This window comes from Haliotis cracherodii, unplaced genomic scaffold (assembly GCF_022045235.1).
Source record: "Haliotis cracherodii isolate W230 unplaced genomic scaffold, xgHalCrac1.p SCAF_13, whole genome shotgun sequence".
Classification (NCBI taxonomy): Eukaryota; Metazoa; Mollusca; class Gastropoda; order Lepetellida; family Haliotidae; genus Haliotis; species Haliotis cracherodii.
Window position 1 is genome coordinate 32912430 of NW_027266268.1, and position 227483 is coordinate 33139912.

At 41.9% G+C, this 227483-nt stretch overlaps 6 protein-coding genes and 1 long non-coding RNA gene across 10 annotated transcripts; 5 read left to right on the top strand and 2 right to left on the bottom strand.

Moving 5' to 3' along the window:
- The first annotated feature begins 6104 nt into the window (after positions 1-6104).
- Positions 6105-27167, top strand: LOC139459201 (sodium/glucose cotransporter 4-like). Its single transcript, XM_071240656.1, has 15 exons — positions 6105-6571; positions 7707-7778; positions 8451-8555; positions 9450-9509; positions 9980-10084; positions 10843-10948; positions 11593-11673; positions 14361-14569; positions 15334-15469; positions 15985-16092; positions 18943-19093; positions 19747-19915; positions 20670-20885; positions 24806-24935; positions 25478-27167. Exons 1-15 carry the CDS (start codon positions 6494-6496, stop codon positions 25684-25686), a joined length of 1935 nt encoding a protein of 644 aa, XP_071096757.1. The 5' UTR covers positions 6105-6493; the 3' UTR covers positions 25687-27167.
- Positions 27168-29898: 2731 nt separating this feature from the next.
- LOC139459202 (sodium/glucose cotransporter 4-like) lies at positions 29899-50184 on the top strand. The gene is made up of 15 exons (XM_071240657.1): positions 29899-30631; positions 31131-31202; positions 31917-32021; positions 33265-33324; positions 33811-33915; positions 34495-34600; positions 35491-35571; positions 41307-41515; positions 42126-42261; positions 42421-42528; positions 44118-44268; positions 45475-45643; positions 46836-47051; positions 48095-48224; positions 49411-50184. Exons 1-15 carry the CDS (start codon positions 30554-30556, stop codon positions 49617-49619), a joined length of 1935 nt encoding a protein of 644 aa, XP_071096758.1. The 5' UTR covers positions 29899-30553; the 3' UTR covers positions 49620-50184.
- A 5533-nt stretch (positions 50185-55717) lies between these two features.
- Positions 55718-89630, top strand: LOC139459203 (E3 ubiquitin-protein ligase LRSAM1-like). The gene is made up of 24 exons (XM_071240658.1): positions 55718-55832; positions 57927-58030; positions 58409-58462; positions 60555-60599; positions 61534-61605; positions 66223-66291; positions 68216-68300; positions 69440-69604; positions 70452-70499; positions 71326-71450; positions 72784-72813; positions 74731-74853; positions 75918-76005; positions 76576-76672; positions 77065-77135; positions 78042-78141; positions 79858-79948; positions 81291-81446; positions 83531-83626; positions 84263-84361; positions 84625-84756; positions 85444-85563; positions 86605-86748; positions 88181-89630. Exons 2-24 carry the CDS (start codon positions 57950-57952, stop codon positions 88307-88309), a joined length of 2220 nt encoding a protein of 739 aa, XP_071096759.1. The 5' UTR covers positions 55718-55832; positions 57927-57949; the 3' UTR covers positions 88310-89630.
- Positions 89631-101815: 12185 nt separating this feature from the next.
- LOC139459870 (kynurenine aminotransferase-like) lies at positions 101816-142184 on the bottom strand. 4 transcript variants are annotated; one of them, XM_071241577.1, is made up of 14 exons: positions 137844-137913; positions 129986-130106; positions 117393-117454; positions 115601-115652; positions 113313-113411; positions 112012-112161; positions 110590-110676; positions 109334-109456; positions 108359-108479; positions 106999-107165; positions 105827-106013; positions 105016-105083; positions 103986-104072; positions 101816-103252 (listed from the first exon to the last, which is right to left on the bottom strand). In XM_071241577.1, exons 2-14 carry the CDS (start codon positions 130088-130090, stop codon positions 103193-103195), a joined length of 1368 nt encoding a protein of 455 aa, XP_071097678.1. In that variant the 5' UTR covers positions 130091-130106; positions 137844-137913; the 3' UTR covers positions 101816-103192. The 4 variants fall into 4 exon arrangements, with proteins under 4 accessions (XP_071097678.1, XP_071097679.1, XP_071097680.1 ...); XM_071241578.1 differs by lacking the exons at positions 129986-130106; positions 137844-137913 and adding an exon at positions 142102-142184; XM_071241579.1 differs by lacking the exon at positions 129986-130106 and having other exon boundaries at positions 137844-137904.
- Positions 142185-165896: 23712 nt separating this feature from the next.
- Positions 165897-171269, top strand: LOC139459204 (uncharacterized). The gene is made up of 4 exons (XR_011652683.1): positions 165897-165990; positions 169039-169103; positions 170503-170541; positions 170892-171269. It is a non-coding gene; the product is annotated as an uncharacterized lncRNA (long non-coding RNA).
- Positions 171270-177331: 6062 nt separating this feature from the next.
- On the bottom strand, positions 177332-189950 carry LOC139459205 (DNA repair protein SWI5 homolog). Its single transcript, XM_071240659.1, has 5 exons — positions 189913-189950; positions 189560-189623; positions 188624-188739; positions 185083-185177; positions 177332-177622 (listed from the first exon to the last, which is right to left on the bottom strand). The coding sequence occupies exons 1-5, from the start codon at positions 189948-189950 to the stop codon at positions 177558-177560; spliced, it is 378 nt and encodes a 125-aa protein (XP_071096760.1). The 3' UTR covers positions 177332-177557.
- A 4569-nt stretch (positions 189951-194519) lies between these two features.
- Positions 194520-214780, top strand: LOC139459207 (outer dynein arm-docking complex subunit 3-like). Its single transcript, XM_071240660.1, has 13 exons — positions 194520-194607; positions 195999-196120; positions 197013-197090; positions 201925-202089; positions 202687-202791; positions 204520-204642; positions 206122-206244; positions 206898-206928; positions 207646-207758; positions 208511-208671; positions 210187-210349; positions 212909-213049; positions 214294-214780. The coding sequence occupies exons 1-13, from the start codon at positions 194520-194522 to the stop codon at positions 214507-214509; spliced, it is 1629 nt and encodes a 542-aa protein (XP_071096761.1). The 3' UTR covers positions 214510-214780.
- Positions 214781-227483: the final 12703 nt, after the last annotated feature.

The window sequence follows — 227483 nt, forward strand, 5'->3', positions numbered from 1 at the left end:
GGGCTTAGGTGTCCAAGTGTTTCAGAGCAATTCATTCTTCAGAATTGTGTCCCTTGTTTTTTGACGTGATCTGCTGATATTGGGTTTGAATCCCATTGTGATGCTTGGTTTGTCAGCACAGTACCTGTGCTTGTTGGTTCACCAAAGTGGTAAACGTCTGGGCTTTCCTTCACATTAAGCTGAGATGCCCTGACATGACTGATATACTGTTAAACCAGCTCACTCTCTCACTGCGATGAAACCTTATTGACTGGTAGTCTGGACTTGTCCTTTGGCATGATTTCCATTAGACTAAATGGCATGTATTTTACAACATAATTGTCTATGTTATATAGTCAGCATATAGAGCGCACCAAGTCCTGTTGCTTAGTCAGTGTAATAATAATATGGTCAGTTCAAATTAAGTACTTGATTTCCAGAAGCACCTGTCATTTTTTAGCCATTTTCTAAAAAAGACAAATATATTCTAAGGGGGAATAATAAAGTCTATTATAAATTTTATGTCAAAATTTATGATTCCATTGACATTTTGACAATATTTGTTCTTACTACCACTACACCTTGTACACCAAGGACTTCACCAGAAGGAAAAGTGCAGCTTTTCATTCTCTAAAACAGGTGCCTGTTATGCACAAAAAAGGGCTAAAAATATGACTATGCCCAGTCCAGTAATATATTTGTTCCTGACCTTTTTTTTCACATTTAAAAAAAAGCAATTTAGTTTGTATGGTCTAATTTAGTTGTATTATGCTAGTGATGAGTTGTGTTTGTGTCGTAATGATTAGTATGATCACTGCCAATACAAGTTGATTATCATGAATTGTTTTGCTATCTTGTTCATATAAGGGACCACTTTGTGGTATGGTTGTCATGACAACTGCTATGACACTTTTCATGCTTTTAAAGTTTACACTGAATTTGGTATGCTTATGATAATGTGTGAAATTATGTTACCCCGATCAGTTTGGTGCAACTGTTATTGAAATCACTTTCATGTAAGGTTTATGGATGTGCATTTTGGTGACACAAATGTTTGAAATACACATAATTAGTTATACTTTGTTGCTTGTTTTTTGTTTCAAAGATTCAAGTATTTGTTTCTCAGAATATCAGTTAACATATCATCCATATCATTATTAATTTGGCGGACTATCAAACCTCCCATGTTAGTTTGTTTTGATCTATGCCCAAAATTATGTCAGACCATAGGCAGATCCAGGTGTGTGTGTGTGTGTCTGTGTGTGTGTGGTCGTTCCAGGAGGTCTGGACACGCCCCTTTTGAAAACCAAATGTGGTATGTGTAGGCAGTAAAATTATCTAGAGGGGATTTTGATATTTTGGACCCCTCCCTTTTAAAAATGCTGGAACCACCATTGCAGTTCTTGTCTGAGTTATGGTCCCAAACCAGTTTCAGTCATCAAGCTGACCAACTTCTTACAACCCAACTAACTTTTTTTGGGACCAGACAAAATCATCAATATGTTTATAAAAATATGGAAACAAAAAATGGTTCCCTGCACAAGCGTTGTTTCGCAATGCTGTCTTCACACCTGCTTTAATTATGCCTTACAGATTCCTAGATATAAAACTCCATAAGCTAGCCATACTCCTAAATATGTGACATGCATAACTTGGTCCCTGAAGAGAATAGGTCTTCAGCAACCCATGGGTCAGGTGGTCAGACTCGCTGACTTGGTTGACGCATGTCATGTATCCCAATTGCCTTTATTGATGCTCATGATGTACATCACTGGATTGTGTGATCCAGACTGGATTACAGACTGCGTCATGTAGCTGGAATACTGTGAAGTGCTACGTCAATAAATAAACAAACAAGCAAACAAATCATCAGTTGTCATATAAAACGATAGTTATAGAAGCGATTACTCAGTATACAATCTGGTCCCACGACATATTCAATCAATATACTCCGTTGATACAGGAAAATATATACAACTCTAAAGAAGTTAAAATGCAACTAAAGTGAAAAAAAATGACTGAATACCAATTTTCCAAGAAACATTTAGTCAATTTCCAATAGAAAAAAATTCATGATATTCGTAGAAATTATTTAAATGTCCAAGCATAACCAAACTGTTGATGCCGGATAAATTATCACCTGTTGTGGAATGTTGGCAAACTCGGCCTGCAGTGCATGTGCAAGCTATTGGAGAATCTGTGGTTCTGTCTTGTTAAGACCGCCTCCATGGTCTTGTGGTAGAAGTCCACCCAGAGGAGAGCGGAAGGTCGGAGGTTTGATTCCTGTCCGCGTCGTCAAAAGATGGCAGTTGTTGTTACCCTGTCTGGCACTAGGCATTAAGGGGACTGGTCGGCTCGGAGTCAGTATTCATGTTAAACTGCGGAATGGTATCTCAGTGGGCTAGCACTATGAATCGGCATCTGTCTGGACTAGCACACACACACAAAAAAGGGTGGTTGGGTAGCCTAGTGGTTAAAGCGTTCGCTCGTCACGCCGAAGACCTGGGTTCGATTCCCGACATGGGTACAATGTGTGAAGCCCCTGACCGTGATATTGCTGGAATATTGCTAAAAGCGTCGTAAAACCAAACTCATTCACTCCACTCTATCTGTTTAAAATCCGGCCACGGGAGGACATTGTGGTGCAGTAGCAATGCTGCTGTTACACAGTCTAATATTGCCTTATTGAAAGACGACCCTGCCTGGCGTTTGGCATTCAGAGGATAAAACATGAACTGGTCATGAACAAGTCCGAATATTGCCTGAGTGGGCTTTCTAAGTGTGCTAGCACTACAAGCAGACGGACATACGCACGCACGCACGCACGCACGCACGCACGCACGCACACAGGTGCATGCACGTTGGTGAGAGAGGTGCATACACGTTGTATTTTATCCAACATTAGTACTCTTGTCACCGTCGAACCAGTTTGCCATTGTTGGTGAGGCCTGTAATCCGCCTGCTTGCCACCAATGACGTCGCGGAAGGATACGCTCACTTTAATTATATGTTTGGAACCAAATGCCAGATCATTAATCCTCGACATATCGTATATGTGCAAATGTCTTTCAAAATATATATATTATATATACTTCCCAAACGAAACAGCATATGTGGTTTTCAAAAGATTTGTACAAGGCTTAATAACCGATACCTGGAACATGTGTGTGTTTGTAAGATTACAAGCTGAAACAGAGTTCAACAAACGTTACCGGAGAAGTCGTTGCATGTACCAGTTACGTATCTATCTCAAGTACGGAAGTCGAAAAGTCAAGTATCGTGTGTCTATCACTGGCCAGAATGACCGCACGACACCTCTGCCGCAGAGCCAAGAAGCCTGCAGATGTCACCATGTCGAAGAGCTTGGCTAATTGCCACCGATGCTGTGGGCTGTAGGCGTTAACTGAAATGTATAACTCATCCAAAAGATCAAATCCGGCGACCTTGACGGCCATGGCAGTACGTTTATGTTCTCACCACGACAACGCGCACCTGTTGAGTTGCCCCGGGAAGGAACAAGAAGCGTCTTCGGCCACAAGAGATGGCTGTCCACATCATGACGCTTCCTCCACAGAATCAGTGGACTTCATGTATACGCTCTATACACTATAATGCTTCCTTCCAGCATGACAACTGAGTCTTGGCATGGCGATTTTCAAAATTCACGCCGTTCAACTGGGTTATTTGTGAAAACAACATGGTTCATAAACTTGCCTACGACACCCGTGACAAATCCCATGACTTGCACGGGAAAAACGCTTTTCATTTTCCCAAATAAATGTCAAAGGCTGAACACAAAGAACACGTCGACTTTATTCTCATGTAGCAGTGCCAAATGGAATGCTTCCTCTCCACCAAATTTAGTGTTGTTACCACCTCTGCGTTTCTTTTCACCTACGTTTTTTGTAGGAGCATATATGTTATTGATTCTACCTGATGTCCAACATGTCTTGTCAGTTGCTGTCAGAGAGTTCCACCTTTGGAAAATGATTGCCTAAAACGAAATATGATCTTTAAACAAATATAAATTGGCATTTTTGGCATCTCTCCTACAGTTTATTTTGAAGATTATGGAGCTCATTTATGAGATCTTTCCCTACATAATTGTAAGTGTCATCGTTTTGAAAAATGGGAAACGGTTGCTATGGCAAACATCTGAAAAACCGTATTTGGATATGTGTTCACTTCCACACGCCAGACCCCTTATATCTTTTTCTGTACAAAATAATGTTGATAACAGTTTTGGCTAATATTGAATGTCAGATTAATTACTTGTGAAGTACACCCGTGAAGTTCCGGGATAGAATAGGTCTTCACCAACCCATGCTTGTCGTAAGAGGCGACTAACGGGATCGGGTGGTCAGCCTCGCTGACTTGGTTGATGCATGTCATCGTATCCCAATTCCCTTGATCTATGCTCATAATATCAATCACCGGCTTGTCTGGTCCAGACTCGATTATTAACAAACCGCCGTCATATAGCTGAATGCGGTGTTAAACAACAAATACACAAACAAAACTTGTGAATTAGAACCTTGGGGATTCCGGGTGGCCGTATACTTATGATTGTTGTAAGAGGCTACTAAGGGTATCAGGTGCTCGCTGACTTGGTTTATTGCTAGCGATGCGGATGTCAATCACTGGATTGTCTGGTCCAGATTCGATTATTTATAGACCGCCGTCACCTTGCAGAAATGTTGCTCAGGGCGGCGTAAACAACAAACACACAATCGCGTGAAGTATGTTTAAACGCAATGATTTCTTTCATTAACTTTACAAGCATTAGCTTACCCAGCTTTACCGTCCACATGTGCATGCTGTCAGATGTTACTGGCATTATCTCTCCCAACACTGCTGATAACAACCAGTTCACAAATTGTGCCTGTTGAGAGGACGATCAAGCGTTTAGTATCAAATTGTATCTGAGTTCACCGTTAAGATACATGGACTGGGCACCGTTCCACAAAGCGATTTTAGCGCTATGATTGTCGTAAGCCAGTGTTAAAGTATGGGAGTTACGATCACCTTAGCGCTAAGATGGCTTTGTGGAACGGGGCCCTGATCACTAAGATCCACTTGTAACGTACACCCGTTAAGATTCGGGGTAGAATAGGTCTTCAACAATTCCTGCTTGCCGTAAAGGCGACTATGCTTGTCGTAAGAGGCGACTAACGGGGTCGGGTGGTCGGGCTTCTTGACCTGTTTGATGAATGTCATCGTATCCCAATTCAATGGTCGATGCTCATGATGTCAATCACTGGATTGTCCGTTCTAGCCTCGATTATTAACAGACCGCTTGAAGCTTGAATATTGCTGGGTGCGGCGTTAAACAACAAACAAACAAACATAAGAAGACGCTAGTATCACCTACATGACCTGAGAGACGGAAGCGAGTGATAATACATATATACACTCTCCTGTTTCACAGGATCCTATATACACTCTCCTGTTCTACAGGATCCATATTTCAGGAAGAAAAAGCCCCGATATTCTGTTATCCGTATTATATTATGTTCACGACATATTTAATTACTGGAGAGCTTGTTTTGTAGTTTCATCTGGGTGACCCTCCCGTCAAGGTAAGAAGTTCTCCTCGATGTAATTTATGCTGCATGTACAAACAATTAAAATCTCAACAACACTGTCTCTCGAACAGTCTCTTATAAATATTCTGGTCCCGGAAGGGGCGGTCGGGTAGCCTAGTGGTTCGATTCCCGACATGGGTACAATGTGTGAAGCCCATTTCTGGTGTCCCTCGCCGTGATATTGCTGGAATATTGCTAAAAGCGGCGTAAAACCTCACTCACTCACTCACTCTGGTCCCCTACATGAAAAATAAGACCGTGTGTGCAACTCAAGGGAGGTAACTGCTGTTGAATACTGACAACAAATTTATGCACGATTTTTAAAAATTTTTTTTGTATATATGGTTCAAGATATAGATCGGGTTATCTGCATGGTAACGTTTACCTCAAAGATGTTCACACAAGCTTGTTTGCTGTCAATATCGAGTGTACGCATTTTAGTTATCTGTGTCGTCTGCTTCGTCACTGTTAACATTAATGAAAATGTCAAGGTGACGGTGCATATATACTCTTAACAGAGGCCTTGGCTGAGTATTTCCAGTCCGCTGTTCACATACATCAGTGGTAGCGGGTCTGCGAGAGTTGCTCGTGGAAGACGTAGTGTTTGGGAATCAATTCATCTAGAAACAAGAAGATGGTCCCGTAGTTGTATTATCGCAGGAAGCCAAAGCAGACGACAAGCAGACGAGACAAGTGGATTTGTTTGTTGAAACATCCCAGCAAAACCTCCCGAGACAATTTTTTTTTATAATAACTGACACCTGTGCAAAACGTGCACAAGTTCGTGTTTAAGCCTTCGGTTTAAGCCGTTTGGTGTTCTTGCGAACAGAACTGTTCCTGCTTTGATTACATTTTGTAATCATTGAATGCTACATCACGTCATATATTTTTGGTGAAAACGTGGAAAGTGAATCTTGGAACTAGTAACGATGGCGCTTGAACTGCACATGGAGGATATAATTGTCCTCGTTGTATATTTCATACTGGTCATGGCTGTTGGATTGTGGGTAAGAATTGAACTGTGACGAATTTATATTTTCCCTGCTGGGTACATAAGTTCCCATTGATCACGCTGGGCAGTGGGGTAGCTTAGTGGTTAAAGCGTTCGCTCGTCATGCCGAAGTCCCGGGTTCTATTCCCTACATGGGTACAATGCGTGAAGCCAATTTGTGGTGTCCCCCGCTGTGATATTGCTGGAATATTGCTAAAATCGGCGTTAAACCATACTCACTCACCAATGACCATGGTGGATTTCTGTAATCTGGCGCCATCAGTTTCAAGAAAGGTATAAACTGCGTGACCTTTGAACAAATGTAGATAAAATGTGATATCATACGCATCATTCGACTAACATGGGTTGGTGGGGACCTATTCTACCCCAGATGAATTTCTCATAATTACTAGTAATTAAGCAGACATGGGTTTGTTGTGTTGTGAGATCAAGGCCACAGGAAGCGCATTGTTCCCGTACAATGCATAACATCAGATTGCTGGTGTCTTATGACTTGAAGATGTCGTAACACTTAGTTCATTTAAAAACGACTGTGTTGTACTTATGTTCAGAAAACAGGAATGCATGTGTGATAATATCCCTTTGAACTAGATTTGCATTCCAGCCTCGATTATATAGGGTATTTTATTTTGATAAATATCCTGGACCCATTCGCCACTATAGTTCGTCAAATAAACGATGCCATCACCTCCGTATGTCTTGTCAGTAACGTCGCACAGAATTTCTCTCGCTCATGAGTGCAATTTGATTGGACGAAACCTTTTATCAAAGCTTAATTTGTATCCGTCTCAAATCGAAGCTGTTGAAGTACCTGGCCCTAGGGTATGATTCATGATAGAATGGAGATATAATGACAAGGATAAAGTAGAGGATCTCTGGCGTCCATTATTCTCTATATGAATCGAGGTGTGTCATGGGTGTGTTTTTGACTTGAAATCCAGTCCTCTGCCAATGACTAGGTTAATTCTATATCTCAAACAGTACCATGAAAACAGAGCTTTGTTTTTAACAAGGGATAGAGATTTAAAATTGTTAATTTAAAAATGTAAACATTTGCGCTCGTAAATAAATATTTCACTTCTCAGTGCCAACCGAATTCTTCATATCCTACCCTATATGTCTGCTTTCAGTCATCATGCACGACCAACACCGGCAGTGTCAAAGGTTACTTCATGGCGGGAAGGGACATGATATGGATCCCCGTAAGTTTGAACGTTCCATGTATAAAAATACACAACACACACGCTTTTGTCAGTGTTGCACTGAATATGTTATTTCGGGCATCAGTTTGTTCCCTGCTGAGGACATTCTTATGTTAATAGATAGATAAGTATATCTGAGTAGCACAGTAAGCAACAGGCCCGTGGATACAGAAGCGGTTGAAGAATCTACAGCGATAAATGTCTTGGTGACATTGCATGATCTATCAACAGTGAAAGGTTACAAATTATCGTGGTGTTGGAAGTAAATTTACGTTTATTTGGATGTACTCTCGAACCCCGTTATCTCGAAGTTAGCGGGACCGTGTTGTAACTTCGAGATATCCGGACATTCGAGATAACAAGACATGAACATCCAGACAGATCAAGTTACAATCATATAGACTCATAGCAATACGATTACACACAGAAGAAATTAAGAACAACACATATATGTGGTGACAAACTGAAAACCCAAAATATTGTTTCATTCTTATTTTCTGATTTCATTATTTGCAGCAAACTAACAAAAACTGATTTTCATCTCCAACCTTGTTCAAAGAATAAATTGAGTACATCATTTTAAACCTCGAGGTATATTTTTGTCTGCCACCTTCATTAATCTATGGTGCTTCTTCCTCTTGCGCTGAAGACATTCTCCCAACTGCTATTCAGGTGGGCGCCTCGATCTACGCCACCAATTTTGGCAGCCACTTTTTTGTGGGGATGGCGGGATCGGCGGCCGCGGGGGGCATCGGAGTCACCATCTACGAGTGGCACGTAAGTACATGGACTGACATTTAAAAGCGAAACATGCATTAACCTAATTTGTTTTTGTATTGAAGTCCATCTGAGTTAAAAGATAAGTTGTTAAAAATATATGAGGTGATACGGTTTTTATAGCCTGGCATATCTAGGTTGTGGCCATGGTTATACGTGTGACGTATATATTAGTACTGACTTGGGTTTGTTGAGTCATCTTGGCGTCCAGTGATAATTGACCTTATTCCTCAGCATTGAGTGTTACTCCAATATCCATCTATCATGTCGCAATGGCTGTTGTAGGGGAATGGGGATACAAGCTTCTACCCCATCCACCAGATCTGGGCGCGAGTGACTTTAAGCCGTTTTCAAGTTTGAAAAAAACACCAAACACTAAGTTTGTTAGAGACTTAACGAGGAGCAACAATTGATGCTGCTGTGGAGGGCTGGTTGAAAGACCAAGGCTTGATATTGTACAACACAGGGATAATTGTCACGGGCCCGTTCAACAAAGCGATTTAAGCGCTAATCTGATCGTAACTCTCATACTTTATCAGACATTTACGACAGTCTTAGAGCCACGATGGCTTTGTGGAACTGGCTCATGGCAATTATCCCTGTTTTGTACAAGACCCCGGAGAAGAGATGGAACAAGTGTATTTGATCTGCACGGGGGCTGTGGTGAAATATTAGTTAATGATCACGACATTATTTCATTTCTATTAATAGTCATCTCTCAAACTCGGTATTTTGTTTCCTTGACCCAAACATATTATTGCTGTAAGATTGCCCAAAAAAGCGTCAGCCAAAATGCCAGTTTGCGAAGCTATTGCACTTCCGGTCCAAACAGGAACAAGAGAGGGGTAGCGTCCGGATTTACGAGGTGTCGCTGTATCTACTTTCTACTTCCAGGCTGTGTTTATGCTGTGTCTGCTGGGGTGGCTCTTCGTGCCGGTGTATGTCGCCTCGGGGGTAAGCGCTTACCACAAAACCTGTGTCCTCCCACATATCCACCCTAAACAGTGATGTTCAATGATGCTTTCAGAGTGTGAGTGAGTGTGGTTTTACGCCGCAGGTAACAATACTTCAGCAATATCACGGGACGGGACACCAGAAATGGGTTTCACACAATGTACCCATGTGGAGAATCGAACCCGGGTCTTCGGCGTGACGAGCAAACGTTTTAACCACGAGGCGACCCTACCGCCCCTTCTTACAGAGAACCATGAAAAACGTTTTGTTTGTTAGGAAACTTTAATGGTGAATATCGATTTGCAATCAATTAAAGGTTGAACCTTTGTCACAATATAAAAATATAATTTAATTGATATTTGGAAAGTAAAAGTCAGGACATAGGGTCGAACTTGAACAAAGTATAAGTCTATTTCCATCTGTTTATAACTTAACAGAATATTAAGGCATACGGTTATCTCCCTTTTCAGGCGTATACGATGCCGCAGTACCTGAAGAAGAGGTTCGGGGGACGGCGTCTACGTATCTACCTGTCCTGTCTCGCCATCTTCCTTCTCATCGTACAGAAAATATCAGTGAGAAACGTCGTGCTTCTCCCCAGAATGTGTTTGTTGTTTAACGCCGCACGTTTTTACCAATGAAGCTGCTGTAAAAGGAGACTATGCTTGTCGTAAGAGGCGACTAACGGGATCGGGTGGTCAGGCTCGCTGACTTGGTTGATGCATGTCATCGTAACCCTAATTGCGTGGATCGATGCTCATGCTTTCAATTACTGGATTGTCTGGTCCAGACTCGATTATTTACAAACCGCCGTCATACAGCTGGAATATTGCTGAGGGCGGCGTTAAACAACAAAAACAACCCAAACCCAAACCAATGAAGCGAATCGAACCTTGGGTCCATTCCACGAAGGTATCTTAGCGCTAAGAGACCGTAACTCTCATACTTTAACATAGACTTACGATTGTCGTAGTGCTTTATGAAACGGCGCCCTGGGTCTCGAGAAACCCCCTTCCCGTCTCCCCCCTTTGGAGTTTCCAGAAGCCCACTCATGCTTGCCGTAAGAGGTGACTTCATAATCTCAATCACCGCCGTTGGGGACCAACCATTTCAAATTGCAACTATTTAGTTTTTGTGGCAGGTATTTTTTTTCAAAGGTCTGAAGCATAATTATTTTTTATCATGATAATTTTCCGGGGAAAAGGTTTAAATAAATCGATAAAATCCTAGCCCCCTACCATCCCAAGAATATCACATGGTCGGTGGCTTATATACCTGGAATATTGCTTTATGGTGATGATACAAATTAACCAGTGCTCGTTCTCCCTGTCAGGTGGCCATGTATGCTGGGGCCGTCTTCATTCAGCAGTCCGTGGGCTGGGACATGTACTCGTCAATCATCAGCGTTACCCTCATAACCGCTGTCTATACCATCATAGGTTGGTAGAAAAGAGCACTGTGCGGTCAATGGTTGGTTGTTTTGTTGTCTTACGCCGCACTCAGCAATATTCCAGCAGTAAACTGTTTAATTTTTAATTGTCCCGTCTAATCTTGAAGAACAGTTCGTACTAGTCACATAAACCAATGCATCTATGGAGTTGGGCTGCTTTGTAGCGCCAGCGCAGCGTACCCAGGGAACCTGGCTGCTTTGAAAATTTGGTCTGAATTTGACTCCCACTGTCAGTGATTTCACTCTCAGATACTGCGCAAAGAATTTTGAATGTGTATTATATCTTACCAAAGACTTACAGTGGTCCCGTAAGTAGCCCTGCCTTTTGCGCATGTCATTTCAAGGTCAAATGTCAAAGTTACTACTTCTCAGTATATATACATGTGTGTTGTTTTTTGCCATATCTTCGCTACAGACCCTGCTGTGAAAATGACCAGTTAAGACCACCGTGTATTAATATATCGCCAATATTTCAATCACATGGCGACCAAGACACTCTTCGGATACCAAGATGTGCGAATGTAAATAATCCATGGTTGTTTCTAATGCACGTGTAAACTATACATAGAAGTTGGTATTATATGCAGCCCCAGCAGTATATTTTCTGTAGAAAATAATATATCTTCTTCTCAGGCGGTTTGTCGGCGGTGATATGGACAGACGCCTTGCAGACGGTCATCATGGTGTTTGGGTCTCTTTGGCTGCTCGTGGCAGGTACGTCGGCAGTGTACACTGACATCATTGTATTCGCGTCTTAATCATAGAGTATATGCGTTAAGGAAGTCGTAAGTCACAGAGTATGTGCGTTTATTCAGTCGTAAGTCACAGAGTATGTGCGGTAGGTCAATCGTAAGTCACAGAGTATGTGTGTAAGACAGTGGTAAGTCAAGAGTATGTGCGGTAGGTCCGTCGTAAGTCATAGAGTATGTTCGCTAAGTCAGTCGTAAGTCACAGAGTATGTGCGTTAGGTCAATCGTAAGTCACAGAGAATGTACGTTATGTTAGTTGTAAGTCAGAGTATGTGCGCTAAGTCACTCGTAAGTCAGAGAGTATGTGCGTTCGGTCAGTCGTAAGTCAGAGAGTATGTGCGTTAAGTCAGTCGTAAGTCAGAGAGTATGTGCGTTGTCAGTCGTAAGTCAGAGAGTATGTGCGTTAAGTCAGTCGTAAGTCAGAGAGTATGTGCGTTAAGTCAGTCGTATTTACTGAGAGTATATTCGTTAAGGCATTCGTAAGTCACAGAGTATGTGTGTTAATCAGTCGTAAGTCACAGAGTATGTGCGCTAAGTCACTCGTCAGGCACAGAGTAAATGTCCACGTTAGTGATAAGTCATAGAGTATACGTGCACGTCAGTCGTAAGTCACAGAGTATGTTCGTAAAGTCAGTCGTAAGTCACACAGAGTACGTGTGTAAGTGAGAAGTCAGTCACAAAGGATGTGTGTTAAGTCAGTCGTAAGTCACAGAGTATGTGCGTTAAGTCAGTCGTAAGTCAGAGAGTATGTGCGTTAAGTCAGTCGTATTTACTGAGAGTATATTCGTTAAGGCATTCGTAAGTCACAGAGTATGTGTGTTAATCAGTCGTAAGTCACAGAGTATGTGCGCTAAGTCACTCGTCAGGCACAGAGTAAATGTCCACGTTAGTGATAAGTCATAGAGGATGTGTGCACGTCAGTCGTAAGTCACAGAGTATGTTCGTAAAGTCAGTCGTAAGTCACACAGAGTACGTGTGTAAGTGAGAAGTCAGTCACAAAGGATGTGTGTTAAGTCAGTCGTAAGTCACAGAGTATATTCGTAAAGTCAGTCGTAAGTCACACAGAGTACGTGTGTAAGTGAGAAGTCAGTCACAGAGAATGTTTGTTAAGTCAGTCGTAAGTCACAGAGTATGTTCGTAAAGTCAGTCGTAAGTCACACAGAGTACGTGTGTCAGTGAGAAGTCAGTCACAGAGTATGTGCGTTAAGACAGTCGTAAGTCACAGAGTATGATCGTAAAGTCAGTCGTAAGTCACACAGAGTACGTGTGTAAGTGAGAAGTCAGTCACAAAGGATGTGTGTTAAGTCAGTCGTAAGTCACGGAGTATGTGCGTTAAGTCAGTCGTAAGTCACAGAGTATGTTCGTAAAGTCAGTCGTAAGTCACACAGAGTACGTGTGTAAGTGAGAAGTCAGTCACAGAGGATGTGTGTTAAGTCAGTCGTAAGTCACAGAGCACGGGTTACGTCAGTCATAAGGATATTATCGCGTTGTGGGGCGAGGCCCATATGACTCGAGTCGCCACACCAAACAACAATATCCTGGTCCCAAACCAATGTCCCGTGGGGGGTGGTGAGAGAGGGGTAGGGGGTGCGGACACCTTCATGGCACCAGATCGTGGAACCTGCATTGTCATCCTTTCAGTTGATATCGAGTCAAATTTCCATGAGTCACGGCTGCAAGGTGAGTGTTTAATCACAATGACAAAGCAAGTCGAGACAACCTAACACTGTGTAAACATCCCCATCATGGAGGCAATACATACTGGTTACCGTTATGCATGAAAATCCTATAGAAAATCGTGATATACGTTATCGTAATATGATCTGCCTAGGTATGTTGATGTAAGGACAGGGCCTGCTATTGAGAATCTTTTTAGGAATAATAATTCTTTAGACAGTGAATCTAGGATTTTGAACGGGGTGTTGTTAGTTGGTTGTTGTTTAACGCCGCACCTAGAAATATTCCAGCTGTATGACGGCAATCTGTGCATAATGGAGCATGGACCAAACAATCTAATGATTGACTTCATGAGCATTGATCTACGAATTGGCATACGACTGCATGCCGTAGGGCTACTAAAACTTTGTAAAACGGGACCCAGACCTTTGTTATATCAAAGACGTCAGTTAAGTAATATTGTAAAGGCCATTGGAATAAAATTTAGGCTTTTTTTCTGTTGGGGTCACGACACTTACCTAGGTGTTAGTGTTGATTATAAGACAAGTGTGGTTTCACACCTTTGGTCGGAACACTTACGATGAAGGGGAGATAATTTAAGAGGAGGTAACTATATATTCTAAGGCAATAGTTCCGTCAAAGTGTTATGTTCACTGCAATGAAATTATCACATTTCTCATCTTCAGAAAACTCAGTATTTCACACTGGAGTATATAATGACATGATATTTCACTCGATACATGGGGCGGTCGGGTAGCCTGGTGGTTAAAGCGTTCGCTCGTCACGCCGAAGACGCGGGTTCGAATCCCGACATGGGCACACTGTGTGAAGCCCATTTCTGGTGTGATATTGCTGGAATATTGATAAAACGGCGTAAAACCATACTCACTCACTCACTCGACACATGGATTACTCTCTAAAATGATGGTGCTGCAATACCTGTATGTGTTGGTGATGGTGCTACACGTGTTCCAGGCTTCCTCAACGTGGGCGGCATGGACGAGTTGTTCGAGAAGTACATGCACTCCGTCCCCAACGTCACCACATGCGGTAACACTACCAGCGGCTTCCCTCGCGCCGACTCCCTCCACATCTTCCGCGACGCCATCGACGGAGACATTCCGTGGCCCGGCGCCATCTTTGGCCTCACTTCCATGGCCATCTTGGCGTGGTGCACGGACCAGGTCAGTAACCTATCAGGTAGTGAGTGAGTAGATTGACGCCGCTTTGAACGCTATTTCAGTTATATCATGGCGTGTCAGCTTGATGCAGGATGAGAGCTACAAACTGTGTCCCATATTTACGAGCACTGACACTCTATATTAACCTATACTGAACAAAAGAGCCAGTGATCCAGAATATGTTGGAGTATCTTGTTGCAATGAAGACAGAGCGCACAAATTAATGAATTAATCCCTGAGACATTCTCCCTGTGTAAATAGGGCGACGAATTGAACCAGAAGGCAATATTTAGATTGCCAATTTGCTCGCATCTATCCCCCGTGTTATCACGATCCTCTTCCTCACCCTCAATTATCCAGTGTATTATTTTCTACTTCTAGTGTGATAAATACCCTCGACCCAGTCGCCACCAAAGCTCCGTCTATTTCACAAGGTCTGTTCCTTAATACACTGGATAATCGAGGTTGCCTCCTTCCCACCGCCGTCTATTTCCCTGGGTCTGTTCCTTAATACACTGGATATTCGAGGTTGCCTCCTTACCACCGCCGTCTATTTCACTAGGTCTGTTCCTTAATACACTTGATAATCGAGGTTGCCTCCTGGCCACCGCCGTTTATTTCACTTGATTTTCTTGACAAAACTGGATAATCGAGGTTGCCTCCTTACCACCACTGTCTATTTCCTGGGTCTGTTCCCTAATACACTGGATAATCGAGGTTGCCTCCTTACCACCACTGTCTATTTCCTGGGTCTGTTCCTGCTTCAGGTGATGGTTCAGCGAGTTCTATCCGCCAAGACCCACTCTCACGCCAAGGGCGGGGTACTTCTGGCCGGCTGGCTCAAACTCCTCAGTTTCTTCATCGTCATCTTGCCGGGAATGATGGGAAGGGTTCTGTTTCCGGGTAGGTACAATTTCAGGTTGCAGGTTTGATTACCGTCATCCATAATGACAAAAGTGTCTTTTCTTGTCTCCGATTTTAGAACATTTTTTAAACATTTTTAAGTCCAAATTCACTCAGCTACTCAAATCATCAGGTCTTACAAGCTAAAGGTAAAACCTCACACCAGGTCTTACTTGGAGAAAGTAAAGCCTCCCCTGAGGTTATCACACGAAAGAAGATATACCTACAATACAATAGAACCGTCTGGTGGTAGAGCGTCCGCCTGGAGAGCGCCATACCAAAAGACGTTAAAAGATGGTACTTGTTGTTACCCTGCCTGGCGCTCGGCATTTAGGGGCTAAAACAAGGACTGGTTGGCTCAGAGTCAATCGCTTTATAAGTGCAATAATCGTGGACGCGACGTTAAGCCCCATTTCACCTCACCTCACCTCAATACAATAGACAAAGGCGGGAGTAGGTTTATAAAATTAGTGTTCGTGTTTTTTCGTTGACGTATGTTGTGATGTCGCCTTCAGATGAAGTTGGCTGTGTGGACCCTGACATCTGCGAGAGCGTTTGTGAGAATCGCAATGGCTGCTCCAACATCGCATATGCAAAACTGGTCGTCAACATTTTGCCTATAGGTAAGAAAACAACGAGAATCAAGAAATGCAAACATTTCTTATAAAACTGTCACCCTAAATTGCATTTGGTTCCTGACAACCTCGGGTAAACCCAGTAACCAGCAGAGAAATGAAAACATTTCATAATATAAATCCATTCATCACAACGTGTTCGACATTTAACAAGGCTTTGACTACAACCACTCCCTCGTGGAATGGTAGAGAAAGACTTGGGTTTTTTTTATGTACAAGTAATGTATTAATGTTCAATATACGCATTAGGTATGTGTGTTGGTTTTGTGGCCATGTATAATCTCATTGTGGTTGAAAGAACTAGCTGGAACAAAAGAAAATGTGTCATGTCTTAAATTAGCCGAAGTCACAGTGAGAGAGGGGGTGGCTTGATAATATCTGATAGAAAGACGTGCTTTAGATGAAACATTTGATTTATCCTGAATGATATCATATTGATAGGAGAATATGAATATATACTGAACCGCAAAAGAAACGTCACCATGGATAGATATATAAGAAACCTTATTTGTCCAAACACTGTAAACATACTTTGAGACATATTAAAAAGATGAAACTTGGCAAAACTGATCAAGGTTGAAATTAAAGTGTCAACTGTTCTTAAAGTGAAACACAACGCTAGCCTCTGAGAAAATGTCATCACAAGACAGCATCTCGTGTGTCCGCCATGTGCATTGACGACTGCCGTGCAACGTCGATACGTAGAATGGATGAGGCGGTTGATGAAGGCCATAGGCACATGAGCCCACATTCTGAGGAACGCCTGACGCAGTTCAGCTGCAGTTGTCGGCCTTGGTAGAACGTCATTCAGCCGTCTTTGAATCTCGTCCCACAGGTGCTCAATGGGATTTAAATCGGGACTGAGGGCAAGCCACTGCATGGTTGTGATGCCATTCAGTCTCTTGTTGATCTCACAGTGTGGACACTGTCGTTAGCATGCTGAAACTCGTGGTTGCGGCGACGTGCCAAATGAGGTATGGCGTGTGGTCTCAAGACTTGATCAATGTACCGAGCTGCTGTGACACCATTGCCTCTCCCTGGACCGATGTTCTGGAAGACCACAGGGCCGACCCTCTGTGCAAGACCAATTCCACCCCCATCATGATGCTCGGACCACCCCACGAGTCTCTCTCAACAACACAAGCATCCGAATAACGTTCCCCACGGCATCGCCAGACTCTCTCTCTCTCTCTGCCATCTGCTGTTGAGATACAGTAACAGCTCTCGTCTGAGATGAGGACTGTGGTGCTGTGTTGCCCACTGAAGACGGTCCCGGCGATGACGTGGTGTCAGAATGGGTCCTCATTGTGGCCTTTGACAGTGGAGGTGTCTGCTCATCAATCGTCGACGCACGGTGACCGCACTAATTTGTCGCTGGTCTTGACAATTGACCCATGGTCTGTCGAGCAGTAACAAAGCGATCTTGAAGATGCTGTCGCACAATCTGACGATCCTGACGTCGGATGGCGACCCTTGGTCTTACATCACGTGGTCGGTCATCTGTAGTGTTTGTGGTCTGGCACCGTTGCTGGAGCCTGTATATGGTCTTACTTGCCGGGCGGTTTGTCCAGCTTGCATTCGTCCAAGGACTTGCTATCGCTGATTTCTTGTCAATCTTGGCATGTGGTAGTAATTCAATAACGAATGAATGTTATCCGATCTGGATTTGTATAGGGCAAGAATTGGGGGAACGCATGTGCATTTCATTTTGCACGGAACTCACGTGCATCGGGTTACCATGGCCGTTGCCGTGATGCGTTTGGGCGATCGGTTTTATTGTCATCTGCTTTGGGTTTTTTATCATCAAATTTCCTTTTTCCGGACAAGGTAATATTACATTTTAGAAACTTTGACAAAAATTACCCAGATATTTAAATGACAAATTTTCATGCAATGTTACTTGGGGTGACGTTTCTTTTGCGGTTCAGTATATACATAATAGAGGAAGAAAAACATCATTAGGATTCATCCAGTGAATTGAAAGGCTTCCATGTCAAAAGTCAAAATTGCGGTGGAAATTTTAGGAATTGATCAGTGAAATTCAGTGATGACACCAGGTGTTCGCGAAAAGGGTAATCCTGTTCAGCCCTACCGGTAGCAGCCACCACATGTGGAGGACAGTTCCAAATTTGAGGCAAATTGACCAAATTGATGTCCGATGCAAATTAATGCAATGCAATCTTTTGATAAGTAGCATCTACTCCAGTGGTTGTTCAGGTGTGTAGGGTTTTGTAGCTTCTTTATAAACTGCCAGGCAAAAGAAAGGATACGCCCATGTTTGATGGTGGCTATACAGGAAACAAACAAGAAATGGTTATTCGATGGTGATGTATTTGATACATGTCATAGTTGTGTCTTGGACCTTAAGACTGCAGTGTTTCGGCGACCGTTTACGGCCCAGTAACGTTTTGATGACGTTTGTTATTGTTTAGTCAAGTCCATTTTTCAAGTGTATATTTTCTTTTGCCGGACAGTATATTCCTCAGAATATTAAATGTTTGGCTCCCTAGTACATAAAAGGAGCAAAACCATTTCCATAATCGAAAGACATCGCTGCTAAAAGGAGAGTCCATTACGATTTCGACTATAAAGCATTTGTTTATGAATCATTATCAAAATGTGATGATACCAGGTGTTCGCTATGAGCATATCCTGCCACACCTATGGCAACCGGCATAAACACGTGCAAAGGCAAGTCAAGTGTTCCCAGCAGGTTCCTGATGTCGCCAGTCCACATGCCCAGAAGCCTTTAGCTTACTTTTGACGTGAATCAAGTTTGCTGGGAGTGTCAACTATCTCTAGCCTAGTCCCCCTTTAAGGCGACCATGTTGTTTACAGGCGTTCGTGGTCTGATGCTGGCGTGTATGCTGTCGGCGCTGATGAGCACACTGACGTCGGTCTTCAACAGCGCGAGTAGCCTCTTCACACTAGATCTGTATACAAGATGTCGACCCAAGTCATCAGAGAGGGAGCTGATGATTGTTGGGAGGTAATGCCTGTGAACGTATTGCTTTCTTCACAGCAGATCGTGTGTTCAATCGTGATGTTAGATCAAAATCATCTTACCCAGGCAAGGGAGTAAATTGACGTTAAAGTCCAGTTTCCACACTTGCCGAAGTGGATTGGAATTTCTGGGCTCGGTTGTAGCCCCACAAGTGGTTATTTCGAGTTAGGTCCCTTCTATGTCCCTCCTTTTGACCAATCAGATTCCACCTCTCATATCACTTGCATTTGCTTCAAACAAAATGGCCGCGCCCAGTCAAGACGATCTGAGCTATAATCCAGATCTTAAATGTTAGCTATGTAATTATACGTGTCTTACTTCGCATCAATTCGCATCAATTAACGCCGCTTTTAACAGTATTCCAATTATATCGCGGCGTGTCAGCTTAATGTGGGAGGAGAGCCCGAAGTGATGCAGGTCTTAGACGTTTACCACTTTGGTGAAACCCACGAGCACGGGTATGGTGCTGACAAACGGGCGAACCGGGATTCAAACCCACGTACCCAAGGCACGCATTCCTCAAATACGAACCAGTATTTCCACAGGTAATGTGCAACTGAATTGATATTGTTATCATATCAGAGACGCTGATTCAGCATTTATTTCAATGAATGACCCTTATCTCCTCTTCTTCCCAGACTGTTCATCCTGGTATTGGTAGCTGTCAGCATTGCATGGATCCCTATCCTGAACGTCGCCCAAGGGGGACAACTCTGGACATACGTGCAGGCCATGCAGTCGTATCTGTCCCCACCATGGGTCGTGGTCTTCATAATGGGAATAGCCTGGAAGAGGACTACAGAAAAGGTGACCTTCCTAGCTGACTTGACCCGTGAGCAACCCATGCTTGTCATAAGAGGCGACTATGCTTGTCACAAGAGGCGACTAAGAGGATCTGGCTCGCTGACTTGGTTGATGAATGTCATCGTATCCCAAATGCGTAGATCGATGCTCGTGATGTCAATCACTGGATTGTCTTGTCCAGACGCTAGTATTACAGACCGCCGTCATGAAGATTGAATATTGCTGTGCCCGGCGTTAAACAACAAACAAACCAAGCCAAATCATAGCTGACTTAACGAGTGGGTTTGGCTTACGATGACTTTCGCATCATTCAAGCATATAAAATGGAGTTTGATTTACCACGACTTTATCAATATTCAAGCACTACCACTGTGTCTCTTGGTGATCGGGGAAGAATAGGCCCCCAACAACATATGCCTGTAAGAGGTCACTCTATGGATCGAGTGGTCAGTCTAGTTGACTTTGTTGAATGGTTTCGGACGTTACTCATAATATCAATCACTTGTATGTATGGTTCAGGGTCGATTATTTGCAGGCCACCATTATTTAATTGGAATATTGCCGAGCCTGGCGTTAAACAACAAACAAACCCGCGATAGTCGTGGAGCTAAGACTGTTTTGTGGTTGTTTTCCGGATCGAGACGGGTCGTCATGACGTAACCAATATTTTTAACTAGGGTCTAAATACATTGTACTATCTCCAATTACTGAAAATGTGTGGGTTAAATGGTTTTTCATATAATGCTTCTGTCACAAGGCGGCTTTCTGGAGCCTGATGTTGGGACTCGCTGTCGGAATGAGTCGGTTGATCATGGATCTCGCCTACTCCAAACCTGCGTGCGGCGAGGACGAGACCAGACCGGAAGTCCTTTACAAAGTGAACTACCTGTACTTCGCAATTATCCTGACCGTCATAGTCACCGTCGTCTGCACCGTTATCAGTCTCGTGACCGAGAAGAGACCAGAAGCGAAGGTAGGCCAAGGGTAGTGCGGCCATTTTGAATTATATTAATTACATGCATCATACCGCCCGAGCCTTTGTTTTGAAGCTGGTTTGAATAACATCACGCTAAAAATAGACATCCAATCAAATTACACTGTTCTTTCACGGTTTAACCAATCAGGTGAGTGAGTGAATTGGATTGCATACCGCTTTTAGCAATATGGGCTTAGAAATGGGCTTCACACATTATACCCATGTGGGGAATTTAACACGGGACTTCGTTTTCAACGTTTGACATGTTCTTTGTGCGACTACATTTATACTCACATGACCATACAATAATTTGGCAGGAGACATGCAGCTTTTACTATTAAACAAAACAAAATATCACAAACTCTGATATGTTAATGTATTAATTTTAGAAAAGGACAATCCATCATCTTACCCGTGAAGATCCGGGGTAGAATAGGTCTTCAGTAACCCATGCTTGCCGTAAAAGGCGACTATGCTTGTCGTAAGAGGCGACTAACGGGATCGGGTGGTCAGGCTCGCTGACTTGATTGAAGCATGTCATCGATCCCAATTGCGTGGATCAATGATCATGATATCAGTTACTGGATAGTCTGGTCTAGACTCGATTATTTGCAGACCGCCCGTCATACAGCTGAAATATTGCTGAGTGCGGCGTTAAACAACAAACCAACCAAACAATCCATGATCTATATATGTTACTGCAGAGCTCCAGATAAGCTGCGTATCTGCGTGAAATACGCATCAGAAATGCAGAAATACGCAGTAAAATATAATCCAAGCGTATCAAATACGCAACGAACATTACAGATACGCTACAAAAATAAAACTTGTGCGTATCATCAAAATATTGTGAAGTAACCCTGTGTATTCAATTAGCAAATCAGCAACTTTATTTGAATTATTAACGGGCATTCCGTCAACCTTGCCAAACTCCACGATGACAGTTACATCATGATCATTTGCCATCACACTTACTTTCTTGTGGAAATATCGTGGTATTTTTGAGTCCTATAAAGCTCTCGAACCCACACGACACCAGTTTGCGGGGACTAGATGAATAGTGTTTTTAAATATTTAACTTAAATACCCACATCTGTAAAAACTAGTGGGTAACAGAAATTTGAATACGCAGATTGAATTACTGATACCCAATGATTTTAAAATGCATGGGTAAAATACCCACAACACCAAAAGCTTATCTGGAGCTCTGGTTACTGACACCTTCTTGTCCTCTTGGAGTAGCCCTTCCGACGACTGCCAATATTAACCTTCCTTTTTCTTGGCATCCACAAGCAAATGCTAATTTCATGATATAAATATTTCATACAATGAATTATTATTTTTACATGATTTCAATGTTGTCTAATACACAAAGTCAGTTGTACCTAAGATCATATATAGCGCATAATTCATATACTGAACCAAATTAAAAACTTCACAATCCGAATATTTTTACATTTTGACCAGTTATCATTGTGGGTCCTTATTGTGTATTTAAACAGTAATGGACACGTATTGTCTTCAGATAACACCCGTTTTTGTGCAGGTGAATCGATCAAAATCATGTGCACAGCACCGTACTGGCAAAAGTGTTTTTTCACGTGCAACTGGTCACGTGGCCATAATACCGCACGTGTTTTCAGCCATACTTGTTAGCAGTCATTAACAAAAAATGAAAAACACAAGAAAACAAAAGTCTTTACGGCCATTTGTCATGCCACGCCTTTCAAATGTGCAAAGTGAACGTGCCATCGGCATGTTGCAGACGGGAACGTCCGTAGCTGAAGTCGCGAGCACTCAATTACACAGACGTCAACGTCAATTGTGGGCACAGCGACACTTACGATTGACTCAGAGGAATTGGAATCAAGTCGTCTTCAGTGATGAATCCCGATTTAATCTTCGATTTGCTGATGGTAGGGCGAGGGTGTGGAGGCGCCGTCATGAACGTTACGCCCAGTGTTGTGTACTGGAAGTTGACAGATTTCGAGGCGGAATTGTCATGGTGTGGGGTGCTTTCTGTGGCAATGCACGTTCCAGGCTTCTTGTCATCCGTGGCAACCTCAACGCTGCTGCTCACCGCGACTAGGTACTGGCACCAGAACTTCAATCACGACAATGCCAGACCCCACACAGCAATTTTGACAAGGAATTTCCTTCAGAATGCGGGAGTCAACGTCATAGACTGGCCGTCAAGGTCTCCCGACCTCAATCCCATCGAACACGTCTAGGATGCTCTTGGCAGAAGTCTGCGCACTCTCCAGAACCAACCACAGAATTTGAAAGATCTTGGCACCATTTTGCAGCAACAATGGCGTCGTCTTCCCAGTCATGTGTTCACAAGCATCACAAGGTCCATGCGGAGGCGTTGTGTGGCAGTTGTCAACGCACATGCTGGCCATACACGCTACTGAACTTGTGTGCCATCAGATTCTCGTACTTGGGACTTATGATTTAAACTGTTGATGTTATTACCGAATACCGTAGGTGCTTTGAACAAATTATGGTTACCACCGTTAATTAAAATCCTTCTTTGGACATTAATGATTAAAATTACCTTCTCTGATACATTTGTCCATTGTATATCATATATGGGATTACTTTTAAAAATGTGAAGTTTTTAATTTGACTCAGTATATTTAGGAAGAGTGAGTGAGTGAGTTGGGTTTAACGCCGCTGTTAACATTATTCCAGTTATATCACGGCGTGTCAGCTTAATGTGGGAGGAAAGCCCGAAGTGATGCAGGTCTCAGACGTTTACCACTTCGGTGAAACCCATGAGCACGGGTATGGTGCTGACATATTTAGGAAGAATACTTATTGCATTACATATACGGTAGAAAACAGAAAAATAAATTAATTGTTATAATTAATAAAGAGAAAATCTGCAGAATATAAATATTATCATCGTCAAAATATGTACACTTTTCTGGAGCTGGAATATTGCTGAGTGCGGCGTTAAACAAACAAACAAACAAAAACAAAAACTTTCTAGTATGTTTCAAAAAATATATTCGGACCATAATCACAGACAAAATGCATATGATGCCGTCTCCTTAATGGTAATTTAACTATAAATATATGACGTATATATTTGGGTTTGCGCCAAAAATATTAAAAAAAAACATAAATACAGATCGTACCTAAATGATTTGGGTACCAAGACAAAGGGGAAATCTGGTGTATATAAACATATTCATTTCAGGATCGATAATAGGAATATATTCGTCTGAAAGCAGGCGGAAATTAAGTGTTGAGGTGTTGTAATTATTTCGGAAAAAAATCAGATTTAGTCGCATTTCTGGAGTCCAAATCACAAATTGCGCGATCGCCCCAGATTTGTTAAGACACTAAACTAATTTTAAACATGTGTTGTTTTTATAGACCTTAGAACCAAAGTCTTTCATTGAGAATTAGTGTCCGTTATTGAAAATCACAATCTGCACTTTTGCCGATTGTAGATGTGCGCCATTTCGCTCACTCGGACAAAGACGAAATGTGACCAGATTCAGCGAATACAATGACAACGATATGCATTAGCGCACTAATATATATCAGTTGTAATGTTGACAATGTTAAAAAATACATCAGCGTAAATATATAGTTTGAAATATATCCTTTTCATGAAAAATAAGGCGACAACAGTTACTTCAGTGAACGCGTTTCCGACAGCTTCCGGTTAGCCTGCGCAGTACAAGCCGTAGCGCTGATGGTTTCGCGCATAGGCTAGATCCCTTTATTTTATGGTCTCTGCATGAATTCACTCGTAGATTTTTATGACAGGCAAGCCAGTATTAATCGTATATTAATTGAACATTACCGTCATATTGCTCAGATTTAACGTCTTGTACCTGGTTGGCATGAAAACACTCAAGGTCATAATTTACCATCATTTAATCGTCTACGTCTTTCTGCAGCTACGGCGGGTCACGTGGAGCACTCGTTACTCCGAGCCACGAGAGGACACGGACGATGAAGAGGACTACGACAACGAAGCTGCTAGGAACGCTGACGTACACCAAGAAACGGATGAAGAAGTGGAAACAGGTATGTTTGGGGAAGGGTGAGAGAATTTGTTTTGTTTTTAATGGCGTTAAACAACAAAGAAAAAAAACAGTGGGCTAGCACCATAAAGTCGGCATTAGTCCGGACTAGTACAAGCGGACACGCACACACGTGCACGTCACTATGTAAGTGCAACAATCTTGAATCAGATGCTGATGCGACGGTAGATAAAGAGGATAAAACAAGGACGACTGGCTTTGAGTCTGCGGCATGGTACCTCAGTAAGCTACCACTATAAAACCGGCATGAGGCCGGTCTAGTACGGGTGGTCAGGCTCGCTGACTTGAATGATGCATGTTATCGATCCCAATAGCGTGTATCGATGCTCATGATATCAATCACCGGATTGTCTGGTTCAGACACGATTATTTACAGACCGTCGTCATATAGCTGGAATATTGCTGAGTGCGGCGTTAAACAACAAAGAAACAAACAACAAGCACGCACGCACTCAAGTACTCACGCACGCACTACCTATTCGTGTTCTATCCGTATTCTAATCGGGATCTTTAATTTTATTCCAGATGGAAAATTTAATTTCAAGGAGAAAGTATACAACATCCTGTGCTGCTACTCCAGCTTCAAGCCTAAACCAGTAACCAAGGCGATGGAGGAAGCGGAAGCGATGCGCTACAGAGGCCAGGACGAGGCTCCCTGGGTCAGCAAGTTCTTGGACTTGAATGCCATTATTGTGATGGGCGTAACGGTGTTTCTTCTGGGCTTGTTCGCTTAGGAATGATTTAAACACAAGTCATGCTCATGATATAGTCGGAATCGTACAATCGACTCTGCTATTAGCAGAAATTTCTTATGAATATGGAAAGGGTTTAGTCGCTTTTATTAACAAGGTCTCATTGGTTGTAGTACTTACGGGATATAGAACACTGCTTAATTTCAGAGTATTTGTAGCTTTTACCCACTAATCGCCTTTTTTAAGTGAACGCCGACGAGTGGTTACGAATGACTGACCTTTCCGTCAGTTGTATTCCTCTCTCAGATTGTGTATTAAAATCAGTATAACGGGATCGTACCGTAACAGCATTGCAACTGTCAAGTGTCCATTTCCGGTCTACGTTATCAAACGGAGATATCGCCTCTGTAGAATTAAAACAGTTATTTTACAATATATAATATAAATATTTTGCAACAAAAATAATGATGTTTTTGGATAGAATCATATTCAGATTATTGAGATAATAATATGGAATATACTTATTGCGCCAAAGAGCAGCTACAGCAGCTGCCCAATATGTAACTCTTAGGGATACGGATGGTCACGTCAAAAAGTCTGCCAATCTGCCTCGTAGGTGCGTTCCAAGTGCCCTTCTACATGTTTTAATAACCTAGATATCTTCCGTATTTACCTCCAGATATATATGTCTACTCACGAATCACGATTCAAAAGCCAAAATGAAAGCAGGTAGCAGTTTTAGGCTGGCGGCCATCTTGGTTTCTGAGAACCTGTTCTGCTTTTTTGGTGATGAAGGACTAGGGGCGATATGGTAATCGTAAGTTAGGTTCTGGTAGTGGTTGCGATACAAGGGACTCAGTACTGGTGGGTTTAATTTTGTTTTCCATAAAAAGATACATTTTGTAGACAGTTACTGGTAATGACTCAATGTCTTACATGAAATCAGATCATTGTGCACTATTCATATTGTCCTGAACTTGCTAAACGTATCTAGTACTTAGTAGATACACAGAGATTGGTTTGTTTGTTGTTTAATGTCGCATTCAGCAATATTCCGGCTATGGCACTGCAGTCTGGGTCTGTAAATAATCGAGTCTGGATAAAAAATCCAGTGATTGACATCATGAGCATCGATCCACGCAATTGGGATACGATGACATGCATCAACCATGTCAGCGAGCCTGACCACCCTATCCCGATGGTCGCCTCTACCTAACGACAAGCATGGTTGCCTTTTACGGCAAGCATGGCAAGGTACGTGGGCAGTGAGGTAGCCTGGTGGTTAAAGCGTTCGCTCATCATGCCGAATGCCCAGGTTCAATTCCCCACATGGGTAAAAAACGGGAAGCCCATTTCTGGTGTCCCCCGCCGTTCCTCGTCTCTTACGACAAGCATGGGTTGCTGAAGACATATTCTAACCCGTATCTTCACGGGAGACAAGCATGGATTGCTGAAGACCTATTCTAACCCGGATCTTCACAGGAGACAAGCATGGATTGCTGAAGATCTATTCTAACACGGATCTTCACGAGTAGTGAGTGACGCGGTTATTTTTGTTGTGTCATGTGTCTTTTTCATATGTTCGTATAATTAAAATGTATACACATACTTCCTTCTGTGATGTGTGGATTCATCCGTTTACTGCGGTATCCGGTTCAAACAACGTAAAAAGAGAGACATATGAAACAATATTGGAAAAAAACCTTGAAACAAAACAACGCCTGCCTCGAAAAGAAAACGTCATCTCAAAAATATAAGGCTATGTACATTCAAGACAATAACTGTCAAACAAAAATTGAAAAGTTCACAGATGGTGATACTACCACAGACGCTTCGCTGTAGAAATATATAGGCCTATACATGTTGTTCAAGCGCCTCCTAGAGATACGTTGGAGGTTCCACGCAACCCAGTGTTTTCCCATGGACTTCTATAGTAACGTTATAAGTTATAAAAAAAATTAAAATAACTAAAAATCCAACTGTAGTGTAAACTTATGTCGGTACCATCCCGATGATAATAGTACCAGTGGCAACAGTTGACACTATCGTGAGTCAGTTACTTTAGCAAAGGTAAGCGAAAGGCCATAAAAGACGTGTACTTACTTTGCTTGCTTTGAACTTGACTGATTCCCTCATGGGATCCCGGCTAGCTGATTGGCTGGGAGGATTTCTGGGTCCTGCAGCTTCCCTGGCACGGGCTGCGGCTCTCGGGTAGCTTCGGCTGTATTGGCGGACATGGCCGACCACCACACAACAATGAATACACGTACGTGTGTTTACAGTTCGGTCTCAGAGCAACAAAAAAAAACAAAGACTAGCTTAGCCAGCTTCTTTACCGATTACAGGAAGCTAAACACACCACCCCCTCTTCCGCACCAAATGTCACTTGCTTGAAAATATCTGTGATCACATTCAGCAAAAGACAGCACTAAATATAGAAAAACATGGGCAGTTTTAATTACTGGGTGGATGTACGTTTCAACAACATAAACATCTTACACAAAATCATCCAATCACACGCCAGATTATTCAATCTGCACTGAAGGCGAACAATCAAAACTGCTTGTTGAACAACTCATTCTGATTTGGCGTTGTAGAACCTGAAACACTGAGCCAGTAGAGGTAGAACTGGCTAAGGGAGGTAACTCTCCACAGAGAGGCAGGGCTTCTGACCACTGTGTCACCTAATTTTGAGACAACTTGATAGGTATTCAGTTTTTGTGTAACTCCTTGTAGATTCTCAAACTGCTTGTTGAACGACTGATTTTGATTTGGTGTAGTAGAACTTGTCGCAAGCGGGTGTAAAACATTTCAATAAAGTTAACTCGACATATCAGTTCACGAACTCATTGAAGTGCATGTACAATATCTTCAGCATCTTTCTGACAAGAAAGTGGCTGGAAAAGAAGTCTTACCCTCAAGTCTTATAGAAACGTTGGAATTGAAAACACATTTAAAAATTTACGTGATTTCTTTCATAAATAGACACAATTAAATAGACGCATTTACACAATCCCGTACACCAAAAGATCAAGTCAAGTTCAATACCAAGCTCGATATTCCAAATTTATCAACACCGAAGACTCGAGACAAGACTAGAGAATCACGTTGCTTCCATAACAATAAAGTGGGTGTTATTTGATGAATAGACTGTCTCGAGAGACTGGGGTACATCTATCATTAATAAATATGGCCAGGTGTCACACTTTATACGCGTGTGCGCGTGTCTTGTTTAATGCCGCATTCAGCAATATTCCAGCTCTATAGCGGCGGCTGTAATTAATCGAGTCTGGACTAGACAATGCAGTGATCGATATTATGAGCAATGATCCCCGCCGTCCGTAACGATGCAAGTCAATCAACCAGTCGCCGAGCCTGACCACCTCTCACGACCAGCATAGGTTGCGGTGGACCAATTCGAACCCGGAATGACCACGGGGGGATGTTTGTATGTAGAGGGCGGTCGGGTAGCCTAGTGGTTAAAGCGCTCGCTCGTCACGCCGAAGACCCGGTTCGATTCCCGACATGGGTACAATGTTTGAAGCCCATTTCTGGTGTCCACCGTCTTGATATTGCTGGAATATTGCTAAAAGCGGCGTAAAACCATACACTTCTTCTTCTTCTTGTATGTAGAGACGATAAACATTCCAAGTCTGTGAGTTTTGTTTGTTTGTTTCTTTTTCGTTTAATGCCGCACTCAGCAATATTACAGCTATATGACGGCGGTCTTAACGAAGCAAAAGCCCCGATATTCTGTTATCCGTACAGCTGTATTCACGCGATATACAATTACTGGCGAGACATTGTCTGTAGTTTCACCTAGGTGACCCTCCCGTCAAGGTAAGAAATTCTCCTTGGTGTAATTTATGCTGCATGTACAAACAATGACAATCCCAAGAGCCTCGACTGTCAGTCTCTCATTAATATTCTCGACACGAAAAAATATGACCTTGTGTGCAACTCAAGGGAGGTAACTGCTGTTGAATACTGACATTAACGATTATTTTTGTTTACTTTGTTTATATCGTTCACTATATATACAGTTCAAGATATAGATCGGGTTATCTGCATGGTAACGTTTACCCCAAAGATGTACAAACAAGCTTGTTTGCTATCAATATCGAGTGCACGCATTTTAGTTATCTGTGTCGTCTGCTTCGTCACTGTTAACATTAATGCAAATGTCAAGGTGACGGTGCATATATACTCTTAACAGAGGCCTTGGCTGAGTATTTCCAGTCCGCTGTTCACATACATCAGTGTTGGCGGGTCTGCGAGCGCTGCTCGTGGAAGGGGTAGTGTTTGGGAATCAATTCATCTAGAAACAAGAAGATGGCCCCGTAGTTGTATTATCGCAGGAAGCCAAAGCAGACGACAAGCAGACGACAAGCAGACGAGACAAGTGGACTTGTTTGTTGAACCTTTCCAGCAAAATCTTTTCCCGAGACATTTTTTTATAATAACGGACACCTGTGCAAAACGTTCACAAGTTCGTGTTTAAGCCTTCGGTTTAAGCTGTTTGGTGTTCTTGCGAACAGAACTGTTCCTGCTTTGATTACATTTTGTAATCATTGAATGATACATCACATAATATATTTTTGGTGAAAACGTGGAGTCAGTTCATCTAGAAACAGGAAGATATCTCCGTAGTTGTGACATCACAGGAAGCCAAAGTAGACGACAAGCAGACGAGACAAGTGGACCTGTTGTTGAACAATCCGAGAAAAAAAACAGTTTGTTATAATAACTGAGACCTGTGTTCAACATTCACAAGCTCGTGTTTAAGCTGTTTGGTGTTCTTGCGAATAGAACCATTCCTGCTTTGATTACATTTTGTAATCATTGAATGATACATCACGTAATATATTTTTAGTGAAAACGTGGAAAGTGAATCTAGGAACTAGTAGCGATGGCGCTTGAACTGCACGTGGAGGATATAACTGTCCTCGTTGTATATTTCATACTGGTCATGGCTGTTGGATTGTGGGTAAGAATTAAACTGTGATTATTGATATTTTCCCTGCTGAATACAAGAGTTCATTTCGACCACGGTCGCCATTCGTCACTGATTTCTATAATCTGGCGCCATCAGTTTCAAGAAAGGTATAAATGCGTGACCTTTGAACAAATGTAGATGAACATGTGATATCTTACGCATCATGCGACTAACATAGGTTGGGGGGGGGGGGACCTATTCTACCCCGGATGCATTTCTCATAATTACTGGTAATTAAGCAGACATGAGTCTGTTGTGTTGTGAGGTCAGGGCCACAGGAAGCGGATGGTTCCCTTACAATGCATAACATCAGATTGTTGGTTTCTTATGACCTTAAGATGTCGTAACACTTAGTTCATTAATAACGGTGTTGTGTTGTAAATATATTCAGAAAACAGGTAAAAAAAAACAGGACTGTTTTTAACAAGGGGTAGGGAAATAAAATTGTGAATATTTGCGCTCGTAAATAAATATATATGTCTACTTTCAGTCATCATGCACGACCAACACCGGCAGTGTCAAAGGTTACTTCATGGCGGGAAGGGACATGATATGGATCCCCGTAAGTTTGAATGTTCCATGTATAAAAGTACACAACACACACGCTTTTGTCAGTGTTGCACTTACAGCGGCCATAAAATTTCCAAATCCCGTGATGTGATTCGAACCACGGACCTTCTGATCAGAGGTCGGACGCCTTGCCCACATGACCAAAGAGGTCAAGCTGACAAGGTAAGGATGTCATCTGTGGGATGACTCCACGCCCTGCTACACACTGAATACTAGTATGATATTTCGGGAATCAGTTGGTGCTATGCTGAAGACATTCTTCTGTTAATAGATAGACAAGTTTAACCGAGTAGCAACAGGCCCGTGGATACAGAAGCGGTTGAAGATGTCTTAGTGACATGGCTTAATCTATAAACAGTGAAAGTTATCGTGTTGTTGGAAGTAAATTTATGTTTATTTGGATATACTATCGAACCCCGTTATCTCGAACTTAGCGGGACCTTGTTGTAACTTCGAGATATCCGGACATTCGAGATGACAAGACAAGAACATCCAGACAGATCAAGTAACAATCATATAGATACATGACAATACGATTACATACAGAAGAAATTAAAAACAACACGCATATGCAGTGACAAATTAAAACCCAAAATAGTATCGTTCCATACTTATTTTCTGTGACGGCCATCTTCATTAATCTATGGCGCTTCTTCTTCTTCTTGCGCTGAAGACATTCTCCTATGTTTGTTCAACTGCTATTCAGGTGGGCGCCTCGATCTACGCCACCAATTTTGGCAGCCACTTTTTTGTGGGGATGGCGGGATCGGCGGCCGCGGGGGGCATTGCTGTCACCATCTACGAGTGGCACGTAAGTACATGGACTGACATTTAAAAGCTAAGCATGTATTAACTACGTTCTTTTTTGTATTAAAACCCATCTGAGATTTAATATAAGTTGTTGAAATATATGAGGTGATACAGTTTTTTATAGCCTGGCATATCTAGGTTGTGGCCATGGTTATACGTGTGACGTATATATTAGTACTGACATGAGGTTGTTGAGTCATCTTTGACGTCTGGTGATAATTGACGTTCTGTGATAATTGACGTTCTGTGATAATTGACATTCAGTGATAATTGACATTCAGTGATAATTGACGTCAAGTGATAATTGACGTTGAGATAATTGACGTTCAGTGATAATTGACGTCCAGTGATAATTGACGTCCAGTGATAATTGACGTTCAGATATAATTGACGTTCAGAGATAATTGACGCTCAGTGATAATTGAGGAGGTTGAGGGTCAATCACGACAGACTATTGATGGACGTTTGCATTGTGTTTATGGGGAAGCTGCACTTTTAAGTGCTACAATTAAACGTTGCGTGAAGGAATTTCAGCGTGGGAGCGAGAATTATGTTCAATCAACCCCAGCTCCATGTGCAAAACTGTGATGCTTACCACACCCTTGTAGGCACATTACACTCCATGAGTGAGTGACTGAGTGAGCTGGGTTTAACGCCGCTTTTAACAATATTCTAGTTATATTACGGCGTGTCAGCTTAATGTGGGAGGAAAGCCCGAAGTGATGCAGGTCTCAAACGTTTACCACTTCGATGAAACCCACGTGCACAGGTATGGCGCTGACAAACCAAGAAACATAATCGGGGTGAACCTGGATTCGAACCCACAATCATACGAACGGCGTCGAATTAGACGACTGGGCCACCCGTGTCCCCCTTTTACATAGACTTACGACAGTCTTAGAGCTACGATGGCTTTGTGGAACGGGCCAATGACCATTATCCCTGCTTTGTACAAGACCACAGAGAAGAGATGGAACAAGTGTATTTGATCTGCACGGGGGCTATGGTGAAATATTAGTTAATAATCACGACATCATTTCAGTTCTATGAATAGCCATCTCTCAAACTCGGTATTTGGTTTCCTTCTACCAAACTTTTTATTGCTGTAAGATTGCCAAAACAGCGTCAGCCATAAAGCTAGTTTGCGAAGCTATTGCACTTCCGGTCCAAACAGGAAGTACATATTAAGAGAGTGGTAGCGTCCGGATTTACGAGGTGTCGCTGTATCTACTTTCTACTTCCAGGCTGTGTTTATGCTGTGTCTGCTGGGGTGGCTCTTCGTGCCGGTGTATGTCGCCTCGGGGGTAAGCGCTTACCACAGAACCTGTGTCCTCCAATATATCCACCTTAAACAGTGATGTTCAATGTTGCTTTCAGAGAGTGAGTGAGTGAGTGAGTGAGTGAGTGTGGTTTTACGCCGCTGGTAACAATACTTCAGCAATATCACGGCGTGGGACACCAGAAATGGGTTTCACACATTGTACCCATGTGGAGAATCGAACCCGGGTCTTCGGCGTGACGAGCAAACGCTTTAACCACGAGGCTACCCTACCGCCCCTCCTTTCAAAGAACCATGAAAAACGTTTTGTTTGTTAGGAAACTTTAATGGTGAATATCGATTTGCAATCAATTAAAGGTTGAACCTTTGTCACAATATAAAAATATAATTTAATTGATGTTTGGAAAGTAAAAGTCAGGACATAGGGTCGAACTTGAACAAAGTATATGTCTATTTCAATCTGTTTATAACTTAACAGAATATTAAGGCATACGGTTATCTCCCTTTTCAGGCGTACACGATGCCGCAGTACCTGAAGAAGAGGTTCGGGGGACGACGTCTACGTATCTACCTCTCCTGTCTCGCCATCTTCCTTCTCATCGTACAGAAAATATCAGTGAGAAACTTTGCTTGTTCGTTTAACGCCGCACGTTTTTACCAGTGTAGCAAATCGAACCTGGGATTCGTTCCACGAAGCGATCTTCCAATAAGGTGATCGTAACTCTCATACTTTTACATGGACTTACGACTGTCGTAGTGCTACCATCGCTTTATGGAACGACGCCTGTGGTTAGAGGATTGGGTGGCGAAACTCAGCATCGTTACCAGACGACGTGGGTCGTTGTTCATAATATCAATCACTGGTCTGTCTGGTAAATATTTTTAACTGGCTGAGAGGTTGTATCCGGATTAGATATTTGTTCACCTTCATCTGCAAAACCAGATATTTTTGAATTCACAACTACGAATCTGAATATGGTTTAAAGAAAAACACCTTGCAACAATGTAATTTATTTTCAAAAGTCTGAAGCATAATTATGTTTTTTTAAAGAATTTCCAGGGAAAATGTTGAAATAAATCGATAAAATCCCAGCCCCTTACCCCCAAAGAATATCAAATGGTGGGTGGCTTATATACCTGGAATATTGCTTTATGGTGATGATACAAATTAACCAGTGCCCGTTCTCCCTGTCAGGTGGCCATGTACGCTGGGGCTGTCTTCATTCAGCAGTCCGTGGGCTGGGACATGTACTCGTCAATCATCAGCGTTACCCTCATAACCGCTGTCTATACCATCATAGGTTGGTAGAAAAGAGCACTGTGCGGTCAATGGTTGGTTGTTTTGTTGTCTTACGCCGCACTCAGCAATATTCCAGCAGTGAACTGTTTGATTTTGCATTGTCCCGTCTAATCTTGAAGAACAGTTCGTACTAGTCACATAAACGAATGCATCTATGGAGTTGGGCTGCTTCGAAAATTTGGTCTGAATTTGACTGCCATTGTCGACCCGTGAAGATCCGGGGTAGAATAGGTCTTCAGCAACCCATGCTTGCCATAAAAGGCGACTATGCTTGTCGTAAGAGGCGACTAACGGGATCGGGTGGTCAGGTTCGCTGACATGGTTGATGCATGTCATCGTATCCCAATTGCGTGGATCGATACTCATGATGTCAATCACTGGATTGTCTGGTCCAGACTCTATTATTTACAGACCGCCGTCATATAGCCGGAATATTGCTGAGTGCGGCGTTAAACAACAACCAACCAACCAACGACTGCCACTGTCAGTAATTAACTCTCGGATACTGCGCAAAGAATGGTGAATATGCATGTACATGATAACCTACCATAGACTTACAATACTCCTTAGCAGTATTTTTTGCGCATGTCATTTCAAGGTCAAATGTCAAAGTTACTAATTCTCAGTATATAAAAATGTGTGTTGTTTTTTTCCATATCTTTGCTACAGACCCTGCTGTGAAAATGACCAGTCGAGACCACCGTATATTTATATATCGCCAATATTTCAATCACATGGCGACCAAGACACTCTAGAGATACCAAGATGTGCGAACGTAAATAATCCATGGTTGTTTCTAATGCATGTGTAAACTATATAGAAGGTGGTATTATATGCAGCCCCAGCAGTTTATGTATATTTTCTGTATAAAATAATATATCTTCTTCTCAGGCGGTTTGTCGGCGGTAATATGGACAGACGCCTTGCAGACGGTCATCATGGTGTTTGGGTCTCTTTGGCTGGTCGTGGCAGGTACGTCGGCAGTGTACACTGACATCATTGTATTCGGGTCTAAATCTCAGAGTATTTTCGTTAAGCCAGTTGTAAGGCACAGAGTACGTGTGTAAGTCAGTGGTAAGTCACAGACTATGTCCGTTAAGTCAGTCGTAAGTCACACAGAGTAAGTGTGTAAGTCAGCCGTAAGTCACAGAGTATTGTGTTAAGTCCGTAGTAAGTCACAGAGTATGCGCGTTAAGTCGGTCCTAATTCACAGAGTATGTACGCGTTATGTCAGTGGTAAGTCACAAAGTATGTGTGTAAGTCAGTCGTACGTCACAGATTATGTGTGTAAAATGTGAGTCGTAAGTCACACAGAGTACGTGTGTAAGTCAGTGGTAAGTCACAGAGTATGTTCGTTAAGTCAGTCGTAAGTCACACAGAGTACGTGTGTAAGTCAGCCGTAAGTCACAGAGTATGTGTGTTAAGTCAGTCGTAAGTCACAGAGTATGAACGTTAAGTCGGTCCTAATTCACAGAGTATGTACGCGTTATGTCAGTGGTAAGTCACAAAGTATGTGTGTAAGTCAGTCGTACGTCACAGATTATGTGCGTTGAGTCAGTCGTTAGTCATAGAGTATGCGTTACGTCAGTCGTAAGTCACAAAGTATGTGTGTAAGTCGGTCGTACGTCACAGATTACGTGTGTAAAGTGTCAGTCGTAATTCACACAGAGTATTGTGTGTACGTCAGTCGTAAGTCACAGAGTATGTTCGCTAAGTCAGTCGTAAGTCACAGAGTATGTTCGCTAAGTCAGTCGTAAGTCACAGAGTATGTGCGTTAAGTCACTCGTTAGTCATAGAGTACCGTTACGTCCGTCATAAGGATATTATCGGGTTGTGGGAAGTCGCCATACCACACAACAACATCCTCGTCCCAAACCAATGTCCTGTAGGGGTGGTGAGAGAAGGGGAGAGGGTGCGGACACCCGTGGATCCGCGCGTGGCACCAGATCGTGTAGCCTGCATTGTCATCCTTACAGTTGATACAATTTGATATCCGGTAAAATTTACATGTGTCACGGCTGCCAATGTTAAAGTAAACGTGAACTAGTGAATTTTGATCTAATATGGATTCACGCCAATGTTGGTCGAGATGGGATTTCCACGAGGTGACCATGCAGGCCCATACACTGTATATGTTAACACATATAGAACACAATATGTGCAGACACTACAATGGGTCGGGTTGTCTTTCGCGCAAGGTAAGTGCTTAACCACAATGACAAAGCAAGTCGAGACAACCTAACACTGTGTAAACATCCCCATCATGGGGGCCATACATACTGTTAATGTATGTACTAGAATATATATTTCTATCGATGGCGAGTCTGGGATTTTGAACGGGGCTGATGTTGGTTGGTTGTTTTCTTATTCCAGCTGTATGACGGCAATCTGTACATAATGGTGTCTGGACCAGACAATCCAATGATTGACATCATGAGCATTTACCTACGCAATAGGGACACGATATGAGCGAACCTTACTCGCCTCTTACGACCTAGATTGGGTTCCTGGAGACGAGGTCTAATTTCTTCAATTGGGGATGTCCAATCACAACGGGTCCAACTCCGAAAAGGGACCGTGTTAAAATAATCCGTGCAGACAATAACTGAAAGATCGCGGAATAGGGGCATTCTTTCCATTCACTCTGTCTAAAGGACGTCGAAGGATCGAGCGAAGGATATTTTTAAGATATCATATCACTGTATTGTCTGATCCAGAGGGGCGGTCGGGTAACCTAGTGGTTAAAGCGTTCTCTCGTCACGCCGAAGACCCGGGTTCGAATCCCGACATGGGTACAATGTGTGAAGCCCATTTCTGGTGTCCCCCGCCGTGATATTGCTGGAATATTGCTAAAAGCGGCGTAAAACCAAACTCACTCACTCACTCACTCACTCTGATCCAGACTCGATTATTTACAGGCCGCCATCATACAGCTGGACTATTGCTGTGTGTGGCGTTAAACAACAAACAAACAAACTTTGCTGTACCTTAGAGAACTGTGTCTCCTGTGTCCCTGGTGTTAGATTATCAGATTTACTGTTGTCGCACCAACTTATAGTTATCACCCTTCCCTTTTAAGGGCCGCCTCCGTGGTCTAGTGGTAGAGCGTCCGCCCGAGGAGCGGACGGTACTGGGTTCGATCCCCGACCGCGTCATACCAAAACACGTTACACGATGGTACTTGGTGTTACCCTGTCTGGCGCCCGGCATTAAGAGGCTAAAACAAGGACTGGTCGCCTCGGAGTCAGTATAATGTGTCTGAGTGGGATATTCATGTTCAACTGCGGCATGGTATCTCAGTGAGCTAGCACTATAAATCGGCATCAGTCCGGACTAGTACAAGCAGCCACACACACACACGTGCATGCACGTCGCTATATAAGTGCAATAATCATGGACGCGAAGTTAAACCCCATTTCACCTCACCTCACCTTTTACAAAAATACTTATTGTTAATGTACAACTTAAGTAACAGATATTATATTATATAATATTATAATACCTGGATCCCGATCAACTTTCTATCTACCTCTATAATTTATGATAGGCTTCCGACTGACGTAGCGCTACTAACGCTTTGTGAGACGCGGCCCACGCCTTTGTTATGAGTGAGTGAGTTGGGTTTAACGCCGCTTTTAACAGTATTCCAGTTATATCACGGCGTGTCAGCTTAATGTGGGAGGAAAGCCCGAAGTGGTGCAGGTCTCAGACGTTTACCACTTCGGTGAAACCCACAAGCACGGGTATGGTGCTGACAAACCTAGAAACATAATCGGGGCGAACCGGGATTCGAACCCACAATCAAAGGTTTCTGGTGTGCCAAAGGGACGCAACTCTGCACAGCGAATCGCGGCGTCTTAGACGACTGGGTCAGCTTCGGTAAGGGCCACGGTGTTTTGTGTCGGGACCAACAAGAACATGTTCGGAATTAATCATTTACCGAAATGCCTTATCAGAACGTATAGCCACTATCGCTATTTAGGAGTTCTTTATGCCAGCACGTGCTTCGTCTGTGTATCAGGAAGAAAATCGCGCAAATGGAACAATGTAAAACGAGATATTTAATGTTATTACACTTAGCTGTAAACGTGTCCTGACGTTGATAATAAGTGTGGAACATATCGAACCTGTATAATATACAGAAAACGCAGCTTTGAATGTTCATTAAAGACCCGTGAAGATCCGGGTTAGAATAGGTCTTCAGCAACCCATGCTTGCCATAAAAGGTAACTATGCTTGTCGTAAAAGGCGACTAACGGGATCGGGTGGTTAGGCTCGCTGACTTGGTTGATGCATGTCATCGATCCAAATTGCGTGGATCGAGGCTCATGATATTAATCACTGGATTGCCTGGTCCAGACTCGATTATTTACAGACCGCCGTCATACAGCTGGAATATTGCTGAGTGCGGCGTTAAGCAACAAACAAAAAAACAAACAAACAAAACTGTTCATTAAAAGACAAGCTTGAGTGGGTAACCAGTGACCATAGTTGTTAACCGGACAAATGTTAATTAAATGATTGAGTGATTATGGTTTTACGCCGCTTTTAGCAATATTCCAGCAATATCCTGGCGGGGTCACCAGAAATGGGCTTCACACATTGTAACGAACCCGGGTTTGGGGCGTGACGACCGGACGTTTTAACCACTAAGCTGCCGTCCGTTAATTAAATAAAACATTGTTCCACCATTAGGCTGTGTTCGACACTGAAACGTTCTTGATTTACACACCAAAGAAAATCCAAGATCGCAGTGAAGGTGAAACGTAACAGTTTACTATTTATTCTTCATACCATGTCCTTCTTATATTTTCGTCGTAAGCATGTATGCAGTGGTTATAATATTTGAATACTAATGCTACTGAATACCAGGCCATGACAACCTTATGATAACAGTAGGTCACTCTGACCTACCGATATTGAGCGTCATACATGTATGCCACATTTCCGTGAAGCGGGTCTGCCTGTCGAGATGGATGGGGACAGTCCTACAGCATATCGCTATGCGGGAAACGTTGACCCAGTTTCCGTGTTGTGAGATTTGCCTGTCGAAAGGGATGGGGACAAGACTATAGCATACCGCTATGCGGAAAACGTTGACCCAGTTTCCGTGTTGTGAGATTTGCCTGTCGAGAGGGTTGGGGACAAGACTAAAGCACACCGCTATGCGGGAAACGTTCGTGAAGCGAGATATTAACACTTTTGGACAGGGTGAATAATTGACGTGTCAGGCTACAGGAGTAAACATATTACCGTAAGGGAGGTAACTCTCCCCAACGATCTACTTCATTATAAAATAATATAACAACAATGTAGCTATTACTATGAAAATATTAATTATGAAAAAATATTAATAACTTTACCACTGTAGATATATCAATGTCAACAGTACCATGTATACCAGTATGACTGTGTCAGCTTCATACCCAATGTTGCTTGAAAACAATGACAAATGTTTCAGGAAGTCATTTTTGTGAAAAAATATTACTATTTATGTTTTCATAATATGTTAGTTTTCTTCTTTAAATGACATAAATGTTTAAACTGAATAATTCTCGTTCCTGACTCTGAAGGTACCACATGCAAATTACAATATTTTTTCTTTTTCTGGGTTACATGTGTGCTCTTTATGACAGGTACTTGCATCAATAGGTGGATATGCTACACAATATCTTTGCGCCGTGTTACTCCTCTGGATCAAAGCTATCTCGTAATTAGGGGCGGTCGGGTAGCCCAGTGGTTAAAGCCTTCGCTCGTCACGCCGAAGACCCGGGTTCGATTCCCGACATGGGTACAATGTGTGAAGCCCATTTCCGGTGTCCCCCGCAGTGATATTGCTGGAATATTGCTAAAAGCGGCGTAAAACCATACTCACTCACTCACTGTTACCCTAGCCTGTCTCGCAGTCCTTCAACCATATTACTTTCCCTTCTGCCCAGCCCTTACTGCAATGACATAGCCCTAAATGAAGCAAGTCTAGATTTTCCTCGGGTTCAGCATCTCCCATCTCACTGAGGCTCCTATTCAATTTAAAGGGAGTTGTTTGTTCCTATCAAAATTATATATTTTCAGAGACGAAGCGTTAGTCTAGTGTTATCCGAACTTGACAAGATGTCATTCAACCGGAAGTGCCCAGCTATCGACCCGGTATATCAAGAGACGGGGCCAGCTTAAAAAAATGGGCCTTTCTGTTTTAAGTCGCATTAACTAACCGGAAATGATGTCATTAGTCCGGAGTTGTTTTTACTATTATAAAGTACATCCTCCATTATCCAGTATTATATTATATCAATTCCCTGATGATAAATACCCTGGATCCATTCGCTACCACAGCGTTTTGAACACATTAGAAATGCACGGCGCTGAAAAACTCCCTCCAAGCAAATTACTCTTCTGTGCCAAGTTAGCAATGGGGTGATGTGGGTGGTGGCGTCACTTCCAAAACGAAGCTATTGTGACGAAAGGTTGAAAGGGGAGATAATTTGCGGTGAGGTAACTCTTGTAAGACAATAGTGAATACTGCATTGAAAATATGAAGTGTTATGTTCACTGCAATGAAAATATCACTTTTCTTAACTTCAGAAAACTCAGTCTCTCACCCTGAAGTATATCATGGCATGGTATTTCACGCGACACATAGAATACTCTCTACAGTTATGTTGCTGCAATACCTGTATGTGTTGGTGATGGTGCTACACGTATTCCAGGCTTCCTCAACGTGGGCGGCATGGACGAGTTGTTCGAGAAGTACATGCACTCCGTCCCCAACGTCACCACATGCGGTAACACTACCAGCGGCTTCCCTCGCGCCGACTCCCTCCACATCTTCCGCGACCCCATCGACGGAGACATCCCGTGGCCCGGTGCCATCTTGGGCCTCACCCCCATGGCCATCTTGGCGTGGTGCACGGACCAGGTCAGTAACCTATCAGGTAGTGAGTGAGTAGATTGACGCCGCTTTGAACGCTATTTCAATTATATCTCGGCGTGTCAGCTTGATGCGGAATGAGAGCTACAAATTGTGTGTTATGCCTATTTCCATTTTACGATTCCATTTATATAAAGTGATTGTTATTGTTCAACTAAAGCGCTTTGAGCATGCACGTAGTGTGTTAGTGTGTGTGGTGGGGACATTATTAAACCGGTCCCTCTAGATGTATTGTGTGTGACCCTAGTTCAGCATTTCCGAGCGGGGCATATATAGTTTAAACCTTATCTGTAAGCAGTACATGGGATAAAATTGCACATTCAGTAACCAATCAGAAATAAGTAGCTTCGTGCAAGGTAAGATAACAGTCAATATTCAATAACAAACAACAACAAAAAACTTTACGCAGTTTCAAATCGACAGGGCTCCCATACGTGTGTATTCCAGCAATATCACGACGGGGGACACCAGAAATGGGCTTTCAATCACTGGATTGTCTGATCAAGACTCGATTATTTTCAGACCGCCGTCATATAACTGGAATAGTGCTGAGTGCGGCGTTAAACATCATAAATAAACAAAACAAATCCTGCTCCAGGTGATGGTTCAGCGGGTTCTATCCGCCAAGACCCACTCTCACGCCAAGGGCGGGGTACTTCTGGCCGGCTGGCTCAAACTCCTCAGTTTCTTCATCGTCATCTTGCCAGGAATGATGGGAAGGGTTCTGTTTCCGGGTAGGTACAATCGGAACATACCTACCTGTCTCGACTCGCTGTGTCATATCGGGCAAAGGGATTGTAATGGACCTGGACCATCCAATTAACAAGTACTTTGTCCAATATTAATTAGTGTTCGTGTTTTGTAGTTGACCAATGTTGTGATGTCGCCTTCAGATGAAGTTGGCTGTGTTGACCCTGACATCTGCGAGAGCGTCTGTGAAAATCGCAATGGCTGCTCCAACATCGCATATGCAAAACTGGTCGTCAACATTTTGCCTATAGGTAAGAAAACAACGAGAATCAAGAAATGCAAACATTTCTTATAAACCTATCACCCCTAGGTTTTACAATTAACGTTTTATAAACTTGCCGCTTGATGTGAACACACTTCTGTTTGGTAATTAGTTGAAAGTCACAATTTTGTTTTAAATGAAAATTCCATGACGTGAATCGAACCTGTTTTGTAACCCACTGTTTTCCCACTGAGGCATTTGATGAGAAGTTGTTAAATTTATCAAGTCATGACTCCAATTGGTCCATGCTGCACCTGTTTTTTTCTCTCGCACGCTTTGAGCGAATTCCTTTTATACCGCGATACACTGTTTTCACTATAAGGTATGTCGATGTTTTCTTATTTTTTCTGGTATTTCTTGGATTTATACGGTTCTTAAGTTGAATAAAACACGCGTCCTCTGTTTTGGTTGAAAATATAAAACCTTAAGCTCATCCAAAACTGAGGAGGCGGTTTTTTTCTTATACATAATAAAAATGCATGCTACACACAAATATTCGACATAAATAAGGCTATGACTACAGCCACTGCTTCATGAAATGGTGGAGAAAGACCACGGTTTTTTTATGTACAAGTAGTTTATTAATGTCCAATATACACATTGGGTATGTGTGTTGGTTTTGTGACTATGTATAATCTCATTGTGGTAGGAAGAACAAGCTGGTTGAAAAGAAAATGTGTCTGCTTGAAAGACATGCTATAAATGAAGCATTTGATTTATCCTGAATGATAGGAGGATACGCTTATGAATATTTATCACATAATAGGAAGGTTTCTCGGCAGGATAAAGCCAACGGATAAAAAAAGATGTCCGTTGGGGTCATATGCGTGTAGAGATGCAAATATCAACGGCCAAGTAGGGACTTCTTTCAGTGTTTATAAACAAATATGTCGTCATCCTTGTCATTCGGCGATCGAGTCAGAATTAGGCCTAACCATCGGGAATATGGAGAAACTACTGGGATAATTGCTATCATAATCAAAAGAACAGTCTAATATGCTGAAAATCAGTGTCTAACTGTGCTAAAGTACCTGAGACATTTTACAAGTTGTGGCAACTTTGGAGATATAAATTGCAAAACAAGGTTACTAGCCAAGCGGGATCAGTTTCCATATCTGTGCTTGCAGACCTCTGCGGCTTGGAACCTTTTCCATAAATTAAAACTGTATAAGAATCAGGATTCAATTAGAACTATATTGGCTTCTGTCACTGTCCGACTGACACATCACTTCCCCATAATATATATTAATGCGCACTTTTCAGGAAGGATTGCAATGTTTAGGTAATGTTTGTGAGAGATGGGAAGAGATTTTAGAGCACAAGATTGGGGAATGACATTATATAATAAAGAGGTTATCGTGCCTGTGTGTTTGGAGATGGTAAATATCCTGTATTAGGAGTCAACACTATGTATTTATTCCTAATTTAGAATATATATATATATATATATATATATATATATATATATATATATATATCTATATATATATATATATATATATATTTACCATCCCCAACCACACTCGCGTCAACTCGCCCTAGCTTAGACCCTCTATAAGGCGACCATGTTGTATACAGGCGTTCGTGGTCTGATGTTGGCGTGTATGATGTCGGCGCTGATGAGCACACTGACGTCGGTCTTCAACAGCGCGAGTAGCCTCTTCACACTAGATCTGTATACAAGATGTCGGCCCAAGTCATCAGAGAGGGAGCTGATGATTGTCGGGAGGTAATGCCTGTGATCTTGTTTCGATTTCTTTACAGCAGATCGGGGGCGGTCGGGTAGCCTAGTGGTTAAAGCGTTCGCTCGTCACGCCGAAGACCCGGGTTCGATTCCCGACATGGGTACAATGTGTGAAGCCCATTTCTGATGTCCCCCGCCGTGATATTGCTGGAATATTGCTAAAAGCGGCGTAAAACCATACTCACTCACTCATTTCAGCAGATCGCGTGTTCAATCGTGATATATTTGATCAAAGTTCGATTCCCTTATGCCAAGAAGAGGCTGCTAATATTTGTAAGGAAATATCCAAAAGTGAGATTGTAAATTCTTTAGAAATATGTCAGCGTTATTTCTTAAATGAGGGTAAGACGGGCTTCCATTCGCAGTGTAGTCCAGAGACGTTCCCCAAAGTTATCTTAGCACTACACGTTTCGTGAGTCTGTGTTGTTAAAGTATTGGGGGTGAGTGAGTGAGTTGGATTTTATGACGCTTTCAGCTATATTCCAGCAATATCACGGCGGGGACAGAAATGTGCTTTACACAATACCCATATTGGAGTTAAGACAGCCGTAGGACAAAGAGTGAGTGAGTGAGTGAGTTATGTTACACAAGGGCTGAACAAATTAGTGTGGATAAACGCTTGAATTGATGCAGGTCTTAGATATTTACCACTTTGGCGAAACCCACGAGCATGAGTATGGTGCTGAAAAACCTAGAATCATATTCAGTGCGAACCTGGGATTCGAACCCACGATCATAGAATTATGTAGCGGCCAGGGGACGCAGCAAATTGAGACATGACCACCTATGCCATGTACAAAGCTAGGAAGGGTTGGCCATTGCTCCATCAAACAATCATAAACCTCAATTTCCGAGCATTACCCGGTCAGATATTCCTGGAATAGTAGTGAGTTGGGTTTAACGCCGCTTTGAACAGTATTCCAGTTATAGCACAGCGTGTCAGCTTGATGTAGGGGGAAAGCCCAAAGTGATGCAGGTATCAGACGTTTACCACTTTGGTGAAATCCAAGCCTTGGTATGATGCTGACAAACCTAGAAACATAATCAGGGCGAACCGGGATTTGAACCCACAATCACACATTTCTGGGGTGTCCAAGGGCTATGACGCTTTCCTCAAATGCCTTCAGCGATATTGTTACGCTGATTCAGCATTAATTTCAATGAATGACCCTTATCTCCTTTTCTTCCCAGACTGTTCATCCTGGTACTGGTAGCTGTCAGCATTGCATGGATCCCTATCCTGAACGCCGCCCAAGGGGGGCAACTCTGGACATACGTGCAGGCCATGCAGGCGTACCTGTCCCCGCCATGGGTCGTGGTCTTCATAATGGGAATAGTCTGGAAGAGGACTACAGAAAAGGTGACCTTCCTAGCTGACTTTACCAGTGAAGATCCGGGTTAGAATAGGTCTTCAGCAACCCATGCTTGTCATAAGAAGCGACTATGCTCGTCGTAAGAGGCGACTAACAGGATCGGGTGGTCAGGCTCGCTGGCTTGGTTGATCGTATTCCAGTTGCGTAGAGCGATGCTCGTGATGTCAATCACTGGATTGTCTGTTCCAGACTCGATTATTTACAGACCGCCGTCATACAGCTGAAATAATGCCGTGTGCGGCGTTCAACAACAAAGAACCCAAACATAGCTGACTTAACGAGTGAGTTTGGCTTACCATGACTTTGGCAGCATTCAAGCATTTTGAATCGATTTCGATTTACCACGATTTTATCAATATTCAAGCACTACCACAGTGCCTCTTGGTGTTCGGGGAAGAATAGGCCCCCAACAACATATGCCTGTAAGAGGACACTAGATTTAATGGGTTGAGTGTTAGTTGACTTTGTTTAATGGGTTGAGTGTTAGTTGACTTTGTTGATTGTTGTCGGACTCATAATATCAATCACTTGTATGTATGGTTCAGGGTCGATTATTTGCAGGCCACCATTATTTAATTAACAAACCTGCGATAGTCGTTGAGCTAAGACTGTTTTGCGGAAGGGGGCCCTGATCTGGACACGTAACGGACACATTCGTCACCACTCGCCCCTTTCCGTAACCTGCAAGAAGACTCGTTCCCCTATCGATGAATGTTATGTGCGAAAATACGACAAACCAATCAGAATGCGCGTATGATTTCAAGTTCTTCGTCAAAGAATCCCTCAGATGTAATTTTTTATTTTACATATGTCTTGCATAAAAAATATACCCAAGACACAGTTAAATGTGTTCAATCATACTGTATAACTTCGCACGTCTCGATGTGCTTTACATTGCATCTGAAATATATTAAATATATGGGGAAAGATATGTGAACCATTACGCAACGAGTTGACAATTGTTTTAGGTATGCCCGTTTGCGCTAAGACGGCACCCGGTCGCAGAAATGGCCATGAGAGGGACACGAGTCGCTATTCGGCTTGTCCCGGAATAACACGAGTTGGTCACGAATGGTAACGGACAGCCATCACGTTACGACTATTTGTAACTCGGGTCGAAATACATTGTACTATCTCCAATTATTCAGAATCTGATGGTTACAATGCTTCTGTCACAAGGGGGCGTTCTGGAGTCTGATGGCGGGTCTCGCTGTCGGACTGAGCCGGATGATCCTGGATCTTGCCTACCCCAAACCTGCGTGCGGCGAGGACGAGACCAGACCGGAAGTCCTTTACAAAGTGGACTTCCTGTACTTCGCAGTTATCCTGACCATCATAGTGTTCGTCGTCTGCATCGTTATCAGCCTCATGACCGAGAAGAGACCAGAAGCTAAGGTAGGCCAAGCAGAGCGGCCATTTTGAATTATATTAATTACATGCATTATTCCGCCGCGAGCCTTTGTTTTGAAGCTGGTTTGAATGACATCCAATGAATAGACATCCAATGTTCTTTCACGGTTTAACCAATCAGGTGGGTGAGTGAATTGGATTGTATGGCGCTTTAGCAATATTCCAGCAATATCATGGGGCTGAGCGCTAGAAATGGGCTTCACACATTGTACCCATGTGGGGAATCGAACAAGGGATTTCGGCGTCTTCAACGTTTGACAAGTTCTTTCTGCTACTGCATGAATCAGAGACCCTACAATAACTTGGCTGGAGACATGCAGCTTTTACTATTAAAACAAAACAAAATATCACAAATTCTGATATGTACATGTATACATTATAGAAAAGGACAATCCATCATCTAAATATGTTATTGAATGACACCTTCTTGTCTCTGACTCCTCTTGGAGTAACCGCAATATGTTTACCTTCTTTTTTCTTGGCATCCACAAAGCAAATGGTAATTTCGTTATATAAATATTTCATGTAATGAATTTTTATTTTTATATGATTTTACTGTTGTCGAATACACAGAGTCAGCTGTACTTTAGGTCATATAGCTCATAATTTAGATAGATTTATAGCGAATACAATGACGACGATATGCTTTAGCGCACTAATACATTCAGTTGTAGAGTTAACAATGTTTAAAATTACATGAGCGTAAATATATATTTTGAAATATATTCTTTGCATAGAAAATAAGGCGACAACAGTTACTTCAGTGAACGCGTTTCCGACAGCTTCCGGTTAGCCAGTGCAGTACAAGCCGTAGCGCTGATGGTTTCGCGCATATACTAGATCCCTTTATTTTATGGCCTCTGCATGAATTCACTCGTGGATTTTCATGATAGGCAAGCCAGTATTAATCGTATATTAATTGAACATTACAGTCATGGTGCTCAGATTTAACGTCTTGTAACTGGTTGGCATGAAAACACTCAAGGTCATAATTTACCATCATTTTAATCGTCAACGTCTTCCTGCAGCTACGGCGGGTCACGTGGAGCACTCGTTACTCCGAGCCACGAGAGGACACGGACGATGAAGAGGACTACGACAACGAAGCTGCTAGGAACGCTGACGTACACCATGAAAAGGGGGATGATGTGGAAACAGGTATGTTTGGAGAATGGTGAGAGAATTTTTTGACGGTCGTACAGCTTTATGTTGGAGTGAATTATATTTTGCAGCTCATTTGACAATTAGGCCTTATTGACCATTTATTGGGATGTCGTGCCAATACCATATCTGAGTACTAAGACAATATGCTCGTCGGCTTTTAAACTGTCTGTATGAGCACGCGGAGCATTGGGTTATAGCATATCCGATCACTCTATCTCGAAAACGAACGTAAACGCGCAGTTCCGAATGGATAACAAAGGCCGAGTTATCTATGTGTTGGATTAACAAAGGTCGGGGGTTCGCCATAGTGTACTAAAATACGTTAAAAGATGGTACTTGTTGCTACCCCGCCTGGCGCTCGGCATGAATGGGCTGAAACAAGGACTTGTCGGCACGGAGTCAGTATACTATGTGTGAGATTGGTATTGATGTTTAAACTGCGGCATGGTATCGCCTTGGGCTAGCATTATAACATTGGCATTAGTCCGGACTAGTACAAGCACGCACGCACGCACGCACGCACGCACGCACGCAAGCACGCACGCACGCACACACGCTCGCGCGCACACGTACAACAATCCTGAACGCGACGTTAAACTCCATTTTACCTCCCCTCGCCTCACCTCTCGGGAATTCTGACGTGGCCTCCCATGGAGGGTTTGTCAGATCCAAGAGATAAAACTGAAAAACTGTTCAAGGTAAGGTAGTGTTTAACTCAAATATCTCACTCTACTAATGGGCCCTACGTTTCTCTACTTGTTGAGATGGCTGTTTGTCTCAGATGTTGCCGATGCGACGGTAGATTTCATTATACACAATCCAGCAATACCACAGTGGCCTGTGAATAATCGGCCGTCTTCGTGGTTTTGTGGCTACGTGTGCCGGTCAGCGGAAGGTCGGGCCTTCTATCCCTGTCCGCGTGATACCAAATTGACGTTAAAAATGGTACTTGTAACCCTGCCTTGCGCTCACCATTGAGACGATATAACGAGGACGTTCGGCTTGGAGTCTGCGGCATTGTATCTCAGTGAGTTAGCACTGTAAAACCGGCATTAGTCCGACCAACACCCACGCACCCACGTGCACACACACACACACACACACACACACACACACACACACACACATACACACTCGTGTTCTATCCGTGTTCTTATGGGGATCTTTAATTATATTCCAGATGGAAAATTTAGTTTCAAGGAGAAAGTATACAACATCCTGTGCTGCTACTCCAGCTTCAAACCTAAACCAGTAACCAAGGCGATGGAGGAAGCGGAGGCGAGGCGCTACAGAGGCCAGGACGAGGCTCCCTGGGTCAGCAAGTTCTTGGACTTGAATGCCATTATTGTGATGGGCGTAACGGTGTTTCTTCTGGGCCTGTTCGCTTAGGAATGATTTAAACACAAGTCATGCTCATGATATAGTCGGAATCGTACAATCGACTCTGCTATAGCAGAGATTTCTTATGAATATGGAAAGGGTTTAGTCGCTTATATTAACACTGTCTCATTGGTTGTAGTACATACAGGATATAGAACACTGCTTAATTTCAGAGTATTTGTAGCTTTCAGGGTCTATTTCCGGTCTAAGTTTCGATGTTATCAAACGGAGATATCGTCTCTGAAGAATTAAAACAGTTTATTGACAATATGTAATATACACATTTGGTTAAATAAATAATGATGTTTTCAATGATAATATGCATCAGTTGGATAAAATCATATTCAGATTATTGAGATAATAATATGGAATATACTTATTGCGCCAGAGAGCAGCTACAGCAGCTGCCCAATATGTCACTCTTAGGGATACGGATGGTCACGTCAAAACGTCTGCCAATCTGCCTCGTAGGTGCGTTCTAAGTGCCCTTCTACATGTTTTAATAACCTAGATATCTTACTTACCTCCAAATGTATAGAGAATCTCACCCGAGTGTCTTTTGACATCAACTATATCATCAACATAAAAGTGGTAAAACTCCGAGAGATTTTTTTGATCATCCAATATGATTTTTAAATAGAAATACGCGAAAAGAAAAGTCAATGATATATAAAAACGATAACTACAATGATATCTCCTGTGGAACCGGTTTGGGATGATAAATATGAACACTGTCATCAATGAAATTTGAATCTCGATTCAAAAGCGAAAATAAATGCCGGTAGCAGTTTTGAGCCCGGCGGCCATCTTGGTTTCTAAAACCTGTTCTGCTTTTTTGGTGATGAAGGGCTAGGTGGGATGTGGTAATCGTAAGCTAGGTTCTGGTAGTGGTTGCGATACAAGGCACACAGTACTGTGCAGTTTTAGTTTCCATAAACAGATATTCCTTTGTAGACAGTTACTGGTAGTGACTCAATGTCTTACATGAAATCAGATCATTGTGCACTATTCATATTGTCCTGAACTTGTTATACGTATCTAGTACTTAGAAGATACACAGAGATTTGTTTGTTTGTTGTTTAATGCCTCACTCAACAATATTCCAGCTATATCACTTCACAAATAATCGAGTCTGGCCCAGACAGTCAAATGATTGATATCATGAGCATAGATCCCCGCAATTGGGATACGACATGCATTAACCAAGTCAGCGAGCCTGACCACCTGATCCCGTTAGTCGCCTCTTACAACAAGCATGGGTTGCTGAACACATATTCTAACCCGGATCTTCACGGGTAGTGACGCGGTTATTTTTGTTGTGTCATATATCCATCATATGTGCGTACAATTAAAATATATATACCTACTTCCTTCTGTGACATGTTGCTGATATTAGTATGGACGTTGAATGGATATATCCATTTACTACGTATCCGGTTCAAACAAGGTAACAAAGAGAGACATTTGAAACAATATTGGAAAAAAAACTTGAAACAAAACAACGCCTGACTCAAAATGAAAACGTCATTTCAAAAGTATAAGGCTATGTTCACTTAAAACAATCAATGTCAAACAAAAAATGAAAAGTACACAGATGATGATAATACCACACGTTTCGCTGTAGAAATATATTTATGACACCACCACTACAACAGAATGATGAGATCTGATTGGTCCACGTGATCTTGTAAAATACTGTGTAACCCGCCTTGGAGGGTAATAAATATCCAGCGGGGGAATAAATCCATTACACCCCACCAAGAGCAAGTTAAGCTGCACGTGGATTTCTGAGAGGCAGAATAAATCCCTTATACCCCGCTTCGAAAGAAAAAGCTGCACGCTTTTTCCGAGAAAATGAACGTCATGTGACATAGCACACGTTAACCTCTGTTAATCGGACAGCTGTTTTCTATCAGTTTTGAATTTGTGTAAATTCTTTTACTATGTCACATTAAAACATGTCGGTAAGATAAATTCGTTGCAGCAGGATCACTCGGGGTACATGGGGTTTTATGCGTTTGAGTCTCCGTCTACCCCATGTACCCCTCGTGATCCTGCTATTACTTACAACACATACTTGGGAGAAGCGCTGCCTATAGATACGTTGGATACGTTGGAGGAAGCTGTCGTAACTGAATTATCGTAAGTCTATGTTAAAGTATGGGAGTTATGATAACCTTAGCACTAAGATCACTTGGTGGAACAGGGCTCTGCATTCACTGAAGCGCACGTAAAATATCTTCAGCAATTTTCTGACGAAAAAATGTCTCGCTCTCAAGTCTTGAAGTGAGTGAGTGAGTATGGTTTTACGCCGCCTTTGGCAATATTCCAGCAATATCACGGCGGGGGACACCAGACAAGTCTTGTAGAAATGTTGGAATTAATAACATCGTTAACAATATACTTAATTTATTTAATAAAAAGGCTCCGTATTTACACATTTCACGTAAACCAAAAGACAAAAACACTGAACAACATGACAATGTATGTCAAGTTCGATCAACACCCAAAATATCGATAGTTCAAGCAAATCAAATGTAATAAATGAATGAATAATATTGTTTTACGTCGCTTCAGCAATTTTCCAGCTATTTGCGGCCAAATCAAAAGGAGATGTCTTCTTAACTGACACAACTGAAAAATAATTTATGCCATAAGCATTCATTTGAAAGAGGCAGATAATTCGTTATTTTCAACTTAAAATAGCAAGTGAATGTCAGCAACAATGCAGCTACACCAAGTTCTTGTAGATACTCGAGTCTGGACCAGGCAAACCAGTGAGTGTTGTTTAATGTGACAATCATCAATATTCCAGCCAAATCTTGAAATCTGGACCAATCAAACCATTGAGCAATGACCCACCTTCCGACGACAATGAGTAAGTGAGCATTGTTTTATGCCGCTTTTATCAATATTCCAGCAATATCACACCAGAAATGGGCTTCACACTTTTTTCCCATGTTGGGAATCGAACCCTGGTCTTCGGCGTGACGAGCGAACGCTTTAACCACTAGGCTACCTCGCCGCCCTAATCAGCAAACACTCTCTTTGAAGTTATGGCTCTTCCCGTTCGTACCCGGAATCGCCACAATGGAGCACCAAATAACTCGACATTTACCCTTCGTAAGATGATCCCTGGTCAGCAGATGCTTCTCAGTTTAACCCATTGTCCTTTGTGGACGAAAATGCAATGGTGGGGAACAATCATTCTGACATATTCTGACATGGAATTGCCCCAGGAGATGATGCCTGGAATTACCACTGACACAAGACCTGATTTTCCAACTGCGATGTGTTTGTTGATTTGATTATTGTTTAACGCCGCAATCAGCAATATGTGACCGCGGTCTGGACCAGACAATCTAGTAAATGACATGAACATCGATCTACGTAACTGGGATACGATGACATGCATCAACCAAGTCAGTGTGCCTGACCATCCCTTTCGGTTAGTCGCCTCTTACGACAAGCATGAACTGTTGGAGGTTAATTCTAACCCGGATCTTCACGGTGCCCAACGACGAAACCCAATTAACCCTCCCATGAAGTAATGCTAGTTACCAGATCAGTTCCAGAAAGCGATCTTAGTGCTACGCTTATCGCAAGTCTATGTTAAAGTATGGGAGTTACGATAAGATCACTGTGTTCAAATAGTGGTCAAGCAGTGATTAACAGGAAGAAGAACATTCTCGGACTTGACCAGACTAACATCTAATCTCTGAAATGAACATAGTTCATAAAATAGTTATAAAATATTATAAAAAGGAGTCCAGAGACTTTCTTCATTTTCAGATACTGCGGTAATCTAGACTTGCCAAACATTATAGACTTGCATGGGCTGTATAGGATATAATTGTTCAGGGTCTGTATGACAGACTAGGACTTGATTTTCAACTTCAGTCGCATACGCTTATCAAACGAGGCTCTCGATCATTCACCCTACATTCCCAGAGCTTCGTGTATGTACCTCTCCGTGGAAATAAAGAAGTCCCTTTTCGTCTATCTTCCCGAGGCAAGAGTCCATCCTGACTCTTTATAGTCAGTTAATTCCCTTGCCTCGGGAAGATGTTTTCGTCTTATAATATACATTGGATACAGTCAACAACCTTTGCTACTGTTTACTTTCGTCAAATTAAGTTTGCTAGGTGGAAATGAATCAGCGTCAGGGTACAGACGGTTTAGATACCCCGATGTCTATATTTGTTCAATACGTTATGAGGTTTTCCCTATTCGGCTCAAGTCTGGGACACATAAGCCATGAATGACATAAGCAAAACTTGGCGGACTCATGCCGCAGCCAGGCTGTGAAAAATGAATATATACTCACATATACTTTATTGATGGGCCACGCAGATAATAAGAGATTAAACGCCACACGTTCAACTTCCAAGAGTGCTGTTCGGTTGCATCTGAATTAACCATTATACCCACGTTGACTGTCACTCATCTTCCGAGGGAAGGAGTTAACTGACTATAACATACCAGTTTCCACGGACTTTTGCAGTCAGTTGCCTCCCTTGCCTCGGGAAGATGACTGTTACTTGTCAAACATTAGATAATTCCTTAAAGAAAATTCTGTTTGGACTATAAGATTATTTATATAAGATTAAAATGTTTTTTGTTTGCGGGGGTATAAACATAAAAACCGCTGGGTATACTGCATGAACCTGACACAGTAGTCCGTTTGTGGGCGTGGCCTAATTGTTTTCGGTCTTGTTTGGGACAAAATGATAGGTGTGTTCACATTTAATTCTACCATGACATTGAATGCTCGATTTAGCAAAAGCGTTCGGTTCCAAACTAAAATATGAGGTATCTACTCTACAACGAGACCACATCAAATTTTAAAACACAGAAGGTTAATCTCCTAAATGACCAGGGACCGTCTCAACAAGACTTGGTGCACTGCAAGATCGGGTCTAAAATCACTTTAGCATAGGTAACATGGCTCTAGTCTATATTACAATACAGTATGGTTATATCTCCTAACTGAAGAAACGTGTTTGAAAACTCAATCCTACAAATAACCTTCAAATTGTAATATCAAGGACTCGATTGTTAACAAATATAAGATTGCTACGCGATAAATCGCAAAGAACAATTAGGAACGAAGCGTGGTTTATTTCACGATAAAATATCGTTCTATCATGACGTCCTTTCTGGAGATTCGAACATGCGCTCACAACTTGACGTCGTATGTTTGACGTTACCTTTAGATGTATCAGGGCAACGCAGATAAACGCGATGGCCGAACGATCGCATCCCAAACCGGGAGAGATATGACAATCGGTATTGGGAGAAAAGATACAGGTAATCGACGTGAGGATTATGGGAATATGCGGGAAATACCCACATGTGAAGACATTCTATTGATGGAGTCGTCATTATTTAAATAGGGGTTAATATTTTTAAAGCTTGTACATTTTATCAACATCCTTAAAGAGGCTGTACATAATGTTAACAAACACCGATTCTGACGTCAGGGACAATGGATGACGTCATATCAGATTGAACAATTCACCCGCATGACGTAATATTGATTCAACTGATATTTTTTTTTTAATCTTACGGGTAATAATGAAATATATCCACTTTTTATGGATGTTCATTTCTTTATTACGAGGAACGCAACGTTTCGGAGTATTTACTTACTCCTTCATCGGCTGACTGAATGCAGAGAGTTGGTACATATTGATTAAATCAATAAGTCCCAAGCACGAGGCAGATATGTTCCCTCGTCGTGGTTCTTGGAACGTTGGAACGTTGTGTTCTTCGTGTTAAAGAAGTTGACATCCATAAATTCTCTCTCTTATGTGTATGACTTCTAAATACCGCTCGAAGACTTACGCACTTTTTGTCTATTTTTGCCACCAAAACATGCAGTGATCGCGATACTATATTTCATTTGTGAAATCTATAGATCTATATGTAATAATCTATGGAAACAACAGGAAGTGTTGGTAACAGTGACAGTTCGAAAACCCAATGTTCTCCGATCTCCAGATATCCTCAGCTGTATTTTTCTTTATTTAAAGGGTAGTTAACTCTGATTAAAGTAGTGTTCCTTTTTGGATAACCTCCCTTCGTATCTTGCTGCGATACTTCCGGTAACAATATTTGTAAATGTCGTAATCTCCGAAGTCTGTTTACAACGCATTAGGGTGTGTTTTGTGTTTTTTCTGAGTGTATTTAATAGATATTATTGTTCGTGACTTGATACATGTGAGTAAAAACATTTTGATTATGCATGGTTCCTTGTTGGGAGTTGTTTTGAATCACTAAACATGTCAGATTTATGTATTGGCTAACGGTAGGCGTCAATACATTCATTTTTTAACAGCAGACCATAACATGAGAAATGTCGCGCTCCTGTCAATGTTAATGATGTTATCGTAAGTAAATTTAGAGTAGAAAAATTATCTTCTAGATGACACTACAATAACCACAAAACCTTTCTCTGTTTACTATTAGAGTTAAACACACCCACGTGTTTGCCGTTTCAAAGTTGGAAAAAGGTGTTTGTACTGCTGCTGAGACCATGTGACATATAAACACTTGGTATTGGTCACAACCGTCATGAAACATTAGCCTACTAACAGACAATTATTTTCACAAGTTACAGTAATCATCGAAAATTGTGAGTAAAAACAGGGTTTATTACACATTTTAGAGTGGTCATTACTTTAGAACTGTTTTTCCCCCACTTCACACATTTTCCAGCGTCACCAGTTTTTGAGGCTCAAAACAATATGTTACCACATTAGTGGTGTGACGATATGGTGATACACGGCCCATAATACTCTACATCGATTTACAAACCCTGTAACATGATACATACAATACATTACATTATAAGTTATTTTGCTGTAATAACACATGAAGAATAAAAGAAACTGGTCAACAACCAGCTTACACCGATCTTCTAGTATTTCCTGGTTAGCTGTGGATAGCATAACAGCATAACATTCACAGTGCCTTCTAGACTATATGTTTACAATATGTCATCTTCCATCACATAGAAACATATGACTTATGGTTGTGATTCACCTGCAAAAAGAAAGAATACCAACTTTATACAATACAAGTACGTATTGAGATATGGATCGTATCGTAATTTGATTGATTGTTTAGGCTGAACTATAAGCCAGTGCGTTGTCATGGAGATATGTTAATCATGTGGCTGGTATGGGCATTTCAATTAGAATCATTTAGAAGTGGCAGACCAAGAAAAATTTAAACAATTATTTTATTATTATTTTTTTCATGATGATGCTGAATGGTATTTTATGATTTTTCAAGGTATCTGAACATACTATATCTATACTAAAACTATCTGTTTTGAATTAACTTTTCTGGTAAAGAGTAGAACATACTTGCAAGTCTGAATTAACATCATGCTTGTCTCCTATATATACTCACCACCAAAAGATATGCAAAGGATAGAAACATATTGAGAAGAATGTACTTTAAGAAGAGATGTTTCGAATGTGTACCAATTAATGACAATATCAGCCAAGTGTTACCACAGCATCTTTATTTTTATCACGATATGCTGCACATTATTTGACACGCTAATCCTGCACGAGACAAATGGATCTGTGACATCACATGTGATGCGTTCATGAACAGTATGGTTGTTTGTATATCGAATCAAACTAATCTCTTTTGAATATGAGTAATTCTTCATATATTAACCAACATGTATGGTATGTGCGTTTTCTTTTGGCAGCGAGTATAGTTCACCCGTTTTCCCCCATAGCTTCATTTGATGTCCAATTCGAGTGACACAAGGCTTCTAACTGCCTGAGGGGCGGTCGGGTAGCCTAGAGGTTAAAGCGTTCGCTCGTCACGCCGAAGACCCGAATTCGATTCCCGACATGGGTTCAATATGTGAAGCCCATTTCTGGTGTCCCCCGCCGTGATATTGCTGGAATATTACTAAAAGCGGCGTAAAACCATACTCACTCACTCTAACTGCCTGATAAAATTACTCTCATATATATGAGAGAATATGGGTAAGTGAGATGGGTAGAGTGACATCATCTTCCAAATGAGGGGCGGTCGGGTAGCCTAGAGGTTAAAGCGTTCGCTCGTCACGCCAAGACCCGGGTTCGATTCCCGACATGGGTACAAAGTGTGAAGCCCATTTCTGGTGTCCCCCGCCGTGATATTGCTGGAATATTGCTAAAAGCGGCGTAAGACCATACTCACTCACTCACTCTTCCAAATGAAGCAGGGATCCAGGGTATTTGTGAAAATGGAATGGCAATATTATTTATACACTGGAGAGTGAGAAATGAAGACTTGTCACTTCAGGTAGAAGATGGACTGAAGCCTCCATGTCGATTGAGGTGAAAATGCCACTCTTCAGGAAGCAAAGTGAGAAAGGGAAGAAGCGTCAGGAGAGACAGGAGTATTTGGTGAGAGGCCTACTAGTCGTAGCAAATGTACACCATTTTTGAGGGGTTATTGAAATTCAGGAGTATGTGCTAAAAACATTTTAAGCTGCTAGCCAGAACATGACCCTTTATATTTTTTCAGTAGATTTTAGTGTTATAGTATGGACTATTTTTAGCTGATCTTTCTTGACCAAACAAAATCTTATTAGCCACGGGCTTCGGACTAGTGGCTTAAGTTGCAGACTGTGTCAGCATATCCATGGCCAGTGCTGATAAGGAATCTGCCTTATAGTGACATTGTCTTTTACATGTTTAACCAACTACATCAAGTTGATATTGTTACCAATGATTCACTGTACTTGGTGTGCTGGTGTTGAGGGAAATGCTTCTGTTTTACAGGCCCAGGATAATCCAGAGCCGACTTTCGATCTGTCAGCGTGTGAGATAAGTCAGGTAAGCATCATCCTCCTTTCCACCCAATTATTATCCCCCAACACGATTGGACAGGGGGATATAGGAATGGGTGCCGTCCGTCCTTCCGCCTTCCGTCCCTCATGTTTCGTTTCTCGAGCAGAACTAAAAAAACATGAGAGATATCGCCAAATCTGTCACATTTATAGGTTTAGTGGTGAACTTGTGCCTTTTGATAGTTCGTGATTTAAAAAAAAAAATAATTCATGACTCCATGGCAACGACTTTGACTTATACTGAAAATGGCAGTAGTTCTTCTTACAGGAGCAGATCGTGAAAATTGTACTTCACCAAACTTGGCACATAGATGGATCTAGTGGTAAACTGGTGCCTTTTGATAGTTTGTGATTTAAAAAAAAATATTAATAAATTGACTGGCCAAGGAGGCCTCTACTTACAGCGTGTCATGCAATGACAAATTATCTATAGCGTGTCATGCAATGACAAATTATCTATAGCGTGTCATGCAATGACAAATTATCTATAGCGTGTCATGCCATGACAAATTAACTATGGCGTGTCATGCCATGACAAATTATCTATAGCGTGTCATGCAATGACAAATTATCTATAGCGTGTCATGCCATGACAAATTATCTATAGCGTGTCATGCAATGACAAATTACCTATAGCGTGTCATGCAATGACAAATTATCTATAGCGTGTCATGCAATGACAAATTATCTATAGCGTGTCATGCAATGACAAATTATCTATAGCGTGTCATGCAATGACAAATTATCTATAGCGTGTCATGCCATGACAAATTAACTATAGCGTGTCATGCCATGACAAATTATCTATAGCGTGTCATGCAATGACAAATTATCTATAGCGTGTCATGCAATGACAAATTATCTATAGCGTGTCATGCAATGACAAATTACCTATAGCGTGTCATGCAATGACAAATTATCTATAGCGTGTCATGCAATGACAAATTATCTATAGCGTGTCATGCCATGACAAATTATCTATAGCGTGTCATGCAATGACAAATTATCTATAGCGTGTCATGCAATGACAAATTATCTATAGCGTGTCATGCAATGACAAATTATCTATAGCGTGTCATGCAATGACAAATTATCTATAGCGTGTCATGCAATGACAAATTATCTATAGCGTGTCATGCAATGACAAATTATCTATAGCGTGTCATGCAATGACAAATTATCTATAGCGTGTCATGCCATGACAAATTAACTATAGCATTTCATGCCATGACAAATTAACTATAGCGTGTCATGCAATGACAAATTAACTATAGCGTGTCATGCCATGACAAATTAACTATAGCGTGTCATGCCATGACAAATTAACTATAGCGTATCATGCCACGACAAATGAACTATAGCGTGTCATGCCATGAAAAATAAAATATAGCATATCATGCCATGACAAATTAACTATAGCGTGTCATGTCATGACAAATAAAATATAGCATATCATGCCATGACAAATTAACTATAGCGTATCATGCCATGACAAATTAACTATAGCGTGTCATGTCATGACAAATTAACTATAGCGTATCATGCCACGACAAATGAACTATAGCGTGTCATGCCATGACAAATTAACTAGAGCATATCACACCATGACAAATTAACTACAGCATGTCATGCCATGACAAATTAACTATAGCATGTCATGCCATGACAAATTAACTATAGCATGTCATGCCATGACAAATTAACTATAGCGTATCATGCCATGACAAATTAACTATAGCGTGTCATGTCATGACAAATAAACTATAGCATGTCATGTCATGACAAATTAACTATAGCATGTCATGCCATGACAAATTAACTATAGCATGTCATGCCATGTCAGATTAACTACAGCATGTCATGTCATGACAAATTAACTATATCATGTCATGTCATGACAAATTAACTATATCATGTCATGTCATGACAAATTTACTATGGTAATATGAAAGACGCGGGTGGTCCTTAACTTTTTTTGCGTAGTATAGTATCATGTTTTTGACTGAATTATGTGTGAGCTCAGTTTTAATTGAGTTATATTTCTCGATGTAGCTTAAAATCATCTTGGTACATTGTAGATCCCTTCAGGAGTGTTTGCCAGATGCAAGATTCTGCAGAAAGAAGTAAGTCTCAGACAGTGTCAGTATACACAAGTGGTCGTAAAATGCACAAGTAAGAGCATCAGACTACACTGCTTACATCGTAATAAAGCCTAATGGTGCCACTTTGGTAGCATTAATTTATTTTTAATATAAAAATTTCTCATGATTTCAAGAAACTTAACAAATATTTGAAATAACTATAAATTTCAATTTAAAAAGATATATATGCTACCAAAGTGGCACCAGCCTGCTTTCGTAACATCACACTGGATTTAACAGTCATCCCTCGTGTACCTAATCAAACAGTATTGTTGAAAACATTCTCAATGACTTTTGAAAATTCCCAGTGTTTTGTTTCATTGATTACTTCATTATGACATAAACTTAAAATAGGCAATGAACGAGAATTTACTGTACCATGTGTACAACATCAAACATTTTAATAAACAATACCCCATCTGTCATGTCTGTGTCCGCAACAAGAATGTGTGATGTAAGGAGACATAAGTTACCTCCCTTAGCCATGTCAGGATATGCTAGTCGGGGGATAATTCCCCCTGATCATCATCTATGGTCCTTATTATCCCACCCTCGTGGATTTCACAACAGAGCTAAACATCTACATCCTCATCACTTCAAGCTTTACGCCATCATTAATCTAAGATGCTGTGATAAAACAGACATGCTGTGCAAACATCTGAGACCCACCAGGGCGGTCAGGTAGCCTAGTGGTTAAAGCGATTGCTCATCACGCCGAAGACCCGGGTTCGATTCCCAACATGGGTACAATGTGTGAAGCCCATTTCTGGTGTGCCCCACCATGATATTGCTGGAATATTGCTAAAAGCGGTGTAAAACCATACTCACTCACTCACTCACTCACTCCCTCACTCTGAGGCCCACCCCACTCTCTCACCCCGAAGTCTGTTGTTAAAAGTCTCCCTGTTCTGCCCAGGCTCTCCTGCTGCATGACAACTGGCTTGGCTCCATCTCGGGAGGAAAGTTCTCCGATCTGATCACACTCAGGGTATGTATAACATGTGACCCACCAGGGTCCACTTGCACAAAGTGATCTTAGCGCTAAGATGATCGTAACTCCCATACTTTAACATAGGCTTACGATAGTCTTAGCGCTAAGATCGCTTTGTACAAGTGGACCCAGGAGAATAGGAACCTTAGGGCTGCAAGGATACAATTGTGCTGTGACGTCAGAAAGACGTTTGACCTGAGCATACTTCAGTGAAGATCACCATGCTTGTGGACTGTGCAAAAAATATCTTATTTCTCTCTTGGTAGATCGTAATGTAATAAAAACATTATTTCAAAACCTTTCCGCATACATGTCTACTATCATGTCTACTAAAAATCTGTAATTATTACTTTAACAGTTATTAATCAGAAAATGAGTCCAAATGTTATGATGTCATGTATCTCTGTAATAAATATGAATTGAAGCTAGTGCAATGTATTTTTGTGTTCCGGAAATGATTAAAACATGATGAAAAGTCAAAATGTAATTTTTCATAATGTCCCTTATCTCAGGGTTGGGCACATATATTTTGTCTCTCAAGATTTGCCTTCCACTGTTTCACACTGTCACAGCCTTCCATTGGCTATTGAAATTTTGAGATTTGTTTTTGATCATGGTGATAAAATCCATTAAAATATGACCGCACAGTTCTTGGTTTTGTGCAGATGGCACCAATTTTTTCTTCGGACCTTTTCCCGAAGCAGTCTGCAACTTTAGCCACTAGTCCAAAGCCCAAGTCCAGTAAACCTCTGTTCTGTCTAGTGTGCTCAGCTAATAATACACCATATTGTAACAATATGATTTACTGATGATGGTGGCAAGGGCCAAGTTCCCTCTAGTGTGCTCAGCTAATAATACACCATATTGTAACAATGCGATCTACTGAAGATGGTGGCAAGAGCCAAGTTCCTGCTAGTGTGCTCTGCTAATAATACACCATATTGTAACAATGCGATCTACTGAAGATGGTGGCAAGAGCCAAGTTGGGTCTACTGTGCTCAGCTAATAATTCACCGTATTGTAACAATATGATCTACTGAAGATGGTGGCAAGAGCCAAGTTCAGTCTAGTGTGCTCAGCTAATAATACACCATATTGTAACAATGCGATCTACTGAAGATGGTGGCAAGAGCCAAGTTCAGTCTAGTGTGCTCAGCTAATAATACACCATATTGTAACAATATGATCTACTGAAGATGGTGGCAAGAGCCAAGTTCCCTCTAGTGTGCTCAGCTAATAATACACCATATTGTAACAATATGATCTACTGAAGATGGTGGCAAGAGCCAAGTTCCCTCTAGTGTGCTCAGCTAATAATTCACCATATTGTAACAATATGATCTACTGAAGATGGTGGTAAGAGCCAAGTTCAGTCTAGTGTGCTCAGCTAATAATACACCATATTGTAACAATATGATCTACTGAAGATGGTGGCAAGAGCCAAGTTCGGTCTAGTGTGCTCAGCTAATAATTCACCATATTGTAACAATATGATCTACTGAAGATGGTGGCAAGAGCCAAGTTCGGTCTAGTGTGCTCAGCTAATAATACACCATATTGTAACAATATGATCTACTGAAGATGGTGGCAAGAGCCAAGTTCAGTCTAGTGTGCTCAGCTAATAATTCACCATATTGTAACAATATGATCTACTGAAGATGGTGGCAAGAGCCAAGTTCGGTCTAGTGTGCTCAGCTAATAATACACCATATTGTAACAATATGATCTACTGAAGATGGTGGCAAGAGCCAAGTTCAGTCTAGTGTGCTCAGCTAATAATACACCATATTGTAACAATGCGATCTACTGAAGATGGTGGCAAGAGCCAAGTTCGGTCCAGTGTGCTCAGCTAATAATACACCATATTGTAACAATGCGATCTACTGAAGATGGTGGCACAGAGCCATGTTCCTGCTAGTGTGCTCAACTAATAATACACCATATTGTAACAATATGATCTACTGAAGATGGTGGCAAGAGCCAAGTTCAGTCTAGTGTGCTCAGCTAATAATACACCATATTGTAACAATATGATCTACTGAAGATGGTGGCAAGAGCCAAGTTCAGTCTAGTGTGCTCAGCTAATAATACACCATATTGTAACAATATGATCTACTGAAGATGGTGGCAAGAGCCAAGTTCCCTCTAGTGTGCTCAGCTAATAATTCACCATATTGTAACAATATGATCTACTGAAGATGGTGGCAAGAGCCAAGTTCAGTCTAGTGTGCTCAGCTAATAATACACCATATTGTAACAATATGATCTACTGAAGATGGTGGCAAGAGCCAAGTTCAGTCTAGTGTGCTCAGCTAATAATACACCATATTGTAACAATATGATCTACTGAAGATGGTGGCAAGAGCCAAGTTCCCTCTAGTGTGCTCAGCTAATAATTCACCATATTGTAACAATATGATCTACTGAAGATGGTGGCAAGAGCCAAGTTCAGTCTAGTGTGCTCAGCTAATAATACACCATATTGTAACAATATGATCTACTGAAGATGGTGGCAAGAGCCAAGTTCCCTCTAGTGTGCTCAGCTAATAATTCACCATATTGTAACAATATGATCTACTGAAGATGGTGGCAAGAGCTAAGTTCAGTCTAGTGTGCTCAGCTAATAATACACCATATTGTAACAATATGATCTACTGAAGATGGTGGCAAGAGCCAAGTTCAGTCTAGTGTGCTCAGCTAATAATACACCATATTGTAACAATGCGATCTACTGAAGATGGTGGCAAGAGCCAAGTTCAGTCTAGTGTGCTCAGCTAATAATTCACCATATTGTAACAATATGATCTACTGAAGATGGTGGCAAGAGCCAAGTTCCCTCTAGTGTGCTCAGCTAATAATTCACCATATTGTAACAATATGATCTACTGAAGATGGTGGCAAGAGCCAAGTTCCCGCTAGTGTGCTCTGCTAATAATACACCATATTGTAACAATATGATCTACTGAAGATGGTGGCAAGAGCCAAGTTCCGGCTAGTGTGCTCAGCTAATAATACACCATATTGTAACAATATGATCTACTGAAGATGGTGGCAAGAGCCAAGTTCGGTCTAGTGTGCTCAGCTAATAATACACCATATTGTAACAATATGATCTACTGAAGATGGTGGCAAGAGCCAAGTTCGGTCTAGTGTGCTCAGCTAATAATACACCATATTGCAACAATATGATCTACTGAAGATGGTGGCAAGAACCAAGTTCGGTCTAGTGTGCTCAGCTAATAATACACCATATTGTAACCATATGATCTACTGAAGATGGTGGCCAGAACCAAGTTCGGTCTAGTGTGCTCAGCTAATAATACACCATATTGTAACAATATGATCTACTGAAGATGGTGGTAAGAGCCAAGTTCCGGCTAGTGTGCTCAACTAATAATACACCATATTGTAACAATATGATCTACTGAAGATGGTGGCAAGAGCCAAGTTCCGGCTAGTGTGCTCAGCTAATAATACACCATATTGTAACAATATGATCTACTGAAGATGGTGGCAAGAGCCAAGTTCCGACTAGTGTGCTCAGCCAATAATACACCATATTGTAACAATATGATCTACTGAAGATGGTGGCAAGAGCCAAGTTCGGTCTAGTAGACTTCTAAGATTTTGGCATGGACTGCCATAGTGAGGGCAGTGAGGGAAATTATGCTTGTGAAAGACAAAAAGGGATATTTATCTCCTAGCACTGCAACTATCTCAGGAACTGATAAAATCCTATAGAAGTAAGAACACCTGATATTTTCATACGACTACAGTTAGTGTGTCATAGCGTGTGGGTATTGCAACATACAGCCTTCCAATTTTGGGTGTTCTTTAACTTGTTTTCAGATTTCAGCACATTGACAGATGCAAGTCACTTGTAGCAGCATTTTAAGCCAAAGAAATTTGTACTCATTGGTTAATAATCCCTAAGACAGACCCCAAGGCAGTGGATATTTACTGAATACCCATAATATGACCACCCAATGAGAAGGATTAATTGTGCATTTATACACCGTGGCCGAAATATTATCTGGAGCACTGCTGAAATGTTATGCCTTCTTACTATCAAACATCCTCCCATACAGGGTGTCTTTCAGCATATTGGGGCACGGGTGGCCCAGTCGTCTAAGGCGCCGCGATTCGCTGTGCAGAGTTCTGTCCCTTGGGCACGCCAGAAACCTATGATTGTGGGTTTGAATCCTGGTTCGCCCCAATTATGTTTCTAGGTTTGTCAGCACCATACCCATGCTCGTGGGTTTCACCGAAGTGGTAAACATCTGAGACCTGCATTACTTCGGGCTTTCCTCCCACATTAAGCTGACACGCCGTGATATAACTGGAATACTGTTAAAAGCGAGGTTAAACCCAACTCACTCACTCTTTCAGGATTTTGCACCCCTTTATCATGTAGTGTTTCAGTGAAAATATCAGTGCCTTCAACAATTGTAAAGTGTACAGTCTCAGTATGATGATTTGTAATCAAACTAAATGATAAGTGGGAGGATATCTGGTTTTTTTATGAGTAGTAGGGCGCCATGGATACCTCAGTCATCACAAAGGGACATAAATCTGTTTGATTTGCAATGACATTAATAGTGTACAATATTTCAGGTGTTAGACGTCCACAACAATGAGATTAAGGTTTTACCTGAAGATATAGGAACACTCGTTAACTTACAGGTAAGTCAGCTGATTACAGAATACGTGTATAGGGTACCAATATTTGTTTTATCAGTGATGCAAGGAATTTATTTTAATTAAAAGAAACAGTGACTGACACTGAGTTACCTTTTCATCATGCTGATTCCTTCTCATTAAGGGGGAGGTCGGGTAGCCTAGTGGTTAAAGCGTCCACTCGTCACGCCAAAGACCCGGGTTCGATTTCCAACGTGTACAATGTGTGAAGCCCATTTCTGGTGTCCCCCGCCGTGATATTGCTGGAATATTGCTAAAAGCGGCGTAAAACCATACTCACTCACTTCTCATTAAGGAAACACATACACAACTAGCGTTGGTCTTTGGTAGTCTTATCAACAGTGTGTTGCAAAACTTTCCAGACGCAGTTAAGGCTATTGTTAACCCTAATAAGTCATGACAAGGACTGTGTGATGTGGATCTACACTGTCGACCACTGATTCAGTTAATGACCTAATTGTTTCGTCAAGTGGCAGCCTTAGAAATTTGTGTTTTTTTAAGGACGAGTGGAAACCTTTTTTCAGTCAGAGTTTGTAACTAATCCTGATTTACTATGTTTACTATTTCTGTCAGATTTATTCAGTTCCAATTTATAGCAAAATTAAACAATTGAGAACTGAGGAAGGGAATATAGGGATGTCAACTTCTTTACTATGAGGAACACAACGTTTTAGAGTATGCCCTCACTCCTTCATCAGGTGAAGTTGACATACTTAAAATTCTCTTCCTTATGAGACCGCCTCCGTGGTCTAGTGGTAGAGCGTCCGCCCGGAGAGCGGAAGGTTCGGGGTACGATCCCCGACCGCATCACACCAAAAGACGTTAAAAGATGGTACTTGTTTTTACCCTGTCTGGCGCTCGGCATTAAGAGGCTGAAACAAGGACTGGTCGGCTTGGAGTCAGTATACTGTGTCTGAATGGGGTATTGATGTTAAACTGCGGCATGGTATCTCAGTGGGCTAGCACTATAAATCGGCCTCAGTCCGGACTAGTACAAGCAGCCACACACACACACGTGCATGCACATCGCTATATAAGTGCAATAATCTTGGACGCGACGTTAATCCCAATTTCACCTCACCTCACCTCTTCCTTATGTGTGTCAGTTTTAAATGCCTTTCAAAGAGTTAATTGAGAACTGGTTCAGATTTATAGCCCTCAAATGCTAATTGTGAACATGGTCAATTTAGTAGCCTCAGACTAACAGACTAGTAGAGTTTCAAAGGCGTGGAGCTGGAGTTGGAGTAGATTTAATGATGGACACTTCTGGACCTTCCTCCTGTTTTTTCCAATCTCATTAAAATCAGATTTTAGTTTTCGCTACCGCTAAACAAGGATCTGAGGACATCCCATTAGGGGTGAAGTCAGAATGACCATTCATACATCTCCAACACCAAGGGACCGCATAAATAGTTGGACTGGGGTTCAACACCCCTGACTTATACCCTGTGACCTAGCCATCAGACAACAGGAAGCAGACATATCCCATTGTGCATGTTGGGTGGACATCAATTATGTAATGACAATTATAAACAGAAGTACTTGTCATTTCCACACATATGGCTGTTTACACTGAAGTTTTTTTTCAGTTGTAACTTGTGCTAAGTTGTATTTTAAATAAAAATTAATTTGACTTTTCAGGGTAAGATTTAACTTAATTTAAACTCTTTGGACTTTTAACTTGATAAATTAAGTTAGAGACAGCTGAGAATTCGCCACTTCAGGGTTGAAATAGTGATAAATATAATAAGAGTTTTACTCAAACAGGGATTGGACAGATCGGAATTCAAGTCGACTGGGTTCCGTTGTAGTTTTTCATATTCCAACAACGTGAATCAGTGCTCACACCATTGATGACTGGTTCCGCCCACTTTCTCCATCAGTGACCTTTATATGATCATTTTCACAGGTGTTGAATTTGGAGGGCAACAAATTGAAGAAGATTCCAGAAACAATTGGGGACCTCCGTTCACTTCAGACTCTGAATGTTAAAAGTAAGAATATTTTCATTGAATAGAATGGTGATGTGTGGTAATTCTTATTTGTTTAAATTCTGTACATCTACTATTATTTTGGGGGGCACGGGTGACCCAGTTGTCTAAGGTGCTGCGATTCGCTGTGCAGAGTTGCTTCCCTTGGGCATGCCAGAAACCTATGATTGTGGGTTCGAAACCCGGTTCGCCTCGATTATGTTTCTAGGTTTGTCAGTACCATACCGTGCTCGTGGGTTTCACCGAAGTGGTAAACGTCTGAGACCTGCATCACTTCGGGCTTTCCTCCCCCATTAAGCTGACACGCCGTGATATAACTGGAATACTGTTAAAGGCGGCGATAAACCCAACTCACTCACTAGTATTATTTCTAGAAGGCCTAGGTTCTTTTCCAGGGTATAAAATCCCTTGTTCTAGCTCATATCACAGTTAAGTTCCTAACGACACAGTCAGTTAATATTCCTTGAGCCTGAATGTCATACTTAACACATGCTTATAATCATATATTTTTTTATATTTTTTAAAATATATCTTGTAATGAGGTGTATTATTCAAAGCCAGTGGTCAAGTTCTTTCGCCAAAATAATCTTCACAAACATGTAAGGTATACATACATAATAAACCTCGGGATTTAGGAAATGGAAAGGATGTTTTCCACCTCCAACAAAAGGATACAGGCAAACTCGTTACATGTTCTACATGACAACATATATTATCTAGCTCGTGATGAAATGATGTTTGAAGTTTGAAGATGGATCAAATGTATTCTTGTTGGAACTCTTCATTTCCCGAAGACATTTTTGTGAGTGCACTGTAGCTCACTTAAAAACAATATATTCCTATTGTCTGTTTTAGTCTATGTATGAATTAATCATAACATTTATTAGACTAGTTACTTCTGGATGTAGTTGATAATGATAAAATTCTGTCATGTATGTATCATTATATCAAGAACACAAACACTCTGAGGGAAACAAATTTCATTGCAGTTTCCCTTTATTTATTCCCAGATTTTTACCCACAGTGACATCCATAGCTCGCCATCCATAATCCATAGCTTGGGAACAAAACCTTGTATTTTCATGTGTTCCCTTATTTGTTTCCCTCAGTATATTATCACATTGTGATCATTTTTCGTGCAGAGAACAAAATCAGTCATTTGCCAGGGACTTTGTGCGAGCTTCCCTGTTTACGGCTTCTGGACATCTCGGATAATGAAGTTACCTCCCTTCCCCAGAGGCTGTGTTACATTCGTACGCTGGAAACGCTTGTACTAGATGCATCCCGCATGAAATACCCAGACAAAGGTGAGGCAGGGATAGATCATTTCAGTATTGTCAGGTTTGGGATTTGTTTGATAAAAATAATTTGTTCCAAGATAATACTGGAAAAAGTAATTTTGTCACGCAGAAGACCCGGGTTCGATTCCCGACATGGGTACAATATGTGAAGCCCATATTGGTGTCCCCCGGCGTGATATTGCTGGAATATTGCTAAAAGTGGCGTAAAACTATACTCACTCACTCACTCACTCACTCACTCACTCACTCACTCACTCACTCACTCACTTATAATATTACTGCTCAAAGCGTTGTATTAGACCTATAGCTGGTTGGACTTGACAGTTGCGTGGTGAATAAAATGTTTGAAGTGTTTGTAGCCATGGTAATATATCTAGAATTGTCATTTTCTTTGCACATCAGGGGACGGTCGGATAGCCTGGTGGTTAAAGCGTTTGCTTGTCACGCCGAAGACCAAGGTTCAATTCCCAACATGGGTACAATGTGTGGAACCCATTTCTGGTGTCCCCCGTTGTGATATTGCTGGAATATTGCTAAAAGCGGCGTAAAACCTCACTCACTCACTCACTCGCTCATTCACTCACTTTGCACATCAGTAGGCATGTTTGATCCTTGCAATCTATTTTTTTAAAGTGCTTACAAAAAACTCTCTGTCACTCAATCATGTGCCTGCTTTAGCTTTAAGTAGACTGTGGTACACTATATTCTCTGAAACTGACTATAAAGCTGAGAGACAGAGACATTTCACCTTTATTCATTGTGTGTGTGTACGTAATAATTGAAGTTTTGTACGAGCACTACGTTACATGACTTGTGTGTGCCCACCTGACGGAGATTGCTATGTTTATTGCAGAGATCTGTAAGAAGGGAACAGAGGACACCATGAAGTTTCTATGCAGTGGTATGTTGTGCTGTCCTTCATTATACACCTCACACTGGGGAATCCGGGTTAGAATTGGTCCTCAGTCACCAATGTTTGTTGCAAGCGTCGACCAAATTGTATCAGATGTCAGATGTATGTTAATTGCGTGTCATACCTCGATGACTTGGGGCATTGTTTGTGGTGGCATCGAAGATGGTGATTGCTGTGACAAGGGAAATAATCCATGTCAAACCAACTGCAGACCTCTAAAAGAGGTGGTTGCTGTGACAAGGGAAATAATCCATGTCAAACCAACTGCAGACCTCTAAAAGAGGTGGTTGCTGTGACAAGGGAAATAATCCATGTCAAACCAACTGCAGACCTCTAAAATGATTGACCTACTTTTAACCCATGAATACACAATGCCATTTAGAAAGTGGTCAAATGTAACTAATGTTATATTTGGGATAACACTTTTTTAGTAAAGTACAGATTCTACGAACCCACACCTGCCAGGGTGAGGCACCTAATCGCCAGCACACAAAGTCAGCGATCTAACCCACTCAGCCACCGAGGCTTCCACAGAATGGAAGTCCGACAACTGGTAGTCTAGATCACGTACTTTTACACTTGTCAGGGGGGTACTCAAAGTACGTGATCTAGACTACCAGTTGTCGGACTTCCATTCTGTGGAAGCCTCGGTGGCTGAGTGGGTTAGATCGCTGACTTTGTGTGCTGGCGATTAGGTGCCTCACCCTGGCAGGTGTGGGTTCGTAGAATCTGTACTTTACTAAGAAAGTGTTATCCCAAATATAACATTAGTTACTTTTAACCCCTCAAGCTCATTAGTTGATGTGACTTTCAGTGACTGGACTTGAGTACCAGCCCCCCTCCAACTTCCTGCTGAACATCCTGGAGCCCCCAAAGCCGGTGGCCTCGTCCTGGAGCAGCAACTCGCTCAAGGCCTACCAGGAGGAGGCCAAGATGATGGTACAAACTGCCAGGATTTATCTCGGGTTCCAAACTATAAGGATGCACGGGAATCACGCATGTTGAGACGCCCAACGCTAACGCCGTATTCGTGCGTGCGTGATTCTCGTGCACCCTTTCGAGTTGAGTTAATTGGTTCAACTGTGTCATATGGCCCTGTAACGCAGGGGTAGCATTATGCAGATGGCTGTTTCAATAAATGCTCGTTCCATCCGTGACAAACAGGTCTGGTTGTTGATGAAATATAGTGATAGCTAAATAGACCGATTTTTTATTCATGCACCGATCGTCTTTAAATGTAATATCCAGTTATGTATGACTGTTTAATAATCTCATACCAACTTTGACTGGAGTAGGTCAGATAGTTTTTCAGATATTGTAGTAAACGTCAGTACCTTAAATTACCTTCCAGACTATAAGTGCTGTTGGCAGGCAACTTGGGAAAAAAAAGCTATTTTTTGCAAAATTTCGAATTTTTTAAAGTCATTTTCTTAATTTTTTCATAAATTCAGAGTTATTTCAAGATTGTATCCAATACAATAATGCCTCTACCCATTTATTCGTCCTGTTATCAGTTAAATACAAGCCACCTCCAGAGACTAGGCCTAGGACGAGTCCAAACCCAGGTCTCAACTGTAGGTCTCAAGAGTTGGGTACAAAATGTCCAATTAGGAATTGTTGGCAAAAAATATTTCGACATACGTATAAACATTGAAGATGACTGAAAATTATCTTTATTCAAACATATAAACCTATGAAGATCCAGGTTAAAATAGGTCTTCTGCAACCTATGCTTGCCGTAAAAGGTGACTATGCTTGTCGTTAAGAGGCGACTAAGAGGCGGGTGGTCAGGCTCGCTGACTTGGTTGATGCATGTCATCATATCTCAATGGATTGATGCTCATGATGTCATTCACCGGATTGTCTTGTCCAGACTCGAATATTTACAGACTGCCAATAATAGCTGGAATATAATTTTTGGCATTAAAACTTGATATCACGTGACTAACAACGGATCCACCCGACCCGAATACCCGAGTTACCCAAGTTACCTGTCCCCGCCCTACTAGAGACCCCTGATATTAGTAATAACTGTATTAGCAGATAATGTGAATAGGGAAAATCTTAATTCCAAGTTAGGAATTTTTACTGTTTGCGGCAGGCTTGGGTCCGACCAACGTGGACTGGGTGGATTGAAGCGTTTACTGTCAGTCACTGGATGTTTGCTCACCACTGTCAGAGAGCTGGAATATTGCTGACTGTTGTGTGAAGAAATTTTTACTTGCCAAGCTCATTTAGTCATGTTTTCTTACCGGTACCCATTATTTTTCAGAAATCGCTTGAACAGTACCAAGATGTAATGGTAAGTATATTGCCTGCTGTCAACGCACACATCTCTTAACCATAGCATTGCTTCAGTCAAAACTAGAAAGAAAAGCATGATGAGTTGAATGGAATGTGATTCAGAAAATATACATTATATATTTTGCATATTTGTGGGTTTTGTTGAGGAAATTTCATTTGAAATTTTGAGCTTTAGAATTCCTTCTCAAGAAAAGTATTTATATGCAGTGAATAGTTGAAACCCATTGAACAACGTTTTTCAACCAATCAGATTACTGCATTCACCCATTTGTTTTACAATACCAAAGACAGGTAGTAAGTAAATGTTTTATCGTTATTATTATCTATTATATGTTGTGTATACATGTATTATCTATTAGAATATGTTTTTATTCCTTGGACACAGCTTTCTTCCAGAAGTGGCATCACATGCTCTATCTTATCTTATTACTAATAGAATAGGTCTTCAGCAACCCGTGCTTGCTGTAAAAGGCGACTATGCTTGTCGTAAGAGGCGACTTACGGGATCGGGTGGTCAGGCTTGCTGATTTGGATGATGCATGTCATCATATCCCTATTGCGTGGATCAATGCTCATGATGTCAATCACTGGATTGTCTGGTCCAGACTTGATTATTTACAGACCGCCGTCATATAGCAGGAATATTGCTGAGTGCGATGTTAAACAACAAACAAACTAACTTAGCACAGAATTTGTCTCACTACATTCAAGGTAGTGGACTTGTCTGAGTCAGCCCTCAAATTTGTTAATTACAAAACTGTTATTATGAAATGTAGCAGGATCTCAAGGAGTACCTGAGGATTTATGCGTCCCACGTTAGGTTTTAAACTACGAGCCAGCTAATCAGGGACGCATAAATCTCCATGTACCCAGTGTGATTCTGCTACAACAAATTTATCTTACCGACATGTTTTAATATGACATTGTAAAAGAATTAAAACAAATTCAAAATTGATAGAAAACAGCTGTTCGTTAGAGCTGAGGTTAACCTGATGTTCATTAAGCATGCAGCTTTTTGTTTCGAAGCGGGGTATAAGGGATTTATTCTGCCTCTCAGAAATCCATGTGCATCCTGACTTGCTCGTGGTGGGGTATAAGGGATTTATTCTGCCTCTCAGAAATCCATGTGCAGCCTGACTTGCTCGTGCTGAGGTATAAGAGATTTATTCTGCCTCTCAGAAGTCATTGTGCAGCCTGACTTGCTCGTGGTAGGGTATAAGAGATTTATTCTGCCCCTCAGAAGTCAATGTGCAGCCTGACTTGCTCGTGGTGGGGTATAAGGGATTTATTCTGCCTCTCAGAAATCCATGTGCAGCCTGACTTGCTCGTGGTGGGGTATAAGAGATTTATTCTGCCTCTCAGAAGTCAATGTGCAGCCTGACTTGCTCGTGGTGGGGTATAAGGGATTTATTCTGCCTCTCAGAAATCCATGTGCAGCCTGACTTGCTCGTGGCGGGATATAAGAGAATTGTTCTGCCTCTCAGAAATCCATGTTCAGCCTGTCTTGCTCGTGGTGGGGTATAAGGGATTTATTCTCCTGCTGAGAAATTTATTTCCCTCCAAGGCAGGATACACCGTATTTTTTCTAGATCACGTGGACTAATCAGATCTCATCATTCTGACATGGAGTGGGCATAATAGCTGTTAGCATGTTTTGGTGGAAATATGTTTTTCTGAGTAATAGGGTAGGAAAGTCATTATTCTAAAAGTTATATTGAAGATAGCACGCAAAAGTTAACTTTCTTTCAATCATGAAATTTGATTGGACTGTTATTTTTAACCTAGTGACAATTGGACCAGACTGAACAGGAAGCAATATTTGCAAGTGGGTTTGAGGTATATATCCTAATGTAATGGAGATATGATACACTTGATGGTTAAAGCGGAGATAAGGCAGACCTGTGACTTTGTGCAGGACAAGAAGCGCGAGGACAGGACAGCCCTGGAGAAGATGATGCGCGAAGAGCAGGAGGTACAGGCCATCATGGCCGCCAAGGTCATGTCTCAGAAACAGAACCTCGTAGACGCCATTGCCAAGGTCAGTATGCTGTAAATACTTGCCTTTCGGCGTATGTCAAAGTCTTGTAACATTATGGGAGTGAGTGAGTGAGTGAGTTGTTTTTTATGTTGCTATGAACAGTCTTTCAGTTATGTCATGGTTTGACGTGACAGGGAAGTCTAAAGTGCATGAGTTTAGTGCTGACAGACCTAGAAACATAAATGGAATCATAGGTTTCTGACACAACAAAGGGATGCAACTCTGCACAGCAAATGGTGGCACCTAGGACAACTGTCCCAGAAGCCCATTGATAATGATGATCAGTATCAGTGTTTGTAATCTTAAACGTGGTTGAGTACTACTTTCCTTTGGGGGGCTTCGTGGCAGGACAGGCCTCTTGTAACCATGGTAACTCATGACAAAGATATGGATTATAAAGATTGGAAGTATTTACATGGGTCAAATGTCAGGAAAAGCTGCTTTCGTCTGTGAAGCCTATAATATTGCCTGGTCCATAAGGGTCAATGGCATAAAAGTGCACGGTATTACTGGTATGCCAAGATAGGAAATAATGATTAATATGTATCAGCATGACCTCAATACATGTGGAAAATACTGGTATATACATTTTTCAAAATCATGCAAATTTTCATCTTGTTTGGAAAGTTGTCGTAAGTGACAAGTCGGATTAAAATTATGAAATTTTCAAGTGATTCCTGTGATCGAAATAGCAACAACAGCTTCCTGTACATTATGTGTGTATTACACAAGCATTGTTACCATGGCAACCTCCAACAAAATGGTGGATGACTACGAAGTTGTCAAAAATCGTCTGATAGGATTATGTACAGTGTGTTGTGGTACATTATTGCAATAAATAGTCATCACAAAGCTGGAATATTGTTGACTGCGGTGTTATATGTCCTTCACTCACTCGCTCACTCACTCAGGTCAGTGTTGAGGTGACTGATATTTTGTGATTGTACACTGATGTGATCAGATGCCACTCATGGCTGTATGTGACCCTGAATTGTTAGTAATGCTGATGGCACAGCCCTCCTGTTGTCACTCATGTCAGTTTGATGCCTTGTTGTGTGCGACAGGACCAAGAGCGGATCTTAGACGGCCTGAATCAACTCAGTGAGAAGAAGGGTGTGGAGAGAGAGAAGATGTTTGGGGCGCTCAAAGAAGGTAACTTACTCTGTATTTAGTCATTCTACCAATTGTCCCGTGTCCCAAACTGTGGTGTCCCATCTGCCTGACAGTTTTCCCCTTGGGGTTCCAGGTCAGTATGGGTCCAAAGCAATCTGTGATTGTCAGCTGTAACTAAAGTAACAAAATTGATCAGCTGTTCAGACATGGTGCCTTGGTTGATACATGTCATCCTACCCTCACAGTGTTGGACATTGCTCATGATGTCAATCACTGGTTTGTCTGATCCTGATTCAATAGACTGCCTCCATGGTCTAGTGGTAAAGCTTCTGCCCAGAGAGCCGAAGGTCCAGGGTTCTATCCCCGGCAGTGTCATACCAGAAGATATTAAAAGATTATATTTGATGTTACCCTGTCTGGCGCCTGGCATTAAGGGGCTAAAACAAGGACTGGTTGGCTCAGAGTCAGTACAAGGCTATATAAGTGCAATAATCTTGAAGGCGATGTTGAACCCCATTTCACCTCACCTCACCCTATTCAATTATTTACAGGACAACGTGATATCACTGGAAGCAGTAAATCAAACAATAGTGTTGCCTCGTGTTGTAGTGGAGAAGAGTGCGGACGAGCTGCTGGTCCACCTACTGGATATGACGGAGAAGGCCAAGAAGACGGAGGAGCTCCTGGACGAGCTGGAGCAGGAGAGGTACGCCAGATGTTTCTCCACACCTCTTAGTATAGAATAGCCATTCAGGACAATTCAGTCTTACACCTTTCACGAACGTCCGTACAGTCCGATGACTAGCAGTGATGTGTTTATGCGTGACATCACCATTGTGGGAGGAAGTAAGCCACACAACTGGTTGGCACAACAGTTTCCGTAGACAGGACCTCTCACAGCTCCGTCTTCTAGCTCTAGTCAAAGAAAAACAGTAGAAGCTTTGAGGTAGAAATGCAGGATAAGTATCCAAATGTAAACAATATTTCGATTTTACTAAATTTAAGGCTGAAGAGTTGAGGCTGGCAAGAATTGTGTTAGAAGTGTGAAGTGAAGGACTGTTTGTTTAGTTAATAGCGCCTTTGTTACCATGGTTACAGGAGTGTGAAGGACGGTCTGTTTGAAGTGAGGTGGGAGGAGTTCCAGACGCTACGGAAACAGGAAGTCCTCCGTGAGTACACACAGTTTGTTGACCACCTCCTGTACAGTCACCATGGGTCACCAACAGGGTCAGAATATGTCCCCCGCAAGCCCCTGCTGGCTGTGAGAGAGGACTAACTGGTTGGGTGGCAGACTCAGTGTATTGGTTGATTGCTCATAATATCAACCACAAGGTTGTCTGAGTGAGTGAGTATGGTTTTACGCCGCTTGTAGCATTATTCCAGCAATAACACGGCGGGGGACACCAGAAATGGGCTTCACACATTGTATCCATGTCGGGAAACAAACCTGGTCTTCGGCATGACGAGCAAACGTTTCAACCCGACCGCCACGAGATTGTCTGATTCACACTTGATTATTGACAGGCAGCCATGACATAGCTATGGTTGAGTGTGGTGTTTTACAGCAAACAAAGCTTACAGTCTGTTTCTTCAGGAGACCGCCTCCGTGGTCTAGTGGTAGAGCGTCCGCCGGGAGAGCAGAAGGTCCACGTTCGATCCCCGGCACTGTCATACCAAAAGACGTTAAAAGATGGTACTTGTTGTTACCCTGTCTGGCACTTAGCATTAAGGGGCTAAAACAAGGACTGGTCGACTCAGCGTCAGTATACTGAGTCTGAGTGGGGTATTCATGTTAAACTGTGGCATGGTATCTCAGTGAGTTAGCACTATAAATCGGCATCAATCCGGACTAGTACAAGCAGCCACACCCACACATATGCATGCATGTCGCAATATTAGTGCAATAATCTTGGACGCGACCATTTCACCTAACCTGTTTCTTTAAGCCATTAGAGTTATTATGATTATTATTTTCCCCCCGCACTATTTGCAATACAACTTTTTGGCCAATGTGCAGCCCTAGCCTGGACCCCCTTAAATGCTAACACTGGCATGTCTTGTTGTGGATGTTGCAGGAGCGATGAAGTGGAGCCTGCAGGATGACGAGGGGATGGAGAGACTGAGGCAGGAGTACACCATTGACAAGGACAACCAAAACAAGAGGAACCTCGAACAGTCAGTTAACGAACAGCATAGATTCAGTGATTTGGTGATAATTGTTTGACAAGATGTTTTGCTATTTGGGATTTGGGACATGTTTAAAGTACAGAAATCACTTGGTTTGGTTTAACTGTATAAAATGAATTAATCAATCAATTAATCTTTTAACTTGAGCTGCAAGGAGATGTAGATTATCTCCCTTGAGTGACGTCTTTAGATCCAAAGCCTTGATGAGAGACATGACACATTATCTCAGTTCCTGCCACAGAGGAGAGATAAACTGTAGTTTGGAGTGGTTTGTCTCACATCCAGGAGACATTTACCGTATTCGACGTAATAAGCGCCCAGGGCACTCTCAAAATTAGAAATAGGGGGCTCTTATTGGAATATTATTTTGGTGAAAAAAACAGAGTTGAAAGTTCGTAAATTTGGTGGTTTATGCTGACAACCTGAAATGTTTATATACGACATATATATATTTTCCAGGATTTAATTGCTCATAATTTAGGGTGCATATAACACACGAGTGCGTATTATACACGAATAAATAAGTCTTGTGTACATTGATCGGAAGGGGTGCTGATTGAGATTGTTCACTAGCCAATATATTAGCAAATATCGCTGTAGGCGTTTATTAGAGTGGGGCGCTTATTACGTTGAATACGGTAATCCACATTTGGAGCAGTTTGACATCTGATTTCTGATGTCTAAAAGTCAGAATCCATGAAATATAGGACCTCCTCCGTGGTCTAGTGGATAGAGCGTCTGCCCGGAGAGCAGAAGGTTAGGGGTTCAATCCCTAGCAATATTGTACCTAAAGATGTTAAATCAGAATTAAGGGGAGAAAGCAAGGACCGGCTGGCATGGAGCCAGTATAATGTGTCTGAGAGGGTATCCATGTTAAACTATGGTATCTCTATGGCTAGCACTATCAAACCAGCATTAGTCCGGACTAGTACAGGCACCCCATCCTCTTGCTTTACCATGATATGTGACCCATGAAGATCCCGGGGTAGAATAGGTCTTCAGCAACCCATACTTGCCGTAAAAGGCGACTATGCTTGTCGTAAAAGGCGACTAACGGGATCGGGTGGTCAGGCTCGCTGACTTGGTTGATACATGTCATTGGGTGGACCGATGCTCATGATATTATTCACTGGATTATCTGGTCCAGACTCGATTATTTACAGACCGCCGTCATATAGCTGGAATATTGCTGAGTGCGGCATTAAACAACAAACAAACCAAAACCAAACCAAACCATGATATGTGACGTTACAAAAGCTAAGAAGAAAGTTAAAAAACATACAAGTATTCACTGTCAGATACAATTACTCCACAGCAGCCTACCAAATGCAAGACAAAGTGATATCTACTGAGTATTAGTCATGTTAAGTTGTACAGTGTATGTGGTGCTTTATTCCTGACTGGGGGCACGGGTGGCCCAGTCGTCTAAGGCGCCGCGATTCGCTGTGCAGAGTTGCGTCCCTTGGGCACACCGGAAACCTATGATTGTGGGTTCGAATCCCGGTTCGCCCCAATTGTTTCTAGGTTTGTCAGCACCATACCCATGCTCGTGGGTTTCACTGAAGTGGTAAGCGTCTGAGACCTGCATCACTTCGGGCTTTCCTCCCACATTAAGCTGACACGCCATGATATAACTGGAATAATGTTAAAAGCAACGTTATACCCAACTCACTCACTCACTTATTCCCGACTGTTTGTTCCCAGGGAGACTCTGATAGCAGGCGATCAGGTGGAGAGTTGTCTCTACCACCGGGAGGTCCATCAGAAGGTTGTCATGGAAACACTAGCCGAGCAGGTGAGTATCTCACGTTGTTCCTGCAAATAAATCAATCAGGTTACGCCTTTTGCCGTTCAATATTTCTGAATTTCTGTTCATAACCTGGCATCAGTCGATCTCTATATAAACAAGTTATTTCCAGAGAATGGATTTGAATGTTTCAAAACATTTGCAGCCTGCAAAGTAGACACTTTCTATACAAGGAACCGAGAAAAGCATGCATGCTGAGGCTTGTGATTGGTCGGTTCCTAGAGTACTGACTTTACATCTGGAACATAGCTGAGTTTCTATAATTGTTCTCAAGAGGACACATGGTTTAGACCCCAACACTCTGTTGCTTGTTGTAAGAGGCTAGCAAGCTGGATTGAGTGGTCAGGCACGAAGACTTACCGTATTCGACGTAATAAGCGCCCACGGTGACATTTGCTGATATATTGCCTGGTGAACAATCCCAATTAGCACCCCTTCCAATTGATCAATGTACACAGAGACTAATTTAATCGCGTATAATACGCACTCGTGTGTAATATGCACCCTTAATAATGGGCAATTAAATTCTGGAAAAATATATCTGTCGTACATAAACATTTCAGGCTGTCAGCATAACCATGAAATTTATCTTTCAACTAATATTCTTATAAGAGCCCCCTATTTCTAATTTTGAGAGCGCCCTGGGCGCTTATTACGTCGAATACGGAAGTTGGTTCTGTCTCATCGTACACCGATGTCATGGGATGTAGCTCATAATATCAGCCTCTGGTTCGTCTGGCCCAGGCTGTGGTCATACGACCCGTGAAAATCCTGGGAAGAATAGGTCTTCAGCAACCTATACTTGCCGTAACTGGTGACTATGATTGTCGTAAGAGGCAACTAACGGGATCGGGTGGCCAGGCTTGCTGGCTTGGTTGATGCATGTCATCGTATCCCAATTGTGTAGAACGATGCTGATGATATCAATCACTGGATTGTCAGGTCTAGACTCGATTATTTACAGACCGCTGTCATATAGCTGGAATATTGCTGAGTGCGGCGTTAAACAACAAACAAACATACTGTGGTCATACAGTAGATATGGGTAAGCCTTTCAATAACATCATTGTCATATTGTTTGATAGGCATTACTTAGAAGTTGACGGAAGACAAGATAGACACAATTTTTATGGATAACAACTTCTTTAATACTGTGAAAAGCGACGTTTCGGTATAGATCCTTATACCTTATACCGAAACGCGCTTTTCACAGTATTAAAGCAGTTGTTATCCATAAAAATTGTGTCTATCTTATCATTGGCATAGAAAAGAAAAACAGCATCAGAACTAAAACGTACCATTAAATCACAAATACATGTTCCCCCCACAGGAGCAACTACAGAAGCAAGCGTTTGAAGTGCTGCTGGTGGCCAAGGATGCCAAGAGTAACCGGATCAACAGCCAGATCCGGCTGATTGAAGAACAGCTGATGCAGCTCACTCTGGTGGAGCAGGAGCGGAAGGATGCTCGAGCTGAGATGGAGCTGGTACGTAGCCTTGTGTCAATATTGACCAATACTCCACTGTTAGAGCTGGTACGTAGCCTTGTGTCAATATTGACCAATACTCCACTGTTAGAGCTGGTACGTAGCCTTGTGTCAATATTGACCAATACTCCACTGTTAGAGCTGGTACGTAGCCTTGTGTCAATATTGACCAATACTCTACTGTTAGAGCTGGTACGTAGACTTGTGTCAATATTGGCCAATACTCCACTGTTGGAGCTGGTACGTAGCCTTGTGTCAATATTGACCAATACTCCACTGTTAGAGCTGGTACGTAGCCTTGTGTCAATATTGGACAATACTCCACTGTTGGAGCTGGTACATAGCCTTGTGTCAATATTGGACAATACTCCACTGTTAGAGCTGGTACGTAGCCTTGTGTCAATATTGGACAATACTCCACTGTTAGAGCTGGTACGTAGCCTTGTGTCAATATTGACCAATACTCCACTGTTAGAGCTGGTACGTATCCTTGTGTCAATATTGACCAATACTCCACTGTTAGAGCTGGTACATAGCCTTGTGTCAATATTGACTAATACTCCACTGTTAGAGCTGGTTTGTAGCCTTGTGTCAATATTGACCAATACTCCACTGTTAGAGCTGGTTTGTAGCCTTGTGTCAGTATTGGACAATACTCCACTGTTAGGGCTGGTACGTAGCCTTGTGTCAATATTGACCAATACTCCACTGTTAGAGCTGGTATGTGTCCTTGTGTCAATATTGACCAATACTCCACTGTTGGAGCTGGTATGTAGCCTTGTGTCAGTATTGGACAATACTCCACTGTTAGGGCTGGTACGTAGCCTTGTGTCAATATTGACCAATACTCCACTGTTAGAGCTGGTATGTGTCCTTGTGTCAATATTGACCAATACTCCACTGTTGGAGCTGGTATGTAGCCTTGTGTCAGTATTGGACAATACTCCACTGTTAGAGCTGGTAGGTATCCTTGTGTCAGTATTGGACAATACTCCACTGTTAGGGCTGGTACGTAGCCTTGTGTCAATATTGGACAATACCCCACTGTTAGAGCTGGTACGTAGCCTTGTGTCAATATTGGACAATACCCCACTGTTAGAGCTGGTACGTAGCCTTGTGTCAATATTGGACAATACTCCACTGTTAGGGCTGGTACGTAGCTTTGTGTCAGTATTGGACAATACTCCACTGTTAGGGCTGGTACGTAGCCTTGTGTCAATATTGGACAATACCCCACTGTTAGAGCTGGTACGTAGCCTTGTGTCAGTATTGGACAATACTCTACTGTTAGGGCTGGTACGTAGCCTTGTGTCAATATTGGCCAATACTCCACTGTTAGAGCTGGTATGTAGCCTTGTGTCAATATTGGACAATACTCTACTGTTAGGGCTGGTACGTAGCCTTGTGTCAATATTGGACAATACTCCACTGTTAGGGCTGGTACGTAGCCTTGTTCAATATTGGCCAATACTCCACTGTTAGAGCTGGTATGTAGCCTTGTGTCAATATTGGACAATACTCTACTGTTAGGGCTGGTACGTAGCCTTGTGTCAATATTGGACAATACCCCACTGTTAGGGCTGGTACGTAGCCTTGTGTCAATATTGGACAATACCCCACTGTTAGGGCTGGTACGTAGCTTTGTGTCAGTATTGGACAATACGCCGCTGTTGGAGCTGGTACGTAGCCTTGTGTCAATAATGGATGATATTCGACTGTGAGCTGGCTAGTGACCTTGTGTCAATATTGGACGATATTCCACTGTGAGCTGGTACGTGACCTTGTGTCAATATTGGACGATATTCAACTGTGAGCTGGTACGTGACCTTGTGTCAATATTGGACGATATTCGACTTTGAGCTGGGTGTAATTGTAAAGAAGATTGATGCTTGTCAACAAATGATACACCTTAACATCTTTCCAACTAATGATCTTTCGGTTTAAGCTGTTTGTGTAAAGAAAACATCATCGATATTTACAGCCTGCTATACTCCAGGATTTCTCCCTTCTCTCCGTATCTGTACCTTGATGCCAGATCTTACCTTGTTGTGGTTTGTATTAGATGTGATGATGTTTGATTGTAGAACCTGATAGCTGAAAAGAGGATTGCGTTGTCGGCGATGTTGTCGCAGCTGTTGGAGGAGCGGGACATGAGGCAGGTGGAAATCAGGAAGAGACTGGTATGTCATCCATTGTACAAGGGTCTAGATGGAGGGTGTGTGTCACAAGTCGCTAATCAGTAACATTGGGGGACTTTAGACAGTAGACATTATGTCTTCGTCATAGTGTTTGTTGGTGTTGTATTCTACCATAACATCGAAGAATGTTTGATTCTCATTGGTTAAAAAGAGCTTTCCTTTTTGCTATAGAAACCCCTTTTAAATATATTAAGTCTTTTCACGCAAAAAAACGTGCGCATGGATACATCGATACTCTACATATCGATTCATATTAAATGGCTGCCGATTGATCACCCATATGAACTGTAAAACGTATCAATATTTCTTCTATTACACGCTGGGTCTCTAATACATGCGGGGTCAATGGCTCTTGCGAAATTCATAAATGGCCTCGTGTCTAATAGAGGAAATACGGTAGTTTGATATTGGATGTTTTTGGCGACGATATGATCTTCTAGTCCGTAACCCTGACTGCTTCGATGTTGAGATTACAAGACTTTACAAAGGCATATCTTCACTCTATTTATATATTTGAAACCTTGCGCTAAAGTGCTCAGTTCCAAATTAAAATAAGGGGAAACTACTCTACAGTGAGACTACGTCATAACACGGTAGGCGTGTGTGTTTGTGTTTCAGAGTGAGATGGAAGAGTGTCGGGAGATGGGACAGACAGACTACTGGCTGGTGCAGTACCAGCGCCTCATGGACAAGAAACCACAGAGACTCATCGACAGCGTTAGTACTGCAGATACACTCTCTTACAATGCTTTACTTCTTCAATCCTGTAGATCCATTTATAGCTTTCTCTGCGTGAAGAAATTAATAAAATAAATTAATCATCTATCAGATGCCGAACTGCATCAGACCGGGGGATATGTCATCTCCTGATGACTCTTGTCTATAAATGTTTTAATGGTTTAAAAAATGAAGCAGGCCAACTAGTAACTGTAACCGTTGTAATTGGGTTATGTGTGTAACCATGGTAACTGTGGGTACAGGAGAATGCGCTGGAGGTGGAGGTGGTGAAAATTCTGCGGAAGTCGGGAGCAGACGACTACCTGCCTGTGTTCGCACGTCACAAGATCACCATAGAAACCATTATACAGCTCACAGAGGATGATCTCAAACAGGTGAGAGGCAGCATGTTGTGTGGTTAATTCCATGGCTGATCAGTACATCAGGGATTCTTTGATTGTATTATGCAAAATATATATATATATATATAAAGAGAGAGGGGGAAGGAGGGAAGGGCATATAGAGAGAGCGGAGAGAGAGACAGAGGTTAAAGAATGGAGAGAATCCTTTGGTTAGTCATCAGTCATAAGGGATGTTTGATGTGGAAACGCACACAGTGTCATTATTCAAAGAATCATGTGACTTATAAGTTGTAGCAGGATCACGAGGGGTACATGGGGTTTTATTACCTCCGGCTCGTGGAATAAAACCTAACAGGGGACGAATAAAACCCCATGTACCCCTCGTGATCCCTCTACAACAAATTTATCTTACCGACATGTTTAAATGTGACATTGTAAAAGAACTAACACAAATTCAAAAATGATAGAAAACAGCTGTTCAATTGAGCTGAGGTTAACTTATGCTGTGTCACGTGACTTCCATTGACTCAGAAAAAATGTGTGGCTTTTTACTTTGAAGTACTTTGAAGTGGCGGGGTATAAGAGATTTATTCCCCCACTGAGAAATTTATAACCTGCCAATGCGGATTACATAGTATTTTATCAAGATCATGTGGACCAATCAGATCTCATCATTCTGACATGGAGGTATGATAAAGTAATTTATCCATCTCTTCCCAGATCGGTGTTCATGAAGTTGGCCTGCGTAAGTCTATCTTGCTCTATACAGAGGAGATGAGAGTGGAGAACAAACTAGGGGGGATAACTCCGACCGTGGAGACTCCAGCCAAGGAGGTTGTGGTAAGTCCTCAATAACTCGATACAACACTGAATTGGTTCTTTTCAAGTAGCCTGATTTCTTGTGAAATATTAACTCCTAGTAATTAATGGTGGACTTGTGACAGTATCAGGTAGTAAGCTGACACACTGCTGCTGAAACAAGGTGAGACTTACACCCTATGGTATATTCAAAAAAGAGGAGTGAGTGAGTCAGTTGGGTTTAACACCGCTTTTAACAGTATTGCAGTTATATCGCCGCGTGTCAGCTTCATGTGGGAGGAAAGCCCGAAGTGATGCAGGTCTCAGACGTTTACCATTTCGGTGAAACCCACGAGCACAGGTATGGTGCTGACATCTGCATCAAGATATGAGGTGACCTTTGACCACCATATCTAAATGAAGGATCGTGGGTTCTGGGGCCAATCAGATGTCATCTTTCTTAAACAACTTGTATAAACAAACCCCCACGCAGGACACAAATCTGCATCAATGGTACGCCCTGGCTGTATGTGTCATGGAGCCCGGAAATGACAGGGTATAAAATATCCACAATTTTATAATGGCGTGGACATAATCATCTATAATCATCTTTCTTTCTTCTTAAGATACATAAATTAGATATACTGGTCTGAATGCTTTTCTCACTCGTATTGAGAACACAAAAGCCTTGTTGCTGATTGGTTGTTTAGAAAGGTCACCTGACGCAGACTCCTATAGGGATGGCCTCTTGGCACAGAGGAGTATCGTATACGAGTACAAGATCTGATTTGGGGGGAATGTTGAAGTCCTGATGGTAGAATTCAGAAATGGTCCCTAGAATAAACGCTGACCACAATGAGGATTGGTTTGTGACAAGATGAGACGTGGTTGATGATCATGCTGTCACCATTAGTATGGCTTGCACAGGCTGCTGCAAATAGCGGGAATAGTGTGGATTTGGCACGCAACATTTCCTCAACATATGTCAGAATGTGATTAGAAGCATTAAGAGAGTCCTGTAAATCAGAAATAGAATCAGTCAACATGATGTTATAAACATGACATCTGTCATCCTACTTGCAGACGTCCGCAGAAGAGCCGTCAACCTCCACACAAGCTGAGCCCTCCGCACCCGATAACCCTGCAGCAGGGGCCATGTTTCAGAGACAGAGGTCAATCATCGCCCGGGGGATGAACTCCGAGTGCTCCATCTGTCTGGAAAGAGAGGTAATTAGTCCAGACCCCCCCAATTTGAAAACCAAATGCAGTTTGAAGACAAATGTAGACAAACCCCCCCAACTGAGAGAGGATTCTGTTATTGGACCACTCCATAGATCCACCCTTGTGAGACATAAAATAATATTTGTTCTTGTATCCTGCTTCAATATGATACTGTAAAACGTGAAATTAATGCGAGCGTGAATTAAATGCAAAAAATGCAAGTGGTCTTTCCATTATTAAACATCGCATTTCTATCAACAATCAGACATTTTGGATAGCAGATATACCAACTTAGACATACGCTGAAAACAAAGAACTATGTATTCCACATCACTGTTGATTGAGCAGCACTTGTAACAAGTATATAAACAATGTCATTCAAACACTAATTTACATCCTGTGAATTGTCACTGCTGGGGTCAAGACAAGCGTTCTACTCACTTATGTCGTCACTTATCACACCTGCAAGTCCAGACAGACGCCACCCAACACGGTGTCTTTGCTCTTTGCGACTACATCAAAGGCCGACACGAGCCAGCGCGCACATATAGTTTTAGCTGAAGTACTCTACTCACCGCTAATAAGCGGTGCTACTTGGTGTGTGATTGGATTAATGTAAGGTTGGATTCAGGTGAGGATTTTCCTGTAAACCTGACAGAGGACAATTTGTTTAGATATAAATCCACTGATGCTTCAGAGGAGGGGGGTGTCGCATTCATATTGTAGTCGCATTTTTTTGGAGACACTTTAATTTCACGTTTTACAGTATATGACATTTGTTATGCCTGACTGTATTTGAAACTGGAACCAGTTTAACATTTAGATTAAAGTTATCTAATGGCAATGAGTGAATGTGTGGAATTTATTAAAATGTGAAAAGTTTTTGTATGTGGATCATCAGTAATGATTAGGACGAGTGATTGTCTATTATCAGACGAGACAGCCCGGAGAGACACGACCAGCATTAGTCAGACACACAGACAAATGCATACTGGCTTACGTCTGGACTAGTACAAGCAGACACAAACACAGAGAGACTGACACAGACATGCACGTACACAGACATGCACACACACGGACGCAAGCACACACACGCACGCAAGCATACATGCACACACAACACATGCACGTCTCTATGTAAGTGAAATACTCTATATGCTTAACACCATTTTGCTTTACCTATTTACAGCCGATAACATTGCTGACACATTGACAGTGACATAATTCAGCAGTCATCCTCTAACCCACTGGGTTTAACTTAACTAGGTTGTAAGAGGCGACTGTGGATCGGGTGGTCAGACTCGTACCCTGACCGGTTGTTGCTCATAACGTCAGTCATTGGTTTATGTCGTCTAGGAATGTTCACCGACCACAGTCATATAGCTGGATTATTGCTCAGTGCAGAGTTAAACAACAAACAAACACCTTGTTCTTGCAGTCCCAAGTGATCTTCCTCAACTGCGGACATATCTGCAGCTGTGTCATGTGTTGCGGACCACTGACGCTGTGTCCGCTGTGTCGAGCTCCGATCGTACAGAAGATCAAGCTCTCACAGCCGACGACGTGAATGACCTTCACCCCAGCAGATCAACAAAACCTGTTTCTCTTCCATGTAGATGAACTTGTGGAGACGTGGAACTCTATAATTTTATATTTCAGGTTTTGATATTTTCCAATTGTAATCGAAATGTGATGAACTGTAGCTTGTGGCCTTTCTGATTGTTGACTAGTATTTTGTGGTGAGTTTAGGAACCTAGGAGCTAGGTAATAGCAGAAAGACGAAACGTCTCTGTCACTGGTGTACTGGTGTGAGGATATGGAACATTTGCCCATTCCAGATTTAAAGAGTGGATCTATTAGAAAGACATTATTGATTTGTTTTTGTTTGCACCCTGATGGATTGTTGTAGATCCTCATTTATTTTCATGTCTGAAAATGATCTGAGAAATTGTTTGACACTGATAAAATCCGGAAAATGTTGAAACCAGCTAATAGCCTTGTTTTGGGGACTATTTTATTGTGTATGAATACGCTATTATAATGAAAAGGATGAAAGATGAGATGGAAGTGTCACTTTCTGTTTTTTCCAACATTATTTGTTCCGCGATGAGTCTCGGCTTAATGCGTATTACCAGTCCTAAGGTCAAGGTCAGCTGAAGGTTGCCAAGTAATTTCAATGGCAGAAAGATAATTTTTGTACTGATGTTGCAATAAGACGCATTTAATAATAGTTATTCATTTTGATATGACAAATTATTAGAGATTTGTCTTTTTATACCTGCATGAAATTATCCATATACTTGATGTACAAATTTACCGATTTTGAATGTAAATAATATTTGATTATATGTCCATGCTGTGTAGTTTTCTGCGTAGACGTGTAGTAGGTTCTACCTAGAAGAAGGACCAAACAGTGAAAAGTTACTAGAGTGTCTGTGATACTGAATGTCAGCAAAATTAATAACATATTTGTCAGAACCCTTGGTTCCATTAAAAAGGTAAATCCAGTCTCATGCATGCTAATCTTGGTAAGATAAGTGGCAAAGAAAACTTTGAAACTCCCCTGTTCACGTAAGCATAAGCTGTAACTCCCCCGTGCACGTTAACATAAGCTGTAACTCCCCTGTGCATGTTAAAATAAGCTGAAACTCCCCTGTGCACGTTAAAATAAGCTGAAACTCCCCTGTGCACCTTAACATAAGCTGTAACTCCCCTGTGCACGTTAGCATAAGCTGTAACTCCCCTGTGCACGTTAACATAAGCTGAAACTCCCCTGTGCACCTTAACATAAGCTGTAACTCCCCTGTGCAAGTAAACATAAGCTGTAACTCCCCTGTGCCTGTTAGCATAAGCTGAAACTCCCCTGTGCACGTTAACATAAGCAGAAACGTCCCTGTGCAAGTAAACATAAGCTGTAACTCCCCTGTGCAAGTAAACATAAGCTGTAACTCCCCTGTGCAAGTTAACATAAGCTGAAACTCCCCTGTGCACCTTAACATAAGCTGTAACTCCCCTGTGCACGTTAGCATAAGCTGTAACTCCCCTGTGCACGTTAACATAAGCTGAAACTCCCCTGTGCACCTTAACATAAGCTGTAACTCCCCTGTGCAAGTAAACATAAGCTGTAACTCCCCTGTGCAAGTAAACATAAGCTGTAACTCCCCTGTGCACGTTAACATAAGCAGAAACGTCCCTGTGCAAGTAAACATAAGCTGTAACTCCCCTGTGCAAGTAAACATAAGCTGTAACTCCCCTGTGCAAGTTAACTTAAGCTGAAACTCCCCTGTGCAAGTTAACATAAGCTGTAACTCCCCTGTGCAAGTTAACATAAGCTGAAACTCCCCTGTGCAAGTTAACATAAGCTGTAACTCCCCTGTGCAAGTTAACATAAGCTGAAACTCCCCTGTGCAAGTTAACATAAGCTGTAACTCCCCTGTGCAAGTTAACATAAGCTGAAACTCCCCTGTGCAAGTAAACATAAGCTGTAACTCCCCTGTGCAAGTTAACATAAGCTGAAACTCCCCTGTGCAAGTTAACATAAGCTGTAACTCCCCTGTGCAAGTTAACATAAGCTGAAACTCCCCTGTGCAAGTTAACATAAGCTGTAACTCCCCTGTGCAAGTTAACATAAGCTGTAACTCCCCTGTGCAAGTTAACATAAGCTGAAACTCCCCTGTGCAAGTTAACATAAGCGAGGTGATAAGTGAGTAATCAACGCCAGTATGTATATTATTAGACTTACGATTGCTGTAGTGCTACATCATGTAGTTTAATGGCCCTGGGGTGGGGTGCATGGGTGCGGGGATCGGCTGTGATGCGCGGCGGGGTGGGTTGGGGATCAGGCTTGGGTTGGTGTGGGGCGTTGGTCTGGGTGCAAGTTTGGACCTAGCTTTCAGGGTTGGTCCAGTGGTCTACAGGAATTCTGTTACTCCCACCAACTACTTTGTGCTTTTAATGTTTTTTATAGTTATGAAGTGGAACTTCAGGGTAGAATTGGGCTCAGATACCGAGGAGATATACATACACCTGCTCAGAGGCTGATACTCAGCCCACGTCTGCATTAATGTCCATAAGAATTTCAAATTTCCCACTTCATATTCTTATGGTTATAACTATTTAAGTGTTTTGGCTTTTGTATTTGTTTCACTGACCATGTGACAACAGGAGCAATAAGAATGAGAAGAAGCTTTATAACTTTTTATCTTAGTCTTTTTATCTTGTCCTGCATTGCTACCTTAATGCTTCCACTGCTGTTCTTTGATTCGGAGCTCTGGGCTGTGAGATGTCCTGGCCACAGAAATTGTTATGCCAATCAGCAGTAGAATACTTAAGGTAGTAATGCAGGATGAGTATCCAAACTTAAAAAATATTTAGATTTTACTAATTGTACAATGTCAAAGTATTCCTAAGCCAGACAATTATTATCGTAGGTTCAAATCCTGGTCCGCCCTGATGTTTCTAAGTTTGTAAGCACCATACCAAAGTGGTAAATATTTGAGACCTGCATCACTTCAGGCTTTCTCCACACAGTAGGCTGACATGCCTTGATTTTACTGTAATATAAAAGTGGCATTAAACACAACTGATTTATTCACTCACAACCAAGAGTACCCCCCCACCCCTCACCCCACCCCCACCCCAAAATGGTTATAATGAACCAGTCTTGGCTTGTTCAAAGAAAACAACACTTTATTTATCAAAAATGTTTGCTGACGCCTGTATACTCTCAGAAACCAAAAAAAACAGACAGAATTACTACCTCACATAATGCACTTCAGAAAGCTTTATATGCTCAACAGAACCGATAACATTGGAATAAAGGGATCTGATAAATAGTTTTACTGACACAACTAGCTCTACTTAGAGATCGACATTGTTCATGTACAAGTACTGTACAACCTGATGTAGAGTAATTACTTGGAGATATATGTGAGATATATAAGATATCCTGTAGACTTGATGTCCGTCATGTCATAATATTGTATATGTTCATATATATATATATATATATAGGTATATCATAGGATAGATTGTAGAATTGTAGATGCATAGATGAAATGCATGTTTGACCCAGTGTTCTTAGTCTCGGCGTTTCTACAGTTGAACACTGATAGGTGTTACCATGAGGGCTCTGTAGGCTGGAGAAACATAGACTCGGGTAGCTGTGTATCAAAACCGACCAACACTCAAGAACCAATATAAATGGTAATATGCCCTGCGGTCGGCATTTAACCATTTTTACTGATTTAATTGTATCCAGACTCTCTACCCTTTCTCCTCTATGTCCTCAACAAGTGTTAGATAAGTAACATGAGTTATGTCCCCTGGGCAGGTACTCTAATCCTTGCCACAGGACTGGAATCCATCTGACACAACCTGTCCTCCGATACTCCTCAGAGCCCTCGTGAACATGGATGCATTATGCTCAGCTTTGTTGTTGCATTATGGGTAAGACTGCCACAAGTTTCTAAGACGTCATCTTCCCTAGGCGAGGGCGTTAACTGACTATCAAATTCTAGTTTCCACTCTTGCCGGACTAGGCTGAAATTCCGGAGTTACATTTTGGCTGGATTAACGAGTCTGTGCATAGACCAATCAACAATCAAAATCCTGTAATGAACTAAATATCCGGTTTGGAAACAACATGGATTTCAACCTGCAGATTTCGGTCAACTGTAGGATTTACAAAGCATGTGTACCGCCAACTGGGCGTTGACAGATATTTTGAAAATCTTTTCATGTTTATTATCAAGGTGCTCACTATTATCAGATGCACTATGTGAGGTAAGGCCTGTTTTATGACAATATGGATCTTGATTATCAATCCGATCGTCCTGACTGGGTGCTGCCATTTTGTTTGAAGCATTGCAAGTGATATGAGAGGTGGAATCTGATTGGTCAATAGGAGGGGCATAGAAGGGACATAACTCTTAATAGTGCACTGGTGGCGCTATGATCAAGCCTGTAAAATCCAGTCCTGTTCGGCAAGGGTGTAAACTGGGCTTTTATAGTCAGTTAACTCCCTTGCCTGGAAAGATGCCAAGAAGTAGAAAAAATAGACGAAATACGTGATTCTGTGTTTGATTGAGTAGATTTTAAATCACTGTCACTGTTTGATGTTTATGTTTAAAAGGACAATAAAATAGCTTGCCTCAAAAGCAAAAGGAATTTTCAAAACAGAGATTGTTGGCAGAGAAAATTCTTAAAACGAGCAATGAGCACTGATATCCATGTATTAAGCATGCTTATTGTCTGGAACATTCATACCAATATTATATTTAGTACATTGTTGGTCACAATCAACTAGATAAATAACCCCAGCTAGATAACCCCATCTAGATTATCCCAGCGAAATAACTCCAGCCAGATTACCCATACATAACCCCCGCATATATAACCCTAGCTAGATAACCCCATCTAGATTATCTCCGCTAAATAACCCCAGCCAGATTACCCATACATAACCAACCCCAGCTAGATAACCCCAGCCACATGACCCCAGCCAGATTACCCATACATAACCCCAGCCACATAACCCCAGCTAGATTATCCCAGCTAAATAACCCCAGCCAGATTACCCATACATAACCCGAGCTAGATAACCCCAGCCACATAACCCCAACCAGATTACCCAAGCCAAATAACCCCAGCCAGATTACCCATACATAACCCCAGCCACATAACCCAAGCTAGATTATCCCAGATAAATAACCCCAGCCAAATAACCCCAGCCACATAACCCCAGCCACATAACCTCTGCCAAATAACCCCAGCCACATAACCTCTGCCAATTATTCTTGTCACTTTTTGTCAGTTTTGCAACTCCCCAAGTAGGTGTTCCCAAGATTGAAGACCCAGGTGATACAGGAGAGTTACCTCCCTTAGCCAGTTCAGGATCTGCTGGCCTGGTATCTCACTCCACCCCATTTACAATCCTTGACCTGTTACATCAGTGGTACCACAAAATGTTATATTGCCACTGTGTCATTTTTTATAATCTTCAAACATTGAGCTGACATGCCATAATTTAGCTGAAACTATATGGCTTAAATCCAACGCACACTAAATCTATTCAGACTGTTGACAAGATGCATTTAAAATGTAATCATTTTAAATAAATGTAGATGCATGTTGTATTTTTGGGGGAACCCGCTGTTATATAACCAGCTTCTTATGCCTTGTGTAGAATATTTTCTGAAAGTTATTTTTCAAAATAATTCACCTTGCCCAGCATTACCTAGTTCTGAATTGATGCTCATTATATTCTGATGTCAATGTTAAATACACAGTTGTGTGCTGGTACAGTTTCATGTACTGGTTGTACATACCTCAAAGCCTGCTTCGTCCTCTGTTTAGGATACACACTTTTAATACCGTGTTTCCTCATGATGGGCTGAAAATGAAGAAATATGTGTTTCAGACAAACAAGGCCTCACCAGTGTACATACATATTTAACTGAATTTTATCCTAAAAATGCAGGAGGGAAAAAACAATAGCCATTTTTTTATAAAAATATCAAAATACTAAATATATTACTGCATTGGTTCTAAGTCATAGTTGTGTATAACACACACAGAAAATCTCTTTTCAAAAATGCTATGTTCTTGCCTCAGTGGAAGACTTTGTTGGTCCGAAAGGAAAGGACATATTTAGTGAAAATGTCAACATCACTTTAAATGTTTTAGATGTTTTAGGTTTGTTTTTTAAATGCCTGAAAAGTGACGGGATATCTAAAAACAAGTAACTAGATTATATTTTCATCAAGTTGGATATGTTAGAATATATACTTCCTTCATTGGAGATAATCAGATTAGAACAATAATTGTTTGAAACATTTTTAAATGTACCCTAAGGGGCACTGCAGGGACATTGCTTCTCTATGACCCTGAGGTCAAATTATTAATGTACATTTTTTATATGTTCCTTAACTTTGTTTTTTATCATTATTATCTTAATACCATTGTAATGCTCCTTAATTGTATATAATCGTAATAATACCATTATTTATAGTACTCATGACTTACAGTCCTGGACTCCGTTCCATGAAGCAATCTTAGCGCTAAGAACATAGGGCCCTGGGCCATAAAGACATCTTAACGTTATGACTATCGTAAGCCTATGTTATAGTATGGGAGTAACGATCATCTTAGCGCCAAGATCTCTTTGTTGAATGGGCCCTGGAACCTGTTCCACAAAGCTATCTTAGTGCTAAGTTGGTCGTAGCTCCCATGTATTATCATAGGCTTACGATCAACGTAGCACTAAGATCGCTTTGTGGAACAGGACCCAGGTCTTAGTGACCCTGTAAATTGGTTGTGCATGTACTTAGTAATATTTATTTGTAATGATTTTTACTATTTTGTGATTTATTCGATGAATCAGTGTCAAAATTTGTTTTGTTTCGACACATTATTTTCATGTCGACACCAGTGAATATAGTTTCCTGGTGTTACGTTTTATGAATAATCAAACTGATTTGACTGATGTTTTATGTAGCCTAGCCATGAGGGGTCCTTGTGGTCAAGTAGTGCCTCTCTTAGCTGTATTTGTTCTTTGGTCGTGGTTTGAATCTCTGATTAGCCCTAATTACAATCTTCGGTTTGTCTGCACCACGGCCTAGGATTTCCTGACTAGGGCTGTCCGCATTCCTCATCCCTTGAACTGTGATGATGTGATGGCACTGAAACGTGTTCACACCTATTTCAAAATTGAAATCAAACTCACTCACTCACACACTTACTCACTCACCCACAGACCCACCCACTCACTAACTCAATCTCTCACTCATCACTCACACACTCAGGTCTTCAGGAACCCATGCTTGCCGTAACAGGCGACAATACTTGCTGTAAGAGGCGACTAAGGGGATCAGGTGGTCAGGTTTGCTGACTTAGTTGATGCATGCAATCGTATCCTAATTGTGTACATCAATGTTCATGATGTCAATCACTGGATTGTCTGGTCCAGACTCGATTATTTACAGACCGCCGTCATATAGCTGGAATATAGCTGAGTTTGGCGTTAAACAACGTACAAACAAACATGACCAAGTGATCGTCTGCAGGTACTGGGGTCATATTGATGTGAGGTGGCTGTTTGGAAGTGAGGTCGACAGGGAGGAAATATGATAATTTATTTTTGCCTAGTGATGCTGTGTCCCATGTTACGGTCTCAGTACCTGTTTTCAGGAATGTCAATCACAGGTTCGTGTGGCCCAGAGTTGATTATTTACAAGACACAGTCACAGCTAGAATATTGCTGAGTGGGTGTAGACATCAAACAAACAATATACATTACATCATATAAATTCAGATATGTATTAAATCTAGTCCTTGATAGTCATTTAGAAGTTGAAAAAACATGAATACATGACACTTTTTTATGGATAAAAACATCTTTTATTGTTTGTTATGACATTTCAGGGCTACTTTTTTGCCCTTCATGAGAATTCACCTATTGAAGGAGCAAGAAACGTTGTTACAAACAATAAGAGAAGTTGTTATGCATAAAACGTGTCATGTATTCATGGATAAAATCATTGATACAACTTCGTATGGAGTCTTATTGGCTCATATTGTGATCAGAGCAGGAAGTGTGATATGCTTGAAATTAATACATGTGTGCTTAATATACTGACACACTATGAAAATGCATAGTGGAATTTGAGAAATAATTTTCAGCATTCTGACAAAAAACAAAGAAAATGGTATGTGGTGAGGCTGTAGTGAGTGAGTATTGTTTTACGCCGCTTTTAGCAATATTCCAGCAATATCACGGCGGGGGACACCAGAAATGGGCTTCACACATTGTACCCATGTCGGGGATCGAACCCGGGTCTTCGGCGTGACGAGCGAACGCTTTAACCACCAGGCTACCCGACCGCCTCGGTACGGCCGGAAGGCATGCAACATCGCAATAAAGTTGTCCGAGCTTGAATCCTCATTCATGTTGTCATATTTGGACATACTCTTCCAGTCGATTGCTCCTTATCAAGAGTGGACATCCACTCTGTGTTTTCATGTGTTTCTGTAGGCCTAGTTTCATTTATCCAGAGCTATACAGTACTAATTGTATGGATAATCAGCGTGACTAACCTGGTAGTGTTGAAGTTCATCATCTATCTACTTCAAGTTTCTGTCCAGAACATTTTTTATCTGCACAGTATGTTCATAATTTACATTCTGCTCAAGTTGAAGAAGTATTCAATCACTGTTCTTGTACAGTCGTAGGTTCATGTTGTAACTGTAAATATGTTGTTTTTCCGTCATATGCTCATTAGTGGAACGTAGTTCTGATATTCAGTAATGTGTCCAAATGAGGATACTGTATTCGACGTAATAAACGCCCAGCTCTAATATGCACCCACGGCGATATTTGCTAATATATTGGCTAGTGAACAATCCCAATTAGCACCCCTTCCGATTAATCAATGTACACAAGTCTTATAATACGCACTCGCGTGTTATATGTACCCTTAATTATGGGCAATTAAATTCAGGAAAAATATATATGTCGTCTATAAACATTTCAGGCTGTCAGCATAAACCACGAAATTTATCTTTCAACTCTGTTTTTTTCACCAAAATAATATTCTTATAAGAGCCCCCTATTTCTAATTTTGAGAGAGCCCTGGGCGCTTATTACGTCAAATATGGTCACTGTGATTAAGATTGTATTCAGGAGTTTTTATTCAATGGTTTAGTAATGAGACCAGATCAAGTGTTCTCTTCTGGGTGTATGTTGTTTTTTAATGTACCAAGATGTAAAGACAACATACAGAGTTCTTTGTGGTACATCTTTCAAAAGATGAATTGAACGTAAATGAAAATACCAGTAGACACACATGATGTAATAAGTTGATACCAACTATATAATGGGTTCCGGTGCAATGGCTTAGAATGTTGACATTTGGTATTTGTTACATTAAATCAAACTTGTTGATACGTGTCTGTTTCAGCCGGAGGGCCAGTAGACCAAGTGTCGATAGTTGGAAGGAAATGTGAATTTCCAATACTGTGTTATGCGACATTACTGTATAAATACTATATTAAAGCAATTATTACTGTAAGTACTGTGGACACTTAGAAAATTTACAAAGGGGGCTCTTACTAAAACCATACTTTATTGATGCATGCCATCGTATCCCAAATGCGTAGATCGATGCTTAAGATGTCCAATCACTGGATTGTCTGGTCCAGAGTCGATTATTTACAGACCGCCATCATATAGCTGGAATATTGCTGAGTGCGGTGATAAACATCAAACAAACGAAACTATTACAAGTGTCCCTGTTTGTGCACTGTTTTCCTCTGAAAAGGCTAGTAGAAACAACAGGTTACGTTGTTTGATAAACGCAGCACTTCACTCCCCCACAACCAACACTAACAGCCACTGGTATTGGATCTCTCTGTACCAGAAACCTATGAGCATGGGTTCGCATCCCGTTTCACTCCCATCATGTTTCTAGGTTGGCTCATGGGTTTCACCGAAGTGGTGAAAGTCTACAACCTGCATCACTTCGGGCTTTCCTTCCACACCAAGCTGACACGCCGCAATATAACTGAAATACTGTTCAAAGCGGCTTCAAGCAACATCTCACTTATTCTGAAGGAACTTGTACTGAACAATGATTCTAGTGTAATACAATGCACTCAACAGAAGAAATAGTGTTGGGAAACAATAGTATCAATAATATGTAGAACATGCATATTCATATTTAGGCAGTTTTTTTTTACATTTTGATGTTTTGCCTTCCTGGCGAAGTCCTGACTCAGTGATGTCAGACAGTCCGTGTGTACATTCAGATCTCGTGCCAATATTGTTTTTGTTTTTTCATCTCATCTGTATTGACGACAAGTTTTTTCTTAATAAAACTGTTCTATCTCCTATTCAGTTTGTCATTATCTCGGAATATCGATCCTTGAAGACCAGGGCTAGAAGGTCTTCAACAAACCATGCTTGACGACTATGCTTGTCGTAAGAGGCAATTAACAGGATCGGGTGGACAGGCTCGCTGACTTGGATGATACATGTCATCGTATCCGAATTGCATGGTTCGATGCTCATGATGTCAATCACAAGATTGTCTGGTTCAGACTCGATTATTTACAGACTGCCTTCATTTAGCTGGAATATTGCTTTTTGTGCAGCGTTAAACTACAAACAAACAAAACAGTATTTTATGTCCAGTCTGTTACGATATATATATCCTGGACCAATTTGACACAATATTGAATGTTGAGTCCTGGTTGAATTATATGATGCTATTTATAGCTGCCCAAACAAGTCGACCCAATGAGCGAGGGAAATTCTGTTACGATTTTCCTTTAATTCTTTATTCAGTACTATACAGGCCACAAGCCCTTTGTACAAAATGTATGACATATTTATGGCACAGTCACAATTATAAAATAAGTGTTCTTTCTTCTTGGCTGTTATACAGACATTTATCAATCCTAGTAATGAGCTTTGTATTAGATAGAATAATATATAAAAAACATTAAACTTACGGACATTTGGGTGTAAATAATAATTTGAAGGAATAGAGAGATAGGTAAGTATATGTGTAGGTAAGTATATGCAGTGCAGTTAATGAACTGCACAGCCTTGGGACTGTTTCTGCCTTTTGTTGGTTTGTTTGTTTGTTTAAAGTAATTTGAGATATTATCCACAAAGGTAATATGAACTTTCAACCATGGAATACTAGCCAGTGGTTGAATGCAGTAAAACGCTGCAGTCAGTAATATTCCAGCTACCGTAATTGACATAATAAGCGCCCACGGCGATAGTTGCTAATATATTGTCTAGTGAACAATCCCAATTAGCACCCCTTTCGATTGATCAATGTACACTTATTTTTTCGTGTATAATACGCACTCGTCTGTTATATGCACCCTTAATTATGGGCTATTCACTAGAAAATATATCTGGAAATATAACTTTTCTTTTGTATCATTTCAGGCTGTCAGCATAAAACACAAAATTTACGATCTTTCAACTGTTTTTTTTTCTCCAAAATTATATTCTAATAAGAGACCCCTATTTCTAATTTTGGGAGTGCCCTGGCCGCTTATTACGTTGAATACGGTATATGTACTGATGGATTGAATAACGGAACGCTAATGGCTTGCAGACGCACATTTTCGGACAGGCGTGGCATTTCGTAATGTTGCAAAAAATGTTGTAATGTCATAAAAAATATGTAGTCATAAAATTTAGGTCTCAGTAGGGGTGCTTATAAAGAATACTAACAGATTGGTCTAGGGGTGCTTATTGGAGCAGGGTGCTTAATAAAGAGACTACGGTATTCTGACCAGAAAGTAGCATACATACACAATCATACCTTCCCCACAAACCTCCATATAACACTACCAGATCGCAGACAGCTAAATAAATGTGTGGTGCAGATGAGTGAGTATAGTTTTACGCCTTTTCGTGATATTCCCGCAACATCACAGCTGAGACACCAGAAATGGTTTCACACAATGTTTTGTTTGTTTTGTTTGTTTGTTGCTTAACGCCGCACTCGGCAATATTCCAGCTATTTGATGGCAGTCTGTAAATAATGGAGTCTGGATCATGAGCATAGATCTATGCAATTCGGATACGATGACATGCATCAAACATGTCAGCAAGCCAGACCAACCAATCCTGTTAGTGGCCTGCCACAGCCAGCATGGGTTGCTGATGACCTATTCTAACACGGATCTTCACGGGTCTCGCACATCATACCCATGTGGGGAACCCAAATCTGCCCTCAGCAGAATGAGCAAACACTTTAACCGCTAGGCTACCCCACCGCCCCTTGTAGGGAAAATAGTAAGTGGTAGGTCAGTCGTACAGTGTGGACATTAAACACAGGGGAAAACACCTCGGACAAGGCTTTGTGTTTTGAGTTTTATCAAGGTCATCTGAAACAACACTGTTTTATCACATACAGTTTCTTTAGAACAAATATGAGGTGAAATGGGGTGTAATGTCGCGTCCAAGATTATTGCACTTATATAGCGACGTGCATGCACGTCTGTGTGTTTGTGTGGCTGCTTGTACTAGTCCAGACTGATACCGATTTATTGTGCTAGCTCACTGAGATACCACGCCGCAGTTTAACATGAATACCCCACTCAGACACACTATACTGACTCCAAGCTGACCAGTCCTTGTTTTAGCCCCTTAATGCCGAGTGCCAGACAGGGTAACAACAAGTACCATCTTTTAACGTCTTTTGGTATGACGAGGTCAGGGATCGAACCCCGAACCTTCCGCACTCCGGGCGGACGCTCTACCACTAGACCACAGAGGCGGTCTAGAACAAATGTACTCAAATAATATCCTTATTTGATGAGAAAGGTCTGTTAAGAACTACCACAGTAAGTCTGTCACAATGACATCAAGTGCAAGACGTCGTGACGGGAGAGATTTTGGAAGTTGTTGATGAATCTGTGGCTGTTACATGTGTTAGTCATCATTGATGAACTGGCCGATCATTGAAAGCTGATTAAAGATGTGTCAAATAGGCACTAAGGTAAATTCATAGATTGCTGTAGACTATCACTGTCAGCCTGGACACGGATCAAGTCGATACTTTGATAGTTTGGATGTGCATTTTTTCGTTTGTTCATTTGTGAACAATCATGCAGTCAAACTCTCTGTCGTTTCTCAATGTATACTGAAACGCTGAGTTCAAGATTAAAGGGTCTAAATGATCTGTATGTTTTCGTGCTAGGAAATTCCCAGGGGTTTCCTCAGAAATGTGGAAGTAGTCCGTTGGTGTTTACGTCATTTCAAGAACATGGTCTCGTGAAAAACGTAGGAACGTCAAATTGTGTCATTCATACACTTATGAACGTCAATTTCGCAGTCATGTGACTGACCTCTAGTCCAATGGAAAAGCAGTATATCGTGTAAATTTTAAATTTAAAAAATCAGACAGAAATGTCCATGATAAAGAAATTATTTATTCTTTTGTAGTATATATCATATACATATAATTATAAACAACATGGCATTCTGATTTACAGTTACTTTCAAAAAGTCTTTAGAAAAACAAAACAAAACAAAACAAAACCGCAGTTGCCAATTAAAATCTTTACTCATCAAACAAAATATCTCAGTAACAACTAAAATTTAAAGAATTTTATTTTGTAGAAAATAAAAATACCAAAACTACAGAAGTAAACTTAGGTTAAAAAAGAATTAAGAAGATACAGTTCAAAATGCATGATAATATTTCTCCATATGGTATAACAAACCATATCACATATCACATATGGAGAACACTCCTTGTGTTTCTATGGTGATGGGGAGATCGCATGGTTACCATGGAGACAGTTACTCCCCCTAATATATCTTCACAGAGTCAGTATCAGTCACATCTAGCTGTAGACTTGTTACAGATCTCAGACAGGGGTTACACTGTAGCTGCAGACTTGTTACAGATCTCAGACAGGGGTTACACTGTAGCTGCAGACTTGTTACAGATCTCAGACAGGGGTTACTCTGTAGCTGTAGACTTGTTACAGATCTCAGACAGGGGTTACTATGTAGCTGTAGACGTGTTACAGATCTCAGACAGGGGTTATTCTTACAGTCCAACTGTTCCCGATTTGCCCCTAGCATTGTCCTACTGTTCCCGATTTGCCCCTAGCATTGTCCTACTGTTCCTGATTTGCCCCTAGCATTGTCCTACTGTTCCCGATTTGCCCCTAGCATTGTCCAACTGTTCCCGATTTGCCCCTAGCATTGTCCTACTGTTCCCGATTTGCCCCTAGCATTGTCCTACTGTTCCCGATTTGCCCCTAGCATTGTCCTTCTGTTCCCGATTTGCCCCTAGCATTGTCCTACTGTTCCCGATTTGCCCCTAGCATTGTCCTACTGTTCCCGATTTGCCCCTAGCATTGTCCTACTGTTCCTACACACCCAAATACCTGAGAAGGAGATACATTTCCCTGAAGAAGATGACAGAAAAAGGTGAGACACTCCTACCCTGTTGTCAGGAGAAGGGTCACCACTCTCCCAAGGTGCTCTGAAGTATTGAAGTATTGAGTATTATCGAAGTATACATCAGTACTGAAGTATGGAGTGGAATTGAAAACAAAAACATAACACATGGCAACTGTCTGGCTGATGTGGTATATACAGGTCCCTGTTCAACAAAGCGATCTTAGCGCTAAGATGATCGTAACTCCCATACTTTACCATACACTTACAGCAGTTGTAGTGCTAGGATCACTTTGCGGAACGGGCCTCTGGACCCACTTGCACAAAGTGATCTTAGAGCTACGACTATCATACGCCTATGTTAAACTATGGTAGTTACGATCATCTTAGCGCTAAGACCGCTTTGTGCAAGTGGGCCAAGGTCTGCTGTTAAGGGGAGTGAGGTCGTGGGACGAGCAGGTCTGAGGTATGACGCAGGGTGGAAGGGGGAGGATGTAGGCAGAGATGACGTTACAGTGATGCCTTCCACTCCTGGAGGATCTTGGCTGCCTTCTTGAGTGTGCTGTCCTCCTGGAACACAGGGACATACACAGTAAGTCCATCGTTAAAACGTTAAAACATGAATACAGAACAGTGTAACAGTTGTATGAGTGACAGTCATTCACAACGCCGCTCTTAGCAATATTCCAGCAATAACGCAGCAGAGAACTACAGAAATAGGCTTCACACATTCTGCCCTGGGGGGGAATTGAACCCGGGTCTTGAGTGTGACGAGTGAACGCTTTAACCACAAGGCTAGCCCACCGTCCCAGTCAGTCAAAGTTCCTCACACACGTTGAGCCACTGTCTAAATCAATCATTGTTCTTGCTCAACATATGAATCTATTCTAAAACTATTTTACATTCTACATTTTGGCAAAGAAAAACATATCAAGCAAGACTAATAATTGTGATATATTTCTGTTTAATTTTTCTTATATTCAAAGTTAGAATTTCCTCTGACATCACATTGTAAAAGCCAAACAAATGAGCTCTATATAAACCTATGTATGTGTTAATGTTGTACAAGGGGGCACGGGTGGCCAAGTCGTCTAAGGTGCTGCGATTCACTGTGCAGAGCTGCGTCCCTTAGGTACTCCAGAAACCTATGATTGTGGGTTCAAATCCCGGTTCACCCCGATTATGCTTATAGGTTTGTCAGCACCATACCCGTGCTCGTGGGTTTCACCGCTGACTAGCCGCAATATAATTGTAATACTGTTAAAAGCGGCATTAAACCCAACTCACTCACTCAGTCACATACCTTAATGAAGCAGAACCGAATATATTTCTCCGCCATGAATTTGTGCTCCTTGCTATAGAAGGCTGAGGGTGGAATGGCTGCCAATTTCTGCAAATAAATCATACCATTTCAAAATGCTTTTTTTAAGAATAAACATTAGTTCAAACATTACCAACTGCATTTGACACGTAAATTAATGCTGGTGCACTTGTCTATAGACACATTTGTGTCTGTGGTCGCTATATGGCTGAAATAATGCCGATACAACGTTAAATTTAAACTCACTAATGTCATCTGACAAATAGTATTTACCTTACAACTGGCCTTAGTCAAACAAACACAAATAGGACAAATACAGATGAGGTTTAAGCAACATTGATGTATAAGTAATACAAAAAAGAAAAGATCCTTGTTTTATTTCATTATTTGGTTCATGGATCTGTTAAATAATAAGAAAAACTATTCTAGCCCCTGTCTATGCGCAATTTCTAAACTTGAAACAAAATTGTCTGTCTCATCATTTAAAGAAAATTCAAATTTCACCATACAGAAATTTCTTAAAATGTTTTTTAATCTTAATTTTTTTTATACTTGAATACTGGGGACCTATTCTGGAGGTTTAAAAAAAATACAGAGAATTTTTAGAAAGTGTCGTTTGATATCAAATATATACACTTGTCAATAAATAATTTATCCCCTTGGCAAGCCTCAAAGCTTTTAAACTTTGATTGACTTGTGCTGATAAATTTGATATCAAAAGACAGAAGGGTGAGACTCTATTTATCAAACTGTTTCAGTTTGTAAACAGTAACAACCAGTGTCATGAGTGTGAAATGTTCTGCTAACCAGCTTCAGGAGCTGAGAGATTAGTGATGTCATTTGATTGTGATGTCATGGTAACTGATTATGATGCATTATGATGCAATTTAATTGTGGTATTATCTTGTGGAATCCAGTTTTGGATGATAAATTGTTCTCTTCACACAGTTTGATGCCAAAGTGTGTCAGTGCAGTACTTCAACAGACTGTCACAGGAATAAGACTCAGTCACCTTCTCCCTCGTCATCCAGCGCACAAACTGGAAATCTTTAGGGTCACCACTTCCATCATCCGGAGCAGCTGTAACAGAGTGAGTGAGTGAGTGAGTGAGTGAGTGAGTGAGTGAGTGAGTGTGTGTGTGTGTGTGAGTGAGTGAGTGAGTGAGTGAGTGAGTGAGTGAGAGTGATGGGGTGAGTGATGGGGTGAGCAAGTGAGTGATGGGGTGAGCAAGTGAGTAATGTGATGGGGTGAGTGAGTGAGTGAGTGAGAGAGAGCATGAGTGGGAGGGGTAAGTGAGAGAGAGACAGAGTGAGTGAGTGAGTGAGTTAGACAGAATGAGTTGGGTAAGTGTGAGAAGGAGACAGGGTAAGAGTGAGTGAGTGAGTATGTTTTTACGCCGCTTTTAGAAATATTCCAGCAATATCATGGCGGGGAACACCAGAAACGGACTTCACACATTGTACCCATTTCGGGAATTGAAGGCTTTAACCACTAGGCTACCCGACCGCCCCGACAGGGTAAGAGAGAGAGAGACAGAGTGGGAGGAGTGAGAGTGAGTGAGTGAGTAAGTGAGACAGCATGAGTGAGAGTGGGTAAGTGTGTGTGTGAGAGAGAGAGAGAGAGAGAGAGAGAGAGAGAGAGTGAGTGAGTGAGACAGCATGAGTGGGAGTGGGTTAGTGAGAGAGAGAGAGACAGGGTAAGAGAGAGAGAGAGAGAGAGAGAGAGAGCATGAGTGGGAGTGGGTAAGTGTGTGAGAGAGAATAATAACACAGCATCATATTTAGTGGATGTATCTACATCTAACTGACACGGTCACAACTCACAGAACTTGGAGACATCCGTCATGATGAAGTACCCCCCTTCTGGGATGATGGGTGTCATGCCCAGCTCCTTCAACGTCTTCGCCAACATGTCCCGCTTCGGCAGCAACTCCGCCGGCAAGGCCCGGAAGTAACAGTCAGGGGAGTCCAGCCGAGACAACTCCTTCTCAAAGCCAATCGCTACCGCTTCCTGGGGGGGGGAGGCATACCATCACAGAGAGTGAGTGAGGAAGTTGGGTTTAACGCCGCTTTAAATAACATATCTGTTATACCACGTGTCAACTTGATGTAGGAGAAAGCATGAAGTGATGCAGGTCTTAGAAGTTTACCACCTTGGTGAAACCCACAAGCAATGGTATGGTGCTGACAAACCTAGAAACAAAATCAGGGCGTTTCCGATACGATCATGGGTTCCTTGAACACCTAAGGGCTACAACTCTGTAAGGCCTGTGTATACTGAGCAGGGAGAGTCACGTCTACACTCACCTGCAGTATAGTGGGGCAGGTCTACACACCCGCAGTATAATGGGGCAGTGTATACGGAGCAAGGAGAGTCATGTCTAAACTCACCTGCAGTATAGTGGGGCATTGTATACGGAGCAAGTAGAGTCACGTCGACACTCACCAGCTGTATAGTGGGGCATGTATACGGAGCAAGGAGAGTCGCGTCTACACTCACAGCTGTATAGTGGGGCATTGTATACGTAGTAAGGAGAGTCACCTTTACACTCACCAGCGGTAAAGTGGGTCAGTGTATACGGAGCACGGAGTGTCACGTCTACACTCACCTGCAGTATAGTGGGGCAGTGTATACAGAGCAAGAAGAGTCACGTCTACACTCACCGGCAGTATAGTGGGGCAGGTGCATACTGAGCAAGGAGAGTCACGTCTACACCCACCTGCAGTATAGTGAGGCAGTGTTAACTGAGCAAGGAGAGTCACGTCTACACTGACCTGCAGTATAGTGAGGCAGTGTTAACTGAGCAAGGAGAGTCCCGTCTACACTGACCTGCAGTATAGTGGGGCAGGTGTATACTGAGCAAGGAGAGTCACGTCACACACACCTGCAGTATAGTGGGGCCGGTGTATACTGAGGATGGAGAGTCCCGTCTACACTCACCTGCAGTATAGTGGGGCAGTGTTAACTGAGCAAGGAGAGTCCCGTCTACACTGACCTGCAGTATAGTGGGGCAGGTGTAGTTACAGTTGACGTGCATCGTCATGACAGTGGACATGAGATGTTCAGGTCCGACTGTCCACCCCAGCTTCCAACCTGTGGCGCTGAATGTCTTCCCCGCGCTGCCGATTGTCAGCGTACGCTCCCACATGCCTGGGAGGGAGGCTGCAAACAGGGGAGATAATCAGTGAGTTAACTATGCTGAACAACCTGTGTGAAAATATCGAAATATCACGAATATTCTAGAAAATATATTCTGGCAGGGTTGGTAAATCTTGTAACAGCAAAATGATTCCTGACACATCGTAAGACAATCGGAGAAAAAATTGGGAAGGAACACAAATACAATACTTTCGTGTTCTTCTGCAAAACAGTTGACAGCTAATACAAATGCAGTTCCTACGATAATGACTGTGTAAGAATGTGCTTGAGGAAAACTTGGTTAAGACAACAGGCACAGTTCAAAAGGCAGCATGGACGCTGACACCTGAGTGAGTGAGTGAGTGAGTGAGTGAGTGAGTGAGTGAGTGAGTGGGTGAATGTGTGCGTGAGTGAGTGAATGTGTGAGTGAGTGAGTGAATGTGTGAGTGAGTGAGTGAGTGAGTGAGTGGGTGAGTGGGCGAGTTAGTGAGCAAGCGAGTTTCACAGCAACGACCACCAAGAAACGTTCTCATGTAGGGAATCAAACCATGTATTAGTCAAGTCAAGCAAACACTGTAACTACTGCCCCACCACCATAATCTGAATAACAACAGGGGGCAGGTAAAAGGCACTACCACTGACCACACAAGTCGGCTAGCCGGTCTGTATGTATGGACATAATGTGATTAGTGAGTGAGTGAGTGAGTGAGTTGGGTTCCAGTATTCCAGTTATATCGCGGCGTGTCAGCTTAGTGTGGGAGGAAAGCACAAAGTGATGCAGGTCTCAGACGTTTACCACTTCGGTGAAACCCATGAGCACAGGTATGATGCTGACAAACCTAGAAACATAATCGGGGTGAACCCGGATTCGAAGTTTCTGGCGTGGACAAGGGATGCAACTCTGCACAGCGAATCGGGCCTTAGATGACTTGGGCCACCCGCATGCCCTAGTGTTTGACGAGGATTGTTTGACACATCCCAATTTCCACTGTGATGAAACTCTTCAGCAGTTCAGGGGCTAGGTTGGGCATGTCTTTGATATGTGTCAAACTGACCTATTTTGATAAGTGTGTGAGACTGACCTATTTTGATATGTGTGTGAGACTGACCTATTTTGAAATGTGTGTAAAACTGACCTATTTTGATAAGTGTGTGAGACTGACCTATTTTGATATGTGCGTGAGACTGACCGATTTTGAAATGTGTGTCAGACTGACCTATTTTGATGTGCTTGTGTCCTGGGTAGGTCATCCACTCGTAGACCTCGTCCGCCACACAGACCACATCATACTTCTTACACAAGGCTGCCACCATCTCCAGCTCTTCCCGTAGAAACACCTGTACATTGAACAATGGTCACATCGATCCGATTATATAAGATAGCTATGCATTAAATCACAAAGAACAATGAAGAACAAAGCATGGTTTATTTCATGATAGAACATTGTTCGATCACGACATCATTTCTGTAGAGACGAACATGCACTTGCAACTTGATGACATCATATATTGGACGACAAAAATTTTCCATCTTCCCAAGGTACTGACAGCGTTAATTTTGATATGGAAGTGTCAAGTAAGTTGTTCCCACATTTTGTCGGGGGTATAATAAATACTTTGATGTCACAACACATCATGAATACAATATTCGTGTAAGAATCCTTACCATCATGTTTTCCAAATTTTGGCCTGAGATATAGAATATATACACATTTCCATCTTCCCAAGGTGAGGGAACTGACAACAAAGTCCAGTTTCCACACTTGATTAACAAGGCTGGAATTTTGGAGTTATATTTTGGCTGGACCAACAGGTTTATGCATAGTCCAATCAAAATCGCGGAACAAAATTGAAAATTTTCATGTTATTAATCAAGGCGCTCAAGTAATTTGATGCACGTTGTGAGGTAAGACACATAAAACATGTTTAATTAAAATATAGATCTTGATTATCTGCCATTTTGTTTGAAGCAAATGCAATTGATATGAGAGGTGGAATCTGATTGGTCAGTAGGAGGGACATAGAAGGGACATAACTCATAATAGCCACTGGTGGTGCTGCGATTGAGCCATGATATTCCAGTCTTGTTCGGCATGGATGGAAACTGGACTTTAATAGTCAGTTAACTCCATTGCCTCGGGAAGATGACACACTCATGAAAGTGAAAATCTGTTGTCATGGCAACACCTCACCTTCCCCAGCGGGTTGTTTGGTGTGTTGAGGATGATGAGTTTCGTCTTCTCGTTGAACTGACTCTCCAGCTCCTTGGGGTCTAGAGTGAAGTCCCCACTCGACGACGACTCCCCGGAACTCTTCTGTAATCACAGACATTCATCCATCAATACTGCTTTTCTCGGGTCCATAAAAACAAGCATGAAATACTCTTTTCCCCCACCAATATGACATGGTTGTGTGCAAGGCAAGAAATGTTGTACGTTTTTCAAGATCTGCTCCAGAAACGAGCATTACCACCATTTTTAGTCTAAGTCAAAGTCGTTGCACTGGAAACTCGCAAACTATCAAAAAGCACCAGTTTACCACTAGACCTATCTATGTGTCAAGTTTAGTTAAGATATCTCTCATGGTTTTTGAGTTCTGCTCCAGAAACGAAACGTGACAGACGGAAGGAAGGGAGGTCTGATTGACAGAAGGACAGACAGACAGCACACATTCCTATATCCCCCTTCTACTTCATGGCAGGGAACAATAATCTGTTTCATTACAGTAACCTGTGAACCATGAAACGTTACTACCAGACGCCATCTTGTTTTCTAGCAGATGAGAGTCAATACTGATCACATGACAAGTCAATATTTGAGGTGAGTGTCAGTCACATGATCTGGGGGTCTACATTGAAATGCATTGTTTCGTTGTCACGACTAACCAATGAAATTGCAAGATTCATAATAGAGGCAGCGTTTGAAAAGAAAAAAATGCCAGGCTGCCATCAGGACCCACAGATTTATTGTGACAAACAAACCGACACGTAAAAGTGCAGGCCACAAGGTACCATATAAATTTGAAACAACGGGCCCAACTTATTTCAAACACTGGATAAAAGTATAACAAAAATAGGTACTGACCTTGTATAAAGTCCATAATTGTTTTATGATACAATAAAGAGACAACAGATGATTCAACATATCAAATAATCTTAGGAGGTTCCAACAAACAGAGACATCTCATTGGCTCAGGTTTGGGGAATACCACATCTGGGTAATTCCCATTCTATTTTTAGTAATGCAGGTCAATACTGTAAATTATCAGAACAAACTTGGGAGTCAGTATGCGTTTGTGAAATTGACATGTGACCGCTTCTCAGCCAATGAATATGGCGGAAATCTTTGCATCATAAAACAAATCTTTGCATTATAAAACAAAGCATTTCATCAACATGGTTTGGGGGACAGGCAATCTTATGAAAATCCAATAACTCTCCTAAACTCACCGGTCTTAGGGCGACAAATCTTGGAGTTCCTCCAGCCACCCTCACCATTGGCTCATAGCAGTCGAAGAACGGTTCAATGATGATCACCTGTGTTGTACAAACATCCAATATTACACAAATAACTTCAACCCTTCCTTCCTTTCTTAAAGAATATTCACAAAAATATAACAGGGAAATATTGACCATCTAGAACCATCATTTCACCAATTTACAATATTCTATCTACAGCTAATAAATCTATTATCAAGGATATCTCCAGATATATTGAACAAAAAAAGCTAGGGATCATGAATATGTTTACGGATATTAATTATGAAAGTGTGTTCAGTCTTCAAAATACACAAATATCCCCAAACATATTCATGATCTTTAACTCTATGTTCAGAATAAACAGAAATTTACCCATGAACTCAAAAGTTTTACAGCAAATCTTTAATTCATGTGCACACACTGTGTAAGAAGAATGTCAACATGTTCTGTGTCATGCGGTGACCTTTATTCAAGACGAAACTACTTGTTGTTCCAGATGAGATGCAAACCTTGCTGACCAATCTGGCAATCATGGCTTGCCTGGAGAGGCTATTCCATCAGTGAATCAAGTTAATACTGACCACTACTTGTGAATCAGTATTCTAATTTTGTTATAAGCAGATTTAACTGCCTCCAGATCATTGAGTGTATTGCTGTCCGTGAGGATCAATACCCAGGAGCCTGTGTCAAAGTTTCGTCTTTCACTCCAGTTTAACGACCTTACGCCACACCATGGTGGCAAAACATGGACTGGAAGCTATGTGCAAAACTGAATATCAGACTTAACCTCTAATACAAATTCAAATGTCATCATTAATGGGAACAAGTATGTGAACTTTTATTGGTCCAGTGGTTCCTGAGGAATACGACATAAGATCACTTGACTTTAAGCCAGATGATCAGAAAAGAGGGGATTCTCCGCCCCTGCAACCCTTTAAATGACTGCAGTCAGCAATATTCCAGCTACATCAAGCCAACTTGTAAAAAAATCAAGTCTGATCTAGGTCAACCAGAGGTCATTGCTTGATCGACATTGAAATCCCCCAATCCTCAATTTAGTCAGTTCTTACGACAAGCATGGTACTAAGACCTATTCCACCTTGTGAATAAGTCAAATACTTCCATGCTGACGGCCCATGAAGATCTGGGGTAGAATAGGTCTTCAACAACACGACTATGCTTGTTGTAAGAGGCGACTAATGGGATTGGGTGGTCAGGCTCCCTCACTCGGTCGATGTTTGTCATCGTATCCCAATTGGATAGATCGATGCTCATGTCAATTACTGGATTGTCTGGTCCGTATTCAAATAGTTTCAGACCGCTGTCATATAGCTGGAATATTGCTGAGTGCGGCGTTAAACAATAAACAATGAATCCAAGCTGCCCACACACCTCATCCCCAGGGTTGAGCAGCCCCTGTATTGTACAGAACAGAGCTCCGTACGCTCCCACCGACACCAGCACCTGGGTCATAGGGTCAATCTCTCGTCCAATCAGCGGTGAGTTGACTTTAGCCAAGGCATTTACAAGTCGAGGGTGACCCTGGAAGAAGAGACAACAACATGAAATACCAGCTCTGTGATGTACAAGTCAGATCATCATCAGATCCTTACATGACGACACAAAACATAGTCAAGTCTTTGAAAGGTATTTAGAAGTGACACACATAAGGAAGAGAATCTATGGATGTTAACTTCTTGTCATGAGGAACACAACGTTTTGGAGTATATGCTTACTCCTTCATTAGGTGAAGAACTGAAGAACTTACTCCTTTATCATTCATTATTCACCTGATGAAGAAGTAAGTGAGCGAGTTGGGTTTAACGCTGCTTTTATCATTATTCCAGTTATATCACAGCGTGTCAGCTTAATGTGGGAGGAAAGCCCGAAGTGATGCAGGTCTCAGACGTTTACCACTTCGGTGAAACCGAAGAGCACGGGTATGGTGCTGACAAACCTAGAAACATAATCGGGGCAAACCGGGATTCGAACCCACAATCATAGGTTTCTGGCGTGCCCAAGGGACGCAACCCTGCACAGCGAATCGCGGCCATATCCCCGATGAAGAGGTAAGCATATACCCCGAAACATTGTGTTCCTCATAACAAAGTAGTTAATGCCCATAAATTCTCTTCCTCAAAACATAGTCACCAGCAAAAAACAATTCAGGCTGCAGTACTTCGGTCCATGGGAACATACAGTACCTCTGCTACCTACACGATCCCCCAGCGGCAATTAGACCAACACTTTCATTGCTGGAGATTGTAAATATGTATTTTGTTTGTTTGTTGTTTAACGCCGCACTCAGCAATATTCCAGCTATATGACGGTGGGCTGTAAATAATCGAGTCTGGACCAGACAATCCAGTGATTGATATCATGAGCATCGATCCACGCAATTGGGATACGATGACATGTATCAACCAAGTCAGACCACCCGATCCCATTAGTCACCTGTTACGACAAGCATAGTCGCTTTTTACAGCAAGCATGGGTTGCTGAAGACCTTTTGTAACCCGGATTTTCACGGGTGTTGTGAACAAGTAAGCCATCAAATACAAGATACTGCAGTTAAGACAGTTCTGCTCCAGGAACCCCACTGGGACACCACGTTTACACTAACAACCAACAAGTCTATGTGATGCATCAAGAGAGAGAACAAAGGGAAGGATGATGTGGTTGATGATTCTCACGTAGCTGCGGGTGTACTGGCTGAGGGAGAAGTTGCCGCTCCTGGCGCAGGTTTCCAGTGCCTCCAGGACATGTTCGGGAGGCTTGAAATCCGGGAATCCCTGCCAAAATCAGACAAAGCATATGCAAGTCAACACAGAAATAACAAGTGCAAAAGTGAGCGTGGCTCACTAATACCCCCGACCCACCTAGTGTGTCAGTAGTTACAAAATAAATACCTAGGATAGGGTTAGGCAGGGTTCCCCCTAGACTCCAATATCTGAGAGTCACCTTGACTCAGCCAATGAATTTTTGGGAGTCAAAAATATTTTTTTTTAGAGTCAAATGTTTTATTGTATGATTAATACAATACGTCGGACGGACGTTAGGGTTTGAAAAATTCATAAAAAAATGGAAAATTAATAAAAACAATTTTCTTCTTTTGACTGCACCCCTTCATATGACACAGATTATACTTACTAAGTTTGAGATGAATCGACTGAATAGTTTAAGAGAAATCGCGCGGACAAAGTTTTCAGATGGACGTTAGGGTTTGAAAAATTCATAAAAAAATGGAAAATAAATAAAAACAATATTTTTCTTTTGACTGCACCCCTCCATATTACACAGATTATACTTACTAAGTTTGATATGAATCCACTGAATAGTTTAAGAGAAATCGCGTGGACAAAGTTTTTAGACGGACGTTAGGGTTTAAAAAATTCATTAAAAAATGGAAAATTAATAAAAACAATTTTCTTCTTTTGGCTGCACCCCTCCATATTACACAAATTATACTTACTAAGTTTGATATGAATCCACTGAATAGTTTAAGAGAAATCGCGCGGACAAAGTTTTCAGATGGATGTTAGGGTTTGAAAAATTCATAAAAAAATGGAAAATAAATAAAAACAATATTTTTCTTTTGACTGCACCCCTCCATATTACACAGATTATACTTACTAAGTTTGATATGAATCCACTGAATAGTTTAAGAGAAATCGCGTGGACAAAGTTTTTAGACGGACGTTAGGGTTTAAAAAATTCATTAAAAAATGGAAAATTAATAAAAACAATTTTCTTCTTTTGGCTGCACCCCTCCATATTACACAAATTATACTTACTAAGTTTGATATGAATCCACTGAATAGTTTAAGAGAAATCGCGTGGACAAAGTTTTCAGATGGATGTTAGGGTTTGAAAAATTCATAAAAAAATGGAAAATAAATAAAAACAATATTTTTCTTTTGACTGCACCCCTCCATATTACACAGATTATACTTACTAAGTTTGATATGAATCCACTGAATAGTTTAAGAGAAATCGCGTTTTTAGACGGACGTTAGGGTTTAAAAATTTCATTAAAAAATGGAAAATTAATAAAAACAATTTTCTTCTTTTGGCTGCACCCCTTCATATGACACAGATTATATGTACTGAGTTCGAGAATAGTTTAAGAGAAATCGCGCGGACAAAGTTTTAGGACGGACGGACGGAATCTTGGTATAACAATATACCCCCGACATTTTGTCAGGGGTATAATAACACAAACAACTACTGGCCCAACAATTACTGATGTGAAGAAGGATTCCTGACTGTGAATAAGTGACATCGTGACGTGTCAGCTTCATGTGGCAGACCTGGAGCAAGGCCTGCACATCGGCCTGTAAACCTAGAGCTCAAATAGATCAAATGCATAAATACCCATCCATCAGCTCAAATAGATAAAATGGGTAAAATACCCCCTTAATCATCTCAAATGGATCAACTGGATAAAATACCCAACCATCAGCTCACATGGATAAAATACCCAACCATCAGCTCACATGGATAAAATACCCCACCATCAGCTCACATGGATAAAATACCCAACCATCAGCTCACATGGATAAAATACCCATCCATTAGCTCAAATGGATCAACTGGATAAAATACCCAACCATCAGCTCACATGGATAAAATACCCATCCATTAGCTCAAATGGATCAACTGGATAAAATAACCATCCATCAGCTCACATGGATAAAATAGCCCATCTATCAGCTCAAATGGATCAAATGGATAAAATACCAAATCCATCATCTCACATTTAATTGATAAAATGGATAAAATACCCTGTCCATCAGCTTAAATAGATAAAATACCCCATCTATCACCTCAATAGATAAAATGGATGAAATACCCATCAATCAGCTCACATGGATAAAATACCAATCCATCAGCCATGTGGAGTCTGTATTCAGTCAGGTGAAGGACATGTATATTAACAGAGAAACATGTTGGAATGAAGGTACATTGTAGCTGAACTTACCTGACCCAGGTTGAGAGCTTTACATTCTGTAGCTAGCTTGCCGAACTCCACCCTAGAAGAGACAGAACACACTGAGAGGGTAGGTGAGTTGACGCGTGTGTGTGAGTAGGTGCGTGTGTGAGCTGATGCATGTGTGCATGTGCGCGTGTGTGTGCATGCACGCGCATAGGTGAGTGAGTGAAACATCATCGATTGGATGAAACGCACATAATCATGCCACTGGCAGTAAACTCCACATGCATCGTCATCTCGTCTTACTATTACAATACTTTTATTATATAAAAATTGATTTCCAAGAATTAATTACATAGATAATTAACATTTGTAATATTAAAGCGTGTGGGTGCATGTGTGTGTGTGCTTGCGTGAAACGTCATCGATTGGATGAAATGCACACACCATGGCAAAGGCGGTAGATAATAAAGTATTGTAAAATTAATCTCATACCTATTGAATTTTTAAAAGATTTGAATTAAATTATTTAGATTTACCAATACGCTTGTTTGCTGATGAAATATGTGAATGAAAACTAAGTGTAATACATAAATGTTAAAAGAAAATCTTCTGACTCCTGAAAAACTCATTCTTTATTAATCATTCAGTGTTTACGTAGTCCAGCCCAAATGTAACTCCATAATACCAGCCTAGTTCGGCAAGGGTGGAAACTGGACTTTTAAAGTCAGTTAACTCCCTTGCCTCAGGAAGATGGGGGACAGCAGCTGACTGGCCCATTAACTTAGCTGTTATAGACTCCAGTGATTTTGGTATGTTCTTTGAAGTTATTTTGGGAGAATACCTATGGATGCTATTCTGATTGTCTTAATGATTATTTGTTTGTTGTTTAATGCCGAACTCAGCAATATTCCAGCAATATGACAGCTGTCTGTAAATAATCAAGTCTGGCCTCTTGAAAAAGGCATAGCCACCTCTTATGACAAGCATGGGTTGCTGAAAATCTATTCTAACCCGGGTCTCGTAATGATTACATAGCCTTTGAACATACATCTAGTTGACAATAAACCATCTTCTAAATCAACTGTGTCCATGTGACATTTTGAGCTTAACAAAGCGAGGTGAAACGAAACTTAAAAGGTCAAGGCAACTCTGATCACTTGCTCATGCAAAATCACCACTCAAAAAAATCAAATAACAAAAAAGAATATGAGATTATGAAAACAAGCAATATCTTCCCTTGTTATGTCTGCTAAACATGCTAAAGTAGGGGCGGAGGGGTAGCCTAATGGATAAAGTGTTTGCTCGTCACGCCAAAGGCCCAGGTTCGATTCCCTTCAATGTGTGAAGCCCATTTCTGGTGTCCCATGCCGCGATATTGCTGGAATACTGCTAAAAGCAGTGTAAAAACATACTCACTCACTCTCCTAAAGTAACGCTTACAATCAGTTTATCATGTTTATCAGATCGTAAGGTCATGTGACCCAATCCTTGCCAATACTAGATTGTCCTTCCTTCCTTCCTTCCTTCCTACAGGGAGCATATCAAACACTGTACCAACTAGATACTACACCCTTAACAGCTAGCTAAAACAACAGCCGTGTTGAATCTCAAGCTTATGATACAGAGTGAGTGAGTGAGTTGTCTCTTCTTTCGTAATTCAACACGAGGACCTAACTAAAAAAGCATTTCAGATTTGGATACGGTCCCCATCCTACGTTATCTCCGATGACAACTGTGAAACATGCCTGACCTGTAACCCGGCCTCCACCTTCGATCAAAACTGCAAATATTCACACATATTCAACAAAAGGTCACAATGTATATCGAAACTACTTACCATATATTCTTTTCTGTTCCAATGAGTTTTTTTGAGAGCCCAAACTTTGCGGATGACATGTTCTGTGGAGAAAGAGGGGAGAGTGAAAGGTATGATATAGTGTGTAGTCAGTGTGTGACTGGTCGACACAAGTAGCTATGCCAGTATATAACCCTGCCACTACCGTGTATGCCTGTATAAACACCCATCTGTTACAACACTAAAAAGCTGTATTTGCATTCACATTCTACAGTCATTTGATAACAGAGCTGATGAACTAATAATGATATCTAGATATATAAATATATATGCACATATTTATAAAAACAATTTCAATTTTTTTTTTATCTATTTAAATTTGTTAAAGGACTGCTCCAATGATTACAAAACAATGTCCTGAAGTAGAAAGGTGTCCATATGCACAAAACAATCTACTGATGTCTATTAAAGGAATGTGCACAAAACAGTCTACTGATGACTATCGAAGGCACAAAACAATCTACTGATGTCTATTAAAGGAATGTGCGCAAAACAGTCTACTGATGTCTATCAAAGGAATGTGCACAAAACAGTCTACTGATGTCTATCAAAGAATGTGCGCAAAACAGTCTACTGATGTCTATCAAAGTAATGTGCGCAAAACAGTCTACTGATGTCTATTAAAGGAATGTGCACAAAACAGTCTACTGATGTCTATCAAAGAATGTGCACAATAAAGTCTACTGATGTCTATCAAAGAATTTGTGCAAAACAGTCTACTGATTTCTATTAAAGGAATGTGCACAAAACAGTCTACTGATGTCTATCAAAGGAATGTGCGCAAAACAGTCTACTGATGTCTATTAAAGGAATGTGCACAAAACAGTCTGCTGATGTCTATCGAAGGCACAAAACAGTCTACTGATGTCTATCAAAGAATGTGCACAAAACAGTCTACTGATGTCTATCAAAGAATGTGCGCAAAACAGTCTACTGATGTCTATCAAAGGAATGTGCACAAAACAGTCTACTGATGTCTATCAAAGGAATGTGCGCAAAACAATCTGCTGATGTCTATCAAAGGAATGTGCCCATGTGCACAAAACAATCTACTGATGTCTATCAAAGAATGTGCGCAAAACAGTCTACTGATGTCTATCAAAGGAATGTGCACAAAACAGTCTACTGATGTCTATCAAAGGAATGTGCACAAAACAGTCTACTGATGTCTATTAAAGGAATGTGCACAAAACAGTCTACTGATGTCTATCAAAGGAATGTGCACAAAATAATCTGCTGATGTCTATCAAAGGAATGTGCGCAAAACAGTCTACTGATGTCTATCAAAGGAATGTGCAAAAAACAGTCTACTGATGTCTTTTAAAGGAATGTGCACAATAAAGTCTACTGATGTCTATCAAAGGAATGTGCGTAAAACAATCTGCTGATGTCTATCAAAGGAATGTGCCCATGTGTGCAAAACAGTCTACTGATGTCTATCAAAGAATGTGCGCAAAACAGTCTACTGATGTCTATCAAAGGAATGTGCACAAAACAATCTGCTGATGTCTATCAAAGGAATGTGCCCATGTGCACAAAACAATCTACTGATGTCTATCAAAGAATGTGCACAATAAAGTCTACTGATGTCTATCAAAGGAATGTGCACAAAACAGTCTACTGATGTCTATCAAAGGAATGTGCACAAAACAATCTGCTGATGTCTATCAAAGGAATGTGCGCAAAACAGTCTACTGATGTCTATTAAAGGAATGTGCACAAAACAATCTACTGATGTCTATCAAAGGAATGTGCGCAAAACAGTCTACTGATGTCTATTAAAGGAATGTGCACAAAACAGTCTACTGATGTCTATCAAAGGAATGTGCACAAAACAATCTGCTGATGTCTATCAAAGGAATGTGCGCAAAACAGTCTACTGATGTCTATCAAAGGAATGTGCAAAAAACAGTCTACTGATGTCTATCAAAGAATGTGCACAATAAAGTCTACTGATGTCTATCAAAGGAATGTGCACAAAACAGTCTACTGATGTCTATCAAAGAATGTGCACAAAACAGTCTACTGATTTCTATTAAAGGAATGTGCACAATAAAGTCTACTGATGTCTATCAAAGAATTTGTGCAAAACAGTCTACTGATTTCTATTAAAGGAATGTGCACAAAACAGTCTACTGATGTCTATCAAAGGAATGTGCACAAAACAGTCTACTGATGTCTATCAAAGAATGTGCACAATAAAGTCTACTGATGTCTATCAAAGGAATGTGCACAAAACAGTCTACTGATGTCTATCAAAGAATGTGCACAATAAAGTCTACTGATGTCTATCAAAGAATTTGTGCAAAACAGTCTACTGATGTCTATTAAAGGAATGTGCACAAAACAGTCTACTGATGTCTATCAAAGGAATGTGCACAAAACAGTCTACTGATGTCTATCAAAGAATGTGCACAATAAAGTCTACTGATGTCTATCAAAGAATTTGTGCAAAACAGTCTACTGATTTCTATTAAAGGAATGTGCACAAAACAGTCTACTGATGTCTATCAAAGGAATGTGCACAAAACAGTCTACTGATGTCTATCGAAGGCACAAAACAATCTACTGATGTCTATTAAAGGAATGTGCGCAAAACAGTCTACTGATGTCTATCAAAGAATGTGCGCAAAACAGTCTACTGATGTCTATCAAAGGAATGTGCACAAAACAGTCTACTGATGTCTATCAAAGGAATGTGCGCAAAACAGTCTACTGATGTCTATCAAAGGAATGTGCGCAAAACAGTCTACTGATGTCTATCAAAGAATGTGCACAATAAAGTCTACTGATGTCTATCAAAGAATTTGTGCAAAATAGTCTACTGATTTCCATTAAAGGAATGTGCACAAAACAGTCTACTGATGTCTATCAAAGGAATGTGCACAGAACCGTCTACTGATGTCTATCAAAGAAATGTGCGCAAAACAGTCTACTGATATCTATCAAAGAAATGTGCCCATGTGCACAAAACAATCTACTGATAGCTGTTATAGGAATGTGCACAAAACAATCTACTGATGTCTGTTATAGGAATGTGCACAAAACAATCTACTGATAGCTGTTATAGGAATGTGCACAAAACAATCTAATTAGGGCACTTGCACCAGGTGCACGAACTATTCCAAATATATCTAATCTCACATCTCTGATGATTTTTAATACAGTTAGTTTTTGTTTGTTGTTTAACACTGCACAATTTTCCAGTCATTCATATCACAGTGGTCTGACAATTGAGTCTGGACCAGGCAATCCAGCAATTGATATTATTGCCATATAACAGTTACATCACAGCCAAGTCAACAATATTACAGTTACATCACAGCCAAGTCAGCAATATAACAGTTACATCACACCCATGTCAGCAATATTACAGTTACATCACACCCATGTCCGCCATATAACAGTTACATCACACCCATGTCAGCAATATTACAGTTACATCACACCCATGTCAGCCATATAATAGTTACATCACACCCATGTCAGCAATATAACAGTTACATCACACCCATGTCAGCCATATAACAGTTACATCACAGCCAAGTCAGCAATATTAGAGTTACATCACACCCATGTCAGCAATATAACAGTTACATCACACCCATGTCAGCAATATTACAGTTACATCACACCCATGTCCGCCATATAACAGTTACATCACACCCATGTCAGCAATATTACAGTTACATCACACCCATGTCAGCAATATAACAGTTACATCACAGCCATATCGGCAATATTACAGTTACATCACACCCATTTCAGCCATATAACAGTTACATCACAGCCAAGCAGGGGTCCGGAAACCGTCATATGCGCCGGACATGTCCGATTGGGAATCTCAAATGTCCGGTTTAAAATATTGCTTACCGGACATTTAAATTTTTCTGTCCAGACATTTTAAAAAGTATTGTCCAGACATTCTTAAATTTTGACCGGACATGATCAACAGTTAGAACTGAGCAATTTCTGTCTGCAGTTGTAACACAATGAAGATTATCTACACTGACAAGCTTTGTTTGTTTTGATTGCTGTAAATACATCGTACCAAGAATGATAGTCCAATCGGTCAATCACTGTAATAGGCAATAAACTGAGTTGACACTGATTAATCGAGGATTTATTACTGAGAACATCTTGTTAATTTGAGTAAAATGTGTTTACAACTGTACATAAATACCTTGCATCATCGATGTGCGACATACGCTTGTAGTCGGAAAGCGCACGTTAAATCTCCAATATAAGTAAGTAAGATGTACCTCATTATCCTCGCAATGCTACGATACGTAACCTCAGACAAGAAGCGAAAGTGTGACGACAGCCAGTCGACCGATGCAGATCAGTCGAGCGGATCTGCCAAACCCTCAAAGTCTGAATGATCATTTTGTAAGTCGTGGCTAACGACTTTCACTTGGTTGACATACAACGAGGATTTGCAAATTTTATTGTTTTCAGTAGCTAGTCGTATATTGAATCTTGATTGACCGCCATTTTGCTTTCTGTGACGATCGATATCAAATTTTTTATGGTCAATAATTAAGTACAGATGAAAAAGTATTCAAATAACTATTGCTATCAACGATAGTTTAGGATTTATGATTATATTATCTGTCTTGTTTTTAAATAATCTTTAGTTTAAAAAAAACCCCTTTTCCCGTGAGGTCACGTGATAACCAAATATGGGATAATAGTCTTGATCCAAATGTTACAATGCGTACACTTGAGCAGACTCATGAATATTAATTAGACCGTTCACAACGTTGACAGATCATTATTATAACAGAAACAAACGTATGTTTTCCATATATATCTAAAATGATATTATTTGTTATTAATTGTCCGGTGAATGAAACAATTTAAATTGAAACAATTCATAATTCATCATATTATGAATACGTAACAACTTGTAATTTGTGTGTAAAAAGTCGTACTAAAACACGCTGTTTGAAGGGGGCGTGGCATAAATGTAAATGTCCGATTGGGATTTTAAATTTTCCGGACCCCTGCAGCCAAGTCAGCAATATTACAGTTACATCACACCCATGTCAGCAATATTACAGTTACATCACACCCATGTCTGCAATATAACAGTTACATCACAGCCAAGTCAGCAATATAACAGTTACATCACACCCATGTCAGCAATATAACAGTTACATCACATCCAAGTCAGCAATATTACAGTTACATCACACCCATGTCAGCAATATTACAGTTACATCACACCCATGTCAGCAATATAACAGTTACATCACAGCCAAGTCAGCAATATAACAGTTACATCACAGCCATGTCAGCAATATAACAGTTACATCACACCCATGTCTGCAATACAACAGTTACATCACAGCCAAGTCAGCAGTATAACAGTTACATCACAGCTGAGCGGGCAGATTACAGCAGAATATATGACCATAACCTGGACCAATTGTCTCTGTGACTGGGCGTTTATTGCAGTATATATAACCCACATGCCAAGTGTGATCATGACTGGACACTTTTGGCTGGTAATTATACAAACACACACCTCCCAGGATCACCTGTATTCAGCATGTGGTCACAGCTATCAGCTGACCAGGTGATGGAAGGAACCATTATGTGAATGTCTGAGCTGGGGCGAAATTAGTGAAATCAGCGAAATAAAATAATGGCTATTGTCAGGACTGCTTGTCTAATTCATGCAGGATTTAACCACCATTCCATTGTCACTACATCCTAAGTAGACACAATGTATGGACAACAAGTTGTTATCCATAAATTGTGTCTACTTTGTCATCCGTCAACTTCTAAGGAATGCCTATCAAACAACGGACACTACCTCTTTCAACCAGCTTCATACTTCCTGATGTTGGCCATACAATCTACCACTATGCAATAAAACTTGCACAATATTCCGATATTACATCTGTGAACTAAAGTATGTAGGACAAACTTAGACCTGGTATCAGGTATCGTGATCTCCTACCAGCTTGTGACTTAAACAGAAACGACCTGTTAGGTTGACTTCGGGTGATCCATGAATTAATGCATGATTCAACAGCTAAGTAGCTAGTGATTTAATTGCATTTGATTGGCTAACCAAGCACACCCAAAATAAATTCGGCCACGCTTGCTTACGGACTGCGGTTTCCTTTTTGGCTGATGATAGAATAGGTACAGCTTGTGTTGCATTATTCTGCAGAATGAGTGAGTGAGTGAGTTAATATTTAACGTCACATCAGCAATATTTCAGCCAGATCATGATGATTCCGCGGAATGATGTCACTGGTTTCATTGTCGTCAGTTTTTTTTGTGTTCATCATCATAAAAGCAGCCTGTGAAGATATTATTGTTGATGTATCTATTGATACAAATTGACTTGCATTTATGGAGTTATAAACATAAAAACCAGAGTGCACACGTTGTGTAAATCTGCTATGAGTATGAACACAGTTTGAACACCAATCTTTTACTCTTACACATATTTACACACTGTGCAGTTTTTTACACAACATGTATTTACACAGAATGCACACATGTTTTTACACTATATCTATTAACACAGAATGCACACTGGTTTTTCACTTATTTACATAGAATGCACACCGGTTTTTACGCTATATGTATTTATACAGAATGCACACCGCTTTTTACACTACATGTATTTACACAGAATTCACACTGGTTTTTACTCTATACATATTTACACAGAATGCACACCGGTTTTTACACTACATGTATTTAAACAGAATGCACACCGGTTTTTACTGTATACATATTTACACAGAATGCACACCGCCTTTTTACACTACATGTATTTACACAGAATGCACACCGGTTTTGACTCTATACATATTTACACAGAATGCACACTGGTTTTTCACTTATTTACATAGAATGCACACTGGTTTTTATGCTATATGTATTTACACAAAATGCACACCGCTTTTCACACTGCATGTATTTACACAGAATGCACACCGGTTTTTACTCTATACATATTTACATAAAATGCACATCGCTTTTTACACCACATGTATTTACACAGAATGCACACCGCTTTTTACACTACATGTATTTACACAAAGCAAGTTCCCACACCTATAAAAAGACAAGCATGAAATACTCACATCCCCCGCCAATATGACATGTCGGGTGTGTGCAATGCATTAGCTCCTGAGAACTATGTTCACTGGGCCTTTTTGTAAAGAAATATACTACGATTTTCAAGATCTGCTCTGGAAACGAGGACTACCTCCATTTTCAGTCTAAATCAAAGTCGTTGCCATGGAAACTCGAAAAATAACTTTTAAAAAAAATCCAAAACTATCCAAAGGCACCAGTTCACCACTAGACCTATCTATGTGCCAATTATGAAGAAGAAATATGGTAGGGTTTTCAAGATCTGCTCCGGAAACGAGGACTACTGCCATTTTCAGTCTAAATCAAAGTCGTTGCCATGGAAACTCGAAAAATAAATTTTTTTTAAATCACAAACTATCAAAAGGCACCAATTCACCATTAGGTCTATCTATGTGCCAAGTTTGGTGAAGAAATATGGTACGGTTTTCAAGATCTGCTCAGGAAACGAAATGTGACGGACAGACGGCTGGAAGGACGGAAGGACGGCACCCATTCCTATATCCCCCTTCCACTTCGTGGCGGGGGATAATAATACCAGATGTCTGGCCCTTTAATATGAAATGTAAATTAGGTGAGGTGAGGTGAATTTGGGTTTAACGTCGTGTCCAAGATTATTGCACTTATATAGCGACGTGCATGCACGTGAGTGTCTGTGGCTGCTTGTACTAGTCCGGACTGATGCCGATTTATAGTGCTAGCTCACTGAGATACCATGCCGCAGTTTAACATGATTACCCCACTCAGACACAGTATACTGACTCCGAGCTGACCAGTCTTTAGCCCCTTAATGCCGAGTGCCAGACAGGGTAACAACAAGTACTATCTTTTAACGTCTTTTGGTATGACGCGACCGGGGATCGAACCCCAGACCTTCCGCTCTCCGGGCGGACGCTCTACCACTAGCCCACGGAGGCGGCAAAATGTCATTTAAATAACATACTACTCAAAAGAAGTTAAAGAACAGACTTCTTTCATGACTAACTATGACAATAGTTAATCTATCATAAAGAACACCCATTTTTTTCATGTGGCTACAGTTAATCTGGCATGGTCAGGACAGATTAACTATCATCACATGGAAAAATTGGGGTTTTTAATGGCAGTTTAGAAGATGTAGTATCTGTTGCACAGTGGAACTAAATATTTTAGAGCTGGTTTAACTAAAATGAAAACTAAACTAAATTTGAATGACTTACCTGTTAAATGACCAAAGAACAAAATGTGACAACCTATTAATAAACTATGGAGGATCTAAAGGGAACTAAACATGATTCTCTTAATTATGTGAAGAAAAGATGAATAAACTTCTACGAAATAAACTTAATATCTAATGCTAATCCTAAGAGTATGGGTACGTAGGTGACCCCTACGGTATTCTAACGCTAACTAACTGATTGATGCCTTCTACTGTCTTATATCTGTACAAAACCCTCACATTTCATGTGCATTCACAGCCAAATGTTGGTGTGTTCATGCGATGCGATCTTTATGCATTGGGTGCGTTTTGAAGAATAATTCAATGATTAAAACCGACATGTCTTCAGAACAGTATCAATGAAGACAGAGCATATCTCATTTTCCCCGAGACAATGGAGTTAACGGACTTTAAAAGTCCAGTTTCCACCCTTGCCGAACAAGGCTGGAATTCCCGGGCTTGATTGCAGCGCCACCAGTGACCATTATGAGTTATGTCCCTTCTATGCTTCTCCTATGGACCAATCAGATTCCACCTATCGTATCACTTGCATTTGTTTCAAACAAAATGGCGGCGTCCAGTCAAGACAATCTAATCAAGCTCTATATTGTGATAAAACGGGTCTTACATCCAAAAGTGTATCAAATCACGTGAACACCTTTACCAAAAACATGAAAAGACATGAAAAATATCTGTTGACGACGAGTTGGCGGTGCACATGCTTTGCAAATCATGCAATCGACCGAAATCTGCATGACAGTTTACTAACCAGATTTCGATTGGATTTGATTGGACTATGCATTGACTCGTTAGTCAAGCCGAAATGTAACTTAATTTCAGACTAAAGTGAATAAAACTGAATACAACTGACTAAACTATATGTAAAATACAAGCACTTATTGCCATGACCTATTTTGAAATTCTCAGTCATGTAAACGAAAGATTCATACAAGCATATCAGATTTTTGTATCTCAAAAACAAATATAATCAAGTAGTTCAGACTGCAAAAAATGAAAAGCTGTACTATTATATTGTGGACATTTTAACCATCCTGCTGTTTCTGAGCGCCATAGCATCTACACCCAAACAGGTGCACTATCAAGGGTGTATTGGTGTTCTGTGGGGATTTTCTTTTGCAAGGATCAAAATTTCCAAAGCAAGGTGGTAAAGAAATGTAGCAGAATTGTTTTAGAAAGCTGACATCTTCTTGGCTCAAGAACCCACACAATCATTTATTTCGATAGGGTGGTCCAAGGGTTTTAAATGACGTGACCTGCTACTGTGGTGTCATCAGATCTTGACCCCAATAAGTATCGTATCAGAATAGGAGGTCATATTTCAGTGAGAAAGCAGCTGAGTGAGTGAGTGAGTGAGTGAGTGAGTGAGTGAGTGAGTGAGTGAGTGAGTGAGTGAGTGGCTCTTCAAGATCCTAGTTATATCACGGCATGTCAGCTTAATGTGGGAGGAAAGCCCTAAGTGATGCAGGTCACAGACGTTTACCACTTCGGTGAAACCCACAAGCACGGGTGCTGAGAAACCTAGAAACATAATCGGGGCGAACCAGGATTCAAACCTGCGATCATAGGCTTCTGGTGTGCACAAAAGAAGCCACTCTGCGTTGTCAACTCACAAAAAATCAAATTTATCTACCAACATTATAAAACTCAAATCTGTAAAAGTCTAGGTAGAGTGGAATCTGTGTGAACCAGACTCTGTCCAAAAATACAGGAACATATGTAGGTGTTGATTTTACTGCGCTAATTGATCACCAAGTAATATCTGTCAAATCATATATTTCAGCATATTTAGATTCCAGAGGGAAACTGTGAGACAAAGGACAATTTATTATGTAATGTTTGCCCTCTAATTCAGCTAACTTTTCAAATATCTCCATCGCATGTCCAAGGTGAGGTGAGGTGAGGTGAGGTGAGGTGAGGTGAGGTGAGGTGAGGTGAGGTGAGGTGTTGTCCAATGCCGCACTCAGCAATATTCCAGCTATATGACGGCAGTCTGTAAATAATTGAGTCTGGACCAGACAATCCATTTATTGATGCATCAACCAAGTCAGCGAGACTGACCACCCGATCCCGTCAGTTGCCTCTTACGAAAAGTGTAGTCATGTGTGAACATTGGGGATTAGCAGGATTAGCAAACTGGTGTCCACTGTTGTTGTTCTAAGCAAACACTGATCAGGTGTCAAGTGATCAATGTTGATTGCTTCGCTCACTTACTGTCATCAAAATGAATGAGCACTTTCAAACTTGAACTCTTTTAACCACATGTATAAAACAAGAAATCTATGAATAAGAAATAGAAAAAATAAACTAGAAAACTTCAAGGCCTTAGGCGTATTCTTAATCCAAACGGAACTAATAAAATGCATCTAAAAACACTATAATCTACCAAATCAAAATCAGATAAACAAACAAACATCCACCATACCCAGCTCCCTTAGTTCTCCTCCCCAACCCCATCGGCATCTATTCCAAATCTCAAAATTCCCAAATTCTATATAAGCAGCCGCTAAAGCCCCCTCTTGGGTTGCACACACCACTTTCGCCCCTTTCGGAAACACATTAAATGGCCTGGCCAGGCCCGTTAAATCTCCAAAGTAAGTAAGTAAGTAAGAAAGATGTAGATCACTCATTTTCGCGATGGCAAATGTGCAGATTGAAACACGCTTTATCACCAACCGTGTGTGAGGCCAGAACCTTGTCTTTAGAGGACAGAAGTTCAGAGTAAAAACTAGAGGAAAAAATGAAACAGTTCACTGGAGATAATCAACTAAGTTTTGTTCTGCAACTGTCAACACCAAGGACAATACTGTCACATCCTTCAGAGCCAACCACACGCACCTCCCAGATGCAACACAACTGGAGGTCGATACGCTTTTGACAAATCTGAGGACCATGGTCACCGAGAGCTCGAGAATGCTCAAAGTGACATATTACAAAATGAAATTACTTAATTTGCAACGGGGGCACGGGTGGCCCAGTCATCTAAGGCGCCGCGATTCGCTGTGCAGAGTTGCGTCCCTTGGGCACGCCAGAAACCTATGATTGTGGGTTCGAATCCCGGTTCGCCCCAATTATGTTTCTAGGTTTGTCAGCACCATACCCGTGCTGGTGGGTTTCACCGAAGTGGTAAATGTCTGAGACCTGCATCACCTCAGGCTTTCCTCCCACATTAAGCTGACACGCCGCGATATAACTGGAATACTGTTAAAAGCGGCGTTAAACCCAACTCACTCACTCACTTAATTTGCAACACATACATTATTTACAACATCTGTACATTAGATAGGAGATTATAACATAGATTGATGATGATGAATGTATGCTCAAAGTGACACATTACGGGATGCAAATTACATAATTTAGAATATATACATAATTTACACCTGTACAAGAGATAGGAGATTAACTTATTAATAGATTGTGAACAACCTTCCAGATGCTTTGATGACAGAATATACATATGCGAATGTATCACCCACTACCTGGGCCCCGTTCCGCAAAGCGATCTGAGCGCTTAGATGATAGTAGAAAGTGAGTGAGTGAGTTGGCTTTTACGCCGCTTTTAACAGTATTACAGTTATATCACAGAGTGTCAGCTTAATGTGGGAGAAAAGCCATAAGCACATGATAAGTGATACAGGTCACAGATGTTTACCACTTCGGTGAAACCTACGAGCACAGGTATGGTGCTGACAAACCTAGAAACAATCAGGGCGAACCGGGAATCATACCTGCGATCGAAGGTTTCTGGTAATCCCAAGGGAAGCAACCCTGCGCCTATAAGATGATCGTAACTCCCATTCTTTAACAAAGGCTTATGACAGTTGTAGCGCTATGATCGGTTTGTGGAACGGGGCCCAGGTGTATAATCATTGATGTAAACAAATAGTCCCGCGCTCTGACGTGCCACTGCGGTCCCGGTTTCCACAGTCTCACGTCATATCAACGTGATGCTTAAACTAACAGTGACTAATAAGAAGTTGACTCTACGCTGTGTGAGATACCAAGAGATGAAACTCTTTGACAGAAATCAAATGTCTTTCTGATACCGATGGCTAGACTCCACTGAACACACACAGCACAACACTATCTACAAATGATATCAAAAAGCACCTAAATAGACAATTCCAACACCCACCAACTGTGTTATGAAGAAGCCAGACCAAAGGTGGTTAAACAGAAAACAAATGTGAATGCGAAAAGGTAACACAACGATACTATCCTCCACACAACTTACTTTGCAGATTACAACACTTGTAACTGGTGCATGTTTTATTAGCCTGACCTCTGCCAGACCTGACCGGACCACTCGTCCGACAACCTGTGTCAGGCTTCTTAACATCTCACCTCACAGGATGCTGCAGCAGAAACATTTAAGCAGATGACATTAGAGCAGATGACATTAACGAAGGGACACTTAACGTATTCGACGTAATTAGCGCCCCGATCTAATCAGCGCCCACGCCCATATTTGCTAATATATTGGCTAGTGAACAATCCTATAATTAGCACCCCTTCCGATTGATCAATGTACACAAGACTTACTTATTATAATGCGCACTCATGTGGTATATGCATCCCTAATTATGGGCATTTGAATTCTGGAAAAATATATCTGTTGGAATAAAACATTTCAGGCTGTCAGCATAAACCACAAAATTTACAATCTTTCAACAGTTTTTTTTCACCAGAATAATATTCCAATAAGAGCCTGCTATTTCTAGCGAGGCTTATTAAGTCGAATACGGTATCTGTTTTGGGTGACTGGATTCAACAGACAGACAGACAGACAGACAGACATGTTTATTCAGTTTTTCGGCCTTGTGGCCTGGAGTACATTTGAATAAACGAAAAAAAGTTGGTAGTCACATAACTGACAGGACATTTGCTAAATTAACAAATCTTAGAAATCTTTGATAAAGATGGTTACTGACATAATAGTATGTGCGTCTTTGCGTTGAGTAAATTGTACATTACTTGGAGATTTACGGATGTATTTTCAAAATATGGCAAATATGTTTCTTTGGGAAGTAAAGGCATCGCAGATAAACAGAACATGGAACCTCACCTTCAATGGACCCAGATTTACAATATGTACAAATAATAGTTGAATAGTCTATATCTTTGTTCTTCCTAATATCTTGTATTTTTAAACAATGAAAAGAGATTCTAAACTTACATATCACTCGTAGAGTAGAATTATCTTTTAAGTTAAATATTTCTCAGGTTCAAACACAGATTAATGGAAGCATAATGTGAAAGAAAGTGAGAGGATCTAATACTTTCCGACCAGTCTTGAATGAAAATATCATCGAGCCTTTCTTTAAAGGTAGAAAAAAATGAAAACTTATCCCCAATATCTTTGGCAATCCAAACAGGAAAGACCACAAGAAAATAATGAATGTTCTGACAAAAGATGCCTATGTGTGTTTCCCATTATTATCTAAACATCCTAGCAACCAGTAAATCTCGTAAGGGTAACAATAGAGTGACATACGTAAACGTTTAATCCAATATTTAATTACTTTCATCTGGGTTTGGATAAATACAGTAGAGCACCCAATCTCCCCTCAAAAGGCTTTATTTGAAGCAAACTTTCAAACAGCAGGAAATCTTTTAAAACATGACACATGAACCTTTTCAATTCTTCAAAATACCTGGTGCGTCAAATCTCTGCACCAAATACAAGAACTGGTGACATCTTTTTATCAAAAAGGATACCGGCTGTTGAAAATGTAATGTGCTCGTTTTCTATAAATTGTTTATAGATTGGGAGCCTTCTTGGCTTGACCAGCAAGTGTTTTGCAGACCACTGACCAATTTAAATGCAGGGAAAACATTAAACCTAAATATTTCTAAGAGGAAACAACTCTCATATTTACATTACGAAACGACCACTTTTCCTATTGCACAACTATACTACCATTTCTAAATACATCTATATTTGACTTGTCTAGGTTTAGCTGAAGCCCCCAAGTGTCTCAAAACTGCTCTAGAGCAATTAGTTGCGCTTGTAGACCATTCACTGTATAAGAAAACATAACTATATCATCAGTAAATTGAAGTAAAAGTACATCCTTAATTTCTGGAGTTACAAAGGGGGCACGGGTGGCGCAGTCGTCTAAGGCGCCGCGATTCGCTGTGCAGAGTTGCGTCCCCTGGACACGCCAGAAACCTATGATTGTGGGTTCGAATCCCGGTTCACCCCGATTATGTTTCTAGGTTTGTCAGCACCATACCCGTGCTCGTGGGTTTCACCGAAGTGGTAAACGTCTGAGACCTGCATCACTTTGGGCTTTCCTCCCACATTAAGCTGACACGCCGTGATATAACTGGAATAATGTTAAAAGCGGCGTTAAACCCAACTCACTCACTCACTCTGGAGTTACAAATATCCCATTTCTCATAAATAGCATCAACAAGTTGATTTATAAAGAAGATGCAGTAGTGGACTCAGGACGCAGCCCTGTCGCACACCCGATATGGTATTAAACATCTCTGTCTTACTAGAGTTAGTTTTCATACATGCAGCCACTGACTCAAACATGCTCCTTAGAATTAAACACATTTTTCCATGACGTCCTTTTGTCTGCTTTTTCCTACCTACAAGATTAAATGCCCGCAAAAGTACATCACGTGAAGCTGCCATCTGGTGCCCCTTGCTGTATAACCTACTAGTACACGTTTGTCTCATGATGTTATCTGTTCTGTTTACTGCCATACATCAGCTGTAAATCATGAGTGAATGAGTTGGGTTTAAAGCCACTTTTAACAGTATTCCAGTCATATCGCGGCGTGTCACGTTAATGTGGGGGGAAAGCCCGAAGTGATGCAGGTCTCACACGTTTACCACTTCGGTGAAACCCACCGGTATGGTGCTGACAAACTTAGAAACATAATTGGGGCTAACCGGGATTCGAACCCACAATCATAGGTTTCTGGCGTGCCTAAGGGACACATCTCTGCACAGCGAATCGTGGCGCCTTAGAAAATAATATGAGTGCCAACTCCTAGCCTAAAATATGTCATGAAATGTCTGTCTGACTGTCTGTCTGTGGGGAATCAAACCTGAGCATTTGGAAAAATTGGCCAACAGCTTATCCATAAGGCTTCTGACCTTTCCTCAGTGATAACACATTCAATCCATGTGCACATATAATAAATACAAAAGTATACCATCATGACCTTCATACATATCCAAGGTCACTGTATAATCAAAGTATCTCCTACTGAATAACAATCATTATTCAAGGGAAAAAGTCACTGAGACAGTCATGACCAATCTCAGTAAAATCAGATCTTGGTGCTCGCTAACAAGACATTCAGAACAAGCCTGCCCAAATATTGATAAAATGTCCCAAAATGGAATAATAAAAATTTGCTAATTCATGTTATTTATAATTTATAACTCATGTTATGGCTCTGTAGAGGTGACTGATAAGCTGACAGCGGAGAGCTTTAATGTGTTATTACACATTGTTGCATAAAATGCAATATCAAAATACATCCAAATTCAAGAAAGTAGAACCTTAAAAAATCTCAATTTGGAACTACATGTATTAACTATTTTCACAAATTTGCCTGCCTAGCAGCGGTAGAAACTGGAAATAGTCCTGTAGTCCTTGCTCAACTGCCCAGTAGTCAAGGTATCATAAGGACTGGTAGAAATTTGCCATATTTTGGGGTTTTGCTGTATGTTATCATTATAAGGACTAGTGGACTAAAAATGTTATTTTCTACCGCTGCCTAGTGCACCTAGTTTGGGATTCTAGATAAATCCTGGTCCTGGCAAAATATAAATGACAATAAAATGTCACTAAACATTTCAAACCTGAGTGGGATATAAATCTGACTCGTACTTGCGTAGATCAGCAGTCAGTAGACACCTTGACTGGCACGGTAGGTTTCAGGTCTACACCCTACACTGCATCCTGCCATGCTTGCATTAACATATCTCATTATATTTATATTTATTTATTATTATATTTACGCCAACCGGAGACCATGCATTTTTGCAAGTAAATCTAGCCTGGATTTAATTATGATATGATATGAAGAAAATCTGGAGATATATTTACAAGTGTCTTCCTTGCATCTGGATGAGTTATATTCACACTTCCTGAGTTCCTGTGCAATTTACCGGATCATAGTTTCCTGTGGCATTTGTAGTAGATTTGGTATGTTTGTTTATTTATAACAGTTCTATAATTGTAGCATAAAATGAGATATATCAACTGATTTTTAAAACAAAATACTTTTGATATCGGATCAGCTTTTTCTTCACACGCCCTCAAAAACCTACACTCTTAGACAGCCATCATATTTTCATTTCCTATCTTTTTCTTTGAGTGAAACTTTTTGGGAGGTATTACCATGATTACCGACGGCTTGGTAGCGGTAACATCCCTGTCATTCTATTCAGACCAAGAGTCATCCCAAACCAACCCCTGGTCATTGAGTGGTAATTCTGCTTCTATTATATGGTCTCTGATCCTAGTGATTCAAATTAGCAGGTACTAGGGTGTTTTATGTCTTCTGCTACGGTATTTGACCCCCGAAGTATTAAACTCTGAACATTAGGGTGACGACAAAGACTTGTTGACTTTCATTCTTGATGCCACACACTGATAAATCATGAAACAAGTACCTACATACTCAGTGCCTAAAGAATATGACAATAAATCTTGAAGAGCAGATAATATGCACTACTCCACTTTTTTATAGGCGTATATTTTATCTTTCCATGACACATAAAACTGAATCTCAGAAATTGTCAAGTGTTTAATTAATAGTTGGTTGGTTGGTTTGTTGTTTAACGCCGCACTCAGCAATATGCCAGTTATATGATGGCGGTCTGTAATTAATCGAGTCTGGACCAGACAATCCAGTGATTGATATCATGAGCATCGATCCACGCAATTGGGATCGATAGCATGCATCAACCAAGTGAGCGAGCCTGACCATCCGATCCCATTAGTCGCCTTTTACGACAAGCGTAGTCACCTTTTACGGCAAGCATGGGTTGCTGAAGACCTATTCTACCCCAGAATCTTCACGGGTCATATAATTAATAGAATGTCATATATATCCCTATGAAACGTTGAGTAGCATATAACACCAGTTTGACCAGTCCGTAATTAAGAAAAAATATATATCGCACCTACTTCCCACTTGGCCAGAGCCTCACTGGTCTCTGAGACAAGTTGTACACTTCTCAATGCAGGATATTTCATTGCTTACAGAACCGTGACACAACACAATCTTTCAAAACTGTGCAAGCAGTAAGGCCAAATTTACTACCTGGGTATCCGACCCCAGTTTACTCAACCCTAACTGGGTCTCAACAGTTGGGAACAAAATGTCTGATTGGGAATTGTTTAACTGCAGAGCTGGCAAAAACTATTTAGACAATATGACAATATAGTGTTGGCATTGTGAGCAACAATCCCTGCCATTAGGGTACGATGACACGAAATCAACAAAGTCACCGAGCCTGAGCACCCGATCCATTTAGTCACCTCTTATCAGCAGCACTGGTTGCTGGAGACAAAGTCTCGCCAGGAATCCCCAGGGAGTAATTCAACAATTGAAGATGGTTGGTTGGTTTGTTGTTTAACGCCGCACTCAGCAATAGTACAGCTATATGGCGGCAGTCTGTAAATAAGCGAGTCTGGACCAGACAATCCAGTGATTGACATCATGAGCATCTATCCACACAATTGGGATCGATGACATGCATCAACCAAGTCAGCGAGCCTGACCACCTGATCCCATTAGTCGCCTTTTGCGACAAGCATAGTTGCCTTTTTCGACAAGCATGGGTTGCTGAAGACCTATTCTAACCCTTATCTTCATGGATGATGGATTCCTAACAAGAGAGTTAAACTGTGATAGACTGGTCCCTGGCTGTCTTTGTGTTGCATCATATTGATGATGTGAAACTATGAATTCTACCATCACTTTGTATTGAGAAGTATGAGGTTGTGGAGGTATTTTTCTGTTTGTTTAGCTGAGATTTATCCCATATGGGTAAACAGCGGTATGGTGCATCTACTACCCTGCCTCCTGCCAAGATATCAGGTGTTACAAGTCAGACACACGTGATGACCCGGGTCAGAATATGAACCTAAGAATATCTTCAGCAACCCATGAGAGTCAAGTAATAAGATCAGGTGGTCAGGCTCGTTGATCATGCTGATTTGGTTGATGCTTGTCATGATATCCCAAATGTAAGATCAAGGCACATGTCAATCGCTGGATTATCTGGTCCACACTCAATTAGTTACACATTTATTTTAGCTGGATTATTGCTGAGTGCGGCCATAAACAACAAACAAAGGTATTTGGAAACTCCCAACAAGCCTGACGAGCGAGGAGATTAATGTGCATTAAACAACGAACAAATATGAAAAACCTGGTATGGCACAAGACAGAGCCATCAGGACAGATCGTGAAGAGGATGGGAGATAAACAGACTCTGCTCTGTTCCCTGTACACAAACACAGATGAGGATGCATTAGTTGACAACCTGGTGTATAATCTGTGAACTACATCTCATGGTCTCACTAATCCCTTCAGTGACCTGGTGCCAGGGTCCGTGTGGTCTAACCTATTTAGACCATGACCAATAATCTAAGAACTCTAACATCTAAAATATTTCAACAACATTGTTCTGAGAATCATATTCAACAAGCATGAAATACTCATATCCCGAACAAATATGACTGGTCTGGTTGTGTACAAGGCATTAGGGCTCTGGGACAAGCAATACCACCATTTTCAGTCTAAGTCAAATCATTGCCATGGAAACTCGAAACATATTTTTTTCACAACTAGGCCTATCTATGTGCCAAGTTTGAGTTCTCAAGTTTTTTTACTTCTGCTCTGGAAAAAAATGTGATGGACGGACGGAACGATGGACGGACAGCACCCATTCCTATATCCCCCTTCCACTTCACGAACTCTATGTTAACTGTGAGAACAATTTGAGTCACGTTGGCTTGACACATGTAAAATAGGTTCCCTGAGCCTCTTGCACGATCTTTGTTTGTTTGTTTGTTTGTTGTTTAACACCGCACTCAGCAATATTCCAGTGGTCTGTAAATAATCTAGTCTGCACCAGACAATCCAGAGATTGACATCATGATCATCGATCCACGCAATTCGGATACGATGTCCGCATGGCAGGAGACTATGTTTGTAGCCTTTAGTGTTGACCTTAAGGCTTCATATCATGTTGGCTACTCACATATTTTTGTCAAACTGTTGTGTCATCGAGGTAATGAAATGGTAAAAATAAGTTCCATCATTGCTAAGTGGTGTACATATGTGAATATGTACAAAATAAAAGACAGGCCTTAAAGGGAGCCCCATGCTTAAATGCACTGCAGCTCTGAACTCAAACGAATTAAAACAGGACAAGGTGGTGATTCATAGCTGTTACAGAAGTAAATCCAATTTATGCGTACTCCCTCTTATACATACTCCTTGATTTTTGTGTAAATATACAGGATTATTATACATGAAGGAAACAGTATGACAAGAGCCCTTTTTGACCACGAGATAAATTTAAGAAATGATGAATATATCTATAAATCAGTATGAAAGTTATCAAATGATTTTGTATGAATATGATTTTATTATATTTTAAAAATTATGTGTTATTTTAAGTTAAAACCACATAATGCACTAAGTGCAAATAAATGGATCCCTTCGTGAGTATACTTTGATAAATTCGTTTTACTTTTTACAAAATGGTGCCAAGGTTATTTAGTTTTCTCCTTTTGTCATAGAGGATCAGTGAAAAAAACAGGCAATACTGTTTGGGCCTACGCTATGGGAACTAACCCACGGTCTCTCAATATAGCCATTATGCCAAACAAACTGAATACAGAACGAAATGTAGCCGCCCAAAACGGTTGGGTGTGTTGTGATCGAAAACTGGACAGAATTGGGTTACTGAGACAACATATTACGATTGCTAGATTACTGGTGTATTCTATATGAAATACGCTTTAGAACGATGCCTAACACAACGGTATTTATAATGCATGTGTTGTCACAAAGAAATGTTTGGCTATGGAGACAATACCTACTTGCAAGTTAACGCTATGCAGAACATCCGACAGAACAGCAACTCACTAAACTAGTTTTAGTGGAAGTCTGCGAATCGACTATTCTCATTACTAGACAGGAAACTATTTGTAATCTCCTCGCACCTCAGGCCTCGTTGGGAGTTTCCAAATACGTTCATCGCCGTAGGTTTCAAAAATTGACATCACGAGCATCGATCTACGCATTTGGGATACGATGACATACATCAAACAAAGTCAGCGACCCTGACCACCCGATCCCGTTAGTCGACAAGCATATGATTGCTCAGAGGTTATATACCGGTATATGGTCTCGGGGTTGATGAAAACCGATACGACAAACGTGTGTTTTTTCGGATCGTCTTCCGTCACCAGGAGGGATGTTGCCGCCTTAATGTAATAGTTCCTAGGGGCGCGAATAGGCTAATTTTAAGTGTAAAAAACAACAACATTTTATGAGGGCGTGAACTGACCGAGCCAGCTAGGAGGGGTTTGGGGGGGGGGGGGGGGGGGGGGGTGGGGGTGTTGATGTTGTTATTGTATTAGAAGTTTCGTGCCCTTAACGTCATTTCCTGCATTTTAAACAAATATTGGTAATTTATTTTATAGCTTTTTGGATACTGTGCGAACAAAATGCTGCCTATTATCTGAACGTCAAAAATATATATCAAATAGATTTGTATCCAATACTATCCATAAATATAACGTTAGATCTACACATACGTTAGGAAAAATAACTTGCCATAAATGAAGAAAATCGATTTTCCTCTATGACGCCAGCGTTCGTTTTCAAACCAGATTTATTTCCCTCGTTTACAACCAGACCATTTATATTTATGACAAAGACAAGTTGTAAGTTGATGCCGCAATGTGTGCGTAATTCAGGGATGTATGTGTCGCAGCTGTGTGTGAAATATATGTGATGTTACAGGCGTCTCATAACCGGCATACGTGAAACGTGACTTTGTAAAGACTCTCCAATATGGCGGAAAGTTCGCTTCGGCGTTCGTGTTTGCTTATTTTCTAAACCATTTTACACGATTCTAGGATAATTAAAAACTGGCATATATATATATGTCATCGTATGTCATGCATGTCATCGTATCCAATTGCGTGGACATATATATATATATATGTGTGTGTGTGTGTGTGACGTCAGACGGTGAGTGCACGAGGAATGGCGTTAATAATTGTGCACCTCGGCACGCATGCAGTTGTAGCAGGACGTGGGGTCATCCTGTGGGATGCACCTGAGCAACAATCCACGCAATTGGATACGATGACATGCATTAACCATGTCAGCAAGCCTGAGCCCGATCCGGTTAGTCGCCTCTTACGACAAGCATAGTCGCCTTTTACGGCAAGCGTGGGTTCCTGAAGACCTTTTCACTACCCCGATCTTCACGGGTCGCAGGACCAGGAGAAACGATCCGCGGCATCGGGATACGTTGTCACGCCATCAACGACGTCCCGAGTGTGATCATCTGCACCTTATTTGTCTGCTCTTACGACCAGGATGGAGTACTGGACACATGGGGTACTGGACACATGGGGTACTGGGGACACATGGGGTACTGGGGACACATGGGGTACTGGACACATGGGGTACTGGGGACACATGGGGTACTGGGGACACATGGGATACTGGACACATGGGGTACTGGGAACACATGGGGTACTGGACACATGAGGTACTGGACACATGGGGTACTGGGGACATATGGGGGTACTGGGGACACATGGGGTACTGGGGACACATGGGGTACTGGGGACACATGGGGTACTGGGGACACACGGGGTACTGGGGGTACAGGGGACATATGGGGTACTGGGGACACATGGGGTACAGGGGATACTGGGGGTACAGGGGACATATGGGGGTACTGGACACATGAGGTACTGGACACATGGGGTTATTGGGGACATAGGGTACTGGACACATGGGGTACTTGGCACATGGGGTACTTGGCACATGGGGTACTGGACACAGGGGGTATTTGGCATATGGGGTACGGGACACAGGGGGTACTGGACATATGGGGTACTGAGCACATTTCATGGGGTTGCTGGGCAAATAGGGTACTGGACGCATGGGGTACTTGGCATATGGGGTACTGGGGACACATTGCATGAGGTCGTAATTATAATAGACGCCGGATGAAAATCTCTAAACACAGCTGCTTTAGGTACCCACTAAAGTGATATTGAAACGACACCCGTTATCATTACCAAACCACACACGTGTTTTTCAAATTATACGCCCCATCTTCATGCAAATTAAAAGTTTGACTGTGATTAAAAATTATAGCTAAAACGAATAGAATTATCATTAAACCGCCCGCATGTTATCAGAAATGAGCGGGCCATTGTAACTTGATAATGCCCTCATATATTACTTGACGACGGGTCATTATCATGCACATTCGTGTTGTTTGCAGTAAATGTTTCAAAACCGATATTGTTGTTTCTTTTTATTTGATAAAAAATTCCATTCATTTTAGCTATAATAACGGTAACGCTATTTTTCAGGGCATTATCATTTGCAGAAGCCCTCGGTCTTTTCAACTGCCCTCCTTCGTCGGGCAGTTAATGGAAGACCTCGGGCTTCTGCAAATGATAATGCCCTGAAAAATAGCGTTACCCTTATAATATACGCTTGTCTTGAATAGGCGCCGGGCATAAGACGTCTCTGATATACTTAGACAGCGGGCGTCTATTCAAGGATTTACGGTGTTCCCCGAAACCACCAACATGAATTTATAAACAAGAAATCTTGTATATGCTTTGTTTTCGGTGCTTGTAGTCTTGTTGTTTAACGCCGCTATCAGCAGTATACCAGCTGTATGACGACGGCCAAATAACCGAGTCTGGACCAGTGATTGATATTGTGAGCAACGGGGAACGTGGATACGCCATCAAGCAAGTCACCGAGCACGGCCACCCGATCCATTTAGTCGCCTTGTATGGATAACGTAGGCTGCTAGGAAACAATTATAGTCTCCACGAGTTCCCAATTTAGACACATCGTATTCTACCCCGGGTCCCAACAGGAGTTTTGTTTTCAATGTGGCTGACGAAGAAGTTGAAATAGCCCAGCAGCTGACGCAAAGGATATATGCAAATATATTACAGGCGCTTCAATCAGTTTACAACGGAGAATGAACCAATACATTTAATATCTGATCTTATTTGGGCCACGGAATATTAATTATCTCGCTTTTGTGAGGGAGTTAAAATGTATTTAATACAGTAACTATGTGGCTGGGAAATTAGCATATTTGTTGAAACATAACGCCGTCGTTGTATATATGCTGTATTATCACGACGTTGTACATACATACCCGACCGCGTCATTCCAAACGACGATAAAAGATGGTACTTGTTACCCTGTCTGGCGCTCGGCATTAAGGGGCTAAAACAAGGACTTGTCGGCTCGGAGCCAGAATTCTGTGTCTGAGTGGGGTATTCATGTAAACTGCGGCATGGTATAAAATCGTCATTAGTCCCGACTAGTACAAGCAGCCACACACACACACACACATGCACGTCGCTATATAAGTGCAACAATCTTGGACGCGACGTTAAACCCCATTTCACCTCACCTTACCTCGTTGTATATATGCTGTAACATCACGCCGTTGTATATATGCTGTAACATCACGTCTTTGTATATATACTGTAACATCACGTCGTTGTATATATGCTGTAACATCACGTCGTTGTATATATGCTGTAACATCACGTCGTTGTATATATGCTGTAACACAACGCCGTCGTTGTATATATGCTGTAACATCATGCCGTTGTATATATACTGTAACATCACGTCGTTGTATATATGCTGTAACATCACGCCGTTGTATATATGCTGTAACATCACGCCGTTGTTCGGAAAGAAGAAATGCCATCGATACATCACGCAGCTGTAGTATATACACATGCTTGCGACACCAACACACCGACAGAGCACCAGACCAGGAAACTACGCGATATGAATCGCCATTACCCAAATAATTCAGGTTGTTTGCTTACGAAATAGGGCAGTGTAACAACACTGTGTAAAATTAATTACCTAGACTAACATCTAGTCTCTGAAATGAACATATTTTGCAGAAAAAAACAGTTGTTATACAAAAGGGGCCCAGAGACGTGGTTCATTGTCAGATTTTCTGATACTGCAGTAATCTAGACTTGCCAAATATTATAGAACTGCATGGGCATATTGGATATAGTAGTTTCAGGGTCTGTATGGCAGACTTACCATCACCAAATGTAGCTATTTCAGCTTGGGTTCCTGCATTTTTAATTACATATCTTTACAAATCATTCTGATCAATGCAGGCGTCAAATGTATATGGCCCCAGCTGCATTGGATAGTGCACACCCCCACCTGAAACACATTAGAAAAAGAAATATTAAAAAAAACAGGTTGTTAAGGTTTTACAATACTCAAGGTTGGACCCTAGGTACTGTCATACAGACCCTGAAACAAATATATCCAACAAAGCCAATGCAAGTCTAGATTACATACAGCGTGTCTGAGCAGTTCCTAGAGGAGAAAGTCTGTCATACAGACCCTGAAACAAATATATGCAAAAGAGCCTTTGCTAGTGGGCAAGTCTAGATTACTGCAATATCTGAAAATGAAGAGTCTCTGGGCTCCTTTTTTATCATATCTTTTTAAAGATAATTTAAGAACCTTTTTTTCAGACTTGATGTTAGTCTTGACCCAAGGGAGCACAATATATTGAATGCCCAAAGAAAACTATCTTTACCCAATGGAAATGGTAAGATGTGAGGAAATACGCGATGGCTCAAAACATTATCCGGGTTCCTGTCACCAGTGACGTGTATATATTCTGTAACACACGCCGGTATTGTACAGAAATGAAACAGAGTGTATGAGTGAGTGAGTGAGTGAGTTGGGTTTAACGCCGCGTTTAACAGTATTCCAGTTATATCACGGCGTGTCAGCTTAATGTGGGAGGAAAGCCCGAAGTGATGCAGGTCTCAGACGTTTACCACTTCGGTGAAACCCACGAGCACGGGTATGGTGCTGACAAACCTAGAAACATAATCGGGGCGAACCGGGATTCGAACCAACAATCATAGGTTTCTGGCGTGCCCAAGGGACGCAACTCTGCACAGCGAATCGCGGCGCCTTTGCCGACTGGGCCACCCGTGCCCCCCAGAGTGTATGAAGAGCTGAACGTGGATGCCTCTGAGTAGACTTGCACAAGTCTATGAGACAATAATACTTAGCTTAAATCATACTTCCTAGATAACAGACTGGAGTCCTTAGACTCTGCATTTCACAAGGCTGTACTGTCCACAGATCTAGACTTGCGTATTCGGAGGATATTACTACTCATCCATCAGCTTGGTCCCCTGGGTATGAGGTTGTGCGCCAGCGCAGCATACCCAGAGAACCAGGCTTCACACCCATGGACTTATCTTTCAGTAGTGCCTTGTAGCAAGGCTATCGTCTGCGGAACGTTCTGTCAGCCGCCTTGCATGCCACTCTCTACAGCTAGGACAATATACGGCGGTGGCGCCAGGCCGTCATGTCGGTGTCGCCCTTGTCGTTGCGAACGGGTCTGCTTCGTACGACCCAGGGTCACCTTCTACCACATTATTGAGGGTAGTTATGGAATCAGTAAGAAACAATAACCTCAGTTGCATTAATTCTCCATCTGTACATCCATTGTATCAGCCTAGTGGTCTAAGCCAAAGTGTAAAGCGCGATTGTGTTTTGATGCGTCTCTGCCATCACCATTTTAGAATGAACAGTGTATATGATGTAGCCTTGCTCCAAGGCTGTACAGAAGAAAAGTCCATGGACGTGTAGAAATTCTATCCTCCTAATAGGCAAGTCTAGATATGTAGACAATAAGGACCCAAGTGTCTTTTAGGGACAAACTGTTCTTATTATTTGCATAATTTAGAAATCATGATTTAAACTAATAAGTATTGCCTTAGAGACTTGTGCAAGTCTATATACAATGTCTTGGCGTGAGAGAGCGTGCGTGCGTGTGAGTACGTGGATTGCACGTGGCCTACATGCATAATCTTGCACGATCGTGCTTTGTTGGGTCTAGATTTATGATCTAAAAACATACCTTGAAAAGTAGTACATGCATGGGATATATATACGGAAGGGGAATTTCCCCAATAACCTAAAAGAAGTTTAAAATGACCTGTCTTAGTACGAAGGTTTAGATCGCAAGCATTTATTTTGTTTTTGTTTGTTTTTATCCCAAGTACGTGCAAACCTATCTCGGATGCCATACAGTGCTAATCAATGTATACAGCACGGTTCAATCAGTACGTGTCGCATACAAAATAGGTCAACTATTCTGCTGAAACACTCACATGACGTGGAATGACCCAGTTAATGCATGGCCAAGCGCAGCCGTTGAAACGGTTCTGTTTTGGTACCCGCGTTGCCATGGCAACAAACGAGTTCGCGTGCGTTCAATACAAGGGAATTCACAAGTCTGTGTTTATAATGGATAATGGTCGCGGCTCCGAGCTCTGATAGAACCATGGTTCGGGAGTTAGGAAGCCATCATTATGCTCATTAAAATAACAATAATAGTGCCTTAAATTATTCGTGTACACTGCTGATTAGCGAAATGTTCCACACTGACGTCCTAGAAATAATGTCATTTTTCTGCATCGCATGAAAAGAAGATCCGATATTCTATCAAGCTATGTATGAATGGGACTTTATTAGTTAAATCATAGTGTAGGATCTATACAAAGACAATTTTAATAGAACTCTTTGAATGCATGGCTTCTTTGATGACTAATCATAATGTACAGACCAGATGACGCTGAATCATAAATATTTATCTATAATTATATGTTTTCTCATATGACGTGTGTATACTTCCAAAACGGTGATCCGTCTCGAAATTCAGATTTCCAGCTGCCATCGAAACAACACAGTAACAAGACGGGTGTGAAAGGATTTAGCCATGGCACATTGTGATACACGCAAAGGATATTCCACGCCAGAACGTGCCTGACACTCTTTATAGGCTGGCTTAGACTTTATTTAGTCTCAGAAATATTCTTTAGAAATATATATGTACAAAATAGAAAAATAAAATCCAAATGGAGCCCAATACTTAATTTCCTAGATCTGAGACAATCTAGACTTGCCAAATCATTCTAGACTTGAGTTGGACTCCTTTTTTAATGTATTCTCTAATCTCTAGGGTCTGGAAGACAGACTAAGTCTGGCTTAAACAAACAAGTCCTTCACATGTACAGTTGCGATGGAAACAAGTAATGCATACACGGGGATTTAGAATTATTAATGTCACATTGTCATACAGGGCTGTCTTGAGGTTAGTGTGGGGGACACGGGTGACCCAGTCGTCTAAGGCTGTGCAGAGTTGCGTCACTTTGGCACGCCAGAAACCTATGATTGTGGGTTCGAATCCCGGTTCGACCCGATTATGCTTCTTGGTTTGTCAGCACCATACCCGTGCGCGTGGGTTTCACCTAAGTGGTAAACGTCTGAGACCTGCATCACTTCGGACCTTCCTCCCACATTAAGCTGACACGCCGCGATATAACTGGAATACTGTTAACAGCGGCGTTAAACCCAACTCACTGTGGTTACTGTGTTTGGAGACTCTGGTTCGATTCTCGTCAGTGTTGGGGCGGTCGGGTAGCCTAGTGGTTAAAGCGTTCGCTCGTCACGCCGAAGACCCGGGTTCGAATCCCGACGAGGGTACAATGTGTGAAGCCCATTTCTGGTGTTCCCCGCCGTGATATTGCTGGAATATTGCTAAAAGCGGCGTAAAACTCACTCACTCACTCACTCGTCATGGTCAGGTTGTGTCTTCACTCGCTGTGATCAATTTCTGGAACAGATTCCTGCATCGCATGAAACAGACTGAAGCTGGTTCATGTGGGTACAGAAAACAACCACAACAGAGTTATTCCAAGAGCCGATACAACTTTATGGTAGGGGTGGGTGGTGTCCTTGAAGTAATACTATGTTTGTACATAATTCGGGAAACAATTTGCGCTTGTTAGCCAAAAAATAGTCAGTTTAATTGTTGTTGGTTTTTTGTTGTTGTTGAAAATAGATGACCAAATGATTAATGGTCTTTTATAGATCATCATGATTCGTATACATCATCGTCACGATACGGCTGAAGTATTGCCGATGGGACGTAAGGCATAAACTCACTTACTCAATATGCATCATGGCGGCGGGGTAGCCCAATGATAAAAGCGTTGGCTCGTTACACCGAAGACCCGGTTTCGATTCCACACATGGTACTATGTGTGAAGTCCATTTTCCGGTGTCCCCCGCTGCGATATTTATGGAATTTCGCTACAAGCGGCGTAAAACCATTCTCACTGACTCACTAGTATGCATCAAAAGTGGGCGTGCTGGTGTGTGCGTGTGTGTTGTGTATTTAATGTGTGTTTGTGGTGTGTGCGCGTGCTCTGTTGTGTGTGTGTGAGAGAGCTGTGTGTTTGTGCAGTGTTTTGTGTGCGTGCTGTATGTGTTAGTGCCTGTTGTGTTTGTGCTGTGTGTGTGCGAGCGCTATGTGTTCTGTGTGTGCACGTACGCTGTTTGCGTGCGTGTGCACTATATGTGTGTGAGCGTTCTATGTGTGTGCGTGCTGTAGCTGTGCGCGTGCTGTATGTGAGTGTGTGCTGAGTGTGCGCGTGCATTGTGTGTGTGCGCGCACGTGCTGTATGTGGGTGGGTGCTGTGTGTGCGTTTGCCTGTTGTGTGTGTGCGTGCGTGCAGTGTTCGGGCGCTGTGTGAAGTGTGTGCGTGTGTCTGCTGTGTTGTGTTTGTGATGTGTGCGTCGTGTGTGTGCGCGTACGCTGTGCATGATTTCTTTGTGCGTTTGTGCGTGCGTTCTGTGTGTGTATGCCGAAAGTGTGTACGTGCTGTGAATGCGCTTATTTCTGAATTGATGCGTGACACGAAAATAAACAGACTTCGAGAAGTAAGGTTACCATTATATACGATACATTTACTAGCGTCTGACTGTGGAGTGTCATACGTCCGGGGACGCAAAATTTCAGAAATTTTGAAACAGGTTCTTTTTAAGTTCTTCCCGCGGAGATAAATATAAAAATTGCATTTGGAACGTTAACTCTGTAACTGTATGTAAAAGAACTGTTTTTTTGCATTATACTAATAAGAAATCCATTTAAGTATATTTTTTAGGTTATTACATTTTCTATTTTATCACCGATCATCGACTGAGATACATTATCGTAAACCAAGTAATGCAAAAAGTTATTAAGTGAAACTGACGCACGTTGCAATGCTTTACGTTGGGGGTGGAACCTGGGCCATTTTATGGCGCTTCATTTACTGAAGTCACGTCAAGTACTTGCAGAGGTTGTTGTAGGATCCCAGTCCCGGTAAACATTCACCGTTATCCCGCTCACAGCTAATCCTAGGTTCGAACCCCAGATTCTTCATTAAATCTCTGGTTTGTCAGCACCATGTGACCTTGTTTCAGCAATGTGACAAACTGACATACAGTAACACAATTCAAAGCGTCGTTAAAATAACTCACTCACTCCCCAGAACACACTGCAATGGAACAAGGTTTCCTATATGTATGCTGGGGCGTTTTTTTCGAACTGGCCACCATTGAAGCCATATTGAAACCTACGTTTTGAAGATAATGACGTTGTATTTGGTATTTGGGTAATGTGGGCCTCGCATACATATGGAGCTTTCGTTGCACGTTGGTGTGTTTTGTTTTGTTTTTTGTTTAACGCCGCACTCAGCAATATTCCACCTATATGACGGCGATCTGTAGATAATCGAGTCTGGACCAGGCAATCTAGTAATTGACATCATGAGCATCGATCCACGCAATTGGGATACGATGACATGCATCAACCAAGTCAGGAGCCTGACCACCCGATCCCGTTAGTCGCCTTTAGAGTACACTCTACACACTCTCAGGAGACCTGACCAAGATCCAAGTTGACATTTTCACTTCAATATCAATTTTATCAGGTGATTGCATAAAACAGTATTTGACAAAAATAATTCAGATATGTCATCTGTATATTAAGAAAAGAGCATGAAATATAGTCTTGGCCTCAAGTTGTGTCCCTGGATTATTGGCCCAGATGCATATAACAGGGGATTAAAATTCACCGTACCTTCCAAAGTAGGAAATGATTGGCGGTTGCCTCACACCGGTTGGATCAGCCTCGAGTTAACAAATCGTCAAAAGCCCAGCGTGTTGTTCCGAGCTGTTGTCAAGTGGCCACAGCTTGGGTAGGTGTAGGTGGCGACGGCGGGAATCAATAACACTATGATACTGTGAGGGTGAAAGCTTAACACTGAATTGCAGCTTAATGGAGCAGTATATGTATGTGTGTATTTATACATATATAGTGACGGTGTAATGTCACTGTAACACTGACATAACAAGTACGCCATTGCCATCTTGTTTTCCACGGTAGTCATTTACACTAGAGTTTGTACACGGACATTTGGTTTTTATATTACGTTACAAAATGTTTTGTTGAATGCATTTTGAATTTGGAAGTTTTCAGTTTTTAGAAATGGTTTAATAAAAGTTGTTGCCTTATATTTTAACGACCCGTGAAGATCCGGGCTAGAGCCCATGCTTGCCGTAAAAAGCGACTATGCTTGTTGTAAGAGGCAACTAACGGGATCGGGTGGTCAGGCTCGCTGACTTGGTTGATGCATGCCATCGTATCCTAACTGCGTGGATCGATGCTCATGATGTCAATCACTGGACTGTCTGGTCCAGACTCAATTATTTACAGACCACCGTCATATAGCTGGAATATATCTGAGTGCGGCGTTAAACAACAACAAAAATAACGTGTTTACCTAAGCAGGAACACTAGTGATGGAAAGCATGAGCAACGACTTGTACGGTGAGGTGAGGTGAGGTGAGGTGAGGCGAAATGGGGTTTAACGTCGCGTTCAAGATTATTTCACTTATATAGCGACGTGCGTGTTCGTCTCCTTGTACTATCCCGGACTAACGCCGGTTTTGATGTGCTGCCAACTGCCGCAGTTTAACACGGATACAACTCACAGTATACTGACTCCGATCTGACCAATCCTGGTTTTATTCACTTCTGGACGAGCGCAATCTTTTAACGTCTTTTGGTATGACGCGACCGGGGATCGAACCACCAACCTTCGATCTTATTTGCAGATGCTCTATCCACTAGACCACGAAGGTGGTCCCAGTATAACGACATATTACCAGCCAAGTAATATTGCCCCATCTTTACGTCCTTTTAGTCGACTTTTATGCTTCGGTGAACTTGAAACTTGTTTTGACCAGGAAACCAAACAAGGAACAACCCACCCCTCTTTGTTTTGTAATGCCTTGAGAAATGAAGACAAACTATTCCTTTGACTTTAAAATAGGACATGTTTTTCGTTCCTGTACTGCTCTACCGTGCTCCAATACCCAATTTAACAGATCATTTTTTTTATCGTTCTATGGTCGGGCACGGGTGGGGCACGGGTGTCCCATTCGTCCAAGGCTCCGCAATTCGCTGTTCAGGGATGTGTTGTCCCTTAGGCGTCCCAGACACTTATGATCGTGGGTTCGAATCCCAGATTCTCTCTGATTATGTTTCTAGGTTTGTCAGCACCAGACCCATGCTCGTGGGTTTCACCAAAGTGGTAAACGTCAGAGGCCTGCATCACTTCGGGCTTTCCTCCCACATTAAGCTGGCACGCTGTGATGTTACCTGAAATACTGTTCAAAACGGCATTAAACCCAAGTCACTCACCCTCATGCGGGATTTGTAGTGAGACGGAGGTCCAGAAAACCAAGTATGCCACAGAGATAGTCTTGACCCTTTGTTCAACTGCATTCCACTACAGAGAAGCAGTCCCATCAACACCGTAACAGAACATATGCACCACACCTCTGACTTACTCAGGTTAGATGCACTTCCGGTTTGGTGATGTCACTTCCGGTTTCTGAATAATGATAAGGCTGGCATGACAACTGTATCACCAATCGATATTAATAAAATATATCAAAAGTATATAACCAAGAACATAACGATTTTTTTATGATTCCTACATAGAAGGTGACCCAATTTCATCAGAATAATGTCTTTTACCCCGATACAGTGTCTCTGCGTCAAGACGACACCACCATAGAAGATTGCGTAGGTGAACCCTATTATATCTTGAATGAGAGACGTATGGTGTGAAAGTTAAGGGTCTGATTTTAATGAGACTTGTAGAAACCTGCAGTGTAGTAGAACTACAGTAAAATACGTTTATAAAGAACACGCTTATAACGAACTGACTGATATTACGAACTTACTTTTTGATCCTTGTCATTTGCTGTATAGATGTTGTATATATGCTTATAACGAACTACGGTTATAACGAACTAAATTTAGTGGTCCATTTGAGTTCGTTATAACCATAGTTTACTGTAATAGGATAGTACCAGTACAATCTGTCAGTGAATGATGCCACTCTTCACAACACATTTAGGGGGCACGGGTGGTCCAGTCGTCTAGGGCGCCGCGATTCGTTGTGCAGAGTTGCGTCCCTTGGACACACCAGAAACCTATGATTGTGGGTTCGAATCCCGGTTCGCCCGGATTATGTGTCTAGGTTAGACCTGCATCACTTCGGGCTTTCCTCCCACATTAAGCTGACACGCCGTAATATAACTGGAATACTGTGCGGCGTTAAACCCAACTCACTCACTCACAACACATTTAGGACGACCTTGGCCTTTGTGAGACATTTGATGTGGTAGCAGACTCGATACATGTTTCTTTGTTTGTCGTTTAACGCCGCACTAAGCATTATTCAAGATATGTGACGGCGGGGTGTAAATACCAGGACCAGCAATCCAGATGAGATACGATGACATGTATCAGCCAAGTCAGATAGCCTGACCACCCGATGCTGTTAGTTGCTTCCTACGACAAGAATGGGTTGCTGAAGACCAATGCGATGCATGTAGAGGTATCACAGCTTTTGAAATTGACAAAGATATAGTCATTAAAATAGAGTCACAAGGCCTTTTTGTCCTACCTTACTTAAGAAGCAATAACTTACCTTAACCTTATTTTAGTAAAAATACCCGTGAAGATCCGGGGTAGAATAGATCTTCAGCAACACATGCTTGCCGTAAAGGCGACTATGCTTGTCGTAAGACTAACGGGATCGGGTGGTTAGGTTCGCTGACTTGGCTGATGCATGTCATCGTATCCCAATTGCGTGGATCGATGCTCATGATGTCAGTCAATGGATTGTCTGGTCCAGACTCGATTATTTACAAATCGCCTTCATATAGCTGGAATATTGCTGAGTGCAACGTTAAACAACAAACAAACAAACTATAGTGAGTTAAAAAATAGTTGGTGCATGAGATTCCGAGAATAAGAAAAACAATACATTTTGCAACATCTTTCAAGACACTGGTTTCGGGAGCAACTGATAATGCCTGGACAAACGTGTATCTTCTTGTGGTCATTACATTCACAAAACGTTTAAGTCCTGTGGTTCTTAAGAACACGATAATGAAACTGTTCGTAATATTTCTCTTTATAAATATACAACAAAATAAATTACAAGAAAAACGGCGATCACGGCCCTTGGTTTCATTTGGACCAGTAATACTACATTAATATCCTGGCAGTATGAAGTCAACCCACATACTAACAAGAAGTCAACCCACGCTGTGGGATTAGGATCAGTCAGGTGTCCTTGGATTCTGCTGGTATGTCAAATGTTCGTGGCTTTTACCGTTAGAATTGAGGGGAGCTCGCCATGCCTTTGACAACCAGGCGTGATCTTGTTAGTATGACAACCAATTCCCGGTATCCTTAGTTACTGAGAAGCTTCAATTTAAGACAAACAAGATTTGAAAGTGCTTTCCGAGCAACTTTGAAAAAAATGACTTTCTACTATTGGATCACATGGACAAAGCTATGCCAAGACCTGGATGTGGAAAAAAACACATAAATGACCTTCGCAAAGTTGTCACCTTGAAAATAAAAAAATATCCTAATAAAGACAAAATAAACATGTTTATGGTTCATTCAAATGCACTGCAAATATCAATGCATTCCCATGTATATTTACATAATCGTGGTCCATATCCAAACGAAAACGTATATATGCAGTGCATACAAACATGCCTTGTATAAACCCCTTTGGACGGGAAGCCATTCACACGTGTGTACACATACTTAGCGTAAATGTGCATACGTCAGCATATTTTGCCGGTTTCACCAAAAATACTCTTAGTTGGGGATGTCATCGTATACCGCGAGATCGATGTTACGGTGAATGTATTTATTTATTTTTTTAATTGTCCATGCTAATCGATACAAAATTATGAATATCGATACTAATTTAATAATTCACTGAGTAAGTACGGCTACTATTACTCCGATGTGGGACGTGGCATTCGAGAAACCTGTTTGTGTGAAGGGATAATGTTTACACATTCCTAACCTTTCCAAATCGTCCCGAGGTGAGTTTATTTTTAACAGTGACATTTCCTAGTCGTTATTCAGTGGTAGAGATTCAGAAACTTGTCCATGCAATTGTGCGAAGTGATACCTTGGGAAGAGTGAGTGAGTAAGTGAGGTTTTACGCCGCCTTTAACAATATTCCTGCAAATTCACGGCGGGGGTACACCAGAAATGGGCTCCACACATTGTACCCACGTCGGGATTCGAACCCGGGTCTTCGGCGGGACGAGCGAACGCTATAACCACTAGGCTACCCGACCGCCCCGACACTGACGAGAATCGAGCCAGAGTCGCCAAACACAGTAACCACAGTGAGTTGGGTTTAACGCCGCTGTTAACAGTATTCCAATTATATCACGGCGTGTCAGCTTATGTGGGAGGAAAGCCCGAAGTGATGCAGGTCTCAGACGTTTACCACTTAAGTGAAACCCACGCGCACGGGTATGGTGCTGACAAACCTAGAAGCACAATCGGGGAATGGAACTCGGGTCTTCGGCGTGACGAGTTAACGCTATAACCAACGCCCCAATTTGGAAGGACAAAGGTCTAAAGACATGGTTAATGGTTGTTGTTCACCAAAACATCCATGTGTCCACTGTTGCTGGTCACTTGCTGAAAAGACCCGTGAAGATCCGGGGTAGAAAAGGTCTTCAGCAACCCACGCTTGCCGTAAAAGACGACTATGCTTGTCGTAAGAGGCGACTAACGGGATCGGGTGGTCAGGCTCGCTGATTTGGTTGATGCAGGTCATCGTATCCCAATTGCGTGGATCGATGCTCATGACATCAATCACTGGATTGTTTGGTCCAGACTCGATTATTTACCGCCGTCATATAGCTGGAATATTGCTGAGTGCGGCGTTAAACAACAAACAAACAAACTTGCTGAAAGGTAACCATCGACGCTGCTTAAGTACTGAAATGTGTGCAGAGTTGCGTCCCTTGGGCACGCCAGAACCCTATGTTTGTGGGTTCGAATCCCGGTTCACCCTGATAATGTTTCTAGGTTTGTCAGCACCATACCCGTGCTGGTGGGTTTCACCGAAGTGGTAAACGTCTGAGACCTGCATCACTTCGGGCTTTCCTCCCACATTAAGCTGAAACGCCGTGATATAACTGCAATATTGTCTAACACTGTTTCCATTTTGATTCATGTATAGGTTACATGTTATTGTAGGTCTTCTAGCCTTTAGGTGTCCTTGATCCTTTAAAGAATAAAACAAGCCGAAATCAATAAGTGAAACATGTCTCCATTAAATAGATAATCACACGGTAATAACTGTATTTTCCTAAGTACGTTCCTGACCCGTGGTCGCAGCCAGGTGTTGGAGTCTCCACCACCGCTCCCTACACACACACCGCACACCCTACAGGAAATGACCAGTCCCTTGTGAGAAATATACGTACATATTTAGATGCAAGTGAATAGGTTTAAAATACGTCAATATCTTTCATAAATAGTTTAACGTTTGGAGCTCAGTGGTGAGGTATAGCTCCCACAGACAGACCCAGTACAGAAAGAGAACAGCTGACGTGAGAGATCAGCGGAGGAGACGAAACCTGGAGCTGTGTCAGCTGTGCGTGCGCAACAAGCTGCTCGCCGCGATATCGTAAAGACATGTTTCATTATCAGTATGCGCAACGATCTGTATAAGTAGACAGGTGCTCAGTTTAGTAGAATCTATCACACTGGAGTTAGGGTTTGTAGGTCTTTCGTATTTACGTAGCAATATTCCAGCAATATCACGGCGGGGGACACCAGAAATGGGCTTCAAACATTGTACACATGTGGGAATCGAACCCGGGTCTTCGAACGCTCTAACCACAAGGCTGATTAAGATGATTACAATATATGTATATGCGATTCTAATATAAGTGTTTATAAGAAGTAACGCGACGGCGATGTCCACTACACATTGAAATACATCAAATAAATTACGACGACAATTTACCTCATCAATATCCATTGGTTTTAAAACACCATTTTTACACTGTACAGTCACGTCTTATTTCTGATTAATACAAGGTGGCTGTTTTCAAATGATCAACTTTTTTCACCAGCTGGTGAGGTGAGGTGAAATTTGGTTGAACGTCGCGTCCAAGATTATTGCACTTATATAGCGACGTGTATGCACGTGTATGTGTGTGTGTGTCTGCTTGTACTAGTCCGGACTGATGCCGAATTATAGTGCTTGCTCACTGAGATACCATGCCGCGGTTTAAAATGAATACCCCCACTCAGACACAGTATACTGACTCCGAGCCGACCACTCCTTGTTTTAGCCCCTTAATGCCGAGCGTCAGACAGGGTAACAACAAGTACCATCGTTTAACGTCTTTTGGTATGACGCGGCCGGGGATCGAACCCCGGACCTATCGCTCTCCGGGGGGACGCTCTACCACTAGACCACGGGGGCGGTCTTTTCACCAGCTGACTGCATTTTGCAGAAAAGTATTCAAATTCTCAAATATGAAAAACGTTTGCTTGCCAATGGTTAACATTCGTGATCCACCTTAGTTTACACACAATAATTGTCTTGGCACTCGGGAAGTAACACTACGGTTATTCTTGGCATTCTAGTTGGTGACTTGATGCTTTAATCAATGGCGTCTTGTTTTATTAAGTGCCAGAAATCGCGTAGCATTTACACGCTAACCGGTTTTACAGCTAGTGCGCGTATCAAGATATGCGCTTTAACCAATCAACGCTGTCAATGTCGAAGCGGGCCTGGCCCCTGCGCTCATCAGGGTGGATTGTACACCCGGATTGTGTGGGTGAATACCAACAGTATTGACCCTGCCGTGTCTGCTCTTTGCTGCTCATCGTCGTAACATAACGAAAGGCAGCCATTGCTCAATAACTATTCACAGACCAAATTGTTGGTTTTCCATGCAAGATTATGTAACGTCGCTGTATAACGACCAGCGTGCGGAATAATCGCCCGCCCGGTAGCCCGTGGCTCCTTTGGTTTCTTTGTGGTGAGTGAGATTAAAATCGTGTTATCCCGACTGGGTAGCTTCATTTTCAATCTAGTGAGGCGAAGTGAAATGGAGTTTAACGTCGCGTTCAAGATTATTGCACTTAAATAGCGACATGCATGCATGTGTGTGTGTTTGTGTGGCTGCTTGTACTAGTCCGGACTGATGCTGATTTATAGTGCTAGCCCAATGAGATACCATGCTGCAGTTTAACATGAATACCCCACTCAGACACAGAATACTGACTCCGAGTCGACCAGTCCTTGTTTAAGACCCTTAATGCCGAGCACTAGGCAGGGTAATAACAAGTACAATCTTTTAACGTATTTTTGTATGACGTGGCCGGTGATCTAGACTAACATCTAGTCTCTGAAATGAACATATCGTACAGAAAAAAACAGTTGTTCAGTTATCTTAATAAAAAAATATAATAAAAAGGGAGCCCAGTGATTCTCTTCATTAGACTTGCATGGGCTGTAGTTGATATATTTGTATTAGGGTCTGTAAGACAGACTACCGGGAATCGATCCCGCGACTTTCCGCTCTCCGGGCGGACGCTCTACCACTAGACCACAAGGGCGGTCTTCTATCTAGTGAGCTGCAATATATAAACATTCCTCCCATCTCAAACAGAAAATGTATACACATTTCTAAAAACGCTACTATCGTTTGTTATTCAGTTGTCACGACCAGGGAGTCTGCTCCTTTGTATTGTCTACCTGACATAACTTACAGGAGTGAGTGAGTGAGTTGTGTTTAACGCCGCTTTTAACAGTTTTCCAGTTATATCACGGCGTGTCAGCTTAATGTGGGAGGAAATCCCGAAGTGATGCAGGTCTCAGACGTTTACCACTTCGGTGAAACCCACGAGCACGGGTATGGTGCTGACAAACCTAGAAACATAATCGGGGCGAACCGGCATTCGAACCCACAATCATAGGTTTCTGGCGTGGCCAAGGGACGCAACTCTGCACAGCGAATCGCGGCGCCTTAGACGACTGGGCCTGACGTGCCCCCAACTTACAGGAAAAGGACGACCCGTCTTCAGCGTATCCGAATGCATCGTATTTTCACAAATGACTCCACTGGCTGCCACTCTGCCTAAATCATTTATCTCAACTCAGACTGAAGTTCTAACCTGGTGGTAACTGAAAATGGCTGTAAAAGAATACGTAACCCAATTGCCTGGCAACCACAGGATCGAACCACCGACCACCCTCTGTCCCGACAGACTCTCTCTCCACTACACAGCGGAGACGGTCCTTCTCCCGAGAGCTGAGAATGCAATTTGAAGCGATCAACTGACTGGGTCAATACGGTTCTAGGAGTAGGTGTGGGGTTTTGCGTTTTATGAGTCTCTTCGTATATTGAAAAATATTTCCTACATTGACAGGCAGTATGTAAATAAATGCATAATCGTATTTGACGTAATGTGTTGACTGTTCCTCGCTGAACTCGCTCACAGCCCCCGGGCATAGAATCTTCTCAACCGCCCAGATACTCGCCATGGGGATTCCGGGTTAGAATAGTCCCTAGCAACCTATGCTGGGCGTAAGTAGCGACTAAATGGACCGGGTGTCGGGGACTTGGTTGATTGCGTTTTATCGTACACCGCCGGCGTTGTTGCTCTTTATGTGAGTAGCTTGATTGTCTGATGTTGATGAAGACTAGCATTTAGTCCCAGAAGTTATCTTGTTTAAAAACATATATCCACAAAATGTTAAACAAAATCCAAATGAAGCCCAGAACAATGCTTTATATCAGGCTGGGGTAATTTAGACTTACCAAGTCATTCTAGACTTGAGTTGGATTTCTTTCTTAATTTATTCTCTGTGAGAAAGACTCGTCCTGAAGCACCGAGATACCATGCCGCAGTTAAAAATGTATATTCCACTCAGACACAGTATACTGACTCCGAACCGACCAGTCCTTGTTTTAGCCCCTTAATGCCGAGCGCCAGACAGGGTAACAACAAGTACTATCTTTTAAAGTTCTTTTTGTATGACGCAACCAGAGGATCGAACCACCGACTATCCGCTCTCCGGGCAGACGCTCTACCCACTAGACAGCAGAGACGGTCCTTCTTCCGAGAATGCAAATTGAAGTGAGTGACTATGGTTTCACGCCGCTTTTAGCAATATTCCAGCAATATCACGGCGGGGGACACCGGAAATGGGCTTCACACATTGTACCCATGTCGGGAATCGAACCCGGGTCTTCGGCGTGACGAGCGAACGCTTTAACCTCTAGGCTACCCGACCGCCCTAAATTTGAAGTGATCAGCTAACTGGGTCAATACGGCTCTCGGGGTAGATGGTATGAGTCTCTTCGTATTATGAATATCAAACACACCACCACCAAGCATCTATTTGTCGTAATATACCAGGAACAATATTTAAGGGAACCTCAAAATATATTCATTAATGATATGAAAAGAAATGGCTTTGTGGAAATCAGTCTTCGTAGTAATCAATATCTGGTCCATGCCCCATGAGTACCGATACAGGCACGACATCTCCTTGGCATAGTTGATATCAAACGCTGGATTGTCTCCTGTGTATCCTTCGCCATTCTTCTTGTAAGGTCTGCCCTAGCTGTTGCATATTCTGGGAACGCTAAGGTCGGTTGCGAACCCTTCGGCCCTTAGTTTTCAATCAGTGACAATCTGGAGATCTGGCTGGCCAGGGCTATGTGGTGACACATTACTGCCTGACAGTCGACTGCAACACAAGATTGTCATCCTGGAAACTCAGTTCTGACCTTCTGACCTTCACGCTGGGAAAATGGTTGGTTGGTTGGTTTGTTATTTAACGCCGGACTCAGCAATATTCCAGCTGTATGACGGTGGTCTGTAAATAATTGAGTCTGGACCAGACAATCCAGTTGTTAATATCATGAGCACCGATGCCCACTGGACGTTAATATTTGGCCCACATGACGTTGAACGGTAATATTCCCTTGCAGGTCCGTCCTGTTGTCGTATGTGGTGCCAGCCTAGACCATGATGCTGCCACCACCTTACATATCGTGCTCTTGAACAGCTACCGGACAGGCCTTCTCTCCAACGCGTTCTCTATATTGTGTAAAGCGTAAACCGAACCTCGATTCATCAGAAAACATGGTGCATCTCTGATGCCGCTGTTGACAACCTCCATGCTACAGTATGCCACAGTCAGCTGCATTCCTCTGGAAGGACGTCTTGATTACAGACACGCAGTTTTTAGTGAGTAAGTGAGTGAGTGAGTATGGTTTAACGCTTTTAGCAATATTCAAGCAATATCACGGCGGGGGACACCTGAAATGGGCTTTACACACTGTGCCCATGTGGGGAATCGAACTCGGGTTTTAGGCGTGACGAGCGAACGCTTTAACAACGTACACTAGGCTACACCACCGCCGCACTCAGCAACATTCCAGCTATATGACGGCGGTCTGTAAATAATCGAGTCTAGACCAGACAATCCAGTGATTGACATCATGAGCATCGATCCACGCAATTGGGATACGATGACATACATCAATCACGTCAGCGCGCCTGACCACCCGATCCCGTTAGTCGCCTTTTACGCACTGTCGCATATTACGGCAAGCATGGGTTGCTGAAGACCTATTCTAACCCGGATCTTCACTAGTTTAAAGCGACATCATGTTGTTAGGCCAGACGTGCGGCGATGAAGACAGCCGTGTGAATGGATGTACTTGCATCACTCGACAAGTTCCCGCCCCGACATAGATCTAGTAGGTCAACTTCCGGTCCCGCCACAGACGGTATGCAGTAGCCGGAAGCAGGACACGGGCATGATACGGGCTCGTGGCTGATGTAGGGCGATAGAATATACAGAGGATCTACCTACCCCATCCTGTCTCAGTGGACGGCAGAGGATGCTGGGAGGGTGGGGTGGAGCCAGAGGCGGATATGCAGGTATGACGGCGTGAACGCCGGGAGGGTGGGCTGAGGAGGGGGTGGAACTTGAGAATCTGCAGGTATGACACGTCACGCCGAAGGCTCCGGGTTCGATTCCCCAGATGAGTACAACATGTGAAGCCCTTTTCTCAATATTGTTAAAAGCGGCGTAAAACCATACTCACTCACTCTCTTTTAAAGTTAGCGCACAGGAACCTGTTAAGATACTCACAGTCGATAACTAAATCTATGAAATTCGTATTTCGTTCGTAGGGCTATGGTTATTGGTCATTATAAAACATAATTATATTAAAATATATTCAAACGTTTCAGCAGTGTCCTATTACAATTTCATATTGCTAAGAAAACATGCTGGCAACACCTCGATTATGAAATCCACTAAAAAAATTGAGAAGAGCCGAAAAACAAATCCCAGTGGTAACCAAACAGTGATAACGAGATCTTTGCGCGACTATCGAAACACATACATCGCCTTCAGGCTAAGATCGCTTTGTGGAACTTGACCCAAACCGGTTGAGGTCAATGTCTGAGCGATAGTTTCCGGCGTCGTATCAAATCTCCGAACCAGCATAAAAAGTTGGATCGGGTGCAACTCAGGTACATATAGGTAACAATCCTCATTCATATGCGAGGTGAAACCGATTCAACTTGTCTCAGCACGCATCCCCGGCTGTGCAGGGCTCCTAAAATAATCGTAGCCATTGTAGTGTAGCGGCTAAAATTATGAAAGCTGACCGGAGGGCACTGAAAGGCTTGTGGGTGTTATCTTAGTGGTCACTGTACCGCTGTAACGTGTTATTGTGTCGTACAAACAAGAAAGCCCTGCGAGGCTGGCTATTGTCGTTACTGAGCGTGCACACAGCGGGGAGGTCTGTGGTATTCTCGCACCTGTTGCAACATGTATTGTAACAAACAAAATAAGTGTGAGTGTTTGTTTGTTGTTTTACTCCGCACTCAGGATATTCCAGCTATATGAAGGCGGTCTGTATATAATTGAGTCCGGACCAGACAATCCAGTGATTGACATCATGAGCGTCGATCCACGCAATTGGGATACGATGACATGCATCAACCAAGTCTGCGAGTAAGCGTGTCTGACCACCCGATCCCGTTAGTCGCATCTTACCACAAGTACAGTCGCCTTTCATGACAAGCATGGGTTGCTGAAGACCTATTCTCTACCCAGATCTTTCCAAGTTAAAAAAGAAGTAAAAATTGTCGTATCAATTTTCATTTTATTTGTCGAACACTTGATTAGAATGGCAAATAATTCAAAGCCGGAGTTGAGCTATCAATCAATTTTCTGTTTTCTCTTTTGATGTCCACATGTCATAGTAAAGATGACGATGAACCCGTGTAGATAGGGGTTAGAATATGTCTTCAGCAACCCATGCTTGTCGTAAAAGGCGACTAACGGGATCGGATTGTCAGACTCGCTTACACGGTTGATGCATGTCATTGTATCCTAATTGCGTAGATCGATGCTCATAATGTCATTTACTGCATTGTCTGGCCCAGACTCGATTATTTACAGACCGCCGTCACACAGCTGGAATATTGCTGAGTGTAACGTTAAACAACAAACAAACAAGGATGGCCAGGAGTGGTGGGTATAGCCGTGAGGTTGAAGCGTTCGCGCAACACTTCCTAATATTGGGTTCGAATCCCCACATGTACAATGTGTGAAGTCCGCCGCTTCACAAGTGGGTGTCCTGACAATAACAGATGATCCGGAACAAGTCTCTATGTTGTCAGAAACAAAATCTGAATAGCTTCTCGGGAGTTCAAGATTATATTACAGCGCTGTGTGTAGCTCGTCCTCTGGTGCGCATGGAGAGAGATATTGGAGCTCTCGCGTGATCCACAGGCCGAACGCTCCGCAATTCGCTTGGCAGAGTTGCGCCCCTTTGTCAATCTTACGGTTACACACAACCAAATGTTTTCTCGTTGGCTTCTGTAGTAAGGTTATATTTATTTTTTAAATAACTAAGCATAATATTTGCAATTTGTGTACACGTGTGCACAGTCAGTCCTTAAAGCAGCAATAAAAACAAAGTTGACAAGCTCCCTTTCCGTGTAGGCCAACAGGCAGCTGAACACACCACCCCCCAGTTCCGCACTCCCAGTTGGTCATATTCCACATGTCATCATTTTAAAAAAGACACCACTAAATACAGAAAAACATGATCAGTTTTATTTACTGGATGGATGTACATTTAATAAACATAAAAATCTTACACAAAATCATCCAAGCTGCCAGATGATTCAATCTGCACTGAGTGAGTATGGTTTTACGCCGCTTTTAGCCACATTCCAGCAATATCACGGCGGGGGACACCAGAAATGGGCTTCACACATTGTACCCATGTCGGGAATCGAACCCGGGTCTTCGGTGTGACGAGCGAACGCTTTAACCACTAGGCTACCCGACCGCCCTAAATCTGCACCGAAGGCGACGACTGATTCTGATTTGATGTACGAGAACCTTAAGGTCGCCCCCATCAAAAGACTAACATATTGTCACTGAAATAAAGTTATATAAAGGGTTAGATAAAGAGTAAACGTCTAGGATCTGCATCACGTTGAGGTTTTTTTCCCACAGTGAGGTTGTACCCAGACGTTTAACTGTAACACTGTTCAAAGGGTCGTCAAACACATCTCATTCATCCTTAAATAGGGGCGGTTGGGTAGCCTGGTGGTTAAAGTGTTTGCTCGTCACGCCGAAGACCCGGGTTCGATTCCCGACATGGGTACAATGTGTGAAGCCCATTTCTGGTGTCCCCCGCCGTGATATTGCTGGAGTATTGCTAAAAGCGGCGTAAAACTATACTCACACCTCATCCTTAAATACGTGAGTGAGGTTTAACGCCGCTTATGCCAGTTATATCACGGTGTGTCCGTTTGAGGTGGGTTAATGTGTGTGAAGTGGGGTGTAAAGACGCGTTTTTTGCACTTATATAGCGACGTGCATGCACGTGTGTGTGTGTGTGTGTGTGTGTGTGTGTGTGTGTGTGTGTGTGTGTGCAGTTCACAGCTAGTTCAGCACCAATCTATATAAAAAAAAATCAAATTTTAGTGCTCGCTACTACCACATACATCTGAGATCATCACATTGCAAAGCTAGACCCTTGAAGATCCGGAGTAGAATAGGTCTTCAGCAACCCATGCTTGTCCTATGAGTGGCGACTATGCTTGTCCTTAGAGGCGACTAACGGGATTGGATGGTCAGGCTCGGTGACTTGGTTGATGCATGTCATCATATCCCATTTGCGAGGATCGATGTTCATGACGTCAATCATTGGATTGTCTGGCCCAGACTCGATTATTTACAGACTGCCGTCATATAGCTGGAATATTGCGTGAAACAAACATACTACAAATTACGTCAGAACTACCTTTCATCCGACCAATCAGAACGTCCGAATGTGTTTTCTAATCATGATTCCTCAAAAAGGTTAACTAGGATCATTCCGAACGACATTTAAGGGCTTTACGACTGATTCCGATTGTTAGATATGGACATGACATTCTAGCCATTTGATTTGTTTGTTTGTTTGTTGTTTAACGCCGCACTCAACAATATCCCAGCTATATGACGGCGGTCTGTAAATAATCGAGTCTGGACCAGACAATCCAGTGATTGATATCATGAGCATCGATCCACGTTGTTGGGATATGATGACATGCATCAACCAAGTCAGTGAGCTTGACCACCCATTAGTCGCCTCTTTCGACAAACACAGTCGCCTGTTGCGACAAGCATGGGTTGCTGAAGACCTATTCCACCCCGGATCTTTACGGGTCTAGCCATTTGTAAAGGAAGAGGCCTTACATAGCCCGTTCCAAGTACCGCCATACAACCTCGGCCTTCTGTTAGACATTCCAAAATATTCTTTTGAAACAGAACTTTGTCAAAATAATTTCAAAAGTGAAGGCTTTGGATGGAAGTCGAAATTTTGAACTTAGTGCCGTAAAATTTGAGATAGGTGCTTTCTGATTGGCTAATGTCGACTTCGTGTAAGTCATTTCATTAGTCGGTCAAAGTTCGCGAAAGTTCGCTCTGCAGTGACCTGTGAGGTAATGTCCTCAGATCTTTGGTGAGTAGCAATGAGCACTAAGGTCTGATTTTAATACAATTAGTTCAGCATTTGCCTGACGTGTTTACAAACTTTCACACACAAATGATAAACAGTTAATGAGTGACAGGAAAACGGATTGGATTGGATTAACCAGACATCCCCAAGCCTCGTTTGACCCGAAGTCCCACTTGTTGTCTCGGAGACGCAAAACACATATTTAAAAAAATTCTTGATGATCAAACAGTACCTGTTCAATGCATTCATGTTATGGATGCAAAGTTTCAAAAAGACTAATTGAACGGCCCAAGAGTTATACACCGGAAACAAACCCTACCCTCATTTGAAGTCCAACTTGTTGCCATGGAAACGCAAAAAACATAAATTTCTATAATTCCTGAATAGCAAAGTACACCAATTCAGTAAACGCCTGTAAACAAAGTTTTTTAAAGAAATAGTGAACGGTTTATGAGTTATGTTCCGACAACAAAACGTGAAGAGAGTCCGTTTCTATATCCCCCCGCAAAACGTTTCTATATGCCCCAACAAAACGATTGTATATCCCCCCGTAAAACGTTTCTATATGCCCCAACAAAACGATTGTATATCCCCCCGTAAAACGTTTCTGTATCCCTCCGCAAAACGTTTCTATATCCCCCGCAAAACGTTTCTATATCCCCAAGCAAAACGTTTCTATATCCCTCAGCAGCAAAACATTTCTATATCCCTCCGCAAAACGTTTCTATATCCCCCAGCAAAACGTTTCTATATCCCCAAGCAAAACGTTTCTATATCCCCCAGCAAAACGTTTCTATATCCCCTGCAAAACGTTTCTATATCCCCCAGCAAAACATTTCTATATCCCCCGCAAAACCCGGTTAGGTCGAGGAATAATAAAGGCAGAGCAGAACTTAACATTTTGCCCGGTGTATATTTTCTGTAATTATTTGTTGTTCGTTTGTTAATCAAATGATGACGAAAAGACATAACAGTGACTCTCGTGTTCTTCAAACACCTTCAAGGTTGATAATATGAGATCTCGGCAACACATGAGACTTATACATGTCCACAAACCACATGTCCAAATTCCGATAGTCACTTTCCAAATCCCATAATGCGCTTGAACACAACACAGGTAGAAGCGTAAATCACCTTGAAAAAACACTGAAGGTAACCCTTGATGAAGTCAATATTTTGCACTGTACGAGATTCAAACGAGCTAATGGCGGGAGGTGCGCGACTGCGTGGTCTTTGTGTGCGGGTATATTTGTTATGTTGGGCCATGGATACAGTTTGGTGGGTGTGGCGTTTATGCCCGCCAGGTAATAAAGGTGATCTGGGCCTTCCCACAGTTGATCACAGGTAATATTCATAATACGCCGCGAGGCTTTGTGCGGCTATTCAAATAACATGCATGTTCAATACATGCTAACCTATGCATACTAGATATTTCAAAACGGAAATCAATACGCAATATTTTACGTAAAGATTTGAAAAGCGTGTTAACATTTCTATGCTTATGCATAAATATCCTAATGTTACAAATACAAGTTTGTTCATCTAACATATTCACATTTCCATAGCATAGTTCCATAGTTATTTAAGAGAAGACTCGCTTATGCGCGTGTTCAAAGGAGCGTTCGCGCGGCCAACGCTTCAATTCAATCAGATATCCCTTTGTTTCCTTGTAGAAAACGGCTGTATTATATTTTCAAAAGCAAAGTATCAATTCAATAAAACGCAGAGTAAATAATTATTATATATGCGTCAAATTCGTGGGCATCTATATTTTATCATCGCTATAGAAGTCTGTCAAACCGGGCTTTCGTTTGTGCTGCGCGGTGACGCATACTCAATGGAGAGGACTCAGACGCGTAGTTGTTGTGTGCAAATGTCGATCTATTGTTAACCACACTCATTATCCAACTGAGTTATACCTTACAATCAACAGTAGCATTTAGCGCAGTAGTTTTATGCAGTATACAACCGCGTCAACCTATTCTCGAGTTCGATCGATGTTTCTGGTAAGCCTGGAATCGATGCAAACTATCGAAAGGGGTTTTCCTAGTATTGTGTGTTCTTGACTAGTGGAAAGATATCGCGATATAAATGCAACATTTGTCCTACAATGGCAGATATTAAAACTATAAAGTCTGCTGCAATACAAAGATCGGAGCCGAAATTGTATAAACGATCGTTTTCAAACAAGCGCGTCTCTCCAGCGTTTCGCGTGCAATGATCGATACGCCTCGCGCTTCAATGAAACAATCGTCCTCCTGTTTGTTTGAGTCATTGCTTATCGATCAAGTTACTTGCGCCATGAATAGGGTCACCCCCTAACGCGTGGGAGAGGACGATCCATCGTCGACGTTACTTGTAGTACGATGACCTGCATTCCACTATTTTCGGATACAAACACAAATCCACCAATCAGAATGGAGTAACGGTTAAGGTATTTCCCTGGGATATAACGAAAACCTGGATTCGGATTGGCTGGAATATTTAAGTAAGTCCTAAGCTTGATTTTGATTGGTTTATCCAATCTGAGAGCTGTTTACCGCTCTCTGAGCGAAAGCGTCGGTTGTGCGCTCGGTACTAGCTCAGGGAAGTCTTGGCAAGTGATCAGCGACACAAAGAGTGGGTGAATATACAGTAAGAAAATATCTATATTAGACTTATATTTTATTTAATTTGCATGTGCAGGTATTTGCATAAGTTGTTTCTGAATAGGTTTTGATTGTTTCATTTATGTTTTTGCTGTCAGATTTTGTAGAAAAATAGTTGTTACTGCAGCGTTCTTCCTGTTATGCCGCCATTTTTACTTTGCGCGTCCATTGAATCAACACGAACGAAACGATTGGTAAGAGATAGTTCAGTTGTGTGTGTTTGTTTTTCTGAGCGTTTGTTTACAATTTTACGCAAACTCTTCCTCTACGATAAGAGCGTGGTTTAAGTGTCTTTTTCAATGGATTTACGCAGATCAACAAGTAATATGCACCAAATAATCACCTGTAGGAAATGTTTGTGTGCGAGAGAAAAGACTGTTGAAATGAGGGGATGTGTTGATTTGTCAATCCTCAAGAGCACTAATGCAGGTGGCAGATCGGCCAAAGGGGATTACTGGTTATCTTGTCAACGCTAGTTGTATTTTGGATCTACAACACATACGTTTACGCTTGGAGCTGTGACATCTGTCATCGCTCTAGACAAACAAACAAATCAATACAATGGTATATCGGCTTGGCGTAGTTAGCGTGTAGTGTTCACTTCGGTTGCAACTTCCATTACATATTACGTGTGGAAGTTGTATGATACTATCATTGTTTACTTCAAATAGTCTATAGTTTTCTTTGTTGTTTATGAAGTGTTTCTTTGTTTTATCGATCTGTGATTGTGATAATTCGGAAACATCTTTGAAAAAAAATACTTTAATTTTAGCGGGATCAAATTTTGAAATCAAGATATGGCGCTTTGAAAATAGCGGTCGTGATTCAACCCTCCTCCCCGCTATTATGGTATGAGCTTGACGCGGGAACATGTACATGACTAACAGTCATATTCAAAATCGGCTCGGATTTCAAACACTTGGCTATCACGTAATACGGCCGTATTCGAGTGGGTCGCGGAAGTGAAACCTCCGATTCAAACGCTTGAATTGATATTACAGATACAGTACGCTCTCCGATTTGATAGGCTCCGTGTATCCACACGTTAGCTAGCATCGGGCTTTGGGACGTTGTTGCGTTAATGTCAAGGGCACAATACGTACTGAATGAAAGGTGGGCGTGTCTTAAAGTACGATAGATGCAAGTCAAGCGTGTTTGCGATCACCTGTTTTCCCAGTTATCCAGTCAGTCGATAGATGAATTGGGTGTTAATTCAATGAACGCGCACAGTGTCCATTAGGGAGGGATGGTTTGTTCAGAGTTGGAGCAGGGGTATTTCAAAATCAATGCAGTGTTTTCCTCCTTTCTGGTGTCTGGTGTTATCTTTACTCAGCATATTCCAGATGGCATTCTTGTAAGAGTGAGTGAGTTAACTTTCAAAGGTGAGGTGAAATGGGGTTTAACGTTGCATCCACATTGCTCTTAGCAACGTACATTTACGTGTGTGTTTGTGTGGCTGCTTGGACTGAGATACCATGCCACAGTTTAACATGAATACCCCACTCCGACACAGTATACTGACTCCAAGCCAACCAGTCCTTGTTTTAGCCCCTCAGTGCCAAGCGTCAGACAGGGTAGCACTTTCAAAAGTTTTCCAGTATCAGCTGGTATCATGAATAGTCGGAAGGTTGTATAACACTCATATCAGCTGGTATCATGGATAGTCGGATGGTTGTATAACACTCATATCAGCTGGTATCATGGGCATGAGAAAGAAACTTTCACTAAGAATGAATACTTCTTTGGTACAAGTGACTATCGTAGGACACATACAGGGTAAGAAATATTGTGGTGTGACACATTAACCCAAACAGCTGATGCCTTCCTGGAGAAAATCTAACAAAATCTCCCTTCACAGGCATTGTAACAGTCAATAGTTGCAAAATCAATTTTTTTTAGCTTTTGTAAACATTGTAATTACTGCTAAAATTTCCATGCTTTCAGTCCTGACCTGTCATTTGAATATCTGTGGTTGCCATGGTGAATGTCAGCATGAATACAGCAGTTATTATGGTTATTCTACTTAGGATATGCATTCCAATCTCAGGACATACCTTGGTGTTTCTACTTCCTTATGTTTCATATGTGACTTAAACACACGTCATGTAAGTAGGGGAAATTATAACAGTTACAACATAAACCCCCAAAATGAGGTGTACATATGGTACTAGTTGACCTGAAGTTCAATAACCCCTCCAAAATGAGGTGTTCATTTGCTACCAGTTAATCTGAATTTCCATAACCCCTCCAAAATGAAGTGTTCATTTGCAAGTAGGTTAATCTGAATTTCCATAACCCCTCCAAAATGAGGTGTTCATTTGCTACAACAAGTAGGCATCTTGTCAAATACTTCTGTCACTCCAGATGCTTATTAACTTCCCAGTGTGCTTCATGAGGAAAGGCATAGACACCCTATCGATATGGATCCTTCAGTCTATTGTCTACTATTTCAAACTCATGAAGAAACGCAAGCAAAACTGTTGTAAGTTGCTGGCTAGAGACATGATGAGTGGTCCAGGGTATTTATCATAGTAAGATGGAGATATGATACATTGTATAATTGAGGAAGACATACATGTTCTTAAATTGATCAAGCATGTATAGCAACAGGTTGCATGGCTTCTATGTGTCACATATGGCTCTGCAAGTTTTCAATGTGTTATTTGACTCCTGACAAAGGGAGGTAGCTTGGAGGTGATTGTATTGCCTTGCTAGTACATGCTTCGGGTGACATAGGTAATAATAGTGTAGACATTGAGCATTCTTCCCCTGTGTTGTAATATGGCGCAATGTAAAAGGCCCATTATTTTTATTATTATTATTGTCATTATTTACAGATTGGCTTTGAGTATTCTTCCCCTGTTGTCATATTGCGCAATGTAAAAGGCCCATTATTATTATTATTATTGTTGTTATTATTATTATTTACAGATTGAAATAAAAAATGCAGCAAAGGGTTTGGGTGATCCTGGCGCTGTCAGGCTGGCTGTTATTATTTTCCTATTGTTCTAATGATGATGTGTTTGTGTTTCAGCTAAACAGTAATGGCAGCTACAAAGCCTAAGAAGGCAGGGGCAGAGGCAGCACCTAAGAAACCTGGTTAGTACAGTGAGCCAGTTGGGGAGTTTCATGCTGGTTTGAACTATACTTATGTTTCATTGTTTCAACACCTGTGTCAATGGGTGGAAACCCCAAAGAAACGTGTTGTTATGGTGACCGCTTCAGTGACAACATCTGCAGGTATGGGAGTGACTATGCCAGCATCACTGGATTCGATACCACTGTGTGTGTGTGTGTGTGTGTGTGTGTGCCAACAGATTGAGCATCATTATCTGGGGTTCACTAACAGCTGATCCTGGCATGGCTAAGGGAGGCAACTTTGCACATGAGATCACTAGGTCATCCATGCTCTAATCAGAACAGTGGGCTACCACTATTAATAATTCATTCTATTTCTCCATTTGAATGGTACAAATTAATCGACCAATGGGCATGGTGCTTCAATATGTTCCTCCCAATTCTGAAATGACTCCTTCATTGAACAGTCAGTATGCAGACAGTCGAGTAGCCTAGTGGTTAAAGCTTTCGCCCGTCACGCCGAAGACCAGGGAAGCCCATTTCTGGTGTCCCCCACCGTGATATTGCTGGAATATTGCTAAAAGCGGCGTAAAACCATACTCATTCACTCACTCTGAGTGACTTTGGTTTTACACAGCAACATTCCAGCAACATACTGGCAGGGGACACCAGACATAGGCTTCACACATTGTGTCCATTTGCAAAATAAATACCAGGCAAACGCTTTGATCACTAGGTTATCATGCCGCCTCTTAACTCTTGTACAAATATGCAGTGTAATAACAGGGATAAGTTCAGTAACCACTGATGATGAAGATAAGCTGACAATGGGCCACATTCTAATAGTGAGTGAGTATGGTTTTACGCCGCTTTTAGCAATATTCCAGCAATATCATGGCGGTGGACACCAGAAATGGTCTTCACAAATTGTACCCATGTCGGGAATCGAACCCGGGTCTTCGGCGTGACGAGCAAACGCTTTAACCACTAGGCTACCCAGCCGCCCCTACTACATTCTAATAATTCTGCAAAGTACACATACAGCCCAAACTTGTTAAATGTTGTTTTGCACTTCGAAGAGCATTTATTGAACATCAGTCAGCTGACTGGGCAGCAGCTGTAGCCTTGTGGTTAAAGCTTTGCTCATCAAGCCAAAGATCTGGCGTTCATTGCCCACATGGGTACAATATGTAAAGCCTATTTCTGGGGTTCCTGCCATCATATTGCAGGAATATTGCACGCACTCAAACTGAAAGTAAGACTCTGTGTTGTGTACCAGATTCTTATGACTGCTCAGAATTGTGAATTTTGTATGGGTAATAAATGTATCCTTTTAAGGACTAACTCGCAAGTCTTCTCCATGTTTCAAACTGCTGTGGGCAAATTACGTACATCAAAATTTTCTGTTTTCCTTCCACAGCAAAGAAGCCAACGAAGAAGAAGCCCGCAAAGAAGGCCGGTAAGACTTGTCTCCCCTTTCCAATTTTGAGAATTCTGATTTGAAACTGTGAGGATTGATTTCTGTTTTTATGCTGAGAGTTTTGACTTAATTCATAAATATATCATGTAATTCTCAAGTATAATTGCCAAAGCAAAAAAACAACAGAATAGTGAAATAGAATGCAATGTCAAAAAAAACCAATTCTCTTTTTTTTTAAGCCTAACAGAACGCAAAGAACAGGCAGCTGATTGTGTTATAAGGTTTAGAAAAAAGAAAGGTGATGACACTTGCTAAACGTTATGGTAGTTAATGGTTCATCATATTGAAATGGAGATATAGGACAATGTACATTGTTTTTTATTTTTCAGGTGGCAAGAAAAAGACCAAGAGGGCAGGAGCTAAGAAGGCCAAGAAGTAACTTATTCCACTGCAAGCAATAATCATCTTCATGATTTGGTGGGCTACATGGACATTTCCTCCACGGGGGAGTTGTCTCCCCTAAAGGGGGCGTGGCCCACTGGCACCTCTCCACAGTTTATTAGCCTAGATGACATTAGACTTTTATTGTTACAGCTGAGTGGTTTTAAAGGATGTTCAACATCACTTGTTTCATTGTCTTTGGTCTCGACTCATGTCGTCATCTATTCTACCAGTTCCGAGATTTTACAGACTGTAGCATATTTATAATTCTACATCTCATAGACTCACTCTCATGTGTACAATAAACATTAAAAACAACCATCAAACGGACTTGCTTATTTATTTTCTAGTCTCTTTACTTTGGATGATTTATGTCTGAACTGTTAAGGTTTGATGTTTAAAGTCAATGAGTGAGTGAGTGAGTGAGTATGGTTTTATGCCAATTTTAGCACTATTCCAGCACTATCACGGCGGGGGACACCAGAAATAGGCTTCACACATTGTGCCCATGTCAAATCGAACCTAGGTCGTCGAGCGAACGCTTTAACCACTAGGCTACCCAACCACCCCATTAAGTCATCGAAGAGATTCAGGTATTAGGCAGCACACATAGGAAGATTACGCTGAAGGTACTACCTTGAGCTCACACTGAATATTCTGAAATTCTACTTGACTGTCGTCATATATTCAGTACTTTTAGCAAACTTATATTCTTGTTCAGGGGTTAAGAGATGCCAGCACAACTTCATACTTAAAAGCACATAGCTTGCCACATTATTTTATTTATATGACTCAACCTGAGGAATTTGGCAATTGCACTCTCTTCCTGCTGCTCAGATAGGAGCTTAAAGCAAATGGACACAATTCTGATTTTAATTTAGCAGTATGATCACAGTAGACATCATAGTCACATTTGGTTCAGTAGCATTTTCGTAACTGTTTTCTGCATTAAACATTAATCAAACTCCATGTGTAGAGAATGAAGATGCACAGGTTAATACCTGGTGTACCACAGTGGTGACTCTACCATGGACATGGTGTTGACAAGAAACTAATCAGGGTGGTTCCCCACAGCCAAGGGAGGCAACTCTGCAGTGAGTTGTTGCCCCTCAGTGAAATGGGTCTGTTATGGCCCCCTACATCCTGCAATACATACAACTGACTACGCACAAAGCCAGACAATGAGGCCACAATTTTTCTCACTTACTTAATGGATCCGCTGATTACATTTTGTTGTAATGAAAAAACATTCTTAAGAATTCACTTTTTTTTTAAAATTCCGCTGATAAGCTGATAGCATATTGCACCTGAATTATTTTTTTTAAATAAGGATCCACTGAAGTTGACATATATTATACATGGGAGTGTTTAAAAAAAAGAAAAGTTTGTTGTTCCTTAAATTGATAGGCCAGAGATACCCAATAGTATACCTGTTTGATACGTCAGATTTTCATTGTTTAAATCAACAGCTGGGTCCCCAATTCAGGCATTTTAATGTTTTTATACCAGCCAACCTGCAGTGGAGCAGGAAAAAAAATAGAATTGCTTTTCTGTTGTTTTTTTCACCTACCTATTTCCTGTAAAAAAATCTGTGAAGCAAATATTTTAAAAATTATGCCCTGAGTTTAGGAAGTGCTCCTGTGGATGACCTCATAGATGCAAAACTCGGATCCTGTATTTATGTGCTTTTGAATCAATTGTCGAACAACTTGGCTGTAAGTGTTCAAAACCCAAATCTAGAATATGAAACAAAACATGCTCTTGACTTAATTCGGGCAAGAAAGATATGACGTCCATGAGGATAGCTTTGATTCCAACACATCAATGTTGGTTTATTGTAGTGAGAGACCTGTTTAATGACCTGTCCGTGATCTCATGGAACCATGTAACAATAGTCTTGATTACACACGTGGTTGAGAACATTAATAACAATAAACACCATTAGGCTATTATTTAAGGACTGGCAATTTCATATTCTGGGGGACTGGGGCTGCGATTTTTTCAACAACAAAAAAATTGTCACATTTTGGGGGGTGGGGGCCAGGGATTTTATTTAAAAAATATATTGACCCCGAAAATTCTTGAAAAACATTTATGTTAAGGTTCTTGAAAAAAAGAAGGAAATTGTTTAACACAAAAAATGCTTTGTTGCAAGATGTTTTTCTTAAAACAAACTCAGACTCATAGTTTTAAATAGGAAAACATCTGGCTTCATAGCTGTAGCTGAAAGTATCTGATCTTGATACAAAATCCCATTTTGTCACATTCATGTTGATTCTCCCCATGACCTTTTACATAGTTTTCATGTCAAAATGCGAAAACACTATTTGTCATAAAATGTCCACTATTTCAAAACCCTCCCAAATATGTGTAATATCTTTATATATCTCCCCAAGAGACTGTCATACTTTTGGTGACCCTCCCGATTCCTCTGACCCACCACCCCAATAATAAGTGACCAAACAAACCAGTGGTTGATAGCATGAGCAACACCGCAAGTGGGTGCTACGAAATTGGGTTTAACGTCGCATTCCAGATTATTGGTGCGTGGTGAGAGACTGATTGTACTTGTCCAGACTTATGCTGGTTTTACAGCGCTGAACCATCGAGAAACTGTAAGAGGCGACTAACGTTATCAGGTGGTCAGACTCGCTGACTTGGTTGATGCATGTCATCGTATCCCAATTGAGTGGATCGATGCTCATGGTGTTAATCACTGCATTGTCTGGTCCAGACTCGATTATTTAGAGACCGCTGTCATTCAGCTGTAATATTGCAGAGTGCGGCGTTAAACAACAAACAAACTGAGATACCATACTTCAGTATAACATGGATACCCTACACGGACATAGTATACTGATACCGAGCTGAACCAGTCCTCCTTTTTTCCTTTGACGCGATCACCATTGTAGTCGCCTCTTACAACCAGCAAAGGTTGCTCGGGAATATTCTAACTCATATCTCGACAAATATAATTTGAATTTGTTTGTTTGTTGTTTAATGCCACTATTCCAGCTATATCATGTTGATCTTTAAATCATCAAGTCTGGATTGGACAAACCAGTGATTGATATTAAAAGCAACGTCACAGGTCATTGGACTTGTGAAAGTCCTGGGTAGAACAGGTCTTCAGCAACCCATGCATGCCATAAAAGGTGACAGTGCTTGTCGTAAGAGGTGACTAACGGGATCGGGTGGTCAGGCTTGCTGACTTGATTGATGCATGTCATCATGTCCAAATTGAGTGGATCGATGCTCAAGATGTCAATCACTGGATTGTATGGTCCAGACTCGATAATTTACAGACCGCCGTCATGTAGCTAGACTATTGCTGAGTGTGACGATAAACAACAAACAAACAAACAAACAAAACAAACAAATACAATGCCATGTCACTGACTTTGACCACCCAATCAAATCACCACTTACAACAAGCAATAGAGGGCCAGGGACCTACTCTAGATCCCCATACAGAATGTGAAGACTAAATGAATAAGATGCCTCTTGTGAGACAAACCATCACCCATGGCTTTCATCACCTAACTGTACTATACCACTTCCGGGAGATAGTTCTATGGATATTCAACTTCTTTATTCTATGACTGCGATGTTTCGGTGTAGATACTAACACTGTAAGTCTGTGTGTGGTGGATGAGGTGTGCAAGCTGGGATGTGTAGTAACATAGCTCTCATTGTAATAAAGAAGTTGCATATCCATAGAACTATTTCCCTTGTGTATTATACACACCAGTTATAACATAACCATTGTATAAACTTTCATCATGCATCAAAAAAGCTAAAAAAATTCCCTCCTATGTTTTGAACAAAATATATAACGAAATGTCATCAAAATACAAGGCACACACTGACACACATGACACCCACCACACACAGACACACACACAACATCCACCACACACTGACACATCCACAACATCCACCACACACTGACACAGATGACATCCACCACACACATTGTCACACACACTGAAACACACACATCCACCACACACTGACACACACATCCACCACACACTGACACACACATTGTCACACAAACACACTGACACACACACTGACACACATGACATCCACACAACATCCACCACACACAGACACACACACAACATCCACCACACACTGACACACACACAACATCCACCACACACTGACACACACACAACATCCACCACACACTGACACACACACAACATCCACCACACACTTACACACATGACATCCACCACACACTGACACACACAACATCCACCACACACTGACACACACAACATCCACCACACTGACACACACCACACACTGACACACACACAACATCCACCACACACTGACACACACATCCACCACACACTGACACACACACACACACTGACACACATGATGTACACCACACACTGACACACACACACACCATCCACCACACACTGACACAGATGACATCCACCACACACATTGTCACACACACTGAAACACACACATCCACCACACACTGACACACACACACACCACACACTGACACACATGACATCCACACAACATCCACCACACACTGACACACATGACACCCACCACACACAGACACACACACAACATCCACCACACACTGACACATCCACAACATCCACCACACACTGACACAGATGACATCCACCACACACATTGTCACACACACTGAAACACACACATCCACCACACACTGACACACACATCCACCACACACTGACACACACATTGTCACACAAACACACTGACACACACACTGACACACATGACATCCACACAACATCCACCACACACAGACACACACACAACATCCACCACACACTGACACACACACAACATCCACCACACACTGACACACACACAACATCCACCACACACTGACACACACACAACATCCACCACACACTTACACACATGACATCCACCACACACTGACACACACAACATCCACCACACACTGACACACACAACATCCACCACACTGACACACACCACACACTGACACACACACAACATCCACCACACACTGACACACACATCCACCACACACTGACACACACACACACACTGACACACATGATGTACACCACACACTGACACACACACACACCATCCACCACACACTGACACAGATGACATCCACCACACACATTGTCACACACACTGAAACACACACATCCACCACACACTGACACACACACACACCACACACTGACACACATGACATCCACACAACATCCACCACACACTGACACACATGACATCCACCACACACAGACACACACACAACATCCACCACACACACAACATCCACCACACTGACACACACACAACATCCACCACACACTGACACACACACAACATCCACCACACACTGACACACACAACATCCACCACACACTGACACACATGACATACACCACACACTGACACACATGACATCCACCACACACTGACACACACACAACATCCACCACACGCTGACACACACAACATCTACCACACACTGACACACACACAACATCCACCACACACTGACACACACAACATCCACCACACACTGACACACATGACAGATCCATCTGATGCTGCAAGGAAACATGCGTAGGGAACCCAACCATTCATAGTTTAATACATTTATTTAAAAGTAAACAAATGGGAATTTGCGGAATGAAAGACAATGATCTTGAACAACAAATCAAATAACATTCCTTCAGATTAGAGGCCGCATCGTCCAACAGGAGACACAAACCGTACCTCATGTCAGATAGTATCAAGCAAATCAGCTGAAGCCCAGTACAAGTTTCTGGTCCAATCTAACAGCATTACTGTCAAGTTTCACAGAGCCTTTAATCTCATGCTGCATCTAAAAGAGGTTTTAGCAAGACCAAGCTCTGTGTTGTAGAGGAACTGGCCAACTCTGACAGTCCATTCAGGTCACATACATAAGAGGTTCCTGGCCAACTAGGACAGTCCATTCGGGTCACATCTAATAGAGGTTCCTGGCCAACTCTGACAGTCCATTCAGGTCACACCTAAGAGGTTCCTGGCCAACTAGGACAGTCCATTCAGGTCACATATTATAGAGGTTCCTGGCCAACTCGGACAGTTCATTCAGGTCACATCTAATAGAGGTTCCTGGCCAACTAGGACAGTCCATTCAGGTCACATCTAAGAGGTTCCTGGCCAACTAGGACAGTCCATTCAGGTCACATATTATAGAGGTTCCTGGCCAACTCGGACAGTTCATTAAGGTCACATCTAATAGAGGTTCCTGGCCAACTAGGACAGTCCATTCAGGTCACATCTAAAAGAGGTTCCTGGCCAACTAGGACAGTCCATTCAGGTCACAACTAATAGAGGTTCCTGGCCAACTCGGACAGTTCATTCAGGTCACATCTAATAGAGGTTCCTGGCCAACTAGGACAGTACATTCAGGTCACATCTAATAGAGGTTCCTGGCCAACTAGGACAGTCCATTCAGGTCACATGTAAGAGGTTCCTGGCCAACTCGAACAGTCCATTCAGGTCACATCTAAACAAGGTTCGAGGACAACTCAGACAGAATAAAAGCTGACATCACACAAGTTCTGTCAATCCTCCAACTCTAACCCATATTTCTCATACAGGTCCTTTGTTCTCACAGCTTCCATTGTTGCTGCAAGAAATAAATAACAGAAAATGCAACAGGTGCTTGAAAATATTTGTAAATGTCTTTTCAGAATTTGTCAGCACCATACCCGTGGTCATGGGTTTCACCAAAGTGGTAAACATCTGAGACCTGCATCACTTCGGGCTTTCCTCCCACATTAAGCAGGCACACCGTGATATAACTGTAATACTGTTAAAAGCGGTGTTAAACCCAAATCTCTCACTCACTATTTTAAAACCAAATCAGTAGACTTGTTTCATAAATAATTCTGCTTAAAATTCTGTTTCATGTGACTTCTAATTTGCTTACGTTCATAAGCTCACAGTAGCAATATGTTTGGATAGTAATACATGAACCAGGGGTCCGGAAACGGGCATATGCGCTGGACATGTCCGATTGGGAATCTCAAATGTCCGGTTTAAAATGTTGCTTACCGGACATTTAAATTTTTCTGTCTGGACATTTTAAAAAACAAACAACGCTACCTTCGGGGTTCAAATAATTGATGAACGTTATCTTATCCCTTCAGCGAATTCAGGTGAATAATCAGGTACAACAAACTTGGTCAATAAAAGTATGACATTTGATACGAAACATCACTAGACATGATGATTTACCATTATAAATGTATTTCCTGCTCTCCAAGGCATTGTTTTATATGCAGAGATTAAGATTACCGTGTGTATTTTCTCGTAAACTAAGCCGGAAATAGCAATCAGCTGTTCACACGTTTCCTCCCAATCTCTTGGTGATTCAGTTAAAACGTATCCAATGATACAACTTCAAAGAATTTTGATGCAATGGTCGGAAGAAATTGTATCTGAAATCATTATTTTATCCGGAATAATATATTCCAATATCGTGTTATTTTAGTTGCAGTTTCCATCACATATACTTAAAATTATAAGAATCATAAGCGTAGCACTTGGTACAGATGGTATGCAGGATATTTTTAGACGTTTGTAATGATTTTGACCAGTCACTGTAGGGACTTCTCGCGCAACATGTATTTTGATTGCGAAAACGTTATGTTGACATTTAATAGTCAAACTGCCTCAAATATGACTTTTAGCGACTCATGGTATGTCATTTATGATATGTGTATCCTTTCTCTTGCCACAAAAGTTCGTTTCAAGGCGTCAATAGCGGTAATCTGACCGTGGTTGCAGTAAATAACGGTGAGTTGTGCGATCTACCGATCACTTCGCATACGATTTCATCGAAATTATTGTAAACAACATTATAATTATTGATGAAATATTGAATAAAATTAATCAAATATATTGCAAACTCTAGTTCAGATAAACCGTGAATTTTTTTTTTTATCACCAGATATTATAATGATAGGATTAAATTGCGTTCTTCAGTTCAGATTTGTTGACTGGTATTTCCGGTGTTACTTGATCGCGGTGATCAGACAATAATGTTTTCTGAGATGGGGGAAACTTTGTGTCATTGGAAAACTTGAGTTTATTAAAAATGTTAGTCAAATTTGGGAGCTATACTTTACCGCGCACTATAACCCGAAGCACGCAATAACGAGGGAACACTGTACGTAACAATTTGTAATGTGTGTGAAAAGTAGTACAATAATACGCTAATTGAAGGGGGCGTGGCCTGAATACAAATGTTCGACTGGGATTTTAAATTTTTCGGACCCCTGACATGAACCCATCGCTTTTGTGCATACTACACATACCGTATTCGACATAATAAGCGCCCAGGGCGCTCTCAAAATTAGAAATAGGGGGCTCTAGAGTTGAAAGATCGTAAATTTCGTGGTTTATGCTGACACCCTGAAATGTTAATATACGACAGATATATTTTTCCAGAAGTTAATTTCCCATGATTAAGGGTGCATATAACACATGTATTATATGAGAATATATAAGTGTTGTGCACATTGATCAATTGGAAGGGGTGCTTATTGGGATTGTTCACCAGCCAATATAATAGCAAATATCGCCGGTGGGCGCTGATTAGAGTGGGGCGCTTATTACGTCGAATACGGTATGTATAGTTCATGTTTGTAATGCCGGTAGTACAAGCGGGGATGGTGTTTCTGCAGCTGTGGTAGAGCTACACGGCGAACAAGTCTGGGTGGTGTTTCTGCACCTGTGGTAGAGCTACACGGCGAACAAGTCTGGGTGGTGTTTCTGCACCTGTGGTAGTGCTACACGGCGGACAAGTCGGGATGGTGTTTCTGCACCTGTGGTAGAGCTACATGGCGAACAAGTCTGGGTGGTGTTTCTGCACCAGCGGTAGAGCTACACGGCGAACAAGTCTGGGTGGTGTTTCTGCACCTGTGGTAGAGCTACACGGCGAACAAGTCTGGGTGGTGTTTCTGCACCTGTGGTAGAGCTACACGGCGAACAAGTCTGGGTGGTGTTTCTGCACCAGCGGTAGAGCTACACGGCGAACAAGTCTGGGTGGTGTTTCTGCACCTGTGGTAGAGCTACACGGCAGACAAGTCGGGCTGGTGTTTCTGCACCTGTGGTAGAGCTACACGGAGGACAAGTCTGGGTGGTGTTTCTGCACCTGTGGTAGAGCTACAGGGCGGGCAAGTCTGGGTGGTGTTTCTGCACCTGGTGTAGAGCTACATGTGGGGCAAGTCTGGATGGTGTTTCTGCTCCTGGTGTAGAGCTACATGGCAGACAAGTCTGGATGGTGTTTCTGCACCTGGTGTAGAGCTACATGGCGGACAAGTCTGGTGGTGTTTCTGCACCTGTGGTAGAGCTACAGGGCGGGCAAGTCTGGGTGGTGTTTCTGCACCTGTGGTAGAGCTACATGGCGGACAAGTCTGGGTGGTGTTTCTGCACCTGTGGTAGAGCTACATGGCGGACAAGTCTGGGTGGTGTTTCTGCACCTGTGGTAGAGCTACAGGGCGGGCAAGTCTGGATGGTGTTTCTGCACCTGTGGTAGAGCTACATGGCAGACAAGTCTGGATGGTGTTTCTGCACCTGGTGTAGAGCTACATGGCGGACAAGTCTGGTGGTGTTTCTGCACCTGTGGTAGAGCTACAGGGCGGGCAAGTCTGGGTGGTGTTTCTGCACTTGTGGTAGAGCTACACGGCGGACAAGTCTGGATGGTGTTTCTGCACCTGTGGTAGAGCTACACGGCGGACAAGTCTGGATGGTGTTTCTGCACCTGTGGTAGAGCTACATGGCGGACAAGTCGGGATGGTGTTTCTGCACCTGTGGTAGAGCTACATGGCGGACAAGTCTGGATGGTGTTTCTGCACCTGTGGTAGAGCTACATGGCGGACAAGTCTGGATGGTGTTTCTGCACCTGTGGTAGAGCTACACGGCGGACAAGTCTGGGTGGTTTTCTGCACCTGTGGTAGAGCTACACGGCGGACAAGTCTGGGTGGTTTTCTGCACCTGTGGTAGAGCTACACGGCGGACAAGTCAGGATGGTGTTTCTGCACCTGTGGTAGAGCTACATGGCGGACAAGTCTGGGTGGTGTTTCTGCACCTGTGGTAGAGCTACATGGCGGACAAGTCTGGATGGTGTTTCTGCACCTGTGGTAGAGCTACACGTCGGACAAGTCGGGATGGTGTTTCTGCACCTGTGGTAGAGCTACATGGCGGACAAGTCGGGCTGGTGTTTCTGCACCTGTGGTAGAGCTACAGGGCGGGCAAGTCTGGGTGGTGTTTCTGCACCTGTGGTAGAGCTACAGGGCGGGCAAGTCTGGGTGGTGTTTCTGCACCTGTGGTAGAGCTACAGGGCGGGCAAGTCTGGGTGGTGTTTCTGCACCTGTGGTAGAGCTACAGGGCGGGCAAGTCTGGGTGGTGTTTCTGCACCTGTGGTAGAGCTACACGGCGGACAAGTCGGGATGGTGTTTCTGCACCTGTGGTAGAGCTACATGGCGGACAAGTCTGGGTGGTTTTCTGCACCTGTGGTAGAGCTACACGGCAGACAAGTCTGGCTGGTGTTTCTGCACCTGTGGCAGAGCTACACGGCGGACAAGTCGGGATGGTGTTTCTGCACCAGCGGTAGAGCTACATGGTGGACAAGTCTGGGTGGTGTTTCTGCACCTGTGGTAGAGCTACACGGCGGACAAGTCTGGGTGGTTTTCTGCACCTGTGGTAGAGCTACACGGCGGACAAGTCAGGATGGTGTTTCTGCACCTGTGGTAGAGCTACATGGCGGACAAGTCTGGGTGGTGTTTCTGCACCTGTGGTAGAGCTACATGGCGGACAAGTCTGGGTGGTGTTTCTGCACCTGTGGTAGAGCTACACGTCGGACAAGTCGGGCTGGTGTTTCTGCACCTGTGGTAGAGCTACATGGCGGACAAGTCGGGCTGGTGTTTCTGCACCTGTGGTAGAGCTACACGGAGGACAAGTCTGGGTGGTGTTTCTGCACCTGTGGTAGAGCTACAGGGCGGGCAAGTCTGGGTGGTGTTTCTGCACCTGTGGTAGAGCTACACGGCGGACAAGTCGGGATGGTGTTTCTGCACCTGTGGTAGAGCTACACGGCGGACAAGTCGGGATGGTGTTTCTGCACCTGGTGTAGAGCTACACGGCGGACAAGTCTGGGTGGTTTTCTGCACCTGTGGTAGAGCTACACGGCGGACAAGTCAGGATGGTGTTTCTGCACCTGTGGTAGAGCTACATGGCGGACAAGTCTGGGTGGTGTTTCTGCACCTGTGGTAGAACTACATGGCGGACAAGTCTGGGTGGTGTTTCTGCACCTGTCGTAGAGCTACACGTCGGACAAGTCTGGATGGTGTTTCTGCACCTGTGGTAGAGCTACATGGCGGACAAGTCTGGGTGGTGTTTCTGCACCTGTGGTAGAGCTACACGGAGGACAAGTCTGGATGGTGTTTCTGCACCTGTGGTAGAGCTACACGGCGGACAAGTCGGGATGGTGTTTCTGCACCTGCGGTAGAGCTACACGGCAGACAAGTCGGGATGGTGTTTCTACACCTGTGGTAGAGCTACATGGCGGACAAGTCTGGGTAGTGTTTCTGCACCTGCGGTAGAGCTACACGACGGACAAGTCGGGATGGTGTTTCTGCACCTGTGGTAGAGCTACACGGCAGACAAGTCGGGATGGTGTTTCTGCACCTGTGGTAGAGCTACACGGCAGACAAGTCTGGGTGGTGTTTCTGCACCTGTGGCAGAGCTACACGGCAGACAAGTCTGGGTGGTTTTCTGCACCTATGGTAGAGCTACAAGGCGGACAAGTCTTGGTGGTGTTTCTGCACCTGTGGTAGAGCTACACGGCGGACAAGTCTGGATGGTGTTTCTGCACCTGTGGTAGAGCTACACAGCGGACAAGTCGGGATGGTGTTTCTGCACCTGTGGTAGAGCTACACGGCGGACAAGTCTGGGTGGTTTTCTGCACCTGTGGTAGAGCTACACGGCGGACAAGTCAGGATGGTGTTTCTGCACCTGTGGTAGAGCTACATGGCGGACAAGTCTGGGTGGTGTTTCTGCACCTGTGGTAGAACTACATGGCGGACAAGTCTGGGCGGTGTTTCTGCACCTGTGGTAGAGCTACACGTCGGACAAGTCTGGATGGTGTTTCTGCACCTGTGGTAGAGCTACATGGCGGACAAGTCTGGGTGGTGTTTCTGCACCTGTGGTAGAGCTACACGGAGGACAAGTCTGGATGGTGTTTCTGCACCTGTGGTAGAGCTACACGGCGGACAAGTCGGGATGGTGTTTCTGCACCTGCGGTAGAGCTACAAGGCAGACAAGTCGGGATGGTGTTTCTACACCTGTGGTAGAGCTACATGGCGGACAAGTCTGGGTAGTGTTTCTGCACCTGCGGTAGAGCTACACGACGGACAAGTCGGGGTGGTGTTTCTGCACCTGTGGTAGAGCTACACGGCGGACAAGTCGGGATGGTGTTTCTGCACCTGTGGTAGAGCTACATGGCGGACAAGTCGGGCTGGTGTTTCTGCACCTGTGGTAGAGCTACACGGAGGACAAGTCTGGGTGGTGTTTCTGCACCTGTGGTAGAGCTACAGGGCGGGCAAGTCTGGGTGGTGTTTCTGCACCTGTGGTAGAGCTACACGGCGGACAAGTCGGGATGGTGTTTCTGCACCTGTGGTAGAGCTACACGGCGGACAAGTCGGGATGGTGTTTCTGCACCTGTGGTAGAGCTGCACGGCGGACAAGTCTGGGTGGTTTTCTGCACCTGTGGTAGAGCTACACGGTGGACAAGTCAGGATGGTGTTTCTGCACCTGTGGTAGAGCTACATGGCGGACAAGTCTGGGTGGTGTTTCTGCACCTGTGGTAGAACTACATGGCGGACAAGTCTGGGTGGTGTTTCTGCACCTGTGGTAGAGCTACACGTCGGACAAGTCTGGATGGTGTTTCTGCACCTGTGGTAGAGCTACATGGCGGACAAGTCTGGGTGGTGTTTCTGCACCTGTGGTAGAGCTACACGGAGGACAAGTCTGGATGGTGTTTCTGCACCTGTGGTAGAGCTACACGGCGGACAAGTCGGGATGGTGTTTCTGCACCTGCGGTAGAGCTACACGGCAGACAAGTCGGGATGGTGTTTCTACACCTGTGGTAGAGCTACATGGCTGACAAGTCTGGGTAGTGTTTCTGCACCTGCGGTAGAGCTACACGACGGACAAGTCGGGATGGTGTTTCTGCACCTGTGGTAGAGCTACACGGCAGACAAGTCGGGATGGTGTTTCTGCACCTGTGGTAGAGCTACACGGCAGACAAGTCTGGGTGGTGTTTCTGCACCTGTGGCAGAGCTACACGGCAGACAAGTCTGGGTGGTTTTCTGCACCTATGGTAGAGCTACAAGGCGGACAAGTCTTGGTGGTGTTTCTGCACCTGTGGTAGAGCTACACGGCGGACAAGTCTGGATGGTGTTTCTGCACCTGTGGTAGAGCTACACGGCGGACAAGTCGGGATGGTGTTTCTGCACCTGTGGTAGAGCTACACGGCGGACAAGTCTGGGTGGTTTTCTGCACCTGTGGTAGAGCTACACGGCGGACAAGTCAGGATGGTGTTTCTGCACCTGTGGTAGAGCTACATGGCGGACAAGTCTGGGTGGTGTTTCTGCACCTGTGGTAGAACTACATGGCGGACAAGTCTGGGCGGTGTTTCTGCACCTGTGGTAGAGCTACACGTCGGACAAGTCTGGATGGTGTTTCTGCACCTGTGGTAGAGCTACATGGCGGACAAGTCTGGGTGGTGTTTCTGCACCTGTGGTAGAGCTACACGGAGGACAAGTCTGGATGGTGTTTCTGCACCTGTGGTAGAGCTACACGGCGGACAAGTCGGGATGGTGTTTCTGCACCTGCGGTAGAGCTACACGGCAGACAAGTCGGGATGGTGTTTCTACACCTGTGGTAGAGCTACATGGCGGACAAGTCTGGGTAGTGTTTCTGCACCTGCGGTAGAGCTACACGACGGACAAGTCGGGGTGGTGTTTCTGCACCTGTGGTAGAGCTACACGGCGGACAAGTCGGGGTGGTGTTTCTACCGCTTACCTATTCTGCCGAGGATCATCTGCCCTGTGTCTTTGATCTCGTTGTACTCATGCAGTTTCTCTATGTGTGACTGAAGCTCCTCCTGTCTGTACCCACTGTAACCATGGTAACAGAAACAGTTCAGGAAAATCAACTATATTTTCTGTACCATTCAAGCAAAACCTCTGAATAACTTATGAACCATCTTAATGCAAGGAATACCAGCAACAAATACAAAAAACACTGGGATACCGTATAGTGGAACAATACAGTTCTAGTCGTAGTATAAGAAGAAATTAGATCACTCTACAGTCCGTTTGATTCCATCTGAGACCGATGAATTGCTCACTAACTCAAAATCTAATAATTGCAACAAAACCAAAATGTGCACAGCGACATGAATTGGACAGGACAACTCTGATGGTTTGTCTCATAATTTTGGACACCCGAATAAAAAAATTGTTTAACAAACGATCATCATATCGTTGACATTTTTCGCCATCCCATACCAGGGAGGACCAGTCGCTCATGGAACAGCCAGGTAATGAACAAGCATGTGCACCATATATGGGGGTCATCTCAAAAGCCGTTTTGGGTGTTCAATCGGAGTCACTGTTGAAGGTTTCTGAAGCCGTGACAGTGCATTCGGAATTGGTGTCGCTGTTGTCCGAATCGCTATCGCCACTGTCCCAAGTCTACCCTGATGATCATTGGCTTGATTGTGGCATGGTCCAATCCACTATGATCCAAATTATGTCTCGCTATTTCATTCTCAACTTTCTCAACACACTTTAGCCACGTTTCCTGCGTGATGGTGTCTATTGATTGTTGAACCAGTTTCTGTACATCCTGTATTATGCCTGGCAACATCCGATTTAATGATACCCCAAATTAGTTCTATTGGGTTTAAATCGCAATGATAGGGCATCAATCACAAAACTGAATGGCCATGTTCTTTAAGATACTCGTCAACTTTAAAGACAGGTGTGGTTTTATTAGACTTTATAATATCATACAGAACAGGTTTCGTTGCTTTTTGTGGATACGGTATTGCTTTGTATGTCAACCATTCTATCATAACGCTCTTCCTACTGTTAGACGTTGGGGCTTTTGTGTATGGAGCATTGTCCATGACAACCAGACTTGGGGGGCAATACCAGTTGAGTTGAGTTTTAACCCATTCTAGGGATACCGCTCCGTTCATTTCGGTATGATAGTCTCGGTTGTCCTTGGATTTTGCCTTGAAGACTAGCGAACAGCCTGGTAGGAATCCCCGACTCTTGCAGCCAGCATGGAGCACAATAAGCCGCTCACCCTTGCCACGTGGCAATTTCCTGGCACAGAAATCAGAAGAGGAGCTAGGGAACCATTGTGTTCCTGTAGTATGGGAAGGGTTTACCCACGTTTTGTCCAAGTATACAAGCTCATAACCCTCGTAACGTTTTTCTCGTATTGTGCATAAGAAATGGTTCCTTAGTCGAACAATATCAGACATCTCGCATAATGCATGCCTATTTTCGGAGCCTACTTTATTGTAACGGAAACCAAATTGGTGTAGCAATTTCCATAACTGATATTTTGAAATGGTCAAAGAATGATTTGTCTCCATATATTTTTTGAGAGTACGGAGAGAGACATAGATATTTTGTTTACACAGAGTCTTAATGGCATTTCTAACCATCTCTTGTTGAAATGAATCGACTTTAAAACATCACTTGGGTTTTGAGATGGTCCCCTCAGGTGTGTCACTGCAGGTTGAATCAGTACACTTTTTTAAAATAGTTTTTAACTTCCCTTCTGTTATCCCAACTGCACGTGCAGTTCGTAAACGATACTTTTTCAAAGCATATTGTGGTCTACCTCTTTCACATTCTTTTTAAAAAAAATTGAAGACGTTGCAAATAATTGACTTCGCGTCGAGTGATGTTCTCATTGTTTCAGGTATAGTAATCACGCATCTATGGTTTGCTCAGCAAGCCTTACGTCACTTTCGCACATTAAAATCGCCCACCTGGCTGTTCTATGAGCGACTGGTCCTCCCTGGTACGGGATGGTGAAAAATGTCAACGATATGATGATCGTTTGTTAAACAATTTTTTTATTCGGGTGTCCAAAATTGTGAGACAAACCATCAGAGTTGGTCTGTCCAATTCATGTCGCTGTGCACATTTTGGTTTTGTTGCAATTATTAGATTTTGAGTTAGTGAGCAATTCATCGGTCTCAAATGGAATCAAACGGACTGTAAGCAGGGATCTAACTTTTAAAATTTGACAGTTAGATACCTAAGGGGTCCCTAGACTCGATTATTTACAGACCGACGTCATATAGCTGGAATATTGCTGAGTGCAGCGTAAAACAAACCAAACCAAACCAAACCTGTGATCACATAATTATTCTCTGGGCTTGGAGGGCTCAAATATATTATACAGGTACCTGCACTACGCTACCCAGCACAGTACCCAATGAAGCAGTTGCATTCATCATTTACCGAAAAGAGGAACATGGAATATTACCCGGGTTAGAATAGGTCTTTAGCAACCATGTTTGTCAGGCTTGCCGACAAAAAGGATCAGTTGGTCAGGCTTGCCGACTTGGTTGATGCATGTCATCGTATCCAAAGTGCATAGATTGATGTTCATGATATAAATCACTGGATTGTCTGGTCTGGACTCGATTATTTACAGACCGTCATTATATAGCTGGAATAGCGGGGCGTTAAAAAACAAACAAATAATACAAAAAATACACTATGTGCAAGTTTAACATAATTAGATGGGTCGCTCTGGATATATGGTGTGATCCACCTTGACCCTAGTTCAGCATTTCCCTGTGGGGTATATGAAGTTTATTCCATATCTGTCAGCTGAACATGAGATAAAACTGCACATTCAGTAACCAATCAGAAACAAGTATCTTCATGCAAGGTAAGATAACAGTCAGTATTCATGCTGGGTGTTATCCTCATTTATCTGGTGTACTATATCTCAATTCTATTATCATGATTATGAGATACCATGGCACAGCTTAACATGAATACCCCACTCAGACAAAGTGTTCTATCTCTGAGCTGACCAGTCCTTGTGTTATTCCCCGATGCTAATCTCAGGCAGGGAAATAACAAGTACCAAATTTAAACATATTTTGGAATGATGTGTCAGGAATGCCAGGCTGGGAAACAACAAGTACCAAATTTAAACATATTTTGGAATGATGTGACGGGAATGTCAGGCAGGGAAACAACAAGTACCAAATTAAAACATATTTTGGAATGTGTCGGGAATGCCAGGCAGGGAAACAACAAGTACCAAATTTAAACATATTTTGGAATGATGTGACGAGAACGTCAGGCTGGGAAACAACAAGTACCAAATCTAAACATAAATTTCGAATGATGTGTCGGGGATCGAACTGCTGACCTTCTGTTCTGGGCAGACACTCTATCCACCAGAACACTATCAAGAGAGAATGGAGATATATATGTAATCTGCAAAGGTTAGAGAATGGAGATATATACATAAGCTGCACGGTTAGAGAGGATGCTTGACAATCAACTCTCCTTACTCATTGTTCATCTGCTGAATCTCCGTCTCTACCTGGGACAGCCTTGCATGAAGGGCGGCAATGTCTGCCTGTAATGTCTCCCCACTTTCGGCTGCAGGACATCTCGCTGAGCCAAGCTGGAAAATAGGAAAGAATGCATGTGTAATTTCCACTGAAAATGACACTGTGACAGCACATTTGCACAAATCACATTATATCTGAATACATACTACTAGCTATGACAGATTAGCTGTAGAGATATAAAAAAGGGTGTTCTTTAATTTATTTTGAGTAATATATCAATCTCATTCATGAATAGCAATAATAATTTGAAGCAATTGCATATTATTGTTATTTATGTACAATAAATTTATCAAATTAAAAATAGAATGAACATGTGAATTACTCTTGTTTTTTATAGTAAGGGCAAGAATGTACACATTCACCCGAGTCGTGTGGGAATTTTCCACAGTTGATGTTCAGTTGCTTCATTCAGTTTTTTGTATCAGCGAACTTTTTAGACATAAAGCTAAACTGATGGCAGTCATGGATTTAGCACATTAAGTTACCCCTTGGTGTCAACCTTTTGCTACCTTAAAAAATATATACAATATGCAAATGAATATGGCTACATTTTCTTAAAAAACTACCAACTGTATGTTCATATTTCTGCAGGCTTAATGTTTTTAGAGCCTTACCCAAGTACAACTTTAAAACTAACTGAACAGTTTTAATTATAAAAAGTGTTCTGTAATCAACATTCTCAGTTCTTTCATATGTAACCTCCATTGTTACATGGCTTCTAAATTTTCATGGTGTATGGATGTCACGGAGTCACTCTTGCTTTGTTGTGACAAGATTCCATAAGGAACAGTGCCATGTCAAAATAATAAAACACCATACAACGGTTACCATGGTAACAGTGCTCACACGCCCCTCCTTAATGCTCAAACCTACCGGAGATTTGAACAGCTGACCGAGGGGAGACTTGAAGTTACCTTGACTTTGCCTTCCTCGACTGCTAAAATCAAGAATTCAGATATTAATCATGTTAATTAAGGCATTGCTTCCGGTTTTCCCCACACATCAACATGATAAAGCTAACACACTGTGATGTACATGAAGACCTTTCCCAAAATTCTCGTCAGCACGCTCAGACTATGATTAGAATTTAGAAAGGCCTGTCATTGTCAACAAACTTTTGTAGATTCTCTCTTAATTCGTAAAGCTAAACAGCAGACAATGATCAGTTTTATTGATCTTCTCAATAGAAATACAGCATCAACATAGTCTTTAATACAAAATCTAACCTTTGCTTGGAATTCGTTTGTGTTGGTGTGGATGCCATCGCTGGTTTGTGTTTCCCTCGCTTGAGCGGGCAAAGGGCAGGTAACTCTCAACATGTCACGTCTCCGGGAATAACAAGGAACCGGTTCAAGCTCTGCGAGAGCATCTAATACACCGTGCTTGAGTTCATGTCAAGAATATTAATATATTTTTAAAGTTTCAGATCAGAATATACCATTTTTTAAATTGTTTTTGAAAAAGACTATTGTATCATTTCTCAACATGGCGACCGAGAGAGTAAGGCCTATTTAAGTGTGTTTTTTCGTTAGAAATTATTTTGAGGTCGAACTGATATAAAAAAGTTGGACTAAAGTGGACTATTATTTTATTATATATTACATGTACACCGAGTGAAAATTTGCCTCATTTTTGGATATATATATATATATATATATATATATATATATATATATATATATATATATATATATATATATATATATATATATATATATATTTATTTTGTTCCAATAAAAAATGTTTGAACATTATCTAGGGTCTGGTTAATTATAATATGAGTGGTCATGGATTGAAAATGTTAGATAAAATTAGGGAGTGGGTCCGCACAAAGACATACAGGCCTCTAGCCCAAACCCCCGACCCCATATAATATATGACAGCTGAGCAGTCCCTACATCGTAGAATCTACTCTTTACGCTACGTCATGTCGCAAAGATAGACTAGTACGTCATACTTTTATTCCATTTGTCTGTGACGTCTTTATATTATGTCGCCATGGTTTGTGACGTCATGTATATCATGATTTTATTCTGTTGTTACGACTCCCTTGACAACAGCAAAAATGGCATCCTACTAAAACCGTCAGACACGCATATGAACGACGGTAAGTTTTTTACTTCGTGTTTATTTGACAAAACAAAACCCAGCTCTTGCCTTATGTCTCTCGTCTTCAGGTTAATTGTTTCATGTGTTTTAAAAAATGCAAGCGCCATTGTTGTGGATCACTTTCTATCGACAGCGTTGCTCATCCAAGCAAATGCATAACATTCCAGATAGTGGCACCTCAGTACAATCAACTTAATGACGCCAACTCCCTCCCCTTTTTTAATGCTTGATGGGACCCGTGGGGTCCACTGAGGTGTTTAGGTCCCGGCCTTCGGCGGTTTCCGTAAAAATGATGGACGGAGATGGACTTGAACGGTGAAGTTACCAGATTTAAAATTTCATGGGGTTTTTTTTCGGAAAGAAAATCAAATTCAAGAAAGGTTTAGAGAGCTTTGGGGATATACAAATCTAGGCCCAGGCCTACTAATGGTGTAAATAAGAGACAACATGTGGCCAATGTGTACTTTGGGTTTCCACAACCATTACCTACCCAACCCCACCCAAACTCCACCCCGACTCCACCCCACTATGCTTGTCGTGCGAGGCGTCTAAACAGATCGGGTGGTCAGAGCTCGGTGACTTTGACATTTGTATGTCGTCGTTTCCCGATCGCGTGGAATGTTGCTCACTGGTTTTTCTGGTCCATTCTGGATTATTTAAAGGCCACCGTCAGACAGCTTAAATAGTACTCACTGCAATGTTGAAAACAAACAAACAATGCCGAGGTGTTCATACATAACTCGTTCCATGTGAACCACACTTTAAAGAATCCATAAGATAATATTTTATTTTCCACCGGAGACCATGTATTTTGCACCTTCATTCGTTTTGCCAGATAGTTTATTGACGGATCGTTTTAACCTATGCGTTGAAAAACAAATCGTATATTTATGGATCTTTTTAACTGTCTGCATTCCACCAACCAAGGGGACATTCTTGAGGATACACCTATCCGCCATACCAACCCACTTGACACATATACATGACAAAGCCGTGTGACCTTTGACATGTGCAGTCATGCACACAGGCATATATATCGCTCTTTAAATAGGCAACGAACAAAGCTCCATCACAGGTCAGGTCAGGTCAAATGCATCTGCATCAAATCCACGTGTGTTTACGGCCGTTTTTTCCACTATACCCACATATGCTTATTTCATAAATAAACCAGGGCCATATATACCACACACATACGCACGCAAGATATTTCTCTTATACGGATCTTATCCCGGAATTACGTGATAAATTGGTCCTGCTACCACAATTTCAGTCCGGATTGTGGATGGGGGAAAGCCAGGATCAGACAGATTTTGCTTGATGATAAATGTTCACAACTGTATATTTAGTCCGGTATTAAAAGAGATGCGGATTTGACAGTGTCCGGTTTCGACAGATCTATATGTAATGGATCAAAGTAGTCAGCGTGCCTGTGGTATATGGTAGGAGGGGTTGCCTAAAAGTTCGGAGCCTGACTATGATGAGACTCGGTGATGGAGTTGGTTGCTAGTTTGTTTTCAACATATTCCCCTCTGCGTTCCACACACTTCAGCCAACAATGTTGAGCTTCCTCCTCGTGGCGTTAAAAGTCCCCCGCAGTAGAAATTACGCCATCGTCTATTATATAACGCTTGTCGGATAGTTATTACTTCAAGTTTGTGAAAAGATGGAAATCTGACGGAGCCTAATCTGGTGAATACGAGGATTGTCAATGAGATCAGTCATGCATTGCTACCATGACAACAGACTTATGCACAGGTACATTGTCCTGGTGGAACAACACACCTTGAGTGAGTTTCTCACGACGTATAGCCTTGATTTTCTCACGTAGTTGCCTAAGCATATAAGCATAAATTGGCCTTCGGGGGGGTAGTCCACCCGTTAGTAGTAGTCCTTTGGAATCCCAGAAATCCTAAGCCAACACCTTGCCAGCTGATGGAACAGACTTTGCCTCCTTCGATGGAAGAGACGTTAGATTTGTTCCATTGCTTTGACTGTTGTTTAGTCTCTGGCTGAAAGTGGTGAACACAAGACTCATCCATATTACAAATCCTTTTGCAAAGCCAGCTGGGTCTGCTTCAGAACCACGTAAAATCTCGCGAGTCAGAAGCCTTGGGAAACCAACTAGTCTGTCTTACAGACCCTGATACAAATATATGTCAAATACAGCCCATGCAAGTCTATAATGTTTAGCAAGTGTAGATTACTGCAGTATGAAGAGAGTCACCGGGCTCCCTTTTATTATATTTTGATTAAGATAACTGAACAACATGTTTTCTGTACGATATGTTCATTTGGGAGACTAGATGTTAGTCTAGAAAGCAACGTGCTGAAACCTTGGTCATGCCCAGTTAATTCCTCAGAATGTTCTCAACTCTCTCATAGTGAGTGAGTTGGATTTTACGCCTCTTTTAACAATATTCCAGTTATATCACGGCGTGTCAGCTTAATGTGGGAGGAAAGCCCGAAGTGATGCAGGTCTCAGACGTTTACCAATTCGGTGAAACCCACGAGCACGGGTATGGTGCTGACAAACCTAGAAACATAATCGGGGCGAACCGGGATTCGAACCCACAATCATAGGTTTCTGGCGTGTCCAAGGGACGCAACTCTGTACAGCGAATCGCGGCACCTTAGACGACTGGTCCACCCAAACATAATTTGACAAGATCCCCCAAACAATAACATATGTCAAGATTCATACTGTAGGCGTAATGCATTAACAATAAATAGACATTGACTGCATTAACAATTAACAAGCACCGACTGTATTTAACATGTATAAATAATTAATAGTCACCGACTGTATTTAACAATGCGTTAACAATTAATAGTTATTGACTGTGTTTGACAATGCATTAATAATTAATAATCACCGACTTTTACAATGCATTGGCAATATTTAAGGAATTGCCTATGTTTAACAATGCATTAATAATATATAGCCATTGACTGTGTTTAACAATGAATTAACAATATATAGCTATTGACTGTATTTAACAATGCATTAACAACATTCAAGGTATTGACTATATTTGACAATGCATTACACCGAATACTTGTGTACATTTAGGGTTTGGCTTGCGTGTCGTCGTACCCTGGGGCCCAAAAACAAACAAACAAACAAACCTTCAAACAAAACAAATCGTACCCTCATGGTCGTTGCTCATAATATAATCACTTGATTGTCTGCTGGCTCTGATTCAGCTATTTACAGTCAGTCGTCATGAAGCTGGGACAAAGCATCCCAACACTCTAGCAGTCAATGTCGACAGTTCTAAATTTAATCAATTTGTAAGACTAAAGTTTTCTTTGACATATTTTTCTTAACGTATGAATTAATTCAATTATTGTCACTTTTCACTATGAAGCGTTATCGCAATCTTAATGCTCAGAGGGGCGGTCGGGTAGCCTAGTGGTTAAAGCGTTCGCTCATCACGCCGAAGACCCGGGTTCGATTCCCGACATGGGTACAATGTGTGAGGCCCATTTCTGGTGGAATATTGCTAAAAGCGGCGAAAAAGTATACTCACTCACTCACTCACTTAATGCTCAGACAGTTTCTATAAACTTTTTGTGTGATGGATCGAACTGGAAGAGGTATTTTATGGAGAACTGTTATTTTCAGGCAATATTTTCGAGGTCCTCTTTCTTGTTTCAGATTATGAAATAGAAGTATATAAATTCCTATTGAATAATGAACTGTTTTACCAGGAAGCCTAGCGTGATGCAGATGAGGACGGATACGGTGACTGGCACTGCCAGCAGCCTTTCTGAACAAATAGACGAAGTACGTGGTAAACTTCATCTGAAAGGTGAGCTTCATAATGTAAGGGACCGCCTCGGGGTCTAGTGATAGAGCGTCCGCCTGGAGAGCGGAAGGTTCGAGGTTCGAATCCCGGCAGCGTCATACCAAAAGACGTTAAAAGATGGGACTTGATGTTACCCTGTCTGGCGCTCGGCATTAAAGGGGCTAAAACAAGGACTGGTTGGCTCGGAGTCAGTATGCTGTGTCTGAATGGGGTATTCATGTTAAACTGCGGCATGGTATCTCAGTGGGCTAGCTCTATAAATCGGCATCAGTCCGGACTTGTACAAGCAGCCACACACACACACACACACACATACACACACACACACTGCCATATCACGGCACGAGACACCAGAAATATCCTTCACACGTGGCAATTCCTGCTGAAACAACAATATTTGTATAAAAACTATTTTGTGGAGTTTTATTTCAAGAATGTCAGGTGCACTTGATCATGCATAACAGAAAATGCTTTTATTTCCCTTTTCTCAACCACGTACCGACCTATGAAATCATAGAATTACACGATCTGTTATTTCAGGGGAAATCTTAGTCTGTCGCACATCCTGAAACATCCTGAAACAAATATATCCAATATAGCCCATGCAAGTCTATAATAGTGGGGACCGCCTCCGGGGTCTGGTGTTACAGCGGAAGCTTCGGGGTTCGATCCCCGGCCGCGTCATACAAAAGGACGTTGAAAGATGGTACTTGTTAACTGTCTGGCGTTCAGCATTAAGGGGCTAAAACAAGGACTGGTCGGCTTGGAGTCAGTATACTGTGCCTGAGTGGGGTATTCATGTCAAACTGCGGCATGGCATCTCAGTGAGCTAGCACTATAAATCGGCATCAGTCCGGACTAGTACAAGCAGCCACACACACACACACACACACACACACACACACACACACACACACACATATATATATATATATATATACATGCATGCATGTCGCTATATAAGTGCAATAATCTTGGACGCGACGTTAAACCCCATTTCATCTCACCTATAATAGTGGGCAAGTCTAGATAACTGCAGTTTCTGAAAATGAAGAGAGTCTCTTGGCTCCTTTTTTGTTATATTTTATTACGATAAACAACTGTTTTTCCAGTAAAAATATGTTCATTTCGGAGATGTTAGTCATGAGAAATCAATGTAGCTTTTCTCATGTTGTTTCTGGGATAATGACAATGAAATAAGCCATGTTTGAGAGGTCATTCTCATGTTCTGTGTCAAGTGCTGTTTCGCAGATCCAGTTACACGGTGTCATATGAAACCTGACCTCTGACCTCAATGGATGTTCTGCCACCAAGCCTCTGGTTTCATGCGAGTTTCGAATAGCCATCTCTTATCGTCTACATTTGAACCCGTGACACGGACCTGTTTGTTTCAGAGCGAGATGGCAAGGCGTATTACGAAGGCTCAGAGGCACTTAAGACGAAGAACGAAGAGCTTATTGCCCGCCTCCGCGCGCAGAACAAATACAAGCGTGTTGCCCTGAATAGAAGTATTAAAGTAAGAGCTCAGATCATAATCATGATAATCATAACAATACTTTGCACGTTGCTGTAATACTAAACAAATATGTACCTGAAACTACAGATCTTGTTTCAAGTATGAATTTAACATATGATCTGAAAATACAACATGTGTTTTCCCTCGTACCAGGTGCGTTCGGAATGCATACCAAACAAAACATGGAAACGGGGACTCCATTCTATAACTTTTTTCTACCTTACCTTTATAACATTTTATTATATTTATATGGAGACTGATTCAGCCAATAGGTTCGTGTCGTTGCCATGGTAGCTTTTAAGTTGTACACCTACAGCGAAACCGGCCAGGAACCACTCTCCCGGCGAATGCTTTGTGAAACATGTACGCGCCTAGAAACTAATTTAGCACCGCAAACTATATATTTCCGTATAGAATAGCCTTGACATATTCCATGGCAATTGTTATTTGACTACCCTTTCCCTTACTTTCTATGCATCGCATCATACATCTTTTCAAAGCAAGTGAGTTAACTGACCGTAAAAGTCCAGTTTCCACCCTTGCCGAACTAGGCCGAACTAGGCCGAACTAGGCCGAACGGTATTCTATTAGTTATGGTGTCTTTAGTTTCCGTATACGTCATATATGTCATATAAGGTTAGAAAAATATTTTTCTGCTAATTCCTAACGTGCTACAAACCATGTAACTTCTTTGAAGATAGCATCGCCTTTCGGTCGGTCAAGGGTATTACTTGGAACAATGTGGTGACAGATTACCCTTGACAATAGAGGATGATCCTTCTTTTGAAACTACGTTGGCGTACGGGCAAAACGATCTTCTTCAGATAGAAGGTAGACGGTTGGAATATTCAGAATACAAAGGTTATAATCAGTCTTTTGGTTTTGCCACCAGGCGGACACGTCTGTGATCCAGTCCGTGTTTCACAACCGGAAGGAGGAGCTGCTCTCTATGCATCGATTCACAGCCGAGGTAGGTGCTGACTGGGACACTGTCTACACAACAGTTAACAATTGTTAAGACAAAACTGACACGTGTTGATAACAGAAGACTGCACTTACGGCTGGAGTTCTGGAAACAAACTGATGACCGCTGGTCTAACAACATCGCCCACTTCGGAATGGAGTAATAAGGCCACACAAAAATAATTACTATTTGCACTAATCGACAATTTTTGTTTTGCGTTCATGGAGGCAGGATTTTATCGAAATAAATACATTTTCCCCGAAAATTATTGAAAAATAGCATTATGCTTCAGACTGTTGAAAAGATAAAGATATGGCTGCCATAAAGTATTCATTGTTGCAAGGTGGTTTTCTTTTAAGAAATCAGGCTCACAGTTTAAAATAAAATAAACAGATGTGGGTTTTTTCTGGTTGTCGCTGAAACAAGAATGTAGACAACAAAACGAAATTAGTGATATCGTTTAGCCCAATAATGCACCACAAGCCCCGCCCACTCTGTTATCAACCAATCAGGAAATACTAGTCCCCTGCTAGGCGTGGCCTTCCCCCTGTTTTATGGAAACATTGCTTGGTTAGCTTAGTTCTGATCTGAAAACTAAACGTTACTGTGGCAGATTGAGATTACTTTATATTTGAAATCTGTATTCCATATAAATTTGGTATATTATCATCAAATACAAAATATAACGCTATGTCCGTGTTGACGTTACACAGATCAACAGAGAATTTCACCCTTGTTTCGTTGGATATTAAATATATCAACATGAGTCGATAAAAGCAGATACCTTTATGGTCTCTGATATAAGGGTAACGCTATTTTTAGGGCATTATCATTTGCAGAAGCCCGAGGTCTCCTATTAACTGCACGACGAAGGAGTGCAGTTGAAAAGACCGAGGGCTTCTGCAAATGATAATGCCCTTAAACATAGCGTTACCGTTATCATAGCTAAAATGGATGGAATTTGTTATCAAATAAAAAGAAACAACAATATCGGATTTGAAACATTTACTGCAATCAACACGAATGTCACTGACCAACTTTTACAAATATGAAAACGTCATAGAACAAACCAGATGACGTCACTATTGAACATGACGTCACCTATCCCTATCCTATGACGTCACCTAACAACGGGCGTGATAATTGCCCGTTGTCAAGCAATATGAGGGCATTGACAAGATACAGTGGCCGCTTATTTTTGATAACATGCGGGCGGTTTAATGATAATTGTATCCATTTTAGCTATAATAAAAGTTTAATCGTTTATCGACGAGTGTTGATATAGACAATATCAATAGACACGAGGGTGAAATTATATCTATCATCATCCAAAGTCATTTTTACAATTTCTTTCAGTTTGTAAACAGCAATCTTGAATGTAAAAAGTACTGGTAACCAGTTTTAGTAGCATAGAATAGTAATGTTATTTTATTGTGACGTCATGGTAACAATGACGTCACAATGGTCTGCAAAACATGGTGATGCAGTTTCACATTCGTGCCCCTCTCATGGCCATTTTTGCGACCGGGTTCTTTCTTAGCGCAAACATACATCCCTAAAACAATTGTCAACTCGTAATGGTTCACATATATTTCCCCACATATTATATATATATTTCAGATGCAAATTAAAGCACATCGGGACGTGCGGAATTATACAGTATGATTGCACACATTTAACTGTGTTCATATGGCTGGAATATTGCTGGATGCGGCGTTAAATAACAAACAAACAAACATTTAACTGTGTCTTGGGTATATTTTTAGATGCAAAACATATATAAAATCAAAAATTATTTCCGAGGGGTTCTTTGACGAAGAACTTGAAATCAAACGCGCATTATGACTGGTTTGTCGTATTTTCGCACACAACGTTCATCGATAGGGGAACGAGTCTTCTTGCAGGTTACGGAAAGGGGCGAGTGGTGACGAATGTAGGGGGATGAGTCTTCTTCATTCGTCACCACTCGCCCCTTTCCGTAAATTATCGAGTTTGGACCAGACAATCCACTGATTGACATCATGAGCATCGATCTACGCAGTTGGGATACGATGACATACATCAACCGGGTCGGGCGAGCCTGACCACCCGATCCCGTTAGTCGCCTCTAACAAGCATAGTCGCCTGTTACGGCAAGCATGGGTTGCTGAATACCCATTCCAACCCCGATCATCACGGGGCTAGATATTAACGTAAAAACCGGAGTGTCTACGGTGTAAATCCACGTAGCGATCTATAGTACTGGATACTGAATAAACAATCCATTGGCGTGTTGCTATATAACAATTTATGATAAAGCCAAGAGTTCTTGAAGTCGGAGCCCATAAAATAACGGTCTCTGTTGAAGTATGGCGCCATTGAGAAAGCAGCCAATTCGCAGTGGTGAATCAACTCAGTCTCAGCAATGTCTATAGGATACACCAAAGACGTATCCGTATACGTCTTTGGATACAGCATTCTGAATCTAAATGTTCAGCGAAAAGAAATCGTTTGTGAGCCCATTCCTCCTTCCCTTAAAATCCGGGGTTTAAATGCCACACAACCCCGACATTTAATCCTTGCAACATGACCAAGTGAGCAGTGGGGCAATTTGGCGAGCAGTTGTTTAGTCTATAAACACATCAATGTTACTTTGCATCGGACAGTCGGCTCGTCCTTCTCAAGATGGACCAGCTAGTTGCAACCCCCAGACTGGCAGAATGGGAAAATAAGCAGCCGACTAACTTCAAACTGCTGAGATAATAAAACGCGCCCCTGGTGTCTCCGAATGAATTATGGGCGCACGTGCTTATCACGCGCATGGCTCGAAGTGCAAGAGCGATGTGCTTCAGAGATGTATGTAATCCTCTATCAACATGAGAAGTACCGGGGAGAAGTTTGGACAATCGCCAATTGGGACCAGCCGCGGCCATCTTGTTTTGGTTGAGCTGTACCAACATCGTTTATGTTAGCGGTTGATATTCCCGCCATGGATCCTGCGCGGGCGAGGTCCTCTGGGGGATGGTTTTGTTGGTTTAAGTAGGTCAACACTAACGCTCCTGTATGATATATATGGAGTCTGGTCATCGGTTTGGATTGAATGCCAATTCATACCCATTTATTGTGATCTCGTATTGTGGTCGAGCTGTGCTTCCTGCGGTAATGTGTAGACACAAGTCAATATCAAAACGTTTATGGGAAGCAGCACGGAGATACGGTTACTGCAGCAAGGTCTATGCATATTTTGACGGCACAGTCGTTGTCCTTGTTGGACTTTAGATAAGTAAACCCGGGCATCACAAACAGAGATTTACAGGTGTATTTTTTGTCCTGCGCCATGACTGTGGAATTTATATTTTTTAGGTATTTATTTTTTAGGCAAGTCTAAATCAAACGAACCAAGTCTAGTTTGCTTGGTTCCACAGCAGAAGCGGAAATGTTCTTTTTTTTCAAAGACATCTTTTCATTGAATAAGTGTTAGTCTAGTGCATTTTCAGCTTCTCGCAATCTCACGCAAAGACCCGATCTTGACAGAGGTATGAAATCGGAGTGAACATTTGATTTTATGTTGACAGATTTTGACAATTTAAAAACAGCTCAGATGGCTTTACACGCCCGGTAGTAGAGAAATTTGAATTATCATTACACTTGTCTACAAGCATTATTGGTTCTTTGAAATAGCCGCTACCATTTCCCCGAAAAGATAAAACGAAAAGTTGGGTGATTTGAATGAAGATGACCCTAGGGGTTAATAAATATTCCATACGTGCCACCACGGTGGCAAATATATTTTTGTGAGGGATTCGCTTTTCTAAACAAAACCCCTGCCAGCGCCCCGCTAAGTAAGATAAAACTTCCGACCATACAAATAATCCCGATCTTGTGGCCGCCGCGCTCTCCTTGACGTGTACAGAAACACAGCTCGTTGTCTCTTTCTGCAGCCTCGATTATCCAGCGTATATATTCCCATTCTATTGTGATAAAAAATATATTACCATACTAGTGGAGAAATATTCTACTTATAGGGTTAGAAATAACGAGTTCATAAAAATCGTATGTGCAAGTATCACTTCACGCGCACCGTATGTTGTTTACGTCATCCGGACGGCATTGTTGTCGTCATTCGAATCTTACAGACCGCTGTCATGTAGCTGGAATATTGAATACGGCGTTAAACGTCAAACAAACAAACACACACACTTAGATGTTTACCACTTTGGTGCAACCCATGAGTACGGGCGGGTGTGGTGCTGACAAACGTAGAAAAACAATCGGGGCGAATCTGGGATTCGAACCCACGATCATAGGTTTCCGACACATGTAAAGGGGGTAACTTGGCTCCCCGTGAAGATCCGGGGTAGAAGAGGTCTTCAGCAACCCATGCTCGCCGTAAAAAGCAACTATGCTTGTCATAAGAGGCGACTTTGCACTATAACGGGATTGGGTGGTCAAGCTCGCTGACGTGGTTAATTGATGCATGTCATCGTATCTCTATTGCGTAGATCGGTGATCACGACGTCAATCACTGGATTGTCTGGTCCAGACTCGATTATTTACAGACCGCCGTCATTTAGCTGGAATATTGCCGAGTGCGGCGTTAAACAACAATCAAACAGACAAACAAAGGTAATTCGGCACAGCGAATTGTGTCGCCTCAGACAACTGGACCACCCCGGTGCCATTCTTTCGTGAAGAATTCCATTTGCTTGTTTCACAAGTCCTGTAGAGATCTTTAGGGAACATCAGTATAATCAGTATTATGTCATTTATCCTTAAATCCGGTGACGGGTATTCTTACATTAAACCCATCTTAACACGCTCAGTTTGCCATGCTCTATCACTCCGTTGCCATTGGTTACAGAAAGCCATACGCGTGATGGACCAGAAAGTCTGCGAGGCCAGCAAGAGGTTGAACAGCCAGCAGCATGAAGTAACGCAAAAGGAAAACCAGTTAGAAGAACTGGAATTGGAATTGTCCCGAATGATGGGTCTGGTTCCATATGACTACGACTCCGAGAAAGAGCGGGTCAGTGATCTCATATTTAGAGGATAACTTTCGGGGGACTTTCAATATTATTCAGAGCAGAGAGCAACTAATAGATGATCTCTGTTCAGACGGACAGTTAATTACAAGTGTCGAGTTTACCTCAATTACAGCCTTTTTCTGAATACACGTGGACTATTTTGTTGAAACGTCATGTGGTCACGTGCATTTTAGCAAATTTCAAAGCATATTCAACGTCAGACAGTGTCGTTGTATGCACAGGGCCACGGATAGCCATACTATACTGACTGTACTGATTACATTACACATTTTTTAATGTAATCAGTACAGTCAGTATAGTATGGCTATCCGTGGCCCTGTGGTTGTATGGGTAATATTTAAAACACCTTTCTTAATTTTCTCTCTTTAAACGGCAGTCGGTAGTATATCTATATATGAAATACCTAAATCGATATACCGAATTACCAGTTTGTGAGCTCTTGAATGACTATTACACTGAAGAGCTACGTGATCCTGTCACTATAGCGAATAATCTTTCTAATTGTCCATGTGTACTTGTGATACAAGTTTCGGTATGGCAGTCTCGCTCACTCACTCACTCACTCACTCTGCATGTAGAACTATCGGCGCCTTCAGAACGAGCTGGACAAGGCACGGATCAAGTTTGACGCCGCCAGTAACATCACGGGCAGATACGAGGCGATCCTGGCCCACATGCAGGAGGTGGGTGCACTTGTTTCTTACCTTCCAACATTGGTTTCGCCGGGACGTTCAGCGGGAAGAATACTTTTACCATATGAAAAATAGATCCTTGAAGATCCGGGTATAGAATAGGTCTTCAGCAACCCATGCTTGCCGTATATAGTAGACTATGCTTGTCATAAGAGGCGACAAACGGGATCGGGTGGTCTGGTTTGCTGACTTGCTTGATGCATGTCATCGTATCCCAAGTGCGTGGATCTATGCTCATGATGTCAATCACTGGATAGTCTGGTCCAGACACGATTATTTACACACCGCCGTCATATTGCTGAAATATTGCTGAATGTGGCGTTAAACAACCAACCAACAAAAAAACTTATAAAAATAATGAAATAATAACTGGGGGTGGAGCAGGACATACTCACCCTTTTCGCGATCACTGGCGCTGACGTATTTCATTAACTATATGAACGTATACCATGTATTTAAATGAAAACTGCAATTTCTAATATTAACTCAAGATAATATTGATGTTTGTGAGGTCTCCGCGTCTGACAATCTTGGACAAGACTAAACATGTTTGGGTTTCGTGAAGAAAACAAAACGTTCAGGTAGTATTGCTTTGGTTGAAAGTAGCGGTTGCAAACTCACATTGTGACCTTTAATTCCCGATTGCATTGTGTTTTTTTCCATCGAAATACGACACTTAATTGAATACTTTTTGCGATCGCATTTCATTCCTGGAGACGCTTTAAGTAGAGAGCAGAGCGTGATGGTAAGGCACAACATTTCATTACTCTTACCAGATCTTCAGATTCCCGTGTTCCAGCAATCCTGATATAAAACGGAGACAATTCCCCCCCCCCCCCCCCTCTCTCTCTCTCTCTCTCTCTCTCTCTCCAACACAAACAGCAACAGTGGTCAAGCCTCCAAATTTGGTCTAGGCGGAATATCCAGTGTGATCTTCACACAACAGCTGGTCTTGACGTAATGTGAGATGATAGAGACATGCGTTTGCTAACTTATATATAGTTTAAATACCTTCTAGAAACTTCGATACCATGCTGGATTAGTCTAGCTGTTCTAGAAGATTCCAGAGAACACTTGACTTCTAAAGCATCAAAATATAGCAACTTCCACACCAATGCTTCCATAAGATACTACTACATTCTTGACAACACAATGCTATGAACTTCTACTGAATCACAACAGAAACAATGTAATACAATTACAACATTGTTCAACAATAATTTACACTGTCATGTATAACAATACCTTTTCTTTGCATGATATCAAAATGCTCAGATTGTTCATCAAAGGGTTTCTACGGTGGCCCATACCCGTCACAGGTGAGATCATTTTTCACTGTATGCCTCTATATTTTATCTGGCTCAATTTATCAAAGCTCAATCTTACGGTTCCAAACACCAACCTGTCGATTGCCAGGGCACTGGTCTGGAAGTAATTCTGGTCACACGTGGTATGCCAATTTGAAACGAAAAGTATCTGGCTAAATATAGAGGCATACAGTGAAAAATTATCTCACCAGTGGAAGTATCTGCGAAATGTTTCTGGCGGCCGCCAGATAAAATATAGAGGCATACAGTGAAAAATGATCTCACAAGTGGAAGTAAAATCAAAGGTTTCAATTTGGGCTCAATGTAAATATGATAGCACAATATTGATTTCAAGATGAATGTGAAAATGTATCGTTCAGTAGTAACAGCCAACGGTGCCACTGTTTGCCAGGAGTGTCGTCTGTACCCCACGCGCCTTGACGTCATGGAACAGCAGGTAAAGGAAGCACGTGCAGAGCTGTCGGAACTCAAACAGATGAATGAAAAGGCCACCTATAGCTGCCAAGACGCACGGGTTGGAACACTTACCTCCACTCATTCTTTCTGATATACCCCCGTGAAGATCTGGGTTCAAATTGATCTTCATTCATAGCTTAGCTCCGAGGGCTCCGGATATTTTTCTTAAGCCATTGAGGTTTACAAAGTGAGTGAGTATGGTTTTACGCCGCTTTTAGCAATATTCCAGCAATATCACGACGGAGGACACCAGAAATGGATTTCACACATTGTACCTGTCAACGCGCATGTCAACGCGCATGTTGGCGGGGAATTAGCTCTTGGGGGAATAAAGGACAAAATCGACATCACTGTCCCGGAACGCTTTATGCACAACATGTAAACAATAAACAACAAATACACAATGAGCGGAATACCTGCTCTGACAACACAAACACAGCGATGAGCGGACCTTCCAGCTCAGGCATACATGAGGTGAGCGGAGCTCCAGCTCAACCTCAGGCTGTTTCCTACGAGCGGCACATCCTGCTCGAGGTCGTCCCTACACCAGCACTCGGGATACCAAGCTTGACTACCACCGTGTAATGGTAACACATATATAGTAAGGAACAACAATGGACAGACAATGACGTTGCTCTGGGCATGGGACTTCTGGGGGTGATGAACCAACACAGCTCAGGGGATTATAAGGGTAACGCTATTTTTCAGGGCATTATCATTTGCAGAAGCCCGAGGTCTTCCATTAACTGCCCGACGAAGGAGGGCAGTTGAAAAGACCGAGGGCTTCTGCAAATGATAATGCCCTGAAAAATAGCGTTACCGTTATTATAGCTAAAATGGATGGAATTTGTTATCAAATAAAAAGAAACAACAATGTCGATTTTGAAACATTTACTGCAATCAACACGAATGTCACTGACCAACTTTTACAAATATGGAAACGACATAGAACAAACCAGATGACGTCACTATAGAACGTTACGTCACCTATCCCTATCCTATGACGTCACCTAACAACGGGCGTGATAATGGCCCGTCGTCAAGTAATATGTGGGCATTATCAAGTTACAGTGGCCCGCTCATTTCTGATAACATGCGGGCGTTTTTATGATAATTCTATCCATTTTAGCTATAATAACAGTTAAGGCAATAAATGTCATACTATAAATAGCAGTAGTTAACGGGAAGTGATATAGCAGCCCAGGTGGGCTGACAGTCAATATACAATGAAATGGTGGTGAGGATTAACAACGGGGATTAGCGCCTAATACATAATGACAATTAAGTTATGGAGACATGCACATGTCATGGCTACACGGTAATTAGCCTTTTAAATCAAACGTTCTTCAGACAATGGTTGTCGTAAATCAGTCGCTGTGACATATCAATGTGGGGAATCGAACCCGGGCCTTCGGCGTGGCGAGAGAACGCTTTTCCCACAAGGCTACCCAACAGCCCCCATTTGTTATGATGATGATCAAAATAAGATTAATGATGATTATGATGATGATAATGAGTGCGTTGACCTGCCTCCCAGACAAACCTGCTGTGCATGGAGCGCGAGATGTACCAGGCGAAGAGGTCACGTGACCAGCAGCTGAACGAGGCGAAGAAGGAAGTTGAGAGGAGGAAGGAGCCAGTCGACCGGACGGAGAAGAGGGTGAGTGGATTCAGCTTTCGGAACCGAATACTGATATGACGAAAAGCGACACGCCTTTTGTTACCAGATTTAAATGTCAAACTGAAATGTGAGAAACTCGTACTTCACAAAGAAAAGGAGATAGCGCATTTCGTGGTTTGGCCATTCCTGTTGGGAACACTCGTCTGTCGTCAGAGGCAATTAAATTTGATCGGGTGGTTGGGCTCGATGACTTGATTGCGTGTGATTTTTCCTCTATGACGTCACAGGGGCGTTGCTCGTAATGTCAATCACTGGTTTGTGTATCTGTAGACTAACATATAGTCCACGAAATCTTTTATTACACAATACATTTCTCTCCTGTAAAATTAAAACAAATAATTTTTCCTGATACGGAATAGAGCTGGCTAGAGCTGGCTAGACTTGCTTTTGTATATATATCTAGATTGGTTGTGTTTTAATAAAATTTATATATTCCACAGTCATGGTACAGGACCAGCTTGTCTGGTCCGGACTCGATTATTGACAGGTCGCCGTGATATACCTGGATTAGTGCTGATTGCGGCGTTACACAAAACAAACCTTGTTAAAGAACATACAAGTATAAGAGTACTGATCACCGCTGCTGTCATCATATTCAGTTTTGATTTGTTTGTTGTCATCTGTTCTTCCAGCCCAGAATGTCGGTCATCAGCGAGAGCAGCGGTGAGTAAACAGAGACTGTGTCATGCTTTTTGTCAAGTACGATGTATATCTCATCGAGTGAAGTTTGAAAACCACGTAACTGTATATGTCATACTCATGTATATGATAAAGACTCAGGTAAAGAGTCAGATATAATATATCTTTGTTTCTCCTGACAGTTCTCTATTTTTTAAATATTTTCTTTGATAGTTTACAAATCTCTCAGAGTATTATTGATTCTAGACAATCACGTGACCACCATTTTGACCATGCCCTTTGCTCCTGGAACTATGAAGAGATGGGCAAAAGGTCATTGTTATCATGGTTAGGTCACCCTGTGTACCTATTACATATGAATGCTATGGCGTGTGTCAAAACGTCGGAATCTGAAGTTATCTTGAGTCGTTTCTTTACCATCTTCCCGAGACAAGGAAGAAACGTGGAAACTGGACTGGGGTGAGGAGATCAGAGGGATTCATGGGAGGGTCACCCAAAAATATGCCATCTGGGGGAGGGTCATAGAAACTCATTCACATATTTGAGGAGGGTCATGAAATCATATTACCTGTATTTTTTGGGGGTGGGGATGTGAATAATCATGGATTGCTGGCTACTTTAGGCTTTGATTTCGATAGTCGCTTGTTAAAACGCGTCCCAAGTTGTCCTGCTTCACATGGCAGCGTCATGTTGATTTGTACTGAGTTGACCCTGTCATTGGGTGACTCCTGTCGTCGCCAGATGTGAAGTCCTCCCGGCTGCAGGTGCTGAAGGCGGCCCGCCACGAGAAGATCCTCACCCTGGAGGAGGCCTTCGAGAAGATCAAGAAGGCCATCAACGTGTCCGACATCAAGGTGAGGAGGGCGCCCCTGCACCCCCGGCAACAACGACGTCATGATATTCTCCATCATATTCATGAAATATTCCTTTCAGTCACTGATTTGTCTGGTCGAGAGTCAATTTCTACAGCCTTAGGGCATGTATGAAGCTGACTCCGGCTTTAAAGAATATTGACTCATTCACTCCTTACGTCAATCTGTCTGCCCATTACAATGTTTGTCATTCTCACTGTAACACCGTTTGTTTGTCTGTAACACTGTCCGTCTGTAACACCGTTTGTCTGTCTGTCTGTAGCACCGTTTGCCTGTCTGTACCATCGTCTGCCTGTGAAACCTTGTGTCTGCTTGTAAATTTGTCAGTCTGTAACACAGTTTGTCTACAATCCGTTAGTGTCTGTCTGTAACACATTCTGTCTGTAACATTGTTTGTCTGTCAGTTACACGCTAATCTGTCTGTCCTTCTCTCTGCCTGTCTGTCTGCCTCTAACACCCTCCGTCTGTCCCCAGGATGTGGAGTTCCGTCCTTGTCACTTCCTGTCTGTCTGCCTCTAACACCCTCCGTCTGTCCCCAGGATGTCGTGTTCCGTCCTTGTCGCTTCCTGTCTGTCTGCCTCTAACACCCTCCCTCTGTCCCCAGGATGTGGTGTTCCGTCCTTGTCGCTGTCTGTCTGTCTGCCTCTAACACCCTCCGTCTGTCCCCAGGATGTGGTGTTCCGTCCTTGTCGCTGTCTGTCTGTCTGCCTCTAATACCCTCCCTCTGTTCCCAGGATGTCGTGTTCCGCGTGGCAAATCAGGACAACACCAGGAGCCGACTGGTACACCAGAAGAAGGAGAAGCTCGGCCAGCGCCACAAGCTGCAGGAAGACCTGGAAAAGCTCCAGGCGGTGTTCGAGGAGCTCAAGTTCACCAGTCAGAGACAAGCTGCCAAGTAGGTAGTCCCAGTCATACTGGAGCCAAGTAGGTGGTCCAAGTCATACTTGAGCCAGGTAGATGGTCTGTGTTATACTGGAGCCAAGTAGATGGTCTGTGTCATACTTGAGCCAAGTAGATGGTCTGTGTCAGACTGGAGCCAAGTAGATGGTCTGTGTCATACGGGAGTCAAGTAGATGGTCTGTGTCAGACTGGAGCCAAGTAGATGGTCCCAGTCAGACTGGAGTCAAGTAGATGGTCCCAGTCATACTGGAGCCAAGTAGATGGTCTGTGTCAGACTGGAGCCAAGTAGATGGTCCCAGTCATACTGGAGTCAAGTAGATGGTCTGTGTCAGACTGGAGCCAAGTAGATGGTCCCAGTCATACTGGAGCCAAGTAGGTGGTACCAGTCATACTGGAGCCAAGTAGGTGGTCCCAGTCATACTGGAGCCAAGTAGATGGTCCCTGTCAGACTGGAGCCAAGTAGATGGTCCCTGTCAGACTGGAGCCAAGTAGATGGTTCCTGTCAGACTGGAGCCAAGTAGATGGTCCCAGTCATACTGGAGCCAAGTAGGTGGTCCCAGTCATACTGGAGCCAAGTAGGTGGTCCCAGTCATACTGGAGCCAAGTAGATGGTCTGTGTCATACGGGAGTCAAGTAGATGGTCTGTGTCAGACTGGAGCCAAGTAGATGGTCCCAGTCAGACTGGAGTCAAGTAGATGGTCCTAGTCATACTTGAGCCAGGTAGATGGTCTGTGTTATACTGGAGCCAAGTAGATGGTCTGTGTCATACTGGAGCCAAGTAGATGGTCTGTGTCATACGGGAGTCAAGTAGATGGTCTGTGTCAGACTGGAGCCAAGTAGATGGTCCCAGTCAGACTGGAGTCAAGTAGATGGTCCCAGTCATACTGGAGCCAAGTAGATGGTCTGTGTCAGACTGGAGCCAAGTAGATGGTCCCAGTCATACTGGAGTCAAGTAGATGGTCTGTGTCAGACTGGAGCCAAGTAGATGGTCCCAGTCATACTGGAGCCCAGTAGATGGTCCCAGTCATACTGGAGCCAAGTAGATGGTCCCAGTCATACTGGAGCCAAGTAGGTGGTCCCAGTCATACTGGAGCCAAGTAGGTGGTCCCAGTCATACTTAAGCCAAGTAGGTGGTCCCAGTCATACTGGAGCCAAGTAGATGGTCTGTGTCAGACTGGAGCCAAGTAAATGGTCCCAGTCATACTGGAGCCAAGTAGATGGACTGTGTCAGACTGGAGCCAAGTAGATACTGGAGCCCAGTCATACTGGAGCCAAGTAAATGGTCCCAGTCATACTGGAGTCAAGTAGATGGTCTGTGTCAGACTGGAGCCAAGTAGATGGTCTGTGTCAGACTGGAGTCAAGTAGATGGTCCCAGTCATACTGGAGCCAAGTAGATGGTCCCAGTCATACTGGAGGCAGCCCTTGTCCATAATTCTGTTTTTCTATGGCGGTGTTGCTATGACAATGTTGCGAGGCGATGCTGCTGTGACATTGTTGGTGGTGTTGCAGGGGCCGCCTGCTTGTGGACGGCATGGAGGATTACGCGTGTCGTGAGGAGAAGCGGCGGGTGATGTCACTGGACACGCTGGACAAGAAGGACAAGTTGTTGCTGGACCTTCAGAAGGGAATCGCCACGCTCTTCGACAAACTTAAGGAGATCAAGCTCAAACCAGTACGACTCCATGTCAACAAGCTACGACCCAATACCACGTGCAGTGTCGTAATGGAACCCCCAAACTGCATTGTTTTAATAATGGTCTATTTTCATGTTTCTGGGCCCGATTGTTTAACGTCAGGTTAACTCCAAACCAACCGTTAAATATTTAACCACACGTTAGTTAACCAGTCGTTATATTACTGTTGCAGAAGCAATCGATAACCTTTAGGTTAGCTAACCACTCGGTTAAATTTGAACATCTGGCAGGATCAACCCGATAAGCATCACCATTGCTCGGGGCTTCCGGAATGTTGGTTCGAGTGATACCTCTGCTTTGTTATGCTTGATGCATACTTATTTCTATATTTTGAACAAAATGACCTACAATTGCGTCAATTCTACTTGTTTAAAATGCACGTTTTGAATGACAGGTGAGTTATATCTTGGCTCACAATCAATTGCAAGAACAAAAGAGTGACGTCATTATAATGGTGTAAACATGGTTAGCAAATGTCCAGGATTCGTGCAGTTGTATTACTGTGTCTGCTGTACGGAGTTGTATCATCTGTTGTACGAAGTTGTATGACTGTATCTGCCGTACGGAGTTGTATCATCTGTTGTACGAAGTTGTATGACTGTGTCTGCTGTACGGAGTTGCATCATCTGTTGTACGAAGTTGTATGACTGTATCTGCTGTACGGAGTTGTATCATCTGTTGTACGAAGTTGTATGACTGTGTCGGCTGTACGGAGTTGTATCATCTGTTGTACGAAGTTGTATGACTGTGTCTGCTGTACGGAGTTGTATCATCTGTTGTACGAAGTTGTATGACTGTGTATGCTGTACAGAGTTGTATCATCTGTTGTACGAAGTTGTATGACTGTGTCTGCTGTACAGAGTTGTATCATCTGTTGTACGAAGTTGTATGACTGTGTCGGCTGTACGGAGTTGTATCATCTGTTGTACGAAGTTGTATGACTGTGTCTGCTGTACGGAGTTGTATCATCTGTTGTACGAGGTTGTATGACTGTGTCTGCTGTACGGAGTTGTATCATCTGTTGTACGAAGTTGTATGACTGTGTCTGCTGTACGGAGTTGTATCATATGTTGTACGAAGTTGTATGACTGTATCTGCTTTACAGAGTTGTATCATCTGTTGTACGAAGTTGTATGACTGTATCTGCTGTACGGAGTTGTATCATCTGTTGTACGAAGTTGTATGACTGTGTCTGCTGTACGGAGTTGTATCATCTGTTGTACGAAGTTGTATGACTGTGTCTGCTGTACGGAGTTGTATCATCTGTTGTACGAAGTTGTATGACTGTATCTGCTTTACAGAGTTGTATCATCTGTTGTACAAAGTTGTATGACTGTATCTACTTTACGGAGTTGTATCATCTGTTGTACGAAGTTGTATGACTGTCTGCTGTACAGAGTTGTATCATCTGTTGTACGAAGTTGTATGACTGTATCTGCTGTACGGAGTTGTATCATCTGTTGTACGAAGTTGTATTACTGTGTCTGCTGTACAGAGTTGTATCATCTGTTGTACGAAGTTGTATGACTGTATCAGCTGTACAGAGTTGTATCATCTGTTGTACGAAGTTGTATGACTGTGTCTGCTGTACGGAGTTGTATCATCTGTTGTACGAAGTTGTATGACTGTATCAGCTGTACAGAGTTGTATCATCTGTTGTAGGAAGTTGTATGACTGTGTCGGCTGTACGGAGTTGTATCATCTGTTGTACGAAGTTGTATGACTGTGTCTGCTGTACGGAGTTGTATCATCTGTTGTACGAAGTTGTATGACTGTATCTGCTTTACAGAGTTGTATCATCTGTTGTATGAAGTTGTATGACTGTCTGCTGTACGGAGTTGTATCATCTGTTGTACGAAGTTGTATGACTGTGTCGGCTGTACGGAGTTGTATCATCTGTTGTACGAGGTTGTATGACTGTGTCGGCTGTACGGAGTTGTATCATCTGTTGTACGAAGTTGTATGACTGTATCTGCTTTACAGAGTTGTATCATCTGTTGTACGAAGTTGTATGACGGTCTGCTGTACGGAGTTGTATCATCTGTTGTACGAAGTTGTATGACTGTATCAGCTGTACAGAGTTGTATCATCTGTTGTACGAAGTTGTATGACTGTATCTGCTGTATGGAGTTGTATCATCTGTTGTACGAAGTTGTATTACTGTGTCTGCTGTACAGAGTTGTATCATCTGTTGTACGAAGTTGTATGACTGTATCAGCTGTACAGAGTTGTATCATCTGTTGTACGAAGTTGTATGACTGTGTCTGCTGTACGGAGTTGTATCATCTGTTGTACAAGGTTGTATGACTGTGTCTGCTGTACAGAGTTGTATCGCTGTTAGTTATGTTTGTGCAGCCCACTCAGATGGTATCAACAGCATGTTAACCAGTCAATTGCTGTTAACATAACTAAAACATGTCACCAAGAACATCCGTTTCACTATAAAAAAAGAAATTTTTATCTTTATTCACTCTAAATTGAAAACCCGGCCATAATTCGCTACTGTATCCTGAACCTCCCTGCACGTCCTCTTCCAGCCTCACCACAACTTCACCAAGGGGGATCCCGTGGATGACTTGGCCAACTGTGAGCGGCGCCTGGTCAAGCTGATGGCCACAGCCACCGGGAAGGGGGATGAGAGGGTCGCTGTCGGATCCAAGAACATCGACACGCAGAAGGTAAGCTTGCATCCTCCAAGCTGGCCCTGGTTACGCTGTGACATGCGAGGTCGTAGGGGTGCAAGTCCCTGGTTCCAGTCAATGGCGTTTCTTTTGGTGCATGAGGTCGACGGTACTGTTCCAAGTACCTGAAACCACATCCCCTCGTCAGTGGGTGGTTGATATTTACGCTTTTAGACGAACAAACAACACACTGTGGCTGATGGTTGGTTCGCTGTTTTGCGCTGCACACAGCAATATTCCAGCTAAATGACGGCGGTCTGTAAATACTCGTGTCTGGATCAGATAATCCTGTGATTGATTGCATGAGCATCGATCCACGCAATTGGGATCAATGACATGCTTCAACCAAGTCAGCGAGCCTGACCACCCGACAAGCACAGTCGCCTTTTACGGTAAGCATGGGTTGCTGAAGACCTATTCCACCCCGGATCTTCACGGGTCTGTGGCTGACGGAGGGGCATTATCCAATGCTTATATGCAAAGAACCGATTAAAGTGTTCATGGTCAAATTGTGGTCAAATTGTGTGACCTGGGCCCTGTTCCACAAAGCGTTCAGCGCTGAGAAGATTGTAACTCCCATACGTTGACATAGACTTACTACAATCGATCCCTGAAGATCCGGGGTAGAAAGGGTCTTCAGCAACCCATGCTTGTCGTAAAAGGCGACTATGCTTGACGTAAGAGGCGACTAACGGGATCGGTGGTCAGGCTTGCTGACTTGGTTGATGCATGTCATCGTTTTGACGTTTATATCAAGGTGAGGTGAGGTCAAATGGTGTTTAACGTTGCCTTTTTGTATAAATCTTGGTTATCGAACAGATCGTCTTCACTGTGTGCAGCCATTTTGTTTGAAGTAAATGCAAGTGTTATGTAGGGTGGAATCTGATTGGAGGATTACCACTGGTGGCGCTATGATCGAGCCCCGAAATTCCGGCTTAGTTCGGCAAGGGTTGAAACTGTACTTTTATAGACAGTTAAACTCCATTGCCTAGGGAAGATGCACTAGACATGCGAAATCTGTCCCCGGGTTGTGATGACGATGAAGTGACGCGTACACCAACATGACCCAGATGACGAAGAAATTCAATCGCAATAAAATTAGATCTTAGTGCTCACTGCGGCTACTCATTGATCTTTGCATAGCAATAGCGAGTACTAAGATCTGAGTTAAATGATACTGTGTTGAAACTCAACATGCACGGAAAGATTTTCACACTGACACCGTCCAACGCACGTTTCAGCTTCACGAGTTCCTGGAGAACCGCCTGCCTGCCGAGAACACCCGTATCCGCCTGGACGAGGAGGACAACAGCGACTCCGACGACTTCACGTTCGACCACGACCAGGACAACGAGGGTCACCTGTCGCGGGACGACGTCAAGCGCTTGGGTCGGGAGATCCTGGGCACCAAGCTCAAACCAAAGAAGCGGAAAGCCAGGAAATCCAGAAAATCCTAGGATCCTAGCGTGTGTCCGTGTTTTGCGTATGTCTGTGTCTTGCGTGTGCCCGTGTCTTGCATCTGCCCATGTCTTGTGTGTCGCATTTGTTCGTCTGTTGTGAAAGTTTGTTGGACCAGCGTCGACTTGCCCCTTGAGGTCAGCATCGATTTAACTGTGGGAGGAGGATTTGCATGCATAAGAAACTACCAGATGTATAAAATCATTTCTTAGGCTGCAAAAAATTAACTACTTTGTTTTCTGAATCCCCTGATGTGTTTTTGGGGTGGTAATTTTCGGATCATGATCAAGTTATCACACTAAGTACTGAAGTACCTCCTTTACTATAAAATGTCCTACAAAGATATGGGGGCATATTAAACTCTGAACGATGATCTAGATTTCCTGACTTATGCCACTAAAGAAAGTTAAGGACCACCTGATTCTTTCATATTACTGTATTTAATCTGTCATGGCATGAGACGTTAACTATATTAATGCGAAAGAATCGGGTGATCCTTAACTTTTTAGGAGTAGTATATTTTGATTGTTTATCACGAAGCTCATGTAAACCACAGAATAAATTCAACTGTTGTGTTTCTGTATCGTTTAATTAGTCTTAAACGTTGTTTTTTCCCGCTTGTTTAAAATACCAACATCTACTGTTGGGACCATGATATTATTGTATTTAATATTTGCTATAAAACCTTGTTTTGTTATTAAATCAATATTTTTCTGTTGTAGATAGAATGGTAAATCGTATTATGAATAAATGTTTCCAATCCATTGTCTTTGCTCATTGATGTTGAGGTTCTCCAGAAGAAACCAAATCAAAACAGACCCAATTCATGAGGCTGATAAAATTGCTGACATGTGACTGGCATAGACCTTGAAGCCATGGGTCAAAAGAATGAGCAGCCATTGTGGTTCAAGTCAGGATGCAGTTGAGAGTTATTTCCCCTGTCTCCATCCACTCAACATCTTGAACATTTGAACCATGTAAAAAAATCTGATTTGTTTTTAAATAACTGACAGACTGTGAGGTGATGTGAAACGTCACATTTGTGTGTGTGTGTGTGTGTGTGTGTGTGAGTGTGTGTGAGAGTGTGTGTGTGTGTGTGAGAGAGAGAGAGAGAGAGAGAGTGTGTGTGTGTGTGTGTGTGTGTGTGTGAGTGTGTGTGTGTGTGTGTGTGTGTGTGTGTGTGTGTGTGTGTGTGTGTGTTCGCGTTTGTGTGTGCTTCCAGACTTGTGCCGATTGTAAAGTGCTAGCCCACTGAAACTGAGATACCATGCTGCAATTTTTCATGGATACCCCACTCAGACACAGTATACCGATGCCAAGCCGACCTGTCCTTGTTTTACTGCTTTATGCCAAGCGCCAGTCTGGGTAACAAGTACCATCTTTGGACATATTTAGTATGACGTGACCAGGGATCAAACCGCTCTCCAGGCAGACTTTCTGCTCTCCTGGCAGACAAATCAAAACCTTATAACCAACTCACTGACATTAATTAAAACACAACACAGTGTAAGAAAATTACGTTTTATTGTAAACCTTGTGGATATATACATACATGGTTGTAGAGATGGACGGATGTCGTACACGGAATGTGAGACTGGCACTGAAAGTGAGGCTACACAACACAGAGGCACTAGATGACCAGTGTTCCCGCTGGCTTTTGAAACTGCCAGTCCTTGTGGACAGGCAACTCTAAAAATTACCAGTCCCCCTAACTTTTGCCAGTCCCAACTTTCAACAAATAAAAAAAATGTATGAAAATTATTTAGTTTTAATTCTTTCAACATCATGTTCAGTGCAAAGATGTCATCTGTGGAGTAACTTAGTTATGTCATTCACACAAACTTCAGTCACAATATTCTTTCCCTTTTTTTTTTAAATATTTGGAAACAGACCAATAGACCAGGGGAAACCTTGATGGTAACAGACAAGCTGACTTTGTTCGAAAAATGTACTTATATGAATATCACCAATGTTTTGTTCAACAACAAAGATTTATAATGCACTTTATTTGCCTGTTCACAGGCACTGGCAGTCACATGAATTACCGATCCATGCCTAATTGTACCGGTATAAACCTGGTAATTACCGGTAAACGGGGACGCTGTAGATGTGTACAACATCTGGTACAAATACTGATAGGAAACCTCACCAAGACACTTGCGGGGCTAAAGCTACAGGCGCATGTTCAGAACCAGGTTCAGAGATACTTATCACAGACCACATGACAGACACAGCGAATCATACAAATGACATTCACACGTCAATATTTCCTCACCAACTTGTGACCCCATGTGAACTCAATACAATGCAACAATAATATTTTTATAGTATTCTGAATATGATCTTGTCAATAAATTTTCTTGGATGAGATGATGTAGTGTTCAGGGCCCCGTTCTACAAAGCGATTGTAGCGCTTAGGTGATCGTAACTCCCATACTTTAACATAGACTTACGACAGTCGTACCGCTAAGGTGATCGTAACTCCCAATACTTTAACATAGACCTACGACAGTCGTAGCGCTTAGGTGATCGTAACTCCTAATACTTTAACATAGACTTACGACAGTTGTAGAGCTAAGGTGATCGTAACTCCCAATACTTTAACATAGACCTACGACAGTCGTAACTCTAAGGTGATTGTAACTCCCATACTTTAACACAGACTTACGACAGTCGTAGTGCTAAGGTGATCATAACTCCCATACCTTAACATAGACTTACGACAGTCGTAGCTCTACAATTGCTTTGTGGAACGCGGCCCTGGTAAGTCACGAGGCACACTGGTGCTTGAAATCTACCACTTGAGTGGATGCCTCAACAGTCATACAAGTCATTTCACAATAAATCAAACTTTTTGAAAGTCTACAACACACATCTATAGCACTGGTACGACTGTGAAGGAGGCCTGGCAATGGTCTGGTGATTGCATCCAGTTAATATGGTCCAAGTAGTAGCCCCTTCTGTACGTGGATTTCCGATGCCTTCTTGTATGTAGGGCCTCAATTTGGCTGACTTGAAAGGGGAGGTAACTCAATGCTGATAACATGCTCATCACAGATTCACTAAAATATTTCACATCTATTATAAATCTGTATTAAATTTGGCTGACTTGAAAGGGGAGGTAACTCAATGCTGATAAAAATGCTTATCACAGATTCACTAAAATATTTCATTTCTAATCTGTACTAAATTTGTCTGACTTGATAGTTGAGGTAACTCAATGCTGATAAAAATGCTCATCACAGATTCACTAAAATATTTCATTTCTAATCTGTACTAAATTTGGCTGACTTGAAGGGGGAGGAAACTCAATGCAGATAAAAATGCTCATCACAGATTCACTACAATATTTCATTTCTAATCTGAACTAAATTTGGCTGAACTGATAGGGGAGGTAACTCAATGCTGAAAAAATGCTCATCATAAATTCACCAAAAAATTACATCTAATCTGTATTAAATTTGGCTGACTTGAAAGGGGAGGTAACTCAATGCCGATAAAAATGCTTATCACAGATTCACTAAAATATTTCATTTCTAATCTGTACTATCATTTACTATCATTTACTGGGTGTAAGGCAACACTGGACAGACTTATCAAGGGATTCACTATCATTTACTGGGTGTAAGGCAACACTGGATAGACTTATCAAGGGATTCACTATCATTTACTGGGTGTAAGGCAACACTGGACAGACTTATCAAGGGATTCACTATCTTTTACTGGGTGTAAGGCAGCACTGGACAGACTCATTAAGGGATTCACTATCTTTTACTGGGTGTAAGGCAACACTGGACAGACTTATCAAGGGATTCACTACCATTTACTGGGTGTAAGGCAACACTGGGCAGACTTATCAAGGGATTCACTATCTTTTACTGGGTGTAAGGCAACACTGGACAGACCTATCAAGGGATTCACTATCTTTTACTGGGTGTAAGGCAACACTGGACAGACTTATCAAGGGATTCACTACCATTTACTGGGTGTAAGGCAACACTGGACATACTTATCAAGGGATTCACTATCTTTTACTGGGTGTAAGGCAACACTGGACAGACCTATCAAGGGATTCACTATCTTTTACTGGGTGTAAGGCAGCACTGGACAGACTCATTAAGGGATTCACTATCTTTTACTGGGTGTAAGGCAACACTGGACAGACTTATCAAGGGATTCACTACCATTTACTGGGTGTAAGGCAACACTGGGCAGACTTATCAAGGGATTCACTATCTTTTACTGGGTGTAAGGCAACACTGGACAGACCTATCAAGGGATTCACTATCTTTTACTGGGTGTAAGGCAACACTGGGCAGACTTATCAAGGGATTCACTACCATTTACTGGGTGTAAGGCAACACTGGGCAGACTTATCAAGGGATTCACTATCTTTTACTGGGTGTAAGGCAACACTGGACAGACTTATCAAGGGATTCACTATCATTTACTGGGTGTAAGGCAACACTGGACAGACTTATCAAGGATTCACTATCTGTTATGTGCGTAAGGCAACACTGAACAAACTTATCAAATATTGCCAAATGACTTTCAGCCAAGTTTGACGCCATGTTTCAGTGACACATTGGAAAACCCCTGTTTAAGCATCTTGGGAATGTAGGTTAATAGTTTACTGAGAAAGTAGGCATTGCATTGATACATGGAGGTTGAAAGTAGTTCCTGCTGGGCAACCTCATTTGCATATTTATCACATCATGATACCAAATTTATCGGACTGGTTTATCCCTTGATAACGCAAGCCTTTGTATGATAAATAAATAGATGTATGTGTGCATGTTACTGTAAAACTTGTACACATTCTGCGCCTTAGACAGAATAATGATTTTCCCCACCTAAACTAACCAACCCAAACAATTTTACGTAAAAAAATATGGAGAGAAATAAATCTATAAAACAAAAGTGAAGTCATTCCAAAGGTTGCCTTCCTATGCGGTTAATTAATTTTCACAATGATAGAACTAATTATAGCATCTCTTTCAATAAAGTCCAATTAACAACCATCATATCATTAACATACTTTGTGCCAGAAACCATTGCCGCCATCAGATCCTTTGCCATGACAACAGTGAGACACTAACACATTGTACAGGTGGAACATGACACAAGGAATGAATGTTTAATACTTCTCAAAGTAGGCAGACTTAACCGACGCCTCATCAGGCTTAAGATAGACAACAAATAATGACTGGTCACAGTGTTATACATAAAGGTGGTAGCACTACCACTAGAGCATTTACCTGATTAATTTATAACAGCCATGATAAACAATCCGCTAATTAATGAAATCCCTATCCATGAAATCCACCATCCATTCTATTACTTCTTAATCTGAAACTTTTTTCTGACAATTTTTCCTTTAAAACAGCTTTATAATTTTATAACTTTAATTCATTATTTTAGGGCTGATACAAAGAGAATCTCACCATCGTGTCTTTTGATATCAAATATATCAACGAGTGTCAATATATTTGATATCAAAAGACACGATGGTGAGATTTTATTCATCATCCAACATCATTCTTCCAACTTTTTCAGTTTGTACACAGTAATAAGCAGTGTCTTAAGTGTGAAAAGTACTGATAACAGCTTCAGTAGCTGAGCCATTATTTATGTCATTTGATTGTGATGCATGGTAACCAATGACATCACTATGGTCTGCAAAGCATTGTGATGCAATTTCAATGCAGCAATATCAACAATGTAGATATCCATTGATCTCACCCAAGCAATATCTCCTGTGGGAGCCAGTTTAGGATGATAAATCAGTTTATGGTTTTCTACATAACACTGTTTCCTTTTCCATTGGAACAAATAATTCTTTGAAAGCAAACAATGAAAACGTGGCAACCATTTTATCTTTTCCTGCATAAAATAGTTATGATTTCAACAGTAAAAAAATATTTTACAATGACTATATCTTATCACATATACATATATCATATTCAAAGTTCAGCAAATGCATAAAAGGCAACGACATAATGAACAATGAAATAAGATAAAGAAAACAAAATGCCTTTAAATTGCTTCAGTGATGTGAATGTTGGAGATATGATGCCATATACAAATGGAAATATTATGCATACAAAAGCATTGATTTAGTTCATATCAGTTTGTGAATTGCTCACACACATGACAAATAGTTTTTGCAACATAAAACAGAAACATATATATATTCAAATTGACATCCATAAATTCTCTTCCTAATGTGTATCACTTCTAAATGCCTTTCAAAGACCTATATATATATATATATATTCGTGTTCATATTTATCCCTAAATGTACGATGATTAAGACTCATTTACTTTATTATGTATGTTTGTTTTTGTTTGTTTGTTTGTTGATTAATGCTGCACTCAGCAATATTCCAGCTATATGACGGCGGTCTGTAAATAATCGAGTCTGGACCAGACAATCCAGTTATTGATATCATGAGCATCGATCTACGCAATTGGAATACAATAACATGCATAACCAAGTCAGCGAGCCTGACCACCTGATCCCGTTAGTCGCCTCTTACGACAAGCATGTATCTTTGTAGTAATTAAGATCATATACCTCAACACAGACTATAGAATATCATAAGTAAGGACTTAGCAAGGACTTCAATCATAAGTAAATTTCTTATTGAAAGAAATATTCTTCAAATGCTTTTACGAAGACATAACATCAATGACTCCTGTGACTTAACATATACAATTGATAATTCAGACCACATACACGTATGGGGCGGTCGGGTAGCCTAGTGGTTAAAGTGTTCGCTGGTCAAGCCGAAGACCCGGGTTTGATTCCCAACATGGGTACTATGTGTGAAGCCCATTTCTGGTGACCCCCGCCGGATATTGCTGGAATATTGCCAAAAACGGCGTAAAATCATACTCACTCCCTCACAAATACACATACTAAGATAGTGTTACATGTATCATAAGTCACATAACATGGTATCACTGCAGTCTTAGCACTAAGATGGCTGTTTGTTTCGAGTTTCAATCCTGGACTAGAGACAAACAGAGAGACCTCATAGATCAGACTCCAACACAAGAAGACACAATAACAATTAAATTTAAAAAAGAATTCACATGAACTGTAACCCGAGGCAGCCATGAAAACTCACTACATCGGTTGTAGATCATAAGACATACGCAAACAAAGGGATTCTTATCGAATCTGGACACAATTATTTTTGCCTTATTATTAACGGTGACATGTTAATAATATTTGAAGCCATGAATATCATAAAAAAGTGTTTTTGGACTTGTAACAAAACACTGCGAAAAAAAAGCCATAACACAAATAATAAAACAAGGTAATAAAACAAAGTAATAAAACGGACACAATTGTTACAATGCATAAAATGACTGATCTGCATGATGGATGGGTCTTTATGACTTCAATATAGAAAAAGAAAAATGCTTTAAAAAAGTTAGAAATATTTGTAAAATGCTGATTCAAATGCTTTCACAGACAAAGTTGTTTTTGATTCAAGTAAGAGACAAATCTGCACAGATAGACTATTGTGCAGTTTGTGAATACAAACATTAAATATACAAGACTGGGAAAGGCTGAAAACTAGGAACTATATCCACTGACTTCATACATGCAATGGATACCAAATGCTGTTTTGAAGTCAAATACCTATGAATGCCAAAATGTTAATAATATCTGTGTGTCGACATGTCTAGGGTATCTAGTGTTAAGAAGGGACAGTCAACCACTCATTTCTACTTTGGACAATAAGGAGATCAAAATGTTTTGCCACACTTGCTTATGATATTGTGATCCACAATACAGCATTTGAATTTGAAATTGCCTTCCATTGGGTTTGTGAAAGTAATGCTATTAAATAAATATTTTCTTTCGCAAGTCATCAACAACAACACAGAAGTCACGGTCTAACATAAACTTGGTACTGCTGACGGCCAACCAGTAGCAGGAAGCTAAAATGTCATGGTAGAAGTTCTAATTAATTAAGAGCTGCCTTATAGTTCTATAATTTGACTATAAGAGGCATTCCAGCCTAATTTCAGGGCTGACAGTTGACTGTAACCATGGTAACACAACAACAGAATACAGGGGTTATAGTTGGCCAGGCGTGATACAAGGGAGACGACAATGGCAATTGTAATGACTTCAATATCCACACGATAATTCAGGACCAACCGGACATGTTCCCACAGAAATACTTCAGCTGAAGGAAATGTTCTGCTGAGTATATTATATTGTACAATACCAGACTATAAACAAACCCTTGCTTTCCTATATAAACTCCTGCATGAAACACCTGTCCATTGTTCTAATTAAACACCTGTCCATTGTTCTAATTAAACACCTGTCCATTGTTCTAATTAAACACCTGTCCATTGTTCTAATTAAACAGCCGGCAGCAAATAACATAAAGTATTTGCTACAGCTAGTGTCCTGCATCACATGAAGCATGCATTTGTCAAAGTATGCATCCTCAATGTATCAGTTATTCAAATGTATGCATGATTGGAAGTTTACATTGTTGAAAGCTTGTATCATTCAAAGTATTCTCTATTCAAAGTATGCATTTGAAGGGTGAAATATTCAAACAATACATTATATAAAGTATACATTCTTCAACATCTGCATTATTCAAAATATACATTGTTCAACATCAGCATTATTCAAAGTATACATTGTTCAACACCTGCATTACTCAAAGCATACATTGTTCAACATCTGCATTACTCAAAATATACATTGTTCAACATCTGCATTACTCAAAGCATACATTGTTCAACATCTGCATTACTCAAAGTATACATTGTTCAACATCTGCATTACTCAAAGCATACATTGTTCAACATCTGCATTACTCAAAGTATACACTGTTCAACATCTGCATTGCACAAAGTATGTACATTGTTCAACATCTGCATTGCACAAAGTATACATTGTTCAACATCTGCATTGGTCAAAGTATACATTGTTCAACATCTGCATTACTCAAAGTATACATTGTTCAACATCTGCATTGCACAAAGTATACATTGTTCAACATCTGCATTACTCAAAGTATACATTGTTCAACATCTGCACTGCACAAAGTATGTATTATATATGCTTACACTTACAGTGTTATAAAGACTGGTGTTGGACAGGTGTCTTTCAAGGATTACAGAATATCAGTAATGTTTCTAAATCATGAACCTAATCTTCCACAAAGAAGTTAAACAATATCAAAGACCCTTTAGAATAACACAAAGATATTCTGATGAAATCAACCAATCAATTTTAAACAACAGTTATGCATAAAAATATTCCCACAAATGAACAATCCATGATAACCATTTCACAGACAGTCAGCCCAGTTAATATGTATGTTATGCCTCAGTCACATTTGCTCTACGGCTAGGATACGGTGGCTGTAGCCCCCCGAAATTGAGAGATACCTGTGGTGGCCATAGAGGATCTGCGGTGGCCTCAGGGTCACCCTAGGGAGGATCCCTATCTTTTACAGGCCGTAGGGGTCACCATGGGATTATAGTGTATACTTTTTTAATTTCTAGGTTTGCCGTAGCAATTAGACACTTAGACACGCTGTAGCCATGCCGTAGAGCGGTTCCACAGTGACCATACGTGACCTTGCATTTGATGTGCAGCTGCCCCGTGTTACGGTTACTAAGCCTCAGTCTGGCAGCAAGGTCACCGTATGGTCCCCCTGTGGGTGCCTCGCAGGAACCTTGCGGCTACCTTGATCTGCCTTTGTATTTGTCAAAAAGATTACGGCCACCACAGTCCTAACGCGACCGTGTGTCATCTTCAATGGCCATACGGCAGCCGCAGGTCTCCACAAATTCAAAATAAGCTGTGCAGCTACCCTAACATATGTGACTGCTACAGTATGTGACTGTAGGAATGCTGCGGCGGCCCTGTAATTGCTATTGGACGTAGATATTTTAGACCCCACGGCCGCGGCGGCAAATGTGACTGACGCATTAATGACTCAGGAAGTCAAGGAAGTCAAGGGAACCCACTTAGTCCACACACTTTTTACATCCAGCGTTACACAGGCAACAGGTTATACAATGGGACATCCTACACAAAAAGCCATGAAGGCATGTTTAAGACTGTTTTACGACATTCCTTGTGCGGTTAATTTCAACAGGACAATTCCTGGATTGTTCATATCAAAAGATATATGCTTCTTCAATTATATTTCGTCCCTAAATTTTAAAATTATTGGAACACACGTTCCCAGTAATGAAAATGGGTTCCAAGTAAATGTGTGTTTCACTCCTACATTGAACTCTAAAGTATATAAATACAATTTTGGTGAAAAAAAAGAATACTGACTTATCTGCAGACTGAACTCCTTCATGAGGTAGTTGAACACATTCAAGTCTTAACGTGGGGATTGTATTGCAAACAATGGCAACGTCTGACAAATATATCTAATCATCCCATGCAATTTATCCTAGTTGGCAAGTCTAGATTACTGATGTTTCGGACTGAAAATGAAGAGTCTCTGGGCTCTTTTTTATTCTATTTCATTAAAATAATTTAACAACTGTTTTTTTCTGTAAAACATTTTCATTTCAGAGACAAGATGTTAGTCTAACAATGACAGTAAACTCAGTGAGTGAGCAGGATTTAACACTACTGTCAGACTTTCAGTAACTAGCAATAGTTCTCTGCGGTGTCTGAAATTAATGCCCAAAGTTCCACAGATCACTTCCTTGTGTCCTACAAATGTGGACTTCTCATATGAGTGAGTGAATATGGTTTTACGTTGCATTTATCAATATTCCAGCACATAGAGGTCATATACCAGTGTAACCATGTGGAGAATCAAACCCAGGCCTTTGGTGTGACAGTTAACACTCTAATCACTCTTCATATGAAATAGCTTTCTTCATAATAATTTCATGATGTGTATCTGTTTAAATTCTATTTATAGCTGATACATGTACAGGGAGTGCCCTTTTCAAACACAGCTTTGTTCAGAGCAGTGTAAATTCAAAATCCCATGCCAGAGAATAATCAGTCTTGATTATACACCAATACAGACTCCATTGGGTGACAAAAGAAAACAGTGATATAATTATACGAATGGATCACTGAAATCATTGATACCACAAAAAAAGTTGATGTTCTGATTAATTATATAAAAACCCTATGATTTTGCACCTATAACAAGACAGGGTACAAACTATGTTATACTGGGGACCAATTCTATACAGAGCCATAATACAGAACCAAACTTAACAATCGTAACGAAAACCAGCATTGAAAGTGTCAGTGCAGGTGTACTATGACTTGATCATTTTCACACCGATGACCCAACCTCATTCAATGATATATAACATTGGTATTTACATGAGTCAATCAGATGCTATCTGGCTCCTTGCAGAGCCTCTTCCTGAGGCTTGAACGTCCATGATTGGCTGAGTAAGACGGAGTCGGGCTCACGGATGTGTCCTGATTGGTTGAGTCGGCGGTGGGAGGAGCCCTTTGATCTGGATACTCTGAAATATAGTTCATGTGACATCCTCCACTATCCATGGTATTACATCTCCCTTTTATTTTGATTAGCACCCTGGACATATTTGCCATCCCTGCTTTGTTTGGATTTTTGTTTGTTGTTTAATGGGGCACAATATTCCAGCTATAAGACAGCAGGCTGTAAAATAATCGAGTCTGGACCAGATAATCCAGTGATTGATATCATGAGCATCGATCCACGCAATTGGGATATGATGACATGCATCAACCAAGTCAGCGAGCCTAACCACCCGATCCAGTTAGCCACCTCTTACGACAAGCATAGGTTGATGAAGACCTATTCTACCCCAGATCTTCACGGGTCGCTTTGTTTGGAAGTGACGCCAGCATATCCATCGCTCCCATCAATAACTTAACGCAGAATTTCTCTCAGTCATGACAGTAATTTGATTGGATGGCTATTTATAGCATAGTGCTATTCGAATCGGGCTTATAATGAAGCTGTGGTAGGCGAACGGGTCCAGGGTATTCATCACAATAAATGGAGACATAACAAACTGAATGATTGAGGGTGGATGTGCCATGTCTTGTGTCTTAATGGTTAGAAGAAAATATATCGTATGAGATACAAAATGTCTACCATTTTCTACCATTTATCATTTTCTTTCGTATTTCAATGGTCAAATTAACACCTCGGCTTATCTACGGGGTCGGCTTATCCGCGGTCATATACGGTACTATACTTCATTGTGGAGTGGGGGGGGGGGGGGCATCGGTGGCCCAGTTGTTGTGAGGCGCCGCGATTTGCTGTGCAGAGTTGCGTCCCTTGGACACGCCAGAAACCTATGATTGTGGGTTCGAATCCCGGTTCGCCCCAATTATGTTTCTAGGTTTGTCAGCACCATACCCGTGCTCTTCGGTTTCACCGAAATGGTAAACGTCTTAGACCTGCATCACTTCGGGCTTTCCTCCCACATTAAGCTGACACGCCGTGATATAACTGGAATAATGTTAAAAGCGGCGTTAAACCCAACTCACTCACTCATTGTGGAGTGTGGCTGTTTAGCCAGAACCAATACCTACTAATCATGTTCAACTTTCTACACAAGAATGGAGTGAGTTTGGTTTAACGCTACTTTGCACTATTCAGTGGTATCACAGCATGTCAGCTTGATGTGGGAGGAAAGCCAGAAGAGACGCAGTACTTGGATGTTTGCCATTTTTGTGCAAGTCACAAGTATGGTTATAGTGTTGACCATGAAACTACCATCATTATAGGTGTGACTCTGGGATTCGAACCCAGGACAGTAGCTATGTGGCACAACTAAGGAACACAACTCTGCACATTGAACTGTGGTTCCTTCAAGAAGTGCACCATCTGTGTTTCCATTTCACCTGTATCACAGTGTGCTAGCTTTATGTGTAAGCTTTAACTGGCTCAGGTCATAGATACTATGCAAACCCCACTGACACAGGTCTGGATAC

Coding starts and splice junctions, on each gene's coding strand:
- LOC139459201 (XM_071240656.1), top strand. CDS start 6,494: ATGGCGCTTGAACTGCACATGGAGGATATAATTGTCCTCGTTGTATAT. Junction 16,093..18,942: donor CGTCAACATTTTGCCTATAG/GTAAGAAAACAA, acceptor TGTTGTTTACAG/GCGTTCGTGGTCTGATGCTG. Junction 20,886..24,805: donor AGAAGAGACCAGAAGCGAAG/GTAGGCCAAGGG, acceptor GTCTTTCTGCAG/CTACGGCGGGTCACGTGGAG.
- LOC139459202 (XM_071240657.1), top strand. CDS start 30,554: ATGGCGCTTGAACTGCACGTGGAGGATATAACTGTCCTCGTTGTATAT. Junction 31,203..31,916: donor GGGACATGATATGGATCCCC/GTAAGTTTGAAT, acceptor ACTGCTATTCAG/GTGGGCGCCTCGATCTACGC. Junction 34,601..35,490: donor CGCTGTCTATACCATCATAG/GTTGGTAGAAAA, acceptor TCTTCTTCTCAG/GCGGTTTGTCGGCGGTAATA.
- LOC139459203 (XM_071240658.1), top strand. CDS start 57,950: ATGTCGATTGAGGTGAAAATGCCACTCTTCAGGAAGCAAAGTGAGAAA. Junction 68,301..69,439: donor TCAGACTCTGAATGTTAAAA/GTAAGAATATTT, acceptor TTTTTCGTGCAG/AGAACAAAATCAGTCATTTG. Junction 71,451..72,783: donor AGGAGGAGGCCAAGATGATG/GTACAAACTGCC, acceptor ATTATTTTTCAG/AAATCGCTTGAACAGTACCA.
- LOC139459870 (XM_071241577.1), bottom strand. CDS start 130,090: ATGTTAAGAAGCCTGACACAGGTTGTCGGACGAGTGGTCCGGTCAGGT. Junction 117,455..129,985: donor CAAGTGTTGTAATCTGCAAA/GTAAGTTGTGTG, acceptor CTTTCTCCACAG/AACATGTCATCCGCAAAGTT. Junction 103,253..103,985: donor TTCGGTTCTGCTTCATTAAG/GTATGTGACTGA, acceptor CCTGTGTTCCAG/GAGGACAGCACACTCAAGAA.
- LOC139459205 (XM_071240659.1), bottom strand. CDS start 189,950: ATGGCATCCACACCAACACAAACGAATTCCAAGCAAAG. Junction 189,624..189,912: donor CAAACGAATTCCAAGCAAAG/GTTAGATTTTGT, acceptor TCTTGATTTTAG/CAGTCGAGGAAGGCAAAGTC. Junction 177,623..185,082: donor GATGATCCTCGGCAGAATAG/GTAAGCGGTAGA, acceptor TATTTCTTGCAG/CAACAATGGAAGCTGTGAGA.
- LOC139459207 (XM_071240660.1), top strand. CDS start 194,520: ATGCAGATGAGGACGGATACGGTGACTGGCACTGCCAGCAGCCTTTCT. Junction 202,792..204,519: donor TCCTGGCCCACATGCAGGAG/GTGGGTGCACTT, acceptor ACTGTTTGCCAG/GAGTGTCGTCTGTACCCCAC. Junction 210,350..212,908: donor AGGAGATCAAGCTCAAACCA/GTACGACTCCAT, acceptor GTCCTCTTCCAG/CCTCACCACAACTTCACCAA.